Source organism: Manis javanica, chromosome 11 (genome assembly GCF_040802235.1).
Source record: "Manis javanica isolate MJ-LG chromosome 11, MJ_LKY, whole genome shotgun sequence".
In the NCBI taxonomy this organism is placed as follows: Eukaryota; Metazoa; Chordata; class Mammalia; order Pholidota; family Manidae; genus Manis; species Manis javanica.
In genome coordinates, this window is record NC_133166.1 from 38,602,750 (window position 1) to 38,846,082 (window position 243,333).

The window sequence follows — 243,333 nt, forward strand, 5'->3', positions numbered from 1 at the left end:
CTTTTTTTTTTTTATATATATATATTGTTCATGTATAATTACTTGAACAACATTATGGTCACTAGACTCTCCCCTATTACCATTCCCCCCACATACCCCATTACAGTCACTGTCCATCAGTGTAGTGGGATGCTATAGAATCATTACTTGTCTTCTCTGTATATACTGCCTTTCCTGTGTCTCCCCTGCTACATTATGTGTGCTAATTGTAATGCCCCGTTTTCCCACTTATCCCTCCCTTCCCACCCATCATCCCCAGTCCCTTTCCCTTTGGTAACTGTAAGTCCATTCTTGGGTTCTGTGAGTCTGCTGCTGTTTTGTTCCTTCAGTTTTTTCTTTGTTCTTACACTCCACAGATAAGTGAAATCATTTGATACTTGTCTTTCTCTGCCTGGCTTATTTCACTGAGCATAATACCCTCTAGTTCCTTCCATGTTGCAAATGGTAGAATTTATCTTCTTATGGCTGAGTAGTATTCTATTGTGTATATGTACCACATCTTTATCCATTCATCTATTGATGGACACTTACGTTGCTTCCATTTCTTGGCTATTATAAATAGTGCTGTGATAAGCATAGGGGTGCATGTCTTTTTCAAACTGTAAGTCCTGATTCTTTTTATGGAATATGATCTCACTTTATTCTTAATAACTTTGAAAGTGGATTAAGTAGGCCTTGGTCCCATCTCATGTAAGTGGCCAGTTAGTAGGAGAAGCATCTGGAGTGTTCAGAACATGGTTCTCCTTCCACATATGTAGATAGATATGTTTTCCATATAGACAGTAAGTCTCTATATGTGTGTATCTTCAAAGAGAAAAAATTTTTTTCCACTAAAGCCCATGTTGCAAAATAAAATTTCCAGGGCTTCAAAGCCATGTTATCTCAAAATTCTTTACTAAGAGCCTGCTATACTGAATTGGAATATACATGCAAATCTTGGCTCTCCTTTATTTACAATGCTACAGTCATACAAAATGCTAAGTTAGTGTGGATTGTAGCCACACACAGAACCCACTTAGGCACAGAGGACATCAAGTGCCTGCCAATGTCCCTATGCCTTGGGCAGGTAGGAATGATAAAGAACCTCTTCACCTAGAGGAGGAATTTGGTCACTACCAAGATGACACCTTCTTTGGCCACCAGAAGCCTGAGGCAGGTGTGGAACTTCCATTGATCCAGGTCAGCAATATCTCCCTCTCATATTTGTAAATGAGGTGCAAGGGGCCTGTAGTTGCTATGGAAGGTAGCACACAAGCAAGTGGTGGTACAGGACCAATAGCACCACTCCTGTCTACTCGAGGAAACCTCTTGCTTGGGGCTGGTAGTAAGCTGTGAAAACTGTCATAAGAGAAGCAGGAGCAATATAGGGAGGTGGTGGTAACTAACATATTGGTCAGGGAAAAATAGGGGAAGTGCCATTTATGCTCAAAACTGAGCAATCAACTTTGACAAGGGCTGGGGAAGAACTTTCCAGATATAAGGAACATCAAAAAAGTCCTGAGCCAAGAAAAAGCAATCAAAAGCTGGAGGGGAGTGTGGTGACTGTCTCGAGATTAACTTGGAAGGGTGAAAAGAGGCAAGTCTTGAATGTCTTAGGTGATGGTAAAAATGGATTTTTAAGCGTAATGGAAAGCCATTGAAGGGTTTAAAGCAGGGTTATTGGGTGCTCTGAACTACACTAAAAACAAACCATAAGGGCAGAGGATTAAAGATGGTGGCATGAGAGGTGAGACAGAGGCTTCCTCCTAAAACCATATACACTACAGAAATACAATTAATACAACTAATCCTGAAAGAGCAACAGGAAAGAGTACTGCACCCAACTGCATAAACCTGGATAGAAGAATAAACCTCATGGAACAGGGTAATGTAAAAAAGCCATGACCTAGCAGAACCCAAGCCCTTTCTCCACCCCAGCTCACTGGTGGGAGAAAGAGAAATGGAGCAGGGAGGGAGTGAAGGCCTGGGACTGCTGAATACCTAATTCTGGAGATCTGTTCTGGGAGCACAAACATACATTTCGTGGTGCTTGCATGGTACTCTCGTGATTAGGGGGTTGGAAAGCTAAGACAGGCAGAATTCCTGGAGAGACTGAGATTCCAGCCACTTGTGGAAAGCCAGGATCCATATCCGGCTGCTCTGGGACAAAGAAAGGCAGGCAGTCTGAGAGACTTCCTAACAGCAAGAGGGCTGCTAAAGGGGCAAGGTTTGCACAGAGCTTACTGCTCAAGAGAAAGGACAGGTAGACAAAATTGTCTGGGTGCACTCTACCCAGCAGGTTAGGAGCTTTCACAGTCTTCAGGCGCTCCAGCTCCCTGGCTGGCTGCACAGCTCCAAGGACCCCTCCATGATATGCAACCTACTGTGCCTTTCTTCCTGCCAGACCCACCTGGCTCGCAAACCAGCAGACCCTACCCTGGCGTTAGGCCAGCCAGAAAGAGCACCTGTTTACAGCAACTACAAATGCAAAACATAGAGGCTTATACCTGTGTGCTCAGCCCACTGGTTCAGGCAGTGGAGGCAGGCATAGCAGCTGGGAAGCAGGACACTATTGATGGACACTAAGGTTGCTTAGTGTCCTCCCACCAGGCACCAATAACACACCCCTGCAACCCCCAACATTGCTTCAGGGGCTGAGTAGCTCCAGAGAGTAGAGTTCTGAGCACTAAAGGGCGCCATATACAAATATGAAATGCCAAAGGAACCTGGTTCACATAAAATTATGAATACAACTCCTTAGAAAAATTTAACCAATATCAACCTCATGAATCTTCCTGAAAGGGATTTCAAAATAAAAATCATTAACATGCTCATGGAGGAACGGAAAAATATTCAAGAACTCAGGAATGAATTCCAGTCAGAGATCCAATCATTGAAGAGCACAATAGAGGGTTTAAAAAGCAGATTAGATACAGTAGATGAGACAATAAATGAAATAAAAACTAGAGAAGAAGAATACAAAGAAGCTGAGGCACAGAGAGAAAAAAGGATCTCTAAGAATGAAAGAATATTGAGAGAACTGTGTGACCAATCCAAACAGAACAATATTTGCCTGAAAGGGGTACCAGAAGAAGAACAGAGAGTAAAAAGGATATAAAGTTCTTTGACAAAGTAATTGCTGAAAAATTCCCCAATCTGGGGAAGGAGATAGTCTCTCAGGCCATGGAGGTGCATAGATCTCCCAACAAAAGGGACCCAAGGAAGACAACACCAAGACATATAGTAATTAAAATGGCAAAGATCAAGGATAAGGACAGACTATTAAAAGCAGCCAGAGAGACAAATAAGATCACATACAAAGGAAAGCCCATTAGGCTATCATCAGACTTCTCAGCAGAAACCTTACAGGCCAGAAGGGAGTAGCATGATGTATTTAATGCAATGAAGCAGAAGAGCCTCGAACCAAGATTACTTTATCTGGCAATATTATCATTTAAATTTTAAGGAGGGATTAAACAATTTCCAGATAAGCAAAAGCTGAGAGAATTTACCTCCCACAAACCATCTCTACAGTCTATCTTGGAGGGACTGCTATAGATGGAAGTGTTCCTAAGGTTGAATAGCTGTCACCAGAGGTAATAAAACTATTGTGAAGAAAGTAGAACAGCTAATTATGAAGCAAATGCAAAATTAAATTAACTATCCCCAAAGTCAATCAAGGGGTAGACAAAGAGTATAGAATATGATACCTAATATATAAAGAATGGAGGAGGAAGAAAAAGGAGGAGAAAAAAAGAACCTTTAGAATGTATTTGTAATAGCATATTAAGTGAGTTATGTTAGACTCTTAGATAGTAAGGAAGTTAACATTGAACCTTTGGTAACCATGAATCTAAAGCCTGCAATGGCAATACGTACATACCTATTGATAAGCACCCTAAATGTAAATGGACTGAATGCACCAATCAAAAGACACAGAGTCACTGAATGGATAAAAAAACAAGACCCATCTATATGCTGCCTACAAGAGACTCATTTTAAACCCAAAGATAAACACAGAATAAAAGTGAAGGGATGGAAAAAGATATTTCATACAACTAATAGGGAGAAAAAAGCAGGATTTGCAGAATTTGTATCAGACAAGACAGACTTCAAAACAAAGTCATAAGAGACAAAGAAGGACATTACATAACGATACAGGGTCAATCCAACAAGAAGATATAACCATTATAAATATCTATGTGCCCAACACAGGAACACCTACATATGTGAAACAAATATAACAGAATTAAAAGGGGAAAAAGAATGCAATGCATTCATTCTAGGAGACTTCAACACTCCACTCACTCTGAAGGACAGATCAACCAGAGAGAAAATAAGTAAGGAGACAGAGGCACTGAACAACACATTAGAACAGATGGACCTAACAGACATCTACAGAACTCTACACCCAAAAGCAGCAAAATACACATTCTTCTCAAAGGCACATGGAACATTTTCAAGAATAGATCATATACTAGGCCACAAAAAGAGCCTCAGTAAATTCAAAAAGATTGAAATCGTACCAACCAGTTTCTCAGACCACAAAGATATAAAACTAGAAATAAATTACGCAAAGAATATGAAAATCCCACAAACACATGGAGGCTTCACAACATGCTCCTAAATAACCAATGAATCAATGACCAAATAAAAACAGAGATCAAGGAATATATGGAGACAAATGAAAACAATAATTCAACACCGCAAAGTTTGTGGGCCGCAGTGAAGGCCATGCTAAGAGAAAAGTATAGTGCAATACAGGACAACCTCAGGAAAGAAGAACAATACCATATGAACAGTCTAAACTCACAATTCATGAAACTAGAAAAAGAGAACAAATGTGACCCAAAGTCAGTAGAAGGAGACACATAATAAAGATTAGAACATAAATAAATAAAATAGAGAAGAATAAAACAATAAAAAGAATCAATGAAAACAGGAGCAGGTTCTTCGAGAAAATAAACAAAATAGATAAACCCTTAGCCAGACATATCAAGAAAAAAGAGTCTACTTACATAAACAGAATCAGAAATGAGAAAGAAAAAATCATGATGGACACCACAGAAATACAAATAATTATTAGAGAATACTATGAAAAATTATATGCCAACAAACTGGATAACCTAGAAGAAATGGACAAATATCTAGAAAGATACAACCTTCCAAGGCTGACCCAGAAAGAAAGAGAAAATCTGAACAGACCAATTACCAGCAACAAAATTGAACTAGTAATCAAAAACCTACCTAAGAACAAAACCCCTGGACCAGATGGCTTCACTGCTGAATTTTATCAAACATTTGGTGAAGACCTAATACCCATCCTCCTTAAAGTTTTCCAAAGAGTAGAAAAAGAGGGAATACTTCCAAACTCATTCTATGAGGCCAGCATCACTATAATACCAAAACCAGGCAAAGACACCACAAAAAAGGAAAATTACAGACCAATATCCAAGATAAACATAGATGCAAAAATGCCCAACAAAATATTTGCAAACTGAATTCAAAAATACATAAAAAATTTCATCCATCATGATCAAGTAGGATTTATTCCAGGCATGCAAGGATGGTAGAACATCTGCAAATCCGTCAACGTCATCCACCACATCAACAAAAAGAAGGACAAAAACCACATAATCATCTCCATAGATGCTGAAAAAGCATTCAATAAAATTTAACATCCATTCGTGATAAAAACTCTCAACAAAATGGGTATAGAGGGCAAGTACCTCACCATAATAAAGGCCGTATATGACAAACCCACAGCCAACATCATACTTAACAGCTAGAAGGTGAAAGCTTTTCCTTTAAGGTTGGGAACAAGTCAATGACAGCCATTCTCCCCACTTCTATTCAACACAGTACTGGAGGTCCTAGCCATGGCAATCAGACAACACAAAGAAATAAAAGGCATCCAGATTGGTAAGGAAGAAGTCAAACTGTCACTGTTTGCAGATGACATGATATTGTACATGAAAAACCCTAAAGACCCCACTCCAAAACTACTAGACAAATATCTGAATTCAGCAAAGTTGCATGATACAAAATTAATATGCAGAAATCTGTGTCATTCCTATACACTAACAATGAACTAGCAGAAAGAGAAATCAGGAAAATCATTCTATTCACAGTTCCATCAAAATGAATAAAATACCTAGGAATAAACCTTACTAAGGAAGTGAAAGACCTATACTCTGAAAACTACAAGACACTCATGAATGTAATTAAAGAAGATACCAATAAATGGAAACACATACCCCTGCTCATGGATAGGAAGAATTAACATTGTCAAAATCACCATCCTGCCTAAAGCAATCTACAGATTCAATGCAATTCCTATCAAAATGCCAATAGCATTCTTCAACAAACTAGAGAAAATCATGCTAAAATTCATATGGAACCACAAAAGACCCCGAATAGCCAAAGCAATCCTGAGAAGGAAGAAGAAAGCTGGGGGGATTATGCTCCCCAACTTCAAGCTCTACTACAAAGCCACAGTAATCAAGACAATTTGGTACTGGCACAAGAACAGACCCATAGACCAATGGAACAGACTAGAGAGCCCAGATATTTACCCAAGTATATATGGTCAATTAATATATAATAAAGGATCCATGGACATACAATGGGGAAACGACAGCCTCTGCAACAGCTGGTGTTGGCAAAACTGGACAGCTACATGCAAGAGAATGAAACTGGATTATTGTTTAACCCCATACACAAAAGTAAACTTGAAATGGATCAAAGACCTGAATGTAATTCATGAAATCATAAAGCTCTTAGAAGACAACATAGGCAAAAATTTCCTGAATATAAGCATGAGCAACTTCTTCCTGAATGCATCTCCTCAAGCAAGGGAAACAAAAGCAAAAATGAACTCATGGGACTACATCAAACTAAAAAGTTTCTGTATGGCAAAGGACACCATCAACAGAACAAAAAGGCATCCTACAGTATGAGAGAATATACTTGCAAATGACATATCTGACAAGGGGTTAACATCCAAAATATATAAAGAACTCACACGCTTCAACACCCAAAAAGCAAATAACCCGATTAACAAATGGGCAGAGGACATGAAGAGACAGTTCTCCAAAGAAGAAATTCAGATGGCCAATAGACACATGAAAAGATGCTCCACATCACTAATCATCAGGGAAATGCAAATTAAAACCACAATGAGATATCACCACATACCAGTTAGGATGGCCAGCATCGAAAAGACTAAGAACAATAAATGATGGCAAGGATGTAGAGAAAGGGGAACCCCTCTACACTGCTGGTGGGAATGTAAGCTAGTGTAACCGTTATGGAAAGCAATATGGAAGTTCTTCAAAAAACTAAAACTAGAACTAACCATTTGACCTGGAAATCCCGCTCCTTGGAATTTATCCAAAGAATACAACTTCTCAGATTCAAAAAGACATATGTTTATCGCAGCACTACTTACAATAGCCAAAGATATGGAAGCAACCTAAGTGTCCTTCAGCAGATGAATGGATAAAGAAGATGTGATACATATACACAATGGAGTACTATTCAACCATAAGAAAGAAACAGATCCTACCATTTGCAACAACATGGATGGAGCTGGAGGATATTATGCTCAGTGAAATAAGCCAGGCAGACAAGGACAAGTGCCAAATGATTTCCCTCATTTGTGGAGTATAACAATGAAGCAAAATTGAAGGAACAAAATAGCAGCAGACTTAGAGACTCCAAGAAGGGACTATTGGTTACCAAAGGGGAGGGGTGTGGGAGGGTGGGTGGGGAGGGAGGGAGAAGGTGATTGAGGGGTATTAATGTTTAGTACACATGATGTGGGGGTCACAGGGATAATAGAGTAGCACAGAGAAGGCAAATAGTGAATCTGTTGCATCTTGCTACACTGATGGACAGTGACTGCATTGGGGTATGGGTGGGGACTTGATAATATGGGTAAATGTAGTAACCACATTGTTTTTTCATGTGAAACCTTCATAAGAGTGTATATCAATAATACCAAGAAAAAAAAATCATAGATACAGAATATGGATTATCCTTTAGATTTTGGAAAGGTTTCAAATGCAAATACTTAACAAAAAATGGCAGAGGTGGTTGTGACCCCTTCTGTGCGTTTTAAGTCAATTCTTGGTGTAAATTAAAATTGCTCTGGAAAACTAGATATGGCTTAATCCTTTTCATTACTACCCTCTGTTCTCTCGAGAAATTCAAGCTTTGTTTCAGTACTCAGTCTTGAAGTTACTGCTATTAATAATAATGCTTTAAATTCCTGAAATAAATGCATGGTCAAGGGCCTAATAAGTGGATCAATTCCTCAACCTAGGTGGGTCATTCCCAAGCCCACCGTTTACTTAAATTATTTTTCATCCTTGGGGCCCAACTCCCTTCAGCATGTCCTCTAGAAAGGGGCAAGTTAGGTTAGTTAAAGTTTGAACTCTACCAAGGCAATTCCCAAGCTGGCTGCCATCTTTGATTTTGCTTCAAACAACCGCTGTCACTTCAGCATTTGGAAGCAACCTGGAAGCAATCTCGTCAGGCTGCTATTTCAAGCTGGCTCACCATTAAGAGTAGGAGACGCTCCCTGGAAAGTTATTTCCCAATGGGACCTCGAGTCTGGCCCCACACCTGTCAGGTAGTAGTGGGGCCTCCAAAATGCCTTGGGCCTAAAATCAGTACCAGGCATAAGCAAGCTAAGGGAAATCAAACAGCACTCTAATATCCATCTCTTGCACACTCTTAAAGACCCACTAGAATTTTTCATTTGGACATTCTTAGTATGCAACAACAGTCAGGGACCCCGCTCAGGTCGAGAGGACATCAAGCACCTGCCAATGCGCCTGCGCCTGGCTGGCCAGGGGCGGAGTGTGCGTGCTGACGAAAGAGAGCTGTGCATGTGAGCGTGCGTGCGCTTAACGGTCAGAGAGTAACTGTTGTCCGGCTTCGCGCCTCACTTACCGTTGCTGATTTTTTTTTCTGGTATTAACTTAAAAAAAAATCTTCCTCAAAGAGTTGCCCTTTCAGGCCATCTCTGCTGAGCAGCGCCAAGCTAAGCATTTGTGAGTGTTTGGTAATGGGGAAAAAGTGGTGGCTGGAGGCAGGGAGAAATCAGAAAGCCTTTTGCTGCCCCAGTTCCTTCTACTCTATCCTACTCCAGATAGAGACTGGGCATTTTTACCCCTCGAAACCCCTCGACCCGGAAATTCTGTCTTGGCTTCTCCCCACCACCATCTCCAGCATCCTGCAAACTCAAGAGTTTGTTCCTTAGATGTTCAGTGTGGTTAGTACATTGGTAGCTATGAGAGTGATTAGGAAGTTTGATTCCACCACTGAAATTTTATTATCCCTGTCAGGTTCTCAAAATGTCAACTATCAAGGAGCAACTTATTGAGAATTTAATTAAGGAAGATCAAATCTCTGAGTGTAAGATCACCATTGTTGGAACTGGTGCTGTAGGCATGGCTTGTGCTATTTGTATCTTATTGAAGGTAAGTGATAAGCCTTTCCTGTCGCTAAAAATCAAGTAAGTACTCTTAGGTCTTGTAGATGTTGATGAGTTCAGGTTTGGCTAATCCCTTGACAGCAAATATGTATCGTCTCATCTGATTTTGACACAATTTAAGAAACATTTATGGAGTTTACCATGTGTCAGGCATTGCTAGACTATTTAAATTTATTCATAGGAGACGCATTGGTTAGATTATTATATTAAAACATTTTCTCTTGAAATGATTCAGTTCCTTGCCTTCTTTGAAGAATAATGGGCGAAAATCATATTTCCTAGTGGCTTACACTTAAAAAATTTTTTTAAAATTGATGACTGTTTCATGCTCATTGTAAAAAAGTAACAAATTTGGTAAAATAACAATGGAAGTCCTTTAAATTTCCTTTCTGTTTCCAGAGCATCTTTTCTTGTGCTTGCTGGCCATTTGTATATCATCTTTGGAGAAATGTCTGTTCCTTTGCCCATTTTTAAATCGGATAATTTGTTGTTGTTGAGTTGTAGGAATTCTTTTTGTATTCTAAATATAAACTGCTTATCAGATACATGACTTTCAAGTATTTTCTTCCATCCCATGGGTTTAGTTTTCAGTGTGTTGGTCATGTCCTTTGATGCATAGAAGTTTTTAATTCTAATACATTTAGTTTATCTAATTTTACTTTTGTACTTGTGCCTTTGGTGTAATATCCAAAAATCATTATCAAATCCAATGTCATGAAGCTTTCCCCCTGTGTTTTCTCCTAAGAGTTTTATAGTTTTAGGTCTTACATTTAGGTCTTTGATCCATTTTTAATTTTGTATCTGGTGTAGGGTAACTGGTGCAACTTCATTCTTTCACATGTAAATATCCAGCTATCCCAATACGGTTTGTTGAAAAGACTGTCCTTTCCCCCACTGAATACTTTTGGCACCCTTGTAAACTATTCTGCATTCTTTATTCCATTGGTTTGTATGTCTGTTTTTATGCCAGTACCATGCTGTTTTGATTACTGTTGCTTTGTAGTAAGTTTTGAAATCAGGAAGCATGAAACCTCCAACTTTATCCTTTTTCAAGATTGTTTTGGCTATTCAGAGTGCCTTGAAGTTCCATGTGAATTTCGGAATGAACTTTTTCTTTTTAAAACGCCTGTAGGATTTTGATAGGGGTTACATTCAATCTGTTGATTGCTTGGGTAGTATTGACATCTTTACAATAAATGTTAAGTCTTCCAATCCACGATCATAGAATGTCTTTACATTTATTTGTGTATTCTTTAATTTGTTTCAGCAGTACTTTGTAGTTTTCAGTGTGCAAGTCTTTCACCTTTCTAAATGTACCTTTTACCTTTTTAAAGGTATCACTCAATCTTTTTAACAGCCTTAGGAGGTTGGTACTGTTATCATCTCCATTTAGAAATGAGAATACTGAAGTATCGGGGCCAAAATGTAAGCATTGGTAACCTTGTGCTCTTAAAAGCTTTACTATATTATTTAGTTGATTTTTGGGAACCCACAGAGGGTGATCACCAGAAAAAGCAAAGCCAATTAAATTTCTGAACCCCAGAAAGTCTCAGGAATTGTAAGTATCAATAGCCTCACAAGATGGAGGAGAGGGATGGAACTAAAAACAGGATGGGTGCAAAGTACATATGATGAGAAGGAAAACCACCAGATTGTCTTCTGCACCTTGGTCAACCAAGGAACCACCTCTCACATCCCAGCAGGAAAGGGGAAAGAATTTATTCTTTGGAGAAACTGAATCAGGCTCTGCACTCAGGACATCAAAGACAATAGAGGATAGACATTTTATTGAAAGCACTAGGATTGATTGATCGTCTGCATATTAGACACTGGGCAAGAACTCTCTTACTTGCACTGGGTTACCAGAAAGCTGACTGTCAGACACAAATGGAAGATAGAAAAGAAATGTAATTAGAGCAGCAATCAGGAGGTCCTGTAGCTGATTGATGTTTCAGTAAGAAACAAGAAAGAGAGGGAAGAAAATATTCAAGGGGTAAAAATTCTAAAACTGAAGGACATGAGTTTACAGATATAAAGAATTTAATGCGTGCTCAGCACAATGAATTTAAAAAAAAGCCTACTCGAAGGCATATTATCCAGAAACTTCAGATCTCTGGTTGTGAGAGAAAGTCAGTTGTTGGAGCCCATGTATTTTCCACTAGACTCTATCATACTCAGGCAAATACCCGGTCACATTGATATGTATCATGGGATAAATGGAAAGTGATGAAGGATATTAAAATATGCATATTCATATAGTCCATTGACTCAGAGGAACATACAGGCTGTAATGAGTACCACAACACTTACATGTGTCATTGAAAGGTGGACTTTAAACGGTTTCTAAGGATGTGTAAAGTTTTTTGGTGTATATCATTACAACCTACTTCCTTGTCCTATATGCAGCAAAGTAGCCATAGCAATTTTCCTTAGATTGATTTTTATCCTCCTGCTCTCTGCCTTACTTGGTTACGCTGTAACTCCCTGGAGAGAAGATCCGGGAACAGTCATAACACTCTTATAAGATTCTGGTAAGCTAAATAAGCCCAGGCTGTCTATTTGGAATTATATTTGAGAAATGACTCATATAGATGTAGTTAATTCTTACAAAACAAAAACTTTTAGGGATCATTTGATGTCTGTCTTTGATAATCAAGAGTTGGGAAGATTCTCTTGATAAAAGAACTGTATGGTAATCTGTTGAGAGAGAATTCAAGTTTGAAACATAATTTAAAAGCAAGCTGTTGTTATTAATTATTGTGACTTAGCTCCAAATCCAACTTTGTATATTCTGTGATGCTGATGTTGGCTCTGTGCCTAATCTTTTTTCTCTTTTGCCAGTTAGCATCTTGTTAGATTCTGCCAGTAAGGGCACTAGAGGGAACTTGGAAGAAGAAGGGACCTCCTTCTTGTTTGCTCCTTGTTCTGGTAGTTGTCTTCCCAGCTGCAGCCCTTTGCCAATAATGGAATCAGCATTATTGCCAATAGTAGGATGCATCAGCATTCCAAAGTATAGAAAGTTGGATGTAATGTTGATCCCTTTCCCTTACTGCTCACCTTTGGAATCTGGCTACTGGAATCTGAGGGAATAAAGTCCTTCTATATAGTTCTGTATTTTGTTGCATGTAATGAAAACCCATTTCAAATTAGAGTGAGGAAAAAGGGGACTATACAGATCTTCCTAAACTTAACGAGGGGGTTTCATCCCAATAAAAGCCATCATAAGTAGAAAATATAATTATGTCAAAAATGCATTTAATTTATCTAACCTACCAACACCATAGCTTAGACTGCCTACCTTAAATGTGCTCAGAACACTTATGTTAGCTTACACTTGGCTAACAAAATCAACAAAGCCTGTTTGATAATAAAGTGTTGACTACCTCATGTAATTTAGCGAATACTGTACTTAAAGGGAAAAACAGAATGGTTTTAAGTGCTTTGCTTACCCTCATAATCCCACGGCTGATTGGGAGCTGTGGCTCACTACCACTGCCCAGCATCACAAGAGCATATTGTACCACATGTTGCTAGCTTGGGAAAAGATAAAACTTCAAAATTGAATCTACAGTTTCTACTGAGTGCATATCATTTTTGCACCATTGCAAAGTTGAAAAATCATAAGTTGAACCATTGTAAGTTGGGAACTGCTTGTATATTGTTCATGTAACCAGAAAATCTAAGAGTAGACCTACTACTAGATTCTGGAATTCAGCTGTATCAAGACACAGTCTTTGCATATCTTGGTTTACATTTCCTCTATTGGCTTAAACCTCAGGCACAGTCTTTCTATATGTTGGTAAAGATGGCTATACAGTTTGTTCTTAGAGTCTTGCATTCAGAGCTTATGATTCTGAAGAAAAATGAAGCTTAATTTCCCATCCTCCATTTTCAAACCTCATAGACATTATGCTCATTTGTTATGCCTGGGACGTATGCTCACTTGTGAACTAATTCCTGTGGCCAGAAGGAAAGATGGAACAATTGATTGTGTCTGGTTATAGCCCATCTACCCCTAGGTTGGAGGACTGATTTTAATTGTACTGTTCCAAACCACATGGACTGGGTTCCCACAGGTAGCTACCTTTCTGTTTTGGCTGTAATGATGCATACTAAAAACACTTAGCCAATTCAGAAATTAGGTATAAGGGCTAAATGTAACAAAATCCTTTGAAAGAATTTCATAACTTTTCACTGGTTTTAAACTCTTATCTGACCTGGAGAAAACCTAATTCTAAAATATTTAACAATTATATGAAGGCAAAGTGATTAATAACTTTTGCTACCTTCTATTGTTTACCTTGCCTTCTGGTCATTCTAGACACCTTCAAAACTAATCATTTTTTACATAATTTTTCTATTAAAAATATAACTCTCCTTTGATTATAAACAGACAAAACTTTTCGGTGTGTTTTATTTTATAAATACATTTTTCTCATTCTCCTAAAACTGAAATAGAAACATTTTTCAGAACATTTTATTTAGAACTTTCATGTTTTTTAGGATTTGGCTGATGAGCTCGCCCTTGTTGATGTAGCAGCAGACAAACTGAAGGGAGAAATGATGGATCTTCAGCATGGCAGTCTTTTCTTTAATACCCCAAAGATTACCTCTGGAAAAGGTTAACTTTAGTTTTATAGAATTAATTTCAGAGCTTTAAATACAGAAATGAATTTTACAAAACTGATGTCTGCAAACATAAAATTTTAAATATAGCACCACTGTCATTAGTACATATAGTTTAAAATGTTAATTTCTTAAAAAAAACATTTCATTCTAATCGGAGAAAATTTGGAAAATACAGAAAAATATGGAGAAAAGTTTAAATCTCTTCTGTTCATGGTTTTGTGTATTTTTTTTCATTTTCTATTCATTTGTTTTTATAAAACTCACATGATAAAAAGGCCTTTCAAATTTGTCATTTGATCTTATATGTTTTCCTAAGGACATTTCTTAAATGGTTTTTGTAATATTAATGATATATTTATCTGTACTATTTAATCTGGTTTTCTTTTTGTGTTTATAGAAATCAGGTGTTAAGGTATAGAACAGGAAATAGCTTGGCCCCATTAGTATTGGCATCGTTTGTTGACCAACTAACCAAGCCTCATAGAATGAGGAAAAATTTATCTTACACCGAAGTAGTGCACTTTTTGGTAGTGATTCAACAAATGTACTTTCGACAGTAAGTCCTCTTAGCTAACATGACTTAAACCAAAAATGTCTGTTAGAGTCATCATAAACATTTTATACTGACGTCAAACATGTAAATGTACTTAAAAGTTCATTTGCTAATTTTCTGATTGTAGGGCAAGGCATTTGAGTATGGCTCATCTGATTGGAGTTTTACAGTATCTTTTTGAAGCACACCAATAGATATTTCAATTTCATTAAAGTACTACAGTTAAAGATAAAGCCATCTAATCATAAAACTCCACTAAATTATTTATGGATTTCCTTCATTTTTATCTCTTACACCTACAAGGATAATTTTATGCCTTTCCAAGGCATTTACCTTAATTTTCATAGAAAGTTATTTTAAAAAAATAATTATGAAATGCTTGACATATAAAAAGAGTTTAAATATGACAGACATCAATGTATTCAACACCCAGCAAAAGAAATAAAACATTACTAATTTAGTTGTTATGTTCTGTATATCACACCATTTCATGCCTCAATCCTGAATATAGTGTTTATGTTTACCCTTACAGGTATTTCTTTCACACTCATGTTAGTGATTTATATCACATTATGTAATTGATATAACTGGCATAAATATGCGGGAACTAATGAGCAGAAGTACACAAACAGAAGTCTGTTAGTTGAGAATGTTCAGTGTACCTTGGTTTTCAATATGTTTTACATCAGTTAATCTACTGAATCAGTTAAGTGGAGTCCAGTTAAAAGAGCTACTACTGTATTAAAATACTTACAAAATCATTAGTTGTCAATTTCTAGTAATATGGCAGGATAAATACTTGGATCAGTCCTTTTGCTGTAAATGACAAAACTCCTAAGTAAAATATGAAAGAAAAAAGATCAATCCTTAAAGAATTAATATACTCTTAACAAAGTAAGTCATTTTCAGAATAGGCACTGAGTGAAGGCAGGTTACTAGAACATTATAGCTAGTTTTCACTAGCTAGCTAGTAATAGCCAAACCTAGTGAACTTGAATTTTGGTTTTCACTGCCTCACAGGACTCAGGAGGCTGGAGACAGCACCCAATTTGGGGAGTGGCCTAGGAAAAAACCCATAAAGCTGGGGCCCCAGTGTATTATACCAGGATTCAGCAAACTTTTTCTGTAAGGGTCAGATAGTAAATATTTTAGGCTTTATGGGCTATACAGTCTCTGTCAAAACTATTCAACTCTGCTGTTGTACAAAAGCAGCCATAAACAGTATGTAAGTGAGTGGCTGTGATATGTTCTAGTGAGACTATTTGCTAAAACATATAGTGGACAAGATCGGGCCTGCTGGCTTTCATTTGCCAGTTCCTAAACGTAAAGATAACCTAGAAATAATTCCCTTCTCCCTGCCTTTGGGGACTGCAAGCAAAATCGAGTGTCTCAGAATGCTTTAGTAATTGAGGGAATTTCCTATTAAGGATTTGGAGCCACAAGCTGGCCTTAGTTGAATTCCAAAATATCTCAAGCAATCTTAACACTTAAGATAGTCTCTGTAGGAAACCCATTTTATTTCAGGAATCAAAAAACTTCCACAAATAATATTCCAAGGAAAATGAACATCTCACAATAGGAATAATTAAATCTACAAGAAAATTCATGAGCAAGAACCAGCAGAAGTAACAGAGAAGGCCACTGTTGATTTCAGATATTGAAATTATCAAACAGAAAGTATAAATTATGATCATTTAAAGAAATGACGGACAGACTTGAAACTACAAGTATGAGATAGGAAACTAAAAAAAATTTTTTGAAATAGAATGAAATAACAACTCAATGGATTTAATAATAGAGTGGACACATATGAAGAGAGAAGTGGTGAGACTAAGGAATTTTACCCAGAAGACAGCAAGAAGTGGGAAATATGGCATGTTAAGGATCATGGAGGATAGAGTGATAAAGTGTAATGTACATCTAATTAGAAAAGTGAGTGGGACAGAGGAAATATTTGAAGAGATGATGTTGAGCATTTTTGAGAACTGATGAAAAACATCAACCCACAGATTCAAGTCAAATAATCTCAAGAAGGGTGAATACAAAATCCCTACCTGGACACATTCTTATGAAATTAGAGAATACTAAAGACAAAGAGATGGAAAAATTGTCAGAAGACAGATTACTTACAGAAAAGGGAAAGAGTGATAGACTGACTTATCAATAGTAGCAGAATAGAAACCAGAATACAATCGAGTAGTATCTTCAATGTGCTTACAGGAGTAAATGTCAGTCTAGAATTTCTACCCAGCAAAAACGTTTTTCAAGAATAGTTGAAAGGTGGCAAACTGGCCACCTTGAAAAGCTGCTGCCTCTGCTTGGTCAGCTTTTCTTTGATCAGCTTCAACATGGTGATGGCCTGGGCTGTGTAGTCAATCAACAAGACACTCTTGAAAGAGAACAAGATGATGAGAACTTGCTGTACCAGATATCAAGACATATTATAAAGCTATACTTAGGTGCAGAGACTTGAGATTGTTATATAACACCAATCATATTGTAGATCAGTGGGAAATTTATGCACTTATAAAAATGTTTTTGTTATAGCAATGGTTATTTTTATGGAAAGAAAGAAAATTGAACCCTCATCTGATAACAAAATTAATTCCAGACTGGTTAAGGGCCAAAATTTGAAAGGCAAAACTTTAAAGTTTCTATTTAGAAGATAATATAGAATACCTTTATGATCTCATTGGTAGGGAAGAATTTCTTAAATACAAAGACACTGAAAGTACAAACAGTAAAAGAAAATACAAAATTTACAGTCTGTGTTCATAAAAAGACACTGTAAATGAGTGAAGAGACAAGCCATAGAATCAAGATACTTACAATACAAACTGACAAAGTCTTAGTGTTCATAATAAACATACTGGTATAATAAATAATTATATGTATCCAAATAGAAAAATGGGAAAAGACTTGAATATTTCACAAAAGAAACTCAAATGGCCTATAAGAAAAGACAATCTCATTAGTAACAGGAAAGTAAAAAGCATATCAGTATACCATTGCACACCCATTAAATTGGCAAAGTGTAATAATATTAGGTGTTTGACAGGATGTAGAATGGTTAAGTGCTCTCATGCATGACATATGGAAGTGTATTATAGAAAAAAACACTTTAAAAAAGTTTGTCATTAGTTGGTGAGGTTCAACATAAACATACTCCACAAACCATAATTGTACTTCAAGTTCAGTATGGAATTGTATGAGCATTGTGTGGTATTGTCATTGGAATTAATAGGTGAGACAGTTTTACAACTGGTCATCAGATTTAAAAGGTAGTTTGTTTTCTTGTGTAAATTAAGCACTTATTTGTGATTTTCTTGTGTAAATTAAGCATTTATTTGTGATCTCAAATCCAGTCCCTTATAATAATTAGAAGTAAATGCATTCTCATTTAAAATCCTGAAACATACACATACATTCTGAGCTTTAAGCTATTGATTCTTATGGTGTTCCGAAGAAGCCAGAGAGCTGGCTTGCATTGCCTTGGGCCTTAATAACACATGAAAATATGACCTAAAAGGGATGGTAGGTTTTGTTGTTATTTGAAAAATAGACACGAAAATTGGTAAGTCATAGTAACAAAGCTTCCTTCACATTACACAAGATAACAGTACCACCTGGAAAGTCTGTTGCTCTGCAAACACCAGACATGCAGGTGGATGAGTACCTTAATACCAAGGTATTATTTACTACAATAGACTTGAAGAATTAAGGCACAGTGATTATGACATTTTTGATCCACATATTGTCCTATGTTTCTTTTTTAGATTATGCTATATCTGCAAACTCCAAGCTAGTTATTGTCACAGCCGGTGCACGGCAGCAGGAGGGAGAAACTCGGCTTGACTTGGTCCAACGTAATGTGAATATTATGAAATCAATCATTCCTACCATAGTCCATCACAGTCCTAACTGTAAGATACTCATTGTTTCAAATCCAGGTGAGTCTTTTCTCCTCTCTTTAACTGAGTAAGGATGATCTTTCCATGCTGTTGCTTTTTTTAAAAAGAAAACTTCATCAAGGTTATATTTATGTAAATAAACTGCACCTGCTTAAAGTACAAAATAATAATGAAGTATTTTCCCCAGGTTTACTGATATAATTGACACAGTATAAATTTAAGGTGTACAAAGAGATGATGTGATACACTTGCATATTGTGAAGTAGTTACCACAGTAGAATTAACACCTACATCACCTCACATAAATGGTAATATTTATTTTTTTCTGGTGAAAACATTTAAGGTTTACTCTCAGCAACTTTATATAATACAGCATTGTTAACTACAGTCACCATGCTATACATCAGGTCTTCAGAACTCACTCATGTCATAACTGGAAGTGTGTATCCTTTGACTGACATCTCCCTATTTCCCCTAGCCCCTGACTATCACCATTCTACTCTCTGTTTCTATGAATTTGGCTTTTTTAGATTCCACATATAAGTGATATCATACAGTATTTGTTTTTCTCTGTCAGCCTTAGTTCACATAGCATAATGCCCTCAAGGTCATTCATATTGTTACAAATGGCAAGATTCCCTTCTTTCTCATAGCTGAATATTCCATTGTATATGTATATGTATATGTATATGTATATGTATATGTATATGTATATGTATATGTATATGTATATGTATATGAATGTACCACATCATCCATTCATCCATAGATGGACAGTTAGGATTTTTTCCGCATCTTGGCTATTGTGAATAAGGCTGCAGTGAACTTGGGAGTGTAGATATCTCTTTGAGATCCTGATTTCATTTCCTTTGGATATATGCCCAGAAGTGAGATTGCTGGATCATATGGTAGTTTTATTATTATTTTTATTGAAGTATCATTGATACACGACCTTATATTGGTTTCAAGTACACAACACAGTTACCCATATTATTAAATCTTCACCCCCACTAGTGCAGTTACTATCTGTCAACATTGGAAGATGTTACAGAAACATTGACTATATTCTCCATGCTGTGGCCAGTTTATATCATGAGATATAATTTTTTGTGCCTCTTTATCCCCCACTCATTCACACCAACCCCTCCCCTATGGTAACTACCAGTTACTTCTCAGTGTGTATGAGTCTTCCGCTATTTTGTTCATTTTGTATTTGTCTTTCTGTGCCAGGCTTATTTCACTGAGCATAATACCCTCTAGATCCATCCATGTTGTTGTAAATGGCAGGATTTCTTTTCTTTTCTTTTTACTCTCTTGATAATGTACTTTGATGCATTAAACGTTTTCACCTTAATTTACTTCTCCTTTTTGTGTTCCACCTAAGAAATCATTGTCAAATACAAGGTCATGAAGATCTACTCCTATGTTTCTATCTCTTGTTTTAGGTCTTTGAGCCATTTTGAATTAACTTTGTACGTGATGTGAGATAAGGGTCAAACCTCATTCTTTGGCATGTAGCTAATTAGTTGTCCCAACAACTTTTGTTGATGATATTATTCTTTCCCCATTGAATGGTCTTAGCACCCTTGTGTAAAGTTAATTGACCATAGATGAGAGAGTTTATTTCTGGACCCTCAGTTCTGTTCCATTGACTGATTTATTTTTCCTTACGCCAGTATCATATTATTTTGATTACTGTAGCTCTGTAGTAGGTTTTGGAATTAGGAAGCATGATTCCTTCAACTTGGTTCTTCTTTTTCAAGAATGTTTTTACTGTTTGGTCCCTTGTATTTCACATGCATTTTAGGATTTTTTTTTCCATTTCTGCACAAAAGGGCATCTGAATTTTGATAGGGACTAAATTGAATGTGTAAATTACTTTGGGGAGTGCTACCATCTTAACAATAGTAATTTTTACAATCCAGAAAACTGGGTATATATTTTAATTTATTTATGTCTTTAAGTTTTTTCAGCAATGTTTTATAGTTTTCCAGTGTATGAATCTTGGATTTCTTCAGATAATTATACCTAAGTATTTTTATTTTTTATTTATTTATTTTTTGAGCTTTATGAATTTATTGGAAAAAAATAATTTAAAGAAAAGCAAAAGTACAAGCTTGAGAGTTGAGCAGAGCATAGCAGAGGAGGTCTCATTGAGAATGCGTAAGGAGCATTTTTATGTAAAGGAAGACGACTATTTACTATGTGGGAATAGGTTTCAAAGGGAACTGGCAGAGTCTTCTCAGAATTTAGGCTTACTCCACCTTCAGGCTGGGTGAGCGAGTTTTTGACTACATTTGGTTCTCATTGGGACTGTCATTGTGCTGGGAGGTATGATCTTTACAATGGTAATGAGTGTATATGTATTTTGAGGTAAAGTTTGGGGCAACTTCTTCTCCATATTGGAACCAGCCAGCTTTGGCTGGTCCGTCATCTACAGTGTCACTCCACACTTCCCTTGAAGACAGTTTACACGAAGTGTGTAGAATGTAAGTAAACAGTGCACTGAAGTCCATTCCCATCCACTGCCCCCTACCCACCCTCCCTCTGCCCGCACACCCCTGCCTGCTCCGCTCACATCTGGCTGTCTACCTTCTCTGAATATTGGATTGGAGATTTGCCAGTGAAAAACTTGGGCTTTAAAGTTAGGGAGACCTGGGTGCCAGTCCTCACAGAGTTAGCTGTATCCTAATGCAAATTGCCAATTTATGTAAGTTAGAAATAATGACTACCTAATGGTTACTTTAAGGGGTGGATAGATTATCACACAAGTAAGCACCAGGAGGGCAAAGATTTTGTCACTGCAGACACATAGTCTTTTTAGTGCTTGATATGTAATAGGCATTCAGTAAACATTTGTTGAATAAATGAGGACTTAATAAATACTAGTCTTAATAGTCTGTTTCAGCAATTTTTTTTTTATTCCTAGTAGTTTTGTTAGTTTTGTTAGAAGGATTTATATTTTTCCTAACTCCAACTAGTAAGAAGTTATTTAAATAACTGAACAGTTATGTTCAGTTATTTAAATATAAATCCAAAAAGGAGTCTTGAGGAACTAGATAGTTTTTTTTTTTGAGAGGGCATCTCTCATATTTATTGATCAAATGGTTAACAACAATAAAATTCTGTATAGGGGACTCAATGCACAATCACTAATCAACCCCAAGCCTAATTCTCAACAGTCTCCAATCTTCTGAAGCATAACGAACAAGTTCTTACATGGTGAACAAGTTCTTACATAGTGAATAAGTTCTTACATGGTAAACAGTGCAAGGGCAGTCATATCACAGAAACTTTCGGTTTTGATACCTAAGTATTTTATTATTTTTAATTCTATTGTAAACTGAATTGTTTTCTAATTTTCCTTTTTGGATTATTCATTGCTAGTGTATGGAAATACAGCTGATTTTTGAGTGTTGATCATATATCCTGCAACTTCACTGAATTCATTTATTAGTTCTAATAGTTTTTTTGCGTGTATTTCTGTGGATTCTTTAGGATTTTCTATATATAAGATCATTTCATCTGCCAATAGAGATAGTCTTACTTCTTCCTTTCCAATTTGGATGCCTTTTTTTTTTTTTTTTGCTAATTGCAAGTAGCTCACTTTAGATCTAAAGACACTAAGAAGTTGAAAGTAAAAGGATAGAAAAAGATATTTCATACAAACAGGAACCAAAAGAGAGCTGGAATGAGTATACTGATACCAGAGAATTTAGACTTTAACACACACAAAAAAATTGTTCCTAGAGACACAGAATGTTATATAATGATAAAGGGTTAATGGATGCAAAACAAACATTCAACAAAATTCAACACTAAATCATGATTTAAAAAAGAATCTCTCAGTAAACTATGAATAGAAGGAAATTTCTTTAACCTGATAAAAGATATTCATGAAAAACCTATAGGTAGCATCATTCTCAAGGTGAAAGACTGAAAGGTTTCCCCTCCAAGATGAGGAAGCATACAAGGGTGCTTGCTTTCAGCACTTCTATTCAACATTGTGCTGAAAGTTCTAGTCAGAGTGAATGAACAAAGATTTACCAGACAAATACTTTAAATGAACTATTTAAAATATGTTTAAAGAGCTAAAGCAAACCATGTCTAAAGACCTAAAGGAAACAAGAGACTGATGTCTCACCAGATAATGAATATTAGTAAATAGAAATCATAAAAAAGAACTAAGTAAATTCCAAAGTTGAAAAGTTAACTATAATGGAAATTCACTAGAGGGAGGGGCTCAACAGCAGATTAAGAAGGCTGAAGAAAGAATCAGGGGGACTTGAACATAGGGCTGGTTGTTCAATGTCTGGTCTTTCTCAGGGACAGTTTGTATTAATTGGCTTTTTTTCTTTGTATAGTCCAGAATTCCTTGTTTCTTTTCATGCTTCATAACTTTTTGTTGAAAATTGGATATTTAAAAAGTTATATAAAACTCTGGATCAAATTCTCCTAAAGGTTTGTTTTGTTGGTGCTTGTTGTAGCTGTTTTTCCTTTTATGACCCTTATTAACTAATTCTCTAAAATCTGTATTCTTTGTTGTGCATGGCTACAAAAGTCTTTTTTTTCCATTTGTTTAATGGTCAGCTAATGATTGGACAGAACTTTCTTTAAATGCCTGGAGCTAAAAATATCTTCCATTCTTCGCTGGAGGTCTCTGTGTGCATGGTGCGGCATGCCTTCAACACTCAACCAGGCAGTTTACAAGTATGCCTTAGCTTTAACTACCTGCTTGCACGGAGCCTTAAACTCAGGCAGAGCTAATGTTTAGGACTGTCTCTGAGTGTGTATCACCTGCATACAGGGTTGGGCATGCATGTGACCTTACTCTAGGTAGGAGATGCTAATAACTTAGATGTGGCTGTGGTGATGCAGAGGAGAAATCTAGGCAATCTTAAGGATGTAGAATTAACTGACTGATTATTGAATATACAGATAGGTACATACATTATTTCAAAAGAAGATTTTTTGTCTTAAAATTCTGGTAGTGAATAATTTAACCTTTTTAAAACCTATGTGAAACATTATCCTTATTTCCTTGTTGATTTGCTCTCCTTTGATTTCTGTAATGAATCTGTATTTTGATTCTAAGACTATATTCAGACAAACAAATTATGAAGGAAGTTACTATGAATCTTCTAATAAGAAGTTGTTCTTCCTAGTGGATATTTTGACATACGTGGTCTGGAAGCTAAGTGGTTTACCTGAAACTCGTGTAATTGGAAGTGGTTGTAATTTAGACTCTGCCCGTTTCCGTTACCTAATTGGAGAGAAGTTGGGTGTCCATCCCACAAGCTGCCACGGTTGGATTATTGGAGAACATGGTGATTCTAGTGGTAAGTATAAACCTACTTTGTCATTATGTAATCATACTTCTTATTTCAAATAATGCTTATTTTTTTTAAAAGTCTATTCTTTTCTGATATTAATATAGCTGCATAATTTTCATTTTATTCTTAGTTCCCTAGTGCATCTTTCTTTTTCCTCCTTACTTCCAGTATTTTGCATTGTCAATTTAGCTACATTTCATAAAATAGTGTATAGAGCATATAACTGCTCTAAAAGTAAGTAGGTGTTTTCCTTTTCTGGAACTCTTTCATTAATTTTTTTACAGCACTGTGAAGATGTAATTCACATACCAGAAAATTCACCCATGTAAATGTATGATTCACTGGTTTTTAGTATATTCACAGAATTGTGCAACCATTGCACCATCTAATCATAGAATATTTTGATCACCCTGAAAAGAAACTCCATACCAGAGCTCATGCTTACTCCAGCCCCAGGCAACCAACCACGAATCTTCTTTCTGACTCTATAGATTTGTTTATTCCAGACTTTTCATAGAAATAAAATTACATAATACGTGATTCAAACTCTTCCATACCAGCCTTTCTCTTCTCTAAACTTAAACATTTAGTCTCGGCTTCAGAATTAGAACTTGATATTTCTTACAATGTTCTGAAATTGTGCCATATGTGTAAATCTTCTTTCCATAATGACAATAAACCCATTGAGAATATGAACCATTTGTTCATTCATTCAGTCATTCATTTGTGTATTCAAAACATATAATGAGCCCATCTACTTTCTTTGTACTTCAAGGGTCAATAAATACTTTTCATTTGGTATGAACAAATACTTCTTTCATCAGTGCATTAAATTGATCCTGTTGGCTTGTGTTATTACCTTAACTCAGCTCTCCCTCCTGAAAGTCATTTACAATTATTTTTCCAGATGTCTTAATTTCTCAATTTAATATTCCATAATTTTATTATCTACTTATTTATGTTTCACCTTTTATTTATATTTTGAGCATTTTTAAAAATTGAAATATAGTTGCTATACAATATGTATTGGTTTCAGGCATACATAGTGATTCAGCAATTATATATATTACTAAGTGCTCACCTTAATAAGTGTAGTTGCCATCTGTCAACATATAAAGACATTACAATATTAACTATATTTACTGTACACTGTACTTTCATCCCTGTGACTAATTTATTTTATAATTGGCTATTTGTACCTCTTTATCCCCTTCACCTATTTCACCCAACCTCCTACTCCATTCTCCTATGTGAACCACCTTTCTGTTCTCTGTGTTTGAGTCTATTTCTGTTCTGTTTTTTAGATTTCATATGTAAGTGAAATTACATGGTGTTTATCTTTGTCCTACTTAATGCCCTCTAGGTCTATCCATGTTGTTGCAAATGTTAAGATTTCATTCTTTTTTGTGGCTGAGTATATTCCACTGTACAAATGTTACCATATCTTCCTTATCCATTTATATCTCAGTAGACAAGATATGCTTCCATATCTTGGCTATTGTAAATAATGCTACAGTAATCATAAGAGTTTAATGTAAGACATAAATATATATATATTTTCTACTTAATTATTGTTCACATAAATTCTCAGAAGTAGAATTACTATTGTGGTATTTCTATTTTTAGTTTTTGAGAAACCACCATACTGCTTTTCATAGTGGCTGCAACAATTTACATTCCCCCCAACAGTGTACAAGGGTTCCCTTTTCTCCAAATCCTTACCAACACTTCTTATTTCTTGTCTTGTTGATATTAGACTGGTGTGAGGTGATATTTCATTGTTGTTTCAATTTGCATTGCCCTGATGATTAGTTATGTTGAGCATCTTTTCATGTGTCTGTTTGCTATCTGTATGACTTTGGAAAATGTCTATTCAGGTGCTCTGCCTAGTTTTTAATCAGATTATTTGTTTGTTTGTCTTTTGGTGTTTGGTTTGAGTTGTATGAGTTTTTTATTTATTTTGGATATTAGCCCCTTATTGGATATATCGTTTGCAAATATCTTCTCCCATTCAGTATACTGCCATTTCATTTTGTTGATGATTTCCTTTGCTGTGTAGAAGATTTTTGGTTTTAAAATTTAAAATTTATTTATTTATTTATTTATTTATTTATTTATTTATTTATTTATCCTTTTGTTTCCCTTGCCTGAGGAAACATATCCAGAAAAAAATTACTAATGCTGATGATCAAGAGTTTACTGCCTATATTTTTCTTCAAGGAGTTTTATGGTTTCAGGTCTTATATTTAGGTCTTCAACCTGTTTGAGTTTGTTTCTGTATATGCTATAAACAGTGATATAGTTTCATTCTTTTGCATGTAGCTTTTTCTCCATACCATTTATTGAAGAGACTCTTCTCCTCATTGAGTATGGTAATCTCTTTTGTCATATATTAATTGACCATATAAACATGGGTTTATTTCTTGGCTCTCTATTCTGTTCCACTGATCTGTGTGTCAGTTTTTGTGCCAATATTCTCCTGTTTTGATTGCTGTAACTTTGTGGTATAGTTTGAAATCAGGGAATGTGACAACTCTGGCTTTACTCTTCTTTCTCAAGATTGCTTTGGCTACTGGGGTCTTTTGTGGTTCCGTACAAATTTTAGCATTATTTTCTCTAGTTCTATGAAAAATAGTTTTGGTATTTTGATAAGGGTTACATTCAATCTGTAAGTTACTTTGGGTAGTATGTCTATTTTAATATTAATTCTTCTTAACCATAGCATGGAATATCTCTCCATTTATTTGTGTAATCTTTAATTTCTTTCACCAATGTCATATAATTTTCTAAGTAGAGGTCTTTTACCTCTTTAGTTAGATTTATTCCCAGGTATTATATTTTATTTTTTGATGCTGCAATTGTAAATGGTATTGTTTTCTTAATTTCCCCTTCTGTTAGTTCATTATTTGTATATAGAAACACAAATAAAATAATGTTTTCTGTATACTGACTTTATATCCTATAACTTTACTGAATTCATTTATCCTAATAATTTTTTGGTGGAATCTTTAGGGATTTTTATAGAGAGTATCATGTCATTGGTAGTGGTAGTTTTACTTCTTCCTTACCAATTTGGGTGCCTCTTCTTTTTCTTGGCTGATTGCTATGGCTAGGATTTCCAGTGCTATGTTGAATAAAAATGGTGAGAGTGGTCCTCCTTGTCTTGTTCCTGATCTTAGAGGAAGAGCTTTCAATTTTTCACTATTGAGTATGATGTTAGCTGTGGGTTTGTTGTATATGGTCTTTATTTTGTTGAGATATGTTCCCTCTATACCCATTTTGTTCAGAGTTTTTATGATAGATGGATGTTTAATTTTGTCAAGTGCTTTTTCAGCATCTATTTAGGTAATCATATGGATTTTATCCTTTTTGTTAATGTAGTGATTGATTTGTGGATATTGAACTATCCTTGCATTCCTGGAATAAATTCCACTTGTTCATGATGAATGAACCTTTTAATATATTTATGAATTTGGTTTGCTAATATTTTCTGGAGGATTTTTACATCTGTGTTCATTAGGAATATTGGTCTGTAAGTTTCTTTTTTTGTAGTATCTGTCTGATTTTGGTATCAGAGTGATGCTGGCCTTGTAGAATTAAGTCAGAAGATTTCCTTCTTTTTAAGTTTTTGGAATAATTTGAGAAGGATAGATATAACTCTTCTTTAAAATGTTGGTAGAATTCTCCTGTGAAGCCATCAGGTCCTGGATTTTGTTTGTCGGAAGTTTTTAAAATTCTGATTCAATTTCATTACTAGTAATTGGTCTGTTCAGATTTTCTATTTCTTCCTGATTCAGTCTTGGAAGATTACATGTTTCTAGGAATTTATTCATTTCCTCTAGGTTATCCAATTTGTTGGCATATAATTTTTCATAGTCATTATTTTATTTTTTTAAAAAACAATATGTTCTGATTAGTATCAACTTGAATATGTTTAGTATTCTATTTAGCAAGATTTTCCTTTCTTTTCTCTTCCTCTGCTTCCTTTTCAATCAACTAAACTCTAATTTCATCCACTACTTTTGATTATACTCTCACTTCGTAAGTAGTTACCTATAAATTTTTAATGCTTGCCCTAAAAATAATTAGGGTTTTTATTCTTCTTTGAAACATAATAAAGACTTCAGAATGTTTTATATTTGATCATCCTCTTTCTGTCATATACATAATTATTGACTACATTTTAGGTTTCACCTTGTATTTATATCCCCCAAACTAGATATAATTGAGTAGTTAATACTTGTCTTGATTTACATACATTTTTTTCCCAATTTTATTGCTTATATTTATTTCCTGCATAAATCCTTCCCATTGATTCAGTTATTTCTTCCTGCAGTATATACATTGTTTATGTGATGGTGTTTTAGTTTCACTCATTCTTGAATGACAGTTTAAGTGGTTATGAGATTCTAGATTGATAGTATTCCCCCTCAGCTCTTTGTTATTGTTGAGAAGCATGGCATTAATTTGTTGCTCTTTTCCCTCTAGTTGCTTATGATATTTTATCTTTTCTTATCATTCATTTTCTTTTTGGAATTTAGATTTGTATCTTGCTTTAAAATATGTACCATACCACAAAATTATGAATAAATTTTACTACATAATTTGCTAACACTGTATAATTTTATTTTTTACATTTCTCTTTTTTGTCCATTGAAACTTATTTTTGATAACACTTTATACTTTTATTTTTTACATTTTTTTTGTCCATTTGAAACTTATTTTTCTATGTGCTTCAGTAACTTACTTTATTTAAAAATAGAAATCACTGAACTCAAGCAATTGATATAGTTCTGGGAAGAAGAGTTAATCCTGAAATTTATTTCTTTTAGTGGCTTTATGGAGTGGGGTGAATATTGCTGGTGTTGCTCTGAAGACTCTAGACCATAAATTTGGAACTGATTCAGACAAGGATCAGTGGAAAAATATCCATAAACAAGTTATTCAAAGGTAACAGTACTCAATTTTTAATGTCTTAATAATCAGCCTTAAGAACAACTTTCACAGACAAAAAGTATAACATTGATACTTGTTTTTTTTGTGAGATAAATAACTCTAACCTTCTGAAAAATCCCCAAATTGGACATACTGCGTATCACTCTCCAAACTATGTGAAGGTGGTTGCAAGACCATTTGATATGAATGATGCTGCTGTACATTCTGTGTTTCCTGTCTTGAATCCTTTCCTGAAAACTAAATAAACTCATTGCTAAGTTCAAACATCATTGTCTTTTGAGTTTTACTGTCAGTCAAAGCCAGAGACCACTGTTGGTAGCAATGAAAAAGTATAATACATATTTATTGTAGAAAATGAGAAAACTCAGAAAAGCATAAAGAAGAAAATATCACCTGTAAGTCTGTGAATAAAAAATATATTTTTTTTATTAGTACCTATAGATTGTTTGAAATAGAGTAATAACTAACAGAACTAAGGAGGGAAAAAGATTGCAACACACTCATTTTAGGAGACTTTAACACACCACTCACATCAATAGATTAACTATACAGAAAATAAATAAGTAAACAGAGGCACTGAACAATACATGAGATCAAATGGATTTGACAGATATCTACAGAACAAATCACGATTTATAACTTGGTGGATTAATGCAGTTCTAAAGTTCCTATAAAAATGTATTGCTTTACTATTTACAATAGCCAAGATATGGAAGCAATCTAAGTGTCCATCAGTAAATGAATGGATAAAGAAGATGTGGTACATATACACAATGGAATGTTATTCAGCCATAAGAAGAAAACAAATCCTACCATTTGCAAGAGCATGGATGGAGCGAGTGGGTATTATGCTCAGTGAAATAAGCCAGGCAGAGAAAAACAAGTACCAAATGATTTCCCTCATTTGTGGAATGTAGCAACAAAACTGATAAAACAAAACAGCAGCAGACTCACAGACTCCAAGAAGGGTCTAGTGGTTACCAAAGGGAAGGGGTTGGAGAGAGTGGATGGAGAGGGAGAGAGAAGGGGATTAAGGGGCATTATGATCAGCACACATAATGTAGGGGTGGCCCTGGGAAGGCATTATAGCACAGAGAAAACAAGTGGTGACTCTATAGCATCTTACTATGCTGATGGACAGTGACTGCAATGGGGTGTGAGGGGGACTTGATAATATGGGTGAATGTAGTAACCACAATGTTGCTCATGTGAAACCTTCATAAGATTGTATATCAATGATACCTTAATAAAAATATGCATTGCTTTATCAGCAGACTTCTAAACAGAAACTTTACAGACCAGAAGGGAGTAGCATGGTATATTTAATGTACTGAAACAGAAGGACCTCCAACCAAGAATCCTCTGCCTGGCAAGATTATCATTTAAATTTGAAGAAGGTATTAAAAAATTTTGAGATAAACAAAAGTCGAAGGAATTCCCTACCACTAAGCCAGCCTTACAGGATATGTTAAAGGGACTTCTGTAGATGGAAATGTCCCTAAGGCCAAAAAGCATTCACCAGTGAAAGTAAACCCACAGTGAAGGCAGTAAACCAACTAATTACCAAGCAATTATGAAGTTAAAACAAAAGAAGCAAAATCAGCTATATACAAAGTAAGTTGAGGGATACACAAAAAATTAAGATTATGACATCTACCATGAACAATGTGGAGAAGGAAGAAGAGAAAAAGTACCTATAGATTGTTTGAAATAGAGTAATAAGCAATTTATGATAGACTACCATATAGTAAAGAAGTACCTTTAACCTTTGGTAACCAATAACTAAAGCCTACAATAAATACATACAGACACAAATAAATAAATTAAAAAAGAGAAGTCCAATTACAACACCGAAGAAAACCATCAAGTGGTGAGGAAGCAAGAAACAGAGGAGCTATTAAAAAACAGCCAGAAAACAATAAATAAAATGGCAGTAAGTACATATCTGTCAGAAATCACCTTAAATGTAAATGAACTGAAGGCACCAATCAAAAGACATAGAGTGGCAGATTGGATAAAGAGACAAGACCCATCTATATATTGCCTACAAGAGACTCATTTCAGCCTCAAAGACATACATAGACTAAAAGTGAAGGGATGGAAAAAGATATTCCATGCATATAATAGGAAGAAAAAAGCAGGAGTAACAGTACTTAAACAAAATTGATTTCAAAATAAAGAAAGTAACAAGAGACAAAGGACATTATATAAAGAGAGATCAGTCCAACAAGAGGATATAGCCATTATAAATACCTATGCACCCAACATAGGAGCACCTAAATATATAAAACAAATACTAACAGAACTAAGGAGGGAAAAAGATTGCAACACACTCATTTTAGGAGACTTTAACACACCACTCACATCAATAGATTAACTATACAGAAAATAAATAAGTAAACAGAGGCACTGAACAATACATGAGATCAAATGGATTTGACAGATATCTACAGAACACTTCACCCAAAAGCAGCAGAATACACATTTTTCTCAAGTGTATGTGGAATGTTCTCCAGAATAGATCACATACGAGGCTACAAGAAAAGCTTCAATAAATTCAAACAGAAATTGTATCAAGCATCTTTTCAGACTATAATAGTATGAATCTGTAAATTACACAAAGAAACCAAAAAAGCCTACAAATACACAGAGGCTAAATAACATGCTTCTAAGTAATGGATCAATGAACAAATTAAAACAGAAATCAAGCAATACATGGTGACTAATGAAAACGAAAACACAATGGCCCAAAATCTGTGGGAGGCAGCAAAGGCAGTTCTAAGAGGAAAGAAAATAGCAACACAGGCTTACCTCAAGAAACAAGAACAAACCCAAATAAACTCACAAACTAGGAAAAGAAGAATAAAGCCCAAAGTTAGTAGAAGGAGGGACATAATAAAGATAAGAGCAGAAATAAAATAGAGAAAAATAAAATAGAAAAAAATAAATGTAATCAGGAGCTGGTTCTTTGAGAAAATAAACAAAATAGATAAACCCCATTCAGACTTAACAAGACAAAAAGAGAATGTACACACATAAACAGAATCAGAAACAAGGAATAATCACAATGAACATCATAGAAATACAAAGAATTACTAGAGAATACTATGAAAATTATATTTTTCTATTTAATTATATAAAAATATATCATTATAATGTCCAATAAATTGGACAATCTAGAAGAAATGGACAACTTTCTAGAAAAACATAACCTTCCAAGACTGACCCAGGAAGAAACAGAAAATCTGAACAGACCAATTACCAGTAATGAAATAGAATTGGTAGTCAAAAAACTCCCAAATTCTATCAAACATTTAAAGTAGAGCTAATAACCATCCTTCCTAAAGATTTCCAAAAAGAAGAGGAGAGGGAAGAATTAATATAATCAAAATGGCCATCCTGCTCAAAACAATATACAGATTTGATGCAATCCCTATCAAATTACCAATAATATTCTTCAACAAACTGGAACAAATAGTTCAAAAATTCATATGGAAACACCAAAGACCACGAATAGCCAAAGCAATCCTGAGAAAGAAGAATAAAGTAGGAGGGATCTCACTCCCCAACTTCAAGCTCTACTACAAAGCCACAGTAGTCAAGACAATTTGGTACTGGCACAAGAACAGAGCCACAGACCAGTGGAACAGATTAGAGGCTCCAGACATTAACCCAAACATATATGGTCAATTAATATTCGATAAAGGAGCCATGGACATCCAATGGGGAAATGACAGTCTCTTCAACAGATGGTGCTGGCAAAACTGGACAGCTACATGTAAGAGAATGAAACTGGATCACTGTCTAACCCCATACACTGAAGTAAACTCAAAATGGATCAAAAACCTGAATGTAAGTCATGAAACCATAAAACTCTTAGAAAAAAACATAGGCAAAAATCTCTTTGGCATAAACATTAGCGACTTCTTCATGAACATATCTCCGAGCAAGGAAAACAAAAGCAAAAATGAACAAGTGGGACTATATCAAACTGAAAAGCTTCTGTACAGCAAAGGACACCATCAATAGAACAAAAAGGTACCCTACAGTATGGGAGAATATATTCATAAATGACAGATCCAATAAAGGGTTGACATCCAAAATACATAAAGAGCTCACACACCTCAACAAACAAAAAAAGCAAATAATCCAATTAAAAAATGGGCAGAGGAGCTGAACAGACACTTCTCCAAAGAAGAAATTCAGATGGCCAACAGACACATGAAAAGATGCTCCACATCGCTAGTTATCAGAGAAATGCAAATTAAAACTACAATGAGATATCACCTCACACCAGTAAGGATGGCTACCATCCAAAAGACAAACAACACATGTTGGTGAGGTTGTGGAGAAAGGGGAACCCTCCTACACTGCTGGTGGGAATGTAAGTTAGTTCAACCATTGTGGAAAGCAATATGGAGGTTCTTCAAAATGCTCAAAATAGACTTACCATTTGACCCAGGAATTCCACTTCTAAGAATTTACCCTAAGAATGCAGCAGCCCAGTTTGAAAAAGACAGATGCACCCCTAGGTTTATCGCAGCACTATTTACAATAGCCAAGAAATGGAAGCAACCTAAGTGTCCATCAGTAGATGAATGGATAAAGAAGATGTGGTACATATACACAATGGAATATTATTCAGCCGTAAGAAGAAAACAAATCCTACCATTTGCAGCAACATGAATGGAGCTAGAGGGTATTATGCTCAGTGAAATAAGCCAGGCAGAGAAAGACAAGAATCAAATGATTTCACTCATCTGTGGAATATAAGAATGAAAAAAAACTGAAGGAACAAAACAGCAGCAGAATCACAGAACCCAAGAATGACTAACAGTTACCAAAGGGAAAGAGATTGGGGAGAATGGGAGGGAATGGAGGGATAAGGGCGGGGAAGAAGAAAGGGGGTATTATGATTAGCATGTATAATGTGGGGGGTGGGGAAAGGGGAGGGCTGTGCAACACAGAGAAGACAAGTAGTGATTCTACAACATCTTACTATGCTGATGGACAGTGACTGTAATGGGGTTTTTGTGGGGGGGACTTGGAGTAGGGGAGAGCCTAGTAAACATAATGTTCTTCATGTAATTGTAGATTAATGATAAAAAAATTAAAAAAAACATTACATTTAAAAAAAAAAGAAGAGTTGGGAATACTTTGAAACTCATTCTATGAGGCCAGGGTCATTCTAATACCAAAACCAGACAAAGACACCACAAAAAAAGAGAATTACAGACCAATATCCATGATGAACAGAGAGACAAAAATCCTCAACAAAATATTAGCAAAGTGAATTCCAGAAAACATCAAAAAGATCATCCATAATGACCAAGTGGGATTTATTCCAGGGATGCAAGGATGGTACAATGTTTGTACATCAATCAATATCATACACCACCTTAACAAAAAGAAGGATAAAAACCACATGATCACCTCAATAGATGCTGAAAAATCATTTGACAAAATTCAACATCCATTCATGATAAAAACTCTCAACAAAATGGGTATAGAGGGTAAGTACCTCAACATAATAAAGGCCATATACGACATACCTGTAGCCAACATCACACTTAATAGCGAAAAGCTGAAGGTTTTTCCTCTAAGACTGGAAACAAAACCATGATGCCCACTCTCACCAGTTTTATTCAACATAGTTCTGGAGGTCCTAGCCATGGCAATCAGACAACATAAAGAGATTAAAGGTATCCAAATTGGTAAGGAAGAAGTCAAACTGTCACTATTTGCAGATGACATGATATTGTACATAAAAACCCTAAAGAATCCACTCCAAAACTACTAGATCTAATATCTGAATTCAGCAAAGTTGCAGGATACAAAATTAATACACAGAAATCTGTTGCATTCCTATGTACTAACAATGAACTAGCAGAGAAATCAGGAAAAAACTCCATTTACAATTGCATCAAAAAGAATAAAATACCTAGGAATAAACCTAACTAAGGAGGTAAAAGGCCTATACTCTGAAAACTACAAGACACTCATGAGAGAAATTAAAGAAGACACCAAAAAATGGAACTCTATCACTTGCTCATGGATAGGAAGAACTAATATTGTCATAATGGCCATCCTTCCCAAAGCAACTTACAGATTCAATGCAATCCCTATCAAAATACCAATAGCATTCTTCAATGAACTAGAACAAACAGTTCTAAAATTCATATGGAACCACAAAAGACCCCAAATAGCCAAAGCAATCCTGAGAAAGAAGTACGAAAGTGGGGGGATTACACTCCCTAACTTAAAGATCTACTACAAAGTCACAGTAATAAAAAAAAAAGGGCCTGGCACAAGAATAGACCCACAAAATCAATGGAACAGTATAGAGAGCCCAGATATAAATCCACACATATATGGCCAATTAATATATGATAAAGGAGCCATGGATATACAATGGGGAAAAGACAGCTTCTTCTACAGCTGGTTTTGGGAAAACTGGACAGCTACCTGTAAGAATGAAAGTAGATTATTGTCTAACTCCATATACAAAAGTAAACTCAAAATGGATCAAAGGCCTGAATGTAAGTCATGAAACCATAACTTTTAAAAGAAAACATAGGGAAAAATCACTTGAATATAAACATGAGCAATTTTTTCCTGGACACATCTCCTCAAGCAAGGGAAACAAAATTAAAAATGAACAAGATGGACTATATGAAACAAAAAACCTTCTGCACAGCAAAGCACACCATCAGCAGAACAAAAAGGCATCATACAGTATGGGATACTGTATCGGTAAATGACTCATTTGATAAGGGGTTAACATCCAAAATATATAAAGAACTCACATGCCTCAACACACAAAAAAACAAATAATCCAATTAAAAAATGGGTGAAGGACCTGAACAGACCCTTTTCTAATGGAGAAATTCAGATGGCCAACAGACACATGAAGAGATGCTCCACATCGCTTATCATCAGGGAACTGAAAATCAAAACTGCAAGAGATATCAACTCACACCAGTTAGAATAGCTACTATCCAAAAGACAAGAAACAACAAATGCTGGCAAGGATGCGGAGAATGGGGAATCCTCCTACACTGTTGGTGGGAATGTAAATTGGTGCAACTGTGTGGAAAACAGTATGGAGGTTCCTGAAAAAACTAAAAATAGAAATACCATTTGACCCAGTAATTTCACTCTTAGGAATTTACCCAAAGAAAACAAAATCCCTGACTCAAAAAGATATGCAGCCCTATGTTTATCACTGTACTATTTTCAATAGTCAAGATACTGAAGCGACCTAAGGGTCCATCAATAGATGAATGGTTTTGGAAGATGTAGTATGTATACACAATGGAATATTATTCAGCCATAAATAGAAACGAACTCCTGCCATTTGCAACAACATGGATGGACCTAGAGGGTATTATGCTAAGTGAAATAAGGCACAGAAAGACAAATACCATATGATTTCACTTACTTGTGGAATATAAGACCAAAGCAAAACAGAAGGAACAAAACAGCAGTAGACTCATAGACACTGAGAAGTGACTAGTGGTGATCAAGGAGGAGGAGTTGGGGCAGGTTCAGGAGGTGGGGAGTGAGCATGGGAGATAATTGGGCACAATAATTTGCAGTCACAATGTAAGTTGATCACAGGGACTGTTGAACTACTATGATATACATTTGAAACCAACATAAGGTTGCATATTAATGATACTTAAATAAAAATAAATACTATTTACAACCCTGAAATAAATTGTATACTGTTTAGGACTGTGCTATTTTCCTTTGAAAAAGGATCATGAATAGTTTTGCATATTTCCACATGTTTTAATAATAATGTTTTTAATAAAAACATGCACACATGGCTTACAATTAAAACAAAGTTACATTTCAACTCTAGTAGCAGTTTTAAGTGGTCAACAAGATGTGTATGTTAACTTTCAAGGTTATCAGATTCTATGCTTGTAATATTCAAGCAACAATAGAAAAAATTCAAAACTAGTTTCCTGCTGAGTGGCACATATGCCCTATTGTTTGTATTAGAATACTAGAATTAATTATTATTTAAAGTGAATAATGACATTTATGAGAATAGTATAGAAGCATTTATTGCATTCTCATAAATAATTTCTAGAAGAAATCTCTGAGAAAATTTTAATACAGGGGTGTTTTATAGATTGCTTCAAAATGGGTGCTTGAAAAATATTATGTTTTCTCTGAGTTGACTTCTCATGAATTTGATTTTCTTACTTTCTACAACTGTAGTGCGTATGAGATCATCAAGCTGAAGGGGTATACCTCTTGGGCCATTGGACTGTCTGTGACAGATCTGGTTGGAACGATTTTGAAAAATCTTAGGAGAGTGCATCCAGTTTCCACAATGGTTAAGGTAGGCTTAAATTGAATCTTCATCTATTATCTTTCTTCTACTATTTATTGAATTCTTCTTAAGTGTCAGAAATTAAATTACAAGATGTTGAGGATATAATGGTAAACAGAAAACTCAGAGGCCCTGACCTCTAGAATTTAATGAAGTAAATAGTCTTAATAAAACAATTATAAAAGTAAATATATAAAAATAAATTGTGACAAGTGCTATCATGAAAAGCTACAAGTGCTAACAGTATACAAGAAGGGAATTTATGCTTGGGTAGTGGTCAGGTAAGACTTCCTAAGAATGTAATATGTAACCTAATCTAAATAATGAGTAGGCATTAATTTGTAAGGCAGAACTAATATCCAAGCAGAGGGTACGTGTGCAGAGGAACTCAGGTAAAGATAAGTGTAGGACACTTGAGGATCTGAGAAAAAGGTCAGCTGTTGAGATGCAGAGAGCAAAGGCAGCACCTGAGTGTGCCTGCTGGGGCTGGAGGAGTCAGCAGGGTCAGGCTCCCACTGAGAACCTCTGAAGTAGACTGAAGAAATTAAGGTGAATGTAAATTAAGATGAATGTTTCAGGTTTTTGGTTGTGAAGGTGAGAGAGAGCAGTAATTGGAGAGGAAAATCAGGGCAAGTTAAGCTTTGTGGTTGTATTTTTTTTTAAGATAAGATGGGGATAATAGGATATTGAAGATAGAAGTAATGAGCAGAGGGGGATCCAGTGCATAGCTGAAGGTGTAGCCCTGGGAAGTAGCAGGGGCAGCAATGTGTTGGAACAGGAGATAACAGAGGGTAGGTAGTGAGTCATGCAGATTTGTAAGTTGGCATTGGAAGCATCTATTTCTCTCTTTTTAGTGAAAGTAGACAAAAATCATCTAAAAATCAGGAGAGGTATAGAAAAATCAGATGTTTTAGAAGGTTTGAAATAATCTGATAGTGAGATACAGGATTTGACAAAAAAGAAGAGCAGAATTACTGTCAGGTGGATGTTTGTAAGTCCGGAAAGAGGAAATCCCGGGACAAAATACCTCTAAAAACCAAAATCAGTCAAAGGGAGAAATAAAGTTTAAAACCCATTTATTGCTTACAAGCTGCAGTCCAGGGCCGGCTCTCTCCTCTGCTCCTGAAGAAGCAAGCAAGCAAGCAAGCAAGTCCCTCCCCTTAACCTCTCAGGTTCAGACACACCCTCGGTTGTCCAGGTAATTACTCATTGATGTGGAGATGAACTTCTCCTCCCCACCTCCACCCCCAGGATAAGCAAATGCACTAAAGCCAGGCGAGATACTCTGGAAATGTTACAATTTTACCCACAATGTTTAAGCATTAATCTGTATGGTAAGTTAAAGATGAACTTTGTTGTGTGGTTTCTCCAAGGATCTGAGCACAGGTATGGAGAAATTAATCCAGGTTTGGGTTTTATTTGCAGAGTGTGAGGGGTGAGGGGAACAAGGAGAGGCAGAGAGGGAGAGAGAGAGAGAGAGATCTTTGGCTTGTATACATGTTAAAAGTAGATTTGACCTTCTGTTAAAGGGTCTCAGACCAATTCAAGACATTTGACCTTACATGTGATCCAAATACAAATGACTAAGATATAAGTGAACAATAAAGAAATTAAGAAATATTTATAAAAACTGAAAAGTAAATTGGCAAAAGGTATTAGGGTGTGGCAAAGGGGTCACAGGATGAATCAGGCAATTTATGTTGGATATGGAGGAACCCCATTAAGAAAGTCCAGAGTAGAATTCTTGGAGTGAGAAGAGAGGGGCCTGTGAGCTAAAGGGGTCAAGAAACTGGAAAGAAAGGGAACTGGTTGGTTTATCCACATCGACAGTGAAGTGGCCAAGGATAATGGCAGAAATCGGGACAGAGAGGGAATGTGAGAAGGGTGCCAGAAGTTTCTTATGAATAACATGGAATAGCCAAGATGTTAGAAGGTAGTCATAGTCATTAGAGAGGGAAGAACTGAGTAAGATGAGCCTCAAAACAATAAGGGGAATATTTTAGGTTTTAAAAGAGTAAGGGATTAATGATTTGGAAAAGGCAGTGAGGAGTACACAGTGACTGCCACACACCCCTCCTCTTGTGAGGACACGGAGGCTGTGGGAGAGTGAGCACTTACCCGTAAACAGCCCCTGAGGAGGGGTAAGGGAGCTCTCAGGTTCTCTGGGAAGAGATTGAGATTGAGCAATATGCGCATTTCATAGTTTTACTGAACAAATCAATGGATAACTTATGTTTTATAGAAACAATTTAAACATTTGACATTAGGAGCAGAATCATTTACAAATGACTCTTACTCTTCTTTTCCCAATTCACTTTCATTACTTCACATATTCAGCAAATACAGGCATACAATAATGTATTAACTGGACTTTTTGTCAAATAAATACAAAATTATATTTAAATAACCCTTTCCTCGCTTCCTGGCCAGTGCAGGACCAAATGAGAACCAATTTTAGTGCAAGATGTCACACTGTCAACCAGGCATGAGCCTGAAGGGAAGAGGGTGGGCTGACGGGGCTGGCAGCAGGTTATGGTCAGCAGAGAGCGCCAGGTAAGGCCCGAGGGACAGGGCTCTTGTTTCTGGCCCACCCAGCAGTCCCCAAATGGGATGGACATATAGTCTCCAGTCCTAGTCCAAGAAGCCCCTTCTAGAAGGAAGAGAGAGAGAAAGTAGAGGGAAATAAATTCTGAAAATACTAGCAGAGAAGCAGAGGGTTTTCTTTCCCAACCACAGTGACCTTCCCCCTATGCCATCCAGCCCCTGGTGGCTCATGTTAAAGCTCCAAAAAGTTACACAGAAGTGACAACAGACTGGCCAAGGACAGGAAAGGGAAGAGAAGGTGAGTGTAACTGGGGGAGGAAGCCTGCCTGGGAGTGGAATGTGGGCTGACAGTTTGGTGGGACAGTAGCCTTCCCCAGCCTGGCCCAGATCAGAGTGGAGAGCAAGTGAGGAGAGCCTAGCAGAGGGTCCTCAGGGGAAGACATGTGGCTGGTCTGATGGAGTGTGTGAGGTTGAATATAAAGACTGAAGTAAAATATAAAGGCTACCAAAAGGAGGGAGCTGGACTGTAGTGGAGGAGGCAGCCAGAGAGCCCCTCTGTGGGTGACCAGAGGGAAATAGGAAGAAAGGGCACCCCTGGGCGCCTACGGAGAGTCTCAGCGATGGTGCGGGGAGGCTGGGCTCAGCAGAGCCGGTGGCCTCTGAGTCACCCCAGGAAATGGGAGGCACCTCTCCAAAATAATTCGGATAGAGAGGGAATATTGTGAGGCAATTGTCAAAAGTTTCTTATGAGTGAGATGGAATAACCAAGAGGTTATTATATATGGTGTCTTTCTTGGACCCTTAGAAGGCCTCTGGCATGATCTTCATGTCACTGAACCTAAGTTCCACGTGGTCATGGGACATTAGGATGCTCTTGGTGACAGAGTGATTGTTACTGAGCCCCACCGTCTCTCTGGTATAGTCTTATTCTGAAGCTCTCTTGTTTAGCTGCTTTTCCATATCTTCTTTCTAAACAATAATCTGATTTTGCCTTTTAGGGCTTATATGGAATAAAAGAAGAAATCTTTCTCAGTGTCCCTTGTGTCTTGGGGCAAAATGGTGTCTCAGATGTGGTGAAAGTTAACTTGAATTCTGAGGAGGAGGCCCTTTTTAAGAAGAGTGCAAACACACTTTGGGATATCCAGAAAGACCTGATATTTTAAGCCATTTAATGATCTACTGTTTTGTAGAACAAAAGATAGCAGAATGTATATTTTACATTTTGAAAGTATTTTCATCAGATCTGTAATAAATAAAAAATTGGAGACCTATGATAATAGCTTCCATCTCTCAAAGCTACAGAAAAAAAAAAGGAAATGGTAGAGATTTCTCCTATGACTCTTAGAGCTCTATTTAATGATAACAGTCTGTACAGATGTAAGTCATACTTCTGAGGTATGTCATATACATAAGATTTGACTTAACTTTTAGTAGAATATGTATAACAACCCATTGTTTAGAACTTATGATTCTCCTCACAAAACAACCAGCCCTTTTTTTAGTATTGAAATTTCATCTTGTGCTTTCTTCCATTAGGGCACAAGCATTTTATATTGCTTCATTAGCTTTATGTATCTATGTATAACCTTTACTAAATACTTATTTTTAAGACCATGTATATCAGAAAGAAAACAGAAATATAACTTTATGGTATGAAAAAAATCAAATGAATCATCTCAACAACCCTGCAAGTAATGTACCAATTTATATAAATTCAAATAGGAAATACCACACAGGGAGTTTATACCATCCTCCAAGTCATTCATTCAGCAAACTACCTCTCCTCTGCTTGCTGTTCTAGTTATGAGGTCAATATTATATCATTTCTGCCCTCTAGAGTCTCTCAGTATTTATGGTACCTCAACTAAGTGATTATTGATGAATGTTTGATAAAAGTCAATTGTTAGCTCCTCCTTGGTGTCCAAGGTAGGAGTGTGTGCCTCTTATAAATCTATAAATATATATAATATTTCCTTGATTCCACAAAGAATTTAAAGCAGCTACAGGAAATGTACAATGAAACCGAAACTAAGAAATTAGGACCAATGTAATTTACAAGACAGACTAGGTCAGTATCCATACGACAAATTAGAAGGCTGATACGCCAGCCCTGAGGACCTAGGTAGCTCTGGTGGAGGCACACCCATTTGTCAGACTCACGGTTCCACGTCTTGCAGTCTTAGTAGCTTTCATTCTAGTTACCTCCTGCTGAACATGATTAGTTTCTCATTATTTTGTTCTTCCTTTTTTTCCAATTGAATGCACAAAATTCATGAGTGAGGGTTTTGTTTGAATGAGAGGAAAGGTGAGTCTTCAGTGAATTTTGCCTTTAAAAAAACTGTTCATTAAAAAAAAAAACAACTGTTCGTTGTACCCCAAATTAAAGCTTCTTTTTAGGAAATCTTTGCAGAGATTGAAAGGCTGCAAAATATAGTTTCTACAGGGAATAGTCTAGGAAGGAAAACTGCTTTACATAATGTACTTCCAGTGGGGGCAGTATCACTCCCAAGAGAGTGACAACTGGTTCTTGGGGAGGTGAAAAAAAGTATTAGCCATTGTAAGGGTTTGGCTCTCTGAATCTCAACCCTACCAGACAAAATCTTATTCCTTATATTTAATATCACCTGGGGGTGGGGTGTGGAGCCGAACGATTAGAAGAAAATGTCCAAAACGGCCCGTGAGGGGGAGAGAATAAAAAAAGTTTGAAGAACACTGCTCTATATTTTATAAAAAATTTGTCAGATATATATTATATATTATGATTCACAAATGAGTTACAACAGTTAAGTAGAACTTGGTGGAAGAGGAGTGGAAACGCTGGTTTATCCCACACCAAGGGCTGAAAGGGTAATTTTGGATTCTACATTTAACAACTCCATAAATACTGAGCTGAACTTTCCTTTCCACTTGTAGAAATGGTTATCCGTTAGCACTGCACTGATTCAGTTCCTAAGGTTTCATATCTTATTTAAAAATTCCCTTTACATACAGGGGATCCCCTTAAAATTTTTTTCTACTTCAGCTCACATCGGTGGGTGGTCAAGTAGTCCTAAGGTCCCTTTCTCCTACAGCCTTGGTGAAAAATTTCCAGACAAGAGGCAAAAAGCCCTTATTGGTCATATCCACACAAGGTTTAGTTAGGAATACATTTACTTGGCTCTCTGGTGAATGAGTTCTGGGCAAGAAGTACTCGGTTTGATAGCTGAGGCTCTCTAGCTCAGTGCACTTGTTGCACCTCGCGCACCTGGCACCCCAGGCCTCTCGCAGCCAGCCAGCTACACACTCCTCAGCCCCCCGCGGGCGCGCAGGTGAGCAGAAGACGCAGGTGCAGTGCGGCAGAGACGGACGGCCCCCTGGCCTCGCCCCTCGGCAGGAGTGCTAGGCTCCCGCAAGGCCCGCACCGGCTGCAGCCTCAATACACGGTTTTCCGCCCTGGAGCCCCAACCAGCGTTCTTGCCGCTTTCCCCGTTTGCTTCCTCTACTTGTTGAGCGAGCGGCCATGAACTGGGCCACAGGAGTCCTGCGTACGAGCTGGAGAGTGAGCCACGCGCGAGCGAATGGTTTTTGCCCCCTTTGCGTCCCGCCCGGGGTGCCTGGGCCTTCACCCGTGAGTGTGGCAGGAGGTACCGCGCACCGGGCGGTCCTCGGCCCCTGGGCACGAGGTCTCAGGGCACCCGGACGCAGGGCCAGGCCCTTGGAGCTGAGGAAGAGCCATCCTGGTAGTAGGGGCTAGTGGTGGGGCAACCCCCTTCTCCTTCCTGCAGTCCGTCTTGACTATACCCGCCCACCCCTTTCTCATCCCCTTGGTTTGCCCCCTAGACGCTCGGCTGCTGACCGGACACTAACCAGCTTCCTTGCAAGTCACTTTTGTCATTCTCTGCTGTCTGCAGTACCTCCTTCCCCAGTGGGGTTCAGAAGTTCTGTATGTGCTTCCCTCTCACTGGAGACTGGTTCCAAATCTGGATGTGACTTTTTTCTGTTTCTGTTCAATTTTCAAGATAGTGACTGTCAAGTGTGAACTTACTAACAATTTCATTTCAGAGGAGGCAGTTCATCACCATAAAAATCTTCATTGTAGGGACTGGATGGGGTGGTGCTGCCTGTGCAATCAGCATCTTATTAAAAAAGTAAGTTATGTACATCGTGCCAGAGTGTTTGTCAACCAAGTTTTCCTCGGTTGGAGGCAAGGCCGCTAAATATGTGCAGATTGTGTCCAGTTTAACAGAGTAAGTGGGGGCCCTATCCAGCCCCTGCTGGCTTAGCGCAGAGAAAAACGTACCCTTTCCTATTTGTTCCACCCAGGGGGGCTACTTGTTTTCTGTTTATATGACCGTGTACGTGTTAGAAGCGTGCCTGTGAAAGCATGGTGTCATTTTACTTTCATGTGATGACAGTATGAGGTACCTCTTGGCTTGACTAGGATATTCAGCTCACAAATTTAAAAACTGAAATAAGTGTTAGAAAAAGTGTTTTTCTGAAACCTGTCAGTTGTTGTAGGTGCCAAATACAATAATCTTTTCCCTTTATTTGTACTAGTACCAAATACAGTCATCTTTTTTCTTGAAGTCTCTCCCCCATTTCCTAGTCTCTATCTTTATTTCCCTTACCTTCCTTATTCTTGTTAGGTTAATTTTCGTGTTTAGTTGTTAGAATTAATGTAGCTGACAAAGTTAGTTTCCAATTTAATGGCTAGACACAGGACTAAAAAGATTTTGACACCTCCCTATTACCTGGATCTGAACCCATCATATTTGAGTAAATTATCATCAACTTTTGAAGTTATGTTTTGCTTTTATTAATGGAATATCTATAAAATTCATTCAAGCTACCTTACCTTATAGCCTTTAATCCTGGCATGACTTACTGGACTTAAAGGACTGGCCATGGGTTTCATATCTAGATGACATTAAGTATCTTTAAGGTGCTAAGAGCATCAGCTGTTGTCAGCTGCTGCTTCTGGTATCATACAAATTCCCAACAACGCATTCTGTGCTATAATGCCTTTATCAGCAGTGTCCTCACTGCTAATGAACAATACACATACGAAATATAGAAACTTTGCTTGTTTATAGTATCAATCCCTCACGTACCTTTGTGCTATTGTTGTGTATCTACATATATGACAAATTCAATAGTTTTGTAATTATTGCCTTATGCAATCTTTTCATAGAAGCTAAGAGGAGAGAGTAGGAAAATATGTTTACAAAGTTTTTTATATTAACTCTATTTTTCACTTCACGTAGTCTTCATTTCTTCACCTAGATTTGTCTGGTGTCACTTCCTTGCTCTAGTCTAGCTTCTTTCCCTTCTCCTTCCTTTGGGTTTTATTGGCAAATACCTTGTATCTCTGTATCTTATAGGACAATTGAATTTTATACCGTTTTATGCAGTTGTACTTTCAATATAGATGTATATATATATATATAGACATTTTTATACATTTATATTTATATATACATAAAATATATACTATAAAAATGTGTAGATAAGTTATACTGTCTTTTATAGTTGCTACATAATCACCGTTCCCAGGGTTCTTTACTTCTTCATGTTGATTTAAATTGCTGGCAGGTGTCACTTTGCAGCCTGAAGAACTCCCTTTAGTATATTTGTTGTTAGGTAGATTTACTGCTAACAATAAATTCTTTCAGTCTTTGTTTACTTGGGAATGTCTTTATTTTGCCTTCATTTTTGCAATATAGATTTGCTGGATATAAAATCCTTGGTTGAGTTCGACCATTGTGGAAAACAGTATGGAGGTTCCTCAAAATGCTCAAAATAGACTTACCATTTGACCCAGGAATTCCACTTCTAGGAATTTACCCTAAGAATGCAGCACTCCAGTTGACAGATGCACCCCTATGTTTATCGCAGCACTATTTACAATAGCCAAGATATGGAAGCAACCTAAGTATCCATCAGTAGATGAATGGATAAAGAAGATGTGGTACATATACACAATGGAATATTACTCAGCCATAAGAAGAAAACAAATCCTACCATTTGCAACAATATGGATGGAGCTAGAGGGTATTATGCTCAGTGAAATAAGCCAAGGATCAAATGATTTCACTCATCTGTGACGTATAAGAACATAGGAAAAACTGAAGGAACAAAACAGCAGCAGAATCACGGAACCCAAGAACGGACTAACAGTTACCAAAGGGAAAGAAACTGGGGAGAATGGGTGGGTAGGGAGGGATAAAGGCAGGGAAGAAGAAAGGGGGTATTATGATTAGCATGTATAATGTGGGGGATGGGGGAAAGGGGAGGGCTGTGCAACACAGAGAAGACAAGTAGTGATTCTACAACATCTTGCTATGCTGATGGACAGTGACTGTAATGGAGTTTGTGGCAGGGACTTGGTGTAGGGGAGAGCCTAGTAAACATAATGTTCTTCATGTAATTGTAGATTAATGATAACAAAAAAAGGGGAGGGATTACCCTGGTAGGATAAAATTAACTGCAAATCAACGATTAATGCATGCTTTACATATCCTTAATTTTGATCTTTTAAAGGGTGTTGGATGATCAGATACGGAAGTATTTTTCTGATAATATTTCTTTCTCTTAAAAAAAAAGCAGTTCCTGTGTGGTGGTCTCCAATAGGTTCTTCACAATGGTATAAAGGGCATATCAAAGTGTGGGCAAAGGGTTTGTTTGTATTTATACAGAGGATCAAAGCCTAATTTGGCTGCCCAGAAAACGAATTAAGATACAATATGAAGAACTTCCAACATCAACATCCTCTGGAAGAGTCATTCCAGATGATCATCACAAAACTTCAGCAAAGATCCTGGGGCTGTTGCAGTTGTAGCTCATTCATCCGGCCGGTTCCTGGACTTGCCATTGGAATGAAGGAGATACCTAAGCTGGCCTGTGCATACAGTAAAACAACAAATTTGACTGGTTCTATATTGTCGGAACTCAACCAAGAATTAGGAGAAGTGCAAGTTGCAGTACTTCAAAATCATGCTACTATAGATTATCTATTGTTAAAAGAACATATGGGATGTGAACAGTTCCCAGGAATGTGTTGTTTTAATTTGTCTGATTTTTCTCAAACTATTCAAATTCAGTTAGACAATATCCATCATATTGTTGGTAAGTTTTCACAAATGCCTAGGGTACCTAAGTGGTTTTCTTGGTTTAACTGGATATGGCCAGTAATTGTAGGTCTGCTTTTGTTATGTATCTGTATTCCTATTCTGTTAATGTGTGTATGCAATGTAATTAGTAGTTTGTTAAAACCTATACATGCTTATGTTACTCTACAAGAAGTTATGTCAAAGAAAAAAAAAAAAATCCTTGGTTGAGTTTCTCTTCCAGCACTTTGAATGTCATTCAATAATCTTCCGGTTTCCATTGTTTCAGATTAGAAGTCAGGTGTTAACTTAATTTGGTTGCAGTAAGTCTGTTTTCTCATGCTATTTCCAATATTTTCTCTTTGGTTTTTGACAGTTTGACTATCACATGTCTAAGTGCGAATCTCAGTTTATCCGACTTGGAGTTCCTTAAGCTTCTTGGATGTGGAGATAAATGTTATTCATATCTGGGAAGTTTCAGCCATTATTTCCTGAAATAATTTTTCTGTTCCTTTCTCTCTCTTCTTGGTACTACCATAATGCATATAGTAGTTTGTTTGGTGGTGTCCCACGTCTCTGTTCTTTAATGTCAATAGTTTATAGATTACCAAACATTTTCTATTAGAAAATTCTACCAAATAAGGATATTTGTCTATTCTTAAGACCATTATTTTTTTCCTGTCCTAATGCATTAGCTGGAGGATCTCCAGGTCGTTTTTAAATAGAAACAGTGATAGTGTATATCCTTGTCTTGTTCCTGATTAATGAAAACATTAATTTTTCATTATGTATGATGTATATTTTGGATTTTGATACCTTTTTGGGGAGAAGGAAGTTTTCTTCTTTTCCAAGATTGTTTTATTTTTTAAGCCCTGAGTGGGTTTATAACTTCATCAGGCTTTTCTACAATCCAAATGACCATGTCTTTTTCTCATGTGGTGTAATGTATTAACAGATTTTCTGATATTGGATCATCTTTGCATTTCTGGGCTAAACCCTACTTGGTCATGAAGTATTTTTCAGATAGACCACCTAAGTTATATTTGCTAATACTTTATTTAGTACCTGTGCATCTGTGTAAATAAGTGATATGGGTTTATTATTTTTCATGTGGTCTTTCCCCACTTTTGGTATTGGGGTTTTACCATCCCCACAAAATTTTTTCCTGTTACCTAATAAACCAGGTTGCATGAAATAAGAATGAACTGTTCCTTAAATTTTTGATAAAACTTGTCTATGAAACAATTTGAAATGGCTAGGGGATTTTTGATAGTTCAGTACTGCATATTTATTAAAATTTTCCATTTTTTCTTAAGTAACTTTAGGAAGTTTTCTGGAGTTATCCATTTCATCCAAATTTTTAAATGTACTGACATGTATTTCATATCTTATGACTTTTTAACCTCTACTATATCTGTGGTTACCTTTCTTTGCTGTTTCCTAATATTGTTTGGAATGTTATCCTTTTTCCTCCTAGTTTTGCTAGTTTTCTAATTTTATTATTTCCCCTCCCCTCAAAATTAGCTGTTTTTTTTAAACCTTTCCACTTTCTGTGCTTTTCCTTTTTTATGACTAATAGCTCATTGATTTTTTAAAACCTTTTTTTAAAAATGCATTTAAGAATATAAATTTACCAATACTTTTTTTGGTTCTGTGGTACTTTATTGTCAATCAGTTATGTAATTCCTAGTTTTAGATCCTCTTTAACTCAGTGAATCATGTAAGAGTATATTCTTGGCTTTGAAACATTTAAAAATCTGTTCTAACAGCTGAGTTGACGTCAGAGAAATGTGGGTTGCTGAATATCAACTCTTTGAAATCTGTTCAGGCTTACTTTGTGGCTTAATAGGGTTTGTAAATGTTCCTAATGGATTTAGGCAAAAAATGAACTCTGGGACATGATGATCTTTCTGTATCCAATCACACATTAATTTTGTTTAGTTTTACTAAAATCATTACTAATTTTAAATTACTGACATCAATTCCTGACACATTACAATTGTCCACTCTGATCATGATAAAATCCACCTTGCAATTCCCAGTTCTTCTTATATTTTGAGGCTATTTTATTGCATCTAACGTCATGATTATAATATATTGTTGGGATGTTTCATGATATATGGTATCTCTATCCCTGTTAATGCTTTTCTATTGTTGAAAATTCTATTTTGTTGTCTTAACTATAGCTACACTGACCTGACCTTCTTTGGGCTAAATTACCACTTTTAAATTCACTAAGAAAATATTTCCAATAAGGCTAATAATATTTAAAAATAGTTCACATACCCAAAACATCAGACTATGCCAAAAATTTTTCCTTGCCTACTGGGACTAAGGCCTAATTGTGTTTTGCCTGACAATTCTATCTATACTTGTTTTTTTTTGTTCTCAACTAAACTTTTTGTTCTAATGAGTTATTCTCTAAGACTCATTTAGAGGACTTGATAAGGGAGTATATTTATCTCAACATTTTTTATGGAGTAAACCTACTGTTTCTGTATAATAGGCTATGCAAAGTAGCAACAAAAATTTCTCATAATTTCTATTGGTAGATATTGTTGGAATTGTGGTAAAGCTGGAGTTGGATAGAGTATGTTTTTTCCCCCCACAAAAATAAGATTTACCAGTTTTAATTTAGATAAATCTAAAAACATTATTTTAGATGATGTGGAGTAAAAAGTTTTCACCCATTTCTGCCTGGCTTTCATAGTGGTGTGTGGATGAGAGCCTATCTGCATATCAATGGACAAGGGCAGGGCCACAGCCAATGCAAAGAGTGGAGAGAAAATGGCTATTGTCTTCTCCCCTCCATTCTGGGTACAAAATTGGTCTGGTGCCCACCAGTCACCAGGAACCTGCCCATGGAGTTCCCCCAAGAAGGGGTGGGTGGGGGAAGTCAGCACAGGCTGCTGCAGCAGTGACAGACGGAGGTGGGCAGTGTAGTAGAGCTGAGTGAGAGGGGGTAGAAAGCGCCAAGTGACTGAGCCTTGAGCAAGAAAACCCTTTTCCCCTCAACCTACCCTTCCCCTTGTCTTCCTTCAGTTTCGCTGGATTCATAGACAACTTGCCCCAGGTGAGGAACCCCCTTTCTTCCTGGAGCTACAGTGAGAACTTTATCTGACATGAAAGTTTTCTTCTCAGTGTATATCTTAACTTATGTAGCCTGCAAGTTAGACTGCATGTCCCAGAAATCATGTTATTGGGAGTGGCTGAAGACTGGACACTGTCCATTTCCATTTCTTGGTTGGGCAGAGGTAGTATCCACTTTGAGAGCTGTCATGGGCTGGTCCTTGCAGAGATAGAGACTCAAGTGGTAAGCCTACCATTGAGCTATGCACGCTTTGAAATGTATTTAGACCGTACTGATCATTCAGATATTTAATTATAAAGATACTCCTGGGTGGAGAGAAATTACTTTTATTTCACTTGAGGCCTTTTTAGTGGTTTTACTTTTTAGCACATTTTTAAATAAAATCAGAAATTCAAATTTGAAAAAAGAATGTTACTATAATGTTACATAGGGATGGTTAATATTATAAGGCTTTCTTAATACAGTATTAAGTAACATTTATAGTAGTTTGTATTTAATAGATATAGTTTATATTTATCTTGGAAGACTCTAGGTCAGAAATTCAATTCAAGTTACATGAGTTCTTCATATTAACTAGAGAAATTAAAGGGAAGAGGAGGGGTGCTGTGATGACAGTATTGACTATGGAAAAGGAGTTGAAATGATAAAAGTTAAAACTTATCTATACTAAAAGTTTAAAACTGTCACTTCCTCATGATGATAGAATTATGGGCCTCATCCCTAAAGATTTTGATTTAGCAGATTTGGGGTAGGATTTAAACATCTGAATATTTTAATAGTCCTGTTAAACAATCGTAGTTGAAAACCACTCAGGGCAATTTTAAACCATTTTTCAAAGGCTTAAAAAAGTATCCTGTCATATAATACCATGTAATAAATGGTTTTTTGGTATTTCTTTTCTTAGTTCATATGTAGAGTGGAGTTAACATTGCTGGGGTCCTTCTAAAGGATCTGAACTCAGATATAGGAACTGATACAGATTCTGAGCATTGGGAAAAGAAGTAGTTGCCAGGTAATATGTTAACTTTCACTTTTAGTACTTTGGAAGTTACTTGTAAACTTGAATTCTGCCAGAGGGATGAGATTAGATCCCTTAAGTAAATGTTGTCATATTCCCATACTTTTCTTTCATAACATTTCTACTTTTATTTTTTTGTGTGACCATATTCACCAGATTATGTTTTTAAACAGAGACCAAGACTGTCTCACTCATTGTTAACCCTCAGTCCACCCCATAGTAGGCACTCGCTTAACTGACAATATTATTTTAGTCTGTTGCTATATAGTCACTGTTAGGTAAAATTGATTTCTTTATCTCTGTATTTAACCTCATAACTCTGTTGACCTTAATTAGCCAACTCCTGAGAAATTTTTAGGAGAAATTATTGATGGGAACATTTCAGTCTATGGCACTGTCAAATAGGTCACCACAAAATGGATGTTCAGTGTCAAGTATTTTCTATGTTCGTGATTTCTTCCAATTCCACAGTGGCTATGATTAAAAAGAAAGGATACTTTTTGGCATGGCTGATTTAATGGAGTTATTTTGAAGAATCTTCACAGAGTACACTGTTTCCACTATAAGTAAGGCAGGATGTTCGTGTTTGGAAAAGTGTTTAACATAAAATAGGGATAAAAGAGTATTTATTAGGGAAAATGAATTTTTAGGTTGATCTTGTGGAAGCACCTCTTTCTATCAAAGAGAGAGAGATGGAGAAATGGGGGTGGGATGGAGTAGAGAGAGAAACCTACCTATACAGATCTTTCTTCTGGCCTAGTGTGGTATTTATTAAATTCAATTAGATAGAAGTAAGTCTTTTTGCATCTTTAACTTTACAAATATCTAGTAACATTGGGAACCACTGTTGGAAGGTCTTAACTCTGAGTTGTTCTCTAACAGATCTAGTCACAAAAGTATTAGTAGTTAGTCTCTTGGGGAGGCTGAAGTTGGGGTCTGGTTGAATCTCTCTGCTAGTATGAATAGGAGGGATTAAAGAAACATGGGACTAAATCACTGGGAATAAAGTGATAGGAATTTTGAAGTGGTTCCCTGATAAGAAGTAGTTTGAGGATGAGGTGATACGAAAAGGAGGTGGGTCCCAGAAACCATGGCAAGAGGCTGGGGCCTATATTAAAAGATTGTTAATGAATCTGAACAGTAATTATATCTGTCTAATCATTTTTTAAATTGTTCTCTGTCTTGGTGGTCTAGTTTTCTGCCATAATTCATACTGCCAATCTGTTAAATTCTCAACTGTCATTTTCATACTACAGACCTTTGATAGAAAAAAGAAAAAGGAATAATTTTTAAGTCTGCTTTCAAGGCCCTATGGAATCAATGAAGGACAGAATGGTATCACTGACCTAATACAGGTAAAGCCTTTCTTCTTGATGCAGTTATAGTTCAGTTAGGCCAAAAAAGGAAACAAATCTAGGCAGGGATTGGTAGGCAGGTACCACCCAGTACCTTTCAAAGAAAAATTCCATCAATTTCAAATATTTCAAAATTTAAATTTCTATATGGTATATTCCATATTAAATAGAATTCACTTTATACTGCTATACTATATAATAAATATGCTAAACATCAACTTACAGTGGATATTATACTTCACTAAATTAAAAACTGGGCTTCTTAAAGTTTCATGGATTTTTCCTAAAGATGTTCAATGAGAAAAGTTATGCAACAAATTTTATTCAGCATAGTCAGTTCCAACATTCAGCACAAAAAGAGTTTACAGAGGATAGAAAGTGCATTAATAAAAGCCAGTCTTTACCAAAAGAAAACAGAAAATATATTATTGATTCAAAATATTTTACACTTGAATGGTAAACTGCAATAACTTATTTTGGGCACCTACTGATAAGAGAAAGGAAGAGAAGAAAAGAATGCTTATGAAGAGCTCAATCTCCAGCTGGTATCAGAGAGGTCAGTAGAGGTCACTGAGACCGGCAGTCTTTCTTGCTTTTTGCATTAGTGCCCTCAGCTGGAACTGTTTACGGGACAGAAGCCGTACATGCTGGAAAGGAGAAAAGTTTCAACAGTTTAGAATGGCTTTGATCTAGGCACGAAGTATCACAGTTTGTAACCTAGATGGGATGTAAGAACACTAAACTTGTTATATCACAACCTTCTTTGGAAACCAGTACTTCACTACATATGGCCTTTAAACTCCACTAGATTGGTGCTGGCAGACTGTGTTAAGGCAAGTAGTTTCTGAGACTCTAAGGGCTATTTGCACAGGAAAGTACCACAAGGCAGGACCTGGCTTAGGAATCTGAGCTACACCTTGAGAAAACCAAGGTGCCAGAGAAACTTGTACTGTGATCCTAACAAAAGTTACAAAACTTTGGTAACTATGATTGTTCCCACTTGGCTAGAAGAGCAGGAACGAGCAGCACAAGCCAGCTTTCGTCTAGTGCCTGGCAAATAGCATACCTCTCTCGTTTCTCCATGTACCTCGTTCCCTAAGCTATGCCACCCAAGCAGGGGAGAGTGTATAGAAAGGGAGTCTTCTCTCAGGTCTCTATATCCAGCTAATCATGTGCCTGCACCAGGCCCAGGGGCAGTTTGGCCACTCAGTGAGATAGACAAAATCTGCAAGTAACCCAACCAGCCTCACATGTACAACGAAGGACCTGGATCAAATCTCCAAAAGAGTGGCTGTTACTGCTAAAACCATGCTCTTTATGACCCAGCAGAGAACAGTAGCCAAAATGGCTTACTGCATCTTCATGTCTGTTTTATAGCAGTAAGCCTGAAGCAACCTACACTCAGAAGCAGCAGGGCAACCCAGGACTTTGCAGGGCTGACTGATTTGGGAAAACAGGCCTAAAATTATGCAACTCTAAGAAAATTAACAGGAAAATAACAAAACAAACATGGGTGGAATCATTATTTCACTTCAGATGGTATAACCTGAAAGAACCAACCAAAATCTGATTGTACCTCCTGACCCACTCAGGCACAGCAGGAAGGCAGAATTCATTCGGCTGGATGCTGCTTAGCAAGGCTGGAAACTGCAGCCACTAGCCCACTTTTCTTCCCCTAGTCAGACAGATTCTCAGCCCACTGTAGGTGAGAAGACCCTGCTCACAGCCAGGTATCTCACTTGCTCTTTTGGGGAGAGAGGAAATCCTAATCTGCCCTCAGAGAAACACCCATGGTTTGTGGTTTTCAAGGTCAATGACTCTAAAAATACAAGTTCCAAAGTCCTGGAAAGCAGAGCGAGGAATACATACCTTCAGGAAGACATCCAGGTCTATTACTCCCCGCCTCAAGGCTTCTCCCAGGTAAAATATAGTGTCTTCAATAGCATTTTCCTCTGCATACAGATTTAGGATCTGTTTGTATAGTGGGGCTGTGGGAATGATAACTTCATCAATATCATTGTTTTCAGATTGATTTTCCATTTTCTCCAGAGCAGAACTGAGTTCTTCATCCTTCTTTCTCAAAAGTTCTATGTTTTTATCAACCTCAGCCTGAAAACAGAACAGTCCAAGCGTGATGACTTTACACTCATGGTACATAATTATCTGCTTGTCAGACATCTACCTCTCAACTTCAGACACAGACTTGCTAATAAAAAAGCAATGTTTAAACAACTCAGGGATAAGATTAATGTTTCAAATAACACATTGGTCAAAGGTAAAGATGTGATCTAATATGCTGAATGAAACAGGATAATGTTGGAAATACTGTGAGCTGAGCACTTTCAGTGGCTTTCAGTGACGTTTGTCCCTGATCATTGACAAATGATATTGTAAACTACACCATTAGATGTTTTCCAGAAGGTTTCTTACATGAAAATCTTGAAAGAGGTTTTTCTTCCTAATAAGTGGACATCTGCCACAGAGGAATAACTTTCCTCAGCCTAAACAAGGGATTCAACACACAGGACCCCAAACACTTGGACTTTAGTCACAAGACATTGCAGATAGTGGCTGCAGGCTCTGAATTATACTGGTATCACTGTCCTGAACTTCTGAAAATAGCTGGCTACTGTGAAGCTCACTTTACACTCTAGAACCATTTTGTAAGACTAATCTGTACAAACAAGTCACTTTCCCCAAAGCCCTCAAACATCCAATACCTACCCTCCTTTCATCAAAAATACACATTTATTGCAATAAATTCTCCTTTATGGAAATGAAAGTGGAGAGTGAAGCTGGCACTCAAATTATGCTAGTGATTCTGTATCATTACACAAAAAAGGCACAGCTGACTTACACGGACTCTTCACGACACAGCAGTCTCATAAAAATACGGGAATGCTTATTGAGAGCTAAAGGTTGCATATACTACGGATTGTTAAATTAGAAGGACTCAGTGAAGGTTCTTTAAATACAGTGCAAACAACATCTGGAAACAAAATTTTAAGAATTAACCCTTAAGTCTACAGATCTTTATCAGGGCTTAGAACTCTCTAAAATTTTTATTTTCTTATATCTGTCTGGCAGCAACAAGCACCCAAACAGTCCTCCTCTGGGTGAATGTGCAGGCAGAACGGCACAGTCCACCTTCTCCCAGTCTAAGACTGACTTCCAGACACAGGTTCAGTTTTTACAAAGCTAGAGAGAAGCTATATTCAAATGCTTAACTACATGTGTAATTTTCTGAATTCTTACTATGCCCACAATAGTGACCAAGGTCTGTATCTAAAAATTGCAGCTCTTCAGTGAGTTACTTACTACTTCTTGATCTAAACGGGTAACCATCTCTTCCAGTTTCTGGTGGCCTTTTTTCAGGTCTTCCTCTGTTCGTTTCAAGGCGTTCAGCTCGGCCTGGGCACGATCCATTTCCTCCTTCATCCGCCACCTCAGTTTGTCACTGACGGCTGAGATGAGAGAGGCCCGGATGGTGTCCTCGCTGATTGTGCCATCCCTGCTGGGACCTGCGAGGGAGAAAGGCAAAGAAGATGTGTTTGTTTCCCAAGCTCTTTCTATTCCTTTCACGGGAACTTCTGAAAACAGGACAAAATAGGAGTTGCCACTTTAGAAGTGAGAAGAAAGAAAAATTATATGTTAAATGTTACAATTTCAGAAAAAATAACATTAAAATGAGTTGATTCAGAAATACTTTCCCGGCAAAAAACTACTATTCATATTTATCTGCTTTCTCTACTTACGGCCCAAACAACTATGTTCTCAATGAGGCAGAGGCTGTGTCCCTACAGATTACAATTAGTCTGAAGTCTCCAACAAATAGGACAAATTTATACCAAGGAAAAACATTTGATTCAGGTCAGATCCATTTTCAGGCTTCACTGCTAAAGTGAAGGAGGTAGGAACCCACTGTAGAGGCCAGTAAGAGGACTGGGAACTGGCAGTTTCCCTAACCTAATGTACAGGATAATAAGGCTTCCCTCTGCAGGGCCTTCACGCCTTTACTCTTTACTGCAAGAGCAGAACAGAACAGATGAGCAAAAAAGAATGACACCCAAAAAGTTAAACAGGTGATAAACTTGTTTATCGTCAGACTCTTTACAATGCTCTTCCAAGTGTCCCTCCCTAAATCAGTGTCCTACATAATTGCCTTGCACATTTCAGGTCAAATAAACAAATAAACTTATTCCTCCGTGTTTTTTTCAGAAGGCCCCCCACCCCCACTTTAACGTAAGTGTGGATATTCTTTATCATTATTGATGTTCTTCAGTTAGGGTCCTAAATTACCAAATACAGAAATAGGATTTTGATTTTCAATTGTATTTGATGATGGAATACCATGTGGGAAATTTTAAGTATATATTACCCTTTATTACCTACAGTGAACAAAGAATGATTATGAACAGAAAGAATCACTTTCACTTTGAGCTGAAAACTTTTACCACCTTGATACCGAGGTATGCTCATCAGGGAGAACAAAACAAAAATACCCTTTAGTCTGTTTGCAAAAGTATACCCAGACTCTCACTACATGTACTACCACCCATTTCAGGCCTGATCCTGGTACCAGGTACACTGTACTAAAGAGAAACTGCACTGTCAAACTACACTGCAGCCAGCCCCACACATGCTCCTCTGTGTCCCATCTGATCAGAAATGTTGCCAATCCATACGCTTGGTGTGGTCACTCTGCTTTTCTGTTCCTCACTTAGCAAAGCTGTCTTGTTCCAGAAAAATTGTTCATTCCCCAGATTACCCTGTTTTTCTGGGCTTTTGTAAATGACATCAGGAGAATTTGGCATTCTCTGACTTTGCAGGTTTCAAAGGAAGAGTCTAAGTCTAGAGTTCTTTTTTCCCCCCTTTCTCGTTTCCACTGCCATACAACTGTTTTTTTCTGACTTGGATTTTCTTCTTGCAAGTGAAAATGAATACAGACTGCATCCCCCGGGGCCAGGTTTCCCTGAGGTCTGGCCTTGTCTGTCTGTCCGTCTGTCCTAAGGATACTGCCTGTTCTACACAGTGAAAGGAAGAACCCAGTACCAGCCCCTCAGTGCTCACCACTACTTGCTAGAAACCTCTGCTGAGTAAAGCCCAAAGAATATCCACCTCCTAGGGTTCACACAGAGGCAATTAATACTTTCTATTGATCATTAACACACAAATCCATACGGTATATACTTTGTAGAATTTGTTCTTGATTTTACAAAAGTATTTCAGCTTATTCCATATTTTTGAGAAGTAAAAGTATTAACTGTTAAACAACTTGTGCTTTGGAATTCAGAGTTGTAAAGCTAAAGGGCACCCTATTTCCCCTTTGAAAGCTTAGGTCTTGTTTTTCACATCTCTGGCCTATTAATACCTAACTTTTCCAAAAAGTTCTCAACTTATCAGGTACTGCACTGCTGCTGGGCTCATTCCTCTAACTGTTCTTACAATTTTCCTCTCCGACAACTTCTTTATTCACATCGTCCCCTTAGATACCAGGATAACTCTAGCAACCTCCCAAACTCACCATTTCATACCTCCAACTCATTCCTTCTCACACCTTCGACCTCTCTACCAGTCCTGCTCCCAGTGAGCATCTTCCCTCAGCTCCAACTCCCTGCCCAGTCTTCTACACAGGCGGCCCACCGACACAGCCTCTCACATTCTGTCAGATCACTTACAACTCTAAAGGTGTTGCCTGCCATAACCTGACCAAAATCCTCAATCCTTCTGATCCTTTCTTGAAGCCCTCAGTCCTATTTTGCTATCTTCCCACAAAGGCAGAGATCCTCAGGACATCTTCAAAGATCAAAACCATCAGATGGAAGTCTTTCCTTCCCTTTTCTCCCACTCTCCCGTGGAATAAGAATCCTAGCCCCTTTAATTATAGCTCGACGACTCACTGTTCAGAAGTACTAACCTCCTTTCTCATCAAGACAACTAACTTTCCTCCACATCCTTTCAAAGGACCAGATGCTTTTTAACTTCATCTACCCTCCTCCCTTGTTCTAATTAGTCTAAGCACAATGACTGCTTTTCCTACTCTGCTTTTGTGCTAGGTCTCTGATTAAGCTCTGCTTTTGGCTAAAGAATGGTCCATTTATTCACTTCTCTTCCTAGCCCCAAACCTTGGGTCATCTTTGAAATTCTATTCTCTCTAGTTCTTTTCTCCTCTGAGTTAAAGTCCAGTCTCACCCTACACCACTCTGATCCATGCACATGCTCAGAGAGGGTGATACCACTCCTCTAAGGGGATGAAACCTTCTCAGGAGGTGAAAAAATCTTGCTCTTTTTTCTGTATAAAGTGGAGATACACATACATACAGTATAAACTATAGTATTAATAGTTCATAGGGTGGATGATTAAGGAAAAAAAAATGTCTAAAAAGGCTCCTGAGAGGGACAATGATGAAGAAAAGGTTTAGAAGCATTGCTATAATCCATCCATGACCTTGTTTTTCTGCCAGGTATTCTGATGCTGTCAACTCCTACTTGCTGGCCTTGTCATCACATCCCAATCTCATTCCTGAAATTATTATCTACATTTGCTACAATACTTAAATTATGCTAATCACCACTTATGAAAGGCAAACTTCCTGAAGGCCTTGCAGATGCCCTGGTGCTCTCTACCTACCTGCTAGATGGTCCTGCCTTTTTCCACAGCCAGTTTTATTTCTTCCATTAATGAACTCTGTCTAAACCATTCTAAACTTAAAAGATGAATTTAAGCTTTGGAATACCAGATTCCACCTTATACATTAAACACAGTTAAGGCTAATCTCCACTAATGATCTTTTCTCTATTAACCATAATTAATTTCCAAAATACCAGCACAACAAATAGAATCTGATTTCTTAGCAGGTCTTACTCTATCAGTTTAAAACCTATTTTTCAGAAGGCAGAGAGAGACTGCATAATCCTTATTATGCAGCCTAAACACTAAACATAGGAGTGGCAAATTATTGCTGAATGACTTCCTGAAACCAACCGAATTAGTTATTTCCTAGGAATCCTGAAGAAAAGCAGCCTCAGGGCCCCAGATGGTTAGAAGTCCTTAGGATGTGCTCTTTTGAGACCTTCCTCTCTTACTGACAAATATGAGCTGCATAATAAATGGTAAGGCAGTAGTAACCAAATGAAAGATCTAACTGTACTTCTCCTACCTGACAATTGGAAGACTCAACTGCTAAAGCTTTATTGCCTTGCAGGAGTGTTTGCTGGAAAGGGTGCTGAAAGGGAATAATACAATGAAATATTTTAACCTTACAGATTTCAGCACTATCATTGCTTCCATTTACTCCAACAATTCGGCCTGAGCAGCTACCACAATTTAGTGCTAAGTCCTTCAGGAGTCAAATTCTTTAAAGATACTGTTCCTGTCTCCAATGGGACAACAACATTTTTACCAGGAAATATTACCACTACCATAATTCAATCTCTTTGACCTGCTTTAATTTGCCAGAAAACTGATTTATAATTTTAGTTTCTCAGAACAAATTCAAAAGATTAGAAAGAGCAAACTGCAGTTAAATCTGAGGAACAACTTAACATGGGGGAATAAACACTGGATTATTTCTATAACAACCTACCCCTTTTGATATATAAACCGAAGTTAAGTTTCCAACCTAATCCCTATTGCGAAAAACAAACAGACAAAAGAAAAAGCCCCCAAAACTCCAAGTATAGGAATCCTGCACAATTCTTGCTTTGTGACATGAGTGGTGACCTAACCCATGTTTAGGTAAGCACATGCCTTCATTCCCAGTGCCCTAATGTTACCCTTCTCATCCTGAAATTATAGTATCAGGCAGGAAGTTTTTGGCAGATCCTCATCTTTTCAAAAAACACCTTTTCTTTTGTTCTCTAGGGTATTTTTTAAAGTTCAACAAAACAAACTATTTCATAGTTTGGTCCTGTGTAGCAGAGAATTTACCTTACCCAAAGAGAGGTCTGGCCTTTGCCCTTGGCTCCTGGGCGTGATCTCTAAGCCCTTGGGACACCCTGCCTGGTAAGTCTGTCTGCTTACTTGGGGCCTTGGGCTCAACCTCTGGTGGTAGATTCAAGGTCAGCCACATGGGTAGTCTCACTCTATATGACCGAGCCCCAGCAGATTCTGTACATCAGGGCTTGGGAAAGCTTGCTTGGCTGGCAATAGTTTGTATAATGACTTCACTGGGAAAGGACAACTAGGAACATTATGCTTCAAACTTTCTGGACTGCCCCTTGCATCTCTTCCCTTAGCGATTTTAATCTGTATCTTTCTGTTGTAATAAACTGTTAACTGTGAATACACCAGCTTTCAGTAAGTTCTAGACAATTAATCAAACCTGAGGGTGGTCTTGGGGACCCCCACACTTGCAACTGGTGTTGGAAGTGAGAGTACTCTTATGATAGACATCTCAAACTTTACAGATCCTTAAGTGAGGTCATTTTCTTACCTAATTAAGAATTTTGCTGCTCATAACAATTTGCAGAATAAGTCAGTCTACCTTAAATAAGAATGTGTGAAAAGGTAACAATTTTTCTCACTTGCTAAACATAATAATATAATAAAACATATCAGCGACTTAACTTTATTTCATGAGAACCCTTCATGATTCAATATGACTTAAAGACGCAGCTTTCATTTGGACAGAATTTAGGGAAAATCAAAATCTCTTTTTCTTATACTATACTAGTTTAAGTCCTAAAAAGACACAAGAAAAGCTAATTTTTATGAGTTAGAGTTTGTGCCCAAACGGTGATTTATGATTTACTAGTGAATATGGTATCTCATTAAGTCCATTTTGTGATAAGAATGCATTAACAACAGCAATTTTAAAACTTGAGTATAAAACAACTTACCTTTTTATATCCTACATGAAAAAGAATTTTTTTGGTATCATTAATCTACAATTACATGAGGAACATTGTTTACTAGACTCTCCTCATTATCAAGTCCCTCCCACATACTCCATTACAGTCACTGTCCATCAGCGTAGTAGAGGATGCTATAGAGTCACTACTTGTCTTCTCTGTGTTGTACAGCCCTCCCTGTGTCCCCCCCACTACATTATGTCTGCTAATAGTAAGGCCCCCCTCCCTTACCACCCATCCTCCCCAGTCCCTTTTTCTTTGGTAACTGTTAGTCCATTCTTGGGTTCTGTGATTCTGCCGCTGTTTTGTTCCTTCAGTTTTTCTTTGTTCTTTATACTCCACAGAGGAATGAAATCATTGGTACTTGTCTTTCTCAGCCTGGCTTATTTCACTGAGCATAATACCCTCTAGATCCATCCATGTTGTTGCAAATGGTAGGATTTGTTTTCTTCTTATGGATGAATAATATTCCATTGTGTATATGTACCACCTCTTCTTTATCCATTCATCTACTGCTGGACACTTAGGTTGTTTCCGTTTCTTGGCTATTGTAAATAGTGCTGTGATAAACACAGGGGTGCATATGCCTTTTTCAAACCGGGCTGCTGCATTCTTAGGGTAAATTCCTAGGAGTGGAATTCCTGGGTCAACTGGTATTTCTATTTTTAGTTTTTTAAGGAACCTCCATATACTGCTTTCCACAATGGTTAAGTTAGTTTACATTCCCACCAGCAGTGAAGGAGGGTTCCCCTTTCTCCACAACCTCCTCACCAACATTTGTGTTGTTTGTCTTTTGGATGGTGGCGATCCTTACTGGTGTCTGGTGATTTATCACTGTGGTTTTAATTTGCATTTCTCTGATGATTAGCGATGTGGAGCATCTTTTCATGTGTCTGTTGGCCATATGAATTTCTTCTTTGGAGAACTGTCTGTTCATCTCCTCTGCCCATTTTTTAATTGGCTTATTTGCTTTTTGTTTGTTGAGGTGCATGAACTCTTTATATATTTGGATGTCAACCCTTTATTGGATTTGTCATTTATGAATATATTCTCCCATACTGTAGAATGCTTTTTTGTTCTATTGGAGGTGTCCTTTGCTGTACAGAACTTTGATGTAGTCCCACTTGTTCACTTTTGCTACTGTTTCCCATGCCCAGGGAGATATGTTGATAAAGAGGTCGCTCATGTTTATGTCCAAGAGATTTTTGCCTAAGTTTTTTTCTAAGAGTTTTATGGCTTCATGACTTACATTCAGGTCTTTGATCCATTCTGAATTTACTTTTGATATGGGGTTTGACAATGATCCAGTTTCATTCTCCTACATGTAGCTGTCCAGTTTTGCCAACACCAGCTGTTGAAGAGGCTGTCATTTCCCCATTGTATGTCCATGTTTCCTTTATCATCTATTAATTGACCATATATGTCTGGGTCAATTATATCTGGACTCTCTCTTCTGTTCCAGTGGTCTGTGGGTCTGTTCTTGTGCCAGTACCAAACTGTCTTGATTACTGTGGCTTTGTAATAGAGCTTAAAATTGGGAATTGAGATCCCCCCTGCTTTATTTTTCCTTCTCAGGATTGCTTTGGCTATTCGTGGTCTTTGGTGGTTCCATATGAATTTTAGAACAATTTGTTCTAGTTCTTTGAAGAATGCTGTTTGTATTTTGATAGGAATTGCACTGAATCTGTAGATTGCTTTAGGCAGGATGGCCATTTTGACAATATTAATTCTTCCTACCCAAGAGCATGGGATGAGTTTCCATTTGTTAGTGCCCTTTTAAATTTCTCTTAAGAGTGTCTTATAGTTTTCAGGTTATAGATTTTTCATTTTCTTGGTTAGGTTTATTCCTAGGTATTTTATTCTTTTTGATTCAATTGTGAATGGAATTTTTTTCCTGATTTCTCTTTCTGCTAGCTCATCGTTAGTGTATAGGAAAGCAACAGATTTCTGTGTATTAATTTTGTATCCTGCAACTTTGCTGACTTAAAATATTAGTTCTACTAGTTTTGGAGTAGAGTTTTTAGGGCTTTTTATGTACAATATCATGTCATCCGCAAATAGTGACAGTTTGACTTCTTCTTTACCAATCTGGATGCCTTGTATTTCTTTGTTTTGTTTGATTGCCATGGCTAGAACCTCCAATGGTCCTATATTAACTATGTTAAATAACAGTGAGGAGAGTGGGCATCCTTGTCTTGTTCCCCAACTTAGAGGAAAAGCTTTCAGCTTCTCGCTTATTTTAAGTATGATGGTGGCTGTTGTTTTGTCATATATGGCCTTTATTATGTTGAGGTACTTGCCCTCTATACCCATTTAGTTGAGAGTTTTTATCATGAATGGATGTTGAATTTTGTCGAATGCTTTTTCAGCATCTATGGAGATGATCATGTGGTTTTTGTCCTTCTTTTTGTTGATGTGGTGGATGATGTTGATGGACTTTTGAATGTTGTACCATCCTTGCATCCCTGAGATGAATCCCGCTTGTTCATGATGTATGATCCTCTTGATGTATTTTTTTTTTTGAGAGGGCATCTCTTATATTTATTGATCATATGGTTGTTAACAACAATAAAATTCTGTATAGGGGACTCAATGCACAATCATTAATCAACCCCATGCCTAATTCCCTCTTGATGTATTTTTGAATTTGGTTTGCTAATATTTTGTTGAGTATTTTTGCATCTATGTTCATCAGGGATATTGGTCTGCAATTTTCTTTTTTTGTGGGGTCTTTGCCTGGTTTTGGTATTATAGTGATGCTGGCTTCATAGAATGAGTTTGGAAGTATTCCCTCCTCTTCTATTTTTTGGAAAACTTTAAGGAGAATAAGTATTATGTCTTCTCTGTATGTCTGATAAAATTCAGTCGTGAATCCATCCGGCCCTATATGCTACATGAAATTTTATTATGGTTCCTGGGAGATAGGACAACCCTCCCAGCAATTGGGTACCCAAATGATAGGAATATGGCTAGCCATTTAAATGTGTAGTCAATCATATGTAACAGTTAAAGTGTTCCATTAATCCATGTACAAGTTACCTAATAAAATAATAAAGGCTTAGGGTCTTTTTATAACTTGCCTGTATTTTTCACATACAACACATCAACAAACTTTGTAAAATTATCACATTAAAATGGGTAAATTATACTTATGCTTAATTTTCAAATACCTATTTTTAAAAACATGTATCTAAATTCTGGAATTTATATCCTGTTGCTATTATAAAATTCATGGAACCAAATACTATCATATAAAGTCGATTAAATCATTCCAATTAAGTCTCCAGCTACAGCCATTAACACACAGAATGGGAACCAAGCTGGGCAGTAGTTGCCCGGCTTTCTATAAAGCTCACAGTTCACCAGAGGAGGTAGAAATGGCAAGATTAAACTTCGTCCTTTCCTCTATCACCCATAGACCTTACTATACAGCATATTTAAACATTTTAAATCTATCTACTTTCAAAAAAAAATTGTAATTAAGATCTGAAATAAGAACACCAAACAAGAAAAATCCAGATTAAAATTAAAGATTTGATGAACTGTGACACCTTAAGGAAATATTTTTAAAAACAAATAAGAAAATGATTTAGTAGAAGATTGTCATCTTCCTGATCACTTTTCAAACAAAAGGTTTTTTTCCCTCAAATGTTTTAAAGGAAATTTTAATCTTTTTATACCTGCTATAATGAGTCTTGGATTAAGAAGAGTTTGCTGCAAACTGATGTCCACTTACACTGACCTTTACCAGTGCAGAATCAGATTTCTTCAGTGCCCTTTTACAATTCTAGATTAGAAGCAGTTGAAAAGGTTAAGAAGATTGTGAGAAACAATCCTAACCAAGCAAAACCTCATTTAAATGTTAGGTAGGATCTGATCACTAAACTTAATCCATAGGAAATAAGACATCATTTTTCTACCATTAGGAAACCAATACTCTCTACCCAATGGATCTGATAATTCAATGAGTAATTTAGGCCAGTATCTTCAAAGTGCCCTAGAACAGACTACCTGATTTAAGACCATCTTTAAACACTTAAGATCATCAGTTTTATTTATTTCCTAACAGTACTTGCTGATGATCACCTCTTCCTATAACTCAAAAATGAGCTCATTTATATTAAAGAATCCACAGTATTCCCAAAACAACTTATGTAAAACAGCACAAAACCAAAAACAGTTCACTCATTTCTTCTACCTCCCCCACCCCCTGCCTCTGGCAATCACCAATCTGTCCATCTATTTTTGTTAATTTTTTTAGATTCCACATGTAAGAGAAGTCCTATGGTATTTGTCTTTCTCTGACTAAACAGTAACCTTCTGACCTCACTTCTAACCAGCAAACGTGAATTGCCTGCCCAGAAGTTTATTTCTGAATGTTACTTGCTCAGAGTCTCATAGGTATTTGGTTTGGCATTCGTGCTACTGAGCAAATTATGGAGCCTAAGAAACCCCAAATAGTAGCTTACTGACTATCTACACAGAAACTGGATCAAGCCCATGTTACTTTCTTTTATAATAACAAAAAAAAAAAAAATAAGTCATTCTCTAAGGTAGGAGGAACATTTCAAATAATTCTTTGAGCAAAGGCATACTGATTCATGCTCTTGTATTAAGCAAACCTGGCAGATTCATTTAAGCTGCTTACAAGAGGCTTTTATTTGTGGTCTATGAATACATAATCTTCCAATTCTACTACGATGCACTGTGCAGGCTATGGAAATTTTAGACCAAAGAAACCAGGGGACCTCATTTTTTTAAACACTATCAAAGCTCTTTATTTAAGCTCTCAAAATCCATAGTAAAAAATGTAAAGACAGCAATTACCTGACAATTGGTCTTCAAGAAGACCTGAAGGGCAGAGACACTTCTTGTAAATACACACCAACAAAGAATGATTTAGTTAATATTTTTAAAATTCAAGTTTTCAAAAGAGGGGATAAGTACATATGGACCTCATTAAAACAGGATACTGAAGCAGTAACTATTTCAAAAGAGAAATGGAACTACAAAATCATTTAACTATTACCATAAAAGATGAGAGATGCCACTGACTGGCATTAAGCACAAAGATCAATTAATGTGAAGAACACTAAAATTCTACTCTTTAAAAAAAAAATGGGTCAGAACCAAGGTCATTCCTTAAAATTATTTCACGAAAGAGAATAATTTCTGAATCACAATGTTAGAGGTATCCTATTGGAAGGACCACAGGAACCCAAAGGAATCAGCTTTTCTACCTCTCATTTGTTGGTTTTGAAAAATCAATTAAAAATTGTTAAATTACATAAAGGCTTCTTTTTACGTTTTCAAAAGTTATGATTACTGTTTTGGATTTCTGTGGTAGAAAAAGGCTTTAATGTTTAGCCCAGCAAGCCCTCATTATTTAAATCTGCATTTATGAGTTCCTGACTGGTCAGGATTGGAAGAAAACACTACCTACCCTGCAGGCTTCCCAAAGGAAGTCTGTGAAAGACTGTGGGGAAGAGGCACCCAAGCCCACACGCGTGCAAGTGCACACTAGTACACACACATGAGTGGGCTGCCCAGGCTGCCACATCCTGGAAGGACAGTTTCTGTAAGCCCAACTCATTAATTCAGAATGGCCAGAGAGGGAAGAACAGCACTGGACAAGACAATAAAAAATATCTTGTCATGTTGACTTGCTTCTATCCCCAAAGGATGTTACTCAATAGGAAGCTTTCTTATTTTTCTTCAGTTTCTCTTATCTCTTTATCTAATTACTAAATATGGAAAACACGGAAATGAAATCATTCAGCTGCAGCATTTACCAGGTTTTCTACTCCAACATTTAAAAACAAGGAATTAACAAAGGCAAAACCAGTTTCTCAAGTGTCTGTTGATAATGTCCTTCCAAACTTATGGTTTTGGATCCTTACGATTGCATTTAGGAACATAATCTTAAAACGACATTATTAGACTCTGAGGTTGAGATAAATAGTACTTAGGAAGATTTTTCAAGAAAAATTCTGCAGTAGGTATTGTCACTAATTCTAGGGCTTACTATGCATAACTTTCTAGTAAAGAATGGAGGCCAGATTGTCTCCTGTTTGGTGATTCATACCATATGATAACCCAATAATTAAGGCTGTACCTTTTGGTTATTTTAGACAAAATTACATGAAATATATTACACTAAACACCATTCCACAAAGACCATGTAGGTGTGCCGCTTTGGATCTTGCTAGAGTACAATTCTTTATCCAGACTTATTTCACATAAGGGTATTCATATACCTAAGGCCAGGGTATATGTGGTAAGAGGAGCACCACCAATTGAATATTTACATATTTTCCTAAGTATTTTGCCTGATAGGTTCTGACCCACGATTATCACAAAAGATGACAAAAAAAAAAGGTTTGTAAATTTTTTAAAAGTGAGGCTCAGAACACATTCTTCAGTGTTACTATTAAACTAAAACAAACCCCAAATCATGCTGTATGTATGTTAAAGGTTGAAAGTCTAGGACTTAGAATTATAAATTAATTATCATTATCCATGTACACCACCTCCCAAAGAATTCTCACACTGTGCTGAAACTGGGATTAAGGGACCTCCAAGCTTTTAAACCTCCTCTTGTTTGACAGGGGTAGGTGTTGTGGTGAAGACACCACCTACTGTCTCACATGGTGCCCATGCTCCTCATTTTGGGGGATCTTATACGTGAAACTGCTTAATTAAGATACGTATAGTCAAAGACAAAGAAGTTTCTCCTTTGTTCCTCCAGTAATAGAAAAAAGGATCTTTGTGTTAAGTTTCAGTATACATTACCAATTAGATTTTATTTTATTTGCTATGTGGAAGGTTTGTTCCTGCATTACTGACTACCAAAATACAGATGAATTAAATTTAGTATGACATTAACTAACTTTTCAGTAGAGTCTGGACAACTGAGAGATTCCTCAAGAGCTACTACACTTTTGAGCTTTTGTAGAAATTCCTTTTGTTTTGTAAATGCAAAATCCATTTCAAAAGTATTGTTTTGGTTAGTACACACTGAATGACTATGGCTAAAATTAAATGACCGTGTTTTTTGTGTTTTACTTTAAAATAGTCAAGAAGTTATTTTTGACTTAGGCCCTAACCTGTCTCTCTATAAAATATAAATCAAAGTCCTATGCCAATAATGTAAAGGAAGTACTGTGTAGCAAGACCAGTAAATTATGATACACTTAATGGTTTTATGCTAGCATTTGATAGGTTTACAAAACAAAAACTCTTGAGTTTACCAGAGAATCTGAAACATGACTGTGAGATACAACACATGTGCTCATATCATAGGGGAGGGAGACACTAAAGTTGATAGGGCTGATTAGGAACCAGACATGACTACCTAACACTGTAAGAGCCAAAGCTTGTACTGGCCATTACTAACAACTCTACTAGAAACATTCCAAATGAGCCCTTGCAAAGTAGGGTAGTATTATGTTAGGAACAGGAATAAAAATCTCCAGATGGGATATGGAACAAATGACAAGATTAACTTTTCCTGTCTCAAAAAGAAGCTGTGAAGAAAAATACACAGCAAGTGTGTCAAGGAAAATGTTTTCCAATACTAAAGATTTATATAGCTCTTTGTGTTGGAAATACCAAAAGGAGTGGTATATAAAAATGTTGAGGCTTTCTCTAAAAAGAGCAGCATCTTTTAAATCAAGAGTATTACTTCATAAACATGAAACAAACGTTCCCATTTGGAAATGGATTTCCACTTGAATACAGGAAAAATTAATGTTATCCATCCCCAAAGCCTATTTATCCCTTCACAGGTTATTTGATTCTAAGAACTCAAGATGTGAGTGAGTACATGTTTCAAGGACAAGAACCTTAGCTGCAGGTCTCAAGTGTCCAAACAGACTCTATTCAGGGTCAAGTCCTAGGCCACAAGCACCTCATTTTGTTATTTCCCCGCCTCAAATTTAAATTATTAAATTTTTTAAAATTTAAGTTTTATTATCTTCAGCAAGAAAAATTTACCTTCCTTTGGATACCTTTGTATCAAAGTTTCCAAAACAGTATGTAAACCAATGTTGAAGACATCTATCTGTAACCACTCTCTGATTACAGGAGTCCACTGAGAGAAAATAAACCTGGAGATCCTGGCACAAGGACAGTATGGCTGATAGTACATCCTTTGATGAAACTGATAAAGGAGCCAATTAGTCCACTGACTTTCTTCACACAAATATTCATAACATGTGGAGGTTCACGGAGTGACATCACATTTTTCTGGGCACCACACTGGACCACACTAGAGAAATATTCTTGAACATCTGCTTGATAAATCTTAAACCTTTCTTAAATTGGATTACAACATCCAGTAATGTCACCACTCCCAGATCGTTACCACCCAGGTGTACCATTAGCACATCAGGTAGACGGCACTGGGCATGAATCGAGTGGGAATGAACTGACCTCACATCATGCCACTCTAATGGAGTCTGGCATTCTCTGTAGGAATGCCCAGGAAAGCTTTTCTTGAGTGCCCGTTTTTCAACTCAGAAAACATATGAATAACTACATATCCATACCTGCTTCTGCTTTCTTCTGGAATCTGCTACTAAGAGAACATAAACAAGAATTATGCTGCCTGCTAAACTTATTATTTATAACTTACTGGTGGTTAAGTAGTTTTAAATCTTTAAAGTCAGAGTTCAAGTAATCTTGTAGTTTTGACAACGCCAACTTGGTGAAAGTTATAAGCCTAGTTCTAACAAAAAAATGTTCTATTCTTAATAACCGTCTCTACTTTAACTGGAAGAAATAGAAATTTAAATTATTAAATTTTTTAAAATTTAAGTTTTATTATCCTCAGCAAGAAAAATTTACCTTCCTTTGGATACCTTTATTGATAAATAATGCTTACATTGGACAGAATATCTAAGGAAGATTATCCAAGTTCAACACCTTTTCCCACAGATCATCCAATAAGAAAACGTTTTTGGTGGTCAATTAATTGCAAAGATGATATCCAAAAAATACACGTGGCCTTAGAGTGACTTCGAGGAAGAATTTAAAGATCACAACTTTTCCTTCCCTTAAACAATACAAGTGTATTAAAATATCACTACAGTTGCCCAGACCCAATGGAAAAGCACCATCAACAGGTTTTTCATTATTCAACAGCTGCCTTCACTGCTTAGTCAATGTTCTCAGTGAGCTCCAATCTCATGAAGGTGGTTTTACTACAGGTCAGACAGGAAGCTGTCTGCCCAGGTAACAAAAAAGCTACAAAATTAGATGACAAAACACATTCTCTGATTTTTTAAAAAAATACTGTTGTTCAGCATCTACACTGAACGGAGTCAGAAAGAGATGTTTTAAGTCCCAAGATCTATATCCATACTCAGTCTTCTTCACTACTGTCTCATGAGAGGTTGCTATAAAGAATGCAATCTCTGCTATTTCATTTTAAAATGGTTCTTTTACTTCAGTATTGTTGGAGATGGTTAAAAACCAACACTTGTACAGGCATCCACACCAATAATAAAAAGACATAATTAATGTTCCTTTAAAACTGGCTTTTGCTTATGCCATAAAATCAAAACCTGTACAGTAAAACTATTAAGTTCCACAAAATACAAGAATAAATGATCACATTCATTCTTTCTCATGGCCTCAGAGGATAACAGACCATTAATATGCTGAGGAAATGTCAACTATTTATTTAGTTCTGGCATTCAAATGATACTTTTATGTTTGTTTTCCTTTATTACAATTTTGAAGTTCAACAGTGTTTTGCACAATGTACGACCAAAACACAATGAAAAAAAAAATCAAGTAGGCAAGCAACGAAGGGGAGAAAAACAATATACATTAAAGGATATCCTAGATTATCAGAAAATGTTAACTTGTTTCTAGCCTAAGAAAGTACTCTTAAAAATAATACAATATATAACTGCTCTGATAGATAACCTGTTCTAAAAATATAAACATTAAGATTCGATTTTAAATATACCATTTTCCTCCTGTTTTTTGCATATATGGAAAGAATCTATTCTAAACTGTAAAATGCTTTGTACCTATTATATTGAAATGTGTTAATATATAGACCTTTAGAAACTGTTCTTAACAAATCAGTGGGGTTATACTATCATCTCAGTGAACAACAGAATGACAAATAGCACTATTCCTGTTTTACTGATGATGCCTGAACAAAAATGGGGAGCTCAAAAAGACTGAGTGTGCTGTGCTTATGGTAACTCAAATGATTTAAACTGTATTACAGAAAAAGAGCTACATTATATAAGGATGAGAACATTTTAATAAATCAAAACCATGCCAAGTAGAACCTCAATAATTAGAATGTGTCAATGACAAAAACAACAAAGAAAAAATTTTAGGGGAGGTATTTACATCAGATCTCAGGATAGTTACAATTTATCAGAAAATACAATGGAAAAATAAGCTTCACAAGATCCTACATTCATTCAGGTTCTCTGCAAAATTATTTACTGACAAACTTCCATACAGCAAGCACTGTTCTGGCTGTTAGGAGGGTGCTTTTGTGTGGGAGGGTTGAAGGTGGTGGTAGCTGATTTGTCAGGATAGGTGTGATTGTTCCATCAAAGGAAACAAGTAGTGGATAAATCCTAAGACAGAAAAGTAATAGGAGATCAAGTCAGAGAAGTAATGCAGAGAGGAAAGCAGGATCACATAGGGCCTTCTACACCCAAGAGCTCTGAACTGAACTCAGTGAAATATGGAAATGTGCAGAACAGTCACATTACTTATGTACTTTTTAGTAGGATCACTCTGGCTTCTGTGTTAAAAACAGAGAGGTATCGGGGGCAAGGATAGACGCAGAGAAACCTTTTAGGAGGTTGTTGAAGTAAATTAGATGAGAAATATTGGTAACTTGGACCGGCCCTGGATCTGATCAGATTCTAGCTATTTTGAAGACAACAGGTTCCTGTTAAGGAATCAAAGACAACATCAAAGTCAGTAGTTAGTTAACTACTGAGTAGTTAGCAGTAGAGATGAAGAAACTGTGTAGAAAAATTCAGAGTTTAAAATTGGTCTTGAGTTTGAGATGCCTACTAAAATGGGCAAATGGAGATACTGAGAAGGCAGCTGGATATAAGAACCTGGAATTCAGGAGAGGAGTGTAGGTGGGAAACAGAAATTTGGACCATAGAGATGGTATTTAAACCTATGAGACTGGTGGAGATCACCAGGAAAGTGAGTATGAATGTCAAAAACTAAGCCAGTGGGCACTCCAACACTGAGAAAAGGAGGGGCCTGTAAAGGAGACTGAGCATGAGGAAAGCCACTGAGTGTGGGGTCTGGAAAATGAGAGGAAAACATATCAAGGAGAGAATAACCAACTGTGTCAGATGCTGCTGACAGGCCACCTAAATGGGGAATAGTAACTGGCCACTGAATTTAACTTCGTAAGTCATTGGTGGCCTTGACAGAAGCAGTTTTGGTGGGACAGTACGAGGGAAATCCCAAATAGAGGGGACTGAAAAGGGATTAAAGATAATGGGTATAAGGAATTGTTTCAGGGAGTTTTGCTGCAAACCGGAATGAAGAAATGGATAGTGGTAGGAAAGTAGAACTCAGAGAAGGACTTTTAAAGGTTATTTGAGGGCATTTTTGTGTGATCAAAGCAATCCGTCAAAGAAAATAAACTGCTGATGAGAAGGAAGAACTGAAATGATATGCTCCTGAGTAAGTTAGAGGGTAAGATGTAGTAGACAGAGGAACAACAGATAACTGATCTGTGGTGACAGGGAGGAGGCAGATATAATGGTAAGGGTGATAGAAGATAAGACACATAGAAAGGCAGAAATCTAGAGAGACTTTCATATCGCTTTACTTTTCTCAGTTGAAGAAAACCGTATTTCAGGTGAGTTGAATAAGGAGCACAAAAAAGCAAGAACTACTGGTTCATAATAATTTGTCTTAAATGACCCACTTGTATTACCCTATGGTGCTTTCTTCTTCTAGAGATGCTCATCTGTTTTTACATATAACCAGGTTAGGAAAACCTAATAGTTTTTTTTTCAACACATATAAGGTTCACCAGTAAAAATATGTGACACACATGAAAAAGTGATGAGTCAGTCAGATTTAATTTTTTTGCCTTGGTAGAAGGCTCATTTATATGATAATAAAATAAATCACTTATTTCAAGTTTTAGATTACAGGACACTGACCATTAAGTTCTTCCTCGAAGAAGGAAGAGTATTCTAACATTCAATATGTGAAGTGAAATGCTGCTCTTTTTACAACAGGAGAATCTGATTTTCCTTATGTGGAGAAATACAATTGTGAATGGGACTTACCAACAGTGGTCACAGGAGGCTGGGAAGGGTACTGGGAACTTGTTGTGGCAGGATATGGACCACCCGGTGGGTAAGGACAGCCTGGGTAACCACTAATGAAAAGAGAAAAAAAGATTAAATGTTAAGATGACCAGTGCTATGGTATCTTTAAGAACCCCTTTCAGGAAGTTAAGTTTGACATGTTGTTTTTTTACTAGTTAATTGACTTTACAGTTTTAGAGCTGTAGGTGTTTATTCAAGTGAAGTTTTATAGAAAGTCCATTAATGACACCAGATTTATTCTTAGAGTAAATTATTAAAACACTCCTGATTTAAATTAAAACCACAATGAGATATCACCCCACATCAGTTAGGATGGCCAACATCCAAAAGACAAACAACAACAAATGTTGGCGAGGATGTGGAGAAAGGGGAACCCTCCTACACTGCTGGTGGGAATGTAAACTAGTTCAACCATGTGGAAAGCAGTATGGAGGTTCCTCAAAAAACTCAAAATAGAAATACCACTTCAGTCAGGAATTCCACTCCTAGGAATTTACCCTAGGAATGCAGGAGCCCAGTTTGAAAAAAGACATATGCACCCCTATGTTTATCGCAGCACTATTTACAATAGCCAAGAAATGGAAGCAACCTAAGTGTCCATCAGTAGATGAATGGATAAAGAAGATGTTGTACATATACACAATGGAATATTATTCAGCCATAAGAAGAAAATAAATCCTACCATTTGCAACAACATGGATGGATCTAGAGAGTATTATGCTCAGTGAAATAAGCCAGGCAGAGAAAGACAAGTACCAAATGATTTCACTTATCTGTGGCATATAAGTACAAAGAAAATCTGAAGGAACAAAACAGCAGCTCAATCACAGAACCCAAGAATGGACTAACAGTTACCAAAGGGAAAGGGACTAGGGAGGGTGGGTGGGAAGGGAAGGGTAAGGGGGAAAATGGGGCATTATGATTAGCACACATAATGTAGAGGGGGGGAGACATGGGAAAGGCAGTATACACACAGAAGACAAGTAATGATTCTATAGGATCTTACTACGCTGATGGACAGTGACTGTAATGGGGTATGTGGGGGGGGACTTGATAATGGGGCCAGTCTAGTAACCATAATGTTGTTCAAGTAATTGTACATTAATGATATCAAAATAAAAAAAAACAAAAACAAAACACACCTGCTTTGTCCTGGTTAGTTGAGGGTCACCTTCATAAGCAACAGAAAGGAACTAGAGTATTTCTAAGGGCAGTTAAATAGTATTTGAACTGGAAGCAACAAATATTTTGTGACAGAATGTTTACCTTCTGATTTCCTAGCACATAGGGAAATGATACTATTTAATTTGACCTGCATTTCATTGATAACCTTTGCAAATATCTGCTCTGAAAATACTCCTTTTTAAGTAAAATTTTCAAAATTTCCTTCTTGCTGTATGGATGGTTTGTGTCATTCATGTATTCCTATCAGAGTCAGAAGAAACTTTCCTTAACAGTATTCTCTTTCAATCCCCTATCAAGCTATTTTATAAATATCATTTACAATATCCCTGACACATGGTCATCTTTTCTATTGAACACTAAACATAACTTCAATATAACTTTTAACTAATGGTCCTAAATTTGCATTCTGGAAGATCACTTGAATATTTGAAAACTTCTAACATTCTCCCCTCAGTCTTCTCTTCTTCAGGTGAAATATTTTTAATTCCCTCAATGATTCTTCACAGGACATGATTTTCATATCTAATCACTTTCCTCTGAATGCTCACTAGTTTGGCAATGTTACCCTTATAATTGAGAAGAAAAGTAAAACAGGATGATTACAGCCATCTGTTAGTTGGGCAATAAATCTTCATTAATCCTGTTTTAGCTACAACTGTCAGATCTATGAAGTTGGCAATTCCAATTAATGTATCTTCTAGAAGTTAATTACAATGACTGATTAAAAAGAGCCAGCCCAGACGCCCTGCTGCAAGCATTTTGAGTTCATAGTCAGTAATCCTTTTTCAGTGGTGTGAATGAATTCTATTTGTACTACCAGCTCACACTTTGTAACTTGCCCCAACAAAAACATTTTGTATATGACTTGAAGATTCAATGTAATCATGATACTCTGTAATGTATCAATTGGCTTGAAAGCAAAATTAAACACTTAAGCACTTTCATTCCTAGTGGATACATGAAGGCTACTGAACAGCTCTTCTGTTTCTATCTCTTTAGTAACCTACACTGTCATGTTGCAAGGAAACAATGTCAATCTGAACCTTCTTGAAAACTGAAATAAATTTTGCTTTCTTCTGGAGTTCTTTCCATTTGCATACCTTTTTCAAGACAATCTGTGATTGTGTTGCTGAATTTCTTAATAATCTGGTATAAAATTCTTCTAGGCTTTACAAATATTAATTTCAGAGAACTTCCTTTCTTTTTAGTTTGCTCACCCCTTCATGGTTATTCTCTATGTTCATGGTTCATAATTTTTTTAAGTAAAATATTAACTGAGTAGTACTATGTTCTTTGTACATTATTAAACAATTTTCCCTGTGTAGCATATCTTTTTCAAAGAGCCCTTTTTGAACTAAGTGTATTTCAAACATTTTCCAACACTCTCACGTTCCTTTTTCTTTATGTACCCCTTAAAAATTTACTATTTATTATATTTAAGGCACTGTTTCTAAGTGCTTGAGGTAGGAGCTAAACTGTGAATCCATATTTGCCTCAAGATGCTAATAATCCAAATAGAGCAAGATTCCTGTAAACAATCCTAATAGGATAAAGGAAATAAAAAATATTAAATGAAAGTTCAGGAGCTATCTAATGGAACATCAATGTCAGCCATGCTGGAGGGCTGCCCTATTCTTTTCTGAGATTTTTTTTCCCTTTGGCTTTCACACCTGCATACATAAAATAAGCAGGCTGTACTGGATAAATGGGAAGAAGTCTCCTTGGTTATGAAAGTTATGTTAGTAACTCTTCGCTGCTTCCGCACCTCTAAGTATCTAATTTTCTTCTTTAAGGTAATTCTCATAAGCCAGTTCCTTCACTTATGAAGCTCTCCAAAACAAATGCAACCTCTCCTTGAAAGCTTGGCTTATTTAACTCAGCACTTACCATTCTCTGTCTTTTCTTATATCAGGAACTGTTTTCTAATTAATCCACGCTTGCTAGTACACATATAAAAACTGGAGCCACCAGTCCTGACATACCTTTCAGCTTCCTTGCATACATGCTGCAGATGCTAAATTAAACTTTCAAAAGATCCTAAGGTTTGAAAGAGACCTCAGAGGTCATTTTGACCAACTTTCTATAGCAAGAATAAAGACTCTCATAATCGTTTTAAGAAAAAGATTCGTTAGTCACTGATTTATTCTCTTAAAAGAAAAAGAGGTTCTGAGGCTCTTCTGCCACTATCTTTCATACACAGCAAGATATAGAGAGCAATTTGAATACAGTTACCCTTAACTCACTAGCATGCTACATTGGGATAAAACTATTTCATGGGAAAAAAAAACATGAAGTTATTTGGAAAATAGCTGCCTCAAAAAGGAACTTAATAACCTCACAAAAGACACTTTTATGGTTACCTTAGTAACTGAATAAGACATTTTTGTCAATGTTTTTGGCCTTCATTTCTACCTACAAATTTCTTTGAAATGGCTTGTTCAGAAGTCCATTTCCTTATTGTACTTCAAACAACCATTCCCTATATGTCCAAAGTTCTTTCTTACTAGTAATTTTTAAAATAAAATTTTTTAATTAAGGTATTATTAATATACACTCTTATGAAGGTTTCACAATAAAAACAATGTGGTTACTACAATCACCCATATTATCAAGTTCCCCCATTCCCCACTGCAGTCATTGCCCAGCAGTGTAGTAAGATGACATACAGTCATTACTTGTCTTCTCTGTACTACACTATCTTCCCTATGATCCCCCCTACACACACCATGTGTACTAATCATACTCCTCAATCCTCTTCTCCCTCCCTCCCCAGCCCCTTCTCTATGGTAACTGCTAGTCCCTTTTGGAGTCTGTGAGTCTGTTGCTGTTTTGTTGCTTCAGTTTTGCTTCATTGTTATACTCTACAAATGAGGGAAATCATTTGGTACTTGTCTTTCTCTGCCTGGCTCATTTCACTCTTACTAGCAATTTAATTATAAAGGCTTGTAATCTCAAGGGTTCAGACAGGATTCCATTTCTAGAACTTTATCAGAAAATTATAGACCTCAAAAAATCTAAAACTTACGGCCTGCTTATATTATTACAATCTGGGGACTCTTTCTCTATTGTCCCTGATAGATGTTCATCTGGCTCTGCCTACCTTATCTAATGTGACAGATTACTAGTACTTCCTTATAAAGCTAGTCTCTGAAATTAAGAAAGGCCCAGAATAAGTTTGCTAAATTTAACTTATAAGATCCTGTATATTACTTATGTACATGCATATATTTAGTTACAGCAAGTGTTCAGGAAATCTGGCTGCATTTATCTGTGAAGGTTACATGAAGTAAGAAGAGTTAGCAGGGTTAAAAATTTCTTATTAATTGTTAGAGTACCTGGAACTCTCATGTAGGCACCAGCCTTGCATTTTAAGTAAGCCCAAAGACCACCTTTGGAAAGTGCTCCTAGATTACCACTGGAACAAGTACACATTTAAAATATGGGTTACTAATTATTTCTCATGAGTATTACTTATAGACTAATTTCTCTGTTAATTTAATTTACCTGTGTTATATTATTATCAAATGGATAATAAAAGTTGGTAGTACATGTAAGTCTATGTACTGAATGAATAAATATCATGGGGCTAAGACTGACCCCATCATAAGAACCATTAATTTGTTTTTGGTAATTTGCAGAAAAGGTAAGGTTTTTTTAAAGGTATTAAAATATTTTTCTCCTTGGCTGAACTCATTAGAATTAGTTTTCCATTAACTCTTCAGCTATCTATACCAGATATACAAAGTTCCTAAAAGGAACAAGGGGTTTAACCCTTACTTCAACCCTTGAAGTAGCAAGGATTTCACAATCCAAAATCAGTGGAGATCACTGTCATTACCCCACCCCTTTCCTCTCTGTAAACATAATGGAGGTACATTTCTCCAGAATGGAAAAACTCCTTTTAAATTCTGTATGTACCATAAAATTCTGATAAACCAGGTTTTGCTTTCCATTAAATTCCAATTAAATTTACTTTGATGCCACAGTTAGCACCCATTGTTTTCATTCTAGATCTAACAGAATTTCTAATACAATTATTAAAAGGACAATTTTTCATTACCTGGGATTAGGAGGGTATCCAGATGGGTATGCAGAGATTCCACTTGGCATGCCTGGCATGTAAGAAGCTGAAAATAATTAACATTTTAAAATAATATGCATAGTTCCATGATCACAGGTTATCAAAAAAGACACATATCACTGTCAAACCACAGCAAAGCATTTCATAAAGTTAAAGAATCCAAATCTCAGCACCAAAACAAACACTCCACCCACATTAGTTCTCTACTGCAAGCAGCAAATACCTTCAAAACACCTAACTCTCAAAACATTTAACATGAGTTGTAACACACATGACAAGGAATAACTGGCAAACAGATCAACCTGGTCAGCGTTAAAAGCTCTCAAGTAATCTATAACCTTCAACAGGAGCTGGTTCAATTCTGAATTTAGAGGAAGATAATTCTGCCCTCCTCTGTCCAAAGTCAGCTTCTTAGAAAGTGACCATCTTTTGACATTTCTTTTAAGACTATGTTGACTGACTAGCACTGCTAGTTGTTAGCTTGACTGAGGACTTTAAAAGACTTCAGAATTACTATGAGAAGTCATATACAAAACTTATGATCAGCTAGACTGCTTAAAAACAAAACAAAAACTTAGAAATATTAGGAAAAAAGGTTCAAATCTAGCAAGTTTAAAGAATGCTATATATTTAAAGAGAACACTAATGACATAGAGCTAGCCAGTGGTGCTGAGGGGCTAATCAACATAGAGGAAGAAAAAGAGAAGTTAATTTTGGCATTAACTGGAAATGATTTGTCTGAGAATCAGTTTATCCTCAGTGAAAATTTTCTCACTCATTAATCAGATCTCAATCTGATCAATAAATATTTTAGTGCCCTCTATGTGACAGGCACTGGAAATTTGATGAAAAAAAGAAAAGAAAAACAAAGAATTCCTGGCCTCAAGTTGCCTATATTCTAGTGGGGGAGATAAACAAGGAATAACAACAGAGAGTGTTAAGTGTTACGACGGGGCAAGTATAGTATGCCACATGTGGGATCATACAGGAGGCACTAACCTAACCCTAGGAAATGCGGATAAACAGAAGTGATCTAGTAGAAGAATAGTATATGAAGGCTTAAAGCCAAGAGAGGTAGAGACTTCAAGAAATGAACTTTTAGAGCACAGAATCCAAGTGGGTGGGAGAAATATGTTGGGGTCTGACTAAGGCCCTTAGAAGTCTTTATGAGCACTCCTGAGCCTACATCGCTAAGAACCAGTATTAGTTAGTCTTCTTGTTAGGATGAATCTATAGATGTCAAAGGTAAAATTTTTCCTAAGTATAATGAAGCTAGGATGATATTCATTGCTATTTCAGAAAGGAAACAACTTCCCAAAATGTTACAATTGCTAAATTCCACAAAACATTTTTTTTTCCCAAAGCAAAAGCACAGTTGATCTTTATGAACATCAAAAGATGAGGCCACTATTAAGTGTCAGCAATGTACATAGCCAATTACTACCTCCCTATGCTAGTTTCTCTTGTGAACATATAAACCACCACCTCACAGTTATAAGCAATTTCACCTTTCTAAGGTTCTGAAAGTTAATAATTCCATCAAAGCCTTCAAATTTTTATTTTGGGCAACAACAGTTATTTGGATACAAGGCTGGTATGGTCTTGATAATGAAGTGAAGATAATGGGGTAAAATAAATAATTTTAGAGCCAGAATAAATGGGATTCAAATAAATACACAACATATGGGGTTATTACAAGGATTAAATAAGAACGAATATGAAGTGTTTAGCTATGTCTCATAGTTATCACTCAATAAATGTTGACTACTACTGTTAGTTGTAAAAAACAAGGTTTTGCACAATGTTTTTCATGTGAGCCTTCATAAGACTGGTACCTTAATATATATATTAAAAAAAAGGTTTGGCCCAAACAATTTTTAATATGACTCATAGCTAGCTCGAAAGTCATCCTAAAACAGGAGATCAAAAATGTTTCAGTAATAATAGACGTATGTAATTTCTCACAACTTGTTTATTAAATATGTATCCAAATTTCTGAGCTACTCCTGTGTGTATGTGTGTAAAATGGAATTCAGACCTCCATTTCTTTACAGACACACCTAATAATAATGAATATTGCTTAAATGTATAAAAAGTATTAAAACCGGAATGGATGGAAAATAAACTGGCCTCTTTTAGTATAATTTACTTAACTCTGTATTGGTTAGTTTGACTTACAGTGAGTGAGTACAGAATGGAACTGCAATAGTGATCTCTTTAGTATGGTCTCTAGAATGCTGCACTTTCAATTTCAATATACAACTGGAAAAATTCAGGGAAAAAAAATATTACTTAGGAGACTGCCTAAATTTCTGAAAAGGTTATCTTTATCTTAAGTGGTCACTGCTCTAATATTTAAACAAATAAACATGAATGGCGAACAAGAAATATTTGGTATTTCAAATTTAAATGAGCAAGATTACCTAGTCTCAAGTACTAGAGTCAGTAGACTACATTAAGATGAAAACAAATTTCCGGTCCAAAAGAATCATTAGAATCTTTAATGAAACAGCTACAAAGTCCTAAAAACAAGATTGTCCGGGAAGGAAGGGGGAAAAAAAAAACAGGTGCAGGAGGTTCTTTTTGTTAGATTCCCATTTGCTTGTGAGTCAAAAATGCTCCTCAAAACAGAATGAATTACAAAGGAAGAAGATAGTTTTCAGCCAGAAAAAAGGAAAGCTCACATAATCTGATTTTTAGAATAAACACATTTGGTTAATTATAATCTTAAACAAAACTTATAAACAAACCAAAACAAAACCCACAGCTCAAAACACAATGAAATAAATACAGGTTTAATAAAGTCAAAACAAGTTAAGTACAACCAACTCTCAATTACCCAGGGTGATTGTAAAGTATCAGTAAGATTTATAATAACAATAATAATAACAGAGATGATGTATAACAACTATGGGCGAACTGGTACTGACTTTATGCCCCCACCCTTTTCACATAAGGTAAAATCATGAATTGGTTGTACTAAAGAGAAGAAAGCTGAGAGCTAGATGTCCAATTGTGTATACCCAGAATAGCTGTATGTGAATGATTTAATTGACTTTGTAATGAATTCTTATCTACAACACTGATCCTGTAGTTAAAAAGCAGTGGTCAGACTACCACTTTTCAAGTTCTATCTACTTCCAAACTTATCAAACAAGGCTATTCCATGGCATGCATAATGAAAAAAAAAATTCTAGCTCTGTTCCAGCATTCTTTCTCCCCTATTTAGGAATCCAGCACACTTATAGTTAGATTTCTACCCACAAACAAAAGCCCAAATGCCAGTCTTTGGTGGGAATCTGTACATGCAGATGTGGGGCCTCAGAATACATCCAAAAACTCCACTAACTTGATAAGCTAAAAAGCAAAATGAAGTCATTAAAAAATTTGTTTTTTACAAGGTTCTGTTTCCTTTTCTTTATACGAGTTTAAAAATCAAATTTTGATCCTACTTACTATTTGGTGGCCCTGTTGCCTGGTATGGTGGATAGGGTGCTGAAATAGTAGGACGAGAGAAAACCGGAGGTTCGTCTCCAAACACCACAATCATGACCTGGATAAGCCCCAACAAGTCTGACTGTGGCTAAAAATGGAAAACAAATTTAACTCAGCTACAAATTTACTTTTTAGCAAAAAGGAAAAGTTTGGCCACTTCTCGTTAGTTTTCAACTCAGCTTGGTAATTATCTTTGTAGGATTCCAAACATGAAAATTCCATTTAGTTAATTAATAAAGCTTGGCAACTACTATTTTCTAAACAGTTATAAATAAGTAATAGTTAATAGTTAATAGATAATATCTATTTAGAACTAATACTATAAATATAGATCTATATCATATCTATAATATCTATACATATCTCTCTTGCATCTACAATCTAATATAGAGAGTTCTAAGTAGATAATCCACTGACCACTAAATACAATGGATTTGCCTATTCTGGACATTTCATATAAATTGAATCATACAACATGTGATCTTTTGTGTCTAGCTTCTTTCACTTCACACAATGCTCAAGGTTTATGAATGTTGTAGTGGGAATCAATCTTATATTCATGCATTCTTATAACCATAATTTTGTCAAGACAAGTTAATTATTCATCACACCATCCCTTTCATATTAAATTCTTTGAAGGAAGGATAATTAATCTAATCTTTAATACTTAGAGACCTATTATAAAGCAATAGGTTATGAATTCAAACTAATTCAGAATGACTAGTGACTAATTCAGAATGATACAGGTTATGAAATAGTAGCAAGAACATTACAGCACTTTAGATCAAATACTGAACTAGATAATACCTTTATAAAATTACTTTCCAACTGAAAACCCTGCAAACAATAAGGGGAAAACTCTGTTCTTTAGCCCTTTTTACTGGTCTGCTTTTCCAGAAAGCAATAAAAGTCAGTATATATTACATTCCAAGCAGTATATATACATGTTCAGAACTAGAATTGATGAGCAATTTAATTAGTAAGATCATGACAACATAAATGACAACAGCCCTAGTTTACACTCCGTGTCATGCTGCTAAATTACTGCAACAGCTTCCTATGCAACTTCCAGTTCTACTTATTTATTGCTGAGTTTTATATAAAAGTTCATGCTTCCCCTTCCAGAATACAGAGTTGCTTTTGAGAATGAGCTGTTGAGGCAGCCCTCCTTGCAACTAGTATTAACCAATGGACCATAAGCAGAAGTGATTTAACTTCCAGGCCAAAGTAGGTAAGAAGGGAGGTACTCCTTTACCACTCTCTGTGCTCATCTTCTTTGATGCAGAGGACTCCAAGTCCTGGGAGATGGGGGCACCACAAACTGGAAAGAGCCCCAGTCCCTGAAGCACCAGGTGGAAGAAAGCTGCCTGCCAAGGAGGAACACTCCCAGCAGACTGTTACTGTAGGCACGAAATTTCTAAAGTGTTAAGCCTCTAGCATTTCGGGGTTTATGTTTTAGAGCAACTAGTGATTATTAGTTAGAGAACTAATTTATGTTATTATCTAGTACACTTCAGACATCATACCTAATACTGAAAATCATTGCTTTTAATACCCTACTCTTGTTCAAAAACCTAAGATGACTCCCAACTGCTTATTAAAGGACAAAATCCTTGGCTAACAATCATGATCAGCCAGTGGCATAGCTTCCAATACCATACAAAGTTACACAAATATATAAAACATGTAACTTTAAAGAGTTAACAATAAAGTGGAAACTCCTGACTGTACTGTCTTCCATCTACTCTAGAGGCAACCACTACTGACTTACTGGATAATTATTCTTTTGCTTTACTTTAAACATACTACCCAGTGAATGATGTCCTAAACAGTATGTTTAATTTTGCCCATTTTTGAACTTCATATGAATTAAACTGAACCCTGTATTCTACTGAGACTTTTCTTTTGTTTAGCAACATTTGCAAGATATATTCCTGTTAAAGAGCATAGCAATAAATACATGTCCACTGTTGTATGTTGTTCCACTAAAAGAACATATGAAAACTTCTTTATTTTCCTATTGTGAGTAGTCATCTGGATGGTATCCAGTCTTTGGCTATTCATGCTGCCATGAACATTTTTGTTATGTTACCTAGTATTTATGTGCAAACATTACTCTTGCGCAGTGTTTCTCAACTGAGGTAATACTTTTGCCTGTAGCAGATATTTAAAAGTGTTTAGAGACATTTTTGCTTGTCACAACTGGGTGAGTCTTGTGGGTAAAGGCTGGAGGTTCTATATCCTACAATGGACAGGACAGCCCCACTACAATAAAGTATTATCTGACCCACAATATCAGTAGTGCTGAGGTCGGTACCAAGGAGTAGAACTGATGGGTCAGAGGGCATGTGCACTCTCAACTTTATAGATAATGCCAAACTAGTTTCCAAAGGAGGGCCAGTTTGACTCCCACCAGGAGTGTCTAAGTGTTCCCTTTGCTCTACATCCTTACTAACCCTTAGCATTGTCAACCAGGAGCACCAATTTGGTGGGTATTTCATTATAGCTTTAACATACATTGCCCTCACTACTAAGGGCTAAATAGCTTTCCATGTTCTAATACTGGCCATTAGAATTTCTCTTTTGTGTAGTACTTATTCAAGAGTTCATCTATTTTCTATTGTGTTTCTTTCATTAGTGACTCCCAAAAGTTGTTTTTATATTCTGGATATTTTTCAGTGAGTGATAAGTATTACAAATTTACAAATTTATTCTCCCAGTTTGTGGTTAGTCTTTTCACACTTTAAAATGTGTCTGTGATGTATAGAAGTTCTTAATTTGTATAAATTCAAGGTAAAATTTATTAGTCTTTCATAGTAAATGTTTTGTGCCTTAAAAGAAACCTCACTTATTGCAAAATCATGAAGGCAGTCTCCTATTGTCTGAAGTCTTATCTTTTTGCCTTTTATACTGTAGCCAGAATAGATTTTTATGTATTATACACATAGGAATCCAACTGTCTCAACTCTGTTATTAAAAAGTTCATCTTATTGGGGGGCAGAGCCAAGATGGCAGCGTAAGTAGAGCAGTGGAAATCTCCTCCAAAAACCACATATACCTATGAAAATATAACAAAGACAACTCTTCCTAGCAGAGGACACAGGACAACATCCAGACCACATCCACACCTGCGAGAACCCAACATCTCGCAAAGGGGGTAAGATACAAGCCCCGGCCCGGCGGGACCCGAGTGCCCCTCCCCCCAGCTCCCGGCAGGAGGAGAGGAGTCTGAGCAGGAGGGAGAGGGAGCCCAGGACGGCTGAACACCCAGCCCCAGCCATCCGGACCAGAGCACAGACACAGTGCATGCACGGGGCCCTGGATATTAGGGAAACACGGCAGCAAGACGGGTGAGCGGGTACTGGAGGCCAGCACCGGAGGACAAAAGAAAAGCGAGCGGCCATCTTTTTTGTTGTTGTTGTTGTTTTGTTGTGATGAGTGCTTTTTGGAAGTCTTAAATGGACAGGGACCCCAATACTAGGGAAACAGAGCAGCAAGACTGGCGAGCGAATATTGGAGAACAGAAGAAAAGTGAGCGGAGACTTTTTTGTTGTTATTGTTGTTGTTGTTTTGTTGTGGCGAGTGCTTTTTGGAAGTCTTAAAGGGCCAGGGACTCCAATACTAGGAAACAGGGCAGCAAGACCAGTGAGCAGGTGCCTGAGGCGGGCGCCGGAGAATAAAGAAAAACGAGTGGCCATTTATTTTATTTTTATTTTTATTTCATTTGGTCGGTGTTTTGTTTAGGCGGGTGCTTTTTGGAAGTCTTAAAGGGGCAGGACGGGACACTTAGTCCAGAGGTAGGGAATCCAGGGATCTCTGGGCACTCTAATCCCTTGGGCTGCAGGGAGCACGGAGGCCCGTTACGGAGATAAATAGCCTCCCGGCCGCTCCCCCTCCAACGCAACTCCACCACTTTGGAGCAGCAGCCTGAGCCAGGCTACGCACACAGCAACAGCGGAGATAAACTCCATAGCAGCCAGGAAGGAAGCAGAAGCCCTGTCTGCATGCAGCTATACCCAGCACAACTCACTAGAAGTCGCTATTCTCCCAGGAGAGGAAGGCGACAAACCAACAAAAAGGGAAGTTCTTCCAACTGTCACTCGTCCCAGCTCTGCAAACTATTCCTATCTTTGAAAAGACAAAATTACAGTCAAACCAAGATCACAGAGACACCAGAGAAGGAGACAGACCTAACCAGTCTTCCTGACAAAGAATTCAAAATGAAAATCAAAACATGCTGACAGAGATGCAGAGAAATATACAAGAGAAATGGGATGAAGTCCGGAGGGAGATCACAGATGCCAGAAAGGAGTTTACAGAAATGAAAAACTCTGGAAGGATTTATAAGCAGAATGGATAAGATGCAAGAGGCCATTGATGGAACTGAAACCAGAGACAGGAACGCACTGAAGCTGACATAGAGATAAAAGGATCTCAAGGAATGAAACAATATTAACGGAACTGTGTGACCAATCTAAAAGAAACAATATCCGTATTACAGGGGTACCAGAAGAAGAGAGAGGAAAAGGGATGGAAAGTATATTGGAAGAAATAATTGCTGAAAACTTCCCCAAACTGGGGGAGGAAATAATCGAACAGACCACGGAAATACACAGAACCCCCAACAGAAAGGATGTAAGGAGGACAATACCAAGACACATAATAATTAAAATGGCAAAGATCAAGGACAAGGAAAGAGTTTTAAAGGCAGCTAGAGAGAAAAAGGTCACCTATAAAGGAAAACCCATCAGGCTATCATCAGACTTCTCGACAGAAACCCTACAGGCCAGAAGAGAATGGCATGATATATTTAATACAATGAAACAGAAGGGCCTTGAACCAAGGATACTGTATCCAGCACGACTATCATTTAAATATGATGGCGGGATTAAACAATTCCCAGACAAGCAAAAGCTGAGGAAATTTGCTTCCCACAAACCACCTCTACAGGGCATCTTACAGGGACTGCTCTAGATGGGAGCACTCCTAGAAAGAGCACAGAACAAAACACCCAACATATGAAGAATGGAGGAGGAATAAGAATGGAGAGAAGAAAAGAATCTCCAGACAGTGTATATAACAGCGCAATAAGCAAGCCAAGTTAGGCAGTAAGATACTAAAGAGGCTAACCTTGGACCTTTGGTAACCACGAATTTAAAGCCTGCAATGGCAATAAGTAAATATCTTTCAATAGTCACCCTAAATGTAAATGGACTGAATGTACCAATCAAAAGACACACAGTAATAGAATGGATAAAAAAGCAAGACCCATTTATATGCTGCTGACAAGAAACTCACCTCGAACTCAAAGACATGTACAGACTAAAATCAAGGGATGGAAAAACATATTTCAGGCAAACAACAGCGAGAAGAAAGCAGGGGTTGCAGTACTAATATCAGACAAAACAGACTTCAAAACAAAGAAAGTAACAAGAGATAAAGAAGGACACTACATAATTATAAAGGGCTCAGTCCAACAACAGGATATAACCATTCTAAATATATATGCACCCAACACAGGAGCACCAGGATATGTGAAACAAATACTAACAGAACTAAAGGCGGAAATAGAATGCAATGCATTCATTTTAGGAGACTTCAACACACCACTCACCCCTAAGGACAGATCCACTGGGCAGAAAATAAGTAAGGACACAGAGGCACTGAACAACACACTAGAAGAGATGGACCTAATAGACATCTACAGAACTCTACATCCAAAAGCAACAGGATATACATTCTTCTCAAGTGCACATGGAACATTCTCCAGAATAGACCACATACTAGCTCACAAAAAGAGCCTCAGCAAAATCCAAACTACTGAAATTCTACCAAACAATTTTTCAGACCAAAAAGGTATAAAAGTAGAAATGAATTCTACAAAGAAAACAAAAAGGCTCACAAACACATGGAGGCTTAACAACATGCTCCTAAATAATCAATGGATCAACGAACAAATTAAAATAGAGATCAAGGAATATATAGAAACAAATGACAACAACAACACAAAGCCCCAACTTGTGGGACGCAGCGAAAGCACTCCTAAGAGGAAAGTATATAGCGATCCAAGCACAATTTAAGAAGGAAGAAAAATCCCAAATGAGTAGTCTAACATCACAACTATCGAAATTGGAAAAAGAAGAACAAATGAGGCCTAAAGTCAGCAGAAGGAGGGACATAATAAAGATCAGAGAAGAAATAAACAAAATTGAGAAGAATAAAACAATAGCAAAAATCAACGAAACCAAGAGCTGGTTCTTTGAGAAGATAAACAAAATATATAAGCCTCTAGCCAAACTTAAGAGAAAAAGAGAGTCAACACAAATCAACATAATCAGAAATGAGAATGGAAAAATCACGACAGACTGCACAGAAATACAAAGAATTATTAAAGACTACTATGAAAACCTATATGCCAACAAGCTGGAAAACCTAGAAGAAATGGACAACTTCCTAGAAAAATACAACCTTCCAAGACTGACCAAGGAAGAAACACAAAAGTTAAGCAAACCAATTGCGAGCAAAGAAATTGAAATGGTAATCAAAAACCTACACAAGAACAAAACACCCGGGCCAGACGGATTTACCTCGGAATTTTATCAGACACACAGAGAAGACATAATACCCATTCTCCTTAAAGTTTTCCAAAAAACAGAAGTGGAAGGAAAACTCCCAAACTCATTCTATGAAGCGAACATCACCCTAATACCAAAACCAGGCAAAGACCCCACAAAAAAAAGAAAATTACAAACCAATATCCCTGATGAATGTAGATGCAAAAATACTTAATAAAATATTAGCAAACCGAATTCAAAAGTATATCAAAATGATCATACACCATGACCAAGTGGGATTCATCCCAGCAATGCAAGGATGGTACAACATTCGAAAATCCATCAATATCATCCACGACATCAACAAAAAGAAAGACAAAAACCACATGGTCATCTCCATAGATGCTGAAAAAAGCATTTGACAAAATTCAACATACATTCATGATAAAAACTCTTAGCAAAATGGGAATAGAGGGCAAGTACCTCAACATAATAAAGGCCATATATGATAAACCCACAACCAACATTATACTGAACAGCAAGAGGCTGAAAGCTTTTCCTCTGAGATTGGGAACTAGACAGGGATGCCCACTCTCCCCACTGCTATTTAATATAGTACTGGAGTTCCTAGCCACGGCAATCAGACAAAACAAAGAAATACAAGGAATCCAGATTGGTAAAGAAGAAGTTAAACTGTCGCTATTTGCAGATGACATGATACTGTACATAAAAAATCCTAAAGACTACACTCCAAAACTACTAGAACTTATATCGGAATACAGCAAAGTTGCAGGATACAAAATTAACACACAGAAATCTGTGGCATTCCTATACACTAACAATGAACCAACAGAAAGAGAAATCACGAAAACAATTCCATTCACAATTGCATAAAAAAGAATAAAATACTTAGGAATAAACCTTACCAAGGAAGTGAAAGACCTATACCGTGAAAACTATAAGACACTCAGAAATTAAAGAGGACACTAACAAATGGAAACTCATCCCATGCTCTTGGCTAGGAAGAATTAATATCATCAAAATGGCCATCCTTCCCAAAGCAATATACAGATTTGATGCAATCCCTATCAAATTACCAGCAACATTCTTCAATGAACTGGAAGAAATAGTTCAAAAATTCCTATGGAAACACCAAAGACCCCAAATAGCCAAAGCAATCCTGAGAAGGAAGAATAAAGTGGGGGAGATCTCACTCCCCAACTTCAAGCTCTACTATAAAGCCACAGTAATCAAGACAGTTTGGTATTGGCACAAGAACAGAGCCACAGACCAGTGGAACAGAATAGAGACTCCAGATATTAACCCAAACATTTATGGTCAATTAATATACGATAAAGGAGCCATGGACATACAATGGGGAAATGACAGTCTCTTCAACAGATGGTACTGCAAAACTGGACAGCTACATGTAAGAGAATGAAACTGGATCACTGTCTAACCTCATACACAAAAGTAAATTCGAAATGGATCAAAGACCTGAATGTAAGTCATGAAACCATAAAACTCTTAGAAAAAAACACAGGCAAAAATCTCTTGGGCATAAACATGAGCGACTTCTTCATGAACATATCTCCCCGGGCAAGGGAAACAAAAGCAACAATGAACAAGTGGGACTATATCAAGCTGAAAAGCATCTGTACAGCAAAAGACACCATCAATAGAACAAAAAGGAACCCTACAGTATGGGAGAATATATTTGTAAATGACAGATCCGATAATGGGTTGACATCCAAAATACATAAAGAGCTCACATGCCTCAACAAACAAAAATCAAAGAATCCAATTAAAAAATGGGCACAGTAACTGAACAGTTCTCCAAAGAAGAAATTCAGATGGCCAACAGACACATGAAAAGATACTCCACATCACTAATTATCAGAGAAATGCAAATTAAAACTACAATGAGGTATCACCTCACACCAGTAAGGATGGCTGCCATCCAAAAGACAAACAACAACAAATGTTGGTGACGCTGTGGAGAAAGGGGAACCCTCCTACACTGCTGGTGGGAATGTAAATTAGTTCAACCACTGTGAAAAGCAGTATGAAGGTTCATCAAAATGCTCAAAACAGACTTACCAACCATTTGACCCAGGAATTCCACTCCTAGGAATTTACCCTAAAAACGCAGCAATCAAGTTTGAGAAAGACAGATGCACCCCTATGTTTATCACAGCACTATTTACAATAGCCAAGAATTGGAAGCAACCTAAATGTCCATCGGTAGATGAATGGATAAAGAAGATGTGGTACATATACACAATGGAATACTACTCAGCCATAAGAAGAGGGAAAATCCTACCATTTGCAGCAACATGGATGGAGCTGGAGGGTATTATGCTCAGTGAAATAAGCCAAGCGGAGAAAGAGAAATACCAAATGATTTCACTCATCTGTGGAGTATAAGAACAAAGGAAAAACTGAAGGAACAATACAGCAGCAGAATCACAGAACCCAAGAATGGACTAACAGGTACCAAAGGGAAAGGGACTGGGGAGGATGGGTGGGTAGGGAGGGATGGGGGGGAAGAAGAAGGGGGGTATTAAGATTAGCATGCATGTGGGGGGAGGGAGAAAGGGGAGGGCTGTACAACACAGAGAAGACAAGTAGTGATTCTACAACATTTTGCTATGCTGATGGACAGTGACTGTAAAGTGGTTTATAGGGGGACCTGATATAGGGGAGAGCCTAGTAAATATAATATTCTTCATGGAAGTGTAGATTAATGATAACAAAAAAAAAAAAAGAAAAAAAAAGAAAGAAAAGGGGGATTACTCCCTGACAGGATAAAACTAACTGTAAATCAACGATTAATGCATACTTTAAATATCCTTAATTTTGATCACTTAAAGGGTGTCAGATGATCGATCGGCTATGGAAGTACATTTTTCTGATAATACTCCTTTCTCTTAAAAAAAAAAAAAAAAAAGCAGTTCCTGTGTGGTGACCTCCAATGAGTTCTACATAATGGTATAAAGGGCACATATCAAAGTGTGGACAAAGGGTTTGTTTGTGTTTATACAGAGGATCAAAGCCTAATTTGGCTACCCAGAAAATGAACTAAGATACGATATGAAGAAAAACTTCCAACATCAGCACTCTCTGGAAGAGTCACACCATAAGATGATCACCAAAAAACCTCAACAAAGATCCTGGCGCTGTTGAAGTTGTAGCTGCATTCATTCCACCGGTTCCTGGACTTGCCATTGGAATGAAGAAGGAGATATCTAAGCTGGCCTGTGCTTTCAGTAAAACAACAAATTTGACTGGATCTATAACGGTTGGAACTCAACCAAGAATTAGGAGAAGTGCAAGTTGTAGCGCTCCAAAATCTTATGACCACAGATTATCTACTGTTAAAAGAACATATGGGATATGAACAGTTCCCAAGAATGGGTTGTTTTAATTTGTCTGATTTCTCTCAGACTGTTCAAGTACAGTTGGACAATATCCATGATTTCATAGACAAATTCTCACAAATGCCTAGGGTGCCTAACTGGTTTTCTTGGCTTCACTGGAGATGACTGGTAATTATAGATCTGCTTTGGTTATGTAACTGTATTCCTATTATGTTAATGTGTGCGTGCAATTTAATTAGTAGTTTAAAACCTATACATGCTTAAGTTACTCTACAAGAAGATATGTCAAAGAAATAATCAATCTTCCAATGTTTTCTTCCGTCTGCTACCTCTATAGCTTTTCTTCTTCCTTCCTAATTACAACCCTTAAATAGAATTCATGCCTCATATCGAATTTACCGAGTATCATAATTCCTCCAAATGGTAAAGATACCTCAAAACAAATGCTGAGCATAGAAGCCACAGGGCATAAATCTGCAAAGAAGTAAAATGCTAACCTTTTCAAACAATATGGTTTCTCTCTCACTTACCAACTTTACATTTCCCTGTATGGCCCCGGAAGATGACTGGTTAGCCAGAGACGGGTAAGATTCCTCAAGGGAGGAACAACCTAAGACAGGCACAGTCGCAGGGGGGCCATCAGGTGAGAAATTGGGGATCAACAGAGGTGAGGCTTAGAACCTCACCCCCCGTTTTGAGAGAAATCTTCTGCATCCGTGGATGTTTTATTGCCCTTGTCTAGCTTGGATTAACACATAGTCTACAGGCACACACTTGATCATCTACATTTGCTCTCTTACAACACTAAACTATGTTTTCTACCTTTATCTTGCATCTACCTACCACTTCAACATTTTATTAAAAATAATAATAATAATAATAATAATAATAAAGGGAGAAATGTGGGTTTCACATATAAATCAAGTATAAAAATCAAATGAATATTCACATTTGACCTGATTGTTTATAGTTCATAATACGTGATCAAAACTGAAAGTTTTTGTGATGACTGCCCTTGTACTGTTCACCATGTAGGAACTTATTAACTGTGTAAGAATTTGTTCACCATGTAAGAACTTGTTCATTATGCTTCAGAAGATTGGAGACTGACGAGAATTAGGCTTGCGGTGGATTAGTGATTGTGCATTGAGCATTGACTCCCCTATACAGAATTTTATTGTTGTTAACAACCATTTGATCAATAAATATGAGATGCCCTCTCAAAAAAAAAAAAAAGTTCATCTTATTGTCCGTGACTTGCTTACAATATCAAGTGTTATATATAGTGGATCTTTTTCTAGGTTATTATGTTCCATCTATTTCTAGGTTAATATGTTCTGATATTCCTGTAACAATTCCTTACTATCTTAATTACTAGTTTTATAATACATTTTGCTATTTGTATAGCAAGTTTCCTCCATTTGTTTTTGTTAGAGAGAGCCTTGGTTATTCTCCATTTTTGCCTTTCCAAATAAATTTTAGATTTATTTCATCAAGTTCACAAAATTAACACATACACAAAGGAACAAAAATTTTTCTTAGAATACAGATCAATTCACAGAGAACATTTTTATAGCACTGAGTTTTCCAATTCATGAATAAGGTTTTCTCTTGTCTTTAATATCTTTCCATAAAATTTCAAATTTTCTTCATAAGGGACTTTTATATCTTCTGTAATGTTTATTCAACAGCATTAAAAATATATTCATTTCTCAGTTAATTCTATATTGTGCTGACTCCAATATGCTACCAAACCCATCTATTAAGTTTTTAATTTCTATTATTCTATTTTTCAATTCTAAGATGCTCTACTTGGTTCCTTTTTAATCCACTTATCCATCTTGAATATATTAATCACAATCATTTCCAAGTCTGTGTCTGGTAACTGGGTTACTTGGGGGAGGGGGGTGGTACCCCGTTTCTGTTTTCTGTTTTCCCTCTTTGTCTTCTTTCTTGATGTACTTTATTGTTTTAAATTGTATGCTGGACCCTATTCATGAAAAATTATAGAGCCTCTATACACTATCTTCCTCCCAGAAGAGATCACTCTTTCCTATGGCAGGCAGATCCTGTCAGAATCACCTTAATATAATCAGGGGCTGAGCTGATTTAAGGCTGGGGTTTTACAAGGCTCATTCTACTGAGTTGGCAGTCTTGGGGTGTATACCTCCAGTGGCATCAAATAAGGGTCTATGATTTTACACCCCTTCCTCCTTGATAAGGTTCCCAACTCCTACTGCCTCCTTAACGTGAGACTGCTGAAAATTTGGCTGTGTTTTTCAGAGGCTTTCTGCTTAGCTTTTTTTAAATATTCACTTTATTATCATTAATCTACAATTACATGAAGAACATTATGGTTATGAGACACCCCCTTCACCAAGCACCCCCCCCACAAACCCCATTACAGTCACTGTCCATCAGCATAGTAAGATGCTGTAGACTCACTACTTGTCTTCTCTGTGTTGCACATCCCTCCCTATACACCCCCCACATTATACATGCTAATCGTAAGGTCCCCTTTCTTTTTCCCTGTCCTTATCCCTCCCTTCCCACCCCTCCTGCCCAGTCCCTTTCCCTTTGCTAACCATTAGTCCATCCTTGGGTTATGTGATTCTGCTGCTGTTATGTTTCTTCAGTTTTTCTTTGTTCTTATACTCCACAGATGAGTGGTATCATTTTGTACTTGTCTTTCTCTGCCTGGCTTATTTCACTGAGCATAATACCCTCTAGCTCCATCCATGTTGCTGCAAACTGTATGATCTGTTTTTTTCTTATGGCTGAGTAATATTCCATTCTGTACATGTACCACATCTTCTTTATCCATTCATCTACTGATGGACATTTAGGTTGCTCCCATTTCTTGGCTATTGTAAATAGTGCTGCGATAAACATAGGGGTGCACCTGTCTTTTTCAAACTGGAGTGCTGCATTCTTAGGGTAAATTCCTGGAAGTGGAATTCCTGGGTCAAATGGTATTTCTATTTTGAGCTTTTTGAGGAACCTCCATACTGCTTTCCACAATGGTTGAACTAACTTGCAGTCCCACCAGCAGTGTAGGAGGGTTCCCCTTTCTCCAGAATCTTGCCAACATTTTTTGTTGTTTTTCTTTTGGATGGTGGTGATCCTTACTGGTGTGAGGTGGTACCTCATTGTGGTTTCAATTTGCATTTCTCTGATGACAAGTGATGTGGAGCATCTTTTCATGTGTCTGTTGGCCATCTGAATTTCTTCTTTGGAGAACAGTCTGTTCAGCTCCTCTGCCCATTTTTTTAATTGGATTATTTGCTTTTTGTTTGTTGAGGTGCGTGAGCTCTTTATATATTTTGGATGTCAACCCATTATCGGATCTGTCATTTATGAATATATTCTCCCATACTATAGGGTACCTTTTTGTTCTATTGATGGTGTCCTTTGCTGTACAGATGCTTTTCAGCTTGATATAGTCCCACTTGTTCATTGTTGCTTTTGTTTCCCTTGCCCGGGGAGATATGTTCATGAAGAAGTCGCTCATGTTTATGCCCAAGAGATTTTTGCCTGTGTTTTTTTCTAAGAGTTTTATGGTTTCATGACTTACATTCAGGTCTTTGATCCATTTCGAATTTACTTTTGTGTATGAGGTTAGACAGTGATCCAGTTTCATTCTCTTACATGTAGCTGTCCAGTTTTGCAGCACCATCTGTTGAAGAGACTGTCATTTCCCCATTGTATGTCCATGGCTCCTTTATCGTATATTAATTGACCATAAATGTTTGGGTTAATATCTGGAGTCTCTATTCTGTTCCACTGGTCTGTGGCTCTGTTCTTGTGCCAGTACCAAACTGTCTTGATTACTGTGGCTTTATAGTAGAGCTTGAAGTTGGGGAGCGAGATCTCCCCCACTTTATTCTTCCTTCTCAGGATTGCTTTGGCTATTTGGGGTCTTTGGTGTTTCCATAGGAATTTTTGAACTATTTCTTCCAGTTCATTGAAGAATGTTGCTGGTAATTTGATAGGGATTGCATCAAATCTGTATATTGCTTTGGGAAGGATGGCCATTTTGATGATATTAATTCTTCCTAGCCAAGAGCATGGGATGAGTTTCCATTTGTTAGTGTCCTCTTTAATTTCTGAGTGTCTTATAGTTTTCACTTCCTTGGTAAGGTTTATTCCTAAGTATTTTATTCTTTTTTATGCAATTGTGAATGGAATTGTTTTCGTGATTTCTCTTTCTGTTGGTTCATTGTTAGTGTATAGGAAAGCCACAGATTTCTGTGTGTTGATTTTGTATCCTGCAACTTTGTTGTATTCCGATATAAGTTCTAGTAGTTTTGGAGTGGAGTCTTTAGGGATTTTTATGTACAATATCATTTCTTCTGCAAACAGTGACAATTTGACTTCTTCTTTACCAACCTGGATTCCTTGTATTTCTTTGTTTTGTCAATTGCTGTGGCTAGGACCTCCAGTACTATGTTGATTAACAGTGGAAAGCGTGGGCATCCCTGTCTTGTTCCCGATCTCAGAGGAAAAGCTTTCAGCTTTTCACTGCTCAATATGATGTTGGCTGTGGGGTTATCATATATGGCCTTTATTATGTTGAGGTACCTGCCCTCTATACCCATTTTGCTGAGGTTTTATCATGAATGGATGTTGAATTTTGTCAAATGCTTTTTCAGCATCTGTGGAGATGATTATGTGTTTTTTGTCCTTTTTGTTGATGTGGTGGATAATGTTGATGGATTTTCGAATGTTGTACCATCCTTGCATCCCTGGGATGAATCCCACTTGGTCATGGTGTATGATCCTTTTGATATGTTTTTGAATTCAGTTTGCTAATATTTTGTTGAGTACTTTTGCATCTACGTTCATCAGGGATATTGGTCTGAAATTTTCTTTTTTTGTGGGGTCTTTGCCTGGGTTTTGGTATTAGGGTGATATTGGCTTCATAGAATGAGTTTGGGAGTATTCCCTCCTCTTCTATTTTTTGGAAAACTTTAAGGAGAATGGGTATTATGTCTTCTCTGTATGTCTGATAAAATTCCAAAGTAAATCCATCTCGCACGGGGGTTTTGTTCTTGGGTAGTTTTTTGATTACTGCTTCAATTTCCTTGCTGGTAATTGGTTTGTTTAGATTTTGTGTTTCTTCCTTGGTCAGTCTTGGAAGGTTGTATTTTTCTAGGAAGTTGTCCATTTCTTGTAGGTTTTCCAGGTTCTTATCATATAGGTTTTCATAGTATTCTCTAATAATTCTTTGTATTTCTGTTGGGTCCATTGTGATGTTTCCTTTCTCGTTTCTGATCTGTTGATGTGTGTTGATTGTCTTTTTCTCTTAAGTCTGGCTAGAGGCTTATCTATTTTGTTTATTTTCTCAAGGAACCAGCTCTTGGTTTCATTCATTTTTTTCTATTGTTTTATTCCTCTCAATTTTATTTCGTTCTTCTCTGATCTTTATTATGTCCCTCCTTCTGATGACTTAAGGCCTCATTTGTTCTTCTTTTTCCAATTATGATAATTGTGACGTTAGACTATTCATTTGGGCTTGTTCTTCCTTCTTTAAATATGCCTGGATTGCTATATATTTTCCTCTTAAGACTTTCGCTGTGTCCCACAGAAGTTGGGGCTTTGTGTTGTTGTCATTTATTTCCATATATTGCTCGATCTCCATTTGAATTTGGTCGTTGATCCATTGACTATTTAGAAGCATGTTGTTAAGCCTCCATGTGTCTGTGAGCCTTTTTGCTTTCTTTGTACAACTTATTTCTAGTTTCATACCTTTGTGGTCTGAAAAGTTGGTTGGTAGAATTTCAATGTCTTTGAATTTACTGAGGCTCTTTTTGTGGCCTAGTATGTGGTCTATTCTGGAGAATGTTCCATGTGCACTTGAGAAGAATGTGTATCCTGTTGCTTTTGGGTGTAGAGTTCTATAGATGCCTATTAGGTCCATCTGTTCTAGTGTGTTGTTGTTCAGTGTCTCTGTGTCCTTACTTATTTTCTGTCTGGTGGATCTGTCCTTTGGAGTGAATGGTGTGTTGAAGTCTCCTAAAATGAATGCATTGCATTCTATTTCCTCCTTTACTTCTGTTAGTATTTGTTTCACAGATGCTGGTGCTCCTGTGTTGGGTACATATATATTTATAATGGTTATATCCTCTTGTTGGACTGAGCCCTTTATCATTATGTAATGTTCTTCTTTATCTCTTGTTACTTTCTTTGTTTTGAAATCTTTTGTCTGATACTAGTACTGCCACACCTTCTTTTTTCTCCCTATTGTTTGCATGAAATATCTTTTTCCATCCCTGGACTTTCAGTCTGTGCATGTCTTTGGGTTTAAGGTGAGTCTCTTATAAGCAGCACATAGATGGATCTTGTTTTTTATCCATTCAGTGACTCTATGTCTTTTGATTGGTGCATTCAGTCCATTTACATTTAGATTGATTATCGATAGGTATGTACTTATTCCCATTTCAGGCTTTAGTTTCGTGGTTACCAAAGGTTCCAGGTTACTTTCCTTACTATCTAAGAGTTTACCTTAACTCACTTAGTATGCTGTTACAAACACAATCTAAAGGTTCTTTTCTATTTCTCCTCCTTTTACTTCCTCCTTCATTCTTCATATATTAGGTATCAAATTCTGTACTTTTTGTCTATCCCTTGATTGACTTTGAGGATAGTTAATTTAATTTTGCATTTGCTTCATAATTAGCTGTTCTACTTTCTTCACAATGGTTTTATTACCTCTGGTGACAGCTATTCAACCTTAGGAACACTTCCATTTATAGCAGTCCCTCCAAAATAGACTGTAGAGATGGTTTGTGGGAGGTAAATTCTCTCAGCTTTTGCTTATCTGGAAATTGTTTAATCCCTCCTTAAAATTTAAATGATAATCTTGCCAGGTAAAGTAATCTTGGTTCCAGGCCCTTCTGCTTCATGGCATTTAATATATCATGTCACTCCCTTCTGGCCTGTAAGGTTTCTGCTGAGAAGTCTGATGTTAGCCTTATGGGCTTTCCTTTGTATGTGGATCTTATTTCTCTCTCTGGCTGCTTTTAGCAGTCTGGCCTTATCCTTGATCTTTCCCATTTTAATTACTATGTGTCTTGCTGTTTTCTTCCTTGGGTCCCTTGTATTGGGGGATCTGTCACTCCCTTCTGGCCTGTAAGGTTTCTGCTGAGAAGTCTGATGTTAGCCTTATGGGCTTTCCTTTGTATGTGGATCTTATTTCTCTCTCTGGCTGCTTTTAGCAGTCTGGCCTTATCCTTGATCTTTCCCATTTTAATTACTATGTGTCTTGCTGTTTTCTTCCTTGGGTCCCTTGTATTGGGGGATCTGTGGATCTTCATGGCCTGACAGACTGTGTCCTTCCCCAGATTGGGGAATTTTTCAGCAACTACCTCCTCAAAGACACTTTCTATCCCTTTCTCTCTCTCTCTTCTTCTTCTGGTATCCCTATGATGTGAATATTGTTCCGCTTGGATTGGTCACACAGTTCTCTCAATATTCTTTCGTTCTTAGAGTTCCTTTTTTCTCTCTGTGCCTCAGCTTCTTTGTATTCCTCTTCTCTGGTTTCTATTTCATTTATTGTCTCCTCCACTGTATCCATCCTGCTTTTAATACCCTCCATTGTGCTCTTCAACGATTGGATCTGACCTGAATTCATTCCTGAGGTCTTGGATGTCTTTCTGTACCTCCATTAGAATGCTGCTGATTTTTATTTTGAACTCCCTTTCAGGAAGAGTCACGAAGTCTATATCATTTAAATCTTTCTCGGGAGTTGTATTTATAATTTTACACTGGACAAAGTTCCTTTGGCGCTTCATGTTTGTATATGGCGCCCGCTAGTGTCCAGAAGCTCTATTCTGGAGCTGCTCAGCCCCTGAAGCAATGTCGGGGGGCACAGGGGAGCGGTACTGGTGCCTCAGGGGAGGAAAGAGCTGTTCCCGGCTTCCTGGCTGCTGTGTCTGTCTCCACTGCCTGAGCCAGTGGGCCGGGCACACAGGTATAAGTTTTTGTCCCAGAGCAGCCGGATATGGATCCCTGCTTTTCACAAGCAGCCGGAATCCCAGTCTCCCTAGCAACTCTGCCTGTATTAACTTTCCAAGATAGTCATGCGAGTCTCATGAAAGCACCATGAAATGTAGGTTTGTGCTCCCAGCGCAGATCTCCGGAGCTACGTATTCAGGAGTCCCAAGCCTTCCACTCCCTCCCTGCTCCGTTTCTCTTCCTCCCGCTGGTGAGCTGGGGTGGGGGAAGGGCTCGGGTCCCGCAGAGCCACAGCTCTGGTACATTACCCCGGTGAGGTCTGCTCTTTCTCCAGGTGTGTGCAGTCTGACTCCGTCCTCTTTCCTGTTGCTCTCTCAGGATTAGTTGCACCAATTAAGTTTTCTAATTGTATCCAGTTTTAGGAGGAAGCCTCTGTCTCTTCTCTCACGCCGCCATCTTTAATCCAATCTCAAGTTATCTGCTTAGCTTTTTAAGCATCTTGTTCAGCATAACCCTTGAAGGGAAAACTCTGATGATCTGGTTAGTTTCCTTTGCTCCCAAATCTTGGCTCCTATAACACTGGCTGCACTGGCAGATAGAAGAACAACTACTGCTTTTTTGGTCTTGTGAGACTGCTAGGAACTCTGCAGGCTTCTTTGCCTCTTAGCTAAACTAAGGCCCTCTGTCCAGATTTCACCTCCCACCCTGAACCAAGAATCAGCGAATACACGTAGGGAAAACTGGCAGAATGCTGCCCATCTCTTTGCATTCTACTTCTCTACAGGCTCCTAGGCCCTTCAAGTCCTGATTGCCTCAACAGTTCTCTAAAGCCTTTCAGATGCTGTCTGTACTGTTTGGCTTTCCTCATCAGTTTTGACTGGGACACTGATTGGTATGCCAGAGCTACACCATCTGAAGCATAAAATGAAGTTTCCTACTACTATTATTTCTTGATAGGGGTGTTTTGAGTAATGAGATTTGAACAGTTTCACAAATAAATCCCACCAGTATACCATTTTTATTAAAGCATTTCCCACTGTGTCAATTCTGTCTACTCTTAAAAGTTCAACTCAAGTAAATAAAATAGTGATTGTGTATATTCGGTAAATTACCAAGCTCTATACAAATCTAAGATATATGTCTTTGGAGAACCTTTTCTGATTACCCAGCTCAGTGATTATTGAACTTATCTATCCTTCCTAGAACCCTCTTTGAGTGTTAGCAGAAGGTAGATGCTAGTGAGCAAAATATATAAAATATAATGATTTCACAGAACACTTTTAATACTTACGTGTTTCCACTCATGTAGATAAGGAAGATGTATCTTCCCATTTGCATCAACATGCCTTCCTTTTTTAATAGTCATTGAACTAGTAGGCTTAACAAAACAGATAGGGGGATTATACGGGTATGTGTCCAGTAGCCATAGGCATATTGGAATATTATATGTATTACCTGAGAGAAAGAGAAACTTTAGTTACTCCATTTTTATTATTTTTCAATAATGGCATAGTAGGTAAGCTATAACTAAGCAAACATTTAAAATAAAAATCACAGCAAGTATTTATGTTTCAGAGTTCTGTTTAAGACCAGTTTCTCAAATTTTCAGTTTATAAAATACATTGGCAGGATTCAGAAGCTAATTGGTCAGTAGCAGCACTGCTCACTGGGGTATAACGTTCTTATGAATCATCTTTGGCTCAATCCATTCTTTGCTACTTGACTCTTGTCTTTTCAGTTAATAAGGTTCACTGGAAGGTATAGAGAAGGAAGACCATGGATTATGGTGTCCCATCAGGAAGTGCTATACTAAATTAGACTTGAAATTCCCTTGCCAAAAGCCAGACTCTAAGACCTAATCCACCTGCCAAACAGATGCTGACTGGTGGCTATAGCTTGACCAACAAATGCGGCCTTTTCAGTGGCAGCTATTCAGAGTAAATGATGCCATCTCCTCTTTATTTACTAGAATCCCTCTCAGTTGAGAAATTTGACTATAAGCAGTCAAACTGAACAGTGTCTCAAAAGATCCAACAGAGTTAACATTGCTGAACATAAGTCACAGCCTTTTCTTACAAGGCTCAAAGCCCAATGTCCTAAGTAACCATTTGAAACCATTTGAATCACGTAACATAATTCAGGTACATTTTTTCCCTTAGAAACAGTTTCACTTCATGTAAATAAACATAATTACATTTAAAGAAATCAGACAGTTGTGGGACTTGAGATTTATTTTTTTATCCCAAAACTTCTACAATGAAAAAAAAAAAAAAAAACTCTAATAGAATATATCCTAATACATAAAACATAAATTAATTTCTATCACCCAGAATTCTTTGTTTTCTGAAAACGAAGACTCTCCAGAATCCTTAGGCTTAGGAACTATGCAGTATGAAAAATGATGAGGGAACAGAGAAACTTTAGTTTAGATAAAATTTATATATGTAAAATAAATGTCCTTAGTTATGTCTACCATAGTTTCTTGCCTTCTCCTCCCAATCACATAAGTATTTCCCTCATAGGTGTTTACTTCCTAAGAACAAAGGCAAAGTCAGTAATCCTGAATTTTACTCAGTTCTCCCTAAATTTATTATACTTGCTTTAGACAAAGCTGATGCTCAACTGTTTTTTTCCCTCTGCCTGGAATATCCAATCTGTTAACAATAGCTGACTCATCCTTTAGTACGAAGTTCAAATGTCATTTGCTACATGATCTTCCCATGTGGTCTTGTTCTCCTTGTAATCTCAAAGCACTTTTATATTATATCATTCTATAGCAGTTATAGAATTTTGTAAATACTTATTTATTCCCTGTATTCCCTATTTGCATAAGTTCTTCGAGAGAAGGTACATCCTTTTTTACCTTTGTATCCATAGCTCCCATCCCCTCTGCCTCATGTATAACATATATTTTGTTATGTGGTAGTACTATATAAAATCAATGTGTAAGTTACAGAGACACAGGTCTTAGCTGGTCACAAGGAATAATAAGTAAACAGGCTGTCCAAAAACAGAACAGTCATTTATGAAACTGAATGCTCCCTTTTCAGTTTAAGAATTCCAGCCGAGGGTGGTTGACTGGCTAACAGAGACATACTTATCCATCATCAGCATTATTGTCAACATTACACTAATAGCTACTTTTGATAACTATTTATTGTATACCAGGCTCTATGCTAAGTCCTTACATACATTACCACAATGAATTCTTTGTAAAGCTCTATTATCCTAATGTTATAGATGCCCATTGTCATAAAACTGATAAGATTACAGAGTGAGAACTGAACCTTTCTCTGCCCTGACTTTAAGGGCTCCGTTTTAGCTACTATACTGTAGTTTCCCACTGTCAGAAAAGCCTGAATGAGGTTGGAACCTGAACTAGGAGGCATCTAAGATTCTTTCTAGTTCTAAGAGTCTTTGATTCTATGAAACATCAAATTATTCCAGTGTACTGAGACACTGAATCATTGACATAAATTGGTAAGGAAGGAAAAAAAGACTGAAAATACTAAGTGCTGCTGCCAAATGAAGTTCAATTAGAAATTACAATCTCTACACCATCATGAAAGTCAAGAGAAAGTAGGTTTAATTTACATATAACTCTTTGGCAACCTATTATGTGAATCAAAATGTATCTATATTGGAAACATAAATTATGTAAGACATTTACCTCTATAAGGCACAGGAATTGTTCCAGTGAGGTTCATCAGTTCCCTGGAACTGCCATCATTAAAAACTGAAAGGAATTAACAATGATTAATCCCAAGCACTTTTGTGAATATTTGCATATAAGTTACTCTTTCAGAAACCCTGGTTGAACTGACACCATGCTAAATGTTAACCTAATGTCATTAGATTTCTGATACCCCAGACTTTTAGCCCTACTCACTGTCATTCTCAATCCCAATGTAGTAGCAAACCACAATATTAAAAAGAAAAAATGTTTTCTGTCAAATATAGACAGAATCTTTTTTTTTTCAAGAAAATGAACATTTTTATTACCCTAAAAAGTTCTCCTGTGCCCCTTTCCCAGTCTTTCTGTTTTTTTTTTTTTTTTTTTGAGAGGGCATCTCTCATATTTATTGGTCAAATGGTTGTTAACAACAATAAAATTCAGTATAAGGGGGTCAATGCTCAATGTACAATCATTAATCCATCTCAAGCCTAATTCTCGTCAGTCTCCAATCTTCTGAAGCATAACGAACAAGTTCTTACATGGTGAACGAATTCTTACATAGTGAATAAATTCTTACATGGTGAACAGTACAAGGGCATTCATCACAGAAACTTTCGGTTTTGATCACGCATTATGACCTATAAACAATCAGGTCAAATATGAATATTCATTTGATTTTTGTACTTGATTTATATGTTGATCCCACATTTCTCCCTCTATTATTATTATTATTTTTATTTTTAATAAAGTGCTGAAGTGGTAGGTAGATGCAAGATAAAGGTAGAAAACATAGTTTAGTGCTGTAAGAGGGCAAATGTAGATGATCAGATGATCAGGTGTGTGCCTATGGACTAAGTATTAATCCAGGCTAGATAAGGGTAGCAAGACATCCACGGATGCAGAAGATTTCTCTCAAAGCAGGGGGGGTGAGGTTCTGAGCCTCACCTCTGTTGATCCCCAAATTCTCACCTGATGGCCCCCCTGCGACTGTGCCTGTCTTAGGTTGTTCCTCCCTTGAGGAATCTTACCCGTCTCTGGCTAACCAGTCATCTTCCGGGGCCATACAGGGAAATGTAAAGTTGGTAAGTGAGAGAGAAGCCATATTGTTTGAAAAGGTTAGCTTTTTACTTCTTTGCAGATTTATGCCCTGTGGCTTCTATGCCCAGCACTTTAGACAGAATCTTTTAAAGAAAGTATTTCTCATATCACAAATTTTTCTATCATTGATTGTAATTAGGGCACATCATTTATATTACACGAACTACCATTTGTAATGATTCGGAATTAACACTGTATCACATAAGGAAAAGGCTGTAATGTGCAGTACGAGAACACAGAACAGTTGACCTCAGTTCTTTTACTTACTACTGACAATTATAAACTGTGCTGTAATTTATCCTGATTTTGTACTTTTTTAAAACCACTTTATTTAAGTTTCGAGCTTTATTTACTGTAAAAGCATGTGGATAACAATGGGTTCAGCTTGGAGTAGCCATGTAAAGCTCATGTAACATTTATTCAGTGATGCTGGAGTCTGTCAGTTTCAATCAACATATTATTATTTTAGTAAGCACTAAACTTTACACTTACAGTAAAGTTCTAGTCCCAATCACTTTTCCCCCCATCAAAGCCATTTTCGAATTAACTCTGATTTTGGTAATATGAAGTTCTTTACAGATCTAAATACCATAGTACAATATGTGGACAAGAGGGAGAACAGTTTCCTAGGTTTTGGGGAGGACTTCCAGTTCCTGTCTTTACTACTGTTCAGGAAATTCAGTATTGATTGTCTCTGTTGCCTCCCATCTCTCATTACCAGGCTCCTAATGTTTTCAAAGGTCTAGGGGTGAGTAGAGTCTAGAATGAGAGTCTCAGCTACAAAATTCAGCTTCTAGCCCTCAGTGCCAAGGGCCTCATAATGGACAGGCAGCAGCATGGGTTTTCTTTGGCCCTGGATCCTTGCTATTTACAAGGAGACAGGGTTAGAGAGTTTATGTTAAGATCGGTGAGGACAAAATGACCATTAAAAAAAAAAAAAAGACTTCTAGGTATTGTCATTTCTTACTTAAATCCCAACTCTGTTGTCTCAATAGGAAATGTAGACAAACTGTCTCTTACCTACCCTTTCAGAATTAAGGATTAAGCATTAAAAAATGCTTCCCTCATTTGTAAAATGAAAGATATAGTCTATAATATAGTTTTGCAAAATGTGTTCTTAAGAATGTAAAGAGATGCTCTAGGGAGAAAAAAGGTTTCAGTAGTTCAATAACTTGCAGATATACTGTATAATCTCTCCTCTCTCTCCCTTCTTGGTGAGGCATAACACATTAGCATATTAAAGGCTCTGAGAAATCTTGCTTCAGAAACCTATTTAATTTTATTTAATCTATAATTGTTCAAACTTAACCAGAGTCCACCTGCCCACCCCCATCAATATTCCTTACAACTATGGATAACATTTTGGGAAATGATATCTGTAACATCCCTTTTGTCTAACTTTGCATAGTTCTGTGTTAGATCATTTTTTTAACTTAAAATAAACTAAACAAATGTAAGAAGTTATTGTGTAGATCTTATAATTTTCTACCTCCCCAATACATTGATTAGGTGGAGGTTCAGTCCTATAATGGGAAAACCAACAAACTTAAAAGGGAAATGGAAAATGCATAATCATTAACAAAAAAAAGTAAACTCAAAGTATAGTAACTGGTATTTTTATTATATAAACTCACCATATGAATCCAATACTGGTTTCAGATCTTTGTATGAATTAATAACATTGGCAGTTTCACGTACAGTTAGGTCTCTGTATTTGTACTGAAAAGCAAAATAACATGGAATTTAGTTTAAAATAATGCATATATTTTATTCCTAGGTTAATTTTCTTAAAATCTTATTTTCTCAATAGTGCTCTTCTTAAAAATGTAATGGTTCTCACTAATCATTAACATGAATTAAAGCCTGAAATCAATACATTGAAGCTCACCTGCTGACAAGTTCCAATTCATATACACAAAGCCTTCAATCAGCTTTTAGTGCTTCTCTTAAAAAGCAGCAGTCAGCTATTCCAGAAAGATTCTAAAATAGTATGTCAGAGACCACAATAGAAAAGAAGGAACTAAGAACAGAAATAATGCAAAGAATGGAAAACACATATACAGCATTAATAACTTCAAAGAAGGAAGAAATGATATTGTATCCATGAAACAAAAACACTCAAGAGAATAAAGGCGAGTTAGAAAAATACCATTCAGTAAAACGATTAGCACATAAAGTCAAAGAAATCTCACAGGGACTAGCTAGCACAAAAAAGAGAGTGGTGGACAATAAGGGAGAAAAAACAAGAAAAATTAGGGAATAAGTCCAAGATGTCAACTCGAAGGCATCTCTTCACCATATCTTGCCCTCTTCTGTCCTGATGCACTGATTTTTCCATGTTACAGGATCAGAACTATTAATGCACAAACCCATTCCTGACCTTCCTTCTCCCTCCAGCTACAGTTACACTTCTCTCAGTTTCGCTTTATAGCAAAAACTCCTATAATGAGCTTCCTATATTTGCTGTCTATGATTGCTTTCTTCCATTTCTCCATTTTTAAAACTTGTTATTGTGGAACATGTCAAACATATCCAAAAGTGGATAGGGAACGGTATGAGTTCCCTGCATCTTACACCCAGCTTCAACAATAATCAACTCACTGCCAATCTTAATCTACAACCTCATTCACCTTTCCCTCCTCCTGTATCATTCTCTGATTGTATCAAATTTTATCACACAAATATGTTAGTACATATGTAAAGGAACTTAAAAAAACACACATACTATCATACTAAAATAATCACTATTTCCTTAATATAATATTTGCAGCATCATACCATTTTGTTGTTTGAATCAAGAGCCAAAAAGTCCATACACTGCAATTTAAAATGCCTTTTAGGTGCCTTTTAACCTATAGAGTCTCTCTCCACCTCTTTTTAAAAAAATTTTTACTGTAGTTGACATACAATATTATGTTGATTCCAAGTGTACAACATAATGATTCAACATGCTCACCCCAGTTAAATGTGGTTACTATCTGTCGACAAAGATATTACAATTTTATTGACTATTTTCTCTGCTGTACTTTCACCCCATGACTAATTTATATTATAATTGAGATTTTGTACTTGTTTATCCCCTTCATTTATTTCACCCACCCTCCTGCCTCTTTTTTGCTAAATGCTTTATTGAGATATAATTAGTTACATACCACATACTTCACATATTTAAAGTGAACTGTAGAAAGTCCAGTATCTTTTAGTACATTGAGTTGTGCAAATACTACCACAATCAATTTTAGGGCATTTTCATCACCCCCAAAGAAACTCATAGCTTTTGGCAATCACCCTCTCATTCCACCAGCCCCTCATCCCATTCACCCTAGGCAATCACTTATCTACTTTGCTTCTATTAATTTGCCTAATCTGGACATTTCATATAAGTGGAATCGCATATGGTCATTTATGACAAGCTTCTTTCACTTAGCATTATTTTCAAAGTACATCCCGTTTCAGCATGGATCAGTACTTAACTTTTTAATGCTGAATAATATTCCATTATATCACATTTTATTTACCTAGTCATCAGTAGGCCCCTTTTCTATTTTTACTCCTTGGAATTCATTTGTTGAGGAAGTTGGTGCATTTGTCCTTAGAGGCTCCTGTGATTTGGAAATTGCTAACTGCATCCCCTTGGTGTACTTTAATATATATTTTACCATGCCTTTTCTATTTCCCACAAATTAGTAGTTGGAGCTAGAAGTTATGATCTTTCTCATGATTTTGTCTAAAATTTTCCTTCTCTCTCCCTCTCTTCCCCTCCCTGATCCCTTTTCCCATCCCTCTGGCAAGATCATTTCACAGATGATGGGGTTTTTCCATGCGGTGGTGCATGTTATCTGGGTATCTGTGATATTAGCAACTGCTGATGCTCAATGCGTAAATTCATTCTCTTCAAACCCACTCCAATCAGGCCTGTGCACTTCCACTGAAATTGCTTGTCAAGATCCCTGACTGCTGTATAGCTATATGCAATGGCCATATCTCAGTCTTCACCTTAACCTATCGGCAGCATTTGACCAAGTCGATTCCTTGCTCTTAAAACATGTTCTTCATTTGATGTCCAGCACACCACTGCTTGTTTTCCTCCTTTGTCTTTGCTGGTTCTTTCTGTTCTCCCAGTCTCTTAAAATGATCCCTGGGCTCAGTCCTCTTCTTTATCTAAACTCACTCCTTTGGTGATCTCCCTCATGGTTTGAAGTACCATGTATATGCCATAACTCCCAAATTAAAAAAATTCCAGTCTGAACCTCTTTCCTGGATTCCAGACATGTATATGCAATTGCCAATTTGATATCTCCACTTGGGTAGATAAGGAATGTCAAATTTAAACTGAGCTCTTTATGTTCCCCCCAAATCTACTCTTCCTACAGTCTTCATATCTACAGTCTTCGATCTGCTCAGGACAAAAACCTTGAAATTATCCTTGATACCTCTCTTTCCTTCAAATCTACAGTGAATCCTGTCAGAAAATACTATTAGCCTTACCTTCAAAAATATGCAGAATCTGATCACTTCTCACTAATTCCACAGGTATAATCCTGGTCTAAGCTACCACATCACCTCTAACCTAGCTTATTACAAGAGCCTCTTTATAGGTGTGTCTCTGCTGCGCTCCTAACCTCCTACTAATCTCAACAAGCAGCTAGAGCAATACTGTTAGAACAGACCATCATGCTCCAATATCAGATCCCTCCAAATCTACCATACCTTTATTTGTTACTACCTTCCCCTTTGCTCACTCTAGTCCAGTCACCTTAGTCCCCTCTGGTGTTCCTTTATCATGCATGACAAGCCACCTTTGCACTTGTTTTTCCTTCTTCCAGGAGTATTCTCACTCCAGATCATTCATTCCAATTTGCTTCCTTACCCTTTCAGGACTCTGTTCAAATAGATCTTCTCAGAAAGACCTTCCTTTAGTACTCTATAAAACTGCAACTCACCCATCTTCGCTGCCTAACACTATTACCCTTTCCTGCTTTACTTTTCTCCAAAGCACTTAATCACCTTCCAGCATACTACTCAATGTGCTTATTGAGTTGCTTATTGCCTTCTATGAGAATTTAAATTCCAAAAGTACAGAGAGGGCTTTTGGTCTAACTGTTCACTGTTGTGTCCCTAGAAACTAAAACAATGTGAGATACACAGCCATCTTTAATTTATCAGCTCTCTTCCACCTACTTAGTAGTGACTCCACCTCTAGGAATGCCATAGATACACTATGTAAGAATACAGGTAGTTGCCTGAACAAAAATCTAAGGTAGAAAGTTTTCTGTGCAAAGCAAGATAGACTAATGGTAAAAATATGCCTCTGTTAACTGATAAAATGATGACAAAGAAGGTTGTTAATGAAGTTATACTTAAGTTAGGAGCTAAGATGGTGCTCAAAGGAAATTATCTGTAATAAAACATAAACAGGTAATATAATGTCATATGTCAGTTTTTCCTCAAAAAATAAACAAAAAGACTTAAGTCAAGGCAGGTGGCCCAAAGTACTATGATGGGTGTGGGGGTTCCACAGTCAGATAAGGAGTAAAGGACTGTCACTCCAGCAATGTGTCCAGGATCCTGGCCAACAATCTCCCCACTGGATTACACCCACCTTAACAGATCACACCTGCAGTGAGCTTTCCACCAGGAGAAAGGAACTCCACAAATTGCTCCTATTATTCTACTTACTCCTCCTACCTATCTATTCACAGGCTGGATAGAAAAGATGCTGGTACTCATAAGTGGCATCATAGCTTGCAAGATACTCACGTTTTCAGATATGGGGTCAAGAACCAGAAGTTAGGTAGAATGCCCTCTCTCACCTCTTGCCTATGTCCTTTTTTGTTCTTAGGGCAAAAGAGTTCAGAGGAAGGCGGAAGCAGGTGGAGGTGTAAAACATCTTGTAAAGATGTCCTGACTATCTCTGAAGGCAGATTCCTCTAGAGGAAGCTTAGGAAACTTAAGTTAAGATTCAAAACCAGTATTTGAATATTCTTGTCCTTCTATATAAATGCTTATGCTTAATTACTATACTATCACTTTGAAGATAAAACAGCATGGAACTGATACTCTTCAGTTACACAGTATGTAAAACAATGTATTGTTTTTTAAAAGGTGATATATAAGTATTAGACCACAGACCTGGGTCATGATCTTGGGCTTCCCAAAACATTCTCTACAATCAAGGATAACTACTTTACCAAAAGAAAATCAAGATGCCTAGAAGATACTGTTAGACAACCAGGAGAAGCTTTATTTTAAAAAACCATCACCTTGTCTTTGTAAGTTATTTGCTCTTCAAACAAAGACTAGGAGACGATTTTACTGGGGAGGAAAAAGTATATTTTTCAAAAAAATAAGTTTACACATTTGTATATTTTATTAATATTGAACACTGCTTCAATTTCTACCATTCTTCCTTTGGGCAAAAGTGTCCAAAACTCACCCACTCCCACCCTCGTTGAACTAGAAAAGATCCAACTCTCAACAACTTCATGTACCTATTCCAATTATCTTCGGTAAATTGAAAGAGCAAAACATCACCCAGTTCTCTCTGGTTATCAGGGGCCACATCTGAAGTTATTATCAAGATAATTCAAGACTTTAAAAATACAAAATGCCTGTTTGCTTTTAAAGAAAATGAAAAAATACACCTTGAACTGTCTTGAACTTTGAGGACCTCGAGTTACACAGGTATTGAACTGTGATGATCCTAAGTTCCAAGCAAACAAATGCGTGTTGTAAAAAGCACACAATTAAATACAGTTCCTCTTAGCAAATCAAAGTTCCTGAAATGGTAATGGAATTCTATTTATTTCACCCGAGACAGTGAGGTACCGGTATTTTGGCTTCTCTAGATGTTTTTTCCTTATAACTGAGCCAATTCAATCAATAGTTGGCTGTTCTCCCGCGGGCTGGGTCTGGAGTTGTGTGAGGAATACAAAACTGAAAAGGACACACTCTCAGGGGACGGGGAGGGAAGGGCGATGACTGACGGATGCCTACGTGGGGACAGGAGTGGCGGACTGCCGCTGATAGAGAATTAAGTACAATCTCCCTCTCTGTATTTATAAAAACTAGGACGAAAACTACATTGCCCCCACAAACTGCTCCAAACTCTCCCCAGAGAGGAGGTGGCGGACGGCAGGTGGCAGGCGGCCTCCGCTCCGCGCCTTTGTTGACTGTCGCTGCCCACCACTTGCGCCGGCCCCGAATCGGGGATTCCTGCGCAAGGAGACAGGCATCTCAGGGCTGGGAGGCCGCCAGGCGACTGGGAACTGCACTGGGGCTTCCGACCCGCCCGGGAGGCGGGTGGGCTGCGTCGGGCCAGGCCCGGCGGGCGCGGAAGGGAGCGGTGAGAGCGCCGTCCAGCGAGCGCGACGCGGGCTTACCTTGGACATCATCTTCTTGAGCTGGTTCTCCAACTGCGCCATGGCGGCCACCTCGCGACTCCCGTCTCTGTAGGCAGAGGGTCAGCCACTCCGGGGCTGCCCCTGGCCGCCTCACACAATCGCACACGGAGCAGCCGCCCCCCACCCCACCCCCCCGCCTCCAACAATAGGAAGTCGGCCACTAAGGCAGCTCTTCCGCTTCCCTTACGTCACTTCCTAGGTAAGGGAGGCCGCGGGCGTGGGGTGGGTTCCGGCCGACCCACTGATGGGCGGTACTCGGCCGGCTGGGTGGCGTCCCAGAGACGAAGGTAAACCTGTTTCGAAGGTCGAAACTTGGCCCGGGGTAAGATGGGCAGGTGTTTCACAGTTGCCTTTAGACTAAGGGATCCCATTCAAGATGAGTAAGGTCTTGCGAGTGGGCTTCAATGACTGATTCAGTAGTGGGGGGGCAGCGGATTGGGATTCAGAAGACTGCTCTGCCGAGGACTTGCCCTGTGGTAGCAGAAGGCAAGTGCACTTCTAGTTCGGGCTTGTTTTTCCCAACTCTTAAAATGAGGCTCGCATTATATGATGTCCAGGGTCTAATTATTGCTTTTTGTTTTTTTGAAGCTTTAAAGTTCTTCATACTACATTCCCAGAGGCGAAGTGCAGAGCCCTGGTTTCACAAGAAGCTAGGCGATTTCTTCTCTGGGAAACCATTCCCTAAGTCAGAATTTATGTGTGCCCAGGCAAAAATGATAATACAGGCTGCATTCTACTTGCACTGTCTTCGTGTTTCAGCCTGTCCACCGTCAACTTAGAAGGCTTTGAGCAGAAGCTCATCTTCGTATCCTCATCGTCTTGTACAGTGCAAGAGTGGGTACTCGATCTTAATTGAATTTCTCCTACCCATAAAAGTTCATGATCATCAAAAAAAAACAAAACAAAAGTTCATGATCATCTGTATTAGTCATTATTATTGCACATCAGTTTTATAAGCAAAGTGTCGGCCAAGATATTGTAAAGCTTGGGTTTGATGATCTGAAATATGATAATCTGGATGATTTTAGGGTAGTGCTAATTAGGAACAGTTGTGCTATTTATTCCTTTCTAAATTAGCATCTAAGTGAAAGTCACATACACAAGAGGGACTAATTGAAACCATAATCGCATCATTATAAACTGTTGCACACACACACAGGCTACCCCAGTATGTATCACTTTTTTGGTTATGGACACAATATGTTAGCTAAGCTCCAGTCAAACTAAACTATAGCACAGTCTATCCTTCCACTGCACCTCTTTTATGACTTAAAAGCAGTGTTTTTTCAAATTGTCGTTAAAGCCACAGCATACTCAGAAGAGTACCCTCAATTAAAGCAACTTTGCTTTATCAGTTGGGAGAGTGCTGAAAATATAGTTTAAAAAGTTTTCTTGATTAAAACAATTTTAAAAATTTGAAAGCAATAAAATCCAGTCTCTTCATTTTGATCTTAAGCCACTTATTATGAAATAGCTAAATGTCTTGGATATTGTATGAATTACATGAAAGAATCTTTCTCCTCAATCTGAATAAATTTCCTTCCACTCAATAAAGTTGGCATCTCTTTGTGATTTTAAAGTCAAAGTTTATTTCATTCATTATTCTTGATACTTAAGGGAAATTCCAATGTAAATTAGAAAATAAATAAATTTATCTCTGCACTACAGTATTAAAGAATCATTTAAATCCAAGCCCCATTAAAATCATAACAAGAGGAGACATGACATGATTTTGGGAAAATGAGAATGTAAAAGGAAATAGAAGCATCATGAATGTCAAATTATCACCAAATCTTGCTGAAGTGGTGGCGGTGGTACCTCTTCTTGACTTATGGAACTTACAACGTGATTGGTAATACTTAACACAAGGAAATATTTGATAGAATTAATTCTGTACTGTCAACTTCTATAGGACAAAGACTATTACTCATGGTTGAATACTCAGACTCTAACAGAACTAGGAATAACAAGATGTTGAAAGTATTTTTTGTATTGCACTGACATTAACATAAATAATGTAGTGAATTCCTGGTAATTACTATACTATACAGTATCTTGCAGTTAGGTTATTGTTCACAAACAAATTAGATATTTCTATTATCTAATTTCTAATTAGGTAACATCAGAAAAGGCTAGTTTAAAAAACACAAGAAATAGTTCTTTCAGTTTTACTTCCTATTTCATACAAAAAGGACAGTGAAGAAACATTGTTAGAGTAACATCAAAATAATTTACCTGTGTATTGAAATTATGCAGAACTAATGCTTATGTCGTCAAAGTCCAAGGTTTTTAGCCTTGTTAATTCTGGTAGGAATCTTAACAAACATAATACTTTTCTACTTTTCTAAACATAGGACACTGTATTTCACCTTTTCTGTATGGTTTAAGCTCATCATTATAAGCATCCATGATACTAAATCAGCACTAGTTTTATTTCCTCTCTACCTAGGATGTGTCTGCCCTTAGAAACCATTTAGCCCCGTCTGTCTGACCAACTTTGGATTCACCTATCATATGCTTTCAAAGCACCTGGGATCTTTTCACAGTACTTCCTACACTTAAAATTGTAGATCTGTGGGACTTGATTACTGTGTCTCCCATATTAGATTGTGCGGGCCATGGGGGCTTGTACCTAGTACAGGTTTGCTCATCACTGCACCTGCAGTGCCTGGAATAGTGCCTGGTGTAGAGCAGGCTCCCAGTCAGTAATATCTGAATGAGTAAATAAACACCTACTTCAGTGCATACCAACTCTGTTATTTGCTGAGGGCAAGTCTGGGAAATCAGGAAATCAATCTTTCTAAAAACTGTCAGAAAAAAAAGAAAGGTCAGCCCCTACAAAAGAATGGAAAATAATCTTTCCACAGTGTACAGAACCCCAGATGTAGGTCTTGCAACTGTCTCAGCTCTTAGGCTTTTCCCCCTTCTGCTGCTTAGAAAAAGTACAAGCTGTATGGGTAGGTGCCCCTTAGCTGTGATACACTGGGCACTAAACCTCAATTTTCTCCTCTATAAAATGATGATAAAACTACCTCAATGTTTCAATAAAATAATAAAGTGCTCATCACACCGCCTGAAATATAAGTGTTGATGTTGTTACTATTAGCTGTTGTCACATTCATAATAATATCTATCTTTCACATATGAAGATAACATTAATCCATCATCAAAGCATATGTACTCTGAATCATTTCTTTACAAGTGGTTAAAGGATTTGCTCAGAAAAATCAGTCCATCTAACCTCTCCTCTTAAGACCAATGGTTTTTATGAAAGCCTCATGTTTTAGCTTTAAAGTAAACTGCTTGGCTTTTTATTCACAATCAATTTCCACTAAAACTACACTTTTCTGAATGGTTCTACTAGTATAATGAGTTGATGCAATGTTGGAGATGTTAGAAAGGTTATAGGCAATTTCAGAAAGAAACATCCCACTGGAAATTAAACTATACTTTTTCTTCATATATATTAAAGAAATTTCACTTTCCCTAATTTTAAAGTACATGTAAATTTCATTTCCACTTTTTGGTAGCTAATTAATTTGAAGATTGAAAACAAAATACTTTACCATACTACCAACTGTACTTTAAAGAAGAACCATTAACACCTTACGCTGTGAATCTTTTGAATGTACACCTAGCACAATTTTGCGGATCAATACCAGGCCTTTAGCTTGCCATGTTTACTTTAATAGTCAAAGAGTCATTTTCAGTATCCCCAACGTGCTAAATGTGCTTTTAGGTGAGGATATACCTTTTCAAATCACGCATATTGCAGATGAACGTCTGTCTCTGCTATAAGGTCTACAGAACAGTAGATGTCTCAAGAACAAAGAAAATTAGATTTTTTTTGCTCCTTATCACTAAAATTCCCAAAGCACTAAAATTAAAAAGTTAACCAAGAAGTCTTCTACCTTAACCAAGTAGTTTGTAAGGAAAAGTAATAAGATACAGAAGTTCTCAACCCTATATATGTTGGCAGAATTAAGTGATCCCCTCCTTTCAGGTAACTGAACTTTAGAATCAAAGTTTTAACTGTTGTTGGAGACCATGGATTGATGACGCACTGCTTTGGAGTTTCTCAGTCACTGTATCTTCTTTCACTGTAGTTTTGATGACTTCAGATACCCCATTGGTTCCAAGCATGCAAGGCAAACTTAAAAACACATCACTATTTATATCATAATATCCCTGAAATGAAAAAAGTAGGGATTATAATAGAGCTGAATCACTGCAAAAACATTAATATCATCAATAAGGATACTTTCTTGTTTTTCTAGTCCTAATATAAATTAATACAAGCTGAACTTTAAAAAAAATACTGTCCATTTAATTTCTAAACTCAAGTTATTGTTTCAGAAAACTTTTGTGAGAAGGGAGAACTTAGCCAAAGATACCCCCTTTGTGGGAAGGTAAGCTAGCCCCCCTGCAATATGGGTAGCAGTTTGGAGGCTAAGAAAAAAGAGTGACACAATGGCTTCCCTAGGGAGGGGCATACATGGGGCTCTGGGCACAATCAAATATACGGTCAAATACCTGTTTTAACTTTTCCTTTCCATGTTTTATTTTCCTCTTGGTATTCATAAGCTTTTCAAGAAAATAGTTAAGCATTTGTGCCTCATCTTAGCCATGTTTTAGGGACTTTATGCATGGGAGAAAGTGGTAAAGGACAAACTAAACTGGAGAGAGGATTGATGACCAGCTAAGACTAGTAGGCATGTCAGTTTGGGGTGACCTGTTTGGAGGTGATAAACAACAACCAGAAGTTTATGGAACATACAAATGTTTCTCGTTCTCGAGGATTCCCAAAAATTACATGGGGGTGAAGGGCAATCTGGTAGAAATACAGACTTCCCGTAGCCAAATAGGATAGGGCTTAGACCAAACTGTGTCCTCCCATGTGTTTCTCTAAAAGTTGGTGCTATTGAAGACACATGGGTTACAGTACAAACATTACTTTTTCTGGTTTTATAATAAAAGTTCAAAAATATGAGAATTATAATAAAAGTTTAAAAATATGTTGAGAAAATGAAAATAGCAATTACCTTAGCTAAAGTTGATACAGAATGTACTTTCTTTTTATCATTTACAATACTGTCAACCAGATCAGCTACTGATAATCCAACAGACCAAGATCTTTGGCCTTTTACCCGTAACAGTTCCATGGCTCTAGGTTACAAAAACAAATTACCATCTCAGAAGATGCACAAAATATGCACATTCAGTTTTACATTCTGCTTAAGGTATTTAGGTTTTTTTTATAACACAGAAATAAGAGTTATATAACAGTGGTTAGGAAAACCTACTGGTAATCTAATGATTAAACTTTCCTTAAAATGTCAGATAAGCAGTTCACAGAAAATAAAATGTCCTAATAACATAAAAAGAAACTACTACTACTGTTTAACTAAATATGAGTTAAAACAAATACATCAGTTCTGCCTATCAAAATTGGCAAAGATTAAAGAGATTGATGACTACTTTTGGAGAAGCTACAGGAAAAAGAGGTATTCTCATAACCACTATTCATAGTGTAAAGTGATACAATCTTTTAGGAGGAAGCTTTGGCAACATCTGATCCAGAAATTCCTCTTCTAGGGAACTTATCCTATAGCAATTTGCTCAAGTGTGCAAAGATACATGTAAGCCTGTTGGCCTTATCTTATACAGCAAACATTTTGGAAACAACTCATCAAAAGAGGATGGGTTAAATAAATCACCACCCAAATCATATTGCCATACAGCTCTTGAGAAGAATAAGGTAGGTAGATTTATATGTACAATACAGAAAAATGCTCAGGATTCATTATTAAGGAAACAAAGCAACTTTCAAGATAATATGAATGGCATAAACCTATTATTATAAAAATAATGAAAATTTATAATGTCCACAGATGCTGAAAGAAATGTTATACATGGACACTAAGCTGATAACAGTGGTTGTCTCTGGAGAATGGGACTATCCCCAGCTTTTCATCTACTTTACAGATATCTGTAGCATACATTCTTTTTGTAAATAATAAAAAATGATATACATTAAACAAACATACTTGGATTTCCTCCTTTTAAAAACTATAAATGCAGGATCATACAGAGAATCACATTAGAATGGATTATACAACACACTGCTTTTCTCAGTAAGAATATTCTTTCTAGGTATATTCTAAAAGTCATAAGCTGAAGGTTTAAAAAGCTAAAAATTTCTACCACTTAGACTTCAGGAAAGTATATTTGTGAAGGTGTAACAAAAAATGGCATGAAGCTATATATAAGATATATAGGGTTCAACTTCTAGGTCACAGACCCTGATGGCCTCTGAATAAAGGCAAAAAATATAAGCATCTGTGCATCCCATTTATACTATGGCTTTTCCATCCATATTGGACTAATTTCTAAATGTATTTATGTATGTATTTATGTATGATTAATAAGTACATACTAATTTTTAAGTGGTATGGACAAATTCTCTTTGTAATCAAGAAAATTCTTAATATCCTCAGATGTTTAGATATAGGATCAGTAAATCACTGCCTACAAATAAGGAAACCAGTTCTGCCCTTTAAGTGTCAAGTATGTATCAGATATAAAGTTTGCAAAGCATTCTTGGATCTACTTTCAGGTAAGAAACCAAAGACTAGATAACACTGCTTCCTTGTACTTTTGGATTTGTCTGTACTACCTAGCTTTGTTCACAGAAGCCTGGTACATGTTATGTAAACAGCTATTGTTATCTATGAAGTGCATGATTTTTAGTTGGATAAATGCAAATCTACACTCAGTGTTACCTGTTGGACAGCTGTACCTCAAAGTTATGACTCATTACTTCTTGGCCACTCCATGTGGGCACTAAAAGTGAAATGAAAAATTAATTGTATTTCATCAATAAATCTCTTAGGATTAAGACGTGATAAATGATCATTTATAGTCAAAGGTATCTGTATTAAACTTTACATAAATGCACCCTCCACCCCAACCCAACCGACAGTTACATCCACTGATGGCACTCAATGTGCTGTACAGATTTGCCCTGGGGTGAGAAAGACTGAGCTTCAACCCCCCACAAAACCTCAAAGTCTATTCGCAGCCTCCTTACCTGTTTTCTCTCATCACCTACAGTTCTACAAGGACCATTTTACTGTCCTAGTAGAAAATTTTCTTTTCTCAGCAGGCTATGTGTAATAGGCTTCATGTGCTGCAAGCCCTTGGCATTTGTTCCATTGGAAAATATACTGATACCTCTTTCACCAGGTGAGGAATAATTTGGTCACCTATTTTGGGCTAGATTTCTACAGCTGTTAGAGAGGCAGGGTCCTGTTTTTCTAAGAGGATCTTTTGGGTTCCCATTTCCTCTTACGACACCATTTATAAAAACAATTAAAAAGTTCAAAGCTGTGTACATGAACAGGATATTTATACCACACTTTAATATTACATAGAAATTGCCAGAAACTTTTGAAATCTTACTAATGTTCACCTGTTTCCCATCTGTCTTAAGTATTCTTTGGTACGAATCAGTAATGTACAAAATTACATTCTGATATATAACACTATGTTTGAGATGTAAGTCTTCTAAACTGTTTTCAAACTTAGGCCATTTAGTAATATGTTGGCAAAAAAGGACTCCATATGATTCAGATGCCTCCTCTCCTCAAACTGACTATAAGCTTCCAGAGGGCAGGGACCATGTGGTATTTTGTGTCTTCTACAGATATTCTTTTCCATGGTAAAGAATACACAGGAGATAAAGAACTGATGTCATACACAATCCATAATTATATTTGGTAACAAAGAAGAAAACATACTTGCAAGAGTGAAGTTGAAGAACATGGAAAACTTTTAAAAGTTTCAATGTTAAGTAAAAAAAGGCAAAACCCAAAGTTGTATGAAAAATATAAATACATGTGGACAGATTATGGATTTTTTTTAATGTTTTACTTGGATTGGAGGATTATACAGGAATTATTTCCAAGAAGTTTTTGTATGTTACTAGTATATTCACAACAAATAGAAAATTAGGGGAAAATATCTGCTTAATTAAATAAAGCATATATAGACTTTGGAAAGATGAATAAAAGGGGCAAGATAGATAAAAGACAAGACAAAGGACATAAAAAATCTAAAAATTAATTATGCATATAAATACATATATGTAAAACTTTATCTCTCATCTCTGAGTTCTGACTTATAAAAGCCACGAGAAAAAAAATGGAGAGAGGGAGAAAGCTTCACAATGTTCAAATTTGCTTGTCACACAGTCATTAGAATTTTCAATTAAGTTTAGGTGGACTTCACTTCATTTTTCTGTTCATTTACTACCCATCCCTTCAAACTCCCTAAATGTATATCCATCCTAGTTAAAGGATCCCTTTCTGAGGGCCAACCTTTGGATTTCTAAAACACCATTTGAAAGAGTTATCTGTAGTTTACGTGTGATTTCAGTACCACAGCTGAAATTAGCAGCTCCAAAGCACATGTTCTGCTGACTAATTTGGTGGGGCATAAAATGACTGACCTTGATCACAACAAGATGGTGTCAGGACCATTCATTCATTTCAATACACTTTTACTGAGGTCACTCCAAGCTCAAGGAGCTTACAGTCTGGTGCGGTGAACAGATAAGTAAATAGGCAACTATAACACAGTGTGATAATGATTACAATAGAGGCTGAGGCATGAACTTGGAGAATTTGGGAAGGCTTCCTGGGAGAGGTAGCACTAAAGCCCAGTCTGGAAGGGTAAGCAGGAGTTAGCCAAGTGAGTGGATGTTCAGGGAAAAGCAGCAGCAGGTAGAAAGGCAAGGAGGCATGAAAGTGCATGCCCCATTCAGGAACTGCAAGTTTACATGTGACCAGCAGAAAAACCTGTCAGAATGGCAGAAGATGAAGGTGGGGAGGGGAGCAGGAAACAGATCCCAAAGGGTCTTACAGGTCATGAGAATCCTCCCCAGTGCTACAGCTCTCATTTGTTTCTGAAATACTTGAAGAAACTAATTTTACTTACTCTTTTCTTTTCTTTTTTTTTTTTGGTCTCTCAATTTTTTTTCTCTTTTTTATTAAGGTATCATTGATACACAATCTTTTTTTTTTTTGGTGTCACTAATACACAATTACATGAGCAACACTGTGGTTACTAGATTCTTCCCATTATCAAGTCCCCACCACATATCCCATTACAGTCACTGTCCATCAACATAGTAAGATGCTATAGAGTCACTACTTGTCTTCTCTGTGCTATATTGTCTTCCCCGAATGCCCCCCCTACATTACAGGCACTTATCCTAACATCCCTTAATCCCTTTATCCCTCCCTTCCCACCCACCCTCCCTAACCCCTTTCCCTTTGGTAACCACTAGTCCATTCTTGGGTTCTGTGAGTCTGCTGCTGTTTTGTTTCTAGAGTTTTTGCTTCATTGTTATACTCCACAGATGAATGTAATCATTTGGTACTTGTCTTTCTCTGCCTGTCTTATTTCACTGAGCATAATATCCTCTAGCTCCATCCATGTTGCATATGGTAGGATTTGTTTTCTTCTTATAGTTGAATAGTATTCCATTGTGTATATGTACCAGATCTTCTTTATCCATTCATCTACTGATGGACACTTAGGTTGCTTCCATTTCTTGGCTATTGTAAATAGTGCTGCGATAAACAGAGGGGTGTATCTGTCTTTTTCAAGCCGGGCTCCTGCATTCTTAGGGTAAATTCTTAGGAGTGGAATTCCTGGGTCAAATAGTATTTCAATTTTTTATTTTTTTGAGGAACCTGCTTTCCACAATGGTTGAACTAATTTACATTCCCACCAGCAGAGTAGGAGGGTTACCCTATCTCTGCATCCTCGCCAGCATTTGTTGATGCTTGTCTTTTGGATGTTAGCCATCCTAACAGGTATGAGGTGATATATCATGTGGTTTTAATTTGCATTTCTCTGATAATTATTGATATGGACCATCTTTTCAATTGTTGGCCATCTGAATTTCTTCTTTGGAGAAGTGTCTGTTCATATCCTCCACTCATTTTTTAACATGGTTATTTGCTTTTTGGGTGTTGAGGCATGTGAACTATTTATATATTTTGGATGTCAACTCCTTATTGGATCTGTCATTTATGAATATATTCTCCCACACTGTAGGATGCCTTTTTGTTCTACTGATGGTGTCCTTTGCTGTACAGAAGATTTTAGTTTGATGTAGTCCCACTTGGTCATTTTTGCTTTTGTTTCCCTTGCCCAAGGAGATATGTTCATGAAAAAGTTGCTCATGTTTATATTCAAGAGATTATTGCCTATGTTTTCTTTTAGAGTTTTATGGTTTCAAGACTTACATTAAGATATTTGATCCATTTCGAGTTTGGAGTTAGACAGTAATCCAGTTTTATTCTCTTACATGTAGCTGTCCAGTTTTGCCAACCCATCTGTTGAAGAGACTGTTATTTTCCCAATGTATGTCCATGGCTCCTTTATCATATATTAATTGGCTATATATGTGTGGGCTTCTATCTGGGATCTCTATTACATTCCATTGGTCTATGGGTCTGTTCTTGTGCCAGTACCAAATTGTCTTGATTACTGTGGCTTTGTAGTAGAGCTTGAAGTTAGGGAGTGTAATCCCCCCTGCTTTATTCTTCCTTCTTACACACCTGCTATTCTTCTAATTCTGTTGCCGAATCTTAATGTTGCTTTACTTCAAAGTGTAGTTCTACATGTCCTTTTGCCAATTTTCTGTTCCTTGCCGTCTTGCCAATCACTGTAATAACAACTACCATTTACTGAGTATTTACTCTGCCAAACACTGAACAAAATGCTTTACATAAATTATCTAATTAAGTCCAGCAATTAAAAGTACAGCTCTGGATTCAGACCTGGGTTAATATCTCAGTTCTTCCCTTATCAGATGTGTAGCCTTGGGCAAATTACTTAATCTCATTGAGTCTTATGCTTCCTCATCTATTAGTTTGGAAAACCATCACCTCCTTCGCAGGGTGTTTTAAATTTTAAATGAGATATGCAAACCATTTAAGACACATAGTAGGCATTCAATAAAAAATTAATAAAATTGCTATTACTGTGCTAATGTCACTTACGCAAAAATTTAACCACTTGGCATCTACACATGAAACCAGCAGAGGGAGCCTCTAATCCATTTCTGGCTTTAGGGTCAAGGTAAGTATACCTATTCATGGATATAACTCTCTGAAACAAAGTAGAAAACAAGGTAAAAGTGATCCGGTAGTGCTGTTTAGATGGGAGACAGGGAGATGGGTTGGGAGTACTATTCTTTCTGTAGTGGTATCAGTAATATTCTTAATTGAGGGTGGATCATGAATGTTCTACTACTATGCTTTAAAACATACTATGTACATTATGCGTATTCTTTTATATGTGTCAAATATGATATTATATTTAAGTGATCTCAATTCATATGCATCTATATCCCTCTATTTGTAGTTCCTGTTTGAGAGCTCGAGACAGAATTACTATATCCTTTCCTTGTGCTTTCAACCTATTTCCTTTGGACGTCTCTCATAGCAAGTCAATACTGCTTTTACTACAGTCACTTCCTCTATTAGACTCTAACCATCCTAAATACATGTCAGTTCTAAAATGTCTATATAGCTCCAATGACAGCCCAGAGCCTTAGGCTTATTTATCATCATATCATCCTTTATTTTCTCTTTATAATTTGAGATATTAGTACAACCATATTGTGCATATTGTGAAATGTTCTTATTCAATCAAAAAGTATAATTTATTAGGGGGACTGGTTAAATAAATTTTGGTATATCCAAGTAGTGAAAAAGAATGAATGAGATCTATATGCTTTATTATGCAATCATTTCCATGTAATATCAATAAGTAAAAGGGCAAGGTAGAGAATTACGTAGGATTTGTATTTCATATACATGCTTGTCCTACACAGAACAATTCTGGAAGTTTATACAAGAAACTGTTAATTGGTGGGGAAAGAGCAAACTAACTGGGAGAACTGCAATAATCAGATAAGCAAGAGATCAATATGTATGAGAATTTAGTAGTCAGTAAAATTCTGGGTCTGGGGTTTGTTTGAATCCCTAGACATTCATCAGTCTAATACATTTGCTCCAAGTCCCTATCTGCTACCCGTTTCTAGGGTATTACTGATTACTGTTTGATGTCAGGGAGCATTTTGAACCTGAAAGGTGTTTCTGCTCATTAACATTGTTAGGTTTCGTAAAATTTTATTCTATATTCTTTAGTCTATTTCCAGCACTTAACTTTCTAGGTTGCCAGTGCAGATTTATACATATTTAAAATACGATGACACAGAGGAGAACCAAGATGGTGGCGTGAGTAGAGCAGCGGAAATCTCCACCCAAAACCATATATATTTCTGAAAATACAACAAATACAACTATTCCTAAAAGAGAGACCAGAAGACACAGGACAACCGCCAGACCACATCCACACCTGCGAGAACCCAGCACAACGCGAAGGGGGTAAGATACAAGCCACGGCCCAGCGGGACCTGAGCGCCCCTCACCCCAGCTCCTGGTGGGAGGAGAGGAGTCGGAGTGGGGAGGGAGAGGGAGCCCAGGACTGCTAAACACCCAGCCCTAGCCATCTGCACCAGAGCACACAGTGTGCGCGTGGGGTGCTGGAAACTAGGGCAACAGGACAGTAAGACCTGTGAACAGGTCCCCGCAGCCAGCGCACCCAGGACAAAGAAAAGCGAGAGCTTTTTGAAAGTCTTAAAGGGACAGGGACTCCACAACTGGATGGAAGCATCCCGAGACACTTAGCCGAGCAGCTGGGAATCCCAGGGAACTCCTGGGTGCCGTAAACCCTTGGGCGGCAGCTCGGAGGTCCCTCCTGGAGATAAACGGCCTCCCGCCCGTTCCCCCTCCGACATAGCTCCACCATATTGGAGAAGCAGCCTGAGGCTGGCCACACCTACAGCAACCGCAGACCTCCACAGCGACCAGGCAAGAATTAGAAACCCCGTCTGCACACAGCTGCCCAGCACAAGCCACTAGGGGTAGCTGTTCCCCCAGGAGAGGAAGGCCACAAACCAGCAAGAAGGGACTTTTTCTTAGCCAACACACCGCCAGCTCCCCACAAATACCTCTATCGCCATGAAAATGCAGAAAAATTTGATACAGACCAAGATGACAGAGGCAAACCCTGAGGAGATAGACCTAACCAATCTCCCTGAAAAAGAATTAAAAATAAAGCTCATAACCAGGCTGATGGAGCTGCAGAGAAATATGCAAGAGCTAAGGGATGATGTCCAGAAGGAGATTACAGAAATGAAACAATCTCTGGAAGGATTTATAAACAGAATGGATAAGATGCAAGAGGCCATTGATGGAACAGAAACCAGAGAACAGGAGTGCATAGAAGCTGATGCAGAGAGAGATAAAAGGATCTCCAGGAATGAAACAGTATTAAGAGAGATGTGTGACCAATCCAAAAGGAACAATATCCACATTATAGGGGTACCAGAAGAAGAAGAAGAGAGAAAAAGGGATAGAAAGTGTATTTGAAGAAATAATTGCTGAAAACTTCCCCAAACTGGGGAAGTAAATAATCAGTCAGACCACGGAAATGCACAGAACCCCCAACAGAAGGGACCAAAGGAGGACAACACCAAGACACATAATAATTAAAATGACAAAGATCAAGGACAAGGACAGAGTTTTAAAGGCAGCTAGAGAGAGGGAAAAGGTCACATACAAAGGAAAACCCATCAGGCTGTCATCACACTTCTCAACAGAAACCTTACAGGCCAGAAGAGAATGGCATGACATATTTAATGCAGTGAAAGAGAAAGGCCTTGAACCAAGAATACTGTATCCAGCACGATTATCATTTAAATATGAAGGAGGGATTAAACAATTCCCAGACAAACAAAAGTTGAGGGAATTTGTCTCCCACAAACCACCTCTACAGGGTATTTTAGAGAGACTGCTCTAGATGAGAGCACTCCTAAGACTAAATAGATGTCACCAGAGAAAATAAAATCACAGCAAAGAAAGCAGACCAACCAAATACTAACTAAAGGCAAAAAATAAAATCAACTACCCACAAAAGCAGTTCAAGGAAACACAAAAGAGCACAGAATAAAACAACCAACATATAAAGAATGGAGTAGGAGGAATAAGAAGAGAGAAAAATAAAGAATTACCAAACAGTGTTTAAAATAGCTCAATAAGCGAGTTAAGTCAGACAGTAAGATACTGAAGAAGATAACCTTGAACCTTTGGTAACCATGAATCTAAAGCCTGCAATGTCAATAAGTACATATCTTTCAGTAATCACTCTAAATGTAAATGCACTGAGTGCACCAATCAAAAGACACAGAGTAATAGAATGAATAAAAAAGCAAGACCCATCTCTATGCTGCTTACAAGAGACTCACCTCAAACCCAAAGACATGCACAGACTAAAAGCCAAGGGGTGGAAAAAGATATTTATTGCAAACAACAGGGAGAAAAAAAGCAGGTGTTGCAGTAGTATCAGACAAAATAGACCTCAAAACAACTAAAGTAACAAAAGATAAAGAAGGACATTACATAATGATAAAGAGCTCAATCCAACAAGAGGATATAACCATTATAAATATATATGCACCCAACACAGGAGCACCAACATATGTGAAACAAATACTAACAGAACCAAAGGAGGAAAGAGAATGCAATGCATTCATTTTAGGAGACTTCAACACACCATGCACTCCAAAGGATAGATCCACCAGACAGAAAATAAGTAAGGACACAGAGGCAATGAACAACACACTAGAACAGATGGACCTAATAGACATCTATAGAACTCTACATCCAAAAGCCACTATTTACAATAGCCAAGAAATGGAAGCAACCTAAGTGTCCATCAGTAGATGAATGGATAAAGAAGATGTGGTACATATACACAATGGAATATTATTCAACCATAAGAAGAAAACAAATTCTACCACTTGCAGCAACATGGATGGAGCTAGAGGGTATAAATAAGCCAGGCGGAGAAAGACAAACACCAAATTATTTCACTCATATGTGGAGTATAGGAACAAAGAAAGACTGAAGGAACAAAACAGCAGCAGAATCACAGAACCTAAGAATGGACTAACAGTTACCAAAGGGAAAGGGACTGGGGAGAATGGGAGGGAAGGGAGGGATAAAGGTGGGGAAAAAGAAAGGGGGTATTACAATTAGCATGTATAATGTGGGGGGGCACGGGGAGGGCTGTGCAACACAGAGAAGACAAGTAGTGATTCTATAGCATCTTACTATGCTGAAGGACAATATTGTAATGAGGTTTGTGGGGGGGACTTGGTCAAGGGGGGACCCTAGTAAACATAATATTCTTTATGTAATTGTAGATTAATGACAACAAAATAAAAAAAACTATATATATATATGAAAAAATACGATGACAGCCCACTCTCCACACTTTTATTCAAAATAGTTCTGGAGGTCCTAGCAACAACAATCAGAAAACACAAAGAAATAAGACATCCTGATTGGCAAGGAAGAAATAAGACATCCCTGTTTGCAGATGACATGATATTGTAGATGAAAAACCCTAAAGAATCCACTCCAAAACTACTAGATCTAGTATCTGAATTCAGCAAAGATGCAGGATACAAAATTAAAACACAGAAATCTGTTACATTCCTATATACTAACGATGAACTTGCAGAAAGAGAAATCAGGAAAACAATTCCATTCACAATTGCATCAAAAAGAATAAAATATGTAGGAATAAACCTAACGAACAAAGTGAAAGACCTATACACTGAAAAGAAGACACTCATGAGAGAAATTAAATAATACTAACAAATGGAAACACATCCTGTATTCATGGATAGGAAGAATTAATATTGTCAAAAATTACCATCCAGCCTAAAGCAATCAACAGATTCAATGCAATCCCTATCAAAATAACAACAGCATTCTTCAACAAACTAGAACAAATAGTTCTAAAATTCATATGGAACCACAAAGGACCCCAAATAGCCAAAGCAATCCTGAGAAAGAATAAAGCAGGAGGGAATCTCACTCTCCCACTTCAAGCTCTACTAACAAAGCCACGGTAATCAAGACAATTTGGTACTGACACAAGAACAAACACATTGAGCAATAGAACAGACAAGAGAGCCCTGATATAAACCCAACCATATATGGTCAATTAATATATGATAAAGGAGCCATGGATATACAATGGGGAAATGACAGCCTCTTCAACAGCTGGTGTTGGCAAAACTGGACAGCTACATGCAAGAGAATGAAACTGGATTATTGTTTAACCCCATACACAAAAGTAAACTTGAAATGGATCAAAGACCTGAATGTAAGTCATGAAACCATAAAACTCTTAGAAGACAACATAGGCAAAAATCTCTGAATATAAGCATGAGCAACTTCTTCCCGAACACATCTCCTTGAGCAAGGGAAACAAACGCAAAAATGAACTCATGAGACTACATCAAACTAAAAAGTTTCTGTATGGCAAAGGACACCATCAACAGAACAAAAAGGCATCCTACAGTAGGAGAGAATATATTTGTAAATGACATATCCGACAAGGGGTTAACATCCAAAATAAATAAAGAACTCACACACCTCAACAACCAAAAAGCAAATAACCTGATTAACAAATGGGCACAGGATATGAAGAGACAGTTCTCCAAAGAAGAAATTCAGATGGCCAATAGACACATGGAAAGATGCTCCACATCACTAATCATAAGGGAAATGCAAATTAAAACCACAATGACATATCACCTCACACCCAGTAAGGATGGCCAGCACTGAAAAGACTAAGAACAAAAAATGCTGGTGAGGATGCAGGGAAAGGGAAACCCTCCTACACTGCTGGTAGGAATGTAAGCTAGTGCAACCATTGTGGAAAGCAATATGGAGGTTCCTCAAAAAACTAAAACTGGAAATACCATTTGACCCAGGAATTCCACTCCTTGGAATTTACCCAAAGAATACAACTTCTCAGATTAAAAAAGACATATGCACCCCTCTGTTTATTGCAGCACTATTTACAATAGCCAAGATATGGAAGCAACCTAAGTGTCCATCAGTATATGAATGGATAAAGAAGAAGTGGTACATATACATAATGGAGTACCATTCAGCCATAAGAAAGAAACAAATCTTACCATTTGCATCAACATGGATAGAGCTGGAGGATATTATGCTCAGTGAAATAAGTCAGGCAGAGAAAGACAAGTACCAAACGATTTCCCTCATTTGTGGAGTATAACAACGAAGCAAAACTGAAGGAACAAAATAGCAGCAGACTTAGAGACTCCAAGAAGGGAGTAGTGGTTGACAAAGTGGAGGAGTGTGGGAGGGTGGGTGGTGAGGGAGGGAAAAGGTGATAGAGGGGTATTATGTTTAGTACACATGGTGTGGGGGATCACAGGGAAAACAGTGTAACACAGAGAAGGCAAACAGTGAATCTGTGGCATCTTATTACACTGATGGACAGTGACTGCATTGGGTATGGGTGGGGACTTAATAATATGGGTAATGTAGTAACCACATTGTTTTATCATGTAACCCTTCATAAAAGTGTATATCAATAATAGCTTAATAAAAAATAAAAATAATAAAAAAGTAAATAAAATATGATTATATTTCATTTAAAAGCTTTTCTTAAAAATCATACAAATACTAAAGGAAAAATCACTACAGACACCACAGAAATACAAAAAATTATTAGACAATACTATGAAAAAGTATATGGTAACAAACTGGACAACCTAGAAGAAATGGACAACTTTCTAGAAAAATACAACCTTCCAAGGCTGACCAAAGAAGAAACAGAAAATCTGAATAGACCAATTACCAACAACGAATTGAATTGGTAATCAAAAAACTACCTAAGGACAAAACCCCTGGACCAGATGGTTTCACTGCTGAATTTTATCAAACATTTAGTGAAGACCTAATACCGCCTTAGAATTTTCTAAAAAGTAGAAAAGGAGGGAATACTCCCAAACTCATTCTACAAGGCCAACATCACTAATACCAAAACCAGGCAAAGACACCACAAGAAAAGAAAATTTCAGACCAATATCCCTGATGAACATAGATGCAAAAATACTCAACAAAATATTAGCAAAGTGAATTCAAAAATACATCAAAAAGATCATCCATCATGATCAAGTGGGATTCATCTAATGTTGTAAGGATGGTACAACATTAGAAAAATCCATTCACATCATCCACCACATCAACAAAAAGAAGGACCAACAAAAAAAAAAACCACATGATCATCTACACAGATGCTGAAAAAGCGTTCAACAAAATTCAACATCCATTCATGATAAAAACTCAACAAAACGGGTATAGAGGGAAAGTACCTCAACATAATAAAGGCCATATAAGACAAACCCACAGACAACATTATACTTAATAGAGAAGCTGAAAGCTTTTCCTTTAATATCAGGAACAAGACAAGGATGCCCACTCTCTCCACTTTTATTCAATATAGTTCTGGAGGTCCTAGCCATGGCAATCAGACAACAGAAAGAAATAAAAGGCATCCAGATTGGCAAGGAAGAAGTCAAACTGTCCCTGTTTGCAGATGACATGGTATTATACATAAAAAAAAACCCTAAAGAATCCATTCCAAAAATACTAGATCTAGTATCTGAATTCAGCAAAGTTGCAGGATACAAAATTAATACAGAACTCTGTTGCTTTCCTATACACTAATGATGAGCTAGCAGAAAGAGAAATCAGGTAAACAATTCCACTCACAATTGCATCAAAAAGAATAAAATACCTAGGAATAAACCTAACCAAGGAAGTGAAAGACCTATACCCTTAAAACTACAAGACACTCTTAAGAGAAATTAAAGAGGACACAAACAAATGGAAACTCATCCCATGCTCTTGGGTAGGAAGAATTAATATTGTCAAAACAGCCATCCTGCCTAAAGCAATCTTCAGATTCAATGCAATCCCTATCAAAATACCTACAGCATTCTTCAGTGAACTAGAGCAAATAGTTCTAAAGTTCATATGGAATGACAAAAGACCCCAAATAGCCAAAGCCATCCTGAGAAGGAAGAATAAAGTAGCAGGAATTACACTCCGACTTCAAGCTCTACTACAAAGCCACACTAATCAAAGCAATCTGGTACTGGCACAAGAACAGACCCATAGAGAGCCCAGATATAAACCCCAGCATATATGGTCAATTAATATACAATAAAGGAGCCATGAATATACAGTAGGGAAATGACAGCCTCTTCAACAGCTGGTGTTGGCAAAACTGGACAGCTACATGTAAGAATGAAACTGGATCACTGTCTAACCCCATACACAAAAGTAAACTCGAAATGGATCAAAGACCTGAATGTAAGTCATGAAACCATAAAACTCTTAGAAAAAAATATAGGCAAAAATCTCTTGGACATAAACATGAGCAACTTCTTCATGAACATACCTCCCTGGGCAAGGGAAGCAAAAGCAAAAATGTACAAGTGGGACTATATCAAACTAAAAAGCTTCTGTACAGCAAAGGACACCATCAGTAGAACAAAAAGGCATTCTACAGTATGGGAGGATATATTCATAAATGACATATCCAATAAAGGATTGACATCCAAAATATATAAAGAGCTCACACACCTCAACAAACAAAAAGCAAATAAGCCAATTAAAAAATGGGCAGAGGAGCTGAACAGTTCTCCAAAGAAGAAATTCAGATGACCAAAAGGTACATGAAAAGATGCTCCACATCGCTAATCATCAGAGAAATGCAAATTAAAACCACAATGAGATATCACCTCACAACAGTTAGGATGGCCAACATCCAAAAGACAACAACAAATGTGGGTGAGGATGTGGAGAAAGGGGAATCCTCCTACACTGCTGGTGGGAATGTAAACTAGTTCAACCACTGTGGAAAGCAGTATGGAGGTTCCTCAAAAAACTCAAAATAGAAATACCATTTGACCCAGGAATTCCACTCCTTGGAATTTACCCTAAGAATGCAGGAGCTCGGCTTGAAAAAGACATATGCACCCCTCTGTTTATCACAGCACTATTTACAACAGCCAAGAAATGGAAGCAACCTAAGTGTCCATCAGTAGATGAATGGATAAAGAAGATGTGGTACATATACACAATGGAGTACCATTCAGTCATAAGAAAGAAACAAATCCTACTGTTTGCAACAACATGGATGGAGCTAGGGGGTATTATGCTCAGTGAAATAAGCCAGGCGGAGAAAGACAAGTATCAAATGATTTTACTCATCTGTGGAGTATAAGAACAAAGAAAAAAAACTGAAGGAACAAAACAGCAGCAGACTCACAGACCCCAAGAATGGACTAACAATTACCAAAGGGAAAGGAACTGGTGATGGTGGGTGGGAAGGGAGGGATAAGGGGGAAAAAAGGGCATTACAATTGGCACACATAATGTAGTGGGGGGTGGGGGGGCACACAGGAAAGGAAGTATATACAGAGAAGACAAGTAATGATTCTATAGCATCTTACTACGCTGATGGACCAGTGACTGTAATGGGGTATGTGATGGGGACTTGATAATAGGGGGAGTCTAGTAACCATAATGTTGTTAAAGTAGTTGTCCATTAATGATACCAAAAAAAAAATCATAGAAATATCACATTTTTATACATAATGAAAAAATTATAAAACACAGGGAAGTACAAATTTTTAAAAAGTTACTTCTAACCCAGATATAACCACTGTTAATATTTTGTTTGTTTTAATGGCATCAAAGCATATAGGAAGCTTTAAATTCTAAGAAAGTAGTTTTTAGAAGGTAATTTGCTTTGTGGCACTATGGTTTTTAAATGTTTAAAGAGCTCACGCACTGTTAATTTTTAATGTGCAACATCTTTCTCCAGGTCTCCAGTTATATGATAACCTCCTCAGAGGCACAGTTTACTTTTCTACATCATGCTGTACCCTGAAGGACCTACATGGTGAATTAAGTATAGTAATGTACATCAAATGATAAAGCAAGGATTCACTTCCCCCAATGACCTTTTCAGTATATCACTCTCATGCTCAGATACATTTAATGGTTTACCTCTGCCTGAGAATCACTTTCTCTTCAGTCAGATATTCTGGGATCTCCAAAATGTGATTTCAATAAGCATGTCCGGTTGAAACTCTTTGCAACAACTAGTCTAGACTTTTTTATCCCATGAACATGCCATACTTAACTATGTGCCTTTGCCCTTTGCCTGGTTCTGATTTCCCATACCTGGCATGTCTCCCACTCTTTATTGTCTATTCAAATCGTATCCATTCTTCCAAAGTCCAGTTCAATGATAACCTGTATAAATTTTCTCCAGTCATTTCAATCCATGTTAAATGTTCACTCCTAAGTGTCTAAACACTCTAAATCTATAATAGTCATTTTGGCATTTAATCAAATAGTATTCTACACTTTTAGTGTTTGCTAAAATATCTTGTAAATATTTGCCTTGTTGCTCTAAAATAACATTTAAGTATGGTCAAGGAAGAGACTATGCTCTATGCCTCTTTTATACATACAATAGTGAGTAGACAGCAGACATTTAGATACTTGTTTAAATAAATAAAAAATGAACAAAATGAGGATAAACAGCACTTTTATCACCTGACCCACCTAACTAGAGCAGGAGAGGAACAATAAAAGAGTAAAAGAGATTCTCAAATCAAAAGCCTACTTTTAGGATAGGAAAAGGGCGTTTCCAATCTGGGGAACTGAATTCTTTTTGTGGTAGGGAGAAAACAGTAGCTGGTAAAAAAAACAAAACAAACAAACAAAAAAAACATAAGGATAAACTAAGAGTGAAAATTCTGTTTAAGAAGGTGAGAAACATATAAGAGGTATGTGCCTAGGAGTAAGCCTGAACTAAGGAAAGGTAAGCAATACTGAGGGGTGGGGAAAGTAAAAGAAATAATTCTGATTATGCTTTTAAGTTTATTTAAATGTTGCTCTCTAGAAGATTAAACTTTTACATGAATCCTGGACTCTGGAATTCAATTAGGAAATATAAAACCTGACTAACGGGTCTTGCCTAATCTTAAATTTACAGAAAAATAAATACAACAAGAATGACATATTTGGAAAGCCTATCTACAATACAGAGCCTATTACACAAAAAGCATTCAAATGCAGAACAAAAGCCAACTAAGCTTCACAACTATGGAGTCTCCAAATATACTGAAAAATCATGGCCATTGGTGATTAAGGTTGTTAACTAATAAAAATGTATTTCTTACCTTTGTCTTCTCCCTGCTCACCAATAACCCATACTTCTTTTCCTGAAGTCTGTGCCTTCAAAACATTTGTAATAATATATTGTAATCTCTGTGAATCGAGATTACATCCAATTCCAATCACTCGATTTGCAGGAAATGCACTCAGTTTCCATGTAACATAGGTCATGATTTCCACTAAATATTGCATTCAAAGTGAAAATGTAAAGATTTAAAAAATACACTTCTAGCCTAGTTCATGAACAAAATACTTAATTTTTTAATAAGTATATTAGGACTTGTATATACTCCTCTTAGGTCCTAAATATACTGTGAGGTATAATATATTTTCAGTGTATATTAAAAACACTAACCAGGTTTCAGGATGATTTTTATGTAATTTTGTTGTTAAATATAAATTGTTAAGAGTAGAAAACAGATAATCTCCTAGAATAGTTAAGCAAGAAGGATGAAAACTGGGTACAGAAAACTAGACAATAGTTTTTTTCACTGATCATCTTTTACAGTTCTCTTAAACTGAATTTCTATCTTTAAATTAAAATGATGATTCATATATCATCACTACTCAGTACAGCATGAACAAAAACACAACTTTTCTGCCATGCCAAAAGGATGTGAGGGATTAAACAGACCAGTCCAACAAATTACTATAGATAAGTGAAATGCATACTATACCCCTATATTGGAATATTAAAAAAACCTGTTCACCACTTTGATTCCACCTAATTCTTTGAAAATATTTCTTTTTTACGTAAGCAGTTACAAAACAACTTGCAAAATACAGAATGTTAAAAATGCACCCTGGCATGCTCGGTAACATTTTACGACACTTCAGAGTTAACCAGAGATCTTTCATATAAGCCATCACATTTTTCTCTCGGGTGTTTAACCATTTCCCCACTGAGGAAGTCATGATTAACAATCCAGAGCATAATAGTAATATCACATAAAACATTTTAAGTTGTAACCTTCTAGTTAATTCCAGACATAAGAAGTAACTGGATTACAGGTCCGGACATACTTTTTAGAGTAATTTAACTGAACAGCCTAGATATCCCTCTGTAAACTAATTTTATGACTTTCATCAGTAATGGCAATTCTATAGATGCACTTGACCATCAGATTAACTTAAAATAAAACCTTTTACCTGGTTGAGATGCAACAAGCAGGACACTGTGTTGACTGTAATGTCCCAGAGCTGGGACAAGACCTCTGAACATATCCACATTGCTCTGCACCACATCAAGGTAGGACTGAGAACTACCCAAAGAGTTAACTGTGAAGATCACCACCTTGGAATGAGCAGAAGCAGACAAATCTAATGAATAAAAAGAAACAGTCTGAGCTCAAGATAAAGGTTTCCATCAAGTTCTTGTTCTTGTTTTTCTTTTCTACAAGTAGGGAGCTCTTTGGAACACTTGCCCTGAGATCAATTCTATCTCCATAGGAAATAAAAGTGCTGACTGAGGTTTGCCTCCAGAAAGAGGATTAAGAGCAGTGGTATATCCCAAGGGAGGAAATATAGCAATAAAGATAAGGCAAATAAATGATAGGATACAGAAAGAACCTGTAAACAAGGACTTAGTTTTAATATAATTCACAGTTTTCTTAGGAAAAATAATACAGTCTGGGCAAAACAAACCTATCAATTTCACTATTAAACTGTGAGTTTAGGAGTCTTAGAGTTTCTTAAAAGTGACTCAGAAGTCATCTGGAAGGAGTGGGAATAAATGGAAAGACAGCTGGTAGGCATGGCTCCTGGCTGAATAGCTCTGCCTGCATCTGTTGATTCTATTCCAAAGAGGGAAAAAAAATGGTTTGAAAATCTTTAAAAAATCAAGATAAAATGTCTTGGCTCATTTTTTACTGACTTTTTCTTACAGAGAAGCCCAGTGTCCTTAGTTTTAGGTTCTTCCTTGAATGGCAATCTACAGGTAAGCAAGTGTTATGATTTAGCAAAAGCTGTTCTCTAGAGTTCACTCCTCTGATCCTGAAGCACACTCATGCTATTTTACAACTACATTACTCTCTATTACACAATGTGTTTCAGAGAAAGTGCATGCCAGAACAGTGGCCGGACATTATCAGCATCAGAGTCAACAGAAAAATAATAAAGTAACTAGAATGGCATCAGTCTAGTCAACATTTGTAAATGAATGTAAGCATCTCAGGGAGACTATGAGTAGATTCCAGGATTTATATTCTTAATTAAGTCTATCTTTCTAAACAAGTTTTAGAAGGAAACATTTGTGTAATGTATCCACTGGGAAATGCATTATTCATTCAACTTTAGTTCATATTCTAACATAATTGTGGGGATGAAAGATCCAAAAACTGAGTTCTGGGTTTTAATTATGGTTCTTTATAAATGCTTTTAAGTAATTCCTATATTCTAGTGTTCAGAGTAGATACCTGGTGATGAGTCAGAACTTTAAAAACTGGAAGCATTAGAACTGGAAGGTATACAGTTAACACTTCTATACCAGTGTCCTAAGAGCTTTATTACATTTAATCTAATCTACAAAATACTAAGGGGTGATATCATCCCCATTTTACAGATGCGTAATCAGAGGCACAGATTAGTAACTTGCTCAAATTCATAGAGTTTGTACATAGCAGAGTCAGAATTAAATGTCAGGTAGTCTAAATTCAGAATGCTGTTAAACACTATACTATATTTAGAAACCTAGTCCTATACCCTCATAAAGATGAATGTGGTAAAATTATATTTTCCAGAATATCTCACCTGGCTTTAGTACATGGACATATCAATAGGAGATCAGAGGTAGAAAGAAGAATGGCTTTAGTGCATTTACATCACTCCTCAGGGGTACATAGAAGTTCATCTGCATATCAATGGATAATTTCCTGGGCAAGGAGGAGTCTGTACCTGAGAGGTAAGGGGGAGGGCCAGCTTTTGCTTCTGCTGCAGCAGGAGAGAGAGAAGGCCCTAGACTGCAGTTTGTAAGCAATAAACAGATTTTAAACTTTATTTCTCCCTTCAACTGATTTTTGGTTTTTTAGAGGTATTTTGCCCTGGGATTTCCTCTCCCTGGACTTACAGTGAAGAAACTTATCTGGTGAGACTACATGGCTTGTCCATATTATTAAGTATTAGTGAACAGTTCAATTTGGCCCATCTTGACAAAATTGTAAGGCTAGAGGCACTGGAGAGAGATGGGCAAAGACAATGCAGGCAGAGCAGAGACAACACCAAGTAGCTCTGTGCTGTATGGAGAAAGAACCAAGAGTTCTTCCGGTATTCCAGTCCCATGATGGGCCGACAAACCCCAGATGCAGACCCCCTCCATCCAGAAGGAGACCTCTGGCTGTCCATCACCCAACCCTGAGCCAATAAAAAAACTCTCCACCTACCCCTAGCGCAGCCCACTTCCTCCTCCCTTCCCTGTTCTCTTAAAAACTCCCCACCTCCCCTCCTGGGCACCACTTCCCCAGCCTGTGATAGCCAGACCAGGAACCCTCGCCTGGGAATTGCGCTCAAATAAACTGCCTGGCCCTTTGTTGCCTCTCATCGCCTGCTTATTTCGGCTAGAATTTATCTTACAAGAATCATCTGTCTTCTTTCCCCCTTTTACTTCCTCTTACTTTGAATGATAGAAATGCCCACCCCCTCAAGACTGACTTATGAAAAAACAGAGTTGTAGCTATCTAATATGATTTTAAAAGTACAAGGGGTTTCATACTCCATAAAATTTTCCACCAAGCTCCCAAACCTTTTACTATTCTTCCTTTGAGCCAAGTAGCTAGTATTTCTTGTACTCTCCTATATAAACTTTTGACTCAAGTTGAATTGGTCTAAATTCTTCCCTAGAATATTTATCTTTCCTGATACTGACTTTTGCTCAAATTCTTTCCATTTGGAATGCTTACTTACTGTGCTCATCAAATGTTTGATAAATATATATTAACTGTCCACTAAACATATTATGAGTTTGAGAGCAGAGATCTTACTCATCTATCCATCTTCAAGATCTAATCATTAAGCAATTAGTACAATTTCCCACCTCCCACAGCCCCATGTTCACTAATCCAAATTTCTCCTAACATGAAAGACCCAGTACATATTGTAAGATAAATTCTAGCCAAAATAAGCAGGCAAAGAAAGGCAACAAAGGGCCAGACAGTTTATTTGAACGCAATCCCCAGGCGAGATTTCCAAGTCTACAGACATGGAGGCTGGGGAAGTTGTGCGTAAGTAGACAGGCAGCGAGATTTTAAAGAAAGTAGGGGGAGGCAGAGCTTAGATTTACAGCTGGCGTGAGGATTGGCTAGCCCAAGGCACATTTTTCAGGTTGGGAGGGGGCAACAGCCAGGGACTTTGGCACGTCATCAGTGTCCGACATGGGAGGAGGCAGCAGCCGGGGACTTTGGCACGTCATCAGTATCCGACATGGGAGGGGGCAGCAGCTGGGGACTTTGGCACGTCATCAGTGTCCGACGTGCTAACTCCTCCTTCCGGTGCCTCCAGCCTTACACATATCTCAACCCTACTTAGCTGAAAGCATTATCTCCCCTTCATTCAACTCTAAGAGTGTTCACTATTATCATTCTCTTAGCAATTAATCATATACTGCCTTATTACTCTCGTTGTCATGAATTACCATTTACATCCTGCATGTGTCTTTCCATCTAAACTTTAAACTGCTTCTGACCAAATAGAGTCAATTTCTGGGAGCAGTTCTTAAATGATAGGATGGGTACTTAAGAATAAATAGGGAAGTATAATGAAATTACAGATTATCCCATGTTCTGAAGATTTTATTTAAATGGATAAGGGGAAATATCTCTCAGGAATGCAATTCCCCATGTGATTCTGATGCTCAACTAGGTTTGGTAAACACTGCCCTACAGGAAACTAATTCCTTGCATTTAAGTCAGCACTCGAAAAATTTTTTTTTTATTCTTCCTTCTCAGATCTTCCCTTAGAAGTTGGTGACTTAATAAGGGGAAAAATATTACACAGTTACAGAAAGAATTAGGAAGAACTTTAAGCATGATTGTATAAAGCTGTGGTATAAATTACAAGGTTAAAGACCATAATAAATATTTATTTAACAGTAATTTAATAAACCTCTACTAAGGACCTGGCATGGTACAGGTAATTACACTAGGCCCTCAGAACACAAAGTAAACAAGTTGTTGTATACTACCTATATATATAAAATACAGTAGGGTATAAGAATTAAGAATTAGGGGTTCAGAATGAGACTGTCTTGTTCAAATTCTAACTTTACACTCATTTAAGAACATAGGAGTAGGTTTCCTCAGGTGCCACAGGTCAATCAACATCTGTACTCCCAGAACACAAGCCTCCCACCTCCATCCCACCCAGATAAACTATAAGCTTTCTGCTAAGCCACTGGTTCCCAAACCATAGGCCCTACACCAGTGGCTGGTCACAGTTATACTAAGGAATAGCAATCCAATATCAAGCATATCAAAAGACCCAGTAAATAGTATTTCATGCTGTGTTATACTACTATTCTCAGATTAAGACAATGATCTTATGATAAATGAAATGAATATTTACTTTAAATGACTACTGAATTTATTCAAAATCATGGAAAACCAGGCAATCAACTAATGATGTCTATCTAAATGCTGTGGAAACCTCATTGAAATATTATTCTCAGACTGATTCTTATATATCAGTCTGAATATACTGCAGATAGTACAAGCATTTTCATTCATCTGGCATATTGCTAAAACTTATTTTAAAGTAATAGAAAATTATTCAACATGTTCTTTTCAAACTATTTTTCACTGACTCAAATTTTTTAAAATATAATTTTTATTAAGATATCATTGATATACAATCTCATGAAGGTTTCACATGAGCAACACTGTGGTTACTACATTCACCCATATTATCAAGTATGCCCCACATAACCCATTGCAGTCACTGTCCATCACCATAATAAGATGCTATAGAGTCACTACTTGTGTCACACTCAAAATTTTAAAAATGCATGTGTCCTTCTACCGATGATGATAACCCTTAATTTAGAAACTGTGCTAATATGATAGCTATTAAATTTGGGCATTATTTTAGTCAGTGACTAGAAGGAACATTTTTTTCTGGTGAAATGGGTAGATTTTCTTAAATGTTAAACAAGAATACTCATATTAAAGCAGAACGCTCAGTTCAAGGGAGTGCCTATAAAGATTACCGCCACAGTGAGCTAGACTTTGGAGTTATATAAATAATACCAAAACTTTCTAAGATTTACCATGTGTGGCAAACTAAGGCCATGAACTAACTATGTTATACCATACCTCTATTTTTAGATAGAGACTGTCTGAAAGGACTGTCTGAAAAATCAAAAGGTATGTCTATTGATAAAATTCCCCAGTACAAGAAAATAGTGACACAACACAAACTCCAGACACCAGTACTAAAGCATGAAGAGTAATGAGTGAGGGTTACTCTCTGAAGGCTTCCTAGAGAGAAGGTGACTCAAGTTGTTTTAAGTAGGAAGGGCATGCTGATGCTAATGAGAGAGTATTTAGCAGGAGTAAATGGAAAAGAGGAAAGTAGGTGATGAAAGGCTTAAATCAATGATTCTCAACTTTAATACACTGAATTTCAAACTTTTCTGATCATGATCCATGCCATGAGAAATATATTTTATACTGTAACCCAAGACACTATATATGTATATGTGTGTATGTGTATATATATATATAATACATATAAAATGTGTGTATATTATATACATATACATATATACATACATATATATATACATAAAGCAAAAACACTATAGAAAATACCTCTTCTACATACATGCTCTGATATTTTCTATTATTCCAGTTCATTTTTATAAAATGCTGGTTATAACCCTCTATGCTCATTCCAATTTCAACTGTTTCATACTCACAATTTGAAAAATAGTGCTTTAATTAGTATAAGAATTATCTGAGCTAATTATCTAAAATGTAGATTTCCAGGCTCCACCCCCAGATATGCAGGATCCATAGGCCTGGGTGGATGCCAGGCACATGTAATTTTAAAAACCAGCTCAGGTAATTCTGACATAAGTGATCAATATTTTTATAAGATCAATCTTCCATAAACCTTGTTTTAAAAACCACTGGCTGCTCAGAAATCATATGTCAACAACTTATTTTTTAATTTACAACTGCTACCAGCTGAGATGCTGTTTTTTTTTCCCCAGGATTGTGTCTTGGAGGTGACAAAAAATGAAACCAACAGACAACAGTACAGAGCAACCACCAAACTTTTTAAAAGAAAGGCATCCTGCTAATCAGGAGGGGCTTCAAGGGTGGATGCCTTTAGGGCTGTGGCATCTAGAGTTTGGTTTATAAGCACATCAAGGAGGAGGTCCACATGTTGCCTAGGACCTGTTGCTCTGAAAATGGGGAGTGACTGCTTAAAGTGCACAGGGATTTCTTTTGGGGTGATGAAAATATTCTGGAACTAGATGGTGTTGATGGTTGCACAACACTGTGAATGTACTAAATGTCACTAATGGTCGATTTTATGTTATATGTATTTTAGCAGAATAAAAAAAAAGGGATAAAAATATTGAGTGCATAAAACAAGTACAGAATCAGTTTCCTCAGTGTGACACCTGAAGCAACTATTCTTAACAATTCCTCAGTATTTGTCTAGATTTAGTCAATGCATACACAAGTATAAATGTGTATGTATATGTGTGTATGTATGTATATGCATGTGTATTTGCATGCTCATCTGTATATATGTATATCCACCCAAAATGTTTTCATAGCTATATTTTAAAAATTCAAATGGAACAAAAGTACAACTCCAGGATGATCAGTCGCAATCACTGATGCCTGTCATGATGGGCATTACTAAAATTTCCAAAATTATTTAGCTTGATTTCAAAAAATTACTGGACTCCTTTATATCATGGAATATATTGCTGAGACATTAGTTAACATTTAAAATTCTTCATGTAATGATTAGTTAAACTGAGCATCATTAGGACAGTACAGTCAAAGTTAACAAGAGGAACATGAAAGTTGCCCCAAGATGGTGTGGACTCATTTGACATTTCCTGCTTTGTGGCAATCACCTTGTATTATACTTCTCCAAGGGTTCTATTCTTTCAGTTATCTGAAACAATAGTTACTGATGGTTAATAAGATACATAGGAAGAAACAATTTCTTCAGGTCCTAAAGGCTTCACAACCTCTAGGGTCCATGTACTAAGGAGTCTCCTAAAGTGATCTGAAAGAGTTAAGAGGTCCCTTAAGAACTTCAGTACCTGGAAATGACAGACACAAGAGAATATCCATCTCTCCAAGGGATCCTCTATTAAGAAGCCTACAAACAGATCATTAAACCAACTACTGTACTCTTTCCAGAGAAGGAAAATGAACTCATTGTATACTATAGGGATCCAGAGATTTCAACTTTTCTCACCCACTGTTCTAAGTACACTCAGGCTTGTGAAACCACATCTCGATATTTTACTTGTAAAATGTGGTCAAGGAATACAGGGACCTAAGCAAGGTAAGAAAGGAAAGTCAAGCAACTAAATAACATATTACAACTTGATTTTAGCTAGAAGATTTGGTTTTGGAAGATTTGGTTTCCCAATTTTTTTTCACCATGCATCTCTGGTAATAAAATATTTTTAAGTCCACATAGTGGACTTACCTACAAAAATATAGTACTTACGTACAAAAATGTGTCTATACTAATATATTATGTACATTATAAAGTACACGCAAAAATGATCTTTCTACAGTGATGAACACTGATTGAAATGGGGTATGGGGGGGACTCAATAATATGGGTGAATGTACTAACCGCATTGTTTTTCCTGTGAAACCTTCAAAAGAGTATATATCAATGATACCTTAATAAAAATATATATATATGCAAAACTTTTAATTAAAAAGATGAGATAAACTTTAATATTTTATTGATACAAAAACCCTTTTTCTTACTAAAACTTATTTTAACAACATATTTTTAGTGAAAGCAATGTGAATTTTTTTTAAATCTTGGTTTAGCACTTTGTTAAATACCAAGAAGTAGGTATTAGTTCCACTTTATGAATGGCAAAACTTAACTTTGAGAGATCATATAAATCTGACAACTATCAGAGCTATAATGTGGCAGAGCTAAAATGAAAACACCCATCTAACTCTAAAACTAGTACTTTTAATCAGTATTATGAGAAAGGAAGCAATCAAAGAAAACAAAGTTAGACTGCATAAGTCAGAGACAGAATAAACCCTACTGACCAATCTGAATGTTAATTGCTCATCGGACTCTTATTAATATAATTATAATCATTTACAACCTCTCTACGACTTTCGGTAAGTCAATTTATTTGAATCTTAGTTTCCCAATATGTAAAATGAGGGACTTGGACTAGATGACCTTTAAAGTGATTCTCAGCATTAAAACGCTAGGACTTTTAGGACAATCAAACAGCTCTGTATGATACAATAATGGTAAATAATGTCATCACAGATTTGTCCAAACCCATAGAACTCTAATGTAAACTATGAACTTTGGATGACAATGATATGTCAAGATAGGTTCATCAATTGTACCCCTCTGGTAGGGGAGGTTGACAATGGGAAGGCTATGTGTAGGGGGGTGGTAGGGAATATAAGCAAAATCTGTGCCTTCTGCTCAATATCGCTATAAACCTAAAACTACTCTAAAATATAAAGTGCATTTTAAAAAATTCTAGGACTCAAATACAAGAGCAAATAAGGCAGACATTTTACAAGCAGAATAACCAGACCTTTGCTGATCTCCACATTAGGAAGGTTAAAGATGTCAAGATCCATCATCCCTCCTTTAGTCCCTTCTGAGAGGTCTAGGAGGACCAGTTTGTCTGCAATGCTCTATACAGAATAATAAGAAAAAGAACAGCATCACATTGACATGGCAGTTACTCAATTTAGATTCATTCAGAAGTGAGGGGAGAAAACACAAGTCTCATGTGTTATCTTAAGAAGGAAATGTAACATAATAGAAATAAAAGGGACATGCAAGCAAGATAATCCTATCGGCTTGACTGAAAACTGGGATCTAACAGGGCTTAACTTAGAAAGGTTTCTTTAGATGGGAGAATGAGTAATAAAAATGACTTGGTACACTCAGTGTATTAGCTATTGTTCTTAAGTTTATGCTTTCATTTTGATGTCATAATTTCCATCCTAAAAGTACCTGAGTGTTTTCCGGGGGGGAGGGTCTATTTTAGTACCTAATTTCTAGCATGAATATCACACTAAGACCAAGTTTCTCTTTGAAAAACATTAATAGCCATAAATCTAAAATAAAACCCTATTATCATACAGTATTTTCCCCAGAGATCCATGGAAAATATTTCACATGTCTGTAGATGGCTCCCTGGGTGCCATGGTGGGCTACCTGTAAATGACAACATGGAAACTCCTAAGAATCCATTTACCTTTGTGGAAGGACTTTTTCTGGAGTAGTAAGGGAATCTTGGGATCTCTCTCATCTTAGAGTACGAGGTCATGAGGGATCTACCAACTAGCAGGCAGAAAGTATATATAAGTTAAGACAACAACCCAGCTATACTACTTATTTACTCTGTAAAGCTGGGCAAGTCACTGAAGTAAGCCTTACTTCATAGGTTATGAGGATTAATTATGTGACACAGGACTGTCAGAGGGCAGTCCTCTCTAAATTGTACCTATTATTTCTATTGCTGTTAACCACACTCATCAGAGAAATGAAAAGAAAACTATGTTACCATTTTCATCTATCAGACACTCAGAAGTTTAATAACAGCAGTGTGGGAAAACAAGTATTCTGATACAGCGTGGGTATGAGAGAAAACTAGTACAACTGACTTGGGGGATAATTTGACAATTTCTATCAAAATTTAAAACCAGTCATTCCTTTAATCCACCAACCTCATTTATAGAAATTATCCCACAAGTGTATTAGTAAATGTGTAAAATGATACAATATATAGAAGGATAGTCAAAAGACTAGAAACAACCTAAATGTTCACTAAGAACAACAATAATGAGCCAGTGTAACAATGGTCTAGAGCAGAACTTCTCAAGCTTTCAGGGATCACCATTTAACAGATCAGTCAAGCACATGGATCACCACGGATTTTTATTAAAATGCAAATTTGCTTTCATAGGTCTGGGGTAGAGCCTGAGATTATGCATTTCTAAGAGGATCTCAGATGATACCAGTGCTGCTGGTCTGAAAGTCAAACACTGAGTAGTAAGGACCTAGAATACCAGCTCTGTAAACAGACTGCCTAGCTTCAAATCCTGGCTCCACTTATTAACAGTGTGCCTTTAAGCAAACTGCAGAACCTCCTTATGCCTTGGTTTCTTCTTGGCAGTAATGACAGTACCCAAGCCACAGAGTTGTTGTAAAAATGAGTCAAGCATTTAGATGGGTGCCTGGCACCTAGTAAGCATCCAGTAACTACAGCTGCTACCTATTGTGTTATTTGAATATTGTTGCAGTATCTGAATATTGTAATGGTATCAAAATATTAGTTGACAAAGAAATACTGATAATGGGACTCTTCTAACAGTTAAAAAAAACATGACTTTAAGAGGCCTTCCTGTACTTAGCAAAAATAAATAAAATTGACAAAACTCAGTACTGTTAGGGAGATCAAGAATTAGGCTCATGTGCACATTGTTCTTAGCAGCATCAGTCAGTTCTGCCTTTCTGAAGAGCAATCTAGTGATACGTTCTAAGGGCCATAAAAACCATTCATGCTCTCTGACTCATCAGTACTCTTTTTGAGATTATGTACACCTAAAAGAAAATTCAGAGGAGAAAATAAGCAATTTGTAAAACAATGTTAAAGGAAGAATTCTATTTAGTAACAAAAGAACTGCAAACACTTCAACTTCCAATTAAGAGGGACAATGTATTCAGATGGAGGGTGGAGGACATGAAACTGTATGTTAAAAGTTAGCATATATTTTTCTGAGCAGCCAGCTTTTAAAATTTTCCAGCTCCCTGGATACAATTTATTCATTTGCTGAAGTAGAACCTACCTGCAAGACACATTTGAGTCTTAAATGGAAAGGGAAGAATTCAGGTGGCAAACAATCAAATTTTAATAGACAGAAAACCAAGTGCCAGCTACCAAGTAAACCTAGAGAGGTATAGCTATTCTATTCATCCACATCCCTGAAAAGACCAGAGACGTGATGTGGTCACCACAATACTGGACTTTGGCGGGTCTTTCGAAAATCTCTAGAAGAGGGCTTAAGACATTCCGAAATAATTTATACAGAAAGGATCTAGTAAAAAAGACTGAGGAAAAATAAATCTCAACAACTATAAAATATCAACTCAGGAACTCTGATCTTAAAAGAAAGTGAAGTATTTTTAGAAGAAAAGGCAATCTTTCAAAAAAAGTGCTCATTTAGAAAGAACTAAAATAAGCATTACATTAAATCATTAAATAAGAGTTTAATTAAAGCAGCGTGATTCAGAAAATAAAAGAATCTGTGACTAAGTCTGATGAATGTCACATTGCAGTTTTCCTTGGATTAGGATGATGAGCCCATTGTTCCAACCACTATTTCAAAGCCTGGCCCATGACAAACTACTAATTAAGAGGCAACATCACTGATGAGAGCGTTCAGCTATTTTTTTTTTTTTTTGGACAACTTACTAAAAACATTTCAAGGCAAAATGAAGTTTCCCCACACGACAAAATAAAGCCATTATTTCTCATGTTAAACATAAACTACCTAGAAGTGTAGCATATGACAGATGTATTTATAACACTGTGCTTATGTACCTTTGCTGAAACTGCTAATGTGCAGGCAATGCCCAGTTCTCCACCTCCAACCACAGTAATTTTATTGACGGTTTTAGTCTCATGTTTTGCCCAGTTCTTTGAACTTATGTCTGAGACACCTAGAAAGAAAAGTGGATTATCATGAGCATTTAAAACTAATACCAAAAAGCCTTTTAGCATCTTAAAAAAAAAACCTCAACCTTCAGTAACTCAAGGACAGCAAACATGGTGCTAGTCCGTGACAGGCACTCAGAAATACTTGAACAAGTGAAATGCAAGAAAGGTAGGAATCTATATATTAAATATTCTACTAAACAGAGGATACCCTTTTAAAAATAAAATATTCAAAAATCTAAAAAATATAATGTAAGACTAAAAAAATAGGATATCCATAATTCTGCAAGACATTGTTACTGCTCTGCTCTATAATGCAAAAAAAATGTTTAAAACCTTACTAAGTTTTATAAACATGGATATTTTGCTTTAATCTCTATGAGAAACATTGAGAATCACAGATTTTCTGGTCCAACACACTGAATGTGGCAAAAAACTGCATAAAAATATAAAGACAAAGGTTTGGAATCATTAATATATGTCAAGTGGTTTTGACAAACTACAATGGGTTATTTTATCTGTCGGTGTAAGAATCTTTTACATTTTAAGAAACCACATTAATTGGAACTGTATGGTAACACCTACCCTAAGATAGATGTTCTGGAATTTTTGATTCAACACAAATATGTATACATACATGCATGTATTTATTTATAGACATCAAGTAGAAAACAGTAATGGAGATTAGTGAGAAATTATAAACTCAGGACTCTCTGATTAACAAAAATACAAACCTTCCGTGATTTTTGCAATATAGGCTAGCAAGTCTGCTTGCCGTGCCTCATCAGATGATGGTAGAGAATACAGAGGAAGTTCCTCCTGAAACTTGGAAATCATTTCCTGAATTAGTCCAACAATGACAGATTTAGGCTGCAGAATAAACACAAAGGGAAAACTTATACAAGAATTTTACTGAAGAATATTACCTTGTTAACCTATATATTGTTATCAAGTCAGCCAAAAGAAAATACTGCACCATGCTCTCATTTTTTAAAAACTACCATACAAATTACATGATACTTTAAACTGTTTTAATACTTTTAACTGAAAAGTCACTAAATTCTTTTAATTAAAAAAAGAAGGAAGAAATGCTAATCCACATTCCCCTAAAATGGGAAAACCAGAACAATGTGATTACTAACAGAGTATTTTGGGGAACAGTCAGTCTGTATATTTTCAACTTTTTATTTTGAAATAGTTGCAGATTTACAGAAAAGTTACAAAAACAGTACAAACAATTTCCATATACCCTTTACCTAGATCACTCAAATGTTAACACTTTATTGCATTTGCTTTCTTGGTCTCTTTCCCTCTATGTATCTGTCTGAACTGGTGAAAATAAACTGCAGATATGATACCCCTTCACTCCTAAATATATTAAATGTGTATTTTCTGAAAGAAAAAAACATTCTCCCATAGAAACATTATCAAATCAGAAAATTAACACTGATAAGATGTTATCTAATCCAGTACTGTTTCTTTTAACTGGTTAAGCAATTCACTTAATCTCTCTGAGCTTCAGTTACCAGCAATTCTATTATCAGCAATCTAATATGAATACCAAATTCCAAGTGGCCTCTAGGATAAACAAATGAGAAAGAGATGCATGCAAACTGTGAGTATAAAATGTATGTTTATTAGTAGTAGTAGTAGTATTTAGTAGTTTGCTCATTTAAAAAAGTGCTTAATTTCTAAGAGTCTGTATTTCACTACTTGTAAATTCAGAGGATGAGGCCCTTATAATCAAAACCTCAAATACCTTTAAAGACCAAGCAGATAACATGATTTGTGAAGTTGTCAAGTAGAAGATCATTTGGAGAGATGATTATTGTGGCAAATTGAAAGGAAATAACTACACATAGAGGCATTCAAATTCATATTAAGAACAAAACAAAGCACTGTGCTGTTCAAACAAAATTCTGCAGGTCTAATGCAGCACACTTAATCTTGGGGAAAGTGTCTGCAATCCCTAGTCTAACCAACCTCTAGATTTCCTCTAGTTTCAAATTCTATATAATTGAACTTCCTAATTACAATTACAACTGCAAGTGGAACTTAAAGTTACTGTAGTACTTTTAAACAGAACAATCTAAATAATGTAACATCTCCTTAGGACTAGTTTTAGCTTATAATAAAGACATTCAAAATAGTAAAATGAAATCAATATTGCCTGAACTGAAATCAAGAACCTCAACTGGATTATAGCACTATCTTTGAGTATTTATTAAACAAACAAAGGAAACTATGAAAAGAGATGGCACATAATGGATCTGTGGCATCTTACTATACTGATGGACAGTGACTGTATTGGGGTATGGGTGAGGACTTGATAATATGGGTAAATGTAGTAACCACATTGTTTTTTCATGTGAAACCCTCATAAGAGTATATATCACTCATACCTTAATAAAAAAAAGAAAAGAAAAAGAAGAGAGATGCCAAAGAAAACCAAAAAGAGGAAACAGGAAATATGAATTCCCCCAAACAGAGCACAGATGTTAAAATATACTATTTAAGGTTAAAAAAAAAAAGTATCAATGAAACCAATAGCTGGTTCTTTGAGAAAATAGACAAAATAGATAAAAATCACAACGGACCCCAGAGAAATACAAAAAATTATTGGAGAATACTGTGAAAATCTATATGCTAACAAGCTGAAAAACCTAGAAGAAATGGACAACTTCCTAGAAAAATACAACCTTCCAAGACTGACCAAGGAAGAAACACAAAATCTAAACAGACCAATTACCAGCAACGAAATTAAAGCAGTAATCAAAAAACTACCCAAGAACAAAACCCCCGGCCAGCTGGATTCACCTCTGAATTTTATCACACGTATACAGAAGACATAATACCCATTCTCCTTAAAGTTTTCCACAAAATAGAAGAGGAGAGAATACTTCCAAACTCATTCTATGAAGCCAGCATCACTCTAATACCAAAACCAGGCAAAGACCCTGCAAAAAAAGAAAATTACAGACCAATATCCCTGATGAACATAGATGCAAAAATACTCAACAAAATATTAGCAAACCATATTCAAAAATACATCAAAAGGATCATACATCTTCATTAAGTGGGATTCAACTCAGGAATGCAAGGATAGTACAACATTTGAAAATTCATCAACATCATCCACCACATCAACAAAAAGAAGGATAAAAATCACATGATCATCCCCACAGATGCTGAAAAAGCATTTGACAAAATGCAACACCCATTCATGGTAAAAACTCACAACAAAATGGGTATAGAGGGCAAGTACCTCAACATAATAAAGGCCATATATGACAAACCCACAGCCAACATCATACTTAACAGTGAGAAGCTGAAAGCTTTTCCACTACAATTGGGAACAAGACAGGGATGCCCACTCTCCCCACTGCTATTCAACTTAGTAATGGAGGTTCTAGCCATGGCAATCAGACAAAACAAAGAAATACAAGGCATCCAGATTGGTAAAGAAGAAGTCAAACTGTCACTATTTGCAGATGACATGATACTGTACATTAAAAACCCTAAAGTCTCCACTCCAAAACTACTAGAACTAATATCTGAATTCAGCAAAATTGCAGGATATAAAATTAACACACAGAAATCTGTGGCATTCCTATATACTAACAATGAACTAGCAGAAAGAGAAATCAGGAAAAAAATTCCATTCACAATTGCATCAAAAAGAATAAAATACTTAGGAATAAACCTTACCAAGGAAGTGAAAGACCTATACCCTGAAAACTATAAGACACTCTTAAGAGAAATTAAAGAGGACACTAACAAATGGAAACTCATCCCATGCTCTTGGCTAGGAAAAATTAATATTGTCAAAATGGCCATCCTGCCCAAAGCAATCTACAGACTTGACACAATCCCTATCAAATTACCAACAACATTCTTCAACAAACTGGAACAAATAGTTCAGAAATTCATATGGAACCACAAAAGACCCCAAATAGTCAAAGCAATCCTGAGAAGGAAGAATAAAGTGGGGGGGTTTTCACTTCCCAACTTCAAGCTCTACTATAAAGCCACAGTAATTAAGACAATTTGGTACTAGCACAAGAACAGACCCTCAGACCAGTGGAACAGAATATAAGTCCAGATATTAACCCAAACATATATGGTCAAAAAATATACAATAAAGGAGCCATGGACATACAATGGGGAAATGACAGCCTCTTCAACAGCTGGTGTTGGCAAAACTGGAGAGCTACATGTAAGAGAATGAAACTGGATCATTGCATACCCCATACACAAAAGTAAATTCAAAATGGATTAAAGACCTGAATATAAGTCATGAAACCATAAAACTCTTAGAAAAAAATATAGGCAAAAAATCTCTTGGATATAAACATGAGCAACTTCTTCATAAACATATCTCCCCAGGCAAGGAAAACAAAAGCAAAAATGAACAAGTGGGACTACATCAAGCTGAAAAGCTTCTGTACAGAAAAGGACACCATCAGCAGAACAAAAAGGCATCCTACAGTACTGGAGAATATATTTATAAACGACAGATCCGATAACGGGTTGACATCCAAAACATATAAAGAGCTCACACACCTCAACAAACAAAAAGCAAATAATCCAATTAAAAAATGGGCACAGGATCTGAACAGACACTTCTCCAAAGAAGAAATTCAGATGGCCAACAGACACATGAAAAGATGCTCCACATCGCTAGTTATCAGAGAAATGCAAATTAAAACCACAATGAGATATCACCTCACACCAGTAAGGATCGCCACCATCCAAAAGACAAACAACAACAAATGCTGGAGAGGTTGTGGACAAAGGGGAACCCTCCTATACTGCTGGAGAGAATGTAAATTAGTTCAACCATTGTGGAAAGCAGTATAGAGGTTCCTCAAAAAGCTCAAAAAAGAAATACCATTTGACCCAGGAATTCCACTTCTAGGAATTTACCCTAAGAATGGAGCAGCCCAGTTTGAAAAAGACATATGCACTCCTATGTTTATCACAGCACTATTTACAATAGCCAAGAAATGGAAGCAACCTAAATGTCCATCAGTAGATGAATGGATAAAGAAGATGTGGTATATGTACACAGTGGAATATTATTCAGTCATAAGAGAAAAACAAATCCTACCATTTGCAACAACATGGATGGAGCTAGAGGGTATTATGCTCAGTGAAATAAGCCAGGCAGAGAAAGACAAGAATCAAATGATTTCACTCATCTGTGGAGTATAAGAACAAAGAAAAAAACTGAAGGAGCAAAACAACAGCAGACTCACAGAACCCAAGAATGGACTAACAGTTACCAAAGGGAAAGGGACTGGGGAGAATGGGTGGGAAGGGAGGGATAATGGGGAGGGAGGGAAAGAAAGGGGGCACCATGATTAGCATGTATAATGTGTGTGTGGGGACACAGGGAGGGCTGTACAACACAGAGAAGACAAGTAGTGATTCTACAGCATCTCACTACGCTGATGGACAGTGACTGTACGGGGGTTTGTGGGGGGGACTTGGTGATGGGGGGAGTCTAGTAAACATAATGTTCCTCATGTAATTGTAGATTAATGATACCAAAAAAAAGTATAAAAATGGATGAATGAGATAGATGATTCAAAAAAAAAGGAAACATACATGATCAATAAAGGTATGAAAGATTTCAATTTCTCAAATAACCAAAGAACTAAACATTAAAATTAAGACTTTATTTTTGTCCTTTCAAGTGACAAATCTTTATCATGCCCTATTCATCATATTTAATCAGCAATTTTATTTATCTAAATCACCATGTAATGCCAATTATATACAAGTTCATAAAGTAAAAGGCCAATGTTCCCTCACCTAAACTTCACTACTGACAGTTTGTGCATCTTTTTTTTCTTTCCTTTTTTGCTTCTTTTCAGAAGTTTCATATATATGAAAAATATAGAAAACCATAAAAACAAAGTAAAATGTGTCCACAATTGCATACCTTTTTATGGGATGTGCATATAATAAGTGATAACCCTAAGACTGTCCTTTACTCCAAGCTCACTCAACTCTGACACATCCCTAACTTTCTGGGCACACAGAAATATAAATTATCCTTTCATAAAAATTTAATTACTTACAAAATGAGAGCATATTCTACACCCTTCTAATAAATGAATAGAGATAATCAAAGGTGTATTTTGTTTTAATAATACCTCCCGTTAGAATAAGCGTATTTAAAACAGGTACTCTCCTGCACTGATTTCTGCTGATGGCTGAAATACATTTTATCTATCTCTTGGAGGCCAATTTGACAATATGTGAGAACAGCCCTCGAAATATTTATAACCATTGATTCAAAAATTCCATTCCTAGATATTATTAGGAAATTATTACTTTTAAGATATACACATTTATATTTACATATATTTATATTTATGGATGCTCACCATTAAATTTCTAACAGAGCAACCTGTAAATACATTATACAATATCCTTATGCCAGACCATCAGGCAACAACTAAAAACTGTGTATTTTGAAATATTATTTAATATGGAGAAATGTTCCTTGTAGTGTAGATGAAAAATGTAGAATACAAAATTCCATAATGTGAGGACCTGTAAAGCAAATAAACTACAGGTACATCCATTGATGTGGTAGAATTTTTTAAACTTAATGCTCAACCAAACCAAAGCATGTAATAAAAGATTATATATACTATGATTCAATTTACATAAAGGTCAAACAGGCCAAACTACAAATAAATGAATATATTACGTAGGACTCTTTAATAGGAATGGACTAGGAAATAATGCCCCATATATGGCTAGCAGCTTTTTTTGTGCTTTATCAAGCATCAAGCACCTATAAAAAGTGGGAAGCAAACAACAGTTGGCTCCTGCTTTCATCAGGGTTCTGAGACTTGAGTGACCCCGGGGAGCTCAACTTCAAGTTAGTTTTAAAGACCAAATGAAGAGTATTGTGGAAAGAAAATTCAGTAGCTTATTTGTATCATTAGGATCAGAGATAAATACTGAGAAAAATAAGAACTTTCAAAAGAAAACCCAAATTGATCTTACATGGCTCCAGTTTTGGAGATACGGCAAGTATATTCTTCCTTGAGCATCAACATGTTTTCCAACTGAGATTCCCATATTTGCAGTTGGCTTTAAGAAGCAAATGGGGGGAGCAAAAGGGTGGGAATCCAAAATCCACAAACGAATTGGAATGTTATATGTATGACCTATTTGAGACAAAATAAACACATCATCGAACAATGAAACATCACATTGTATTTATGGTCCAACTAGACGGCATTTAAAAATGTACAGTCAAGTTTGTATTAAAGAATTTATGCAAATCAAGACCTAACTCCCCATTTTCATCCACAGTCATATTGGATATATCTTCCCATTAAAGCACCAGCATAATATTTGAGGAAATTTAATTAATACAATGGCCAGCTCATCCAATTCAATTCAGTAAATGTTTACAGGATGTATTGTACCAGGAGTTTAGGATACAGCATCTTTTCTATGTAACTTTCATCATCCACCCCAGCAGAGCTACTGCATCTTTCCTGAAAGGCAGTGGACACTTCTATTTTTATACTTATTCTGCATTGAATTTATTTGCCTACACATTTGTGTCTCCTTTTATACTATAAGCTTCTACAGAAGATTATGTATTATTCATTTCTATATCCTCTGCACCAAGTATTGTGCCTAACATACTGTCTGCTCAGTAAGTTTCTTACATAAATAAGAATAAATGAGTGAACAAATGAAAAATGAATGATTGAGCAAAAAGATGAATCTGATACTGGCCCTCAAGTTGCTCATTAATTACAGATATCATAACATACAGGCTGGGTTAAATACATAGAACTTAGAGATGAAAATGATCTTAATAGTCACCTTGCTCACTGGTTCTTAAATTTTAGTGTATGGAGATAGGAACCTGAGTAAATGCTCTTCCAACGGTAACTCTGTATGTCATGCCTACCAATAGCCCAAATCTCCTACTGCCTTTGTTGCCAGGAAGCCTGAAGCTAAACCTAATGTAAGTGTAAGAACTAACTTTATGCTACAAGTCTGATCAATTACCCTAGCTGTTCTATTGTATCTCCTGATATTTATTTTTGCTTTCATAGTCTTATTGCAAATGCCTTTCACTGTACTTAAGAACATGGCTGCTCAGGAGCAAGAGTGTCTAGGCTCAAATCCTAGTTCCCAACTATTACCAGCATATAATTTTAGGTCAAGTTATTTAATCTCTGTGCCTCAGTTCCTTCCTCTATAAAATGGGAATAATAATTAGCTCCTACCTCCTAGAGTTGTGAGGATGAAATGAGTGAAGGTAGTATAATACATGAGGTGGTAAATACCATGAAGGGGAGGCAATTTTTGCAATTTACCTGAAACCCATTTTGAAAATAGGCCAGGTATAAATAAAAATAGTTTTCTTTTCTAATGTAATCCTTTTCTTACTAAGGAAATCCTCCCTCCACTAAAAGTTACTTTTTTCATCTTGCTTCCCCTCACCAAAGCTTGACCACACTCAGCGCTGTCTGCCTAGTACAAACACTTAAGGAACTTCAAAACCTACCAATATCCAGGCCACTTCCCCAAAGTTTCTTATTTAGTGGAATGGGGTCTGGACAACATTTTTTATAAGCTTCCTGTGTAATTCTAATGTCCAGCTAGGATTGATAATCACTACATTACAGAAATGTCCTAATACTTGGGGGTCTACTATTTCATATCAGTTCTCAAAAACACACTCCTTTTTTGTTAGAGCGTTTTAACAATTTTAGATACAATTGACATAAAGCATTATATTGGCTTCAGGTGTACAACACAATGATTCGATATTTGTATGTATTGCAAAGTGATCACAATAAAGTTTTGTTAATATCTGCTACCATACAGAGTACATAAGTATATATACAATATAGGTATAAGCATAGCTGTTGGTCCATAAATAACTTTATGATTATAAAGTCATGTGATCATAGCACCACAAAGTGACCAACAGACACTGAGACACACTACCACATTCCTCCAGAAGTTACTCTAATGTTACATACTTTAGATCAGTGTTTTTCAAAGGTTGGCCATAATAAATGGGTCATGAAATTAATTTAGTGGGCTGTAGAGAATAATATCTTTAAATGGAACTGAATAGAAAATAGAATGTATGACAGGACATATGGCATTTCAGTTGTATAAATGTTTACATACACATATAAATATACTAGCTATCTATATAAGTATTTATTATGGGTCACACTCAAAACATTAGAAAGTCACTGTTCTATATCATGCAAACTTATCTGTTTCATAATACAGCTGGAGTGGTAGTCCAAATTCTGACGGAGTTACTTTCTGTGTTAATCACTGTACATTAAGAAGGAGGAAATAAATGTCTGTTGAAGGTATCTTCCTGGCTGATCCAGGATCTGCTGTCTCCATCAAGGTCTTTCCCCAGCAGTGCTGAGGTATTTTAATAGCCCATGCTTGGCAAAGCACCTGGTGAGCCTCATTTCTATTTAGTTACACTGGTAAGATGTCACTACTGGTGTTCTCTCCTCTCTTCCTTCCTTCCTTCTTTCTTTCCCATCAGCAAGTGCCCTACCTCCTATCCTGCCCATTTAGCTTTCAGTAATTCATTACTGAAGAGTCAGGACTCCTGATAAGAGTCCTCAGGTTTAAAATAATTCTATCATAAGAACATAAATTAAGTTAGCTGTAAATAAAGTTTAAATGGGTGATACACATCTCTGAAAAAATGGGTGGACGAAAGAAACCTTGATATGATCTTGCAGGGATGATAAGAAATAATCCAGAAAATTTCTACAGCTATACATAAGGAGGTATCAACAAGGATTCATAAGGGGAATAGAACTGGGTGGGAAGTTAGACTAAGTTTAACCTCATCCCTTCTCAGTTGTTTAAATAGTTTTTAGCATAGGCAGGTATTATTATTATTATTATTATTATGCTAACAGAGCTGGTAACTAAAAGAAAGTAATATAGACAGATGAACAATAATGGCCAACACTTATTAGCACTTATTATGTGCCAGGTACTATGCCAAAGGCTTTGCTTATAGTACTTCATTTAATCCTCACAATTCTAGAGTTAGGCTCTATTACTGGCCCATTTTGCAGACAAATAAGATACATTCTGATCTTCTGATCAGCAGGAAATAACTAGTATGCATCACACTGAGTTGATATAATTCTAGTCAAAACCAAAGAAAAAAATTGTACAGCAAAAAGAAAAACAAAAACAGTATTGCAGGTACCATTACTACCTTGGAAGATGCAGCATAAGAATCAATAACATTACTCCACGGCTCTAGGAGAAGCAGAGTGCCAGTGAGGGACACCTTACTGATGGTATTAAGATAATTTATGTCCTCGTGGGACCTCCCCATGCTGTCCTAGAAACTGAAATGCTAGTAAGCAGTGATTTGTTTAAATACATATACTCCTCTGTTAATAAGCAACTAGCCTTGAAATCATTGTAGTGTAATGAGTAAGAATTATGAAATCAACCAATCATTGGAGTAGGTAAGAGTTCTCTCTCTCTCTAACATCTAACCATAGTAAGTGTAGAACTCAAGTGTTCAGAAACAGGGCTGAGTAAAGTTCTCTAGGCAGTCAGAAAACAGTCTGAGAGCTTGGCAAGGGAGGAACAAGGAAGGAAAACAAAAATCGATTCTGTGCCTGTTCTGTCTACCTCACTACAATCTCTACAGAGCCCATTCCTACCTACTTTTACTCTCCAACCACATCCCTGTGCCTAAAAACAAAACTGAATTTCTATGCACTTCCTGGGCCAAAGGAGGTGTCATTGTGGGACATAAATAGAAGCAGAATAAAACATGAGTGCACCTCTGGCAGTAAGTCATCATAGGGTGGGAGAGGGGAAATTAAGGCTGTTTGTAACAGTCTAAGGGCTACTATAAGCACCTACTTTGAAAAAAGTCCCCTAAAGTGTAGCTTCTTGGTGTCTTTTGGGCAATGTATTCCCACTATACAGTGCTGAATCTTTTGTAAGAGAAAGCAAATTCCACTGTTCTCTCCCCATTTGGTTTCCGGATGCTCCTCAGCTCTTTTTCAGTGCACTTCTTTCAAATGGCCAGTAAGTTCATTTCTTCCTAAGCCCTCAGTCAGTAATCAAATAAACCAACTCAATCATTAAACAAATATGTTTACTGAGCATTTTCTATTAGCAAATTAGCACAGCATTGTGTAAAAGTGATTTTGGATGTTATCCCTCTAGGATTATTTACATTTTAAAACAGGGATGGATTTTCACTAGTAGGATTGCAGGCACCACTTCAGAGAAATATCCTGGAAACAATGTTTCACTGGTGTTCTTCAAATCAAACTGTATAAGCAACTCCATACAATATATAACTGAAAGTTTAGTCCTAGTAAACACTGCAGGAAGTAGATTTCGACAAATAGGAAGAGTTAAATATAGAGAAATTAGTGATTTTTTTTCATTTTGGGCAAACACGGAGCTACTTTAACCTGTCGGGTCACCTGAAAATATGTTGCCTTCTTTGAGCTTTAAAGGCCCTGTTTTAAAAATGCCCTATTGTTGTTTGAAGTTCAAGCCTGATATCAGCTATGTAGTCTTAGGTAAATCACTTGACCAGGCTAAGATTCAGTCTTCCCTGTAGAACGGGGATAATGCTGTACCATACAGAGGGGTAAGGGAGGGGAACAAACATTGATGTAACAGAGAAAAAGGTGGGATCCTTGCAGTTTGCTATGGAAAGCAGAAATAACTTCTTCACAAGAGCAGGCCTATGTCTGTCTTGTTCTCCTTTGTACCTCAGCACCTAGCAGAGAAGTAGGCACATAGTTGACACTCCATAAATATTTGTTAAACTGAATTGAATTTGTTGTTATTAATCTAGGCCTTCCTTGACTGGGACAGCATTCTGCTATATCCAGTAAGTTTCTGTATAAATCAAATATATGTGAAAACACTTTGAGAATGTTATGGCATTGAACAAATGTCAGTTCTTATTAAACTGCTCTCTTAAAAAATTCCCACATTTTCTCAACTTCCATACTTACCCTGATACATCACAGGAACAGTGCCAGTGAAATTCAGCAGGTCTTTCTGGGAATTATCTTTGAAAACTGAAAGGAAAAAAAGCCTCAAAATGTGCAATCAAAAGTAGAAAGAACTGTATTAAGGTGGGTGTATGCACATACACAAATACAGAAACACATATAATTTCTAAGTACTATTATCTAGTAATAAGTAAATATGCCCACAAGGGGAAATTACTAGATGTTGTTTTCTTAGAAATCAGACAGGGTAGTCAAAAGAACACAGGACTTTGTTTGATACTGAAATCCTAAATTCTAGGGATTTAAAGTAACCAAAATCAATCTCTTGGACCTCCAGTTCATCATCAATAAAATAAAGATAATAAGACTGTATCCTACAGTTGTCATAAGGATCAAACAAGATAATGTGAAAAACCTTAATAAGTAAAGGATTATAAATGTGAGGATATTAGCAAATAATTGTCACATGTAACAAACTAATTTGGGTATCAGATTATAACTTTTGTAAAAAATGGTACTGTATTTTTTTAAATGACCTTATAGAAAGATCAACAATTACCTTCTTTCGTTTCTCTAACTCAATTATTCTCAACTTTTTTTCAACCTTCAAATCCCTGAAATTTTAATTTACCCATTAATAACTGGGACACACTGTAAGAGAATTAATTCCCTAACCTCTGAACTGAACACATGAAATACTACCTCCAGTTACCAACTATCAAACTACCTTAGAATGTAATCCTTTCAGTACCTCAGTAACTATAATATCAAGTATAAATGTTCTGAACTGTATGTGAAAGGTAACAATGAGTGAAACAATCCAAAACTAGTTTAGTTCCGAAAACTAAAATGGAAAGAGTAGTGGAACAGGGATTGTTACTTAGGGACACAGAATAACCTAGAAATGTGGTAGAGAAACTACACATTTAAATATTCAAATTATTCAAAAAGTTAAAACAGAAATTATAGGAACAAATAATAGTTTAAATAATGTAGCAAAAAAGCTACCAGATGAGAGTCTTACCATATGTGTCCATGGAATATCTGAAATGTGGGAAAAACATATTTACATTCCTTAGTTCTTCTACAGTTAGATCCCTAAACTTGTACTGAAAAGAGAAAAATGAACATGGAATAAGAATAAAACTATAAGCAACCAAAAAATTAAACAACATTTAACTGAACACTTACTATGTGCCTAGGCCCTGGGTTCTGAGTTCTACAAATATAACAGTACTTGATTTAATCATTTGAATGATGACCCTATGAAGTAGGTAGGGCTTATAAATGCTCTACAAGAGATAAAAATGAAGTTAGAAAATCAAAATAACTTCCTTAGTTAGACAGCAAGTTAAACAGTGGGGCGAGAGCTCAGACTCAGGACTGGGCCTTTCATCACTAAATCAAACTGCCTCCAAATACCTCCTGAAGGCTTAAGAATAGGGCAGGATGTATCACCCTGTCACCCATTCAAGATCCAACTCTCACCCTTGAATACCTCACCTCACTCACTTGAGCCACTTAAAATTTCCCTTCCAACTCTCCTGGTATTGCATTCTGGGTTTCAAAGAGAGAAAAAGGAAATGCAAGGATTTGAACTGCCTCCTCATTCAACCAGATGTACTCACAGAAGTATTACCTTAGTTGCCCTGTAGGCAAAATCATTTAACTTCTTTGAATTATTTTCTCATTTGTAAAAAGAAATAATACCCACCTTCTAGACTTGTGCTAAGGATTAAATGAAAGAAGAAAGGGAAAAAAAGTATGTTGACTCTGTTAGCATTCTGAAAATGAATTTGAGAAAACAACTGCACTTACAAAAGCATAGAAAAGAATAAGATACATGGAAATGAATAAAAAGATATATAACTCAAACTCTGAAAACCACAAAACATTGCTGAAATTAAAGTACATCTAAATAAACAGAAAGACATCACTTCTTAATAGATCAGAAGATTTAATATTGATAAGATGGCAATACTGCCCAACAGATTCAGTAATCAACAACCCTTATCCGAATCCCAGCTGGCTTTTTTGTTTGTCTGCAAAACTTTCCAAACTGATATGAAAATTCACATGGAAATTCAAGGGACTCATGACAGCCAAAAAAATCTTGAAAAGAGCAAAAAAGCTGGAGGATTCATACAATAATAAAAAAATGGGGTAAAATAAAAACAACAGACAATAACAAATGTGGGGGAGGATGTGGTGCTATCAGAACTCTCCTATACATAATCCCACTGCTAATGGTGTAGCTGCTTTGGAAAAGAGTCTGGCAGTTCTTCAAATGATTAAACACAGAGTTACCATATGGCCCAGCAACTCTGCTGTCAGGTATATACCCAAGAAAAATGAAAACATATGTCCACACAAAAACTTGCACACAATTCCTCATAGCATTATTCCTAATAGCCAAAAAGTGAGAACAATCCAAGTGTGTGTCAACTGATGAATGGCTAAATGTGACACACCCATAAAATGGAATATTTAGCCATAAAAAAGAATAAAGAACTGATACATAATACAACATGGATGAACCTTGAATACATTATGCTAAGTGAAAGAAACCAGACACAAAAGGCTACATATTGTATGACCTGTCTATGAAATATCCAAAATAGGCATATCCATGGAAACAAAAAGTAGATTAGTGGGTGCTTAGGGCTGGGGAAGATTGGGAGAAAATGAGGAATGACTACATAATAGATCCTATTTCTTCTCGCTGAGCCTTAAGTTTTTCATCTGTAAAAGAGATACAGCTCTACTGCCCACCAACTTTAACAGGTATATATGCGATCTCATGATTAACATATGTAAAAGTGAGACATTTAACAAAATATTTATACAATAGTTAAGTACAGACAGGAAATTATAAAGCATATTTAGGTTACAGAAAGGGAAGAGCTATCTACAATTTATGTTAGAGTTTAGAATGGTAGAGAAAATTAGAGGGGAAAGGGAAGGTCATTTTAAGATGGGAAAGAATTTGGTAGAAGAAAAAGCTGATGATTACTAACAATTTGAGAGCAGGAATCATCTCTTACTCATCTCTGTGTCTCCCCACAGCACTGGGGACCGGGTATGCCCTCAATAAATGGAGGCTGATGGATGAGGGTTAGCAAAAAAAATGATTCATATTAGTAGAGTGAATACAGAAAGCAATTATGATCCACGGGACTGAGCATCAAAACAAGAATGGATCAGTATTAACTACAGCAGAGTGAAATGAGTCCCAGACTCTGGGTCCCTGATTCAATATGAACAAGAGTGAATGAAATCATCCTGACTCCAAACACTACGCAAATGTACAGAAGGCTGCATTGATGTCACCTGGAATATACATTTATTATGAACAAAAACATTTTTTGTTTTGTTTTCTACTTAATATTATAAGCTGTTTTCTGTATCTTTAATATCTGGGAATGTGATTATTTTGAGCTGCATAGGGATATACAGCATAGCAGTATTGATTTCATTACAAAACTGCTATAAAAGTTTGTCAAGAGGGCAAAAGCACTCTTCTTTAGGGCTTGACAACCCAAATAAGTCAATGCAAGTCAACTACTGTGATTATCCATTTTGACAGCTGAAAACATGACCTATTTTATCTGTCCTGAAAAAATATTCACTTCATTTTCACAATATATAATAGAGTATTGAGGGGGGAGGAGCCAAGATGGTGGCGTGAGTAGGGCAGCGGAAATCTCCTTTCAAAACCATATATATTGTTGAAAATACAACTATTCCTAAAAGAGAGGCCAAAGGATACAGTACAATGGTCAGGCTACATCTGCATCTGTGAGAACTCAGCACCTCACGAGGGGGGTAAGATACAAGCCGTGGCCCGGCGGGACCTGAGCGCTCCCCCCCACCCCAGCCCACTGGCGGGAGGAGAGGAGTCAGAGCGGAGAGGGAGTGCAGGCCCAGGACTGCTAAATACCCACCCCTAGTCATCCACACTGGGAGCACAGACACATAGTGCATGGTATGCTGGATATTAGGGAAACAGAACAGTAAAACCTGCAAGCGGGTCCCCGCAGCCGGCGCCCCTGGGACAAAAGAAAAGTGAGCGCTTTTTCAAAGTCTTAAAGGGACAGGGACTCCACAGCTGGACAGAAACGTCCTGGCACACTCGGCCCAGCAGCTGGGAATCCCAGGGAATTTCAGGTGCCCCAGCCTTTGGGAGGCAACGCAGCTCTGAAGCCCCTCATGGCAATTAACAGCCTCCCATCCATTACCCCTCCCACAAGGCCCTGCCACAGCAGGGGAGCAGCCTGAGAGCAGTTGCGTGCACAGCGGCTTCCCAGAGCCTCCTCTGCAGCCACCTGGGCAAGACTCAGAGGCCCTGCTGATGCGCAGCAGCGCAGCAAAGGCAGAGGAAACCAGGAGAGGGTGCAAAGGGTCACCATTCTTGCAGGAGAGCACACCCGGCACACCTGCCTCTCCCCGCAGGGCACTGGGCTGCCGCAATGGCTGCCCTGCACAGGGCGGCTCAGGAAATAAAACCAGAAGCTGCTCCCCATGTGCGGGTAACCAGCACAGGCAGCGGAGAAGAACAAGGCACAGAAAGGGACGTTGTTCTCCCAGGTGACACACGCGCCAACTGCCTACGACTACCTCTATCACCAAGAAAAGGCAGAAGAATTTGATCCAGTCCAGAATTACCCAGACAACCCCCAAGAGGGAGCCTGGGGAGATAGATTTAACCAATCATCCTGAAAAAGAATTCAAAATAAAGGTCATAACCATGCTGATGGACCTGCAGAAAAATATGCAAGAGCTAAAGGATCAAGTTAGGAGGGAGAATACAGAAATAAAACAATCTCTGGAAGGATTGAAGAGCAGACTAGATGAGGTGCAAGAGGCTGTTAATGGAATAGAGATCAGAGAACAGGAACACAGAGAAGCTGAGGCAGAGAGAGATAAAAGGATCTCCAGGAATGAAACAATATTAAGAGAACTGTGTGACCAAGCCAAACAGAACAATATTCACATTATAGGGGTACCAGAAGAAGAAGAGAGAGAAAAAGGTATAGAAAGTGTCTTTGAGGAAATAATTGCAGAAAACTTCCCAAACTAGAGAAGAAAATAGTCTCTCAGACCATGGAAGCCCACAGATCTCCAAACACAAGGGACCCAAGGAGGACAACACCAAGACACATAATAAATGGCAAAGATCAAGGACAAGGAAAGAGTATTAAAGGCAGCCAGAGAGAGAAAAAAGGTCACCTACAAAGGAAAAACCATCAAGACATCATCAGAATTCTCAACAGAAACCTTACAGGCCAGAAGAGAATGGCATGATATATTAAATGCAATGAAACAGAAGGGCCTTGAACCAAGGATACAGTATCCGGCACGATTATCATTTAAATATGAAGGAGGTATTAAACAATTCCCAGACAAGCAAAAGTTGAGGGAATCTGCTTCTCAAAAACTACCTCCACAGGATATTTTAAAGGGACTGCTCTTGATGGGAGCACTCCTAAGGCCAAATAGATGTCACCAGAGAAAATAAAATCACAGCAAAGAAAACAGACAAACCAAATACTAACTAAAGGCAAAAAATAAAATCAACTACTCACAAAAGCAGTCAAAGGCAACACAAAAGAGTACAGAATAAAACACCTAACATATAAAGAATGGAGGAGGAGAAATAAGAAGGGAGAGAAATAAAGAATCATCAGACTGTGTTTATAATAGCTTAATAAGTGAGTTAAGTTAGATGGTTAGATAGTAAAGAAGCTAAACTTGAACTTTTGGTAACCATGAATCTAAAGCCTGCAATGGCAATAAGTACATATCTTTCAATAACCACCCTAAGTGTAAAAGGACTGAATGCACCAATCAAAAGACATAGAGTCACTGAATGGATAAAAAAACAAGATCCATCTATGTGCTGCTTATAAGAGACTCACCTTAAACCCAAAGACATGCACAGACTGAAAGTCAAGGGATGGAAAAAGATATTTCATGCAAACAATAGGGAGAAAAAAGCAGGTACTGCAGTACTAGTATCAGACAAATAGACTTCAAAACAAAGAAAGTAATAAGAGATAAGAAGGACATTACATAATGACAAAGGGGTCAGTCCAACAAGAGGATATAACCATTACAAATATATATGCACCCAATACAGGAGAACCAACATATGTGAAACAAATACTAACAAAATTAAAGGAGGAAAAAGAATGCAATGCATTTGTTCTAGGAGACTTCAACACATCACTCACCCCAAAGGACAGATCCAGCAGATAGAAAATAAGTAAGGACACAGAGGCACTGAACAACACACTAGAAGAGATGGACCTAACAGACATCTACAGAACTCAACACCCAAAAGCAACAAGATACACATTATCATCAAGTGCACATGGATCAATTTCCAGAATAGACTACATACTAGGCCACAAAAAGAGCCTCAGTAAATTCAAAAAGACTGAAATTTTACCTACCAACTTCTCAGACTACAAAGGTATAAAACTAGAAATAAATTGTACAAAGAACACAAAAAGGCTCACAAATACATGGAGGCTTAACAACATGTTCCTAAATAATCAATGGATCAATGACCAAATTAAAATAGAGATCAAGCAATATATGGAGACAAATGACAACAACAGTACAAAACCCCAACTTCTGTGGGACCCAGTGAAGGCAGTTCTAAGAGGAAGTATATAGCAATCCAGGCATATTTAAAGAAGGAAGAACAATCCCAAATGAATAGTCTAAAGTCTCAATTATCATAATTGGAAAAAGAAGAACAAATGAGGCCTAAAGTCAGCAGAAGGAAGGACTTAATGAAGATCAGAGAAGAAAAATAAAATTGAGAAGAATAAAACAATAGAAAAAACCAATGAAACCAAGAGCTGGTTCTTTGAGAAAATAAACAAAATAGATAAGCCTCTAGCCAGACTTATTAAGAGAAAATGAGAATCTACATACATCAACAGAATCAGAAACAAGAAAGGAAAAATCAAGACGGACTCCACAGAAATACAAAGAATCATTAGAGAATACTATGAGAATCTATATGCTAACAAGCTGGAAAACCTAGAAGAAATGGACAACTTCCTAGAAAAATACAACCTTCCAAGACTGACCAAGGAAGAAACAGAAAATCTAAACAGACCAATTACCAGCAACAAAATTGAAGCGGTAATCAAAAACCTACACAAGAGCAAAACTCCCGGGCCAGATGGATTTACCTCGGAATTTAATCAGACATACAGAGAAGACATAATACCTATTCTCCTTAAAGTTTTCCAGAAAGTAGAAGAGGAGGGAACACTCCCAAACTCATTCTATGAAGCCAGCATGACTCTAATACCAAAACCAGGCAAAGACCCCACCAAAAAAGAAAATTATAGACCAATATCCCTGATGAACACAGATGCAAAAATACTCAACAAAATATTAGCAAACTGAATTCAAAAATACATCAAAAGAATCATACACCATGACCAAGTGAGATTCATCCCAGGGATGCAAGGATGGCACATCATTAAAAAAATCCATCAACATCACCCACCACATAAACAAAAAGGACAAAAACCACAAGTAACATCCCCATAGATGCTGAAAAAGCATTCGACAAAATTCAACATCCATTCATGATAAAAACTCTCAGCAAAATGGGTATAGAGGGCAAGTACCACAACATATTAAAGGCCATATATGATAAGCCCACAGCCAACATCCTACTTAACAGTGAGAAGCTGAAAGCTATTCCTCTGAGATCAGGAACAAGACAGGGATGCCCACTCTCTCCACTGTTATTCAACACAGTACTCAAGGTCCTAACCACGGCAATCAGAACGAATAAAGAAATAAAAGGCATCCAGATTGGTAATGAAGAAGTTAAACTGTCACTATTTGCAGATGACATAATATTGTACATAAAAAACCCAAAGACGCCACTCCAAAACTACTAGAACTGATATTGGAATACAGCAAAGTTACAGGATACAAAATTAACACACAGAAATCTGTGGCTTTCCTATACACTAACAATGAACTAGCAGAAAGAGAAATCAGGAAAAAATTCCATTCACAATTGCATCAAAAAGAATAAAATACCTAGGAATAAACCTAACCAAGGAAGTGAAAGACCTATACCCTGAAAACTATAAGACACTCTTAAGAGAAATTAAAGGGGACACTAACAAATGGAAATTCATCCCATGCTCTTGGCTAGGAAGAATGAATATCATCAAAATGGCCATCCTGCCCAAAGCAATCTACAGACTTGACACAATCCCTATCAAATTACCAACAACATTCTTCAACGAACTGGAACAAATAGTTCAAAAATTCATATGGATGGATACACCAAAGACCCCGAATAGCCAAAGCAATCCTGAGAAAGAATAAAGTGGGGGGATCTCACTCCCCAACTTCAAGCTCTACTACAAAGCCATAGTAATCAAGACAATTTGGTACCTGGCACAAGAACAGACCCACAGACCACTGGAACAGAACAGAGACTCCAGACATTAACCTAAACATATATGGTCAATTAATATATGATAAAGGAGTCACGGACATACAATGGGGAAATGACAGTCTCTTCAACAGATGGTACTGACAAAACTGGACAGCTACATGTAAGAGAATGAAACTGGATCACTGTCTAACCCCATACACAAAAGTAAATTCGAAATGGATCAAAGACCTGAATGTAACTCATGAAACCATAAAATTCCTAGAAAAAAACACAGGCAAAAATCTCTTGGACATAAATATGAGTGACTTCTTCATGAACATATCTCCCTGGGCAAGGGAAACAAAAGCAAAAACAAACAAGTGGGACTATATCAAGCTGAGAAGCTTCTGTACAGCAAAGAACACCATCAATAGAACAAAAAGTTACCCTACACTATGGGAGAATATATTCGTAAATGAGAGATCTGATAAAGGGTTGACATCCAAAATATATAAAGAGCTCATGCACCTCAACAAACAAAAAGCAAATAATCCAATTAAAAAATGGGCAGAGGAGCTGAACAGACAGTTCTCTAAACAAGAAATTCAGATGGCCAACAGACACATGAAAAGATGCTCCACATCACTTGTCATCAGAGAAATGCTAATTAAAACCACAATGAGATATCACCTCACACCAGTAAGGATCACTACCAACCAAAAGACAAACAACAACAAATGTTGGCGAGGTTGTGGAGAAACGGGAACCCTCCTACACTGCTGGTGGGAATGTAAATTAGTTCAACCATTGTGGAAAGCAGTATAGAGGTTCCTCAAAAAGCTCAAAATAGAAATACCATTTAACCCAGGAATTCTACTTCTAGGAATTTACCCTAAGAATGCAGGAGCCCAGTTTGAAAAAGACACATGCACCCCATGAACATATGAACTAGCAGAAACTATTTACAATAGCCAAGAAATGGAAGCAACCTAAGTGTCCAGCAGTAGATGAATGGATAAAGAAGATGTAGTACATATACACAATGGAATATTATTCAGCAATAAGAAGAAAACAAATCCTACCATTTGCAACAACATGGATGGAGCTAGAGGGTATTATGCTCTGTGAAATAAGCCAGGTGGAGAAAGACAACTACCAAATGATTTCACTCATATATGGAGTATAAGAACAAAGAAAAAACTGAAGGAACAAAACAGCAGCAGAATCACAGAACCCAAGAATGGACTAACAGTTACCAAAGGGAAAGGGACTGGGGAGGATGGGTGGGAAGGGAGGGATAAGGGTGGGGGAAGAAAGGGAGCATTATGATTAGCTTGTATAATGTGAGTGGGGGCCAAACAGGGAGGGCTGTGCAACACAGAGAAGACATGCAGTAAGACAAGTAGTGATTCTACAGCATCTTACTAAGCTGATGGACAGTGACTGCAATGGGGTTTGTGGGTGGTGCCTGGTGATGGGGGGAGTCTAGTAAACATAATGTTCCTCATGTAATTGTAGATTAATGATACCAAAAAAAAAAGAGTATCTTCTTAATGTAGTATTAAGACATGTATTTCATTAGTGCTCCTATACCACCTATGAGAAGTCTGTTTAACATTCTCTAAGGAAATGTCCCTCAGACAATGCCATATGCTTCACAAGTGTAGACACTTCACTAAAGAGGACAATTAGCCCGTAGATTCTAAACCTAAAGCAATTATATGTCATAAAAATCAGTAAATGTGAAAAGTTGAGAAGTTACTAAAAGTTTAATTTTATCTGCTGTACCACAGTATGTTTATTGAATAGACTGATACTTACGAACATCAAGAACACTTTTGTATGACATTGCTCAAATGTAGGACATACTAGGGAATGCTCTGTGGCATCATTTCATAAAAAAATTTTTACGAGGAAGGAATCATACAGATCAAGTCCAATGTTATCATTTTAAGAATGAGCAATGTAGGTCACTCACCCAAGGTAATTCAACAAGGGGAGTGGGAAAAAGGAATTAGGGAACCAGATAATTTTATTAAACTATTTAAAATAAACTAAAGAATATACATACATGTACAAATACATATGTACATATATATATACACACATTTTGAACAATAATAAATACCCATGGACTAATCCACATATGATCTAGAACAGTGCTGTCCAACAAAACTTTCTGCCATGATGGAAGATTTATATAGGGCACTGTCCAATACAGTAGCCACAAGCCACATGTGGCTATTGACACCTGAGACATGACTGGTGTGATGAAGGAACTCAGTTTTTAACTTTATCTGATTTTGATGAATTTAAGTAGCCACATGTGGCTAATAGCTACCATAAGGACAGAACAGACCTTTCCAATACCATTCCATCCGAGTACTCCTTCTCTTGCCCACTCAGCTGCCTCCCTTGAATGTATATTAACATTCTTTTGCTTTTGCTCTCAATAGTTTTATCAAACAGATGTGTATCCCTAAACAACAATTTGTATAGTTTTTATGTAGTTTCTTGATTTTATCAAAGCATAATTTTGTACATAACCTCCAATTTTATCACTCCATATAATGTTTCTAATTCATGTGAATTGTTAAATGTTGTAGCTCATTAGTTTTCACTGCTGCATAGTAGCGATTTCCATTGTGTAAATATACAAATTAACCTCCCCTCTGTTCATGCAGATTTGGGTTGTTTTTAATTTTTAGTTATGAATAATTCTGCAAATGTCCCTTTGCTTCATATATTATAAATTCTCTATGGTAATCTACCTAGAGAAGTGACATGAAACACACATAATCAAATTAATAATGTAAGCCAAATTGTTTCCCAAAATAGTTAAATAGCTATTTAACCACCAGCAGCGTTTAAAATTCCCATTCACCCGCTAACCTTTTCAAACAATATTGCTTCTCTCTCACTTACCAACTTTACATTTCCCTGTACAGCCCCGGAAGATGACTGGTTAGCCAGAGACGGGTAAGATTCCTCAAGGAAGGAACAACCTAAGACAGGCACAGTCGCAGGGGGGCCATCAGGTGAGAAATCGGGGATCAACAGAGGTGAGGCTTAGAACCTCACCCCCCGTTTTGAGAGAAATCTTCAGCATCCGTGGATGTTTTGTTGCCCTTGTCTACCTTGGATTAATACTTCGTCTATAGGCACACACCTGATCATCTACATTTGCCCTCTTACAGCGCTAAACTATGTTTTCTACCTTTATCTTGCATCTACCTACCACTTCAGCATTTTATTTAAAAAAAATAATAATAATAATAATGGAGAAATGTGGGATTCACATATAAATCAAGTATAAAAATCAAACGAATAATCATAATTGACCTGATTGTGTAGAGTTAGTTCATGATGCGTGATCAAAACCGAAAGTTTCTGTGATGACTGCCCTTGCACTGTTCACCATGTAAGAACTTATTCACTATGTAAGAACTTGTTCACCATGTAAAAACTTGTTCGTTATGCTTCAGAAGATTGGAGACTGTTGAGAATTAGGCTTGGGGTTGATTAATGATTGTGCATTGAGTCCCCTATACAGAATTTTATTGTTGTTAACAACCATATGATCAATAAATATGAGAGATGCCCTCTCAAAAAAAAAAAAATTCCCATTCACCCATATCCTCCAAATCATGGGAGATTATCTTTATGCCAGTCTTGTGAGGGAAAATGGTATTCTACCATGATCTTAATTTGTTTTTCCATGGCTACTAATGGATTGAGCAAACATTCACATCCCTGCTTCTTTTAAAAAAAATGATTGTTTACATCCTTTGTCATTTTCTATTGGTTTTAATACTGATCTGTAGACATACTAATTAATATATTCCAGATACCAATACTTCGGCAATTATGTGTTACAAAATTCTTCTCTAAGTTTGTATTTTGCCTTTTCACTCTCTTCATGATGTCCTTTGACATGTAGTTCCTAATTGGAATGCAATCAAATTCATCAGTCTCCTTTGAATATTTCACATCTTATTCAAAAAAATGTTTGCATGCTCTGAGTCCATAGATTCTCCCTTACATTTATCTATGTGTTAGTTTGTCTTTCACATTTAAATCTTAAACCCACAGGGAGTTTTTAAGTTTGGTAAGACATAGAGACCCATTTTCATTTTTTTCTCATATGGATAAGCATTTGTCCTTGCATTCTCCTTCCTTTACTCATCCACAATGTCTCTTCTGTTTCCTAGCACATTCCCAAGTATGTGTGAATGTAATTCTAAGCCCTCTAGTCTGTTCCACTGGTTAATTTGTCTATCCTATACCAATACCACACTAAGTCTTAAATACTAGTCTTAATATCTGGTAGAGCACGTTCCCACACCTACTCTTCTCTAAGAATGTCAAGATTCTTCTTGGCTTTCTGACTTTGCAAATGAATTTTAGAATCAGTATGAAAAGTTCCCAAAATAGCCTGTCAGAATTTTTCCTGGAATTGCACCGACTCTATCGATCAATTTGGAGAGAGCTTGTATCTTCCCGTGAAGTTTTGGAATACTTATATAAGTTGGAATATTTATTGGGTTTCAATGAGACTTTTCACTTTCTCCACACAGTTGCTTGATTTTAATGTAGTGTTCTTAGATTTTTCAGCACTACAATTATTTCTAGATATTAAGTTACTACATTATTTGCCTAGTGTGAGGGCAAAAGAACTTCAGAAGTATCTACTGGATAGACTTGTTTCTAACTGGTTTCCTTAATTTATACATTCAACAAATATTAAGCACCTATGTGCTAGACTCTGTGATGCAGTGATGATTTTTAAAAATTCCTTGTTAGACTAAACCCACCATTGAGAAATTCATAATCTCTCTTGTCTTTTTCCTTTATTCCCTGCTCCACCAAAATTATGAATTTCTTTTTCTACTCTTAATTTTAACAATTGTTCCCACTGAACAACATATCATGCAACTCTCATTGAAAACTTGGAGTGGTTCTTTTAATTTCATGTTCTCTGAAGAGGAGACAGAAAGGGTGTAATCCTAAATATGATGGTACTCCTCTCCCTGGAAAATCTACACCCGTCACAGTGATAAAATCATTCAAATCAATTCACAATCAATTATAACAACTACAATCATGAGGCTTCAAAACCTCGCACACGTGTGCAACTTGTCCCAACAAAGAAACAGACAAATCCAACAAAAACGGCATAAATATATAGTTTCCGGATAGAGAAGTCTTAAGCAGCACTACGAATCACTTAACTAGACAACCAGTGTAAAAGGAAGTTGCTTCAGGCTATACACTGGTGGGTAATCAGAAAACCTGGACCAACCTGGAAAATGGCGCTAGTCATGCCCCGAAACGCAGGTCACACTTTTGGGTAAGCCGTCACACTCAACCCTTCAACAACAGGAGGATCTCTTTTTGGGCTTTCAAGAGCCTTTATCATTCATTGCAGTTACTTAGCACCTCCGCAGTCAGGCACAGAGCTAGGTGCAAGGGATACAACAGCACCGTCTCGGCCGTCAGAGTTCACCCCAGGAGTAAGGTTTGTAAATAAATAATTACTCCACAATGGGATAAACCAAGTTTCTGAAAGCAAGTAGAGAAGGGCATGATTCTCTCTTCCAGGAAGTGACAGCTAGGTCGTCTTACAAAGGGGGAGCATTCCAAGTAAAGGCAGCCGGCTTCGCCGCTCCAAGCCCCAAAATGGGCGGGGGAAACACCGCGAGGTAACCCTGCTAGGGGTGGAAACGCCCCCAGGGCCCCCGGGCCCCAGGTCCGGCCCGGCGGGCTACCCGCACCTTGCCAAGCAGCCGTCTCAAACCCTCGCAGTCGAACTCCATCTTCAGCCAGGCCCCGGAGCCGGGTTCCACGACCGTAAGTCCTGGACTTTCTTCCGCGTTCGTCCCTGGACGGAGGCCGGCGAGGACCAAACCTCCCGCGAGGTCCGAGGTCCCGCCCCTTCCCAGGCTCCAAAGTCAACCCGCGTTCAGCATCTCAGGCTCTCCGCCGCTCGGCCTGGAGTCGCGTCGCTGCGTCAGGGTGAACCCAGAGCGCCGTCAGAAACAGGTGACTCCCAGGGAACCTCGACCCAGCTTGCTGGAAGGAAACTTGGGGAGATCTGTAAAGAGAGGAACAGGAAGACCCCGAGGAGAAGCAGGAAAGGAGGTAGAAGCAACTAGCGCTGTTCTGGAAGGCTTCTAAAGTGATGTGTTAAATTCAGTGGAGTGTCGATAAAGATCAAGACCAAAAACTGTAGTTGGATTTGGGAAGGAAGAAGTAACAGAATTTCAAAGAAAAATTTCAGAGAACTAGATTGCGAAAACGGAGCGAAAAGGCGCCTTGTCAGAGAATTGGGAGATGGACAGCCAGTGTGAGTGTGGTGCACCTTGCGGGCAGGAGTTGCTCTTTTTTTAAGTAGACACGTCATAACCGTGGCGTGGTGGAATAAGGAAGAAGCTAGGTGAGAAAAAGAGTTTGAAAACTAGAGAGGAGGTAGATTGGTGAACAAGGTCAGCTGGAGAAGGAAGGTGAAGAGATGCAATTTCCTGGCTTTGGTCTCCAGGACTTGGGAAATATCGGCTTTGTAAACTTGGCTTGAGCCACTGGGCCTAAAAAGTCGCAGGAGCTGTATATTGTAACTGTCAAGAGGTTGGGTAGGCAGGAGGTTGATTGTGTTTACAGAAAGAGCCAAGGGCAGGAATGCTGTGACTCAATTAGGAGAAGAAAGTGAAAGGCTGGAAGGAGCATTTATTCATTCAACAAACTTTTCTTGAGCATTGACTATTAATTAGAAATTTTCCTAGACTCAAAAGTACAAAGAACTAGTACTGTCAACAAAGGCTATATAACAAACCCACAGCCAACATCATACTTAACAGCAAAAAGCTGAAAGCTTTTCCTCTAAGATTGGGTAAAAGACAAGGATGCCCACTCTCACCACTTTTATGCAACACAGTATTGGAGGTCCTAGCCACAGCAATCAGACAACATAAAGAGGAAAAAAGACATCCAGACTGGTAGGGAAGAAGTTAAACTGTCACTGTTTGCAGACAACATGACTATTATACATAGAAAACCCTTAAAACCCCACTAAAAAATATTTACTGAATTCAGCAAAGTTGCAGGATACAAAATTAATACAGAGAAATCTGTTGTATTCCTATATACTAACAACAAATTAGCAGAAAGAGAAATCAGGAAAACAACTCCATTTACAACTGCATCAAAAAGAATAAAATACTTAGGAATAAACCTAACCAAGGAGGTGAAAGACCTGTACTCTAAAAACTACAAGACACTCATGAGAGAAAGTGTGGAATACATCTTGGAAATAAATGGAAATACATCCCATGCTCATGGATAGGAAGAATTAATATTGTCAAAATGGCTATCTTGTCCAAAGCAATTTACAGATTCAAATCAATCCCTATCAAAATACCAACAACTTTCTTCAATGAACTAGAACAAATAGTTCTAAAAGTCATATGGAACCAAAAAAGACCCCAAATAGCCAACCAATCCTGAAAAGGAAGAATAAAGCTGGGAGGATTATGCTCCCTAACTTCAAGCTCTACTACAAAGCCACAGTAATCAAAGCAATTTAGCACTGGCACAAGAATTGGCTCATAGATCAATGGAACAGAATAGAAAGCCCAGATATAAACCCATACATACATGGTTAATTCATATATGATAAAGGAGCCATGAATACACAATGGGGAAAAAAGCCTCTTCAACAACTGTTGTTGGCAAAACTGGACAGCTGCATGTAAGAGAATCAAACTGGATTATTGTCTAACACTATACACAAAAGTAAACTCGAAATGGATCAAAGACCTGAATGTAAGTCATGAAACCATAAAACTCTTAGAAGAAAACATAGGCAAAAATATCTTGAATATAAACAACCTTTTCCTGAACACATCTCCTCGGGCAAGGGAAACAAAATAAAAAATGAACAAATGGGACTACATCAAGCTAAAAAGCTTATGTACAGTAAAGGACACCATCAACAGAACAAAAAGACATCCTACAGTATGGGAGAATATATTTATAAACAACCTATCTGATAAGGAGTTGATATCCAAAATATATAAAGAACTCACATGCCTCAACACCCAAAAAGCAAATGACCTGATTGAAAAATGAGTGGAGGATTCTGAACAGATACTTCTCCAAAGAGGAAATTCAGTTGGCCAACAGGCACATAAAAGATGCTCCACATCACTAATCATCAGGGAAATGCTGATTAAAACCACAATGAGATATCACCTCACACCAGTTGGGTGGCCAACATGCAAAAGATAGGAAACAGCAAATGCTGGCAAGGATGTGAAGAAAGGGAAACCCTCCTATACTATTGGTGGGAATTAAATTGATTCAACTGTTGTGGAAAGCAATATAAAGGTTCCTGAAAAAACTAAAAATGGAAATAACCATTTGATCCAGTAATTCCACTCCTAGGGTTTATCCAAAGGAAACAAGATCCCTGATTTGAAAAGACATGTGTACCCCTATGTTTACTACTGCACTATTTACAATAGCCAAGATATGGAAGCAACCTAAGTGTCCATCAATAGATAAATGGATAAAAAAGAAGTAGTACACATGGTATGTGGGGAATCATGGGGAGGACAGTGTAGCACAGAGAAGACAAGTAGTGACTCTGGCATCTTACTACACTGGTGGACAGTGACTTCAGTGGGGTGTGGTGGAGACTCAATAATATGGGTGAATGTAGCAACCACATTGTTTTTCATGTGAAACCTTCATAAGAGTGTATCAATGATACCTTAATTTTTAAAAAGTGGTACATATACACAGTGGAATATAATCCAGCTATAAAAAGAAAATAAATCCTACCATTTGCAACAACATGGATGGAGCTAGAGGGTATTACACTCAGTGAAATAAGCCAAGCAGAGAAAGAGAAACACCAAATGATTTCACTCATCTGTGGAGTATAAGAACAAAGGAAAAACTGAAGTCACAGATTCCAAGAATGGACTAACAGGTACCAAAGGGAAAGGGACTGGGTAGGATGGGTGGGTAGGGAGGGATAAGGGGGGGAAGAAGAAAGGGGGTATTATGATTAGCATGCATAATGTGGGGGGTGCGAGAAAGGGGAGGGCTGTACAACACAGAGAAGACAAGTAGTGATTCTACAACACTTTGCTATGCTGATGGACAGTGACTGTAATGGGGTTTGTGGGGGGGACTTGGTATAGGGGAGAGCCTAGTAAACATAAGATTCTTCATGTAATTGTAGATTAATGATAACAAAAAAAAAAGAGAAAGAAAAGGGGGATTACTCCCTGATAGGATAAAACTAACTGCAAATCAATGATTAATGCATGCTTTACATATCCTTAATTTTGATCTTTCAAAAGGTGTCAGATGATCAGCTATGGAAGTACATTTTTCTGATAATATTCCTTTCTCTTAAAAAAAAGAAAAAGCAGTTCCTGTGTGGTGATCTCCAATAGGTTCTTCACAATGGTATAAAGGTCATATCAAAGTGTGGGCAAAGGGTTTGTTTGTGTTTATACAGAGGATGAAAGCCTAATTTGGCTACCCAGAAAATGAATTAAGATACGATATGAAGAAGAACTTCCAACATCAACATCCTCTGGAAGAGTCATTCCAGATGATCATCAAAAAACTTCAACAAAGATCCTGGTGCTGTTGCAGTTATAGCTGCATTCATCCCACTGGTTCCTGGACTTGCCATTGGAATGAAGAAGGAGATATCTAAGCTGGCCTGTGCATACAGTAAAACAACAAATTTGACTGGATCTATACTGTTGGAACTCAACCAAGAATTAGGAGAAGTGCAAGTTGCAGTGCTCAAAAATCGTGCGACTATAGACTATCTACTGTTAAAGGAACATATGCAATGTGAACAGTTCCCAGGAACGTGTTGTTTTAATTTGTATGATTTTTCTCAAACTATTCAAATTCAGTTAGACAATATCCATCATATCATTGATAAGTTTTCACAAATGCCTAGGGTACCTTACTGGTTTTCTTGGTTTCACTGGATATGGCTGGTAATTGTAGGTCTGCTTTTGCTATGTAGCTGTATTCCTATTATGTTAATGTATGTGCGCAAGTTAGTTAGTAGTTTAAAACCTATACATGCTTAAGGTACTCTACAAGAAGATATGTCAAAGAAATAATCAATCTTCCCATGTTTTCTTCCGTCTACTTCTATAGCTTTTCTTCTTCCTTCCTATTTACAGCCCTTTAGTAGAATTCATGCCTCATATAGAAAATTACCAAATATCATAATTCTTCCAAGTGGTAAAGATACCTCAAGACAAATGCTGGACATAGAAGTCACTGGGCATAAATCTGCAAAGAAGTAAAAAAGCTAACCTTTTCAAAGAATATTGCTTCTCTCTCACTTACCAACTTTACATCTCCCTGTATGGCCCCGGAAGACGGCTGGTTAGCCAGAGACGGGTAAGATTCCTCAAGGGAGGAACAACCTAAGACAGGCACAGTCGCAGGGGGGCCATCAAGTGAGAAACTGGGGATCAACAGAGGTGAGGCTCACCCCCCCCCCCCGTTTTGAGAGAAATCTTCTGCATCCGTGGATGTTTTGCTGCCCTTGTCTAGCTTGGATTAATACTTAGTCCATAGGCACACACCTGATCATCTACATTTGCCCTCTTACAGCACTGAACTATGTTTTCTACCTTTATCTTGCATCTACCTACCACTTCGTCATTTTATTAAAAATAATAATAATAATAATAATAATAATAATAAAGGGAGAAATGTGGGATCCACATGTAAATCAAGTATAAAAATCAAATGAATATTCATATTTGACCTGATTGTTTATAGTTCATAATGCGTGATCAAAACCGAAAGTTTCTGTGATGAATGCCCTTGTACTGTTCACCATCTAAGAATTTATTCACTATGTAAGAATTCATTCACCATGTAAGAACTTGTTCGTTATGCTTCAGAAGATTGGAGACTGACGAGAATTAGGCTTGAGATGGATTAATGATTGTGCATTGAGCATTGACCCCCCTATACAGAATTTTATTGTTGTTAACAACCATTTGATCAATAAATATAAGAGATGCCCTCTCAAAAAAATAAAAATAAAATAAAAAATAAAATAAATTTCCAAAACAAAAAAAATTAAAAAAATAAAATAATCCCTAGAAACCTGGAATTCTGTAGTACAAACATTATCTGACTTCCCATATAACCACCTTCATCTCCTGAAATTGGTGCTATTAGAGCCTATAATGTAATCGGGCTGAAACATTCACTCTTCCCTAAACACAGTGTATCTTCTTTGCCTCATGCCTTAATTCCTGTCTGGAATGTTTTACTGTGTTCGTGTATCTGTCTACCTCCATCTCTTTCCCTTTTTCTGTTCCCAAAGACTGTGAGGCCCTAGCAGATACTCATCAAGTCTCGTTTGTCCCTGAATTCCTGTGCCTAGTGCGCTTGAATTAATGTTTGTTTTCATTCTTCTAATTTTGGCAAACTAGATATAGAGAAGCCTTCAACAGAAAGCTTGCTGAATGAATAACAGTGTAAGACGACTGAAGCCACGGAAGATGGTGTAGTGTACTAGTTCTCAGCCTTATTTTTCAGAATTTTCAAAGAGACGTTGAAAGTTATTGACCTGTCCCCAAAAACTGTACATGTCAACATATACAATCCAGTTCATATCCAATTTCAGGAACGTTCATAGATCACTGAAGCCCATCCCTGGAACGTCAAATGTAGTTGGTACAAGCATAGTTCCCTACAGCCTTTGGGCAAAAAAATCTGACATACCTTTCATTCCATAACTCCACTTTTGGAAATCTGTCTTACAGAAATAAAGTACCCAGGATAAGGTACAGAGATGCTAATTATAATAAAAGAAAAAAATGTCCCCAAACTAAGAAATGGGAAAAGTGTATATTCTACATCTTTGTTTTCAGCTTGAGAAAAATCACAAGAATGGCTTGTTTAAAATTATAATTTTTTTCTTGGTGCTTTTCTTCTGATCTCTGTTTATACTCTCTGCTTTTATAGCTAATTGGTCCTATCAGTGATAAAATCTTCGTGTTCCAAATATCAGGCAGAGATGTATCATTATTTACTTCTTTTTTGCCCAATTTTTTATTGTGATAAAACACACATATTATACAACTTGCCATCTTAACCATTTTTAAGTAAATAGTCCAGTGGTATTAAATACATTCATTTTCTCATACAGCCATCGCTACCACCATCTCCATAACTCTTTTCATTTTATAAATGAAAACTCTGTATCCATTAAACAATAACTTCCCATTCTTCCCACACCCCAGCCCCTGGCAACTACTGTTCTACTTTCTGTCTCTATGAGTTTGACTACTCTAAATACCTCATCAAAGGAATAGACTAGAGAGCCCTGAAATAAACCCTTGCATACACAGTCAAATGATTTTTGACAAGAGTGCCAAGACCCTTCAATAGGGAAAGCACAGTCTCTTCAACAAATGGTGCTAGGAAAACTGGATGTCCACATGCAGGAATGAAGTTGGACCCTCACCTAACACCATGCACAAATATTAACTCAAAATGGATTAAAAACTTAAATGTAAGATCTGAAACAGTAAAACTTAGGAAAAAGGCTTCATGACATTAGAGTTGACAGATTTATTGGATGTGACACTAGAAGCATAGGCAACAAAAGAAAAAGTAGACAAATTGGATCTCATGATAATTTTAAAAATTGTGCATCAAAAGACAATACCATTTACTTCTTAGATGTATGGAGCATATGTTGTTGTTCATTCAGTGTCACATATGCTACATCTCATGCCATCCTTCGGTAAACATCCTTTGTTGTTTTTTTAGTGAAGTATTATTGATATATAAACTTACATTGGTTTCAAATATACAGCACAGTGGTTTCACAGTTACCCATATTATTAGATCCTCACCCCCACTAGTGCACCTACTATCTGTCAACATAAAAAGATGTAACAGAATCATTGACTATATTCTTCACTGTTTACTGCATCCCCATAACCAACTTATATTATGGTTGAGAATTTTTGTGCCTCTTTATCCCCTCCATCCCAACCCCTCCCCCATGGTAACCACCAGTCACTTCTCAGTGTCTGTGAGTCTATTGCTGTTTTGTTCATTCTGTTTTGCTTTGTTTTTATATTCCACAAATAAGTGAAATCACAAAACATCCTTTGTTTTTATGGCTATGTTTTTATGACGGTGTGAAACAAACTGCAATCTTTCTTTTTTTAAATAGCACTTTCTGTAAAGATTTTATATAGCCTCTCCATTTTCATGATCTGAACTGGCACCCTCTTTTTGTCATTTTGCTGCTTCTTTGGTTAACAAGGAAAAACTTGGCTCAAGATAAATTTGTCCTAGAAGTTTTGTTTTTAACAATCACAGCATTGTTTATGGTGATAAAAACTTGGGAAAAAATCTAAATGCACAGTATGCCATTTCCTAATTTATTGCCTTTCACCTCCAAATCCACCACTGATTGCTTGCTCTGCAATAATGGGGCTGGACCTTTTTAACATTTCTCCCTCGCTAGTGGACACAATATTAAGTTTTGTCAATAGAGGGCCTTGAGGGGATACTGCAGGAGGAAGCGCATTCTCTTCCTAGTTCAGTGTGCTTTTGTTCATCTTGGTCCTGCCATTGTTACTTGTGGGTATCTCCAGTGGTGCTCACTTCTGATGAGGTCCACTGCCCCCCCTGTGAACTGCTTCCCACTGAGTTTCAATGCACCTCTGCCACTGAAGCAGTTTGTCAGTGAGTTCTACCAGCAAACCCCCAGAGGGTAGATTATCAGCAATAATCAGTAAACCTCCCAGAACTCTCTCTAGAGGCTTCTGGAAAATTGCACCACACCTCAGGGTGGTTCCATGTCTGGCCTGCAGCAGCTTATTGGATTTTCTCATGGTCACCACTTCTCCAACAAGTTTTGGAGGGGAGGGACTCTTTCAAGTTTGTTCCTTCCATGGATGATTTGCCTTAGCGTTAGAGGTACAATTGCTTCCTATATATGCTATTCTTGTATTATGTAGAACTTTCTACCCTGTTCATTTTTTATCTTGTTCCTAGTTTATAAATCTCTTTGTTAAACTTTCTCTGTTCAGATTACTGTGTGGTTTCTGTCTCTTGGCTAGATTGGACTGATATATCCATTATTAGGAGAAAGATGAAAAAAAGGGGGAGTATTATACAGGAATTTTGAAAGAATAAGTTGGACATCTGCTTCTACCTATGAGGATCAAGAAGCTACAGGAGATGCCTTCTCTCCATAAATAGAAAACTCCACAAAATTTATGAAATAATCATTTTCAGATCCTGTACAAGAGACAGCTCAAGGCTTTGAGAGAAAGGACACAAAGGAGATTCACCTTACAAGTGCCCCAGCCTACTGCCCAGGGGAAGTCTTCAGACTGCCACTCAGTGAGGGGTTACCAGAACCATTTTGCTGAGTTGAAAGAAAGATAGTGGCGTGGAAAGAAGGCCAGGGAGTCAGGAATTTGCAGGATGTAGTCCTGAGAAGAGGGAATTCCATACAGAAAGAACTCTGGAGATCTCCATAGAGGCCCTGGTGAGTCTTTGTCTGAGTTCTATCTGTGCATTCATGGTAAAACTCTATGAGGCCAGGATAAAACACCCAGAAACGGTAGATCAAACACTTCTTGAAGATCCTCAAAGGGTTGGGAGTTGTGGAAAATTCCACAGATTGGAAAGATCTAATAGAATAGCCATCAGAGAAAGGGATCAGAAGGGTCATAGCTCAATAGTGGGGATAACCTCAGAGTAAAGGATGCTCTTGGCCCACCATAACAGAGCTTAAAATCAGCCTCAGAAGAATCAGACTGATCCCAAGTAACTATCTCCCAGAAGAAAAGACTACACTATTGAAAGGAATGCAACAAAATCCAGCACTCAACACTATAAAATTCACCATGTTGAATGTCCAACCAAAAGTTATCAGGCATTCAAAGAAGCAGGAAAATATGACCCACAAAAGAGAGAATAATCAGTCATTGAAACAGTCCCAGAAATGACAGATTTGTAGACAGTCCTTAAAATATGTATTTATCAGTCTTATAAATATGCTCAAGGATATTAAAGGAAAACATGAATATGGAGAAAATGAAAGACGGAATCAAACAAAGACACAAATTGAACTTCTAGAGAAGAAAAATACATATGGGATTAACAGAACGTTAGACACTATAGGGGGAAAAATGAGTAAACTTAAAAAAGACAGCAATGGAAACTATTCAAATGAAACACAAAGAGAAGCAAAACCTGAAAAAATAAACAGAGCACCAGCAAGCTGCAGAATGTTATCACATTGATTCCTGTTCTAATACATACGAAGTAGTGATCACAGAAAGGGAAAACGGGACAGGAAAAATCTCTGAAGAAATAATAGCCAAATACTTTTCCAATGAAAACCATAAACCAAGAAGAAACATGCAGAAAATTACACAAAGCCACATTAGAAGAAAATTGCTCAAACTTAGTAATCAAGAGAAAAATTTTTAAATAGACACTTAGCATATAATCCAGCAATACCCTTCCTGGGTATTTACCCTAGAGAAATTAAAACTTATGTTCACACAATGAAACTGCACACAAATGTTTATAACATCTTTGTTAATAACAGCCCAGAACTGGAAACAACCCAAATGTTTTTTGACAGGGAAGTTGATAAACTGGTAGGTCCATACAATTCAGTAAAACAACAAATTACTGTACAAAATGGATGAATTACAAAAGCATTATGCTAAGTGAAAAAAACCAGTGAAAGGAACTTATAATTCCACGTTTATGAAGTTCTGGAAAATACAAAAGCAGATTAATGGCTTGATAGCAGATCCAGGGGCTAAAGGGCTCAGGGGAAACATATTAATTGTGAAAGGGGCACAGGGAACTTTATAAGATGATGGAAATTTATTCTATCCTGATTGTGGTAGTAGTTAAAAGATTGACATATTTTTCAAAACTCATCAAACTGTACACTAAAAATAAGTTTTATCATATGTAATCTATGCCTCAATAAAGCTTATTATTAAAAACAAAAAAAATGAATGTGTTTGGATTTTTTATCAATTGAGTCAGGAGGATGTCCATGATGTATTATTGTTATAAGAGAAAAGCAAGTTGCATATAGCATATGTAATAAGACCACTTTAAAAGCACAACACTGAAAAGAAACTTTTATATCCCTCTGTGTGCATTCTCATGTTTGCAAGCTTGTGGAGGGGTCCTTGCAGAATGTTACATACCAGGCTAACACTGGTTATATCATAGGTATGAGAAGTGAGGGAAGGAAAAGGGGAGATTATTAAGTTTTTTTTCTTAAAATCTTTTTCCAGTTTCACTAAGATGTAATTGACATATATAGTTTAAGGTGTACAACATAATAATTTGATATATGAATATATTGTGAATGATTACATTAAATTCAATTAACACCCATCACCTCTCATAATTGCCATTTTTCTTGTGAAGACACCTTTTAAGAACTTCCCTCTTAGCAACTTTCAAATACAGTACTTGTATTTGAAATACAATACAGTATTGTCAACTATATTCATCATGCTCTATGTTATATTCCCAAACATATTTATCTTATAACCATAAACTTGACCATCATCCATTTCCACCATTCCCCCATGTCTGCAGCAAACACCAATCCATTCCTTTCTTTCTATGAGTTCATGTTTTTAAGATTCCGCATGTGAGATATTGTTTTTCTATACATCTTGAGATGGTTTCATGTTTTATAATGAGCACCTATTTTCATAATTTTAAAAATAATGCAAATAAATATCAAAATAATAAATAAGGAGGTGTGTTTGTAGGAAGAATTCTGGTGGAGGGAGGAATTGACCATGTCAGTGCAGGGAGGTCAAAGGGATCAACATAAGGCCATTAAACTTGACAGAGAGGAGATCTTTGGTAACCTGAGAGCTTCTACATGGTGGGTGGGGTGGAGGCCAGAGATGCACAGAAGAAAGGTGTAGATTGGAAAGGAAGGTCTGAGTGTGGACCACTTGTTTAGGAAATTTAGTTGTAGAAGGAAATTAAGAAACAGGAGAGGAAGGGAGTCACAGCCTCAGGTGGGGGGTTTTATGAGCAGAGAACAAGGCGTCTTGTTCCTTTTGAAGGCCAAGAAAAGAGAACCAGAGTAATTGACCAATGGTTTTGAAGAATGGTATGAAACGGTGGTGACAGAGCCCTTGAGATGGGAGGGGAGAGGTTGCAGCGACAGAAATAGATGTCTCATTTCCCTAGAATTCAGTTGTTCCAGTCACAGCTGTCAGAGACCCAGGAATACACCTGTTCCAATTCCAGGCTGTAGTCTTAACAGGCAGCTGGGCCCTGAGTCCTGTTGCTGAGCTGGAGCATCAGCTGTGTGACCCAGTGCAGGTCACTTAGGCTCTCTGAGTCTCAGTTTTCTCATTAGTAAAGTGGCTTTGATAATACTAGTACCTACCTCACACAGTTGCTGTGAGATAATGCACACCAAGAGCTTAGGTTGCTGCTTAGCCTCTGGTCTGAGGGCAGCATCTCTGGGCCACATGGCCAGTGATGTCACCATGCCCTACCAGACTCCAGCTTCTCCACTAGGGCCCTGCAGGTCCCTCGAAGCCAGGGACTGGAACTGACACGTGAGACCTCTACCAACCCAGGGTTTCTTGAGCATACTCCTCTGCCAAGATCTGGTGAACAGTCTTTCACTGTGCAATTGTATCACAAAAATTGTTTGATTTGTTGCCATGATTGTGCTTGGCTGGATGATTTTTGCTGGACTTGTGCGTTACATGGGCACATTTCCAGAGTTCATGGTAAGTCACCACCCTGCCTACACATCCCTGCTAGTCAGTTCTGGCTCTGGTTAACCCTCATAGCTGGGGTTTCTGACCAAATGGAAAGACAGCTGAGGTCATGCCATGAATTAAGAGGTCATGATGTAGTGGAAACAGAGTCCCAGGCTACTTCCCATCCCACAGGGACATCTTTAAGTTCCCCAACCCCAAAGTATATAACGTCACTTATTTTGAAGCATTTTGGAATTTGTAAGGGGTCTGCTGGAGACAGTGGATTCAGGCCAAGTAGCTTAGTGGTTGCAGGTAAGAAAGGGAATGTGGGCATTGGTGGGACTTGTCGGCAGCCCTTGTAGTCACATGCAGAAGCAGTTACCTACTGAACTGACAAGGAGAGCCATCTCTGCCTTAAACTTCTTTGTGACCCAGGCTCCAACTCTGAAGTGGAAAGAGAGGTGGCCTGTTCAGGAGAGTAACGGATCGTGGAAGGTCTGGACTGTGGGTGAAGATCTGCAACAGTGAGTGGGTGGTCAGGGTTATTGGGCTGGATTCCTCCTTGGCCAGAGAACGTGGTAGTACCCTGAAATTTCAGTTGGGATTTATTGTATTTCTCTGGAAAATAGAATATACTGTGGAGGGGGAAATGATTTGAGGTATGTAGTGGGGAAAGACAATTCTGGAGCACTGCTAAGGACAGTGGGCCAAGGTTCAAAGATTTGTTATAACCACATCTCATAGGTATTCTGGTCAAGGACTGTTCCCATCTATTATTTTCTCCTCACAAACTTTATAATAAATTGGATCAGCCTTTTAAATACCCCTTTTGGCAGATCCTGAAACTGGAGTTAACATGAATTTGAGTTAAAGTCCTAACTTTGCAACTAACCAGCTATGTGATCTTGGGAAAGTTTAAACTCTTTGAACCTCAGTTTCTCCATCTTTATGATGGAGATATTTTAGTATTTTACTATTTTTGTGAGGATTACATTTGGGAATTCATGTAAAGCATTTAAGGCAAAGCTTGACAATTAGCATTTGTAATTTAACAACTAAGCAAAATAATGAACCCGTCCACAAAGATTTACTGGTGACAATAACCTCAACTATTCAACTCATCTGTGAAGCTAGGATGGAAGCATTGTTCTATGGACTTAATAGCCTTTTGCACTCTTGCCATGGGACCAGCCTGCCCAGAGGAAATGCCAGCAGCAGTATCCTTTTAGCAAACCATCTCTTGTGTTTTACGCATCCCACCCCATTTCATCCAGATCTGTTTTTTCCAAAGGTGTTCCCATTGTTAAAGAAACTTAACTCGGAGATAAGTAATAGACAGATTACAGGAGATTTTCTGGGAAGGTGCTTCAGAAAGAAGGCAGGGGTGTGTCCAGTCCCAGCCCTGGTTATACTAAAAGCAAGGCAAGAGGGTTATTCCTTTTTTTTCTCCATCTGCCTGGGAATTTCAGAGTATTGGCCCAACACAGTCAGAACTCTTTGGGGGCATAAGGGAATGTGGATGGAGGCACTGGACACTTGTTTAGTGGAGGCACTGCTGCACTGTGATCCTGATCAAACCACTGAAACTATTCTGTTCCTCAGTTTCTCCAGCTGTGCCATTTCACAAACTGCAAGATTTTTCTTTGAATAGCCTTACAATAGTATATAAAGTAATTGTTCATAGCATACTTAGCCAAATAACCCAATTAATCCAGAGTGGTTTTTTGCATAGCAATATGTTTGCATAAAGACAATAGTTAAAATTCTGGCATGTGGTGAGTTAATAAAGATATTTTGCCAGCTAGATCCTAACCACAGTCATCAGAGAACAAGGCCCTTCTGATATGGATTCTTTATCCCCAACATGCTTGGCATCCTGGCCAACTATCCCATAGCTACTCACTCTGACTGGTCCCCTAGGTCACAGGAGCTGATGTCACAATTGTCTGAGCTCTGCCCCCCAAAATGGCCATGGTGAGCCACTTCAGTTAAGAACAGACTGTGCAGCTCCTCAGCCAGGCTGTCATGCTGGGCCATCCACCATCTGGCCTTGAAGACAATTCAGTTCCCAGGGCACAAGGACTAAAACGCCACACCTTTCAGAACTGCCCATTTTCTCCTGCATACACCACCAGCTGAGCAAGAGGTTCCACAATGATCGTTGTCTTATGGATGCTTCTCATTGCAGGAACAATGTTGAAGGGATATAAGTATCCCCCAGGAGGGGTAAGTGTACTTTCAACTTTGTTATCTATTTCTACTTCCAAATGTATTCCCCCAGATAAAGGAACGAAGAAGCATCAGAACCCAACACTAGCAACTTGAGAAAAAAAACTTTTATTAAGAAAGTTAATATAGCTTACCCACTTCTATATTATCCACTATCTGCTTAGGGTTGGAAGAGTTCCCTGTTTTTCTTGTGATCTTTTATACTTATTTTCCTAAGTCTTTAGTCTGTTTTTGTTCTTCAGTTTCAAATAAACTGGAGGTGTAAAGGTAAAAATATTTCAGGCCTAGAGTCAAAGCTATCTGACATGGGTAATGTAGTCTTCTGCTCATGGGACATTTTATACGCTCAGTCAACACCATTTCTTAAATCAGCTCACACCAGCAACCCACACTTAACTCTCCCTCATCAGGTAAACACTGGTCTGTAAAATGGCATTGATAGCAATTGTCCCCTCTCCTGTTAGACCTTGGATATCTGTCCTTTCTTTGCCTTATCACTTCCCACTGCTAAGCCACCGCTAAGGCAACTGGGGTTGGAGGCATTAGGTGAGACAGAATTGGACCCAGCTACCCCGCCTGCCCTTGGCAAGGGCAGTTACCCCAGCCCCACCCCTTAGCAAATATTAGGGAGGACTCACCTGACATACTTTTTCCCCCCAGACCCCGGTGGAAATAAGCAAAGATGATCCTAGTGAAGTAATGCAGCTCTGAAGCTCACCTGACCAGTTGTACAGTTCTTGTTGTTGGTTTCACATAAAGTAATTGCACATTATTTTGTCACATTTTATGTAGAAAATTACCACCCCTTTAAGATGAAGACTTGGTATTCTGTTACCTGGAAAGGGGAGGATGGAGGGCGGGGAGGTCTTTGGGGGTGGATGGGAATGATTGTTCTCTTTGTTTCATAGTCTCTAAGTCTGGCATTGAGACTAAGATACATAGTTCACTTTGTCCTCTATAGTGTATCTTTAAAAACAGAAATTCTCTATGGTTTTTCAGACCTATTTCCCAAGGTCCAGGGTTTAAAATGTTACAGAAAGGACTAGAGATTGCGGCAACTTTAAGTCTATTTGGGGATATTTTTCTATGACCTTTTCACAGCTATTAATAAGAACCCAAAGCTTACACAGTAAGGACCTCCTTTTAATATTGGGTACTAGATAATAAATTGTACACTATTTTAACCCTTACAATAGCCTTCTGAGCTGGGTACACCAATCTCATTTTGCCAAATGGCAAAAATTTTGAGAGGTGTAACTAACTTACCAACCTACACAGCTCTGGGTTATAGTCAAGATTAGGATCCAGGCTTTCTCGTCAAGCTCTTCCATGCCAAGAAAAGAGCCAAACAAGAGAGACTGAGATATACAAGATCTTGCTGTATCTTGACTCCATTTCCCTCACCTGAATACCAAGTTGCCTGATGATTTTTTTAGCAGACTGCTGCTAATGCAGACAGCATGTGTAGAAACAAAAGCTAACTGCTCATTCCTCAGTATCATGGTTTGAGTCTGAGACCAGTGATGAAAACTAAGTATTAAGACCCATGGATGTCTGAGCCCTAGGATATTCCTAATAATCCTTCTAAAGGTGGTTTGGATCTTTTTGACCCTAAGAGAGAGAATAAAACCTAAAAGGAGCAAATACTTTTAAAAGAAACTGTATGGAACAGTTCCCATTCTGTGGCTGGTAGGGGATGACTCACAGTTCCATTGTTCAGAAGTGAACACTTACAAGCAAAGGGATCTTTTGGTTATGTAAGCAACATTTTGTTGATGACGATTTGGTATATTTGTTAAACCATTGGTAATGGCTCTATGCACTGACTGGATTGTCCTTTTTATTTTTTATGGAAAGAAAAATGAATTCAAAATCAATAAGCAAAACATTTAGTTAATATCTGAATCTGGGATACTAGTATCTCTTATACATCTTACATGACATACACTCAACACATTTCACTGGGGTTAAGTGCCTAAATTCTCTGGCTGCATGGCTGTGCCCATCTGCCTCATATATATTCCCAAGGAATCACCTTCACAAATCTCAGGCTCTTTTTATTATAGGGGACCTGATACTTTTGATGAGGAACTATATTCTCTCCAATTTCCTGAGCATACCTCCAGTCCTCCTAACTCGGGTATTGGATGGCAGAACAATTCTCTAATCTGCTGGTTGGGGAGAGGAAAGTCATCAGTGGTAGGGGCTGTGCAGACGTGAACACAGAAGGAACAAACAGAGGCATTCGTGTGGATACAAACCCTATTTCTGAAGTCTGATGAGTCTACTGGGGTTTTTAGCTGGAAAAATGTTCAGGGTGATGAAATAAGGAATATATGAGTTTTGGTAAATAAATGCAAACTGGTGAAAATATCAATAAAATATTTTTAATACCTACAATTTATTTTATACATAAATTGCAAAACTTTCACCTGTGTATGCAAAAGTAGATTCTCTTGCAGATCAACAGCACCAGAAAACAAGCTAAGCTATGTAAATTTTTTTTAACTTGATTTGTCCATTATGTAAAGACATGATGGATTTAATAACTCCAAAGAAATCTATATCCCATTCTTAATCATTCACTAAACACCTGAATATTTATTTCATCACATCCACTCACAAAATAAATAGTAGTCTAATATATTCAGTACATTGAAAATAAACCAACCAGTCTCTCTTCATATATTTATTCTCTTTCTGAACTCATTTTGGTCTCCTGCTGTATCTCAGAAATGTACTAATAGCTGCTTTTAAGTTACAAAATACAAAAGAGTAATTTATTTCTTGGAGAAAATCTTGGGGATTACATTTAAAAAGTGAAATTTCTAGTTCCCATAGACTTTCTTTTTTTGTTAACAGTCTTTGAACCTTTTCATGGCACACATGTAAGGCTGCCTGTGACATGTGGTACCCTGGCCTCCAAATGGACATAATTGCATTTATAGTTTAGAGAATATACAAAGACAAGTTCTGAAAGTAGCCATAAAAGAAAGTGCCCCTTGCTTTGACTTAGCAACATCAAAAGTGGGACCGTGCAATAAGAGCCATTCGAGTTTTATGAAAACTACTTTCCCTTCACATCATCTGTTAGAGAATGCCGCACCCATGATCATGTAACATTATTACAATCATGAAATAACATTACTACATTCGTGAATTAACATTACCCAATAAAAGGCACATCTTCATATATTGAATTAATAAAATCTGAAAATCAAAACAACAGAAGACATTAAAAATCAAGCACTTAATTTGTAAACCTTGATAAAAATAACAGCCTATTCCAGTTTCTTCAGAGGTTTGTCAGCTTTTTGTAAGGACGGCCTGAAACTACAGAACAAAATGGAAGACAGGATTTGGAAACTAGACCAAAATTAATTTACAAGGCTCAGAACTTTTTTTAAATGAGCTACTGAGTATCTTTTTATAATGCTGATGCTGAAGAATACATCTGTTATAGAAGAAATGCACTCATAGGTGACAGACACTTAAGGACACAACCTGACTTCCTACCAAGTTCTCGAACTTTCATCTAGCACAACGGTGCCTTTCTGTACAAATAACTGCACAATATCATTGAGTAAAGTGCTAGTAAACCTTAAGCCACCAGAAATCTTTCAGCTTTGACAATTATTTGATTACAATTATGGATTTCAGAGAGCCTGAATGTTGGAAAAAAACAGATACAAGAAAAAAAACTTGTGGGAGAGGACCATCTAAGCGACAGTAAAGGAAATAATGTCCCAAACCTGTTTTATTACACTACACTGAAATCAATTTCACTGAAGGTATCTGAGATGAGTGAAATGTAGTCAACAGGATTTTCTGCCACCAGTTTTACAGTTCTGTGTGGAGCACTAAGGGGTGTTACTCCCAGTGACAAAGACACCTTTCATAGGATTCAATTTCAAACTTAAATCCTAGCATTTTCAAAATTTGAAACTCAATTCAAAATAAGTTAGGGACTGGATACATGGTCGTCTAATTAAGGGAAGCTAGTAATGACCATCTATAATACTCAAATTTCAATAAAGAAAGCTTTATGGATAAAAAGGATACACAAAAACAACTTTTGGACCTGCTGAAAAGTAAGGAATCTTTGTAGGACAACCTCTCCTACTTCTTAATCCTCACCATCCCCATGGCTTAAGACAGCTGCAATGTTTATTACAGAACTGTTCTACAAGCCTATATACCACTGTCTCCTACCCTCCACATTTAGAATCAAGGACAAATGCACTCTAGCATCATCCTATCTCATTTTCTGTTGCTGATTTTCCTTGAGGCTTAAGAGATATCAAGTCTATAGACATGACTTTAAGGAAGGTAAGCATGAAGAAAGTTCCATAGCCCAGTAAAACACCAGTAACAGGGAACATGCTTTACTACCTGGGGGAAAAACCTCTTCACAGTGCATAGTTTGAAATAAAAGTGCAATGTGGACAAGAAGAGAAGGTGGTGCTCTTGATAAACATGAATTGTTTTTTGGTTTTTGCAATTTCTAAAGAATTTAAGATAAAAATGCAGTCATTAAGAGGTACAGGGGCATCTTTTCCCAAAATATCTTTATAATAGGAGAGGGGAATAAGGAGAAGGGGAGCCTCACATCACTTTCTCATTTTTTAAACTATTACTCTTCCAAATCTAATGTTTGAATAAAATAAGTACTTTTTTCTTTAATATAAAAATGAATGAATTTTTAGATAAAAATCAGCACAGTGACCTTGTCTATTTTAAACTAAAGCTAACATAACAGTAAATCCGAAAGGAAAACTTGGAAAAGAATATTTTCATAGTAAATGGCATACCTTGTGTTTTAACATGGAAAAATTCATAATTTCCTAATCACCTAATTAGTGAACAAGAATGCTCAGCATCCAATCCATGAATAATGCAGAATGTAATTTATTCTACTTTTTACTTCAAAGTCACAGAGATGACATCCATATCATTGTAAGGCCTACTCTACATTTTCAAATTCTCACTCAATCCAAACATATAGATTAGGACAGGTCACTTTATTGCAGGCAACATTCATGGAAGGGGGCCAGATTCCTCATAAAAAGACAGTAAGTTTGCTGGGAGCCAGGAAATGCTCTACTCACACATCAGCAGAATTATGGAAGTCAACAGACAATCTTTTTTTTTTCCCTTTGAAGTAGCAAAGGAATGATGCATGATTGGCTGACTGGTGAGCGGCCCCACATTGAGAGTGCATAGCTCCTCAGGATCAAGGCTGGCACCTGTGAACAGTTAACTTCGTAAGAGCATTATATCACTCACTGGGCATTTTATCATCTGCACTACAGATTTCACCCTGGAAAGTATTTGACAATACTTTATGCTCAAATGACAGTATGCATTCTTTCTCCTTGAGTACCCAAGTATAAATCCAAAATGATATGGGGGCTTCTTCAGTCTGAAGGCAGGACTTCCTTGCAACAGAGTGTCTCCAGAATTTCACAAAAATAAATAAAAGCAGCTAACGCCTCTTCAGCTTCTTGGCCTTTCGGCGCTTCATTTCTTCTTCTTCACGTCTCATTTCCTCCAAGTCCTCTTGCACACCCAGTCTTAAACTGTCAAAAAAAAAAAAAAAAAGGAGAGGGAAGGTATTTGTTAATATACATGAAATTACCACTTTCTTTAAAAAGCAAGAATGACATATCAACTGGGAATGCGCTGACTGATACACTCAAAATGCCTCCAAGTTTCACCATTGAAAACTGACTGGCAGGAGTATTTTTTACCAGGAGCACTGCCAGACACACAAACTACAGGGGGAAAAAGACCTCAACACAAAATGCCTTAATATTCCCTTTAAAGTAATAAAATATAAATTGCTCTTTATTTTTAGAAGTGTTGAGATAAACAAGAAACACTCAATAAAATGTTCTATTCTTGTCCCTACCCAACACTTTAGTTTGGTATTTTATCTAATTACAGGAGGGGAGGAAAAGAGGAAGGAAGAGGTTTAATATTCTGGGTTGAGACTGAGGCAAATTATTTCATCCAGCTAACTGGTGAATAATATCACTTGTTATCCCTACCCAATAAATCATCATTCATTTTCTATCAGGTTTTTCTACACAGGAATCAGAGGAAACTCAGTATCCCTCACCAGGTCTCTGAGGCCAGCAGAGATACAGGTTAGCAAGACTGAGATGCATCTAATGTGGAAAGAGAATTAGGATGGGGAAAGAAAAATAAGATCAAGCTACAGTGGGATCAGAGGAGGCCTCCAGCATTTACTGTGTGCCTACAGGGGTGAGGCACTGCATTAGGCAACTTGTACATATTCCCTTAATCCTCACAAGACCTCAAAGAGTAAAAATAGTATATTCTCATTTTACAAATGAGAAAGCTTAATTTAGAAAGGCTAAGGGGTTTGTTAATAGGCTCACAGCAAGTAAGCACAACTGGGATTCAGAACAGTGGCCCCAAATCCCAAAGGTACAACTGAAGCAGTCAACAAGAATTTTTAGGACATTCCTGCTCACATGTGCAAAATTTTGTACTTACCTCTTTGCTTCTTCCTTTTGCTGCTCTTTCCAACTACTCTCCATGTAACGTAAGGCATAATCACTTTCATCTTTGTATCTGATAAGAGGAAATCAGTTATTAGAAAAAAGAACAAAAATTCAATTTTCTAAAGGAAATCATCCTCATATTTTTTAAATGAACATTTTAATAATTAAGTCAAACACACACTTAGGATTACTCCTCCTTGCTTGGCAGAGTAAGGGGGGCAGATGATGGGTAGAGGGGGCTTCTGAAGTAAAGACAAATTAAATGAGTCTTTACTACTCCCAGAAAGTAACTCTTCCCAAATACAGTGTTGATGAAGTACCAAGCCAACCATGTTTACTCAACTCACTCACCTCTCTTTTCATAAGAGCGTATTATTAAAACCCTGAAAGCACAATATATATGAAAAATGTTTATCTCATTTGAGCTTCATGACCATTAGTAGGTAGAGAAGGACTTCAGAATAGAGACTGAAGTAGAGGTTAATGGCTTGACCAAGAACACAGAGGGAGCTAATGACACTAAGATTAGATTTTTTAATTTTCTTTATTCTACCAAATGTCTTTTTAAAAAAATAACTTTTCTTAGGATTGTCTTCTAATTTCTCATATCCATGGCTTTGAAGGAGGTAGTAATTGTTGATGGATAGGCACTGTGGTAAGCCCCTTCTGTTTCACATGTACAGTACAACTCATTTGATCCTTCTAAATATCATTTTAAAAATTATTTAGCTCAAGTTTACTCAGCTAGTAAATCATGGAACTTGCATTTAAACCCTGATCTTTCCTCTATACCAGTGCTTCTCAAATTTTAATGTGCATATAAACCATCTGGGAACTTTATAAAGCCAACTTGGGTTCAGTAGATCTGCAGTGGGGTCTGAGAGCCTGCATTTCTAACAACCTCCCAGGTAATGTTAATGCTACTGGTCCCATACTACTGCCATGGGGCCTTTTGAGTAGCAAAGCTTTTTACACCAAAGAAAAGCAGGCATCAGATCAGACCAGCTTTCAACATAGCTCTGTGGATGGCCACCTGATTTCAAAACCAATCGAGCTCTACTACACTGAGCTGCTTCACTGTCATTAAATATATTATTTTATAAGGACAGTGGTTTAAAAAGGGATTATTTTCTGGCCCTCATGCAAGTAACTACACAAAAAATTCTGAAGTAATTCTCAAGTGCCAAGAGTAAATCTAAATAATCATCCAAGTGTTCCTAATTAAGAATTGTATTTAATACCTCTACTATTAATGTTTATTGCCCCCCCAAGCACAAACTATTCAAAATTAAAAGTACATTTATCTAAATCTTTGTTAGTCTTACTTTTTTCGGTCATAGCCAAAGATTTCTCGAATGTGCTTAGATATTTCTTCCTGAGGCTCTCCTTCATCTTCAATAAAATCTTCCATTTCAGAGTCATATTCATCATCATCTTCCTCTTCGTATTCTCGCTGCCTTTTGTAACCACCAGAGAAGGGATGCCTTTGAGGACCTAAAAATAGAAAAGCCATTATTTTTAAGAGCATTAAAATTGAAAACGGTTCTATATAAACTGAGATTTTGAGAACTCATGGAGATGGTATCCTCAAAAAACAGTTAGCAAAAGCTGACCCACAGCATGGGGTCATTACTACATCATCCCTGCTGTTTCATAATATCCACAAGGAAGAGAATTCCTGTTTATCCCAGGGTTTACCAGAACTATCTGGTACATTTTCTAGCTTAGTAATTACCATTCTTCTGGCTTTAAAAAACTGGTAACATTTCTTAAAAAAAAAATTGTAAATAGCTGTACAATCACAAACCTATGGATAATTATACAAACTGACTAAAACTGACTTTAGGAAAAACTCACTACACTACCCTTATTTTTGTCATTTTGCCAAAAGACTAATTTAAAAACTCTGGAAAGGACAGGCACTGATCAATACACCAGCATCTGAGCACAACTGCCTCCCAGTCCTTGGTTACAGAAGCTCCTTTTGTTGTTCTACAGTTGTTCTTAATATTCATGGCTTGTCTCCTTTGCTCCAAGTTTCTTTCTCAAGTTTGGCACTACTTACATTTTGAGCCAGATAATTCTTTACTACGAGAAGGCTGTCCTGTGCCTCGTATGATGCAGCAGCATCCTGGCCTCTATCTACCAGATGCTAATAACACCCCTGTTCCCAAATACGTCAGTTAAAAATGTCTCCAGACACTGCCAAATGTTCAATGGGGATCAAAATCATCCTTGGTTGAGAACCAATGTTCCAGATGAAGTAGAAAGATTAAAACATGTCTTTTTACATTCTCCATGGTGTCTAAAAAGTGCTTTAACAAATGCTATTACCATGAAGACACTGTAACCTAGCAGCTAATAGGTGCTACCAATGATCTGGTACCTTGGCACAGGAGATTCCTAAAGGATCAGTAGCTAGGGCCTTGATATTGTCCACTGTAAAAAACAGAAACATAAAGAGCAGTCTAAAATAGTTCCTGGCACATAGTGGATTTTTTAACAAATATTTGATGAATAAATAATGCACCAAATGGCTTCAAGTTTACAAATACACTCCAATCCTTGAAGACAGGTCTCTCTGGTTCTCATGAAAAGGTAAAGATAAATTCATTCTTTGAATTATACATATAAGGCACACACACTACCCTGTCTAATAAATCACATACCCTAGTATTGCGCTTTGAGACATTACACACAGGGCCCTGGATTAAGCCTCTTTCGAACACCTTTCCCAAGACATGATCACTAAAGGAACTCTCAGGACAGGAGAGATAAAACATCAGGATTCTATCAACATAAGGGCACATGGAAAGGGTCACAGGGTCTCTGGTCATATAAAATAAAGTATTCTTTCTAATCCCACAGTGACACATACTCTTAGGGTAGGGGCAGTTTACCTTGGACAGATCTGTAGCCGGGTAAGGAAGGCTTCATTCCATTCATCTGTCCATTGCTGGACTGGCTAATTATATTCTTGGAAGAAATTGTTTCTGAGACAACAGTGCACTTGGGCTTCAGGAGGGGACCTGTGCTACTAACTGTTCGTCCAGGTCCCAAGCTGCTCACTGGTCTTCCAGGGCCTGAACTGATAGTCCGTCCAGTTGGAACTGAGCCACTTAGTGACCGCCCAGGACCACTGACTGGTCGCCCAGGGGGACCTGACCCACTCACTGGTCGTCGAAGGTCATGTGGACTGCTTATAGGCCACCCGGGTCCACCAGAGCAGCCCACAGATTTCCCAGAACCACCTGAGCCACTAATGGGTCGCCCAGGGCCACTTGAGCTGCTTGCAGGTCGCCCAGGGCAACTCGCACCACTGACTGTCCGTACAGAGGGGTTTAAGTCACTGGCGGGCCTCTTGGTCCCACCAACTGACTGCTTGGGTCCTGAGCTGGAGCTGCCATTCTGGCGCCTGGGCATGGAGCCAGAACTAACTGTTGGTCGAGCAGTCCCTGAGCTAGAGCTGCTCCCTGGCTGCCTGACACCTGGACTCTTAGCCTTATTGTGTGGGGTGACCACAGGCCCAGGCCTGGAATGGATGGGATAGGGAGGAGATTTTTTGGCTTTGTGCTCAGTAGCAGATCTTTGAGTCCCTTTAGTGTAAGTCTTTGGGACACTTGGTGAATAGGTGCTGCAGTTGGGCTTTCCAGCCCCATTGAAAACAGATCTGTCATGGCCCTCACGAAGCAAGGGTTGGGAGCAACTGCCAGATCTTGCTTTGGTCCTCTCCACCGGCATGGATTGGGATGAAGACAAACCAAGGTGTTTCTCACTGGCTGTGCTGGGTCTGGGTTTCTTCTCAGCATGAAGAAGGGAAGTACCCTTAACAGAAGGCTGCTTGTCCCCAGAACCTTTGCTAAGTTTAGTGCCCACACTTTCTTTATGAGAGGCTGCCTTTTTGATTGGAGGTAGTCTTGTATCTGTCTCAGGTTTCTTCTTCCTAGACTTCCGTTCAAGGAATTCTCGTTCTCTAAGTTCTTCTGCAGTCATAGGCCGCTCTTCTGTTTTTTTCACAGCCTTGATCTCCACTGGCTCGTACTGCTTTTTCTCAGCCAGCCTGAGTAAATCACTGAAGTTCATGAGTGGTGGGGCACTTTTAAGGGGGACCTTTGGTTTGCGTTCTACTCTGGGAGGCTCTTGCTCTTCCTCATACTCCTGCTCTGACTCTGCTTGATTGTATTCAAAGAATTCATCGTCTTCTTCCATCTCATACTCTTGGTCTGTTCCCCGGCTAGTGTGACTTTCCATTGCCTGCCTCTTCTTTGACTTCTCCTCAATAGGAATCCCATCGTAACCATGAAAATTATCCTTTGTCCTCTTAGCCATAGCTCTTGCTTTCTTGTCATGTTTCAGCTCAATTCGCTTTTTCACTAGTTCTTCTTTTCTCCTTTTTTCCTCTAAAGCTAAAAGAGACAAAACAAGAATATATTATTTCAAGGTTTCAAGATAAAAACAGTAGGTTCACCTGAAACCGAGCAGGTGGCCAAAACACAAGCAGCATTCGAGTTACAATTTGAAGACATCTAGGAATCAAATGAGGAAGTCATTTGAACAAGTACCAATTGAGTCATCTTTACATAATCAGTGGGTAACATGGGTTTTTCTATATGACTAAGCAAGAGAGAGACTTGGCTTTCAGCTTTAAATAGAAAAAATAGTCCATACCAAATAAATAAACCAAGTTAAGGGAACATTAGTGAGTACTAACAGTTGTTAATTATGACTCAATTAATACTAAAACTTAATCAGTTTCTCTGTCATCTGACTGAAGTGGAATTACTTTTTGAGTTTACTGGTCTTCAAAAATTTGTCCATCTTTTAGATAGCACTATTAATAATAAATAAAATGCACATGCACACATGCGTATACACACACACACACACACACACTATAAAATAAGTAGATCCAGAACCAATGTCAAAGAATGAGTAAGTAGGTCCTCTTATTGGCAACCTACTATGACCAATTTGAAGATACGGTCAATATTCTTTAAAAGCTTTCACTCTAGAAGGGAATAAAGGATACTATCCATACAAGTAATCAACATGGGAACATATGTAATGTTATAAATACAGCTGACTCAAACACACAAACAACAAATCCATTACACTGTTATTACAAACATCCACTGGTTAAGTACAAGCTAACGGTAAAGGTAGGCAGCTATAAATACATACCTTTTCGCCTTAGCTCCTCTTCTTTTCTCCTCAGAAAAGCCTTTACAGCTGCTGACTGGACACCCTTAACTTTTGGGTCTTTTTTGGGAGGCCCCACTGCCAAACTATACCTCTTCTAAAAATAAGAACAGAGTAAAAAGTTGTAAGAAATTTGATATTAAAAATACATCAACTATTAGGTGAAAGGCACTAAGCCAAGCCACAGAGTTAAATGTTGACTAAAGCACTTAATTCTGAGTAATTAAGAGATCACGTAACCCAAATGAAAGCTTAACTATAAAATTTCAGGCTAAGTAGGATTTTGCATGACTGTTTTTAGGGGCAGAATTCTTTTCTGACATCCCACATAATGCATAAATGAACAATTCAGAGAAACACTGTTTTCCCATAAAGGTACCTAGACTAGGGACTAAAAAAGAATCACCACTTAGAACAGTTTGTGTGTTTTAAAATTCTGATAAGAGAAGGGGTACGTTGCGGGGGGGACTTGGTGAAGGGGGGAGCCTAGTTAACATAATGTTCTTCATGTAATTGTAGATTAATGATACCAAAATAATAATAAAAAATAAAAATAATCAATCAATAAATAAAAATTAACACTTAAAAAAATTCTGGGGGGGCGGAGCCAAGATGGCAGCGTGAGTAGAGCAGCGGAAATCTCCTGCCAAAACCACATATATTTTTTTTCGTTCATTTTTTTTTTTGAGAGGGCATCTCTCATATTTATTGATCAAATGGTTGTTAACAATAAAATTCAGTATAGGGGGGTCAATGCTCAATGTACAATCATTAATCCATCTCAAGCCTAATTCTCATCAGTCTCCAATCTTCTGAAGCATAACGAACAAGTTCTTACATGGTGAACGAATTCTTATATAGTGAATAAATTCTTACATGGTGAACAGTACAAGGGCTTTCATCACAGAAACTTTCGAAAAACCACATATATTTTTGAAAATACAACAAAGACAACTCTTCCTAAAAGAGAGACCAGAAGACACAGGGCAACAGCCAGACTACATCCACACCTGCGAGAACCCAGGGCCTCGTGAAGGGGGTAAGATACAAGCCCCAGCATGGTGGGATCCGAGCGCCCCACACCCCTGCTCCAGGTGGGAGGAGAGGAGTCGGAGCGGGGAGGAAGAGGGAGCCCAGGGCTGTTAAATAGCCAGCCCCAGCCATCCGCACCAGAGCACAGACACAGTGCATGCGTGGGGCCCTGGATACTAGGGAAACAGGACAGTAAGACCTGTGAGCGGGTCCCTGCAGCCGGCGCCCTGGGGACAAAGACAAGCGAGTGCTTTTTGGAAGTCTTAAAGGGACAGGGACCGCACTGCTGGATGGAAGCGTCCTGGGACACTTAGTCCAGAGGCAGGGAATCTGGGGAACTCTGGGCACTCTAACCCCCTGGGAAGCAGAGAGCACGGAGGCTCCTCATGGAGATAAATAGCCTCCCGGCCTTCCCCCTCCAACGTAGCTCCAACATATCGGAGCAGCAACCCTAGGCAGGCCACGCCCACAGCTACAGCGGAGATAAACTCCATAGCAGCCAGGCAAGAATCAGAAGCCAGGTCTGCGCACAGCTGCCCAGCACAAGCCACTAGAGGTCGTTGTTCTCCCAGGAGAGGAAGGCAGAAACCCACAAGAAGGGAAGTTCTTCCAGCCATCACTCGTGCCAGCTCTGCAAACTATCTCTATTGCCATGAAAAGGCAAAATTTCAGGCAGACCAAGATAACAGAGACAACACCTGAGAAGGAGACAGACCTAACCAGTCTTCCTGAAAAAGAATTCAAAATAAAAATCATAAACATGCTGACAGAGATGCAGAGAAATATACAAGAGCTAAGGGATGAAGAGATTACAGATGTCCGGAAGGAGATTACAGAAGTGAAACAAACTCTGGAAGGATTTATAAGCAGAATGGATAAGATGCAAGAGGCCACTGATGGAATAGAAACCAGAGAACAGGAACGTATAGAAGCTGACACAGAGAGAGATAAAGGATCTCCAGGAATGAAACAATATTAAGAGAACTGTGTGACCAATCCAAAAGGAACGATATCTGTATTATAGGGGTACCAGAAGAAGAAGAGAGAGAAAAAGGGATACAAAGTGTCTTTGAAGAAATAATTGCTGAAAACTTCCCCAAACTGGGGAGGAAATAATCGAACAGACCACGGAAATACACAGAACTCCCAACAGAAAGGACCCAAAGAAGACAACACCAAGACACATAATAATTAAAATGGCAAAGATCAAGGACAAGGAAAGAGTTTTAAAGGAAGCTAGAGAGAAAAAGGTCACCTATAAAGGAAAACCCATCAGGCTATCATCAGACTTCTCAACAGAAACACTACAGGCCAGAAGAGAATGGCATGATATATTTAATGCAATGAAACAGAAGGGCCTTGAACCAAGGATACTGTATCCAGCACGACTATCATTTAAATATGAAGGAGGGATTAAACAATTCCCAGACAAGCAAAACCTGAGGGAATTTGACTCCCACAAACCACCTCTACAGGGTATTTTAGAGGGACTGCTCTAGATGAGAGCACTCCTAAGACCAAATAGATGTCACCAGAGAAAATAAAATCACAGCAAAAAAAGCAGACCAACCAAATACTAACTAAAGGCAAAAAATAAAATTAACTACCCACTAAAAGCAGTTAAAGGAAACACGAAAGAGCACAGAATAAAACAACCAACATATAAAGTATGGAGGAGGAGGAATAAGAAGGGAGAGAAGAAAAGAATCTCCAGACAGTGTATATAACAGCTCAATAAGCAAGCTAAGTTAGGCAGTAAGATACTAAAGAGGCTAACCTTGAACCATTGGTAACCATGAATCTAAAGCCTGCATGGACAATCTTTCAATACTCACCCTAAATGTAAATGGACTGAATGCACCAATCAAAAGACACAGAGTAATAGAATGGATAAAAAAGCAAGACCCATCTATAAACCCAAAGACATGCACAGACTAAAAGTCAAGGGATGGAAAAACATATTTCAGGCAAACAACAGAGAGAAGAAAGCAGGGGTTGCAGTACTAGTATCAGACAAAATAGACTTCAAAACAAAGAAAGTAACAAGAGATAAAGAAGGACATTACATAATGATAAAGGGTTCAGTCCAACAAGAGGATATAACCATTCTAAATACATATGCACCCAATAGAGTAGCACCAGCATATGTGAAACAAATACTAACAGAACTAAAGGAGGAAATAGAATGCAAAGCATTCATTTTAGGAGACTTCAACATGCCACTCACCCCAAAGGATAGATCCACTGGGCAGAAAATAAGTAAGGACACAGAGGCATTGAACAACACACTAGAACAGATGGACCTAATAGACATCTACAGAACTCTACATCCAAAAGCACCAGGATATACATTCTTCTCAAGTGCACATGGAACATTCTCCAGAATAGACCACATACTAGCTCACAAAAAGAGCCTCAGTGAATTCCAAAAGACTGAAATTCTACCAACCAACTTTTCAGACCACAAAAGCTATAAAACTAGAAATAAATTCTACAAAGAAAACAAAAAGGCTCACAAACACATGGAGACTTAACAACATGCTCCTAAATAATCAATGGATCAATGAACAAATTAAAATAGAGATCAAGGAATATATGGAAACAAATGACAACAACAACACAAAGCCCCAAATTCTGTCGGATGCAGCAAAAGCAGTCTTAAGAGGAAAGTATATAGCGATCCAGGCACACTTAAAGAAGGAAGAACAATCCCAAATGAATAGTCTAACATCACAATTATTGAAACTGGAAAAAGAAGAACAAATGAGGCCTAAAGTCAGCAGAAGGAAGGACATAATAAAGATCAATGAAGAAATAAACAAAATTGAGAAGAATAAAACAATAGAAAAAACCAATGAAACCAAGAGCTGGTTCTTTGAGAAAATAAACAAAATAGATAAGCCTCTAGCGAGACTTACTAAGAGAAAATGAGAATCAACACACATTAACAGAATCAGAAATGAGAATGGAAAAATCATGACAGACTCCACAGAAATACAAAGAATTATTAAAGACTACTATGAAAACCTATATGCCAACATGCTGGAAAACCTAGAAGAAATGGACAACTTCCTAGAAAAATATAACCTTCCAAGACTGACCAAGGAAGAAACACAAAATCTAAACAGACCAATTACCAGCAACAAAATTGAAGCGGTAATCAAAAAACTACACAAGAGCAAAACTCCTGGGCCAGATGGATTTACCTCGGAATTTAATCAGACATACAGAGAAGACATAATACCCATTCTCCTTAAAGTTTTCCAGAAAGTAGAAGAGGAGGGAACACTCCCAAACTCATTCTATGAAGCCAGCATGACTCTAATACCAAAACCAGGCAAAGACCCCACCAAAAAAGAAAATTATAGACCAATATCCCTGATGAACACAGATGCAAAAATACTCAACAAAATATTAGCAAACCGAATTCAAAAATACATCAAAAGAATCATACACTATGATCAAGTGAGATTCATCCCTGGGATGCAAGGATGGTACATCATTAAAAAAATCCATCAACATCATCCACCACATCAACAAAAAGAAGGACAAAAACCACAAGTAACATCTCCATAGACGCTGAAAAAGCATTTGACAAAATTCAACATCCATTCATGATAAAAACTCTCAGCAAAATGGGCAAGTACCTCAACATAATAAAGGCCATATATGATAAACCCACAGCCAACATCATACTGAACAATGAGAAGCTGAAAGCTTTTCCTCTGAGATCAGGAATAAGACAGGGATGCCCACTCTCCCCACTGTTATTTAACATAGTACTGATGGTCCTAGCCACGGCAATCAGACAAAACAAAGAAATACAAGGAATCCAGATTGGTAAAGAAGAAGTTAAACTGTCACTATTTGCAGATGACATGATATTGTACATAAAAAACCCTAAAGACTCCACTCCAAAACTACTAGAACTGATATTGGAATACAGCAAAGTTGCAGGATACAAAATTAACACACAGAAATCTGTGGCTTTCCTATACACTAACAATGAACCAATAGAAAGAGAAATCAGGAAAACAACTTCATTCACAATTGCATCAAAAAGAATAAAATACCTAGGAATAAACCTAACCAAAGAAGTGAAAGACCTATACCCTGAAAACTATAAGACACTCTTAAGAGAAATTAAAGGGGACACTAACAAATGGAAACTCATCCCATGCTCTTGGCTAGGAAGAATTAATATAATCAAAATGGCCATCCTGCCCAAAGCAATATACAGATTTGATGCAATCTCTATCAAAGTACCAGCAACATTCTTCAACAAACTCAAACAAATAGTTCAAAAATTCATATGGAAACACCAAAGACCTCAAATAGCCAAAGCAATCCTGAGAAAGAAGAATAAAGTAGGGGGGATCTCACTTCCCAACTTCAAGCTCTACTACAGAGCCACAGTAATCAAGACAATCTGGTACTGGCACAAGAACAGAGCCAGAGACCAGTGGAACAGATTAGAGACTCCAGACATTAACGCAAACATATATGGTCAATTAATATTTGATAAAGAGCCATGGACATACAATGGGGAAATGACAGTCTCTTCAACAGATGGTGCTGGCAAAACTGGACAGCTACATGTAAGAGAATGAAATGGATCATTGTCTAACCCCATACACAAAAGTAAATTCGAAATGGATCAAAGACCTGAATGTAAGTCATGAAACCATAAAACTCTTAGAAAAAAACATAGGGAAAAATCTCTTAGACATAAACATGAGTGACCTCTTCTTGAACATATCTCCCCAGGCAAGGAAAACAAACGCAAAAATGAACAAGTGGGACTATATTAAGCTGAAAAGCTTCTGTACAGCAAAGAACACCATCAATACAACAAAAAGGTACCCTACAGTATGGAAGAATATATTTGTAAATGACAGATCCGATAAATGCTTGACATCCAAAATATATAAAGAGCTCATGCACATCAACAAACAAAAAACAAATAATCCTATTAAAAAATGGACAGAGGAACTGAACAGACAGGTCTCCAAAAAAGAAATTTAGATGGCCAACAGACACATGAAAAGATGCTCCACATCGCTAATTATCAGAGAAATGCAAATTAAAACCACAATGAGATATCACCTTACACCAGTAAGGATGGCTACCATCCAAAAGATAAACAACAACAAATGTTGGCAAGGTTGTGGAGAAAGGGGAACCCTCCTACACTGCTGGTGGGAATGTAAATTAGTTCAACCATTGTGGAAAGCAGTATGGAGGTTCCTCAAAACGCTCAAAATAGACTTACCATTTGACCCAGGAATTCCACTCCTAGGAATTTACCCTAAGAATGCAGCACTCCAGTTTGAAAAAGACAGATGCACCCCTATGTTTATCACAGCACTATTACAATAGCTAAGAATTGGAAGCAACCTAAGTGTCCATCAGTAGATGAATGGATAAAGAAGATGTGTTACATATACACAATGGAATATTATTCAGCCATAAGAAGAAAACAAATCCTACCATTTGCAACAACATGGATGAAGCTAGAGGGTATTATGCTTAGTAAAATAAGCAAAGTGGAGAAAGAGAAATACCAAATGATTTCACTCATCTGTGGAGTATAAGAACAAAGGAAAAACTGAAGGAGCAAAACAGCAGCACAATCACAGAACCCAAGAGTGGACTAACAGGTACCAAAGGGAAAGGGACTGGCGAGGATGGGTGGGTAGGGAGGGATAAGGGGTGTGGAGAAGAAAGGGGGTATTATGATAGCATGCATAATGTGGGGGGTGGGAGAAAGGGGAGGGCTGTACAACACAGAGAAGACAAGTAGTGATTCTACAACACTTTGCTATGCTGATGGACAGTGACTGTAATGGGGTTTGTGGGGGGGACTTGGTATAGGGGAGAGCCTAGTAAGCATAAGATTCTTCATGTAACTGTAGATTAATGATAACAAAAAAAAAAGAGAAAGAAAAGGGGGATTACTCCCTGATAGGATAAAACTAACTGCAAATCAATGATTAATGCATGCTTTACATATCCTTAATTTTGATCTTTCAAAAGGTGTCAGATGATCAGCTATGGAAGTACATTTTTCTGATAATATTCCTTGCTCTTAAAAAAAAAAAAAAAGCAGTTCCTGTGTGGTGATCTCCAATAGGTTCTTCACAATGGTATAAAGGTCATATCAAAGTGTGGGCAAAGGGTTTGTTTGTGTTTATACAGAGGATGAAAGCCTAATTTGGCTACCCAGAAAACGAATTAAGATACGATATGAAGAAGAACTTCCAACATCAACATCCTCTGGAAGAGTCATTCCAGATGATCATCAAAAAACTTCAACAAAGATCCTGGTGCTGTTGCAGTTATAGCTGCATTCATCCCACTGGTTCCTGGACTTGCCATTGGAATGAAGAAGGAGATATCTAAGCTGGCCTGTGCATACAGTAAAACAACAAATTTGACTGGATCTATACTGTTGGAACTCAACCAAGAATTAGGAGAAGTGCAAGTTGCAGTGCTCAAAAATCGTGCGACTATAGACTATCTACTGTTAAAGGAATATATGCAATGTGAACAGTTCCCAGGAACGTGTTGTTTTAATTTGTATGATTTTTCTCAAACTATTCAAATTCAGTTAGACAATATCCATCATATCATTGATAAGTTTTCACAAATGCCTAGGGTACCTAACTGGTTTTCTTGGTTTCACTGGATATGGCTGGTAATTGTGGGTCTGCTTTTGTTATGTAGCTGTATTCCTATCATGTTAATGTGTGTATGCAATTTAATTAGTAGTTTGTTAAAACCTATACATGTTTATGTTACTCTACAAGAAGGTATGTCAAAGAAATAATCAATCTTCCCATGTTTTCTTCCATCTGTTACTTCTATAGCTTTTCTTCTTCCTTCCTAATTACGACCCTTTAGTAGAATTCGTGCCTCATATTGAAAATTACCGAGTATCATAATTCTTCCAAGTGGTAAAGATACCTCAAGACAAATGCTGGACATAGAAGCCACAGGGCATAAATCTGCAAAGAAGTAAAAAGCTAACCTTTTCAAAGAATATTGCTTCTCTCTCACTTACCAACTTTACATTTCCCTGTATGGCCCTGGAAGATGACTGCTTAGCCAGAGACGGGTAAGATTCCTCAAGGAAGGAACAACCTAAGACAGGCACAGTCGCAGGGGGGCCATTAGGTGAGAAATTGGGGATCAACAGAGGTGAGGCTTAGAACCTCATCCCCCCTGTTTTGAGAGAAATCTTCTGCATCCGTGGATGTTTTGTTGCCCTTATCTAGCTTGGATTAATACTTAGTCTATAGGCACAGACCTGATAATTTACATTTGCCCTCTTACAGCACTAAATTATGTTTTCTACCTTTATCTTGCATCTACCTACCACTTCAGCATTTTATTAAAATAATAATAATAATAATAAGGGAGAAATGTGGGATTCACATATAAATCATGTATAAAAATCAAATGAATAATCATATCTGACTTGTTTATAGTTCATTATGCGTGATCAAAACCAAAAGTTTCTGTGATTTGACTGCCCCTTGCACTGTTCACCATGTAAGAACTTGTTCACCATGTAAGAACTTGTTCATTATGCTTCAGAAGATTGGAGACTATTGAGAATTAGGCTTGGGGCTGATTAATGATTGTGCATTGAGTCCCCTATACAGAATTTTATTGTGGTTAACAACCATTTGATCAATAAATATGAGAGATGCCCTCTCAAAAAAAAAAAAATTCTGATAAGAAAAAATCAGCCTCCTTCAAAACTAAGCATTCCAAAGTCCAACTTTTCAAATAAACAACAACAAAAAAACTACTACTCACCACTGTTTTCACTCCTGAATACCCTTTGCCAGGTGATCTTCTAGTAGGATCTCATAACTATATAGGTTATTTTGCTTACAACATGAAACATCGAGATTTTACTTTAGGACCATAGGCAAAGCTGGTGGCAAACCACAGCTAAAAAGCAGTTAAAAAAAATCTAAGCAGCAAGAAAAGCCCAATTTTCTGTAACCTTTAAATGTGGCTCTATGTTCATGAAATGTTAATTTGCCACACAACCTCTTTTGGGCAGGTTTCCGTATCACCCATAAAGTACTAACATTATCCTGGCACAGATGGTATTTCTCTGGGCTTTGACTTTTATGTAACAACATTAAGGAAATGACTAAAACTAGAATAATGGTAATTTGAGCTATGAAAGGAAAATTATTTCCATTTTATATGTATCTATCATTAAAGAAGTATGATAAACAGAGCTAATAACTCAAGACCAGGATGATTCATTTCCAGGGCAATTCTACGTTAAATTTATGGGTGAGGAAATAAGATTTTTTAAATACCCTCCCTTTTTGGTCTTGTTAAGCATATGACATTCTTATCCACTGAACCAGTTGCTGTGCTAGTTAAAAAGGAAACACTAACCTCCAAGAATAAATTGAGATACCTGGGAACCAAAAAAGTGATTTCCAAAATGTGTATCAAATTCCTGGAGGAAAGCCAACAGACCCATGCTTACTGTCTGGCTGCCAAATACAGGGCATCTTGAAACAGATTACAAGTTCCAGCTGAGTCAGTCTACTGACAAAGCATCTGGCCAAGGAAGCAGGCCCTAATCCAACCTGAAAATCCTGTATGGAAGCAATGCTGAGACGTGACACATCCCTGACAAAGAGAAATCCCAAAGAGGGCATCCAGATTCCTTTCCAAGTACCTTGGCTGGGTCATAATGAAATCCTTTAATAAGTCAATATCTTTGTAAATTTAGTTGTAGACCTTTTCTATAGTGTATTAGGGTCAATATTTGAAGCAGAAAAAGGAGAGAGAAAGAGACTGAGAAGAAAGAGAGTATTGCTTACCTAAGTAGATATATAAAATCGTCCTGGTTTATAAGAACCTCAGACAGGCCACATCCACAAGAAGCTCACATTTTGTTTTTGTTTTTTTATATAATTTTTATTAAGGTTATCATTTATATACACTCTTACGAAGGTTTCACATGAAAAACAATGTGGTTACTACATTCACCCATGTTATTGAGTCCCCCGGCCACCCCATTGCAGTCACTGTCCATCAGTGTAGTAAGATGCCACTGTAGGACCCCAACCTCCCTGAGAAATAAGTTAGCCTAAGAGTAGCCATCTTGAAGCCCAAAAAGCCATTCTGATATATAACTCAGAGGGAACAACTGAAACCAGGTAACTCCTCTGGAAAAACAAGTTAATCAATCATGACTGCTGGCAGCGCTAACCTTTCGGTTAGTTAAGCATAAAAGCTGACCCTACCTTGCTACACCCCCAGGACGTGGCACTAACCCAGAAATCGTAGGTTTGAAAAATTACTGCCTTTGTAGTATTGTTATCTTGCTATGTAGTATTGTTATCTTGTTACTACAACATAATCTGTAACCATGGTAATTCTCTAGGGCTGAATGCCTCAGAAAATCCTATATAACCACTTAGTTGTAAGTACTCAGGGTCCTCGTTGAGACCTGCTGCGACAGGCTGACTTGGACCCCAACTAGTTGGCTTCCGAATAAATTCCTCTTGCTTGTTGCATCAAGAAACGTCTTTGGTGAGTGATTTGGGGCAGCGCCTTCCTCAGGGGAATCCAACATTTGGGGGCTCGTCCGGGATCATGCGCTCACCCCGCTTCACTCCCAAAGTCGCTCTTGGAGGAAGAGGTAAGATTAGTGGCGCCTTGAGTTGTCTGTGTTCTGTCTTCTGTTTTTCAGGGAGACCGGTCAGAATTCTGAAAAGGGGTACCCACTGTCTGGCAGCTGTCCCGATCCCGTAAAGGGGTCGAGACTGCGGTCGGTAGACGTACTAGGAGCACCGCAGGCTGCAACCCTGGGGGACGCCTCGGGGAGGTTGGGAGGCCAGGGACGCCTGGTAGCCTCCCGTCTGTTTTTCTGGCAAGGTGAATCTGATGAGATAGGGTTGATTTTCAGGCGCCAGGAATATCAACCCTCTGATTCCTTTCGGTTTCTGTTTGAAAATCTGAGAAAAAACAAAAAGCGGCCGCTGTGTGTCTAATCTGTGTGTGTCTCTGTTTTTTGTGTCTTTCATGTGCCTAATAATTGTTATACTGACAATGGGACAGACTCAGACAACCCCCTAAGTGTGTAAATGAATATATCTTTCTACCTCCGGATGGTATTAATGAAATTGATTTAAAGACAAGCGCTTGTGAAAATTGAGTGTTCTAAAACTTCCAGAAAACCTGATAAAAAAGTGTTAAGCATTAATGCTAATTTGAGTTTGCCTGAGGCAGGCATGTCCTAGTAGTTGTCGGCTGCCTGAGTTTACCTAGAGTCATTTGAGTCATGTTATCTGCTAAATCTTTTAAGAATAGAATGCTTAGAAGCTTGGCTTTGTCTAGTGTTGAGTGGGGGTCTTGTGAGTAGGCTAGCATAGTTGTTGCAGGTAGGTGAACTGGATAAGTGTGGCAAGTGAACACCTTTTTAATTGTGTGTTGCAGTGTGTATGCCTACCTGCAGCCTGAGAATCTTTGTAGTAACTTTAAGGCCTTAGAGTTTTGTTAAGTTGAGAAGATGTGCTCTGTGTTTTCTGGGAGATTGTGCTGTGAAGCTCATGGTTGCAGAAATTGTAGAATGTGTTCGTAAGTTTGTCAGTCTAAGAAATGTTAGTTTGACAGTTTGCAGTGTCCTGCTTCTCAGTGTTCACTGGAGCTTGAAGTTTCTAATAGTTTTGAGTTCTGGTTAGAACTGCTTAAAGTGATAGAGAGGGCATTTCTCTATGCTAGAAGATGCATGTTTTAATAAGAAAAAGTATAAAAAAATGAAAACTCTTCTGCATGCTAAAGAATGTGTTTTGTGATAAAAGAAAGTAACTTTGTTCTAAAGTACAGCTATTTATTTAAAGAGAGACAAAGAGAGAAAACAGCGTGGTGCCTTTTGTTGTGGAAGATCCGCTCAGCCTGTTGCTTTGGGGGAAGGGTTAGAGAGATAAACCCAGTCAAGCCGCAGGCAAGCCCAGGCATAATTCTCACCGGCTTATGTGCTTGGGACCATGGGGCAAATGAAGAATAAATTACTATATTCTTACAGATATAGTCGTGCCTAGTGAAATTAAAGCAAGTGAGTCTTGATATCAAGTGCACAGCAAAATTAAAATCTCATTTCCAGTTAAACAGTTTTCTTTAACTGTTAGTCTGCTCTTAATGTTGAAAGATCACAGCAGTTTCTCATGCTTAAAGTCTCAGTGAGTTGCCATGAAATCGTAATGTTAAAGAGACTAAAAGCTAAAGTTTGTTAACAACTGTATAACCTTTATTTGCCTTTGAAATATTTTGCTATTAAAATTGATTGCATGGCCTGAAAAATTGAATTCCTAAGCAGAATAGTAACAAAGCTTTTTTCAGCTGATTAAATGCACTTAGTTAACAAACCAAAATTTATTAAACTGTAGAATCTGGACAAGATTATGTTTCTCCCAGAAAAACAGGTTTCACTGTAAAGGTTTAGATAGACGAACGTGTGACCACTTTTGAGAAAAGTTGTAATAGATTTTTTGAGAACCACCAGGTCTTCTTGTTTAATTTATATGCTGTATGTTTAAAAAAAAAAAAAAAAAAAAAAACATGGGGGACTCTCCATATTTTTTAATGCAAATAATCTTAGAGCTTTTAATAGAATTTGCATAGCAGCTTATATCTACTATTAAAGAGTAAAACATTCTTGAAGCTTTCAGGGAAGACCTGTAAACTTAAGCACTTTCTCTGCTTTTTTGTATCTGGTCTTAGACACTTATGCTGAGTTATGTTCTTATTATTTTCACTGTTTGTAAGCTATTGATTGTAAGCCAAAGGTCATCATTTCTCAGTCCCTAAATGAAGAAGTAAAATGCCTGACCTCTTTCATCTCAAATCATATTTCTGGTCATATCTGAAAATCTGTGTGAAAGAAAGAGACATTTAAATTTGAGATTCTGCTTAAACTTTTAAGTTAAATTTGACTATAGCCATATTCATTCTTTGTATGTATCTCTAACAAGTCTTTTGTATGCCTGGTGATATTATACTCTGCCTTGAGTTTAGACAGTTCTTTCAGCTAAATATGAATTCTTATTGTAGCTTTTTTCCCCTCCTGAAGATAAAAGCAGAAGAATCTACCATCTGCTACCATTCTCTCAAGAATGCTTAGTAACCTAAAATTAGTTTGACTTTCTGTAGGTTGTCTTTAAAAATTGACAGCAGCAATCTCCCCTGCTGCCCCACTTTTTAAGATACCTCGTTTACTGTGCTGAGTATATAGACAATAAATGTGTAATGATAGTTCTAAAAAAATTAAATGCAAAAAGGTGCTTTTACCTCTAGTTAACTCTGATATTTTCCAGAGGGCCCCTGGAACATGTCAGAAGAATTTTTTCTCACTAGAGAAAGTATTTGACTAATTTGGCTTATTTATCTGATATATATATATTTATTTACCAGGAAAGCACTGTCAAAGAGAATGATGCTAAACTTTGTTACTAAATGTTTTGTATTACAGAAATATCAGAATTTCCTTATGTCAACTGTTTTACAGTAAGCTCTCATCAGATCTTTAACCATTGTCATTTGTAAGTCTTTTGTCATTTATAGTATTATCCCTAAACTGGTAAAAAACTAGATTTCAGCAGAACAGGTATTAGTTACATAAGATTACATAAACTAAAGAAAATGATTTTGTGTCTTTTTGTTTCAAATGTTGCTGGTAAAGTGTTTTAACCTTGTTCTCTTAAACTGACAACAGTTTAGTAAATGACTATCTTTATGAGCAGAATTGAAACATCCTTCTCTCTACTTGATCCCTCCAGAGTTTAAAAACTTTCAGTGACTGTTTTTGTATTCCATGGCAGTATGTTTATTTGCACGAGTTCAATAAGAATCTGCTTTCCTTGTGAGAAGACTACTTAAGAACACTGGTTATACTACCAGGGCTTTGACTGGAATGTCGTACCTGAGAGACATGTGCATAGACTCAGATGTGAACAACTTTAAAGAACTAAGATTGACTTTATAAAGCCAACAAAGCCCCTTGGAAGAACTGGCCTGGTACCTTGCTTACAGAGTTCCCAGCAGCCTTACCAGGTGAGTAAAGAAGGTCACTTCCTGGCAGGTGCAGAGACCTTGAGAAGAGAAGAATTCATCCAAATCTACAGGTACTGCAGGCAAAGCCTGATGGCAAGTCTGGCTTGGCTGTCTGGCCTCAAGAGGCCTTTAAAAGTTCAATCTGAAATTCCTTACAAAAAGTTCCAGCAAAGCATATTTAAAAGAGCCTGTGTAATCAATTGCTCTTCTTGCTGCACCTGTGCAAATAATCAAGCCAGCTGTTAATTATTTTCTTAACCTAGTTACTTCTAGTAAAAATGAGAGTGATTTTAGAGAGAAGTATCGTTTCAATAATGTAGCCTCCTTCCAGAATAAAAAATCTAACTCCAGATGTTGCTACATAACCTAATAACACAATTTGTTTTATCTTGCCTAGAAGCCACAAAACTGCAAATAGTAATAAAAATGAAACCCAGAATAGAAGCGCCAGCCTTCTGAAGCCCTCTCAACTGACCAGTGATGGAGACCTAGCTGCACCCTTTACTGCACCCCCTTCTCAGCACGAAGCAGCCAGAGCGGTCATCGCCCCTTTTCCCTAGCAGCAGCTAGAGTCTCTATCTGTAAAAGAAAGAATGAGACCATACCCATAGCCTTCCCTGGTAAAAACAGGTATTTAATCCCTCCTCCCAAGGGATGGTAGGCTTGTAACACTGGAGTGACCCCATGTGTCTCTACTTCTGCCTTCAACTCCTCCCGTGATTTCTGTATCATGGTCCAGTTAGTACCCAGACTAATGTATCATGATGACTTATCATTCGTGGCAGAATTAGAACCTAAACTAAAGTATAAAAGAGAGCCAGTCTCACTCACTCTAGCTGTATTACTAAGAGTAGGAGTCGCAGCCGGAGTAGGACCAGGGGCAGCTGCAATTATACAAGGAAACCAACATTACGAAGGACTAAGAATAGCTATCGATGAAGATTTGAGAACTATAGAACAGTCTATTTCTAAACTTGAAAAGTCCCTAACCTCCCTCTCTGAAGTAGTGCTGCAAAATAGACGAGGGTTAGATTTACTATTTCTAAAAGAAGGTGGATTATGTGCAGCTCTAAAAGAAGAATGTTGCTTCTATGCAGACCATACTGGAGTAGTAAGAGACTCAATGTCTAAACTGAGAGAAAGATTAGATCAGCGAAAGCGAGAACGAGAAGCTAACCAGAGCCTGTTTGAATCCTGGTTCTCTAGATCCCCATGGCTTACAACTCTAATATCCACCTTGGCAGGACCCCTGCTTATTTTTATATTGCTCCTCACCTTAGGTCCCTGCATTTTAAATCGAGTAATAACCTTTATTAGAGAAAGAGTAAGTGCTGTGCAGGTGCTAATGCTGAGACAACAGTATCATACCCTCACACAACAAGAAGAAACCAACATTCCATGATTAGAATGTTCAGAAAAAGAAGTGGGGAATGTAGGACCCCAACCTCCCTGAGAAATAAGTTAGCCTAAGAGTAGCCATCTTGAAGCCCAAAAAGCCATTCTGATATATAACTCAGAGGGAACAACTGAAACCAGGTAACTCCTCTGGAAAAACAAGTTAATCAATCATGACTGCTGGCAGCGCTAACCTTTCGGTTAGTTAAGCATAAAAGCTGACCCTACCTTGCTACACCCCCAGGACGTGGCACTAACCCAGAAATCGTAGGTTTGAAAAATTACTGCCTTTGTAGTATTGTTATCTTGCTATGTAGTATTGTTATCTTGTTACTACAACATAATCTGTAACCATGGTAATTCTCTAGGGCTGAATGCCTCAGAAAATCCTATATAACCACTTAGTTGTAAGTACTCAGGGTCCTCGTTGAGACCTGCTGCGACAGGCTGACTTGGACCCCAACTAGTTGGCTTCCGAATAAATTCCTCTTGCTTGTTGCATCAAGAAACGTCTTTGGTGAGTGATTTGGGGCAGCGCCTTCCTCAGGGGAATCCAACACCACAGTCACTACTTGTAGGAAGCACATTTTCTTAATGGAAGTGTCACAGTGAATATGATTCACATTGCAAAAGACACAAAAGCAGATACACACTCTCTTCAGTCCATCCTATAAGCAGATTTGTAAGAAAAAGAGGCATGGGTTTGTGTTCCCGAGACTTAAGATTTTCCTGTCAGTGCCAACTATACCCCCAACAGATTCACCAGACAAATCAAAGCTTATACAGGGTTTTCCCACAAAACTTCCAATATATACCTTAGTGTTAGTTATTTAAAAGAGGATTGCTTTGTTACCTAGACACTTCAGCAATGAGTTACTTCCTAATCTGATTTCAGGATAGACATCTTTTTTCCTAATCTGGGATTTAAGAGATAGACCCTGGGGTATGACTAGCAGGAAAGCTACTCTTGACTGAATATAGGCACCCAAACAGAAAACAAGTTTCAATGCAGTATAGTTTAAGGCTAAGCTTTAGTTGTTCACATACCACCTTCATGATTTTTACCCTTTCAGTATACCACCTGTATTATTATTTACTAATTTCAAGAAAACATAAACCTAACATCATGACTTATTATTACAGCTTTACCTCAAGCAATGACATCCATGAAATGACTGGCTTGAAAAGCTAGTTACATTTTTTTAATCAAATCAAAATAGAACTGTTTTTATACAACTATGAGAATAAAAACTACTTGTGTATTACCTAAAATTATGGTACAGCCAGATTTTGGTATAGTGCATATGAGGAATATAAATACAGCAAACGCAGACACAAGCAATAAATATGGGAGCCCCGGAGTGTTTGGGAACTGAGATTCACTCAGAAAAGACTTCCAAAGATTATTTTTAGCTTTTTTCAAAGTACACACCTATTTCTATCAATTCACATGCTAATTTCAAATTCACCTTTTTTTTTTTAAACACCTCTAATCCTTAAGGATACTTATTAAACTGGCTTCACATTTAAACCAGCAAGTTTATGGTACTTTCTGTCCTGTCCCTATGATGTAGAAGAAATTCAATGAATCTATACATCTTATTTCATGGGTCTGCCAGGAAATAAGTAGGGCAAGTTCCCACTGGATGAGGCTTAATCATATTTATTGCCATGAGCTGGATCATAATCAATAGTTTCTTAAATCCTCTGTAGCCTGATGCACTCAAAAGCAGACACAAGAATATTAAAATGTCTCTTAGGCAAAGTTTGGGTTTAAACCTAGAAATTTGGGGCAAAAAAAAGGACTGGGTCTCCATAGATGACCTTCTTCTTTTTAACATTTTATTGAGATACAATTCATATACCTTAAAATCACCCACTTAATGTGTGTTTCATTGGTTTTTAATATATTCAGAGTTGTGCAACCATCACCACTATTTGATTCCAGAATATTTTCTTCATCCCAAAAAGAAATCCCTTACTCTTTAGCAGTCATTCCCAATCTCCTCTCACATCTGCCCCTAGCAACCACTAACCTATTTACTGTCTCCATGGATTTGCCAAGTCTTGCCCTATTGCACAGGGTGATAAGCATTATGAATGTTAAGTGTTGCTACTCATCATTATGATTATTCACAATGAGATTCTCTAGGTAGTGATGGTGGGAAAAGAAGCAACAGAAGTCTCTGTGAGGGCAGCAGTTTCTAAAAGACCCCCTCCCTAAAATACTGGTTGAGAAGTACAGCTCTAGGAGAGCATTCCAAAGCTGCCCCAGGCACTGGAAAAGCCATCTTCAGATGCAAGAGTAGGGAATAATCCAGTTATGGATTACAGAGCAACAGTTATAAAGTGACTCCCAGCAGCAACTTTTTTGTTGGCCCATTCTGTTCTTTAAAAGTAGAATATACCTACTGTAACAAATGGTAGGCTTCTATTGAATTCATGGAACTTGGCCCTTTAATCATTTTATACCCAGACTACTTTCATATACATGATGAAATCATGTGCCCAGTGTATCTCTACATAATGATATGCATCATAAAATAAGGTTAAAATATAGAGGCCATAGATAAATGATTATAAAGGTAAGTGACTATACAAAATATATTTTGAAAACCTTCATAAAATTTTCCTTGTCTCTATTAAGTTTGAAAAGAGATACAGACACCTTCAAAGGCCAAGAGAGTATCTTTTGAAGAATGCTCTGTAAGTTTGTTCCTAACATCCTTGGACTGAGAAATTATTTCTCTGACTTAACTAAAATTAAGAAATGATTAGTTTCCAGGACCATTAAATGTATCACCAGGGACGTTTTACTTCTTTTGGAGTAAAAACAGAACATACCTAGAACTTTAAAAATGACAATTATGTAATAATAAGTAAATTATATCAGTAAATTTACTTACAACTATGTAATGTAATTTTATTCTGTTGTCTTTTCCAATAACACATATATAAAGTATGTAATTTTTTGTTCAAATAAAAACTTTGAAAAAAACATGAACTGATACAATAAGTGGTCATGATGGTCAGCTTTATGTGTTAATTTGGCTAGGCTATAGTAGCCAGGTATTTAATAAAATACTCATTTAGGTGTTGCTCTGAAGGTATTCTGCAGACGTGGTTAATATCTACAATCAGCTAGCCTTAAGTTATCATCCATAATGTGGGTGAGCCTCATCTAGTCCGCTGAAGGCCTTAAGAGAAAAACAGGTTTCTTAGAGAAGGAATTCTACCTCAAGATACAGCATTAACACTAGCCTGAGTTCCAGCTCTCAGAATGTGAGCCAACACCCTACAATAAATCCTACTGGTTCTGTTTCTCTGCAGAACCCTGATAAAGTGAGCTTTTACATTTTGGTACAGTTCACTTAGCATAATGTTTTCAAGGCTTATGGTGTAACATGTATCAGTACTTCACTTGTTTTTATGGCTGAATAATATTTCATTACACAAATAAGCCACATTTTACCTATTTATTAGTTCATGGGTATTTGGATTGTTTCTACCTTTTGGCTATTTTGAATAATGGGGCTGTGAATACGTGTGTAAAAGTTTTTGTGTAAATGTATATTTTCATTTCTCTTGGGTATGTATAACTATAGATAATTCTAACATTGAGCTGCCTAGCCCTTCCAAAAGGGGGTTGCAGTCAGACCCTGTTATGAAAAGATTTGTTGTAATAGAATTCTATTACACAGCCCTCTACCCCCACAGGGGTAAGCCCACTAGAGAACCATGTTAAAAAAAAAAAAAGCTGGGATTATATTATATTCCATTTAATAAGGCAGAAGAACTATTTCACACTTTCTCCTGCATCAGATGGTCACATTTAGCTCTAACAGCAGCACACCAAGATGCACCCACTAATTGTGAGTCTGTTTTAAGGCATCATCAGGCTGCTTCATTGTTTGAGCTTCATGAAAAGCAGCTGGACAAGTTTCTTTTATCCTAAGTGTATCCATTTTACTCTACTGCAAGCCAACTCAGTTATTCTGCTGAACCCCGATGAATAATCCATGACAATGAAGCTCATACCATTTAAATATGATTATCAGAGATTTTGCCAAGATTTGTAATTCTGAAACCAACAGACCTAAAAAAAACATTAAATCACTTTAAAACATATGTGTTCCTTGAACTGAAACTATATTGTTTTGCTCAGATTAAGAAAATAAGGAGCTTTTAGTCCAGAAATATGAATTCACTACATGTTATATTGGAATCACTAGTCAATCTTTTCTTGAAAGCTGTTCTTTACTTAGATAAAGATTAGATTACAATTAGCACACATAATGTGGGGGCGGGGGAGGAAGGCAGTATAGTACAGAGAAGACAAGTAGTGACTCAATAGCATCTTACTACACTGATGGACAGTGACTGTAATGGGGTATGTGTTGGGGACTTGATAATGGGGGGAATCTAGTAACCATAATGTTGCTTGTGTAATTGTATATTAATGATACAAAAAAAAAGATTAGATTACAATTAGAATTGTAACATATTGTTACATTTTATTGTGTAGAAAACATAAATTTGCTGTTGGTTTTACATAGAGATTTACATATTAAAAGACTACATCCTTAACTTTAATAATCACTACACAATTTCTAAAAATCTTCTCAAAGCATCATAAAAGGGAATGTATGCAGGCCTGGCAACTCAATGGTTAGCATTAGGCTTGCTTGGGCAAGAGGGTGAAGACAGAACAACCAAAAGGCATGCTATTTAGGATTGCTATGGAGTCAAATGTAAAATTTACTATGACTGTGTTTATAAAAATATAACCTGATTATAAAATGTAGTATCAGATAGATACCTCCAGTCCAACCTGTTAGAAATGGCCCAAAAAGGACAACTGTATATTTATTGCTGTCACTCACACAGTTTGCAGCAGTCTGAATTAGACCTAGGTCTCCTGACTTGGGTCCAAAAGTGTTCCCAGTACAACATGCCTCACTTCTAACTTGAAATCCCAACACTTTCATCTCTAGCTCTAACCTCAATTGTAAATGCCACTTCCACCTGCCATTTGGACAGCGTGATTACATCAAACAGGTCACCACTGAACTTCCTTATCTTCCCTCACCCTCAGACTCTATTTCTGTTAACCATGTTGGCACTCTCCCAAACAGGCTGTAAATCTCTATCCACCAGTTTCCAAACGCTGTTGGGTTGGACTTCACATTCTCTCACGTAAGACTTTATGCTGAGAAGCATCATAAAAAACAAATAGGGTTCCTACCTATGGCTATATTAGGCTGGAGTTGGGGGGTAGGTCCAGGCTTTATAGCGAATAACCTTCCTCACCACCCCATATCCAGTACACTCTGCTCATTCAACACAGGGTTGTGCTTAAGAGCAAGAACTCTGGAGCTAGCAGATTCTCAGCTCTGTCTTTACTAGCCTTGTCACTTATAGCTGTGTAACTTTGGGCAAGTTTCTTCATTTCTCTGTGTCTCAGTTCCCTCATCTGTAAAACAACCTTCCTTTCTACAGTTATTACAGTGTTTAATTAATACACATAAAGTGCTTAGAACAGTGCCTGGCACAGGGTGATAAGCGTTATGAATGTTAAGTGTTGCTAATCATCATTATGATTATTCACAATGAGATTCTCTGGGTAGTAAAGACCCACTCCCTAAAATACTGGTTGAGAAGTACAGCTCTAGGAGAGCATTCCAAAGCTGCCCCAGGCACTGGAAAAGCCATTTTCAGATGCAGGAGTAGGGAACAATCCAGTTATGGATTACAGAGCAACGGTTATAAAGTGACTCCCAGCAGCAACTTTTTGTTGGCCCATACTGTTCTTTAAAAGTAGAATATAACTACTGTAACAAATGATAGGCTTCTATTGAATACATGGAGCTTGGCCCTTATCATTTTATACAAAATCTACCTGGCCTTTGAAGACATCTGAGTTTGCCATCCCAGTTAAAGTCCTTAGGCTCCATTTTCAGTATCTATATTCTTACCCTCAAGGGGCCAAAGCCCCCCATATCCTTATATATCTAGCACTACATGAAGGCTTTCCCTTTACTATTTGGTTTGAGGGTCACACCAGAACAACGGTATCTTGTCTGGGATGATTTCTGCAGTCTGTGAGGAAGACCATGTAATTTATCTCATGTATTATAAGTCATCAATTACAGTTACTTGAAACCTACAAGAATCCGTATTCTAAGCTCTATTATTCCATCACAATGACACAACCAGTTTGTTTCTGTTAAAAGAACCCAGGGAGAAAAATCTCAAATGCAGAGTTACCAAAAATATCTTCTCTCCTTTAAATATAAACAGAGCTAAAGACAATGGGTGGTTACATCACCTGGATCAGCTGTGTTCTGTATTCAGTTTTCCACTGGGAAATGATAGCATGTCTAATATTTCTAGGCATGATGCAATCCTTTATTTTAATGAAAACACTATAAAGATAACTATTTCTCCTAAAAAGAAACAACAGAAAAGATTCCCACTTGGGAAATGTTCATTGCTTCTCAAGCTCCATACAACAGACACTGCTTAAAAATAAAGCCCTGCAAGGAGTCTGAAGTGGCTTTCCAGGTGTTTTAGATTTTAGCCTTACCAACACTAGTCATTGCATTTCCCTTCTAGAGCAAAATGTGACAAAGGAACTCTGAAGACTGAAATCTGAATGCCAGCTCTGATAGGATCCAAATGGAAAGTGGGGAAGAAGATAGCTAAACGGGAAATATGAACCAAGCACCAGAGGGGTGGAGCCATACCTGTCAATTACTGCAAAGCCTCTCTGGTTCTCAAACCATCAATCAATCAATAAAGTGTATGTCGGCAGGGTGTATACGTGAATTGAAATGTTTCTTGATTTGGATAGTAATTTACAAGGATACTTGCTTTATAATAATCTGCTACACTGTACATTTCATAATTGACTATGTTCTAAAAGGCTTTACACTGAGCTAATAAAGAAAATAACAGAATTAGATAAATCAAATTAAAGCAAGATCATGGATTAAATTTAACTACCATCTTGCTCTATTTCTCAATTTCTTTTGTGATGTATTTTCATCTGATGTAAAACTTTCATCTGATGTACTTTCATCTGATTTAAGAATTATAATGCTGCTATCTAAAACTTCTAGACTTACTAGCTTTGGGGTGGGGTGGGCAGGGAAAGGCACTTTCATAAAATATAGTCTATATTTATCTGTTTATTTTTAAATGACCTTACCAATTTACCTGTTTTCCCTTTTGCTTCCAATCTTTGTTATTCCAATCATACATGGATAGATAATGCATATATTCTTAAATATACAGATATTTTGAAGTCATCTGCTCTAGGAATACTTGCTTTTCTCCCAGCAGTTATTGTTTTTTAGAATAAGAAATAAATTGGTTCTAATTCATCCACAGAATATTTCTGGACATAGAAGCTAGTATTATGTATCTTTGACCTCCACTAATATTCAGGAAGATCTAAAATGAAATATGAACCTAATCATGCAAAAATGAATGCTAATAGACCCAATCTTAACTTACCTAGAAAACTTACAGACGCAGAAAGTAATTGTTGTTCAAGGTTTCATAGGTTTAAGCCCATCACGTCAACCTGCAGATCTTATGACTCAGGGTTTAGGGGAATGATTATTCAAGAGTACTTGAGATGGCAGATGAATATATATATTAAACTAATGGATATCAGTTTTATTTACCAGTTATATTACTGTTTTCAGATCAGTATCATCGGTAAAAGACTAGGCAAACCCCAGAAGACAAAAGCTCGAGAATATCATTAACATTGCAAATACACAAAAATCTAAGAAAACAGGGCACCTAGTGAGAGCTCGATAAATTCCAGTTGAATTGACTTTACAGAGAGCTATACGAGCTCTACACCTCACTGCTCAAACCGCAGGTATCACAATGCAATTTTATCGGTTTACAGCTGTGCTGTGGGTACCATCTGGGGCTCCAGAAATGATCAATTTATGCAAAACAGCTACAACCCCGCAAACCTGGCACTCTCCACCACCTCGGCATTTAGATTTAGAAAGTCTTACACTGCTTTGCGAATATTATACACAGAATTAGCAAGCATTACTGAGTAAAGGGGACCACCCAAATTTCTAACAAGGACAAATCTGGAAGGCCACAAGTAAACGGAAGCTGAAACTAGCTCAACCATTCTGTTGGCCAAGGATATCGTGGAACCGCTCGACTTCTCTTCTCAATAGAAAAGGTGATCCCTTCGGAAAGTGATAATTTAATCACCTCGCTGGCTAAGTGGGTGGGGCTACAAGTGAGAGAACTTGTTCGGGAGATCACACAATATTTGATTCGGTGGGAAATTAGCCAAAAGGCTATCAGGCTGTCCATAAAAACCCTGAACTCCCCTACATGCTTCCTCCACAACCTCTGAACTGAAGTTTATGCCGACGTCAAAAAGTACTAGCGCTAGATTCCACTATGTACCAGGCACGGCTCCACTCTCCAGTTTTCACGCAACTCCAAAACACCCAAACCTCAAAGTCCGTGCTGTAGTGGTAACTAAGTCAGCGAAACTCACTCCGCGGAAAGCTCTCGCATCGCGTCTCAAGACCCTCTTCACCCTCAGCTCCCAGGAGTGTACAAATCCAAGAAAAGGAAATAAGGCGCCCGGATCTTTCCCGGAGCCGGTATGCGGATGCCTGGAAGTTCCACCCACCACACATTCCCAACTTGAAGACTAGGATCTTCTACAGCGGCGCCCCGACTAGTACTTACCGGCACGTTATTGACACCTTGTCCTTTGGAAGCTATCAGGAGAATTTCCCTGAAATCCATGTTGGCCGAGACGGGGAGACTGGGCCAGACTCTCGGAAAGGAGTGAAAGCACGCCTTCCCGAGGCTCCCAGCAATAGCCAAGCGAACTGCCCGGCCGACCCCTCTCCCACCCTTCCCCAGCAGGACCACTTCCGGCGCCGTCCAATTCCGTCTGCCCGCCCCCTTTCCTCAAGCGGCCTATATTCTTTCAGGTCCAGCGCTTTGTTAGCGAATCCCTGGCGTAACTTCCGTTTTTAGAATCGAGACACGTAGAAACGTGATACGTGGCTGGTGGCGTCAGCCCCAAGGGGCGGGACTAAGTCCTTCACTGACCAAGGAGACGCAGCCTAGTAAAATGTGGGATGTGGCAAAGGTAGAGGGCCGCTTTGCCGAAGGCCGGTGCGCGCGCCCTCATAATCGTGGTGCTTCCTGTGAGCTGTGAGGAGGAAGAGCGTGGGGCTGGGGTGTTACCTACCAGCCTACCAGGCCTGGGTTAGCTGGGTGTCACGTGTGGACGCTTAGGTCTGAAATGACAGGGTCCCAGCAGCAGAACACACAGGTCTTGAGCGGGGGTTTCAGTTACCAGTTTCTAGGAGCTCGCGATGCTGCGCAGGCGCACACAGCACCGACTGTCCTCTGTCTCAGATACACTACTCATCGCTCCCTGCCACTTGGTGTGTGCTGACCTCCTACTTAGGTGCGTGCGTGCCACGTGTAGAGGCACAAGTTTAGTGCTTTTCCTCTATTTCGATAATAAGCTTTATGTAGGGAAGCCGGGTGAATTTTGCTTAGTGGGTGAATGAAGGAATTTCTCACAAAAGTACAGACCCAACCTGGACATAGTTGATACACCTGGACACACTGATAATACATTAATAATATGCCCCATATTCATAATCATTGGGTGTTCAGTCCTGGGTTTCTTTCGAGAGTTACCTGGGGTCTGTAAAGTAATCTTGGCCTCTAATTAGTCCCAGGCCTGGGAAAGGCATGGGAGCAGGCAAGACTTAAAACTGCAAACTAACAATAAAGATCTTTTAGGGTGTGATGGAAATGCTCCGAAACTAGACTGGCGATGGGTACTGTAAATTTACTAAAAAATATACTTTTGAAGTAGGTGCATGTGGCCTACTTTTGAAGGTTTCTGTGGCCAGGATTCTCACCTAGTCCTGGTTGGGTAGCTAGCTCACTACACGTGTGGGTGATGCGTTATTGACTCTATATAAAGAGCCCTGCCCAGTGCTCTGGGCAACACAGTGGCATGGCTACAAGGCTGCAGGAGAGCAGAGCAGAGGCTGGAGCAGTGGCACCGTGGAGGACAGAGACTGGGACGGCTGTGCAGGCAGAGAGGCCCAGAGGACATCTGTGTGGGTAGAGAGGCCCAGACGTGGAGCCCAGCTTGCTGCATGTAGACTCGCTCTGAGTGGACGAGGTTTTAGTGATTGACCTGCCACCGTGGAAATAAAGTTGGGTATAACCCTTTCACCCCAAGAATGTTCTGTCACTTCTTTGGTCACATTGCATCCATAGTGAACTTGCCTGGGGCTGAAACCCTTTGGCAAGACAGTGCATTTTTTACAGTATGTAAATTATATCAGTAACACTGTTAAAAAAATATTAGGCAAAGCTTCTCCTCTTACTCTTTCAACAGAAGTTTTAATGCTAAATGTGGCCCTGACTACATTTTCCATTTAAGGCTGCTCCCAAAACAGATAAAGATTAAGTCTTTGTCCAACGTCAGAACTGGAATTCTCAGCTTCTCTGTTCCCTCTGGAGTGGCCAGCATACAGATCATCTATGCCATACATTCCTTTCAGATACATTCTCACCTATTTTAAGCAGTTCACACTTTAAGGGAGTGTGGATAAAGTGAAGGTTCTTATGGCCAGGATTCTCAACTGGACATGGTTGGCTAGCTCACTACACACGTGTGGGCAATACGTTGCTATTGACTGTATAAAGAGCTCCACCCAGTGCTCTGGGTGGCATGGTGACACAGCCACACAGCTGCTGCATAGCTGCAGGAGAGCAGAGACTGGAGTAGGTGGCAGCGCTGAGGACAGAGACTGAGATGGCTGTAGGGGAAGAGAGGCCAAGAGGCAGAGACAAAGGAGGACTACAGACCTGCAGACTGTTGGATGCAGACTTAATTGTAGTGCTCGACCTACCACCGGGAAAACAAGCCCAGTAGTAAACCCTTTTACCCCAAGAACGTTCCATTGTCTTTCCTCCGTCTCACCGAATCCATAGTGAACTTGCCCGAGGCTGAAACCCATTGGCTGAAACCCATTGGCAAGACAGAAGCCAACTCTACAAATATTTCACCCTCATGATTGTGAGTTTTATGAATGCTTGGGCATAATATATTGAAAAAATTGCATATTTCAGTTTCCTCATCTGTAAAAAATTTAAAAATTCTTAAGATTTTGAATTTCCTTCAAATGGTCCTTTATTCAGCAGGTAGAGTCCTCCTTCACTGTTTTTCCCATTGTTCAAATCTTATTCCTAACCATGCCCTGTAAGGACTGCTGTGATTTGCCCCAACCCACTTCTTTCACATCGTCAGCTGGACTCTTTCATTCCCTTATATATGCCAAGCTTTCTTCCACCCCAAGGCCTTTCCATATGCTCTGCCTGGTGTGCTCCCTCTAACCTTTGCTGAACAGCTCATCCTTTAGCACTCCACAAGCCTTTGGTTCAAGCCCCCACCTTACTGATTCCAGTTTAATATGTAAAGTTAAAAACAGCAATAGCAGGGTTGTTGTAAAATAATGCATGTAAGAACTTTTGATTAGTACCTGGCTATTATGGGCTGGGTTGTGTGTTCCAAAATTCATATGTTGAGGTCCTAACCCCAAGGACCTCAGAGTGTGAGGTCTTTAAAGAGATAAATTAAAACAAGGTCATTAGAGTGGGCCTAATCTGGTGTCATGGGTGTCCTTATAAGAAGAGGAAATACAAACACAGACAACCACAGTGGGAAGACCATGTGACAACACAGAGAAATGATGGTCATCTACAAGCCAAGCACAAGGTCTCACAAGAAACCAACCCTGCTGACACCTTGGTCTCAGATTTCTAGCCTCCAAAAGTGTGAGAAAATTAATTTCTGTTGTTTAAGTTACCAGTCTGTGGTACTTTGTTATGGCAGCCCTAGCACTAATAACCCTGGCACATCGTTGGTACTCAGTAAAGTGTCAGGTGTTATTTTTCAAGGAAGCTCTCTCACTAGCTCAGGACCCCTTTTGCAAGTTCTTACAGTCCTCAGTATTTTCCTTCACAGAACCGTTCACAGTTTGTAAGTAGATAATTGTGTTTTTCCTTTCCAACTACTGGCTATCTCTCATGTTGGCTGTAAGATCTAGGAGAACAGGGCCCAAGCCTGTTTTACCCATTACTATTCCTGTCACCAGTGCAGTTACCTGCTCCCGTTCCATAAAAGCTGCAATATACATTTTTTGGTGTTTATTTGAAAGTTGAGTAGGTATAAAAACTTCTCAACAAAATTGTTTTGTAACTATGTGTTGATGGATATTAACTAGACTTACTGTAGTGATCATTTCACCTATCAAATCATATATACAACTATCAAATCATGTTATACATCTGAAACTAATGTTATATGTCAATTATACCTCAATAAAAAAAGACCTGTCAAAAAAAACCCCACATTGTTGACCAACTTAATGAACTTTTAAATGAAAAGCCCCCAATATTCAATATTATAAAAGCTAACATATATTGAGCCCTTAATACAAAGTAAGTGCTTGACAGGCTCATCTGATTTAATCATAAATGCCTGTAGTAAGGCACTTCTTGTTACTATTTTGTAGATAAGTAAACTGAAGGTGGAAGACATTAAATAACTAGATTAATATTGTACAACTAGTTAGTGGGAAAGCCAAGATTTAAATCTGTGGGAGATGAGACACCATGCTAGACTGCTTCCATATTTCAATTAGTCCATTTGAACTGGTATCAATATATACACATGAAACTATAGATAATCTAAGAATTATCCTTGGATTTGGTAAGTAATATATAGTTACTCAGAATCATCAAGAACAACTGCTGGAGGTGGGAGTGAAGCAGGAATGAGGGAAAGGAGAAATTTTCCTATACCCATATAAAAGAAAATTTATATTACTAAATTCAGCAAATATTTCCTGAGCAACTACTGTACATCCAGCCCTGCATACAATACAAAGAAAAGAAAGACCCAGCCATTGCCTGGTCAGAACGTTCATTCTCTTCACTCTCTTATAACACAAGTAACAATGTCATAAAACAAAGTGTTGATTCTATGGGTACAAAGTACTGGGGGTAGAGTTGCCAGACTTTGCAAAGAAAATTAGATGCCCAGTTACATTTGCATGTCAGATAAACACTGAAGACAATTTCTGTTAATCTGAAATTCAAATTTAACTGGGCGTCCTGTATTTTGTCTGGCAATCTTAGGAGTGATGGACTTTCAGTTGGAACATGGCCAAAGACACACAGGAATGCATATAAAATGGTTCAGAGAATAGATAGTGGATATATTTAGAAGAAAATAAGGTCAGAAGTAAGGATAGGATATAAGGTCATAACGGTAGGTGAAGTCCTTCTAGGAATTACCTGAAGAAAACAAAACCCCTGATTCAAAAAGGTATACACACCCTTATGTTTATTGCCGCATTATTTGCAATAGCCAAGATACGGAAGCAACCAAAGTGTCCATCAATAAATGGATGAATGGATAAAAAAGACATGGTACATACACACAATGGAATATTATTCAGCTATAAAACAAAGAAACCCTGCCATTTGCAACAACATGGATGGACCTAGAGGGTATTATGCTCAGTGAAATAAGCCAGGTGTAGAAAGGCAAATACCATCTGATTTCACTTATTTGTGGAATAAAAACAAAACAAAACAAAAAATGAACAAAATAGCAGTAGACTCTTAGACACTGAGAAGTGACTGGTGATTACCAAGGGGGAGGGGTTGGGGTAGGGAGAGGGAGGATAAAAGGGCACAAAAATTCTCAATCATAATGTAAGCTGGCTACAGGGATGGTAGTACAGTCTGGAGAATAGAGCCAATAGTTCTGTAACATCTTCCAATGTTGACAGTAACTGCACTAGTGGGGGTGGGGATTTAATAATATGGGTAACTGTTGAACCACACTGTGTTCTATACTTGAAACCAATATAAGATTGCATATCAACGATACTTAAGTTAAAAAAAAAAAGTAGGTGAAGGCCTGTTGAGACAGTCTAGAGAACCAGGACAGGAGGGAAGGAGAAAAAGGAGCCAATGAAAGACCGGAGAAGTAGGAGGAGAGCCAAAGGAACAGAGTTCAGGGTACTAGGAAGCAAAAGGGAAGGCTTGCCGGGAAGAGGGGGCAGCCTGATAGATCTGGGCTTCGAATGTCAAATGCTGCAAGGAAGTTCAGTAGGAATAGTGAGACAGGCACTGTGGGTTTAGACAGAGTAGGGTGAGAGCCTCTGGAAAAAGACCCCTACCAAAACTCCATGTTAAACAATTAAGCAAAGCCAGAGTCACGTTAATTCTCTAAAGTAAAAATATCAAAGTAGGAATATAAGCATTCTTGTGAGATTAGTTAAAACTAAAAAGCCAGGGGTAACTTGGGCTAGAATGTTTGAATATCCCCCAGATAAGAAAGTATCTGAGCATAGCCTATGTTTTCATTGTGTCAATTAGAATATACCATTGTATGGTCTACCTTAGCTGCTAAAAGGCCCAGCTTATTTTCTTTGACTTTACCCAAATGCTGCTTTTTCTTCCTCCAGCCCTAAATCAAATGATTTGCAATCTAGGCAAGTAATAATGGCAAGTGAACCCAGTCATAAACAGCATAGTAAAAACAGGAAGGACTCCATTTTAAAGATAAGATTGCATTTTAAAACCCAAGAAATTAAAAAGTAAGTTTATTAACATGCTCTTTAACAAACAGACAATAACTCAGCCCACCTTGGGAGCAGGACAGGCAGTCTTGATTGATACGCTCCCAGACCAAGAAGCTGCTATCCTGGGAAAGAATCAAAGCAGTAAATTTCTTGTGTTAACTTTTCAAAATAACCTGGAAGACTGATAAGAAACTTAGTGTCTCTCCAAAGAAACATTTGAAGACTATTTGGCAGGTGTGCATTCCTAGCCCTTTATCTCTTAACCACCTAAAAAACCCCTAGACAACGCACAACTAAGGACTCTCTTGTCCCCTCCTGGCACAAGCCAGGAGCTCTTTCCTCTTCTTTATCTCTAAATAAAAGCCTCACTTGCTCTCCTACTTTGAGTGTTTGCAAAGTTCATTCTTTGACCCCATGAACAAGAACCCCCGCAACAATAGGACTGAGAAGGTCACTGAGTTCAGCAATTGAGTTCATTATATGAAAATTAAAATCACAACAAGGTACCCTTTTCATCCATTAGATTTTAAAAGTCTGAAAATAAACAATTGGTGAGAGTCAGGGAAATAAGACACTATGGTGGGAGCATAAATTACATTAACTTCTTAGAAAACAGTTTGACCAAATAATTAATATGTCTAATGCAATTGAATGTAGTCACTTTTCTAAGCAAGTTTTGTATATTAACTCATTTGATTTTCACAACTCTGTGAGGGAGGTACTACTGTAGATGGGGAAACTGGCACAGAATGGTTAAGGGGTTTGTCCAAGTTCACCTACTAATTAGTAGAGGTGCCAGGACTTGGCTCCAGGCTGTGTTCTAGACAACCTGCTGGCCTTATCAGTCAAAAGTCTAAAATGCAACTACTCTGACACAGAAATTCCCTTTCAAGAAATACGTTCTACCAGAATACTCATGTGTGCTAAGAGCAGTTGAACAAAGTTATTCACTGCACATGGTTTGGAAAACAATCTGTCCATTAGTAGGAGACTAATTAAATATTGGTACAGCCTTGGAGTGGAAAACAATGCAGTCCTTACAAAGGATGAGGCAGATCTGTATGTATGCAGATGGAATGATCTCTGTGATATATTGTTAGATGAAAAAAGCAAGATGTAAACAATGTGCTGGGGTAGGAAAAAGGTGTATATACATATACACATAAGCTTGTATACATGAAATGTGAAAATTGATAGAAACCTCACTGATATGGCATGAGGAGGCCTGCAGTGGGAGCTCTCACCCCCCTTGATAACTGCAGACCCCATTAAAAAGGAAGACAAGGACACCTTGCAACTCCTTGTTTTTGGGTTACTCTACCATCTTGGAGGAGGAGAGTAGAGTTTCTGCCTCCCCAGCAACAGCCCTGCAATAATAACCCCGCCAATGAGAAAGACTGTTAAAACTCAGCCAAAGAGCAGACATGACTCCAGACTCTAGTTTCCTCCAATGGACTTTTTGCTTAGAATAGTCCCCCAACTCTCTTCCTTCCCTTATAAAAGAGCATTCCTCTCCTTTGTTCCTCTGACTTGTCTGTGGTTTTGTAGGGGCTTGCTTATTCTGAATTGCAATTCTCTGCTGTTTCTGAATAAACCCATTTTGCTGGTAAAATAACTGAGTTTTATTTTAAGGTTAACAGAAGATTATCTCTGAATGGCTGGGTGATCCAGAAAATAGTAGCCTCTGTGGAGGAGATAATTCAATCACAGATGGGAGGGAGGGAGGGAGAAAGAGAGGCTTACTTTCACCTCATTCTTTTTCATGCTCTTTGATTGCTTTCCTTGTGAATGAATACTGCCTTGTCAAAACAAACCCCCTTTAGATTTTAAAACAGATTATGACAGTCAAGGGTTTTGTAGTGCTCTCCACTGTATAATGTGCACTTGCATGCATTTCTTTGATCCTCCCACAGTTTTGGAAGAAAGCCTTATTTCCCTCTTTGTGGAGAGTCATTTTACAGATATGAAATCCTCCAGCAGAGATCTCTGTCTCGAATGGATCCTCTGGAGGGTCAGAGCTGCTGCACTGGCACGTTTAGTATCATTAGTGAGAGGCAGCAGCTAGGGCAGGGCCAGCCTATAGTTTCGCTGCCTCAGTACTCAGAATCCCTCCAGTAATGAAGCAACCCCAACCTGATGGCAGGGATCTCATGAAACTTTCAGCAATGGGGTGAAGAGAGCGACCAGAAGTCAATGGGGTGGGAAGAAGAATGGGTGACTCGTATCCGAAGACATCTGGTGATGAGGGGAAGGTGAGAAACAGGCAGAAATGAGGGTGGAGATTAGGAGCTAGTTGGGGAAAGGTGAACTCTGAGGTTGTGTAAACAGGGAATAATGGAATGAGCTGGGTCTTTGCCCCTAGGTCTGTGCTTTCATCTTAGCTCTGCCATAGAAGGGCTACATGTCTTCAGGCAAGTTACTTTTCATTATTTTTTAAATGTATTTGCACAGTAGTTGAATATAACACTTTACATAAAAATTGTCAAGCAATATGAATAATAGAAAAGCCCCCATCCACCCCATTTATTTTCACTCCCCTCACCATGCAACAACTACCATATGTGCAAATATATGTAAATTTTTTTTTTCAGTTTACAATATGTCTTGGAGCTCTTCTTATGTCAGCACATACTGATCTAGTTTATTTTTTTGTAGCTGCTGTATCATATTTCATAGCATGTTTTTAGTATAATTTATTTGACCACACTACTATTGGTGACTTGTAAGCCTTCTTATAAATTTGTCTTTCAGGTACAATGCTGCAGTGATAATCTTTGTGTAAGATAAATTTTAGCTGAAATAAGCAGGCAAAGAAAGGCAACAAAGGGCCAGGTAATTTATTTGAGTGCAACTCCTGGGTGATGTTCTGCGGTCTGGGTATTACAGGCCAGGGAAGTCACACCTGGTCAGGAAGTTGGGGGCTTATAAGGGATTAGGAGGGGGAAGAGTGGGCAAGCTATCCTAGGGGGCGTGGAGAGGTATGATTGGCTAAAGGTGACATAATAGACAACTAGAAACTTTTTTTCCTTCCAAGAGGGAGGAGGCTGACATCCAGGTCTTAGTTGGCACATCAGAAGGATGGAATTCAGGAAGAGCTGTCCCCTTTCCATATAAGGCACGGCGGACCTTGGGGTCTGGTCTGTTCTCCCCCTATGGCATCTCTCTGTTCTGTTTACATGTCCTTGTTTTTCCTTCCTCCAGCCTAACACCTTGTACATGCTGTTATGTGTGAATATTCCTGTTTTCCTATGTTAGCTATTTAGATACCTAGAAATTGGATTACTGAGATGAAGGGTATGCACAATTAAAATTTTGGATAGCTACTACCTAATTGTCTTCCAAAAAGCATGAACCAATTTAGATTCCTACCAACAATATATCAGAGCAGCCTTCTCTCTATACATCAGTTCGAAATATAATCAAGCTTAAAATTTTTGCCAATATTTTGATGGGTGAAAAATATTTCATTGTTGTCTTATTTTCCCTATCCCCAATTTCTAGCCAGCATCTTTTCATATGCTAATTGATAATTCATTGTTCTTTTTCTTCTGTAAATTGCTCACATCTGCAATGAATGTTTGATTATTTTGCTGGCATCCATCCCTCTCCCTCTCTCACAGTATAGCAGAAATTCCATCTGTGTGAGATAGATTCTATGACCAGCTCTAGTGAGCACCATAATCTAATCAACACAATCCCACACCCAGTTCCGAGTGATTAGGTTAAAAAGCCCTGGGGATCCAGGCCTAAATCAATCAAGCAGCAATGTGTATTCCTCAGGCATATGTAGGCACAGTGCCTAGGGCCCATGGTCTTTTTAAGGTCATGTGAAAATGTCCTAATTTCCTCTAAAATCAAAAAAGAAAAAATGAGCTGTTTGGTTAAAGATGCTGTAATACATGTTAAGGATTTAATTCTGTTCTCCCCACCAAACTCCAATGTCCAAACTCTAATCTCCAGTGTAACTTTATTTGGAGAAAGGGCTAAATCAAGTCAAAAGAGTGTTAACCCCAAAAGACTGGTGTTCTTATAAGAGGAAGAGAAACGAAAGAGTTCTCTCTCTCCACGGCCACACAGAAGAAAGGCCATGTGAGGACTCAGTGGGAAGAGAGGTCTGACTAGACACCACCCCTGATGGCACCTTGATCTTGGACTTCCACCTTCAGGAACTGTGAGAAAATAAATTTCTGTTGTTAAGCCACCTGGTCTCTGGTATTTTGTTATGGCCACCTGAACAAACTAATTCAATACATAATAATGGTATATTTATTTGTCCTACCAGGGCAGTCATAAAATGTAATTTTTATTTATTTATTTATTAATGGAAGAAGGAACCCATGAAGGCAAAAGTGTCTAGGGCCCACATAAGTCACAATGAGGTGCTGCAGGCAGGCCCTGGTATCCTCTTGGTGCAGGCCTTTAGAATAAAGGTGGGGAAAGGAGGCTGCTCTGGATAGTTAGGTGTGCTAAGATGAGGCCTGGAATGGCTGCAGTGAACTTTGCTATTACGAGGAGGGAAGCTGACACACTGAGAGGCAGAATAAAGATCACAGAAAAATGCAATCACCTCTGAGTTTTCATGCTGCTGTGCTTAAAAAAATTAAGAAAAACTTTTTTTTTTTTACCAAGGAATGTGTGAATGCATTCAGTTTTAAAGTTAATTAGTAAACTTATTTTGAATAAGAGTAATCCTTCATTCCAGTCCTCTCAAACTGTCAGGGTGCCACCCTAGTGGCAACCACCCTCAACTCTTTTGCATGCCTCCCCATTTGCTAAACCAGGTAGCTAGGAACCAAGGGCATGATTCCAGTGGGGAGTTAAACCCCCACCAGGAGCAGACAATTCAGGCGTCAGTGAGGGCCTGCAGTAAATCCAACCGCCGTCACTCAGGGGCAGAAGAGGACTGAGCAGAACAGAGGGTGAGGCTGATGCTGAGTAGAAGAGAGCAGGCCTGGGAAAGGGCTTTGAGGTTGCTGTCCATCCGGATGTTGAATCTCAAATCGAATCACAAAAGAAGGAACTGGGAGCTCACAGAAAAACAGCTTATCCATGACTAATAAACATGCAGCTCAATCCCATTCACAATTAAGTGGATAAACCTAAAATAAAATGAGATATTTTCTACCTTTCAAATTGGCAACAATAAAAATATCAAAAAGATTAATAATACTCAGTGTTGTGAAAGTGTGAGAAAATACTATGTGAGTGGAGACTGGCACATCATCTTTGGATTACTTTGGATAATCAAAATTAAAAATAGTATGCAGGTGTTAACCAGTGATTTAACTCTTAGGGATTTATCAAGCAGATTTGCTATCACATATTTGTGAAGACATATGAAGATGTTCAGCACAAAACAAACAAACAGCTTAACAGCCACCCAAAGGGAACTGATGAATAAATGTTAACATATCCAGATAATGGAATACTAGGCAGCCATTTAAAGAATACTGTAGACCTACACATGTTAATGAGGAAAGAATTCCAGGATATTTTGCCAAGTGAACAAAATAAGGTGCAGACCAGTATACATAGATTTTTCCAATTTGTGTGTAACAGAGTGGGTGATGAGACATATTTATAAATTCCTAGAACATTTCTGAAAGGATATCCAAGAAGTCATCCACGTGATTCTCCCCATTTGGAGGGAGACAGGGGGTCCAGGATGGGAAGGAAATTTAACTGTGCACAGTACTGGTTTTACTTGTTAATTTTTTTGAGCACTTGCAGGTATTACCTTTAGAAATGTAAAATAAAAAATTTTGTTTGAAAAGACAAAGAGTGTCAAAGACAAGAAGGTAGAAGGAAATGTGTCCAAAATGAGTGGAAAAGTGGAAATGGATCCAGCCCCTGGGCAATGGAATAAGTCATCAGGCAGCAGCTAGCCAGGCAGGTTTGTCCAGAACACATGACAAAATCTTTGATTTCCAGAATGCCTGGTCTGGCCTGGCCTCCCTTGCTGTGTGTGGGCTGAAGAAATGTCTGCATTCTCCATACTCAAAAAGCTGCTGTGGGTGGACCTGTCCACTGACTCCTTGGGCACCCTGAGGATAAGCCTCCTGGTACGGTGGCCTAGAAGATTAACAGTAGCTAGATGAGAAAGGCAAAGCAGCCAGAAGTAAGGGCAGGTGCTCAGGGGGAGAGACAGGAAGAAGTATAGCCAGGACATAGAAATTAGAATGAGAACAATGGCTCTCAAAGTGTACTCCAGACAGGGTCCTAAACATTGAAAAACACTGAATCTACCTCCTACCACCTGTATAATTAAAAAATTAAAAGGTGTGGAAGTTCAGCAAAGTTCTGAATTTTCCCATTGTGACTGCTTTGATCTGTTAAAATAACAAACATAAAATTCTTTCCCAATCTTTCTGCTTCCCTGACTTCTTGTTACTCTGAACTTGTGCTTTAGCCTGTCTGTTGGATAATTCACCACTGTCTGCAGTCTACCAGTGTCAAAATTACTTGGCATTTTGATGGCTACTTCAGTCCTGATACATGGGAAGCTCTAGAGGTGGGGCCAGAAACTTAAATTTTAACAAGATGAAGAAATAATATTAAATGCTGTAGTAGGTAGCCTCCAAGATGGCCCCTGTGGTTCCTGCCTCCTAATATTCACCCCCTTGTATGGTTTCCTCCCACACTGTACTGGAGTTAGCCTGTCACTTCTGGGTGAAGCTTTGTCACTTCTGAGATTAGGCTATAGGTGACTTTGGTTTCTATCTGGGGTGTCCACTTTCCTTCTCTTTCTTGAATCTGTCATTCTGGGGAAGCAAACTTCTATGTTATGAGCAGTCCTTACAGAGAGGGCCACATAGTAGGGGCATCTGGAAGAAGTAACCATATAGCCTGGGGATACAACTAGATGACAAAGGGGAGAAAACTGAGGATAAATAACTCATGAGGTAATTGGATAAAGAGGGTGCGATCAGCTGGGGCTGCTGTAACAAGGATGGCTAAAACAACAGACATTTATTTCCTTCCAGTTCTGGATGCTGGAAGTCTGAAGTCAGGGTGCCAACATTGTTGGGTTCTGGTAAGGGTTCTTTTCTTGGCTTGCAGACTGCTGTCTTACAGCTGTATCCTCAACATGGTGCAGAGAGAGAGAGAGAGAGAGAGAGAGAGAGAGGTGTTGCTGTTGGAGGTGAGGGCATTAGAAGCCAAGTAGTAGCTAGGGCAGCTTGTGGAGCAAATGCAAGGGCATCTGGAAGAAGTAACCTTGTAACCTGGTGGTTATAAGGGGACTAATCCCATAATGAGCCTCACCCTCGTGTAACCTTAATTACCTCCAAAGGCCCCATCTCCAAATACCATCCAACTGGGGATTAAGTCTTCAATACATCAATCTGGGGAGGCACACAATTCAGTCCATAGCAGAGGGGATGGACAGCACCTATGGAACATATTGCCAGAATCTGGATCTACAAAACTTTCATGGGCAAGAGTCTAACAGAGATGAAACGTAATAGGAAAAATGCCAAGTCTTTAACTTAGATGAAAAAAATTGCAAAGTTAAAGGATGGAAGAAAATATTCTGAACTATAATGAACTATAAACTCAGCCTAAGCTGCCTGGACAATGTGGTTACCAAAAGAGCTGACTTCTCCTCTTGTCAGATGCAGACATGGGACAATGTTACATTAGGACATCCTCCGCAACACAATTTTAAGGTGCCTTAGGAAGCTTTAGTGTAGCATCTCCCAGCCCTTGCCTCAAAACAAATTCTGCCATCTGCAACCCTCTTCCCTGGGTGTTTTCAAACAGGCTGTCATCTTGTTATTTGTGGACTTTATGAAGCACTGATACATTAATTTTTAATTGACTATATGTTACATGACATACCACAATACACTAACTCTTTTTTTTTTACTTCATATCATTGATATACAATCTTACATTGGTTTTAATTATACAACACGGTGGTTCAACAGTTACCCATATTATTAAATCCTCACGCCTTCTACTGCAGTCACTATCTATCAACGTAGTAAGATGTTACAGGATCATTAACTGTATTCTTCATGCTGTACCACTATCCCCATGATCAGCTTACATTGTGATTGTGAATTATTGTGCCCCTTTATCCCCTTCCCTGCACCCCCTGATCCCTCCCCCTTGGTAACCACTAGTCCCTTCTTGGTGTCTATGAGTCTACTGCTATTTTGTTCCTTCTATTTTGCTTTGTTTTTATACTCCACAAATAGGTGAGATCATTTGGTACTTGTCTTTCTCTGGTTGGCTTATTTCACTGAGCATAATACCCTCTAGCTCCATCCATGTTGTTACAAATGGTAGGATTTGTTTTCTTCTTATGCATGAATAATATTCCATTGTGTTTATGTACCACTTCTTTATCTATTCATCTACTGATGAACACTTAGGTTGCTTCCATATCTTGGCTACTGCAAATAATACACAAGGTCTTTGAATGGATAATGGACAACAATATCAAAAATTAAGAAAAACACATGAAATACAAATTTAAGATTGAAAAAATTATAGTTGAGAACAAGCCTGGGATTATTTTACTGTAGTGGTCCAAAGCCACTTTCAGGCCATCTCACAGAAACATTAAGGAACCATTAAAGTCCTGCAGGAACATAGTTTGAGAACCACTAGTTTACAGTACAGTCATCTCCATTCTCAACAACCCCTTAACTGCCTCATTACCAGTGGACTTTTCCCTCTGGCCACAATATCTAGTCCTTCCATTTCTCCTTCTTAGTCATTTCTAGCTCTCCTCCCTCAGTGGGACTCCTACATGCTGTATGGCATATATAATCATTCATTCATTCATTTATTCAGCAAATATTTATTGAGCACCTACTACATTCCAGGCTCTGTGTAAAACACTAGTGATACAATGATGACAGAAATAGGCATGGTCTCATTTCTTATGTATCTTCTAATCTAGTAGAGGAGAAGGTAATAAAATCTGATTAATTGTGCTCATAAACATACACTGAGATGACAGCTGTGAAATAACAAATTGGTATAGGCACCATGAAAGCAAATTTCACACGCAGTGGTTGTGGTCTGTCCAGCAAGTTCAGTCACCTTAACTAGTAAAGTTACTTAATCAAGTTGTGGAAGTCACATGGAGTTAATTATCACAGGTTGATGGGTGAGTTCAACGTCTTATGATGTTTAGTCTGTAATCTGAGTCAACAACCAAGTTTCAAACAACAAACATTTAAACAAGAGTAGTTTTCTATAAGCGATATTTATGGTCTCAGGGTTGTTAGTCAGCAATCCTTGAAACCATTTCATATTACAAGAAAGTCCTATGCCATTCTTAGTAAACAAACTTAGAAACTCAACTTTATAATGATAGGATATAAATATAGATTTAACTTAAGTGTTATGGTAACTGATATATAAATATTCTCCCTTCTTTTTGTTATTTATCCAAGATTTAGGGCCAGCTAAGCACTTTATATCCAAGTACCCATAGTCTTATTTTTTTCGAAGTTCCACAATTAATGGAGAACTAAAGCTTGTGGCCTCTGGCTTCAGATATAATTTTTGGCCAAGGCTGATTAAATAATTTTGGGGGGTTCATAATTTTCTGTTTCCTCGTATGTGATCAAATCCTTTAGCCTCCCTGAGGCTCAAGTTTCCCATAAAATGGAGATAACTGTAATAATGCCTATGTCATAAAGTTATTGCAAGAATTAAAAGAGAAAATACAGTTGGAGCACCCAGCACAACACCCGCCATATAGCAAATACTAGAAAACATTTGTTGGTATTAATACAAGAAGTAGAGATTCTAGAAAATTAATTGAAACAAATGTGATCTTTACATCATGTTTAAGAAACAACATGTTTATTTATCAGATGAACTAATGTTCTTCATAGCTGTCAGAAAAGCAGAAACTCTTTTTGAAGGGTATTTGGCAATTTTTTGGAGAGGAATTTGTAAATCATAGTAATTCTCTTTGGTTTAATCATCCTACTTTTAGGAATTTTTTTGAAGAAAATAATGAAAGATTTACATGGAATATGTTCATTATAGCATTATTTATAATATAGGTAAACCATTTATATATTCAACAACAATAAATTATGGTGAATTTATACTTGAAAACTTGAAATATGCATATAAAATAATTGCAAGGAAATTTACCGAAACATTCAGCTGTGATTATTTCTGGGCTGTGGCATTATAGGTGATTCTTACTATATTATTTGTTTTTCTATATTTTCCAAAATTTTCATAGTAAATATGTGTTACTTCACAATTGGAAAAAGTTCTTTTTAATATCCTCACAGACAACTTTTTCTTTCTCCCTGAGCTTTTTAAAAGACCACACTAGGATGGCAGAATCCTGATACAGGAAAGAACTACGTAAAAATCCTCTCTATGCTCTACTGCCTACCATAGTTTGAATCTTTTCCAGCTTTCTGTGGAACTTTCTCAGGACTTTAATAACAACTTCCTAATTGTTTTTCTTGCCTCCAGTATTGACTGTCCATTCCATTCTTGTCACTGGTTGTCGCTAAAATGAGATTTCTAGAGTGAAAATCTGTTTGTTCACCTCTCATCTAGAAATCTTTATGGTTCCCCTTGGACTTTGTCATAAAACTCCATAGCAGAGTAGGTCTAAGTCCCCAAACACACACCACTATCTAGTCCCCAAACGCACACCTCTTCCGGCTTCATTTCCTACCACTCTTCACAGCATCCTATGTTCCAGACATGCCTGGTCATGCTCTTGTCACACCTTTTTGTCTTTGCACACATCCAACCACTCTGGCTGCTGAACCCTGCCTGTCCTTCAAGTTGTCAGAGGCTCCTCCCCTCGGAAGCCTTTGCAGACATCTCCAAATGCAGGCAGCACCTGTTACTCCTCAGCTACCCTTTCATCGGTGCCCATTTTCATAAGGTCTTTGTGGCTGTTAATTGATTGTTCTGCTGTTATCTTCAACAGGATGCACCCCTTGAAGGCTATCATTTGATAACTATTTAATAAGTGCTCACCATGTGCCAGCCTCTGTGCTAGGCATTACCATTTCAAAATTACATTTGCCTCTTTGCTTATGTCCAGCACCTGGCAAATGCTTGTAGACTGAGTGGCCGAATGAGTTTCCTAGTACAGAGGTTATCAAAACTTCAGCGTGCATATGAATTATTTGCAGAACACAGATGCCTGTCCCCCACCCTGAAGGTACTGGGCAGAACCTCATGGGTGAAGTTTGGTCCCTGTATGCTTAACAAACTTCCCTAGTGATTCTGATGTACTCCAAAGTTTGAGAACATTGACGAGTCCACTCATTTTCCAAAAAGACTGCACCTGAGTCATTCCAGGTGGATAAAACTCACTCTGAAAGGAATGAAGCACAATTTACTAAGTATTTATTCAGTATCAGGTAACTGACACATTTTTCTTATTGAATTCCCACAAAACTCTCTGAGGGCTACTGGTTCCCTACTTGAAAGGAAACTGAAGCTCAGAAAGAACCAGTCATTTGTCCAAGAGAAATTGGTGGTGCAGCGCCTCTAACCAGAAACTGTGGGCCTCCAAAGCTGTTTCCCTGACAAGAGCCTCCAGCCCCGCCCTCTGCCAGCACGGCTGTGAACTTCACTTCAGTGCCCACCAGCAGACAGGTGCTGCTTGCCCATGACGGTTTCACCAGGCCCAGAAGAAATGGGGGACATAAAAGCCATATGACTCTGCCCTACTTAAAGGACTGGCCTCTATTAGGAGATTATTTTCTTCATTTGCAGGGTTAAAATGTCTTTTCCTTTACAAAGCGATGTGATGGCAAGGGATTATTTTTCCTTTTTAAATGTCTACTTGGCAAAATAAACAATAGGCTACTCTAGTTCAGTGTCCTTTTTTCTTTTTTTTTAGTCAGAGTAGTTCTGGAAATCCCCAAATGTGGTGCTGCTGATTTAAATGCAATCTCACTTCCACGATGTGAGCCTGTTTTCTTGGCTCTCCCTGCAGCAAGTGGTAATCACGCAGGGCACTTCCCTGTACAACGGAGATTCTGACACTTGTTCCAGATGGTCTGTGTGTGTGTTTGTGTGGTAATGGAGAAGAATGAGCCATTTTTCAGGGATGGGGGAACTGCTCAGCATCCCTGCTTGACTGCTGCCTTCTCTCCTCTTTCCAGCTTAGCCAAGGCAGGAGCCATCAGGGCTGGAGGTGAGGGGAGGAGTATGGCCACAATTTCAGCTCTTTTTCTTTGCAGTTTAGGCCCTGCTGAAATGCATGGGTATTACATGCTCCCAAAGCTCCCTCTTCTCCAGATGGGAGGCAGAAAGCAGGCCAGAATAGGAAAGGCTTTGGAAAGGCCTGGGATAACATACAAAACTCTCCTCACCCCTGCACATGGTGCCTCATGCTCACTGACTTCACTGCACTTCTGGTCCATTCAGGAAGAATCTCCTGGAAGGTCCAACCAGCCCTCACCATCCCTGCCCACTTTTCTGGTCTTGGGGAGACCTGAGGAGAGGGGCAGGGTGGAGGTGGGAAGTTGAGGCCATGGTCATCATGTCTGCCTTACCCACTGCTTTCACTGGACTTTCAGCTCAGTGAAATCAGGGAAGGTCTGCCTTGTTCATGTCTGTGTCACACATACAGCCTGGCCCACTGTAAGTGGTTCATAAGTGCCAGTAACATGAATGAATGAACATATCCGAGGGAGGTAACTAGACGAAGGGTCTGGGCAGGGCACTTCATCTATCTGGGAAGATGGGGTCTTTGAGAGAAGAAATAAGAGGGCCTGCTCTGGCCTGTTATCCCAAGACTGGCCCTTAGGCACTGATGCTGAATTACTCATTCAGAGCCCTGGGGTTTGATGAGTGGGATCTTCTAAGTTTGAGGTTTTTTCCTCAGAAACCATCCTCCTGCTCAATCCCCAGGCACCTCTCCTTTCCTGTGTCCACTTCCTCAGACTAACTTGCCAACACTGAGGAGGGAACAACCCACGGCACAACCCAGAGAGCTTAGAGTCCGGTTGGAGGGGCACTGAGGTTGGTGAGACTGTTGACCTTGGATGACCCCAACACAAGGACTTCACAGAGCCTGGAGCTCTAGAAGCTTTGGTGTTGGAGGTCATCTAATCCTACACACCCCACTGAAATCCTGCATTGCTCCTGAGACGTCCCTGGTATTTAACCCTTCTAAAAGGCCCTTGGCTTGGCAGCTTTACAGTTAGAGAAATCCATTTAGCTTTCAAGGCCTGATGATGCCCTTGTCAATAGACAAAGGAAAGGAAAGTGAAGTAAAAGCCTAGGTGTGTCTGGCTCCAAGCCCAGAAGCCAACCAAAGAGCCTGGAATATCCTTACAGACACTGACCTGCATATCATCACAAGGTAGAATTAAAATTTAGCTCTGAGGGTCTGAAAAGTTTTTTTCTTAAAGGCCTCCAGAAGCAGGCCTTG

The 243,333-nt window shown here is 37.7% G+C and overlaps 5 protein-coding genes and 1 long non-coding RNA gene across 12 annotated transcripts; 3 read left to right on the forward strand and 3 right to left on the reverse strand.

Annotated features, from left to right (window-relative positions):
• Positions 1–8,882: 8,882 nt before the first annotated feature.
• Positions 8,883–41,040, forward strand: LOC108405097 (L-lactate dehydrogenase C chain). The gene is made up of 8 exons (XM_017673070.3): positions 8,883–9,038; positions 9,333–9,467; positions 13,985–14,102; positions 18,440–18,613; positions 23,740–23,913; positions 28,740–28,857; positions 37,096–37,219; positions 40,753–41,040. The coding sequence occupies exons 2-8, from the start codon at positions 9,342–9,344 to the stop codon at positions 40,915–40,917; spliced, it is 999 nt and encodes a 332-aa protein (XP_017528559.1). The 5' UTR covers positions 8,883–9,038; positions 9,333–9,341; the 3' UTR covers positions 40,918–41,040.
• Positions 41,041–52,604: 11,564 nt separating this feature from the next.
• TSG101 (tumor susceptibility 101) lies at positions 52,605–112,477 on the reverse strand. Its single transcript, XM_037026935.2, has 10 exons — positions 112,314–112,477; positions 106,566–106,650; positions 103,828–103,893; positions 101,449–101,612; positions 82,229–82,355; positions 78,752–78,818; positions 73,465–73,556; positions 55,622–55,824; positions 54,173–54,412; positions 52,605–52,950 (listed from the first exon to the last, which is right to left on the reverse strand). The coding sequence occupies exons 1-10, from the start codon at positions 112,353–112,355 to the stop codon at positions 52,861–52,863; spliced, it is 1,176 nt and encodes a 391-aa protein (XP_036882830.1). The 5' UTR covers positions 112,356–112,477; the 3' UTR covers positions 52,605–52,860.
• Positions 112,478–113,899: 1,422 nt separating this feature from the next.
• UEVLD (UEV and lactate/malate dehyrogenase domains) lies at positions 113,900–173,876 on the reverse strand. Of its 7 annotated transcripts, XM_073216308.1 has the most exons (13): positions 173,729–173,819; positions 170,880–170,959; positions 160,554–160,638; positions 159,530–159,595; positions 154,509–154,672; positions 148,217–148,352; positions 147,369–147,487; positions 144,348–144,450; positions 135,719–135,889; positions 134,575–134,748; positions 119,117–119,177; positions 117,377–117,500; positions 113,900–116,522 (listed from the first exon to the last, which is right to left on the reverse strand). In XM_073216308.1, exons 3-13 carry the CDS (start codon positions 160,591–160,593, stop codon positions 116,355–116,357), a joined length of 1,326 nt encoding a protein of 441 aa, XP_073072409.1. In that variant the 5' UTR covers positions 160,594–160,638; positions 170,880–170,959; positions 173,729–173,819; the 3' UTR covers positions 113,900–116,354. The 7 variants fall into 7 exon arrangements, 6 of the variants coding, with proteins under 6 accessions (XP_073072409.1, XP_036882850.1, XP_036882853.2 ...); XM_037026955.2 differs by lacking the exon at positions 170,880–170,959 and having other exon boundaries at positions 173,729–173,875; XM_037026958.2 differs by lacking the exons at positions 170,880–170,959; positions 173,729–173,819 and adding an exon at positions 173,257–173,513.
• An 11,846-nt stretch (positions 173,877–185,722) lies between these two features.
• MISFA (mitochondrial sheath formation associated) lies at positions 185,723–186,292 on the forward strand. Its single transcript, XM_037027004.1, has 2 exons — positions 185,723–185,791; positions 186,200–186,292. The coding sequence occupies exons 1-2, from the start codon at positions 185,723–185,725 to the stop codon at positions 186,290–186,292; spliced, it is 162 nt and encodes a 53-aa protein (XP_036882899.1).
• Positions 186,293–190,358: 4,066 nt separating this feature from the next.
• On the reverse strand, positions 190,359–224,246 carry SPTY2D1 (SPT2 chromatin protein domain containing 1). Its single transcript, XM_017658331.3, has 6 exons — positions 223,987–224,246; positions 199,705–199,819; positions 197,424–198,929; positions 195,849–196,017; positions 194,516–194,593; positions 190,359–193,572 (listed from the first exon to the last, which is right to left on the reverse strand). Exons 1-6 carry the CDS (start codon positions 224,044–224,046, stop codon positions 193,479–193,481), a joined length of 2,022 nt encoding a protein of 673 aa, XP_017513820.3. The 5' UTR covers positions 224,047–224,246; the 3' UTR covers positions 190,359–193,478.
• On the forward strand, positions 206,600–215,753 carry LOC140844393 (uncharacterized). Its single transcript, XR_012122631.1, has 2 exons — positions 206,600–210,439; positions 213,618–215,753. It is a non-coding gene; the product is annotated as an uncharacterized lncRNA (long non-coding RNA).
• Positions 224,247–243,333: the final 19,087 nt, after the last annotated feature.

Bases quoted from the DNA above. Each gene is read 5' to 3' on its own strand.
- SPTY2D1 (XM_017658331.3), bottom strand. From the start codon at position 224,046: ATGGATTTCAGGGAAATTCTCCTGATAGCTTCCAAAGGACAAGGTGTC. The intron at 196,018-197,423 runs GTAAACTGCCCC...TTCTATTTTTAG, and splicing joins CGGCTACAGATCTGTCCAAG to GTCCTCAAAGGCATCCCTTC. The intron at 194,594-195,848 runs GTAAGACTAACA...TCCTCTTATCAG, and splicing joins TTTGGCTATGACCGAAAAAA to ATACAAAGATGAAAGTGATT.
- LOC108405097 (XM_017673070.3), top strand. From the start codon at position 9,342: ATGTCAACTATCAAGGAGCAACTTATTGAGAATTTAATTAAGGAAGAT. The intron at 18,614-23,739 runs GTGAGTCTTTTC...TGTTCTTCCTAG, and splicing joins ACTCATTGTTTCAAATCCAG to TGGATATTTTGACATACGTG. The intron at 37,220-40,752 runs GTAGGCTTAAAT...TTTGCCTTTTAG, and splicing joins CAGTTTCCACAATGGTTAAG to GGCTTATATGGAATAAAAGA.
- UEVLD (XM_037026955.2), bottom strand. From the start codon at position 173,770: ATGGAGTTCGACTGCGAGGGTTTGAGACGGCTGCTTGGCAAG. The intron at 148,353-154,508 runs GTAAGATCAATT...TTTATTCTGCAG, and splicing joins ATCTCCAAAACTGGAGCCAT to CCTAAATCTGTCATTGTTGG. The intron at 135,890-144,347 runs GTCTGGTTATTC...TTTATTCATTAG, and splicing joins TAATGTGGAGATCAGCAAAG to ATTTGTCTGCTTCTGCTCAT.
- MISFA (XM_037027004.1), top strand. From the start codon at position 185,723: ATGATTGTGCTTGGCTGGATGATTTTTGCTGGACTTGTGCGTTACATG. The intron at 185,792-186,199 runs GTAAGTCACCAC...TTTGTGACCCAG, and splicing joins GCACATTTCCAGAGTTCATG to GCTCCAACTCTGAAGTGGAA.
- TSG101 (XM_037026935.2), bottom strand. From the start codon at position 112,355: ATGGCGCAGTTGGAGAACCAGCTCAAGAAGATGATGTCCAAG. The intron at 106,651-112,313 runs GTAAGCCCGCGT...TTTGCTTTTCAG, and splicing joins TCAAGAAGATGATGTCCAAG to TACAAATACAGAGACCTAAC. The intron at 73,557-78,751 runs GTAATGAAAAAT...TCTTTTCATTAG, and splicing joins GGATACCCTCCTAATCCCAG to TGGTTACCCAGGCTGTCCTT.